Raw genomic sequence first — 288,358 nt, 5'->3', positions numbered from 1 at the left:
GGGGAGCAGCCCATACGTTGACATGAACTTGGTACTCTCTCTTTTGTCCCAGTGAAATATCAACCTTTTAGCAGCCACAGCCTGCTTGTTGATTTGGTGATCTGCTGAGAATATTGCATCCAAATCTTAGGAACAAGTGCTTTTAAGGATTTGAAACAAATTTTGGCCAACAGAACCCAAAAGGAAGGACAGAACTGAAGAGCGGCTTCCCCGTGGTAGGAAGAGGCTAACAAACATTCTCCCGGAGATGAGAGTGTGAGCTAATGAGTGCTGACCACTGATCAGAGAGCTAAAGGGTTTCTCTGCCTTTCCCAGGAATGGCTTCTATGAATTCTAAATGATCGAGCTACTGAATGAATCTAAACTCAGACTTTAATTTGATTTATTTTAGCTTCTTTACATTCAAGCTTTTCTAATGTTGCCAAGAACACTCGCAGCTTCAAGTTGCATAAACCATGACTTCCAGGCCAGAGCAGAAATTAATTGGAACCTATTGTTCTCACTCGCTGTCTGCCCAAGTTTCTACTGCTGTAATGGCACAAGCTGAGTGACAATGTCCAATGAGAGCTCGCGGGGATGTCACTGCTGAAGACACAGCCTGAGAGCACAGGGATGCTTATGCACATAGCAACACTAGGGAACTTCAACTCAAACAAGTTCAGTTATTTACTGAACACTGCTGCTGACACAGAGCCATCCATAGAAAGACGTGATCGGGCCACAGTGACCTCAGAAACAGCCAGCTACTCAGTTTTGTGAACAGATTCTCCCACAAGAAACTTCTCAGTCATTAAGTGCAAGATACCTATGTGCCTAGTGCTGGAAATATGATTACAAATTGATGACTCTCACAGCCTCTGATGTCAAGGAACCTCTCCAAGAGGATGTTGGGATCGATATTTAGGGCTAGAATGATTAAGATGGGAGAAAGAGAGAAGTCCTATCAGATGAGGGACGCTTTACAAAGGCTCAGAGCAACGTAATAGTCAAAAGTTCGCGGGTAGAACTCACTGTGTGCAGCTAAGCATTGAGGCCCAAAACTAACAGAAGAGAAATTGATCTGGGAACATGCACACATAGGTATTAAATCATAATTAATTACAAAGTCAGAAAAATGTGTGTGTGTGTGTGTCTGTACATGATGTGTGCATGTAGTAAAGGTGTCCTCAAAGGTCAAAGGTATCAGATTCCCTAGAGCTGAAGTTATCCCTTGTGAGCCACCCAACCTGGGTGCTGGGAACTGAGCATTATATCCTCTATCCTTTTAACCACAGAAGCATCTTTCCAGACCCAAGTTCATTGTCTTTAAATAAATATATATATATACACATATGTATATACATATATGCACACACACACACACACACACACATATATATATATATGTATATATATATATATATATATGGACAGATGTGAAACTCAAAATCTACAGGCAAAAACTGATAACACTATTTGGCTGCCTGTGTATATAAATAGTACTATATTACTTTTTTATACAAAGTAACAGTAACTTGACCTATATGCCAAATGTTCGAGAAAAATCATTCAGGGGCCTGGAAAACTGTAAGATCCTAAAGATCAGAGTGCCTACGATTAAATAGTGTCCTCTAGACATGATAGGATTGCTGTTAGGCAATCTCCAGTATGATTGCCTAAATAAGACTCACATCATAACATCAGCTAGCATCCCAACATGGACAGGAACGATGTCCTATGTCTCTATCCTTAGATCAAGAGCTACATGGTTGCTGAGAGAAGGATAATCAGTTTTCTCCAGGGACAAGTTCCCTGATAGATCATCCAATCCCAAGGGATCAGTCCTAAACATATGTGTATACATGAGCAATGCTAAATGGACTAAGTAGTTTGATGTAGGGGATGGATGTCGGTGTGTAAAACAAGTATAATTAAAGAAGAAAAGGGAAAGGGTCAAGAATTTGACAGGCAGATGAGGGTGAGATGGGAGGAGTTGGAAGTAAAGAAAGGGGAAGCAGAAATGGTATAAATGCAGTACTCATGTATGACATCTTCAACACATAAACATTTAAGTTTTAAAAGGAGAATAATAATATAAATAATAACATAAATAACTCCTTTAACAAAGCAAATGTAGCCTTACAAATATAGGTATGCTTATTTGTGTGTGTGTGAGTATATATATATATATATATACATATATATATATATATAAACATATATGTGTATATATAAATATATATATACAGACAGACATATATATGCATGTATTAGAATGGGTGAGTGTGACAAGCAAACAAGTTAGGGTTGGAAAAACTCCTAGAAGGCGTAGAAATCGGTAAGATAAAAATCAATTTGACCAGAAGTACTTCCCTTTAGAAACTGAATAGATTAAATTCAGCTCCTGATACAAATTCAATTTGATCACTCGAAATCTCTGTGTTCTCAAATATGTGGTCCTGAGGTCAATGTCTGTAAAAAAAAAATCTCTTTTAGGTCTTAAATTTAAAATAAAACTGTGTCCAAGCAATTTCACTCAAGCAAAAAGAGTATTATCTAAATTGGAAAGAAGTGGGAAAAACCATAATAGGTCACCCATGTCCTATACCTCAGAGTTACATAAAATATATAAGCATTAAATAATCCAGAAGGAGCAAAAGATACTGTTTTCATTAGATTGCTCCGGAATGCACACCATATACTTAACTGTTATTTAGCATAATATTGATACTTGTTTATCCTCACTCCTACCTATTTCCCAGGGATATTGTAAGGATTAGTGATATAACATTTCTTAAGACTTCCCAGCCCTTGGAAGAAAATATACACTATAAAATCAAGGTAATAGTAATAATAGTCATCACCATAACTGCAATAACTGCTTGCGCATTTTCAAACACGGGCTCTGTACTGACGGAAAGGAAAATTAGGCTGTAAGCTAAAGCTCGGGCTTATCAGCTGCCTGGAACACAAAGACTTAGCGTGGGATAATAGTGATGCCTTCTGCAATTTGTCAGTGTCTGGAGCAGGTCTGACTTGTTGCCATTTGTAATGCCTGGTGGGCTCCTAAGGCCTCTGCTCTGAGGCCTGGCTTGGAGTGGTCAGACCTCCCTGCTTGTTCAGAGTCAAATCTAAAATATACGTCATTGGCTGACTGAGGACTTCAGGAACTATCTGAACGCATCTTAACGAATCGTCACTACCACTGATGCCTTGCCCATTTGTGCAACCTTTATTCTTGGTGTTTCCCATGGTGTCTCTTTCCATTGTTCAACCTGAGACCTAGATGAAAAGAATTTCTCTCCTTGTCCCCCTACCCCACTCCTGTGGCATAATTAGATGTAACCTCTTTAAGAGCAATGGTTAGTAATCAATTTTGGCTCAGAAATACTTATTTCAGAATCCTTTGTAAGATCATAGATAAATCAAGCTTGCAGTAAAATAGTTAATAATATGGACTATGTTTCTGGTATAACACTGGGTTAAAAGGAAAATTGAGGCCAGAAGATAGCTAAGTTGGGAAAGTGCCTCAATGAATTGAGAATGTGAGTTCGATTCCCGTAATCCACATAAAAGTGCTGTTAATTCACAGATCAGTGTCTCCTTCATCAAAGAAGTGTCTTCTTGCAGTAGAGGGGAATTAACACAGTATGCACAGTATGTACAGAGTACACTTTGGAGAACTCAGTCCTGAATGGAATGTCTTCATCAAATTTTTCCCTCAAGACTCAGATCTATGCAGAAGAGGAAGGAGACAGAAAAAGCAAGAGAAGACAGGTGACTCCGTAGGAAACATTGTATCCCAGATGCAAAAACACTGATACAAATACGAGTTTTCCCAGACTGTGGAAGCATACACAAGACCTTCACAGGATCTCAGGGTTCCGGTGCTAAGATGAGCAAGTGAACATGAACTTTCACCCCTAACTAAGAAGGTATAGACAACTGGTACACTCTAGAAAAGACAAAATCTGTTTTCACCAATCTCACTGGGTAGACTTCAGGGTAGACTCCATTCTACTAAGAGTATTTGGCCAAAACGAAACAAACTCAATGGTACTTTTGTAGACTTCTTATCTCAAATTGCCTTCTTTGAACATTTTTTTGTCTGATAAGTCTTTTTTTTTTTCTTTTTTCTTTTTTTCGGAGCTGGGGACCGAACCCAGGGCCTTGTGCTTGCTAGGCAAGCTTTTTACCGCTGATCTAAATCCCCAACCTGTGATAAGTCTTTAATATTTGTCTTGATTCCCATTTTGTGGGGTTTTCATGTATTTTTCTTTTTGTTTTGGTTTGTTTAGAAGAGAATGTGTGTGTGTGTGTGTGTGTGTGTGTGTGTGTGTGTGTGTGTGTGTGAGCGCGCGCGCGCGCGCACGCACGCGGACTCTCGAGAGCAACATAAATTTGGGTGATTGACTGCCAGAGCCTGACAAATACAGAGGCGGACACAAACAACCATTGGACTGAGAACGGGGTCCCCAATGGAGGAGTTAGAGAAAGGACTGAGGTAGCTGAGGGGGTTTGGAACCCCATAGGAAGGACAACAATATCAACCAACCAGACACCTCAGAGCTCCCAGGGACTAAACCACCAATCAAAGATTACACATGTCTCCAGTCACATATGTAGCAGAGGATGGCCTTGTTGGTTGTCAGTAAGAGGAGAGGCCCTTGGTCCTGTGAAAGCTTGATGCCCCAGTGTAGGGGAATGTCAAGGTGGGGAGGAGGGACAGAGAGTGGGTGGGGGAGCACCTTCATAAAGCAGGAGGGGATGGGATAGGGGGTTTCCAGAGAGGAAACCGGGAAGGGGGATAATATTTGAAATGTTAATGAAGAAAATATCCAATAGAAAATTAAAAAAGAACAAGAATAAAATAAAAAATAAATTAAAAAGTTGGGTGAGGAAGGGAGTAGGGAAGATATGGGAGGATCAAAATCTATTGTCTGTTTCCATGAGTATAACAGATTATCACAGGCAAAGTCCATGAAGAAACAAAATTTGCTTTTCAGAGTAATTTTTAGATTGAGATATTTCTGGTCAAAGCTCAACCTGTGTTTTACCTGGCTAATTTTTATGCCATGCTGGATTAGTTTTTTATTAATTTCATTTCATTAATCTCATTTTCCAGCTGTATTATGTATGCTTTTAATGTTGAATACTGTAGTACGCATTTATAGTACAGCACTGAAGAGACAGAAATGCTGGCCTGGTAGTCTAGGCTAATTGATAAAATATTTGTGCCAATAAGGGGCCCTGTGTCAAAGGAAGTGGATGTCATTCCTTAAGATGATACCCTAGGTCATTCTCTGGCTTCCACACTCTCATGAACACACATACACAGGCACAAACGCCACAAAGGCACACACACACACATATATATATGTATGTGTGTGTGTGTATATATATATATACACACATATATATGTATATATATACACCCGCACACACAAAACACATGCACACATACACACAAACATATATACACATTCAAAAAAGAAAAGCAAAAACTATGTTCAGTTCTATCTAAATCATTAAATATAGGTAGCAAGGAATAGAGGATTGCAACCAATAAATTAATTAATGTCATGACTTCATTGTCACTGAGAGATCATGAGCAGGAAGAGTGAAATGTAATTTTCACCTCCCATTCCCCTCCATCTTCTGAACAACAAGGCCTAAGAAGTTACAGAAACACTTACCAAGCTGGAACCTTATGGGGCAGAGGTGACTTGAAAATAATAGAAACCCATAACTCAGATCCAAAGAGTTAGCTTCATAAGACCGGGGGCTGAAATTCACGGCGTTCTGGCACATCAACAGAATCCCTGGTGAGCTGTGAGCCCCGTCCCTGAATGGATCTTGAGGACTATGTACTGTAGATTCTAACTTTCCTGTAGCTTGCTAACTCTTGGGTCAATGTGAGTCTGTTCTCGCTGGTGTGACAGAGTATCACATGGTAATTCGCAAAGAAAAGACATTTGCATTTCAGAGTTCTGAAGGCCAGGAAGGCCAATAGTAAGGTGCTAACATCTGGCAGGCCCTTATTATCGTTCTATGACATAGCATAGAGTAACCTGTGATGTGTGCAGAGGAGGATAAATTACAAATCCAGCCCTTTCGTAACTAATGGATTTTCATGGTGCTAAACTCCCCAAAGTGACTCCATTTTGTTTCAGTTTTAGCTAACTCCATCACATACTTCTCCCACTGCTCCCCAACCCAGATAACCACAATAGTCTCATGCAGCTACACCTTGCACTTTTAGGCGACCCATTGTTTTATAATATTAAAACTGTTTAAATCAACTGAAGAAAAACATGTTGCGTCATCATCATCACAACTTCAGAGTGTATGGACACAGGCATGATGAAAACAAGCACTCTAGAAGTTACTGTTTGGAGTACTTTTATACATTTATAAATTTCAAATATTCTTATAAATTCCAAGTTTCATAAGCTTTTTAAGATCAGACTACGTATCACACCCATTGGTTTGTGTCTGTGTTTGCACTGTGGGCTGTGAGGGCTCTATGCCAGGCCTTTGACTTGGGAGGTGAGTGCTATACCCCTGAGCAATGTGCCCAGCCTTCACATTCACCTGGCACTCCCAGTCCATGAGACATGGAGAAACCCACCTACCCACCACCGTGTTTCAAAACACTCTGTAGGACAGCAGCATTAACTCCAGTATAAAACCATGTCAGCTGGTCTACATTACTCACAGGGAACGGTAACTAAAAACACTCAACAGAACCAAAGGTTCTTGGGTATAAAACACATCTTCAGCCTCTCAGAAAATGAACTTCCTATCTAAGCCTCACTTTGCTCCTTCATTACACAATCCACCCAAGGAACCAGTGAAAGAGCCCGAAAAATACCAAGGGTTGATAACAAGAGGACCACCAAAAACGGGAACTTCTCTGTGACTCCTCCAGGTTACCTAGCCAAGTCTCTCCTACCCGTATTGAAGTTACACTGTGTTTGTTGCTGACTAAGGCATTCCCTGGGGTCAGATGGCTCAGATGGCTGCTGTTCTCTGGAACATATGACTGCATCAAGTGTATTTTGTTAGTCATGTGGTCTTTCTTCCCCACTGCAAGCCATAGTCACAGAGGTTCCTGCATTCTGGCCTTTCTCGCTTCCCCACACTGTCAAGATTTTTTACCTTTCGTAGAGGGTTGTGTAAACTGGATGCAGTGTCTACAGTACCCACAATCCCCTTCTTGCTGCCCTAAAAAAACCACATTGGCCTTTGTAGCTCTGATGTCATCTGCCCAGTACTGTGGGTAAGGATGGCAGGACAGGCTGTGGTGGGATGGCCATCATAGATTCAAGTGTTTGAATGCTTGGCCCCTCAGGAGTGCACTATTAGGAGGTGTGGCCTTGTTGGAGGAACTGTGTCACTGTGGGGTGGGCTTTAAGGTCTCCTATGCTCAAGCTCCACCCAGTGTGGAATCCAGTCTTCTCCTGGAATCGGATGTAGATTCTCGTCTCCTCCAGCACCATGTCTGCCTGTAGGCTGCCATGCTTCTTAGTATGATAATAGTGGACTAATCTCCTGAAAATGTAAGCCAGACCCAATTAGAAGTTAGCCTTTATAAGAGTTGCCATTTTCATGTTGTCTCTTCACAACTATGGAAATCCCAGCTAAGATACTGGCCGATACTCAGTGTCTAAAGACTTGAGTCAATATCGTTGCAGTGGCTCAGGACTCTCAGGGAAATTCTGTTTCCTTTTTCTGTTTTGGCTTCCTGCTTTCGTTGAGTAATCTCTGTTTTGTGTTACAGGAACGTAAGGAAAGGAAGTCTGAATTTGGGTCCCTTAATGGTATGGATTGGGGGGATATTTATTCACTGAAGATGCAAGCCAGTCTCAGGCATGGGGGAAAGTGATCAGGGGATAAAAAGCTATGCAATAACTAAAAGTCAGTACGTACATAATAAAACTCCACAAATCTTCATGAGACAAATTGTTCAGTGTTAAACAAACCCTAAATGTGGTACATTGTCCCTCAAAGGTCAAAGGTCATCCACTGAATCCTTGCATAGGGCCAGGTGAAAGGTTGGTGGTTTCAATCTGTTTACTAGACAAAGGTGACCTCTAAGTTCTTAGTCAACCATTATCACAATGACCCATCCATCAGAGGAATGTCTATACTTACTTAAGGCAATACAGTCTAATAAAACATCATTTAGCTACCTGATCTCTAAGATTGGTCATTCTCCAGAGTTAACTAAAAGCAGGTGCCCTGCATTGAATCCGGTTTGTTCAGGCTTTCCCTCTGTCTCAAGAGTACACATCTCTTATTTCATGCCGAAGGCTTGGGAAAACTACACTCAAGGAGAAACAAGTAGTGAGCCTTATAGCAAGCTCTAGGAGATGGGGATCTGAGTTTCTGTCAAGAAGGGAGGTGGCATCGCAATGGAAGGTAAGAGATGGAGACTTCTAAAGGCTTGCTCAATACCAAGTGGCCAGCTCTAAAAACATGTACACATAAGCAGCACTAAATGGACTCAGCAGAATGCACATATGTTTCTTTTTATTTTCACACGCACTCACACACATACACATACACACAAGTAACAACAATAATTACAAAAAAAGTGCTATGAATTTGAGAGGGACCATGATGGGGAAGTAGGGGGTTTTAGAGGAAAGAGGGGAAATTGATGAGTGTTTTTTTTTTCAAAATGAGGGGAGATTTGCACAGCAAACAGTGGTGTCTTGTCATACAGCTGGAGTTTCCCAAGTGACAACCACCTATGGCGATCTCTGTCTGGTTCAGCCCCCAATCTTCCTATATGCAAGGATCTTTAGAGGCAGAGAGGAAGGAATATCTTTGACAGAGCTGTCATCTGCATTTTCTGTAAACCCCATTTTGCAAAAGGTCAGTTTTTCAGAGCCACCTCAGTTTCTGCAGAAGTCTGTCGTTTCTCTGAATAACTAAAAAACCATACTTGTGGTGAGATGGTTTACTCCCTGTGGTGTCTCCTTTTTCTGTCTCTTCTCTCCAGCCCATACCCACACTGGTGTGAGGTGTCTTCCACCCTCCCAGAAGTTGTCACCAGTGCGCAAAGTTGCGAGGCAGAGCAGCAGAGTGACAGGAGAATTCAGCACAGACAACAGCTGGACAGCAATTAACAGAATTTCTACCCATAACAGACCAGCAGCCCCCAACTCCTAAGATCTGACCTCCTCACCAGAGTGTCTCAAGGTCACTGTGGAGGCAGGGAGAAATTATTAATTAAACTTAAAATTAAAAATTAAATTTAAAATTTAAAAATTATTAAAACTCAGAGCTTCAGAAGATCAGAAATGCTTCTAAATCTTGGCATGGAATTAAATTCTGTCTTTCTGGATTTCTTTCTCAAGACCCATCAAGTCTCAGTTAATCCCAGATTCAGTTTGCCTTGTTGTTATTTCTTCTGTTTATCTAAGTTGGCGCTTTCTTTGAATGGCATCAGACTCACTCTGTTTCTCATCCTAAAGGGGAACATGCTAAAGAAGTTGGGAACCGCTGTCATTGTTGTGCCCACCCATCCCCCAGCCTATAGAGGGCATGGCCAAGCATTTCCAAGTTCTCACCTTTTCTGATCGATTCAACCTTCACTCCCCATCTCCCTACTGGATTATAAATTCTTTGGGTCTGGTGCCCACCATTGTATGTCTTTCTTTGCATTCCCAGAATGTAGTCCCAGACACGGAAGGTCTATGGCTCATAGACTTACTGACTAAATCCCATGACTGACACTTACTAGTCAGCTTCTCTTTCTTCATAACTGGCCTCATCCATGTCATGTACCCATGACAAAGACACTGTATGTTTACTTTGGACTAAAGTGAAAGTTAGGAAGAGCCTTAGGCATTATCTGGGCATTTTCAACAGAGCAGGTCCATGCCCCTGTGCTGATAGATGACGCAAACACTGCTTCCCAGCCTGATCGTGATTATCCATGCTTATTCCTCATCCACTCAGATACCCTGAGCACTCTTAAACTTCAGCAATGATCAAAGCTACCTATTGCTGTGGCTCATGGATATAAGGGAACACTAACTTCTAAACTAGACAAGCCCAGGCACAAGACACCTGAAGACAAGGTGGTCTCTGAAGCCTACTTGGCTCCCTGCCTCCCTCCATCTCAATTTTGAGCCCTAAATCTACTTAAAGCCTTTCTTTAAACTCTACTTCTGCTCCAGATGCTTGCACCAAACCTCCCCTTCAGCCTGTGTCAGAAGCGTTCAGAATCATGGGCCCCTAGCACGCACACTCAGTCAGTCTAGCTTCTGGGTTCATGCTGATGTTGGCACCTTCTTTTCCAAATAAATGAAGTTTTGCTTTGCAGCAGCAGTGCTCTCTGCCTAGAGAAAAGTCATGGCCTCCAGTGGGAATAGGATTTTTATTTCCCAACACCAAGATGTTTATACCTGGCAGTTAGGACCCAAGCAGGGTCTATTACATTGCACAAATCCAAGGGGTGTCACTGGTTTGAATGTCTGTTGGCACCTATGTCCCATCACTACCTCCTCCCTCAGCATCCTGCTCCACTATAGATAGTTGGTAATGTTTAGCCCTTGGGTCTGTGTTACCCGCCCCTTTCTACATCATGACACACATTGAAAACAGCACTTAATGGTTGAAGCATTCCTAGGCAGAGGCAGGAATTCAAGGCTTTGTCCTGTTTTGCTTGTTTTTCTAGTGCTGGGATACACACCATGACCAAAAGCAACTTGGGAAGGAAGGGGTTTATTTTTATCTTATGAGTCTGAGGACTCTGTCATCACTGGCAGAAGTCAGGGCAGAAACTCAGATTGGGAAACTGGAGGCAGGAATGAAGCAGAGGCCACAGAGGAACAAAGCTTACCAGCTGGCTCAGTTTCCTTTCTTAAACAACCCAGGACCACCATCTCGGGGGTAGTATCCCTTCTCAGGGGTAGTGTCCCACTGCACTTTCTTATAGGCCAATCTGATGGAGGAGATTCCTTGAATGATGCTTCCTCTTCCTAGATAGCTCTAGTTTATGCCAATTCGACAAAAACTAACCATCATGAGCCTCCAGTTCTCACCTTTTTTTAATTACTCTTGAGCTGTGGGTACCACCATGGTGGCACACTGTACCCTTTTCACAACCTGCCTGCAGCCTGTCCTCTCTGTTGGGAGACATAACTCCATGGGTCTAGGTCTCTCATATTCATTTCACCTTATGAGCAGAGGTGTTAACTATTCTTGCCTACTCTTTGTTCTAGACTGGTATACAGAATTAAGGGTCCCAGAGATCAGGCATCCTCTCTATAACACAACCCACTGAATGTCTATGTATCATTGGGCCCTCCTCACATCAACTCATGGGCACTGTAGCACAGAAACAGATAGTCTGGCTACTTCTATAGCTATGAATAATGGATCACTCTTTGCTTCTGACCTAGACGTCTCAATCCATGAAAGGGTGCTGATTTGTCAACTCTCAGATAAGGAAAACGCTCAAACTTTTCAGAGTTCTCACATTTTTACCTTTCTAGTATCTCACAAAGACCTGGAAGGGCTTTGGGTACCTCAAAAGCAGACAGATCTACGCTATCCCATCCAGGATCATAACTGGTTCTTTCCAGTTCAAGTCCACTTTGCTTGTACAAGAATGTTGATCCCAGTATAGACAATGGAATTTTTACCAGCAAAGCCTATGATTGGAAAGCCAGTCTTCCATATTAACACTGTTTCCAAAATCCTGCCAAGCATGGATCCACTGTGAAAGAAGAGAGCTCAGTCATCAGCCACCCTGACATTTTGCAACCCATGGTGGATCTTTTCTCTCTCTTTGCCTTCTTATCTCTCTGCTGATTTCCTGGGCACTTCCACTAGACAACTCAAAGAGCTCGGCCTTTGTTTAAAAACAGGAATAAAAGTTTCTTTCTTTCGTAGGCAAATGGTTGGAACTGGAAAATATCATCCTGAGTGAGCTAACCCAATCACAGAAAGACATACATGGTATGCACTCACTGATAAGTGGCTATTAGCCCAAATGCTTGAATTACCCTAGATGCCTAGAACAAACGAAACTCAAGACGGATGATCAAAATGTGAATGCTTCACTCCTTCTCTAAAAGGGGAACAAGAATACCCTTGGCAGGGAAGGGAGAGGCAAAGATTAAAACAGAGACTGAAGGAACTCCCATTCAGAGCCTGCCCCACATGTGGCCCATACATATACAGCCACCCAATTAGACAAGATGGATGAAGCAAAGAAGTGCAGACCGACAGGAGCCGGATGTAGATCGCTCCTGAGAGACACAGCCAGAATACAGCAAATGTCAGTGGTTTGCTGCGAATGCCAGCAGCAAACCACTGAACTGAGAATAGGACCCCCGTTGAAGGAATCAGAGAAAGAACTGGAAGAGCTTGAAGGGGCTCGAGACCCCATATGTACAACAATGCCAAGCAACCAGAGCTTCCAGGGACTAAGCCACTACCCAAAGACTATACATGGACTGACCCTGGACTCTGACCTCATAGGTAGCAATGAATATCCTAGTAAGAGCACCAGTGGAAGGGGAAGCCCTGGGTCCTGCTAAGACTGAACCCCCAGTGAACTAGACTGTTGGGGGGAGGGCGGCAATGGGGGGAGGGTTGGGAGGGGAACACCCATAAGGAAGGGGAGGGGGGAGGGGATGTTTGCCCGGATACCAAAGAATTATTATTAAGTATTAAATAAATTAAAAAGAAAAAAGAAAAAAAACAAAAAAAAGTTTCTTTCTGATGCAAACTTCCCCTGAAGCAAGTGGACCCAGGATCGGTGGCCACCTTTCCTCATATACAGCAAAAGCCGAACATAGATCCTATCGCAATAAATCATCCTGCCACAACAGCCAGCTCCCAGTGAGATCAATTGTGGTGAACTTGGCCTGCCAATGGCATCTTTCTCCCCGTTGTGTAGGTTTCATTTGGAGTATAAGTAGCAAAAAATATTTTTGGGGGGGTTTTCTTCCCCAATTACATTGAATTAAGTGCAAAACAAGATATCTTAGTGCTCTCTTCTCTCTCTCTCTCTCTCTCTCTCTCTCTCTCTCTCTCTCTCTTGGTCCACTAAACTAAACAAACAAACAACAACAAAAAGCACTAAGTGAAGAAGCACACAAAGTATTTAAAACAGTGATCCGGCCCCAGCCAACTCTCTCCTTCTGCTCTCAATATATCACATCTTCCTGCCCAGCTGTATTCAGAAAAGTGGTGTACTGGGGAAATGAGCTGAAAGAAAAGTAAATCCTTTTATAGTAAAGAAGGATTGTTTACAGTCTGGGTTTTATTTCAGTTGCAGGCAATTTGGTCAATGCAAAGATCCCTCTAAGTGTTGGTTTCACAAGATCTGCTGATGGTTGAAATGTCCATTCTGGCAAGATTTCCTATAGGTGCAGCTCATCTCTCCTGGTTTTAAATAAACCCCCAATTCTCTTAGTCCCAAAATAGCCCTGGGCACATGTTAGCTTTTGGCTTTAATGACATTTTCTACGTCTACCTCACTTTCAAGGTATAGGTAGTACATACACCCTTGGGGATATAAGCTTGTCTAGTTATAAAGAAATGTAGCCCTAGTTATATTTTCCAAGCTCTCACATAAATGATGATTACCTTCAAAAGAAGAAATCGGAGCATCTTTTTCATCTTTATCAATCTTTGAAATCTTCAGCTTGTAAACTTCGTATGCAGGAATGGAGGCTCTTGCCTAGGACAGTATTTTGTCCATTACAAAGTTATTAGATAAGTACTTGCTGACTTACTGATGATTATGTGGAATAAATTAAATACAATTCCTGAAGACTCAGAAGATTAAAATGTCCTTGGTTCAAACCCAAATACTGAACTGCTGGTCTTGTAGGTTTCTGTAGAAGCTACCCTTAAATACATTGTTCCCTGTAACTTTGCTTTATCCAGAGAGGCAAAAAATAAATAAATAAAATACCGGTGAAATCTGGTAAATGCATAAAATTACCTACTGCCCAGACCCTGGGAATATTCAAGAAATTTCCTTTAATGTGTCATATACGTGGTTTCCCAGCTGGGGCTCTGATGTCTCGAGTATGGAATTGTTCCACATACTGAAGCACTCTGAGCATAATTCCTGCCCCATCAAGTCATAGGTACAGCCCACCGTGTTTTCGTCTACATATGCACACATATTCACAGTCAACTGTACATATGAAAGCCCACACACATGTACCACACACACACGCACACATAGACACACTCATACACACAGACAATTGTCTTCTTCATATATCTGTCCCTAGCACTGAGAAATGTATGTACTAGAATGTATTACATGCTGTGATCGGCTGTGTACACACGACCAATGGAAGGTAATAAGTCCCTAATCGTGTGCTGGAAGCCTTCTACTAATTGTCTCGACCGAGTTCTAGGTGGGCCAGAGTGAGACAATAAATCAACATGAACTCTTTCCTTCTGATGTTTTAGGTCAATAAAGAACAGACATTTAGCTACAGCGTAATAAAGAAGGTTGCAGAGGAAAAGGACCAGGAGAACGACCATGTCAGGCTTAATTGTGCATAGATCTCTCAAGATCAAAACAGTGTGAGATGAACTGGGTTTAGATAGACAAGGAAGGGCAAGAGGAGAATCCAGAGACAGACTCTGCTCATCTTTTCCTAGATTTATTAATTCATTTGGAATAAAGTTCTGGTATACAAAATGCCTTGGTCAAAATACAGAGACTTCTATGTACAATCTACACAACCCTCAGAAAGTCACAAATCATCAACATGCAAATGTGGATGATGACCCTACATTTGTTAGGTCTGCCATGAGAGTCAGCGAATAGGATAAAGTGCATAGCTCATAATCTGATATAGAATAAAAAGATCCCCCAAATAGAGCTCCCGATATTGTCTTGTCTTATTCTTATTTGTGCAAACACATGTGGGCATGATTATCATGTGCCAGGAACCCTGCTTTACCATGGGATATAGATGAGGAAATGTAATTTGAGCTCTAGGGAGGCAGGAGACAGGTGAGAACACTATCCACAGTAATCACTCACAAGAAGTAGCCTGGGGTGATGTCGTCATTGTTGTTAGGAATACTAGTAGCACACAGAGCTAATAAAGTGTCATTGTAGCTATGGCAGATGCCTTCCTGGTTATGTCTTCTCAATGCTATCCGATATCTCTTCTTTTTTTTTAATTACGTAGATTTTTTTTTATTATTCCCTCTTACAATGCATCCTGACCAGAGTTTCCCCTTCACCATTCCTTTCCATCTATTCTCCTCTTCCTCAGATCCAGTCTTCCTCCATTTCTCTTCAGAACACAGCAGACTTCCCAGGGATATCAATCACACACTGCCTAAGAAGATACAATAAAATGAGGCACAAACTCTCTTATCAAGGCTCGATGGGCAACACAGTAAGAAGTAAAGGGTCCCAAGAGCAGGCAAAAGATTCACAAGACAGCCCCATTCCCACTGTTTGGAGTTCCATAAGAACACCAAGCTAAGCAACCATGATATACTTGCAGAGGACCTAGCACAGGCCCATGCAGGCTCGCGCATGATTGCCCCTTCAGTCTCTGAGTCTCTTTGAGCTTGCTTAGTTGATTCTGTAGGCTGTGTTCTCCTGGTGCCCTCCACCCCTCTGGCTCCTACAATCCTTCCTCTGTCCCTCCAGCAGGATCCCCTGAGCTCTGCCTAATGTTTGTGCGTGGGTCTCAGCATCTGCTCCCATCAGCTGCCAGAGCAAGTCTCTTTGATGATGATTGGGCTTGACACTCATCTATGAGCATAGCAGTGTATCATTTATTAGGAATCATTTCATTGATTTTCTTTCTCTAATCATGTTTGGTTCTATCCTAGTTCTCTGGGCTACCCGGCCTCTGTTTCCATCCGTCCATCCAGGCACCAACCTTCTGTTGCAGTAAATATTAAAAAACTGGCTAAAACTATTACCCCGTGCTATCGACATGGGGTTACATGACACTGCTGCGGGGTGCCCTTATCTCAGTGGCTCGCTCCATGCTGCCCCCAAGTACTCTTTGACCTAGGCCGTCTGTGCGCCATTCCAGCATGGCAATGCTGGTCCCTAAAGTTAGTTCTGGCACCCGTGGGACCATATGGAACTAACCATAATTTATCTCTTATTAGTATCTCTCCCAGTGACTCTCTGCTAGCCACAAACTCTCTCATTCCTGGTAAAATCCGGGCTCTAAAAGTCCAGCATGGGCTGGCCTATCATGGCTCCCTGCCACAAGCTCTGCTCACACTCCCAACAACCCAGTGAAATCATGACTAAATAAACTGTAATTTATCAACCAGATTTATATGTTAAATTCTCTATCCACACAATAACTCACAACTAATTGATAAGGACATAAACTGCCCATCTACATAAGATAAATTTGCCTACAGAAATCCATCCCTTAAGAAATATATTGAACTACCCTGCCAATTCAAGACCACCCAGATCTAGGTCATCCTTCTCCTTCTCCTCCTCTTTCTCCTTCTCCTTCTCCTTCTCCTCTTTCTCCTTCTCCTTCTCCTCCCACTTCTCTCCCGACTTACAAAAGCTTTGTCCCCGCCTTACATTGTTATTGTCCAATAATGGCCTCGGCCTGACTCGTGCCAGCCCTCACCTGCATATAGACATCAACTCCAAAGGCTCTCATCCAGCAGCCTCTTCATTCCTCCCCGCCTTCCTTCCTGTTACCCCTAGTATGTATTTCTTCTTCCCTGAGCTAACTACAGTAGGTGGCATCAAAGTTTCATTCTTTTTCTGAGTCCCACATAAAACCTACCCTCTAGTCCAAGCCTCTCTAGGCTTTCTGTCAACACTCTTATTTAATATTGAACAAGAAGGGCTGGTGAAATTCACTGTATATTTAGGAGTGGAGCTAAAAAGACACAGCTTTTTAAGTGTACATCGTGAAGTAAAGGACAAGGTTTGCCTATGATCCCCATTCCAAGAAGTCAAAGAAATTATGAAGAATTCTCCTATCAAAACTAGTCAACAAGCTGGGAATGGTGGTGCAAGCCTTTAATCCCAGCACTCAGGAGTCAGAGGCAGATGGAGGTCTGTGATTCAAGGTCAGCTTAGTCTACAGAGCAAGTTCCAGGTTAGCCAAGGCTGTTACACAGAGATGCCATGTCTCAAAATATCAAAACAAGAAAATAAAATAAACAAACAAACAAAAAAACCTGGTCAACCAATCCTGTGGCATCTCTGAATCATTTTAGTACCGTTAACTTTCCATTCTGTCTGTTACACTAAACTCTCCCATCCACACCCTTACAGCTAGACCTGTAAGTGGTGGTATCCATGGGTGAAACATAAGAATCTCTTTATAACATGCTCCCCAAATTATAATTACTGAAGATGTTGAGAAAATACTTGGTGCTTTTTTTTTACATTGATTACTGCTGCCAGCCATGTCCTTTAAACAGAATGGTATTAACCTCTAGTCTCCTAGAGGCCAGGACATTGAATTAGAATAGGAGAGTATAGCTTGTTGGTGTTCCTCAGTCCTGGGGGTTTTGCCTGTCCTGGTTCAAAGAACAGTCATCAGGAGATTCACAGGTCTCCACATTCATGTTAAAAACAAAACATCCACACACCGCTGCCTGCTGTCCAGAGGACACCCTAGCCCACAAGTTTCAGAGTGATTGGATTCCTTTATAAGATGTGGCTTTAATCTAGTGTGAACATGCCAGAGGAACCGGATGGGAGCTTTAGGACCTTTCTAATGAAGTCCCAAGACTACGTGGCACCAATGCTAAATTCTATGGGTTGAAGCAGTAGAACCCCACGTAGAGTCAAGGAGAAGGGTGAGACATCCTTCCTCCCACTGAGGGGAAATACATCCTTTTGCCTCATGGCAGAAGTATCAGGATTTAGTAGTCAAATATTTCAACTTCCATATCTTGTTACAGAATTTTTTATATTCATTTACAAATATTTTCTTTTTTGGATAGCCTTTATGTTTGTGAGCCTTTGACTACATATATGTGTATTTGATCAAGGTTATAGTTCTTTACAAACTATTAGTAGTCCTAAAGGATGACAAAGCACACCACTGTCTATCTCAAAATGGCCTTTTTAATCCATCCTCTCTTCAAACCTCTTCAAGAAGTTTTAAAAACCTTAACGACGTTACAGTCATCATTTTAAGTCACATAAAACTAAGGTTTAAAATTGTCATAATGCATAGGTTATAAACTGTGCCTTTGCCACAGCTATTTCCTATTCTCGGTCATATAAAATGTTGTGATCCGAAGCCTAGAGGAGATTTAGAAAAGAATTTTCACCCTAATTCATCATGCACATATCTACAATTCCTTTGGCTGGTGCCTGCCTTGTTTATGCACTGGAACATGTTTTATTCATGTCCCTGTGTATAATTGTCCACACTTATGTCACACAATCTATTCAAATGCCTAAACATTATAAATACTCATACAATTTTATCCTAGTTGGGATTACATAGAAATTAGATGTGTCAGGGCTTTGTGTATTTTGATGATATGACACTAAAATAGTCGAGTCCATGGGTTCAAATTTTGAGGCATATTAATCACTTTGTTACAATGAAATGCACAGATGGAGTAGAATAATGGCAGTCTGCAATTGCTCCAGCAAGTTCTATTAGAGATGTGTGTATGGTCCCCCCAAAGCTATCTTTATTTTTTTTTTCTTTCCATATAAAATGGGTTCTGAGGAGGGAGGGAAATTTCCACTTCGGCATTTTCAAGAATCGCACTATCTAATGTGGGGCATTTTATCACATTAGCAATCATATCCAGAGAAGAAAGGGTTTTTTTTTTAATGTGAAATTTTCAATTCAGCTCAATGGTTATATACAACTACATCAGTGCATTGTGGCAAGTATAATCGTGTAGGCCCAATCACGTAGTAATAACCCTTCCGCACAACTCTTCTAATTTGATATTGCTGCCCAATTTAAATTACAGAGGAGTTTGAAAGAATAATGTATAGTTGCTTTTGAATATCGGGTATATTTTCTTCTAATTACATTCTGATCACATTTCACAGAAGAAAATACATCTGGCCTATCTAGGGTATAAAATGGGTATTTCCTCAGGGGTGTTTAAAGTATGTATAAATCTCATCTCCTGCCTGAGATTTGCACAGATTCTAATACACAGGTCACTTGCATGCTGACTTTTCCTTGTGGTTTGGGAGCAGTGCTTGTGCTCTCTATGGTGTAATGAGATCATGGGCAGCTTGGCTCACATGCAGAAAGCTTTACCATTTTAAAGTAGCCCCTCTGCCCTGTACATCAGACTTCTGAATTGTCTCCATGTACCGCCATCCTGTCTATTTAAGAAACAAACAAAAACAATGTCTTCTTTAGTTTACTCAAACCACAGAATAAAGCCGTGTATGTGCATAGAGTTATGAGCTACCTCGGTGGTATTAAATAAAAGCATTATAGGCGCTCTCATTTTTAATGGCTCAATTTTTTTTTCCTTTGATTGCCTTCACCAATAAAAATGTAGTCTGTGGAAAAGCACCCTTCTGGATAATCCATTGTCTCATTTTAACTCATCTTTATCAATGAATTCCCCCTGCAGCCATCCCCACTGCCAGCCATTAGCTGTGCACATCTGCCTGCAGTAATGGCCACTCCTGGTACATACCTGACCACCATCTCATTTAGACTTAGCTCATAGGACACTAATGCAGCGTCTCTAGGGCCAGCTAAACTCCAGACTGTTGATGCGTTATGGCTATCACTTCGTTTAGTCTTTGGAAATGAATGACAAGCACCTGAGGTCACACGTAGGTCAAACACTCGTGTCTCAGGGTTTACCTGAATCCAGCTTCGTGCACGCACAGGCAGAATGGAAGGCCCATAATAATCCTCAGAACTCTGTTACAGCTCTGCCCAAAGGAGAATTTTTATCCTTTTCCTTCCTCTGAGAAAGAACCAAATATCTTATACATGTCAATATGAAACATGTATTGTCTGTCAAATGTAAAGATCATATACTTTGTCAAAATTTCATATACATCAATCTTACTTCTCTATAATAGTTTTGTTTTAATTTTTTCGAGTATGTCCCACTTTGGGGAGATCATTTAAACAGCACAATGAGAATCAGAGGTCTGATTTTAAACTTGTACAAATGTATTCGCATCCTTGTCTCCAGTCCCTAGAACTGATCTTTCTGTTAGAGCTCAAGGAACTGAAGGAAGGGATCAACAAAATGATGCTGTATTCTACACTGAGAGGGCTGGACGGACCACAGGACTCATTTGTAAAGATGGTCCCAGGAGCAGATCTAAAGCAGCACATCACTGCGGGGTGGGAGGAGAATTCCTTTAGACATTATTGCACTTATCAAACAAGAAATCATGGCGGTTGTTAAAAACTGGGCTGTTTAAGAGATACTTTTGAAACAGATGTAAAGACACTTAGACATAGAATATGGAAGACTAGGAATTGAAATAGACTTACTTGGATCGCAGCTCAGACATGCAAAGATCTTGAAAGTCATTACTCCTAACCTTATGACAAGAAGAGGCTGCACAAATCGAAACCCTACCTGGCTGGGTTTATCATACAATTCAGGTGGGAAGGCAAAATATCTCTGAAATCTGGACAGATAAAAAGATACAATCAGCCACCAGCAGAAACTGCCGGAAGTCCACCATGGTTAGGATGAATTACTGGAAAATGGGTATAGACTACCCTAAGTCAGAAATTCCTGGAGGGGTCAGAGTTTGGAGAGGTTTCCAATGACCTCACTCAGTTTTCATAGTGAGAGTCTGGAAAATATCCCTCTTATCCCTGTCATGGGGAAGAAGAGGTACCACTATGAAAATCACCCCTTCTACCCATAACACCCACCTTGAGTCCTGTAGCCATGACTGTAGACACAGTGAGGGAAAGAACGAAAGGCAGCTATACCGACATCAGGTGGAATCAGGTGGGGATGTGCTAGCTTCTGCAACTGGGAATCTCAAGTGTGTTAGGAACAGAATGACTCAGAGTCAGTGATGGATGCAAGCCGATAGCGCTGGAGTCTGCTGGAGATAGCTCTCTCCTGTAGACCAAAGGCCAGTCTTTCGTTTGCATAACTCACTTCCTTAGAAATTGTACATCGGTTCAATCATTTTTCCCCCAGGATCCCTTTTGATCATTCCTTGAATCAGAATTTTATGACCTTAGCACCTTGACTCTTAGAAATAGAAACTGAAACACAGAGCATATTCGAGGCAAATGAACGAGACAGCGAGTACTTTTTTATTAACATAACAAGTCCTGTGCAGTTCGCTGGGCATGGCACTTGTAGTTGCCAAGTCTAGACATCAAGTTATTTTTACATGAGAAAGTTTGCTTATACTTTTTATTTTATTTTATTTTTGCAATTTAGCAAGCTCTTGTTTATACCCATGCAAGCAGCCTTGAAGCTGGTTTTTATAATTCTCAGCTACCTCAATATATTCTTTTAATAAAATTTTGGATTTATTATTGGAAAGTATTAAGCAATCGCAAGAAGTAGGAATATCATTAAGCCATCATCTTTTTTTTTAAGACTTTTGTCTATCTCCAACCTCTATTTGAATTGCACATATAACTACCTCCTTTAGGGAACAGAATATCTGGATCAAATTTAGTTGTAGATGGCTTCCATAAAGGGGAGCACCATGTTACCACTAATGTTATATAACCATCTATCTGAGCCTTGTTTTTTTTTTTAACTATTCCTTTCTCTTTCATGATCCAGGTTTTTTTCTCTATTGACTAAATCATGTCCCCTTACTAAAAATCTTTCTGACTAAAATGGCTCACTCATACAGCTGCCTCTGTTCTTTCAGATCCATGAAGGCCCTTATACATTCATATTGCATCCTTATATTTTGCATAGTTGAAAAATTCCATAAAGATCAGTTTTTACACTGATTTATGTATTCTAGAACTCATGTTTTCAGCACTCTTTCCCACAGTCTTTTTTTTTCCGGAGTTGGGGACCGAACCCAGGGCCTTGCGCTTGCTAGGCAAGCGCTCTACCACTGAGCTAAATCCCCAACCCCTCTTCCCCACAGTCTTAAAGGCTGTCCTGAAGATCACAATGTCACCATTTAGCTGAGGACACATTCTCACTTCCCAGAATGATGCCGTTTCTTATTATCACGAAGTCATTAATTTGGGCAGGGAGAACATGCCGGGGAGGAGGCACATGAAGATAAATATGTACATTAGTATGCAAACAAGCTTTACACCTACAACAACCATCAGCACTCGAGGAGACCCATGTCCTGCTTGCTCTCTTCTGGGGCAGGAACTATGTCACATTGTCCATTCCACTGCCATGTGTGACCCAGCACTCCCTGGGGGTCAGTGCTTGTAAGTGAGCAGTCTCAGGCTGGGACAGAGGAAAAAACTGCAGTTGCTAGTCTTTGCACAAACTAGTCACTCTCTCACTCAGAACCCTGAGGAAAGCTTTGCCATCCCTCTTGAGCTTGGCACTTATGGGGAAAGAGGTTTGCTAATTCCCCGTGGGCCCAAGGCTTTGGGTCTCTGTCATGGCTGTACTCATGTCAATAATATACTTTCACCTAGGACCCCAGTCACACAAGGCTTCCTCTGCTTCCTACTCCTTTTCAAAATGCAGGCCTATCTCTCATAAGGAAAGAATGCACTTGTATGCACTTCTAGAAGTTTATGTCACTTGTCAGAGAGGAATTTGTTCTCACTCTAGCAATTTACTGTCTTTCTGTCTCATATAATGTGAAGAAATTATCCCACAATTATCAAAGAACAAGGCTTCAAAGAAATAGATTGCTAAAGATGGAATCATTGTTTGGTAGGGATGAGGGTAGAAAAAGATACATGACTATTGAAAGGACAGAAACATATATAAAGGTCATAGCTCAAAATAGGTTCTCCAAAAGGAGGAGACTTTGTCATAAACATATATAGTGCTCCTATAAACATGTCTGAGTGCCATATGGGCTCCAGCATAATGACAGAGATTTTAAAGGAAGCAAATACAAACCTAGACTTTGTCTAAGAACCAGTATATAAGAAAGCCTCACAAACAAAAGCAAGGACTACTAGAAGACACTTGAAGCATCTTATACCTATAGATAAAAATTAACATTAAACATGGTCTAACTGCTAGACATAATAACATCAATCCTGTCATTGAAGATCCATTTTTCCTACACTCCTACTACTCAATGCAGCATGCCCAGCCTTCAAAATGAAAATACAAGTCAAACAAAACAGTCCTTCGATGAAAAAAAAAATCCATCACCAGGATAAGACTGAAGGATGAATGGTATTAATGTTGAAATTATGACATGGGGAAATGAAAATAACTAATGACACGTTAAGAGCTCTAGTGGAAAAAGTAGGCAAGCAACATGTAAACATGTTGCAAACAACATGAGAAATATAAGTAGAAAAATGAAACGCTATAAAATAATCAAAATGAGGGGCTAGAAATAAAAGCCCAGTAACATAAATGAAGAATGTTCTTAACTAACTCAATGGCAGACAGTTGGGCCCTACGCTTCAGTTGTAGAGCAGGTGGTTCTTGCTTTCATCAAGGTAAGAGCTGGTGGAGCAAGTTTATAACAAATGTTTGCCTTGTGTTTAATTTTTTAGAGCCAGGGGTGGAATCTAAGGCTTCGATTGCCTTGATTAAGCGCTCTACCACCAGACTTTATTCCCAGCCCTCTCTTTCCTTTTTATCTTGCGACAGAATCTCACTAAGTCATCCAGACTGCCCTTGGTCTTGTAGATCGCCTATCTCAGCCTCCTGAATATCAGGGATTATGGCGTGCACCACCATTCGAGCATGTCCATGGAGTATTTTCTCAGTTTTTAGTTGTTGAAGAGCTCAGCCCATTGAGGGAAGCACCATCCACAGGTAGGAGGGTCTAGGCCATTTAAGAAAGGTGGCTGAGGAAGCCACTGAACAGCACGTCTTCGTTGGTTTCTGCCTCAAGCGCCTGTCTTGCATACCTGCCTTGGTTTCCCTCAGTGATGGACTGAAACTTGTAAGATAAAATACACCCATTTCTCCCAAAGCTGCTTTTGGGATGTGGCTTTATCCCAGCAATTCAAAAGCAAGCTATAATAAAGAGGAAAGGTAGACTACAGACCCCTTACAAAACCTTGGCAGAGGCAGAGTATGATGGAGAGCATGTTTTGAATGGGAAGTTGTTTTCTTTCTTACCAATAAAATGATGATTCTTATTACGAATTTTTCATTCGTTCGTGTCATGTTTTACTCATATCCACGTTCTTATTACTTCCTTGTTCCCTTTGCCATATCCAGTGGTACCCTTTCCATTAGTTCTTCTTCTACTTTACCTTCATCTCTAGATGATTGAGGCAGGGAAAAGTTTCTAAAGATGGCAGCCTTGTGAAATGGTTTGTACATTAAGCACAGAAATGTTTACATATCTGGGTGGAGGAGAGAGAACATTTTCAGTAAAGCTACCTGGTGGGACTTGGTTCTTGAGTGAATGTACAAGAAACACCTCACAAGGAGGGAAGAGCCCTCCTTCCATTGAAAGAGGGTTGTTTTGGCTCATAGAAAGGAGGATAAGGCTAGATAAGTATGCAGATGTTATTGACAGCAAGAGACTAAAAGAACCATTCTAACCCATGGGCCATGAGCACTCAATTTTAAACACTACTTTGTACTTGATTTGAACAGATCACAAATACAGGTATTTCTATAAACTTCACATAAGAGCTGAGGCAGTGGCTCAGTGGATAAAATGATTGCCATAGAATTTGAGTTTATCTCTCTAACAGCCACATAAAAAAAAAGCAGGCATTATGGTGGCTCATATTTGTAATTCCTGAGGATTGCTGGGCATCTAGTCTAGCTAAATTTTGAACCCCAGATTCAATGAGAGTCCTTATCTCAGAAAATAGAGTGGAGAGTGACAGAGAAAGACACCTTACATCAGCCACTGACCTCCATAGGTAAGTGTACTGACACATGTATCTGTGCACATATATACTTACACCATACAAACACACACGGATAGATAGGTAGGTAGATAGATAGATAGATAGATAGATAGATAGATAGATAGATAGATAGATAGATCATACATACATACATAGTAGTTAAGTAGGTAGATCAATGAATAGATGGACAGATATTCACACACATGATACTGTCAATATTTAATATTAAATTTCGTTGTACACTTAGCCACTCTGCACTAAGTCTGGAGAGTGAAGGAAGCCCTGACTGCATAGAGTGAAGTTCTGAGTGGATATGTCTCATTTGACATGGACTCAGAGATCTCAAGGACCCAATGGGTTAGACCCATGGCTATGGAAAGCCTCACTCCCTCCTCCTAAGTAAGTCTCAGAGGGATGGGGAATCCTTCCTCTGGTCCCCAGTGACAGTATCTGCAAGTACAAGTGCTTAGAAATATTGACCAGTGTGTACAGAAGGTAGCAACTGCAGCTTCCTCCACCCAGATGTTTGTATCCTAAGACCACTCTCCTACAGAGACCTTCTACCAAGACTAGGCAGCCTTCCCCTGTGCTGCAACTAATCAGCAGGTTGAGTTTCTGGGCAGCTACAGTAGAGGGCGCCACCCGACCCAGCTTTTCTGTATGTGTTTCTGTGTGTGTAACATTTCTTCATTCCCTCACTGTCTCCAGCAAGGTCAAGTCCCAGCCACAGTGACTGGGTGCATGACGTGCCCTAGGGTCATTGGGCTCCTTCCTAACGCTTACTTTCTCTGTGTCCAAGCACTCTTCCATGCTTGATTCTAAATTAGGTTTAAAAAGAAAGCTGGTCTCAAGACCCCAAATTCTGCTAAGGTAGTTTCTGAACACTCTAGCTACCCACATGCACTTTGGACCACTCCTGCTTAGTAATACTCATGTGCACCAGCCTCAGAAGCCACCACACCCTGACCTAGCTGCTGGCTTGCTCAGCATTCTCTCTTTAACTTGACATGTACATAAACAAATCTTGGCTATTCACATCATCCTTAGTTCAAGCCATTCTCTTCTACGTCCCCTACTTATCTGTCACATCCGCGAGCACTCCCTTCAGTGAGTCTACACTGTCCTTACAGACAAAATCCCAACATGTCTTAGCTGCCAGAGGCAGTCCTGAATTTCTGGTTTAACTCACTTGTCACTTTGCTGACTACCAGTCTGTCAGCTGTCACTTCTCTCTCCCATCAGAATGACTTTGGCTCGAAGCCTCCTCTGTCCTCTTCCAGTTTGCTGCTTCTTAACTGCTCTAGGCTGGGAAGCCTGACAACTGAAGATGTTGAGAACAGAAAATGGAACAGGAATCCGTGAAGATCTTAGGCTGGGTGAGAGAGCCGGCTTCATGCAGGTACACGGAGTCTCCTACTCCATACATTCTATCACATCTAGTTGGGTTCTGGACTGCTCTCTATACATACTGGAGGTGTCATATAGGTATAGTGTTTACTTAAAGCACAATAAGTTTCAGCTTTCTTTATAACACTGTCATGATCATCAAAACTACAGTGAAATTAACATTCACTGGTCCTAAGAATTCAGAGGAGAGAATCTATCCCGACATATTTTTATCCTATATTAGCAAAATATATTCCAAAAAATGTATATGAACTGTCACAGCTTGTAAACTTCTATTCTTCCTAAAGCGTTTGTGCTCAGAAGTAGTCTTAATCCACAGAATACAACACAAAGCAATCAGCAGAATTGATGTCCACCTTCCAGCAGCCCCAACTTCCTGAAATCCAGAGAAAAGTTAAAGCAGGAATCCATCCAACTCCATCCCAGGAGTGTCCCCTCTACGAGACACACAGAAGCATAGAGCAACAGCCTCATCTGTACCAAAGATCTTCATTCCCATTATAAGCTGCAAATGGCAAAATCAATGGAAAGCGATGAAGCTAGAATATAAAAGACGCAAAAACTGCTACAAATCACTGCTCTGCCTTGGGAGGCCTAAGCAGAAATTCCTCAGAGAGTTTCCCTGCAAATGTCTCTGCTATTCAACACTAAGCCCCCACTGAGGGACTCTCCCCCAAGGTGGACAAAAAGGCTCTCTGTGCCTTTTAACCCTCCCAGGGAATGAAGAGTCTGTAGGCCCATTCCCAGGGAGACCCATGCACAGGAGCCACATGGGAAAGTACAGCTATTCCGCACAAGATACTTCAGAGTAGAAAAGCAGCTGCTTTCCTGAACTAACAGCCAATGGGATCAGGAGGGTGAGGGGCCCACAGACTGGCAACAAGAAGGCAAAACAGAAAATGGTGGGGAAATGTCACCAACTCCGCCTAACTTGCTCCCTAAGGAAGGTAAATTCTTGTGTGCTACCAAGAAAATGAACCTCAGATAGATCGCCTTCTATTTTCCGTTGCTTCATTCACCAAAAGTCTTTCTGGAAATATTTATTTTTCCTAAGTTAATTTCAGTTCTCCAGTAGTACATTATTGTGGATAGCCCCAGTGCTGTTTGTATTTTGATGCTAATTCTCCTTCCCCAAGAGGGGCTGCCTGGGAGAGCCCTGGATCAGGTACTCAGGTGACTTCCTGTGAACCTTCCCTTAATGAATAAAGATTTCTAGGAACCAATCTATGGGTGAGGAGTAGACAGGACTTCCTGGCCGGAGATGGGAAGAGAAGAGGCAGGGAAAAGTGACTAGTTTTTGGACAGGGAGAGCTTGGAGGAAAAATGTAGCTAACAAGAGCTCCCCTCTCCTTCCCTTCCCCAGTTTTAGGTGGCAGGATTTGCCACCAGAGGAGTTTAGCTTAGAATGGCTTACAAAATTAGGATGCCAGTTGCTGTGCCTAGTGATTGTGTTACTTATTGATTCTAAACTAGGTTTGTGTGGTATTTTCCTTCACATGGCGACTCAGCTGGGTTTGAGAGAGAAAGGAAAGGAAGCAAGGCATGAGTTTGTGAGAAGTGCAAACCAGCTAACCACGTAAATTTGGATGCATGGGGCTGGTGTGGCAGTGACTCGCCTTGGGAACTTATAGAGTTGGGTGGAAATGTAAGAGTCCGTCGGAAGACCAAAACTCAAAAAGGCCACAGAGACCGGGATCGCTGCAATCCGAAGGAGGTTTATTGTTCCAACGTACATTGGGGTCCCCCAGCATGCAGGCAAGAGGAGACCCTGAGCTCACAAAGCACACACTTTTTATAAACATTTTGGCGTGGAATTCAGTGGTCACCTGAGTTAAACGACTGCGATTGGTTACCCTGAACAACATTTAAATTATTGGTCAACTTGAATGAGAAGGTTGTCTCCTTCATTCGGCCCTGTCCTGCTATCTTGTGGAATTTGTGGTATTTCCTGGCATTGTCCATCACCCCTACTCCCCACCCCCTGTCACTTCCCTCTCTGTCCTCACCCTAGGCAGGGTGGTTCCCTGTTTAGGCCATTTCATTATCTGTCCTTCCCCCAGGCAGGGTGTGGACCTGCTATTTCTGACAGTGTTCTCACAGAGAGACTTCAGAGCTTCAGATCAGAGAGTCTGCTGAGGTGAGAACAGGCCAGGCCCGCCAACCTGCCCACGGGCAGTAACATGACAGCTTTTTATTATTTCATACAACAGTTCATGGTTCTAAATACTTAATAATCTCTTAGTGTGGCCAGTTATTTTCCCAGGTCCTAAATCCCAGATGCTGCACAGGTATTTAAAATCTAAGGGGGGTTGGGGTCAGAAAGCCAAGTAAAAATAAAATGGACAAAGTCAGGTGCTTTAAAGGAAAACAGGGTTCAAGGGCAGAGAGAACAGTAAAGTGGGAAAGCACTCTCCAAGAAGATGAAGGGTAGGCAGAAACACAACGTACTGATGGAGCAGAGACATGGGGATGTGTGTCCCTGACCACACAATACTAATGACAAGAGTATCACGAGAAGAAGCTACACCCAGCCCTTTAGGAGCAGAGAGAAGGAAACGAGCTGACCTGAAGAGAGTGAAGAGAAAAGGGAGAAAAGAAGATACATGCAAGCTGTGGGCTCAAGGGAACGTGAGGCACTTGATTGTGACAGGAGCCGCTGGAGGACGGCACAGAGGAGTGACCTATTACTGTAGTGCCTGAGAAGAGCACACTGGAATGAGAGCGGGAGAGAGGCCAATGAGAAGCTCTTGCAGTGGTCGAGGGCAGGAGCAATGGTGGCTTGGGTCCCTCTAGTAGCAGTGGAGAGAAGTGATTAGAGCCAGCATGGGCTACGAAGACAGAGATGGCAGGATGTATGGAGGTCGGGATATGACTGTGAGCTCAAAAGTAAAGACTGCAAAACCCCAGGTGTGTTCTTCCAGGAGAAATGGAGACGACTCAAAGATGCACAGATATGGCAGGATGGAGATAAAGATAAAATACACTAGGACCACGGGGACTTTTAATTAAGTTCATCTTTTCCTGGTGACCTGCAAATTGTGATTAGTCAAATTCTGCCATATGCTCACACATTTACAGTATATTTTCACTACTAGGCAATAGTACGTAAAGGACAGAAACAACTCTGTACTGGCCTCAGTGTGCTTTCAAAAAGACTGAAACAATGACTGATGAGTGTATGCATTTGAGGAGAGAGAGGGAGGTAAAGAGAGGGAGAGAGAGAGAGAGAGAGAGAGAGAGAGAGAGAGAGAGAGAGAGAAACACAGAGAGTAATGTAGCAGAGCCCCATAAAAGAAACAAAGACAAATTAACATTTAAATATACTTTTGGTGATAGACAAAAGATTAAGAAGACAAATGACAGTAAGCGTTGGTAGAGTTGTAGGGAAAGAGAGCCCTAGACACTGCAGGTGAGAATTTAAACAATTAAAATAGAACTACCTTCTGATCCAACCAAGCTGTGTCTGTGTATATACCTAAAGGAAACTGTCAATATATTAGAGATACTCACCAGATTGTCCTACGAGCAAGCCTGTTTGTTGTACATTTTCTTGATTGAGCATTGAGTAGAATGACTCAGTTCACTGTGAGAGGTGCAGCCCTAAGCTAGCCATCCTGGGTGCTGTATAAAATAGGCTGAATAGGCCCTGAGAAGCAAGCCCGTAAGCATCCCTCCTCTGTGGCCTCTGCTTCCATTCCCACCTCCACATTCCTGTCTGAGTTCTTCCTTCTTACTGAGTTCTGAGCGTCTCTCACTGACAGAGTGTGACCTTAGAGCTGTTAACTTAAATAAGCCCTTTCCTCCCCAAGGTGAGTTTGTCACGGTGTTTGGTCACAGCACTAGAAACCATAACTCAGACAATTATGAAGAGTTGTTTATATAATAGGCACGAGGAAGTCCTAGGATCTGCTGAAGAAACAGAAATGCCAGGGCAGCAGTTCCAGCTCAGGCCCAGATGCCTGGGAACCATGGGAACCGGTGGCATGAATCTTGGTTCAAAGTAAAAGGCCAAATAATCAGGATGCCAGTGTCCAAGAGGAGGAGGAGAAGGGATATGGAGAGTCTAGCTCAGGCACAGAGAGAAAAATCACCCTTCTGTCTTTACTTACTTCATGTGTGCATGGAGGGTATCAGAGGACCCCTCGTAAGAATCAGTTCCCTTCTTACACAGAGTAGGTCCTGGCAATGGAACTCAGGTCATAAGGCTTGTGTTTTTATCAGCTAAGCCATCTTGCCAGCACTTTCCTGCCTTTCCACTAGGATCCTGAGTTGGGCGGACTATGCCTGTTCACCCAGGCATACCAATCTGCCAATTCAAACTAATCCCTTTCCAAAGCATGCTCACAAACGACACTCAAACACAGCGTTTACCAGTGATCAGGCCAGTCAAGTCCACATGTAGAGCCAAGCATCCCTAAGCACTTACCGACCTCATTTCTCTCCTTAAAATAGAAATCAGGTTAGCGCCTCTCTACGGCGAAGGTTAAACAAGAGACTACATGTGGGACACACAACAGCACAGTGTGTGGATATACATAGCATGTGTCATTTTGTCACTGAGTTCAGTATCAAGTAGATCAGGAAGCCAACGCTATGACAATTTATCGCTGACTAACATCCTTTCTCAAGGCAGTAAAAAGAGGCTTCCACATACCCCCCCAAAAGCACCACACAAGAAACAAAGGAGAGTAAAGACACCTTTCAGGCCACAGTAAATACTGGATATTTTACCGATTACAGTTGCGCATATATATATATGTATATATATATATATATACATATATATATATATATGATTTTATAATTTGACATTTTTTTCCTTTTGTAGCTTGCAAGACATGGAACAATAATTTAGTTAGGAGAGTGGGTTATATGAATCTGCAGTCTCCGAAAAAAGTTAGGGGAAGCTATGCTCCCTCCTCCAAAGACTGTGCTCCCTCCTCCAGAGGCTGTGCTCCCCCCTCCAAAGGCTGTGCTCCCTCCTCCAAAGGCCATGCTCCCTCCTCCAAAGGCCGTGCTCCCTCCTCCAAAGGCCGTGCTCCCTCCGCCAAAGACTGTGTTCCCTCCTCCAAAGGCTTAGGCAGGGCAGGGCTACTTAGACTGTTGGCACCTGATGCTTTGGGTAGTGGGTATTCAATGAAGAGTGGAGGCAGTAGAGAAGTCTAGGTTGAGAAGGTCACTTTGTCTTGTAGGCATGACTAAGGCATGCACTATCCAGCTGCACTCCACACACGCCAGTGTTGCACACTGCCACAGCTGAACCATATTCTTGGCAAAGTTTCCAGGTGCCCTGAACTTGTGCACACACCCCCACTCCCAGCGAGGGCCTGTTGAGAAACCCAGGGAAAAGTAAAAGAAACTTCAAAATAACAAATACTTTACAACTTGAAGTGTTGCTGTTCAGCAGATATAAAATGAGGACCAGTTTCTGGAGAAAATTTTAAACAGAAAATATAAAGCAAGCCCAGGTAAAAATCTAAGAGGAAAAGAAAAAGACAACAACAGCACTGATTGGAAGATGAAAAGAGGAAACAGGAAACGTACGGCCTTATTTGGAAGAAAGATGTTTGAAGCCCTTTGCTATGTCTTTATATGACGAGCATTTTACGAAGCACCTGCTAGCCTTGTGCTCAGAGTTCTTGAAAACCCGGCCTGTGGAGCAGGCAGTAGACAGGCTATTATAAAACAAAGGAATCCTGTCACAAGGAAGTGAAAATTTGCTAACTCTGAGATTTGAGCGGGGAGGAGGAAGATTAGCTGGTGAAAGTAAGTAATCATGAAGATCAGGGGAACCTCCTGGACCAGGTGTGGTCACTTGCTACCAGGACCTGGAGAAAGTCACTCTTCTCTACGATTCCATTCCTCCATCTTTAAAGAAGGGCCTTGGTGCCAAGCAACCAGAGCTTCCAGGGACTAAGCCACTACCTAAAGACTATACATGGACTGACCCTGGACTCTGACCTCATAGGTAGCAATGAATATCCTAGTAAGAGCACCAGTGGAAGGGGAAGCCCTGGGTCCTGCTAAGACTGAACCCCCAGTGAACTAGACTGTTGGGGGGAGGGCGGCAATGGGGGGAGGGTTGGGAGGGGAATACCCATAAGGAAGGGGAGGGGGGAGGGGGATGTTTGCCCGGAAACCGGGAAAGGGAATAACACTCGAAATGTATATAAGAAATACTCAAGTTAATAAAAAAAAAAAAAAAAGAAGAAGGGCCTTGGGCTGTGTGTGACTCTAGGGAACAAAGGCTCATCCTTGCTTCCTCTCGTTCTTCAGGCTTCATCTCCAACGTGTTGTTTTGTCTTCCGGTGCCACTTTCAAAGCACACATTCAGGAGCTGTTTGCCCCCTGACTCTTGCCACCTATCACTGCATGGTCAGGGACTACATCGGTTCTCATCAGGATCTACGCAATGGCGGCCTCCCCCTCCCCCTCCCCTCCCCCTCCACCTCCCCCTCCACCTCCCCCTCCCCCTCCCCCTCCCCTCCCTTTCCCCCTTCTCTTTCTGTCCTCCACTCTCAAGAGCAGCCACAAGATCAGAAATATTTGCTCTCTGGCCCTTTACAGGACACATTTGCCAGCCTCTGTGCCAGACTAGCAGAATATCAGATGTGGAAGAGGAAAGGCTTTGTCTCACTCACCACCATCTCCCCAGCACTTACCTCTGGACCTCTGGACACAGCACGCACTCAATAAGTATTTGAGTGACTCCAAGGTTTACAGGTCAATTCCCTGAGCCTTTGATTAAGTCCAGTATCCGCTACAGTAGCTGATAGAAAGTACAACATATTTATCTGAATGATAACTCGTTTATTTAAATGTCACAATAACTCTATGAGAGAACCTTGCCCTGTCATCCTTATTTTGTAGACAGAAAAACAGACACAAAGAGATTAGGTAAAATGCCCATTAGCAGATTACCCTAGCCACACAATTAGCCAGCTTAACCCCTCTCCCAGAGCTGCCTCTCAGGGACAGAAGACACTAGGAAAGCTACTCTCAGTCTCATCTGTTGCCTTCCTAAGAAGACCTATGGATTTTTTTTTTTTTTGAGAATCATTGAACTCGATTTAATTAAACTGTTTTCCACTTTAGCATTCTAAAATCTGCTACTTTAAAGATACAAAAAAAGAAAAGAAAAACGTTTGGTTTTTTTTTTATTACAACCTGAATCCATGACTTTCTTTTCACATCTGAAAAGATTTCCTGACACAAGCACACTCCAGAACTCACCCCAGTTGTAAGAAACTCGGAAGCTAATTGCTTCTGCGAGGAAGAGTAACCAGAAACTGAAGTGCTTTTGCATCTGTTTGCGCGTCCCAAAAATACAGGGAAAAGCTGAATCAAAGACCTCAAAGCCTCATTTCACTTTTAATTCTCTGCTGGTTACAAGAGTGCAGGCAGAGCTGGAAAGACACACAGCACCTGCAGCATCCCAAACACCACATCAGCAGCTGACACAACCATGGGACGGTGTGAAATTCTCTCCAGTGCGGCAGCTCTCATCCCTGACTGCTCTGATTTCTCAGTTTGTGAGCACTCATTTTCCAGCACTGGGACATCAATAAGTCAGGCCAAGGATAATCTCTAGGTCATTAATTAAACTCTGTGTACAGGCCCGCACATGATATCATCATACATAGCATACGGTGCCATAAACACTGTGTGAAACCAGGACCTGTAAATCATGAGGGTATAATCCCCTTGAGTTTCATAAACCATAAAAATGAAACTCAAGTGGTTTGTGTAGTCGTTGGAATCCCAGAAGGAAACACAGCACTGTGGTTCAAAAGTTGCTTATTGTTTGTTCTTAAATAATGGATGGATCCTACTTCTCAATTCAGGAGTGTCCTCCTCCCAGTGGGGCTATCTGTCCACACACTGCTACCCTATCAGCCAGTCCCTCTCCACTCTGAAAAGCTTTCCCCTTTAACCAGAAAAGGACACCCCTACTCCCAGGACAGGACAGAAACAGCAGTGTGCTGAGACCCCTCCTCATCTCATTAGCAAATCATAATAATTCACAAGAGCAGTGTAATTCTGTGAACAATGGATTTTTTTTAAGTATAATGAATCATATTTAACAGTGTGTGTGACCATTGTACTATAACATCCTCACAGATTCAAAAGAAAATTGGGTCCTAGTAGTTTTTATTAACGTGCTGTTTCTTTCTCTTTCTTTCTTTGTTTCTGAGACAGAGTGTCACAATGCTGCCCAGACTGGCCCTAACTCACTTTGAAGCCTAGGCTTGTCTTTGCTCTCACAGGCAAGTACACCTACGCTGCTGCTGCTGCTGCTGCTGCTGCTGCTGCTGCTGCTGCTGCTGCTGCTGCTGCTGCTGCTGCTGCTGCTATTGATACTACATTCCATTCCTAATGTGAGAACATGGTTTCTTCAGCTCCCCATATGGACTGAAGAGCAATAGTGCTCTGTCTTATTCAGGGTTTCTATTCCTGCACGAACATTATGACCAAGAAGCAAGTTAGGGAGGAAAGGGTTTGTTCAGCTTACACTTTGACACTGTTGTTCATCACTAAAAGATGTCAGAACTTGGAAGCAGGAGCTGATGCAGGGGCCATGGAGGGTGCTGCTTACTGAACTGCTTCCCTGGCCTGCTCAGCTTGTATTCTTTTTTTGTTTTGTTTTGGTTCGGTTTGGTTTTTGGGTTTTTTGTTTGTTTGTTTTTGTTTTGTTTTGTTTTTAATTGGATGTTTTTTTATTTAGCTTTCAAATGTTATTCCCTTTCCCGGTTTCCGTCCATAAGCCCCCTATCCCAGCCCCCTCCCCCTTCTTCTTTAAGGGTGTTCCCCCTCCCTAACCACCTCCCCCTTCCTGCCTCCCTGCTCTTACATTCCCCTACACTGGGGGGTCCAGCTTGGCAGGACCAAGGTCTTCTTTCATTGGCACCCAACAAGGCAATCCTCTGCTAGATATGTAGCCATGGGTCTATCCAAGTGAACTCTTTGTGTAGTGGTTTAGTCCCTGGGAGCTCTGGTTGGTTGGTAAGGGGTTGAAAAGCCCTTCAGTTCCTTCAATCCTTTCTCTAACTCTTCCAATGGGGACCCCATTCTCAGTACAATGGTTGGCTGCTAGCATTCGCCTCTGTATTTGTCATGCTCTGGCACAACCTCTCAGGACACAGATATATCAGGCTCCTGTCAGCAAGCACTTCTTGGCATCAGCAATATTGTCTGGGTTTGGTGGCTGTATAGTATATAGACTGTATCCCCAGGTGGGGCAGGCTCTGAATGGCCATTCCTTCAGTCTCTGCTCCAAACTTTGTCTCCATATCTCCTCCTATGAATATTTTTGTTCCCCTTCTAAGAAGGACTAAAGCATCCACATTTTGGTCATCCTTCTTCCTGAGCTTCATGTGGTCTGTGGATTGAATCTTAGTTAATTTGAGCTTTTGGGCTAATAGTCACTTATCAGTGAGTGCATACCAAGGGTTTGTTTGTTTTTTTTTTTTTTTTTTTGTGATTGGGTTACCTCACTCAGGATGATATTTTCTAGTTCAATTCATTTGCCTATGAATTTCATGCAGTCATTACTTTTGATAGCTGAGTAGTACTCCATTGAGTAGATTAGATGTACCATATTTTCTGTATCCATTCTGCTGGCTATTATAAATGGGACTGCTATGAAAATAATGGAGCATATGTCCCTGTTGTATGTTGGAGCATCTTTTGGATATGTGCCCAGGAGTGGTATAGCTGGGTCCTTATGTAGTACAATGTCGAATTTTCTGAGGAACCTCTAGACTGATTCCAGAGTAGTTGAACCAGCTTGCAATTCCACCAACAATGGAAGAGTGTTCCCCTTTCTCCATATCCTCACCAGCATCTGTTGTCACCTGAGTTCTTAATCTTAGCCATTCTGACTGGTGTGAGGTGGAATCTCAGGGTTGTTTTGATTTGCATTTCCCTGATGACTAAGGATGATGAACATATCTTTTGGTGCTTCTCAGCCATTCGATATTCCTCAGCTGAGAATTCTTTGTTGAGCTCTGTACCCCATTTTTAATAGGGTTATTTGGCTCTCTGGAGTCTAACTTCTTGAGTTCTTTGTATATATTAGATATTAGCCCCCTGTCAGATGTAGAATTGGTAAAGATCTTTTCCCAATCTGCTGGTTGCCATTTTGTTCTAATGACAGTGTCCTTTGCCTTACAGTTTTGTAGTTTTATGAGTTTTGCCTTAGAGTCTTGCAGTTTTATGAGGTCCCATTTGTCGATTCTTGATCTTAGAGCATAAGCCATTGGTGTTTTGTTCAGGAAATTTTCTCCAATGCCCATTCGAGGCTCTTTCCCAATTTTTCTTCTATTAGTTTGAATGCATCTGGTTTGATGTAGAGGTCCTTGATCCACTTTGTACAGGATGATAAGAATGGGTCAATTTGTATTCTTCTACATGCTGACCTTCAGTTCAACCAGCACCATTTGTTGAAAATGCTATCTTCTTTCCACTGGATGGTTTTAGTTCCTTTGTCAAAGATCAAGTGACCATAGGTGTGTGGGTTCATTTCTGGGTCTCCAATTTATTCCTCTGATCTATCTGCTGTCTTTGTACCAATACCATACAGTTTTTTTTTTATCACTATTGCTCTATAACACTGCTTGAGGTCAGGGATGATGATTCCCCCAGAAGTTCTTTTATTGTTGAGGATAGGTTTCACTATCCTAGGTTTTTTGTTATTCTAAATGTATTTGCAACTTGCTCTTTCTAACTCTATGAAGAATTTAGTTGGAATTTTGATGGGGATTGCATTGAATCTGTAGATTGTTTTGGCCAAATGTTAGCCTGCATTCTTATAGAACCCAGGGCCACCAGCCCAGGGATGGCACCACCCACAATGGGCTGGGCCTCCTCCCTTGATCACTAATTGAGAAAATGCCTTACAGCTGGGTCTCATGGAGGCATTTCCTCCTTTCTCTGTGATACCTCCAGCTTGTGTCAAGTTGACACACAAAACCAGCTAGTACAACTGTCCCCTTGTCAATTTGACACACAAATACATCCCCAAGATCTAAATAATTTTAAACTCCCACATTCTTTACAAATTCTTACATATTAAAATTTCAATTCCTTTAAAATATCCAATCTCTTTGAAAATTCAGTCTTTTTACCAATCAAAGTCTCTCATTTCAAGAGGGAAAAATATCAGGGCGCAGTCACCATCAAAAGCAAAAGCAAACTCTAACCACTCGATGTCTGAGATCCACTCATGATCTTCTGGCCTCCTCCAAGGGATTGGGTCACTTCTCCAGCTCTGCCATTTGTAGCACACACCTTGTCTTTAAGGCTCCCAATGCCTGTACTCCACTGCTACTGCTGTTCTTGGTGGTCATCTCATGGTACTGGCATCTCCAAAACACTGCTGTCTTCCTTTGCAACTAGGCTTCACCAACAGCCTTTCATAGGCTTTTTTTATGGTGTCAACCCTCAACTCCTTTGCATGATCACTACAGTCCTGGGCCATCAATTGCAACTGAGGCTGCACCTTCACCAATGGCCTTCCATGGCCTCTCACAGTGCCCAGCCTCAGCTGCTCTTCATGACCCCTTCATGCCTTCAAAACCAGTACCACCTGGGTGACTCTTGCACATTACCAAGTCTAGCTGCCAGCATGAGGTATAACCGTGGCTGCCTCTAGAACACAGCTTCTCTGTACTCTCAGAAACACTTACCAGAAGAATTCATCTTAGTGGTGCTGGTCTCTTCTTAATCACTGCTAATTTCTTAGTTCCAGCTAATGGAACTAAGTAATCAATCGTCCATGTAAAGGTTTCTTTCACTTTAGTAGTCCTGATAGCTTATTAAGCACAGTTGATTCTTCAGCCCCAGCTAACAAAAACCACAGAATCTTCACAATCAAAACAGCAACATCCCTGATAAGAGTCTTTAATCTTCCCTCTGAAATTTCACAAGCCAGGCCTCTATTGTTTGCACTGTTCTCAACATTAGCTTCCAAGCTCCTACAGAACATCCCACAGAGCTCTTAACTCCCAATGGCTCTTCTAGCCCAAAGTTCCAAAGTCCTTCTACAGTTCTCCCAAAACATGGTCAGGTTGTCAGAGGAATACCCCATGCCTGGTACCAGTTTGTCTCAGTCAGGATTTGTATTCCTGCCCAAAACATCATGACCAAAAAGCAAGTTGGGGAGGAAAGGGTTTATTCAGCTTACATTTCCACATTACTGTTTATCACCAAAGGAAGTCAGAACAGGAACTTACATGGGGCATGAACTTGGAGGCAAGAGCTCATGGAAGGGTCTTGAGGGGTCGGGGGGTGGGGAGTGTGCTGCTTACTGGATTGCTTCCCCTGGCTTGCTCAGCCTGCTTTCTTATAGAACCTAGGACCACCAGCCTAGGGACAGCACCATGCACAATGGGCTGGGCCATTCCCACCTTAATCACTAATTGAGAAAATAAATGTCTTACAACTAGATCTCATGGAGACATTTCCTCAATGGAGGCTCCTTTCTCTGTGGTAACTCCAGCTTGTGTCAAATTGAGGCACAAAACCAGCCAGTATACTCTTCAAGAATCCTCCAGAACTAACTTCAGTTGTTGAGAGCACAACATGAAGGTCCTTGCCCAGACAGAGCTCCAGAGAGATCAAGAATGTTAAGCACACAGAATTATCTTTCCAGTGGGAAAGATGTAAAATGTGTTCTTCTATTTTAAAAACTCGGAATTGTAAGTGATTGATAGCTTAGTGATCCACATTATCTCTTTGGACCAGGCCTTATCAATCTACTACAACCAGGACCGGAGGTGGCTAGTAATCTAAATGACCCTTATTTACAACCAGGGGCTTCCTAAGCTCCCACAACCAGGACAGGAGATATCTAATAGTCTAAATGGACCTTACAAATATTTGTATAGCCAGAGGGTTCCCTAAGCTCCCACAAGGTAGGAAGCCCAAAGGTAGCTAATAGCCCTAATGACTTCTAAGCTATCTGTACGACTGAGACCAGGCCAGATCCTTCCTTAGGTCCTTAAGCTAGTAGTATAGGTAGCCTATCTTCAAAACCCATCTTCTTAGAAGAAATGTTTTTTTTACCCGGAATTAAGTTTCAATGTAATTGTGCTTTTTTGTGCACCATATATTGTATTATACCAAGAAACTTTTTTCTAAATCATACCAGCTCTAAATATGCTAGTAGTAAACTATCTGGCATCAGACTTCCTGAAATCTTGATCCAATCTGATGAGTCTATCTGAACTAAGTTTTCTTTCTCACTTCTTTGAGGTGAATTCCCTTTCTGCCATGACCCCCTGCATGGTCCCCATCATTCAGGGCCAGACTTTGAGGGACTTGTGAGACGTCCAACCTGATGAAGCAGGTACCAGGTTCTCAGGCTCTCCGTGTGAGGTGGCTCTCATGAGACTGCTCAGGCCATATTGTACAAGTCCGTATAATAACCACCTTGCAATATAGGTTTACCTATTAATTTAATTCCTCTAGAAGACCTGAATACATCAAGAAAGGAAGCATCAAAGGAGTTAGAAGGATCTGAACTGAAGAATTGGAATAAGGATGGGGAGAAAGGCTTAAAGGGGAAATCTATTACATCTAGTAAATGATTAAGTGTCAAAAGTCAAAATGGTGGTTTTTTTTATTGGAGAGGTGTTGAAATGAGATGTCTTATGGCTCAGATTATCACCAAACTTGCTATGTAGATGAGGAGGACCTTGAATTCCTGGTCACCCTGCCTGAGGCTTCCAAGTGCTCACAGGTGTCTACCAACATGCCTTGCTTGCTGAAAGATTATTAATAGATTAAAATTTTGATTAAAGTGGATAGAATTCTATGGTCTCGTTGACTGACTTGGGGCTTGGAATGATGGAGATGTCTAATGGGCATATTTCTGACCTGAGTGAATAAAATAAACGCCAGCTCACAGGAAGAACAGTGGGAGAACAGAGGTGACGTCCAGGCTGAGCAGCCCACTGCATTCTCCAGGATGCCATCTTCACAAGCTTCTGCATGCCCCTTCCTGTGCTTTCTCTTTTAAAGGGCCCTTATCATCATAAAATAAAGAACCAGGACCGGACCTTAAAAAGAAAAAGAGAAAACAAAGTTCAATTGTGTAACCATTCAACTGGGAAGAAGCGAGGGGAATTTCCACCTAATGAATTTCACATCCCTCCTTGAGGGAAAGAATGACCTAGAATAAACATCGGAGAGATGCCTTTTAAGGTCTCTGTGTAACTTTAAATGGAGGAAGATGTGTCTCTTACTCAACTTCTCCCTGCTGTTTTGTGCCTTTGGGCCAAGACTAACTTTGGCCTCTTGCCTGGCAAAACAGATTGACCAGGCAACATTGAGAGCTTGGATGATACACATGTGCAAGAATAACTCACAGTGTTCTCTAGTTTCATCATCAATAACGTGTTATTATACCATCATGTGGACTTTAACTTTGCGTGGGGAGCTTGGCTTCAGCTAATAGGCATTTGTACTATAAACATATATTAGAAGTGAGCCCAATCGCATTAGAGAATCATAATAGGGCAGACAGGAAATCCTCCAGGTGATACTTACCCTGATGTTGCCATCCTCCCAAGCACAATGGAGAAAACTGAGTCCCGGGATGAAAGCCTTCACCCATACACAGAAAACTAACTCATAGGCAACACTAATTCAATGCAATTGTATAACCTCAGAATATAGAAAGCTACACAGGGTCAAAAGCTATGAAAAAAAAGCAGAATTGTTCAATGATTAAATCAGTACTGTTTCATTGTTGAACTTCCTTGGGGAAAAATTAGTTTTCAGACAATCAAGAAATAATTTTAGATGGGTGGGCTACCCGCTGACTGATGATAGAGATTTCCACATAACTCAAGTCATAAAACTCCAGGAAATGAAATATAAAAGCAAGGTAAATCACCATTGGTTTATTTATGTTATTCATACCATGCTAATTATAAAACCTGAGATAGGCTGATATTCTCAGCAGGTCCACAAAGGTCCAGTCACAGTGTTCCCTGCTGCTTCGAAGGATGTGCGCTGGTCCATGCGACCCCTCCATCCACCAGGGCAGAAGAGGTAGACTCCTTAAAAGCCAACAAAAGGCTGCTCTCCAGATCCACCCCAGCTCCTGGATTACAGCTCCACTGGACATCAGACTTGGGATTTTAAACAAGCCTTGGATAGTGCAAGCCTAATAGTGCTCTCCCAACAAATACCATCAAAAATCCTGGAATATCATTCTGGAAAAGAACTTCTGCTTTCTAAGCGTTGATCATATGTCTTTCCATCAGAACAGAGTTTTCTAATCATCCCAAAGAAAATGAAAACAAATAGGAACAATGTAGTAAGTATTCCAAAAGGCAGGCTTGGTACATTTAATGAACTCTCTCTTTTTTTAATAATAGATGCTCCTAAAAGTTTTTTGTACATTCAAATGTCATTTATAAAATGAAAGGATGCTTGATTTTTTTTCTCTCTTAATAAACACAATTTCCAAATATAACTTTAAAAAACCATAAATCTAGAATATCTTGCATGCTGGTCAAGTATCCACTCTACCACTGAACTATATACTCCAGAAATATGCTCGGTTTTTTCCCATTTCTGTGTGTGTGTGTGTGTGTGTGTGTGTGTGTGTGTGTGTGTGTGTGTATGTGTGCCAGTGTGCATGCACATGTGTGCCATAGCATACATATGGAGATCAGAGCACAATTTGTAGGAATCGTTTGTCTCTTTCTGCCATGTCACTATTAGGGATAGATCCTAGGCTTTTAGGCCCAGTGAAAAAGCACCTTTACCTATGAGGTATTTCACCAGCAATTCTCCTCAAGGTTCAGGGATCATTGTAGAAATGGCAGCAAACAGTGGAAGGGGAAGCCCTTGATCCTGCCAAGACTGAATCCCAAGTGAACATGATTGTTGTGGGGAGGGTGGTAATGGGGGGGATGGGGAGGGGAACACCCATATAGAAGGGGAGGGGGGTGGTTAGGGGGATGCTGACCTGGAAACCAGGAAAGGTAATAACAATTGAAATGTAAATAAGAAATACCCAAGTTAATAAAGATGGAGAAAAAATAAAAAGAGAAATGGCAGCAAAAAGGTTGTAAGAGTCAGAAACTGTAAATGACTACAAAGAAATAAAGGATTTTGAACACATCAGGACACTTACACATATGAACTTATAAAAGTTGTGCTAGCGAGCACACACACACACACACACACACACACACACACACACACACACGCACACACACAAATACAAGCCAGATAGAGTCCCAGCATGGAAAGGAAGGTAGATGAGAAGTCCCACCCTTAGCTAATCAATCAGATATTGGCAATTAATGGCTATTGGGAGGAAAGCCATTTTTAAAGGTTTGACTGCTGGTAGGTAGGGCATACTCCAATGGAAGACTATAAATCCACAAGTATATGGACAGCACACGATATACCTAATGGTGAGGAGGGTATGAGGGGAGGTTAACCCCTCATAAAGATTTAGACCTTGTCTCAAAAGAAACTAGCAGAGAGAGAGAGAGAGAGAGCACAAAGTTTGATGGGTAGGGAAGGGGGATGGATCACAAAGGAGTTGGAGGGTAATATCAAAATACACTGTATAAAAATCTCAAAAAGAATAACTGTAAAAAGAAAAAAGGTGTTGACCATTGTCCTAAGTGAAAACACATGAATACACTCTGTAAAAAATATATATGTAAAAATGAAGTCAACTACACATTCATAAAAATGCATATAGCCTATCAAAACTAATATTTTGACTCTGGCTGTTTTGAGTCTACTTATTTCCAGAAGTTTCTAATGAACTGAAACAGTTGGACTTGGACAGCATAGGATATGGTAAGTGAGAAGACGATAGTGATCTGGGTCAGTGGGTGAAGCTCTTTCAGTCCAAGCCTGGCCACCTCCTGGAGCCCACATAAAAAATAAAATGAAATAATCCTTGCATGAAAAGATGTTTGGTACCCCATGTTTGTAGAGCTGCTTCCCATTATTTGATCTACATAAATTCTCTCATGGGTCCCCAGAGGCGACTTTGTAAAATGGTGTGAAGTACTTGAATCATAGTGTTCAAAAGGTAGTCTATGAAACCACCAGCTCACTCTCATTCTTCGGGCCTTCGGGCCTATCTTCCCTCTCCTTTCCAAGATCAAGAGAGAATGCAATTTCCTAGTTTTACCGCTCAGGTCATTTCTCCTTCAATGTTGTTGGCCCGTGAGTCAGAATGAATGCAGAGTCCGCATGGCATGTCCTGCGTTCGGCGAGTCCCTTTCCCACCTACCTTAGGATTCAGAAAATGACTACTTCTAGTATACATCTTCAAAATATGTTGTTCCTCCGAAATATAAATCACAGAGCACTTCCGTCGACCATGAAGAAACGATTATGCAGCATCTACATGTGCCCTTCACCTGCAGAGAATCAGGCTTTCCATGAGAAGCCCCCAGCCCCGTTAGGTGGGACATTAGAGATCTGCTTACTTTCTAGTGAAAAGTGTGAAAAGAGCACCACTCGTGGCTTGCAGAACCCAGATTTAAACAGAAATCACCCCAAAGCCAGATACACTCTCATTATCTTCCAGGATAAACCTGAGTAGCCACGACAGCCCATACTGTCCAAAGAGCTTTAGTTCTCCTTGACTGAAATGTGTCCCAAAATGTTCTCCAGTCACAGACCTGAGATAGACACTATATGGTTTATTTCAACACAAGTGGTGATATTTACATAGCAAGAATGGCTTCCCTGCTGAATGGAATAAAATGGCCTTGCTTTTAACCATTTGCATCTACAGCAATTACAGATTCCTGGCTCTTGCGAATCCCTTTCTCTCCTGATGAGACTACACATCGACTTAACTACTTATTTCTTAGAGTCCTTCTTCTTTGGATTTTCTTAAATCTTACCTAATTATGGTTTCTTCCGTCTCTCGCACACTGCTTTCACTGTATTTGGATAAGGTAAATCTTCAGACACAGCACTCTATATTTCAAGAGACAAAGTAATGTCGAAGTGACAACATTGTCTTTGACAATAATGTCTTTGACAACATTCTCAAGGCACTTCATTAGTTTACTAAAACCACATAATTCCTGGTCTGGTCTACACACCAATTAAAATCCGGTCTTTATGACTACATGTTTTGACAAATTATTAGAAAGTAAGAGGTAGGGGGACACATACAAAATAAAGTTGGTTTGTCAGAACAAAAATGTGTCACAAAAGATAAGTATTAAACTCAAAAAATTTAAAAAAATACACTGTTGAGTTAAAATTTTATTTATAGATAAAATTAGATATATCAAAAACGTAATTCGGATGTGATAGGACAGCTGTAATCTCGATAAGCAGTATTCACAGTACTAAAGTCAGGGGATCAGGAGTTCCCAAGGCTAGTCTTGACTGCATACTGGGCTCAAAGACAGGCAGAAACAAGAGGACTGCTTTGAATTTGAGGCCAGATTAGACCAGTTTGAGTTATAGAGTATGACCGAGAATCGCATGAAATAAAGTTGTTTTCTTCCTAAAATTTGTTCTGCTCTTTTGAGAAAATTAAATTAGCTTTGAGTTCAGTGTCTTAAAGTAATAAAATAATAAATGGCACTATTAAAGGAGACTATACTGAAAGGTTAATTACAATTAGGAAATGTTTAATTATAATTGAAGTTCCTTGAAATATTCTCCCCAGGCTCACCCAACCAATGTCTCTAGGGATGTAGAAATAGTTGCAATACATCCGCCTGAGCTGCCTGCCACCCCTTTCCAGGTTCTTCCTCTTCCCCCATGTCTATATTAACATCAATAAACTAGCCAGTAGAGGAAAGCATAGGCCCAACACTTACACAGACGAGCAGAGCCCTGGAGGGTCACTGTCCTACCTCTCTGCCTCTGCAGCCACTTCCAACAGTCTATGTTGGTTAGTTTTTATTGTCAACTTGACACCATCTAGAGTCACCCCAGAAACACAGACCTCAACTGAAGAAGCACCTTTATCAGGTGGTCTGTGGGATGGAAGGTAGCCCACTGTAGAAGGAATAATCATCACTGAGTAGGTGGATCTGGGTTGTATAAGAAAGCTAGCTGAAGATGAGTCAGAGAGAACAGTCTAGCAAGCAGCGTTCCCCCGTGGCTTACTCTTCGAGCCTCTTCCCTGAATTTCTTCCCTGATTTGCTTTTATGATGTCCAAGAAGTGTAAGTTGAATACACTTTTTCTCCCTAAATTGTTTTTTTTTCCTCAGAGGATTTTAGCACAAAAACAAATGAAACTAGAATACTGACAAACCACAAGAGACAGGATCAGATGGCATAACATGGGGTGGAATGGATAGGGTAGAGTAGAGTAGGGTAAGGTGGGATGGGGTGGGGTGGGATGAAGTAGAATGGGATGGGGTAGGATGGGGTAGGATAGAATGAAGTAGGATAGGGTAGGGTGGGATGGGGTAGGATGGGGTGGGATGGGGTGGGAAAGGATAAGAGTATGAAACAGTATGGAATGAAGAGGTGCATGAGTACAATGGATGGGATGGGATGGACTGAATGGATGGGATGGACTGGGATGGACTGAATGGATGGGATGGACTGGGATGGACTGAATGGATGGGATGGGGATTCGTGTGTGTTTGGAATTAACAGGGTGAGATGGAGTGGTTTGTATAGAATAGGGACAGCTCTTCAATTTTCCTTTTGTTATAGGCCTTTCTGATTAAGTAGAAATAAAAAACTATTAAAATAGAGGCTCCCCCTCGTCATCACCATCATTCAGGCTACAAACAATAGCGGTAGCCTTAAGTGACATGTGAGTTGAACATGGGTAAAATTTCAAGTGATCCTCCTTTTAAAAAAAGATAAATGAATAATAAAAAAGGGGTAGCTGTAGATATAGAAACCACATAAGAAAGAAGGGGTGAGAAACAAAGCCATCGCCAGAGTCCTCAGTGACCCGCACATACAAAATTATACAGGCTGGGGTAATGTGATTGCCCATTCTCCAATCAGTCAGCAGATGTGCTGCTGCATTCTGCATGAGCAGCAAGTGAGAGAAAAGCCCTGCTGGAAGTCCTACGGAAAGAGAATTACAATAATCAAGCCCGTGCTCAGCCAGGACATGTGTTACTGCAGCAGAATTAAATACAGAAGCGTGCCCTGCCCCCAGCCTGAAAAGCACAAAACCGTCACCTTAACCCTCCACGTATTGCTCGTTAAAAGAAAAGGCACAATTTTTAAAAAACTCCCAGCAACACGATTTAGCTTCATTTGTACCATTAAGTCATTGGCTCTATCCATCTTGCCCTCTTTCTACCGATGGCCTTCGCCATTGTTTATGCTGTCTCTCAATCTTGACTTTTAATTGCAAGATGTCAATCATGAGACTACAAGGCAAGGATTTAGAAATGATTCCCTCCTTAGAACACTTTAAATAAAACATGGCAAGCAGTCTGTATATACCTTGATAAATGGATTTCTATTGTCAAAAGCTGTCGTATAGCATTTGAATATGAAAAAACTAAAATCTTAACTTCAGAGAAACTACAGGCCCAGTCTCTAGCTAATGCAATCAGTTCAGTTGGATGATTGTTATATGACTGAAATTTTCTTTAAACTATACTTTACCTTGGGCATAGCAATACAATTTACAAGTTAAATAACATTATAATAAAATGATTTGATGTAGTTTTAAGCAGAAGAAAAGAATGGAAGGTTTTCAGGTCACAAACACCCTCCCCCTGGAAACATTTTTATAATCACCTTTTCTAAATCTGTCAATGTGACAGATGTATTTAGTGATCAATCTTGTCTAATTCCTACTGCACTGATGGTCAATGGCATTAAAAAGCCAGCCCAGCTTTCACAGTCATTGCCTCAGAGAAAGACCACATGCTTCCAATGAATCTTTGGGAATGCAAAAGCCACCTTGCTACTTCAATACACAGAAATTTCAACTCACATTATCAACCACATCATAAACAAATTCTTTTCCTTTTTTGCCCTCCTTAAATCAGAGGTTTTCACGTTATGGAGCCAGAGTACAGGATTCCCCACAGTAGTTAAAGATGACCAGGGATGAGCACCCACGCTCCAGCCTGCCTACTGGTGGCTCACAAATCTGCCCATCTTCAGTGACTGGCTGCCTTCCTAACCCTCCTTGGCAGCCTCAGACATAAGCCATGGTGTTTCCTCCAAGACCGGCACAGAAGCCCTTCTCCATTCTCTTTGCTGCCTGTCTTGTTTGCCTCCATGTGTTCCTCAAACAGCTGCCCCAGCATAACCCAGCATCTCCAGTCACAAACCACCTGCTCCTGAGACTTCCCATTCTACCTCAAAAAACCCAACCAACTCATAGCCTCAGTTGAGATCTGTGTCCATGTTCTCCCACTTCCTCACAACAACTTCAGATGCGTAAGAAAATTGGTTTCTTTCTCTACCCTGAAAATACCAAGTTCCTTCATACCTTGAAGACCCCCGCCCTCCCACCAAGGCTTAGCTCCTCCTCCAGCTCTGCAATGTCTTTGTGGCTCTTCTTTGCATTGCTGCTCCTCTTCTGCAATTTGAGCTTCACTGTTGCTCCTCAAAGAAGCTATCCAGGATCAATTGGCGTTATCATCCTACTCATATCCAACAGAGCAGTCACTATGAATGCGCACTAATAAAGATGCATTTACTAATCTATTAACTCTGTCTTCAAATAGACTGAATTCTACAAGCCATAGACATCATTAGGTCCTGGGGAAACAGCAATGTGATTAATATTTGACAGCGGAACAATGAAGAGGTGAAGAAAGGGAAGGGGAGAGCGACATGGGTAGAGAAAGGAAGGGGATGTAGGGAAAGGAATGGGATGTAGAGAAAGGAAGGGGATGGTTATCCTAGGATGCTTTTTTGTTGCTTTCATAAAACATTCTGACTCAAAGCAACTTGGGGAAGAAACCATTTCTTTGGATTAGAAGCTACAATGCATCATCAAGAGAAGCAAAAACAGAAATTCAAGGCAGGCACTAGGAAGCAGGAACTGAAGCAGAGGCCACAGTGATGTTTATTGGCTTACTACCCTGCTTGCTCAGTTTTCTTACTGTTTTTATTTGAGTTTTGAGATCATAATTTGATTTTTAAGACTATAATATAATTGCAACACCCCTCCCACTGAAACCTCCCCTATTTTCCTCTCTATGCTTCATTCTATCCTTCAAATCTACAGCTTCTTATTTCACTAATTGTTCTTGCAAGCATTTATTTGTATATGTGTGTGTAGATACATGTGTGTGTGTATGTGTGGGTGTGTGTAGATATAAAACATTATATAAACTAATCAGGTTATATTTCGGTATATTGTTAGGTTAAATAATATCATTAGTATGTATGTTTTTGGGGTTGACAGTTCTCTCTCTCATACAATCCAGGACCACCTGTACAGGGGTGGCACAGTCCACAGTGGGCTGACCTTCCCACATCAATTATTAGTTGATACGCCCCTACAGACTTGCATACAGGTCAATCTGATAGAGGCAATTTCCCAACTGGAGTCCCCTGTTCCCAGGCAACTCTATTTTGTGACAAGTTGTCAAAAAAAAAAAGTGGGGGAAGAGAATGGACCACCCAAGAGTGCAGACACCCTGAGACCTCAGGACAGACTGCCACCTCTGTACACCTCAGCCCACATCCCTGGTCCAAGGGGAAACTGCACAATGCCTCTGGACACAGGGATATAGGAACAGACAGTAACCGGTACCCACGGTTCTGGTCTATGCCCAGGACTGAACTGAATCGGCCAAACAGCTCTCTGCACCCAAATCCCCCGGGGGAGAGAGCTGGTCCCTCAGAAATGTGGATACTCCTGAGAAGTCAGAGGAGAATACCCTCTGCCCACAGTCCAGAGCCAAGAGAGAATCACATAGTGCCAACTGTGCTTGCGGGGTGCAAGAACCTACACGAGCAATCAATGGCAGGACCCTTTAATTCCTAACCATGCCTAGAGCTAAAAGACAGTCTCCAAGAGCACTGACACACCTGAAATCAGAGCACTTGTTCTCAGGAAAGGCTGAAAGGAAACAAGAAAACAGTTTTATAGGAGTGCTGAAACAGAGGCCTACAGCAGGGTCAAGTCACTCTCAGAAACAGCAAGACAAGCAAACACCAGAGACAACCCAATGGCTAGAGGCAAGCACAGGAACCTAAGCGACAGAAACCAAGAGTACTTGGCATCATCAGAGCCCAGTACTCCCAACAAAGAAATTACTGGATATCCAAACACACTAGAAAAGCAAGATTTAGATTTAAAAATCATATTTAAAAATCATATTTTTTATAATGATGGAGGACATTAAGAACTCCCTTAGAGAAATGCAGGAAAACACAAGTAAACAAGTAGAAGCCCTTAGAGAGGAAACACAAAAATCCCTGAAAGAATTACAGAAAACACAACCAAACAGGTGAAGGAATTGAAAATGGAAATAGAAAAAATAAAGAAAGCACAAAGGGAGACATCCCTGACATCCCTGGATATAGAAAACCAAAGGAAGAGACAAGGAGTCATAGATACAAGTATCACCAACAGAATACAAGAGATAGAAGAGAGAATCTCAGGGGCAGAAGATACCATAGAAAACATCACCACAACTGTCAAAGATAATGTAAAATGCAAAAAGGTATTAGCCCAAAATATACAGGAATTCCAGGAAACAATGAGAAGATCAAACCTAAGGATAATAGGTATAGAAGAAAGTGAAGACTCCCAACTTAAAGGGCCAGTAAATATATCCAGCAAAATTATAGAAGAAAACTTCCCTAACCTAGAGAAAGAGATGCCCATAAAAATACAAGAAGCCTAAAGAAATCCAAATAGATTGGACCAGAAGGGAAATTCTTCCCGTCACATAACAGTTAAAACACCAAATGCACAAAACAAAACAAAACAAAACAAAACAAAACAAAACAAAACAAAACAAAAAAGAATATTAAAAGCAGTAAGGGAAAAAGGTCAAGTGACATATAAAGGCAGACCTATCAGAATCACACCAGACTTCTCGCCAGAGACTAGGAAAGCCAGAAGATCCTGGACAGATGTCATACAGACCCTAAAAGAACACAAATGCCAGCCCAAGTTACTGTATCCAGCAAAACTCTCAATTAACATAGATGGAGAAACCAAGATATTCCATGACAAAACCAAATTTACACAATATCTTTCTACAAATCCAGCCCTACAAAGGATAATAGATGGAAAACTCCAACACAAGGAGAGAAACTACACCATACAGAAAGGAAGAATATAATTTCCTTGCAATGAAACCAAAAGAGAGACAAACAAACATAATTCCACCTCTAACAGCAAAAATAACAGGAAGCAACAATCATTATTCCTTAATATCTCTCAACATCAACGGACTCAATTCCCCAATAAAAAGACAAGGACTAACAGAATGGATATGTAAAGAGGACCCAGCATTTTGCTGCATGCAGGAAACACACCCCAGAGACAAAGACAGACACTACCTCAGAGTGAAAGGATGGAAAACAGCATTCCAAGCAAATGGCCTGAAGAAGCAAGCTGGAGTAGCCATTCTAATATCGAATAAAATCTATTTTCAACTAAAAGTCATCAAAACAAATAAGGAAGGACACTTCATATTCATCAAAGGAAAAATCCACCAAGATGAACTCTCAATCATAAATATCTATGCTCCAAATGCAAGGGCACCTACATTCATAAAAGAAACCTTACTAAAGCTCAAAGCACACATTGCACCTTACACGATAATAGTGGGAGATTTCAACACCCCACTCGCATCAATGGACAGATTATGGAAACAGAAATTAAACAGAGACATAGAGAAACTAACAGAACTTATGAACCAAATGGATTTAAAAGATATTTATAGAACATTCCTTCCTAAATCAAAAGGATATATATACCTTCCTCTCAGCACCTCATGGACCCTTCTCCAAAATTGACCATATAATTTGTCACAAAACAGGCCTCAACAGATACAGGAAGATAGAAATAATTCCATGCATCCTATCAAATCACCACACACTAAAACTGGTCCTTAATAACAACAATAATGACAGAAAGCCTACATATACATGGAAGTTGAACATTGCCCTACTCAATGACAACTTGGTCAAGGGAAAAGTAAAGAAAGAAATTAAAGACTTCTTAGAATTTGATGAAAATGAAGATACAACATACCCAAACTTATGGGACACAATGAAAGCGGTACTAAGAAGAAAACTCATAGCTCTGAGTGCCTGGAAAATGAAACAGGAGAGAGCATATGTCAGCAGCTTGAGAGCACACCAAAAAGCTCTAGAACAAAAAGAAATAAATAAACCCAAGAGAAGTAGAAGGCAGGAAATAATCAAATTCAGGGCTGAAATCAACCAAGTAGAAACAAAGAGGACTCTGCAAAGAATCAACAAAACCAGGAGCTGGTTCTTTGAGAAAATCAACAAGATAGATAAACCCTTAGCCAAACTAACCAGAGGTCACAGAGAGTGTATCCAAATTAACAAAATCAGAAATGAAAAGGGAGACATAACAACAGAATCTGAAGAAATTTTAAAAAAATCATCAGATGCTACTACAAAAGCTTATATTCAAAAAACTGGAAAATCTGGAGAAAATGAACAATTTTCTAGACAAATACCAGGTACCAAAGTTAAATCAGGAACAAATAAACCATCTAAACAACCCCATAACTCCAAAAGAAATAGAAGCAGTTATTAAAAGTCTCCCAACCAAAAAGAGCCCAGGACCAGATGGGTTTAGTGCAGAATTCTATCAGACCTTCATAGAAGACCTCATACCAATACTGTCCAAACTATTCCACATAATTGAAACAGACAGAGGACTACCAAATTCCTTCTATGAAGCCACAATTACTTTTATACCAAAACCACACAAAGACCCAACAAAGAAAGAGAACTTCAGACCACTTTCCATTATGAATATTGATGCAAAAACACTCAGTAAAATTCTTACAAACCGACTCCAAGAACACATCAAAACAATCATTCACCATGATCAAGTAGGCTTTATCCCAGGGATGCAGGGATGATTTAATATATGAAAATCCACCAATGTAATCCACCCTATAAAGAAACTCAAAGATTTCATTAGATGCTGAGAAAGCATTTTACAAAATTCAACACCCCTTCATGACAAAAGTCCTGGAAAGATCAGGAATTCAAGGACTATATCTAAACATAGTAAAAGCAATATACAGCAAACCAGTAGCTAACATCAAACTAAATGAAGAGAAACTTGAAGCAATCCCACTAAAATCAGGGACTAGACTAAGCTGCCCACTCTCTCCCTACTTATTCAAATATAGTGCTCGAAGTCCTAGCCAGAGCAGACAGAGAAAGGGGGTCAAAAGGATACAAATTGGAAAGGAAGGAATCAAAATATCACTATTTGCAGATGATATGATAGTGTAATTAAATGACCCCAAAAGTTCCACCAGAGAACTACTTAACCAGATAAACAACTTCAGCAAAGTGTCGGTGTATAAAATTAAATCAAACAAATAAGTAGCCTTCCTCTACTCAAAGGATAAACAGGCTGAGAAAGAAATTAAGGAAATGACACCCTTCACAATAGTCCCAAATAACATAAAATATCTTGCTGTGACTTTAACCAACAAGTGAAAGATCTGTATGACAAGAACTTCAAGTCTCTGAAGAAAGAAATTGAGGAAGATCTCAGAAGATAGAAAGATCTTCCATGCACATGGGTTGGCAGGATTAATATAGTAAAAATGGCCATTTTACCAAAAGCAATCTACAGATTCAATGCAATCCCCATCAAAATTCCTACTCAATTCTTCATAGAGATAGGAAGAGAAATTTGCGAATCCATTTGGAATAACAAAAAACCCAGGATAGCAAAAATTATACTCAACAATAAAAGAACTTCTGGGGGAATCACCATCCCTGACTTCAAGCAGTATTACAGAGCAATAGTCATAAAAACTGTATGGTATTGGTAAAGAGACAGACAGATAGATCAGTGGAACAGAACTGAAGACCCAGAAATGAACCCATACAACTATAGACACTTGATCTTTGACAAAGGAGCTAAAACCATCCAATGGAAGAAAGATAGCATTTTCAAAAAATGGTGCTGGTTCAACTTGCGGTCAGCATGTAGAAAAATGCAAATCAATCCATTCTTATCACCATGTTCAAAGCTTAAGTCCAAGTGGATCAAGGACCTCCAAATCAAACGAGATACACTGTGAAGAAAGTGGGGAAGAGTCTCGAAAACATTGGCACTGGGGAAATTTTCCTGAACAAAACACCAATGGCTCATGCTCTAAGATCAAGAATCGACAAATGGGACCTCATAAAACTGCAAAGCTTCTGTAAGGCAAAGGACACTGTGGTTAGGACAAATCGGCAACCAACAGATTGGGAAAAGATCTTTACCAATCCTACAACAGATAGAGGCCTTATATCCAAAATATACAAAGAACTCAAGAAGTTAGACCGCAGGGAAACAAATAACCCTATTAACAAATGGGGTACAGAACTAAACAAAACATTCTCAGCTGAAGATTATCAAATGACCAAAAAGCACCCAAAGAAATGTTCAATATCCTTAGTCATCAGGGAAATGCAAACCAAAACAATACTGAGATTCCACCTCACACCAGTCAGAATGGCTAAGACAAAAAACTCAGGAGATAACAGATGCTGGCACAGATGTGGAGAAAGAGGAACACTCCTCCATTGTTGGTGGGATTACAAACTGGTACAACCACTCTTGAAATCAGTCTGGAGGTTCCTCAGAATATTGGACATTGAACTACCTGAGGACCCAGCTATACCTCTCCTGGGCATATACCCAAAAGATGCTCCAACATACAACAAAGACACATGCCCACTATGTTCATAGCAGCCTTATTTATAATAGCTAGAAGCTGGAAATAACCCAGATGCCCTTCAACAGAGGAATGGATTTAAATAATGTGGTACATCTACACAATGGAATATTACTCAGCTATCCAAAACAATGACTTCATGAAATTCATAGGCAAATGGAATGAACTAAAAAATATCATCCTGAGTGAGGTTACTCAGTCACAGAAAAACACACTTGGTATGCACATTGATAAGTGGATATTAGCCAAAAAGCTCAAATTACCCAAGATGCAATCCACAGATCACAGGAAGCTCAAGAAGAAGGATGACCAAAATGCGGATGCTCCCACTCCTTCTTAAAAAGGGGAAATAATATCCATAGGAGGGGATAGGGAAGCAAAGTTTAGAGCAGAGACTCAAGGAATGACCATTCAGAGCCTGACCCACATGTGACCCATATATATATATACAGCCACGAAAACTAGATAAGATTGATGAAGCTAAAAAATGCATGTGGAAAGGGACCAGATATAGATCTCTCCTGAGAGACACATCCAGAGCATGTCCAATACAGAGATCAATGCTAGCAGCAAACCACTGAACTGAGAACAGGACCCCCTTCAGGGGAATTAGAGGAAGGATTGAAAGAGTTGAAAGAGCTTGCAACACCCCCCATAAGAACAATGCCAACCAACCAGAGCTTCCAGGGACTAAACCACTATGAAAAGACTATACGTGGACTGACCCAGGGCTCCAACTGCATATGTAGCAGAGAATAGCCTTCTTGGGACACCAGGGGAAGGGGAAGCCCTTGGTCCTGCCAAGGTTGGACCCCCAGTGCAGGGGAATATGGTGGGTGGGGGCAAAAGGGGATGTATAGAAGGAATACCCGTATGAGGGAGGGGAAGGGGAGGGGATGGGGGCTTATGGACAGAGAACCGGGAAGGAGAATAACGTTTGAAATGTAAGTAAAGAAATATATCCAATAAAAAATTAAAAAAAAAAAGGCAGCACAAGTGAGGAGGGAAACCGGAAGCAGGGGAAGAAAAAGAAGTGGAAGGGGAGAGGGGAGAAGAAAGGGAGAAAGGGGAGAGTGGAGAGGGGAGGGGTGAGGACAAGGGCACTGGAAGCAGAGATGGGAAGGAAGGAGGGAAAGAATACAATAGCCTGTTTGTAAGAAACAGTGAAAGGAAGAGGTTGATTAACATTAGACCGCATTTCTGTCTGTTAATCTGAAATGTTAGTTGAATTGATTTCTGTCCAGTCTGAACTGTCTACTAGAATATCTTTTCCCACATCCTCGGAGAGGAGACTCTAGAAAAAGCTAAGAATACGTTTTGGATGAAGTTGCCCCCTTCCCCGGCTAGCCTTGTATTCTGTTTGATGGCAGCCATAGACACTACTGGGGCCCCTCTTCCTGAAGCTTTCCTGGGCTTGATTTACGCAGCAATCCTTCCTTATTGGCCAACAGCCACTGCTTGTCTGTGGCCCAGGCAGCGTATTCCACACTTCTAACCCTCCGTGAGGTCCCCCGAAGCACATATAACATCTGACCTCAAATCACGCGTACAGGTGCTGCAGAGGCGCTCCCATAAATTGCCTCCCAGCTCCAGAGGGAGTCACGTGATTTCTGGCTCAAACCACTTTATCATTTCTTCAGGTCACAGAAAGTTCACTCTGCCTGTTCAGTCTTCCTCAGTCAGATTCCTGAATTTTGTCACACCTTAAAATGAACCGTTTTTGAATGTACTGTTTCATGTATATATGTGTCTAGAAGCAAGAGCATAGGTTTGAGTCTAATTTACAGGGAAATCATATGTGAAAAGTAAGTCATATTTGATATTCTAATTCACCAGGTAGGGCCAATCATTTTCCCCAAAACACAACTTATCAGAATATGTACTATTTTTTAACCTCAAAAATATCAATTAAAATCTGCCCTCATATTGGACAGAAACTTGATTACCAGGAAACTTTTAATTTGGTACCAAATGAGAAAAATTCACTTTTCATAAAAATCTGTACTCAGAGATAATAGCATCTTTCACAAGTTGTTCAATATGTGTTTTAGTTTTCAACGTTTTATTGATTGTGAGTTTCTTATCATGCACCCTAACCCCAGTCATTTTCCCCATCCCCTTGTATTGCTCACCTCCCCGTCCCCTCAACTGCTTTACTTTTCAATTTATTTTAATTGTAAAAATTTATGGGGTATAGTTCGATACATGTGTGCATATATATTGATCAAGTCAAAGCAGGTAACGTTACCATTTTCCTAGCCATGTTGAACTATCAAGTAATAATTTTACACGTTTAGGGGTTAGAGTAACTACTTCAGAATGTAATACAGTATGTGTTGGTAAATCAAGGCAATTGTGTTGTGTGTCATCAGTACTTGGTGTTTGGAACTTTCCAGCTCTTCAAAACTATGTATTTATGATATTGCCTCTCTGACAGAATGCCAGATATCAACATCTTCAGACACTGGGGATCTAGCCTCCCCTCTGCCCTCTCCAACCTCCAATAGTTCTTATTATACATTGCAATCTATGTAGCATCCACAGAGAAGAGAGAACCCTCAGGAATTGTTCTTTTTGAGTCTGACTTACTTCACCTAGCATAATGTCTTCCAACTCCACTAGTTTTACTACTAGTAAGATGATGGGCTTCTATTCCTAATTGCATGCTGAACATATGTCATCAGTACATCACATATAACATGTATATGATATATTGCTTAACTCTTTGTTATCTGTCCTTGAAATATGAATGCATGTATGGACACAACTTTCCTGATGGGCACCCAAGTTGATGCCATTGGGAATTAGTAAAGCCACAAATACATGTGTGCAGGTATGATATGCTGGCATTTCCTTTGGGTACTTATCTAGTAACTGGACAAACTGCATCATGTGATAGATACATTTTTTGTTGTTTTTGTTTGTTTTTGTCTGTTGGCTTTTTTTTCTTTTTTTTCCTAAAGAGCCTTCACTCTGTTCTTTGTAATGGCTATACTACTGTACATTCCAATGAACAATAGATGGGACTGCCCTTTCCTTATGCCCTTGCCAGGGTTTATTATGAGAGTGAAATAAATCATGCTGTGATTTCAGCATTTCCCTGACAACTGACAAAGTTGAACGTTTTTTTCATGCTTCCATTGACCATTTGAATTTCTTCTTTTGAGAAAAATCTGATTATGTTTTTTTCTCATTTTTAACTGCTGCTTGGGGGATTTTGGTCATTGCATTTTTTAGTTGGTTAATTCCTTGTCGCTTGAATAGCTTGTAAATTTTTTTTTCTATTCTATACTTTGCTACCTCTACAACTTTAGTCCATTTGTTGGACCAGAGTACCAGACTTGATGCAATCCTATTTGTCTACTTCTGGTCTCACTTCCTGTGTATTGGGCATCTTATCCGAAACCTATCCTACACCAATGTTCTGCCCTACACTCCTTCTGTCAGTTTCACAACTCAGTTCTTAAGGTTAGATCTTTGATACATTTTTATTTGTTTTTTTATATAAAATGAAAGATGGGAGTGAAATTTCAGTCTTCTGTGTGAAGATATCCAGTTTTCCCAGAACCATGTATTAAATAGGCTTCCTTCTCCCTGTGTATTGTCTATGCCTTTGTCAAAAGTCAGCTGACAGCCAATGTGTATTTATTTCTATGAACTCTACTGTGCCCCATTGGTCTGTTTGTCTACTCTTATGCCAGTGCTGTGAGGAGTTGTGTGCTACATTTTCAAGTCAAGCAGTGTGTTCTCTCTTTCTAGATTCTGTGTTTAGATTTTTTAAAACTTTGTGTATTTATTTAACCATTTCTCCAATTGGTTAGCACACAGTTTTTTTAAACAATCTCTAGTTTATATTTCTATTGCAGCCATTAAAAGCTATCCCTTTTCATCATAATTTTATTTAAGTCTTCTTTTTAAAAATTAAACTAGCTAAAGGATTTTATCTAAAAAAATAAAATAAAATAACCCCTCCGTGTTATTGATTCTTTGAACTATTTGTAGTCTCTTTCTATTTGCTTCTGCTCTGATTTTTTTCCCATTTTTCTTCTACTAGATTTTGGGTGACTTCTGCTTTTGCATTATTTGTTTATTTACTTAAAACCCTTCTATTTTTATTACTATAAACTTTTGTGTTGACAATGCTTTCGCTGTATCCCATAAGTTTGTATTAACTAGGTAGGTTGTATTAACATTCTCATTTGTTTCAAGAGATTTTATAATTTCCTTTCTCCTCCTCTTCCTTCTCCTCCTCCTCTTCCTCACGTACACAGCTTAGGTTCATAATTTCCAATGATTCAGTCTGTGTGCAAGACACCACAACAATCAGCACACATGACAAAGTGAATTCTTCACATTCCATCAGACAGAAATCAAAAAAAAAAATCTCATATAGAAAGATACCAAGACACAATATAGGCCCCTAGTAATCCCTTCCTCCAACTGGGTTCCAGCTTCTACCTTGACAGTTTCCCAATGTGCCATATCACGATTCATCAAAGGATTGATTATATCTGAACTCTGGTGACCTAATTGTCTCTGGAGATGGTCACAGACATACCCAAAGGGATGCTTCACTAGCCTAGCCACTCTCACTCCAAGTAAGTTAACAGTTGGTACTAACCATTGCAGAAACCAAAGGCACCCACTATGTCTGGTAGCCCCAAGATGTCAGGGACACTCTGGCAGACCACATGGTCCAGTGCACACAGCAGTGGTTATGGGCTGCTCACTTTGGGCACATGACAGCCGTGGTAATGTTCCTAGCAAGTGAGTGGCAAGATTTTCTCAGGTACTGCAGGAGTGAGGTCTGCTGCTGGCGATAGCCTCTAACACTGACAGACCCAAGAGCAGCCGATACTTGACACAACAGACTCCAGACATCAGTCCCAGCCACAGTTGGTGCCTCACACTGGTGGAAACAACATCAAGAACCTGATTTGATCCTAATCTCAAAACTTCATCAAATATTGATAAAAATGGGACTTGTTATAGCTTGAACACTCCAAAAACCATGTTTAAGATTAATCCCATTTTGAGAGACTAAGAAGTTGAGAACTTGAATCAATTACTCTGTTTAGAATGTACTTAGGATTAGATTAGGTTATTAGAACAGAGCATTATGATTGACTGCTGGTGGCTTTATAAAGAGAGAATTGATATGCAGTGCACACACACACACACACGCACACACACATACACACACACACACACACACACACACACACACACTATAGTCTCCTACCGTGTGCTGCTCAGCTCTCTGAAGAGTCTGCCAGCAAGAAGGCGATCATCAGACATCAATCCTGGACCAGACTCATGAGCTAAAGCAAACTTCTAGTTCTTTTACCCAGTCTACGGTATTGTGCTATTAACAACTAAAAATATACCCGAAACAAAAATTGACCTGAAACAAAAATGCAAGAGAATAACAATTGCAAGTCAATATTAAAGGTAATGTAAAGTTAGGTCCCAGTTTTGCCTCCCAGCCCCATGCTCCCAGAAATAAGACTCAGATTCAAAATCCATTTACAAATACCTTGGCCATATAGCTAGGCTCTTCTCTGACTAGATACAACTTAAAATGTTCCATTTTTTTCTAGTTCACCATTCAGGCAACCATCCTCCCAACTGGCTCTATCTCAGATTCCTTTCTCCCTCCCAGACGTCCCACCTCTAGTTCCTGCCTAGGTCATAGGCCATAGGCTATTTTCATTGACAGGTGATGCATCCATACAATACACAAGATATTCCCTTTACAGTAAAATCAAGCTAAAAGGATTTTCTTGAAAAGTCATTCATGGGATATGTAACTTAAGGCCTTAAAAGAGTTTGAAATGAATCATCTCTCTAGGAAGCTTTAGCACCGTGCAGTAAAACTATCCACTGAGGAACATCATTGCCGCTGCAACTATTTCCTCATCTGCCTTATTTCCTGACAGTCTATACACGTTTTCTTCACTTTAATTTCTCTTGTACTATAATTTCTCTGTTTTTCACTTTCAAATTTCTTTCTAGGAAGAAAAAAGTCTTTAGAGGCTGGGAGAGGAATCCTCTACACATAGTTTCCTGATGCATATGGTGCACAATAAATGCCAATTTTCTGTTGGGGCATAGGTGCACTCCCTTGGCAGAAACTCATTTTTCTTCTCAGAGTCCTCTTCACAGTCTTCAGACCTTGTCTTCTGCCTCCAGCAAACCCATACAAATATCTCCTAACTGCCAGCTACTAGCAACTCAGGAATGACCCAACCCTTTCTGCTAGCTACTCCACCAACGTAGCCTAGGTGTGGCCTGGTTTGAAGTCTAACCTTTCCAAGTGCTGCCTAGCTATTTGCTCTCTCCTCCTCACTCACATTCTCCTGGAGATCGCCTTTCAAAAGGCCCTGAGAGTAGGAGGACAAGACAAGGACGTTGGAGCCAGACATCACTGAATTTGATGAATTATCACTGAATCTGAATCCCATGCAGCTGTGTAACTTTACACAATGCACTTAACCTCTCTGAAACCTACTCTTCCTGGATATAAGATGCAAATTACAATTTCTTGTTCATTTCTTTAATAAATTGTTAAAGTAGCACAAGTAAAAACTAGAACATAATAATTACTAATAAATGAAAATGATAATCCTCCAATAATAATATTTTCTATAACAGGGAAAAGATTGGTCAGCCAATAAGTGTTGACATCTGTATGAAGAGTTGGTAACAGGTTTATATTAAAGCTACCTAGAAGCATTTTGGCCCAGGGTCAACGCGGTTCACCTAAGAAGTACCACATGGTGGTACCTGATGGCTTAGGACTATAATTCCAGCACTTTGAGGGCTAAGGCATAAACACAGTGAAGTGAGTTCAAGGCCTGCCTAAGCTATATAGTGAGAGGATTTGAAGCAGGAAGGAAGAGAGTGGGAGGAAAGGGAAGAAAAAGAAGGAAATACCAAAGAGACTATTATCTCCTATTTGTGTTTGTGTGTGTGTGTGCATGAATTCACATGTGTGGGGGTACATGCATCCCTGCGTGTGTGGAAGCCAGAGGTAGACAGCAAGTATCTTCCTCTATCACTTTCCACCTTATTTTCTGAGACAGGGCCTCTCACTGTGTATAGAAATCAGCAATTGGCTGCCTATTGACCATCCTCTAGGACTGTCCTGCCTCCGTCTCTCTGCCAGAATTGCATGTGCCTGATACCACACTCAGCTCTCTGTGCAAGCTAGGAATCCAAGCTCAACTCTTCATGATTATGCTGCAAGTCTTTCCCCCTTGCCTATTTCTCTCCTGTCTTTCCACACATTAATCTAATCTGGACTACTGGTTCTTTATCTCAAAATCAGACCTGATTCACTTCCATAACATGTTGTGAACTTGTTCTTTATGTCCATAATATTCTAGCCCTCCTAGACCTGAGCCCTTGAGTACCCTGCCTGGCTTCCTGAGCAAAATTTTGAAAAGTGTTGATTCATTAGAAAATTATTCATACTATACACAACAGTGGTTAGATTTAGTTGAAACTTGGAGAGATTGAAGATAATAGTTCTACCTTACTTCTAATACCAATATTTAGTATTTGTCTGTTTTATCAATGTTTACATCCTGCTCATAAATCACATGCAAGAAGGTCAGGTCTCTCACTTGACCAGTAATCCAGATAGCTTAGTTTTATACACGAATATTCCATGTATATCTTAGCCCAGTAAAAGCTTTCATTTCATCAACAGAAGCATCCGTGATGTTCTTGGAATAAGAGTAGTTTGGCTTTTCTGCACACATTTGATGGGCATGTGAATTTGTCTTTTCTGTCAAATTCTGCCACAGGTTGTTTCTGATAAACAAGGAGAGAAAATCTACGGCTGGTGCTTTCTTCAGTGATATGTCCTGGAATGTTCGCTGGTCCTTTATCATCCCCACTGAAGCTTAGATCCACATTCAGTGCCACAAAGTCTCTAGTCCACTTGGTGGAGAGGCATGGACGTGCCCTCTTCTCCCAACACCGTCTTTGATTTTCAGAATCACCACTTTCACTTTCACTCAATGCTCCATCAATGTAAACGTCAACTAAATCAGGAAGAGAAAGGTAATCCTTGTTAAATTCCCCCTAATCAGACTCGGAATTCTATAAGATATCTACTACTTGTTGGACATAGTAGCAGGTTGACCTGTTGAAGTCCTCTATACATTATTTGCTCACTTCATGGACATTTTCCTCCCGAAAATCACTTCAAAATACAACCAAAATAGACATTTGGAATAGGCAGCCATTTGCAATCAGGTGACATCACATGCTAGTCCCCCTATATAAGGAACTCAGTGTTACAGACATTTACATCATTCCCGTTACAGTGGGAACTCAGTCTAGTAGGGCTAGAAAGGAATTGATTACCATTGAGAGTGATAAAATTGAGATAACTGAAAGTTTAGCAGAAATGTACACACACACACACACACACACACACACACACACACTAATACACAATCCAGTTATAATTCAGAAATCAAGGAATGACACTGATTAGGCCAAGTTCAGTTCAGGATATGAGAAACACCATACAAAATATTTGCTACAGGGGATGGAAAGATGACTCAGCAGTTAAGAGTTTGATTCCCAGCAATCACATGAGAGCTCACACCATCTGCAACTCTATTTTTAAATGATCTGATACCCTCCTCTGACCTCTGCAGGAATTATGCAGAGGTACTGGTACTAGGTGTGGTACTGGTACATACATGTAGATTAAATATGCATTATATAAAATAAATGTAAAAATGTATTCTATCTACAAGACACTGGGAATCCAAAGATGATATAGGCATTATCACTACTGTTAAAGCATTTACACCCAAGGAGAATGTTCACCCAAATTCATTAAGGAGACCGACATGATAGAACTAAACAAAGAGAGTGGGCCCCAGGATTGAATGCTGGTAACTTTGTAACAATAGTAATAGTAGTAAAGGGGTGTGTGTGTGTGTGTGTGTGTGTGTGTGTGTGTGTGTGTGTGTGTACTTGTACAGGAGCACAAAAGGGGAAGCACCCTTCAGCTAAGCAGTGCTCAAGAAAAAAGCTTTCTGGAAAAGATACCTGAGCCCTGCGAGGGAAAATAAATTGTCAAAACTATGCATGCAAAGAAAAATTATGCACTGAAAGAAAACCAAATGCTTGGGGAGAATAATCCAGCCAGGGAGTGTCATTAGAACATCAAATGTGTGGGAAGACTGATAAGAAGTGAGCGGGGTTGAGAAGAGAACAGGAGGCAACAGGCTTGTCTCATGTGCAGAGAAGCATGCCCCTTCATTCTGGCAGAGGTACACTGAAAAGGGCTGCAGAGAAGGATATGGTTACCAGAGATCAGTCTGGCTGATGGGAAGATAGATGTGGGCTGGAGTTTGTTGGAAAGAGGAGTACAGGAGAAACAGGGGTTGAGATTCTATTCCACAATCGAAGAGAGTTGCAACAAATATCTGAACTGGGCATAGAAACACAAGGACACATTTAAGAAATGTTTAGAAGGTAAAGGAACAGGCTACTGACATAAGCATGAACAAGTAATAAAGAAATAAGCAAGTATCAAGATTCTGTCTCTGACCAATGGCTTTCCAGTACTGAAAGTGGTTATCACTGCATCAGGTAGTTAGTTAACTGAAACTCCTGGGTTTCCAACCAAAAATCCTTGTCCTTCACTTGTCAAACCAGGGTCATCTGAGCACTAAAGTGTTTCAAATTATAAAGAAAGCTGCACCTTGGAGATAACCACATAGCCAGGCATGAAGGTGATGCTCACTTAAGCCTTTGTTACCTTCCTATCAATTCATAAATCAGTTGATAAAGTTATAAGAAAATATCCACACAAAATATTGGAGAATCTTGAAGAAAATGACAAATATCTGTAATCAAAGTATTGTTGTAGTAGAGTAATAACTGAATGGAGTTATCTGTTTAGTCAAGATGGCTGAGGTTCTTGTCCTACTGAGTTCCTTGTCAACAACAAAAAGGAGGTCTGCGATTACCTGAGAATCAAACATTCTTCTATATAGGAGTTTGACGATTAAACTTTTAAAGTGAAAATGTCAGGGAGCTTTAACTATTAATGGGTTCTGAGAAAATGTATAAGGGATTAAAATATACATCAAAAAATAGCTGACACAGCATTCTGTAATACCAGTATTCATGCCATTGCCTGGGTATGATGGTGTACCTCTATAATCCCACCAGAGGCAAGGGAATCAAAAATGTGAGGCCAGCTTTGGCTACATAACAAGACCACGTCTCAAAAAAAAAAAAAACTGTCCTACTATTGGGTGGAGATGTCCTAAAGCATTTGCTGCTTTAAAATGTTGATGTGTTAACTGACAGACAATAGGAAAGAAATTAAAATGGGTGAATGGATGCTTTGGGACGGGGTGGAAATATTCTTAACCTAGATTTTAGCGAACATTACACAGCTCACTAGATATACTGAATGGCATTAGTCTGTATACGTATACAAGTGAATCTCCTGGCACATAAATTACATCACCAGTAAAAAAAAAGTCAATAAGAAGAAGCAGTGCTGAAATCAAATACGGTCTTTCTCTGTACAGAAGGAAATAGCCAGACGAACATGGGCTGTAGTCTCATGGGTGTAGTAGCAATGATCTCAAACCTGGAGAGATTCTGTCACATCAACGGTGACAATACAAGCATGGGAGGTGATTGGCACAAGGTGACCAATGCTTTCCCCAGTCCAAAAGAGTTTGAAACACTCTTGGAGACACAGCATTTGGTCACGTGAGGTCAAGGCAAGAACGCAAGGGAAGCCACAGGGCGCGTATCTGAGGGGTCAGTCCTGGAAGCACTCAGAATGTAAGTAGCGTCTAAACCTGTTGCTCTGGACAAGACAGAGCTAGAATGACCTGTAGATAGACTGGAGTCTATCTGAGCACTTCCTTATGGAGACCTAAGGTATAAAACAGTTGAAGCATGGATCAGCGAGAGGCGCAATCGATGTCTTGGACACACAGGGCAGCAGCTGTGTGTGAAAGCTCCTTGGGACAATCTTCAAGGTACGCAGTACCGATTTCTACAGGAAGACTTGCTGCAAAGTCTTTCTCCTACAAAGTTAATAATTTGGCAATATGGTTGAGATGCTCTTTCTCACGTGCTGCGGGATACTGTAGCTGCCATCTTGGGTACTCTGGCTCACGAGCGTGATTTCTCACTACAGGGAGTTTGAAGTCTAAACCATGGGTTTAGCTATGGTTGTTGCCAGACAGCAAAGTACAGCGTTAGGATAAATGACATAAATTAGTGTTGTCATTTTGAAGTTTGAACCTTATTCAGAATAAAAAAGACTTGAACAACCTCATACTTACAGGTGTTTGAAGTGTGGGCCTGTATTTTGCCTCCAAGAAACAACCTCTGCTGGGCATGGAAGATACGTAACGGTCCAAACAAAGCAATAAATCTGGGATTGACAGCCCCGGAGATCCATCACCAGGTCAGAGGGATCCGTGGTCTGGCACTGTGACATTCAGGTAATTAGAGAATGAGATGGAGACAGGGACTGACCCCCTGTTGTGAAGGCCACCAGAGGTTACAACTTCTGCAAGACCACCAGGTCAGAGAATGTATCAGCAATCATTAAGTGTTTTCAATTCTAATTACTCACTACAAGTTAACTTATCTCATAAAATACATATATGTTATCCTCTTTCAAAACAGCACCAAGAATTAGCTAATTGGTTTTTTTTAATAGAAGACTTTTCTTGGAAAAGCTTATATGATTCATGATTTCGAGGTGAATTATAATAGATTTAGAAACCTTTTTAATGAAGCCCTCTTTGTGCCAACTTATACCTTTAGGGGTTTGGCTTTAAATAACATTTGGCCAAATACCATCCTTCCTCCATTCCACAAAAAAAAAAGAACTTGTATTTTAAAATCTACATTTAGTGAAATAAATGCAATTGTATTTTGGGGGACATTTATGGGCGATAATTTTCCTTCAAATTCTCCATAATTTGTTTTCGTGAAAATTCTTAAAAACACTTCCCAAGAAGGGCATCATTGAAATTTTTTGTGTATGTGTAATAGTGTATGTGTGCATTGTGTGCTTGTGTCTATAAGTGTGTATGCGTGTGTGTGTGTGTGTGTGTGTGTGTGTGTGTGTGTGTGTGAATGAACGACGAAAGTTAGTGTCCCGTGTTTTCTTCAGCCACTCCTGGGGGAATGAGGGCATGTGCAGTGGCACAGGTGTGAGGTCAAAAAAGAATGCAGTTCTCTCTTTCCACCTTTACATGGGTACCTGGGAAATGAACTTAGATGGTCAGGCTGTGTGGCAGGTGCTTCACCCACTGAACCATCTTTCTGCCTCTTCAGCTTAATTTTTAGAAACAAGGTCTCTCACTGGACTCAAGGCTCATCAATTTGGCTAGACTGGCAGGCCAGAGAGCCCGAGAGACCCTCGAGTGTCTGCCTCCCTAGTGGAGATTACAGATGCACACCTCTGAACTTTCCACCTCTTCATGGGTTCTGGGAATCAAACCTACTCTCCTGCTGGTACAGCAAGCACTTTTCTAACTGAGCCATCTCCATTTCCCCTGCCTTTGACATTTTTACACAAGGCAGGCAAACATTTCTGGTGTCGGTACGTTTTGTTATGGAAATGTGTATATCTACTGTATAATGTTCCATTTGGGTTATTGGGACGGCATTAGAGAGTATAGCAAACTGTTTTCAGAAAACCAATTCTTTGCTCACATTTTTAAGATTAAAGGATATTTTCTGGCTTAAAGAGAAATTGAGATATTCAAAGGCATAAAAATCAAGTGGGTTATACAATTGTAAAAGTTTCTTTGACAAAAACTACCAAAGTTTAGCTACAAGATATTTGTTATTTATACAGTTTCTTTGAAATCCCTTTCCAGAAGGCAGCTTCTTTCTCGATGCCTTTCAGAGGACGGCATGATTTAAGGAAAAGCTTTAAGATAGGGAGATGGCTTTCTCCACCAATGGCATCAAAAATCAGAAAGAGAAAAAGGAAAAAAAAGAAATCTCTTCAACAGAAATACCCAAACTGGGGAAGCTCTGTTTGGGTACTTTACATAAATCTGTGGAATTGCTGCCTATATTCTGTGATTACAAACAAGTAAAAATCAAACCTACCTAAGTCGGAGGTGGCTCAGCACAGAATTTGATACAGGAGATGCTGAGGAAGACTCTTTGGACAGAAAGCTAGCGCCATCTACTGACTGGAAATTAAATAGCAATGAAAACCATTCTTTGCCCTGTGCCCTGGGAAGACCTGAGGCTGGGAACCTCAGTACTGACCTCAGTACTCTGCAGAAAGGGAGGAGGGGGAGGAAGAAGACAGCAAGCCTGAAAATCACCAGAGAAAAAGAAAGGCAGGATGCTCGGCAGTCTTGTGTCACCAACACAGCCATTGTTTCCCTGAGCATAGAGGTCTTCCCTAAGGAAAAGTCTCCCGTGTAAGCTACTTCATATTTTCCTCAGGTTTTCTAGCTGACCTGCTTCAGATGTAGAAGCATCCCATTCACCCTGCCCCTAACTTTTTCACCAACATTGGAGACTTTGTATTTATTCCTTCATAAGTCAAGAACTTTCTGGTGTTGAGAAGTTAAAGTGAATGCTGCTACACTGACTCTTAAGCTTCACCTGCTTGTCTTCAAGAAGCTGAAGTTAGGAGAACTGGGGGTGCCTTGAGGTCACTCAACCGTTAAGTGGCAAATTGTTCCTAGTTTTTCAGGGACTTTTCTCACTCAGTAGGAATGAGTTTGCCAACACTCCTCCAAAGGTCCCCTCTCCCAAGTCCACTTTTATTTGGTTCTGATGTATTTAAAAGTGTCAGAAATTGGGGTTGGGGATTTAGCTCAGTGGTAGAGCGCTTGCCTAGCAAGCGCAAGGCCCTGGGTTCAGTCCCCAGCTCCGAAAATAAAAAGTGTCAGAAATTTTAATAGAATTTTATGTTTTCATTTGAGGAGATGTTTTAGGGGAAATCAGACATAAATACAATATAAATACATAGCTAAAAGAGGAAATCAAATCAACAATTCTCTCTATGCCACTCTGTTCAATGTAACTTGTTTCCAAAACAAAACAAACAAAAAGCCTGATTCATCATGAACATGCTTTCTGGTCCTTTTAGTATAATATAAAAATGAAACACCTGAGGCTTTCTCTTAATTCTTCCTGTATCTTTCCACTTCCTTGTCTTATCTTTGTCCTTCATTTAGAACACATTTCTCAGAAGTTCAGTAAGTAGTCTCTCATTTTTCTGTAAAGCAAATAGCTTAAGGGGAACTGGGTGCTTGCCTTCAGGAAAGACCTTCTGAAGAGTATTTGTTTGCTGACCAATAGCTCAAATATTTCTTTCCTCCTGCCCTTCTTAAGTTGGTAGTGCTCCCGCATGTCAGCTACAAACCAGCAGCAAATGGTGATGTTTACATAAAGATAAAAGAGACTGGCGATGTGTTCTATGGAGGTGCGGGGGAAGAGGATGCTTCTGTGTGCCCGTGCAGCAGCATCCCTTCCTCCTGAGGGACCAGCCACATAGTATAGAATGGGATAGAATAGTATAGAATGGAGTAAAAGGGTAGTCAGGGCAGAGAAAGGCAGAGGGGGGAGGGGGAGAGGGGAGTGGGGAGGGGAGAGGAGGGAGAGGAGAGGGGAGGAGAGGAGAGAGAAGAAGAGAAGAGAAGAGAAGAGAAGAAGAGAAGAGAAGAAGTTGAGAAATAGAGGCTGGCCATGAGCATGTTGGGGGGAGGGGTATGGAAAAAGAAGAGACTGGGGGAAGAGGGGAAGAGAGCAAGAGAGTGAGGAGGGGGCAAGCATACCTTATAGTGAGTCAAGCACACCTGGCTGTTGCCAGGTAACTGTGGGGGCAGAGCTTAGACAGAATGCTAACAATTGGCATCTCTGACTGTGCTATCTCCAAAAACTCCCCTTTACGTTCGTGTTAGATTTTTTTAATAATTTACATTATCGCGCGCGCGCGCGCACACACACACACACACACACACACACACACACACACCGTGAAGAGCAAATTTCAAACGTCAAGACACCATCAAATTGTTATTTTAATCCCTTTGTAAAAGAAAAGGCCAGGGTGTGTTTCCAAATCCATCCTAGGTTTCCAAGTGAACAAATTTTACACGAGCTCTGCGTTGGAAGACACAAAGGATTAAAGTAGTCTCCCTGCTATTTTCTGTGGTCTGTTCCTCTGCTTGAAGTAAGGAACCACTTTCTGTACAGTCCTTGACTCCTTGTTTACTTCTGCTCTGGCGAGGCCACACATGGACCCTCTGTGTTGCCAGTCTTTCCTTGATAAGTGATTAACTCAATCTCTCTCTCCTGTTGATCAAACAAAATGACTGTCAAGCACACTCGGGCTCAGCTGTCTACTGCGGCCACTGCCCTGAGCACCTCTCTTTCATCCCACATCCCTAAGTCAGTGCTTCCGTACCTGGTTCACTTCTCTTAGAAAGGAAATCCCTTCCCTCCAATTCTTGAGAACCCTCCAGCCCTGTGATCACAGCATCTTCTCTATTGCAATATTCCCTTCTCCTCTAACATAACCCTTTCAAATAAAGACTTGCCTTACGAAGAAGTCCAGGTTCCTATTTTATTTAACAAAATCAATAACTCTGATTAAAACTGGGCAAGTTTGACTGAATAAAATAATCAGGATTATTAAATAGTCTTCTTGTTCTAGAAGCAAAGTCGTGCACTTTTTATAAGAGTATTGGTATTGCTCCTGGGTACTTTTCTTACTTGAAAACAAAATAAAAAACTTTGCAAAGGTGAGACTTCCCAGAAAATATTTATACTCAAACATATTGAAACTGATTATTTTGTACTTTCATAAATTATACCACAAGGCCCCACATTTTCCCCATTTTGTCCCAAGCATCAAATTCCCCCAAATCTATCCAAATCTGAGCTTGCTTTTCTTGAGAGACAGTACTTTAGGACTTAGCTCACTAAGTCTCCTTGGAACTCAAAATTTTGTAGCAGGATGGGAATCTGTACATCTTTGTTCAAAACTCCTCCTGTCAAAATGTTCAGCACTCAATTCTTAGAAATCTAATTCTGAATGGCAAACACCACATAGTAAGGCCTAGTGCTACTGAAAATCTTCAGAACACGTCTATGGCCAGAACTGACCAATACCATATGCCACACCGTGTAAACAAATACGTACCAATGGATGCAACTGTACACACGGCAGGAGGAAACAGCAATGAGGAGCTCAGCAGATGTCTTCGAAGCACAATCACTGTTCTGGCTGGTAAGGAATCAAAGGCCCTCTGATGAGCAGACGCGATTGGAAATGTTCGCGGAGGACTTTTACATGTAAGCTTGCTAATGCCGGGGAACAATCGGTTGGCTTTTTATAAACTTAATAGATCTAGGTAAATGCGAGCTAATGCTGCTAGTGCCGTTTCAAAAACGTATGTTGGGGGAAACCCATTCATCTCCCTTGACATTAGTTCTAGGCTCAGATCCAATGCCTATACAGCATGGCTCATTTCTGCTGCATTTACCGACGGCTGCTATCTATTTATTTATTCCTAAAACATGGATTGGTCTCCTACTCCGTGCTAAGCGCTATGGACAGGGCTGCAAACAGAACTGACAAAAACCTCTGTCCTATAGTAATGCTGATGAGTAAAAATGCACAATGCTACATGTATTTTGTGCTAAGAAAAAAGAAAGAAAGAAAATCCCGGGAAAGAAAATTCAAAATGATATAAACCAGGAGGATTTCTAACACAGAGAATGTGGTTTTTTGAGTGACGAATCCGTAGAAGTGAGAGAATTCGTCATTGAGATATGAGAGCAAATCACTCCTGGCAAAGAAAAAAGTACATGCCAAAGTCCAGAGACAGGAACCAACCCTGACGTGACGAGTATGCAGAGGCTCCCAAGCTGAGTAAGTTCACAGCCTGTAATCTAGTAAAGTGGAGTATGATACGGTTTACCTGACTGTGTGTGTATGCTGTGTGTGTGTGTGTGTGGTGTGTGTGTATGTGGGGGGGCATGTGTGTGGTGTGTGTGTGCATGTGAGTGTGTGTGTGGTGTGTGTGGTGTGTGTGTGCATGTGAGTGTGTGTGGTGTGTGTATGTGCATGTGAGTGTGTATGGTGTGTGTGTGGTGTGTGCATGTGAGTGTGTATGGTGTGTGTGTGGTGTGTGTGGTGTGTGTGCATGTGAGTGTGTGGTGTGTGTGTGGTGTGTGTGCATGTGAGTGTGTATGCTGTGTGTGTGTGTGTGGTGTGTGTATGTGGGGGGCATGTGTGTGGTGTGTGTGTGTGCATGTGAGTGTGTGTGGTGTGTGTATGTGCATGTGAGTGTGTGTGGTGTGTGTGTGGTGTGTGTGTGCATGTGAGTGTGTGTGGTGTGTGTATGTGCATGTGAGTGTGTATGGTGTGTGTGTGTGGTGTGTGCATGTGAGTGTGTATGGTGTGTGTGTGGTGTGTGTGGTGTGTGTGCATGTGAGTGTGTGGTGTGTGTGTGTGGTGTGTGCATGTGAGTGTGTATGGTGTGTGTGTGGTATGTGTGGTGTGTGTGCATGTGAGTGTGTGGTATGTGTGTGGTGTGTGTGCATGTGAGTGTGTGTGGTGTGTGTGGTGTGTGTGTGTGGTGTGTGTGCATGTGAGTGTGTGTGGTGTGTGTGGTGTGTGTGCATGTGAGTGTGTGTGGTGTGTGTGTGCATGTGAGTGTGTGTGGTGTGTGTGCATGTGAGTGTGTGTGGTGTGTGTGTGCATGTGAGTGTGTGTGGTATGTGTGTGGTGTGTGTGGTATGTGTGTGTGCATGTGAATGTGTATGGTATGTGTGGTGTGTGTGTGCATGTGAGTATGTGTGGTGTGTGTGTGGTGTGTGTGTGCATGTGAGTGTGTGTGGTATGTGTGTGGTGTGTGTGGTATGTGTGTGTGTATGTGTGTATGTCTGTGTGTGTATACATGTGTGTGAACGTGTGTGTGTTTGTCCATGTATGCTCATGTTCACCTGCATGTGTGAATGTGCATGTGTCTTTGTGTGCGTGTGCGAGCATGTGTGTGTGTGTGTGTGTGTGTGTGTGTGAGCATGTCCATGTGGTTTGTTTCAATGAGAAGAAAGATAGAAGGATGGTTACACACTGCTCCAGAAGAAAAAGCAATATAGTGTGGTACCATGGCAGGTGCAGCAGGCTGGGTAAAACATTAGCAGAGATGGAGGAGATGAGCAGAGAGCCCAGCCCTTACTGAGGAGCTCTGTGCAGTCGGTACTGCCGAGAAGGTAGAACTGTTCTTTGAGGATGTGCCTCCTGGTAGATCTCCTATGCTCCAGGGGATGGGCCCACATCCACACACATATTGGCAGCACTAACTGGACTTATTTGGGTTAACAATAAAAGAAAAGAAGATACAAAGTTATGGGAGAAAGGGGGAGGCCATGGGAGGAGCTGATGGGAGGAATGGGGAGGAGTATGTAGAGCCATATTTTATTATATACATGTATAAAGGTTCTGTAGAATAAAACGGAATATATAAAAACAAAATATACAACTTTATTCATTTTTTATCTCTGATCATTTAAAACATATTTAAAGAATATATATGTATATATATAGTGATAGATTTCTAAAAGAATATGAGATGGAAAAGTTTAGGGAGACTGTAGAAGAAGAGATTTAGAGAGGAAGTAAGAAGAAAGTAGAGAAGGAAAGTAGAGAAGGGAAGCTACTTGGGGAAGATAAATAAAGGTACACATGGGCATATGTACATCTCTACCACATGAAAGCGGAGGGAGCTTATTTAGAGGGAGGACAGGGTTTAGTGGGAGGAGGAACAGGACAGTAAGGGGGCATGGTTACAAGGACATGAGCTAATGAAACCATTATCTTTCATGCTAACCAAAAGCTACTGAAATTGAAAATGACTCTTGTGACTTCTCTTGGGCTCATTTCCTTCTGTTGGTTTGCTTGTCCAACTCGATTGTGAGGGGCTTATTTTATTGTTTTTGTATCTTATTTTGTTATGTTCAGTTGTTATATCCTAGAAACCCGTTCTTTTCCAATGAAAGGCAGAAAAGGAGTGGATTCAGAGGAAAGGAGAGGGAGCGAGGGACAGGAAGGGGAAACTGTAATCGAGACATATTTAAAAAGAGAAAAAACGAGAATGTAATTTGAAAAGGTAGAGGAGAAATAAAAGAATGTACACATTCTGACATCTTTTTTTTTAATCAAAGTAATGCTTAAATTGTGAGTTCAAGCCGTACTTGTTTCCTTTAGCTCCCGGATGTCCGAGTCTAGAGGGTCTTTTTGATATTCTGAAAGTAGCTGTAGGCAGAAATTACCATCAGGATGGAGTTCATATATCTGCCCTCTGGGGCTCACGGTTAGCTAAGTTTTCTGAGCACCAATAAATTCCTATGACAAAACACTGTCAAGGATCATTCAACGTCATCCGAAAGATATTTGTGTTTTTAGAAACTTACCTACATATGCCAGACACCTCTTTCTTACTCTGTCAGGTAGACTGGCTACTGGTCCTAATGAACTAGTTTATTCTTAGTCTACCAGTCTTGATTCTACCCTACAACACCCCCAGCACCGCCTAAATTCTCTGCTGCCTTCGCCTAAGTTAAACAGGCTTTTCTCCGCAACACAGAGTATAATAAATCAGGTTTTCCAAAACCATGGGTTTTTTTCCTTTTTAAAGACTCAGTCATAGTATGTAGCCCTACACTGGATTTGAACTCTCCATGTAGTCCAGACAGATCTTAAATTCCAGATCCTCCAGTATCCCCCATCCCCAATCCATGTGTTCCCGTGACACACATCACAGGCATGTACCATTGCCCTCCATTTCAAAAGTTTTAAAAACTTCAGTCTCTAGCTTCCTGGTCTGGAACTTGATGAACTCGATGAAGCAGACAGCAGAAACAAACCTCACAATTTCAGGGCTTGCCTTTAAGTCCTTCTTCAGAATATAACGAATATCTCGTAGGTACATTGTTCGGTTCTTTGTTTGGTTATCTGACTTAACAATATCATAGTAAACTATGACATCCGCTTCTAAATAATTCCCCAAGGCCTGGTTTCTTCAACAAGTGAGCCATCCAAGCCATTACAGGGTATGCTGTCTTCCCATCACGTATCCCAGGTTAATCAGCCCTGCTTCTCCCACAGAAATAATGTGGACAATGTAAGAGCTAAGGGAGCGATGGATAAACCTTCGTGGATGCAGGTATATCAGGGCATCAGCAATCTGGAGGAGCAGGTGCACAATCACTTCCATGGGCTACACCGGAAACTGGGACCTCTGCTGTGTAATCCGCAAGCCGGCCAACCTCAGCCTGCTACAGTGGGGATGGATGAGAAGGTTCAGCTCCTTCACTGTGACTCGGCTCCCGTTCCACACGGGGTTGGTCATAACCACGTAGGAGGCCACTGAAGAAAGAGAAGTGGGCTCGTCATCAGCTTGGACCACTTCCTTGTCTCCAATTACTGGAAGAGATCCTGGGTAAGCGAGCTGAATCCCTGAAGTGAGATAAAACTTTATAAAGTCAAAGCTGTAGATATTTGGGGCAGAAACGATTCCAGGTCTAAATTATCAGTTAGGAGAATTATTTGGGCTTCCCTGAATGAGGCTACCAAACCAGGGTGGGTTGCTGGTAAATCACTGAAGAGTCTATCTTCTTTAGGAGCTTATAGGAGGACCCCAGATGATAGCCTTCATATGTGAAGTACGAGGCTGCATGAACACCTGCATGCTATGATCCTTCCCTGAAGCAAAGCCCCGTGGGTTTCAACCCCTCTGATCGTGGAGTCAGCAGTTTACTGAGGATCCATTGGTTGCCCAAAAAGGCTGCTGCATGAACAGGAATGCTCCCATCAAAGCAGCGGAAGTTCACAGGTTCAGTCCAGTAGCATCCAGGGTGAAGCATGGCAGCGTCCAGGCCAGCATGGTACAGGAGAAGCTGAGAGCTCTACATCTTCATCTGAAGGCTGCTAGTGGAAGACTACATTCTGACATCTTAAGATATCATTAAGTCGGGGCTGGGGATTTAGCTCAGTGGTAGAGCGCTTACCTAGGAAGCACAAGGCCCTGGGTTCGGTCCCCAGCTCCGAAAAAAAAGAACCAAAAAAAAAAAAAAAGATATCATTAAGTCAAAGTGGAAAGATATCAATAATGTTGATACTTAGATCAAGATACTTAGATTCATATTGAAAAGATGTAAATAATTACTCTAAAGCAATAGAATTAAATGTCTCTATTAGCATGAAAGAAATGAATGTAATTCGTTCTTTTAAAGTAATTTAAAAGAATGAGGAATGTGGAAGTTGAATCTTATTTGGGAACATTATTTACTACAATCAAACAGGTTTGCAGGTTTTTTGTTTATTATAAGTCATCCTATAAAACTGTAACTGTTCAAAACCAATCATTTGCTGCCCCCTGGCTGTGAAAAGAGTATTTTTCAATGAATTTGTCTTTAAAAGCAAAGATTTCCACACGAGATATTTAAAAACTGAGGGGAAATTCAGGGGACTTATCTACATGCGCTAGAGAACAAAGTACTATTTAAGGACCTGTACTTTTAGCTTAGATCGCCTGGGTTCAAATCCAAGGCCAAGAACCAGGTATGGACCTGTCTGTTTTATCAGCTTAGATAACACATTTATTTTTACTTTCTAATCTATTCAGTAAGGAATAATCCTCATCTTAGGTAACTGATCTCACACTTACATGAATCCATTCTTAGACCAAGTGGCTCAAACTTGGATATCTCTGGATCCCAGGCAAACGCATTGGAGAGCGGACAGGAAGTTGTCCACCCTGACACCAGCTCTCTTGGCTTCTCTCATCCTGCTCTATTTTTTTGGTTTGGTAACTTTCTAGAACACTGGCATGATAAGAGCCGCCTATAATCACCTAGCATTCCCTGACTGTGTCTCATCACTAAAAAGAGTACAGACATTTTGGGGTTTGTTCCTTAATGCATGGCAGGCATCACATCAAATCTGGCACGTAGGAGATACTTAGAAACTATTCGCTACGGAATGAATTTATTGCCATAATCTCCCCAACACTTACAAAACCCAACTTTAAACTCTTAAGGACCAGAACCTTCATTCAACCTCCTCCTGTGTAGAATCATCCTGTGCCTCCTGCTGTTCAAAGCATATGGTGCTAGAAATAACTGAGGTGCAATTTGTGATCAAGGAGTAAGTCGAACACAAAAATGAATCACTTAACTACCATAAACACTGATTCAAGAATAAAATGTCGAGCATTGAAGACGAGAGAGTACTGATCCCACCAGGAAGCCAGAGACAAATGTGGTAGAATACGAGGTGTTTTCTGAGTAGCAAGTGCTGGGTGCGTTCAAGTCAGGAACAGCTTGAAGCAGAACCATGCATGAAAGATCAGCATGTCTAGCTTCACAGGGGTCGCGGGAGCTTATGCTGGGGAAGATTTACTACTGTCATTACTGAAGGAGACACCCTCAGATACACAAGGACTGTGTCTGTGAGTATGAATGTTTATGTGTGTTCTTTGATGTTGTGTGGTTTTAAACAGACATAGCTAAGCACTTAAAAGGAGGATATTAAGAGGTTCTGGAATGAGACACATGGAGACCAGATTATCAGATCATCCAGGATCCCAGTGAGCAAGGAATTAGTCAATACAAAAACAAAAATATGAGGAAAGATGTCAATATGACTATTTTTTTAGTAAAGATCCAAGTTTTGTAAAAGGGGACTTTTACTGTTGTCATCATTTATTCTTTTTTCCCTTTTATTGGATATTTTATTTATTTATTTCAAATATTATCCCCTCTGAAACTCTCCCATCCCATCCCCCAACCCCTTGCCTCCATGAGGGTGCTCCCCTACCCTCCCACCTAGTCCCTCCCACCTAGTCCCTCCCACCTCCCTGCCCTAGCATTCCCCTACACTGGGGCATCGGCATCGAGCTTTCACAGGATCAAGGGCCTCTCCTCCCATTGATGCCTGGTAAGGCCATCCTCTGCTACATATGAGGCTGGAGCCCTGGGTCTCTTCCATGTGTTCTCTTTGGTTTGTGGTTTAGTTCCTATGAGCTCTGGTTGGTCGATATTGTTGTTTTTCCTATGGGGTTGCAAACCCCTTCAGCTACCTCAGTCCTTTCTCAAACTCCTCCATTGAGTACCCCAGTCAAATGGCTGGCTGCAAGCATCTGCTTCTGTATTGGTCAGGCTCTGGCAGAGCCTCTCAGGAGACAGTTGTCTTATCTGTCTGTCCTCCATATCCTCGCCACTATCACTGTTGCTGTTATTATTTAAGTTAAGAAGAAAAGTTTCCCAGATCATTGTATCAGAACAATTAGCACCAAATTCATAGTGTGGCTGACCAGAACTGGACTGGAGGAAGAGGAGTGCTCATGCTTTGTCAAGAAGACACCCTAGCTTAGTCAATTCACAAGAACAGCCACATCAGGGCAGTTGTCATATTTAATTAAGAGTTGCCACACGTATTACGCTCAGTATTATTATAGAGCACACACACACACACACACACACACACACACACACACACACACACACTACTGATTATCCAAGTCTAAACCATTCCATAGGCAGGACTCTGAACTGAGTAAACATAACAAGGTTTTTGTGTTTTTGTATACTGTGCAAAGATTAACCTTATGTTATTCAAATGCTGGTTTCTCTGCTTCTCTGCCCTCATATCTAAGCAGGTCTGTGCAAGCAATGCTTACCGCTTACTTTCTGCCTTGTCAATAAAACCTAATCAACCAAGGGCTGGGTGGAAGAGAGAATAGGGCAGGATTAATGCCAGCCAGGGGAGGGAGAGAGAGAGAAGAGTAAGGCAGGTCGAGTCATGAGAAGGGCAAGAGGAGACATCATAGGAAAACACATCTGAACCCCAGAGAGCCAGATCAATACTAAAATGCAAGTATCTTGGGGATTTGGGCTGAGAGGTAGCCAGATTAGCTTAGAGGATTAAAATAGAAAAAAAATGACTACTCAGGTATTGCAGTAAAGCTTGATTAAATAAATCTTGGTCTCTCTGTGTCATTACTAGGGAATTAGGCAGGATAAAGAAAAAGAGCCATTGCAGTAGTATTGTTATAGTAATCATGATGCCAGAGTGCAGACAGGGTGACTCAGCAAACTCCAAGTCGACTCTCCTTCTATGGGTGTGCATCCCCAAAAGTATGGCCATGCATTCAAAGCCAGGTCTGATAGCCCAGTAACAAACAGCGCTAAAGCTTGCTCCACCCCAGTGTGAGCACTGGCTTTCACACCCTGGACAACTCGGGCTCCTCTACATCTTGGAATGTGAGTCACACTCTTGCAAGTAACCGATTCTGTTCCTTCTCCCTCCTCCAAGAAAGACATCTGTTACAGTAACCAGTTCATAACGGGGGAGGGGGGAACTAGTTATTTAGTATACAAAATAATTAATTTGTTGATTGAGTTTTCCAACCTTACAATTAATTTTCTTGTGTGGCAGTAGAGAGCCAGTCAAAGAAAAAGGGAATATTGATCATGGTTTTTTTTTTTTTTTTAAATCGTATAGAAATGCCCTACTTTATTTTCTATTGCTGGGATAAACACCACAAACAAAAGCAACTTTGCGGAAGATAGGAATTATTTTAAATTACAGTTTATAGTTCATCAGGAAGGGGAATGGAGGCAGGAAATCCAGGCAGGAACCTGGAAACAAGAACGGAAGCAGCACCATGGAGAGGGCTGCTTGCTGTTCTGGTCTCACCGGCTTTCTCAGATTGCTTCCTGATACAACCCATGACCACTTGCCCAAGGGTGGCACAACTTAGAGTGCGTTTGCCCCTTCCAGCTCAATCATTAACCAAGAAAATACCCAACACTCATGCCCACAGGATAACGTAATCAGGGTAATTCATCGAATGAGGTTTCTCTCTACCCATATATTATAAACTTGTCAAAGTGACAAAACTTACCAGCCATAAAGTACACGGAATCTGTTAGAGGAGAAAGTAGGGAGTACAACTCAATGTAGAGTCACATGCAACAACTTCCTGAGAAGGACTCTGGTAGCACAAGAACCAAGACCAATTGATAAATGGAAATCTCATGAAACTAAAACGGTTCAGTAAAGCAAATGACACACTCCATCCAGTGAAGAAGCATATAGGACAGTAAAATAAATCTTTACCATGTATAATCTGACAGAGTATTAGTGTTTAGAATACACAAAGAACTAAAAAGAAACCTAAACACCAATTTAAGAAATTAAAACTAGGGCACGGAATCAAACAAAGTTCTCAAAAGGAGAAATACAATTTTTTTTTAATGTTCAAGTAATGGAAAAATCCAGATGGTACCAAGGTCTGGTTCATGTCTACTGGCTAGTTTTCATAGGCTGGGAAGTGCAATGCACAGTGCTCAAGGGAGAAAGTAATGAACAGTCTTAGCCAGCCACAAGGTACAATGGTGGCTTGCCTGGCTACAAGTGTCCTTTGGTACAACAATGGCACAAGTGATACAGAAGTAACTAAAGACTTTCTCACATGATTTATGGCCTTCTTCACAAGATGGAACTCATGCCCAATAGTGTTAACTGAGCCACAGACCTAGGAATGGGTAGCCCATAGGCACGTAGTAGTAGTAGTAGTAGTAGTAGTAGTAGTAGTAGTAGTAGTAGTAGTAGCAGCAGCAGCAGCAGCAGCAGTAGTAGGAGTAGGAGTAGGAGTAGTAACAGTAGTAGTAGTAGTATTAGTATTATGTTTAATGAACACAGTATCAAACAGTCCTCTAGATATTTTTCTTTACACTCATAAATTAATGAGTCTCTCAACCCTCTTCAGAGAAACTTTTGTTTTGCAATGGATGGTAATGAATAATACAGAAGCCCACTGGTCAAGACGCATGGAATAAAAGATTGCAGAATGCTTAACCCTAAATGGGACATCTGTATCACGAATCCCTCTTCCTAAGGCTCAAGGATCCTTGTGCAAAGTGGGGGCAAGAAGACTGTAAGAGCTAGAGGTAGTGGATGACTACAACGAAGCAGAGTTTTCTAGATGTGATAGTGGTGGACACTGGACTCACAGACCTCATTGCACACAGACCTACTCAGGTAAAATCCAGCCTTGGCTGGGGAAGGGCTTATGATGTCCCACCCCTAGCTGAGGAGCTGTTGGCAATATGTCCCTACTTTGGGAAGGGATGTCAAAGTTTCCTCCATGGCCATGACACCTGATAGACTGCCCATGCTGCAGCAGATGGTCCTACACCCAGACACGTCCTAGCAGCACCCAATGAACTTAGTGAGCTCTAAGAACTGTACGTGAAATTGGGAGGAAAAGGGGTTGACTATTGGAAGAGTTAAAGGAGAGAGAAGGAGAGGTATATTTGATATATCCCATTATATACATGTGCAAATTTTTTAAACAATTTATTATTTACTTTTTAAAAGGGAAAAAGTGAAGCAACAAAACATTCAAAAGCATGTAGAAATATTTCCTTGATTTTATTTTAACTCTCTTAAAGACAGAGGATTCTATTATACCATCACGAACACTCTCAGGTTTACAACAGTAAAATGGTATGTCTAGAGTTCATTGTTCTAATTGCTTGAGATGCTGTCTTAACTACCACTACACAATAATAATAGCAAGTAGAGCCCACCAGAATGCTTTCTAAAGAGGAACATAATAAATGTTTTCTATAAAAGCAGCCATAACTCACATAGATAGATCCATGTTTTCAAAAAATGGAGAGGCTGTGCACCAATAAAAATAAATTTTAAAAAATGGGCAGCAAGTGTTGCAATTCTATAGCCTACATCAATGTATGTTATTTTTCTATATAAACAATATATCCTAGAGTGAGTTTTATGTAAGGATATTAGAGATGTGTCAGTTTTAAAGAAATATATAGTAATCCTCTGCACCAGTACATCACGGTTTATTTAGCTCGTTCTATACTGATAGATATTTTGACTGTTTTCTCATTTTTTTTTCTGTTAGAACCACTACATTGAAGTATATTTACATAACTTTCTTTCACATTCATGAGTTTGCTTTAAATATTGCAAATTAAAACTTACAATTTAAATCTACATTCTCCAATAGCTCTCTAATTCCTCACCCCACTGCCAATGTCTGAGAAACATCTCTCCCAGACCCATATAGAGAGAGTAGTAAACGTGAGATCTAACTGTGTAATATTATGGTTCTGCAAGTGTGTGCTCCCTCGTCCTCTGATCATTTGCTATATTATATTTACCCACTAATTTATGATTTTAGTTGATTAAAACCTCCTGCCTTTAGTTACAGCCCCCCCAAGCGTTTTCTGCTAACAGCAAATTAAGAAGTAAAAATTCAAACATTTTTGTCAGCAAACCTTCTTCTCTTCCTCACTTAAGTCATACCTAAGAGTAATCAATTTTATTTCATTACTTTATTCAATCTGTAAAAGATATAGAACCATTTTAGATGAGCACATTACCTATGACCTAATTTTGAAGATATCATATCTCCTTATTGTTGCAAGTGTGTGTGTGTGTGTGTGTGTGTGTGTGTGTTTGTGTGTGTGTTAAAATGTCACCATATTGTTAAGTCCAAAGCTCCCCAATTCTGTGTAAGAACTATGTAAAAATTTAAACCCATAGCCTTGGGGTTATGCCAGAGTCATGTCTCATGGATTAAAGAAATTCTTCACTGGACATTAGCTCAGTAGCATCTGTCAAGGAACAATGCAAAACAAAGAGGCAGACTGCCAAGGGCCATACTAGCTCTTCAGTGTCCAATACACACACTTCAGTGTACCAGACCATATGGCAACCACTAACTCCAGGTAAATATTAGGTATCTGAAATTGGGAAAATGGAAACTATAATACTTAAAGACACGGCAGACTTTTAAGACATAAAAATATAATAGCTATTTAGAGCTAATGTTTTAGATATGCTCACTAAATAAAATTTGTTACAAAAATTCATTTCATTCTGTTCTTTTTAATATAGCTACTACATAATTTATAAATATAAACATAGTTCATGTTACAGTTTTGGCAAACAGAGCTACTGTAGGTAGTTCATAGCAAGAGACCTTATAATTTCATTATGTGGTCTAAAGGATTAACTGTGACCCTTAGAAACCATCATAGTAAATGTGACCATAAAGCTTGTGATAATCTGAATTAGAATGGCCTCCATATGCTCACATGTTTGAACACTTGATTCCCCAACTGGTGGAATTGTTTGGAAAGAATTAGAAGGTGTGGCCCTGTTGGAGGAGGTGTGTCACTGAAGGTGGGCTTTGAGGTTTCAAAAGACTCACATGATCCCCGGTATTTCCTCTCTGCCTCCTGTTTTGAGGTAAGATGTGAGGTGAAGAGGAAATTTCCGTTTGTGTCATGTGATACAGACTCGCATGGTGTTTTGCTGAAGCAAGACCTATGAAAGGACATGTGATGTTGAGAGAGAGTATAAATGAGACTCCATGGACAGTGACTGGGGGGTCGCATAGCTAGCCTTGCAATGCGTTGTTGGTCTTGAGTCTTTGCTGATCTTCACTTCGTTGAGAAAAGCATAACAGAGAACGTCTCCCGGCACCCCAGCTGGTTCTGGTTGCTCCTGATGACTCATGCTGATTCGGCAGAAGCGAGCAGTTTCTGCTGAATCGAGCCACCACTGCTGATTCATGTTTAGTATCCTGACACTACTGAACTAGGCTGCTGGTATCCTGGCAACAGAAGTGGACTTTCCCTAAAGAACGACTTCTAAACAGGTCTACGTCCTCCTGACCTATTTACCATCTCTTCTCCCCGACTTTTGGACAGTAGGCTAAAGAGGGAGTGAAAGCATTTGAGAAGCCTTGATAAAGCAGGTTTTGAAAACATCTAAGCCTACTTGTGAACTCTGCTCTCCATGCCATCATGGACTCTGACCCTCTGAAACTGTAAGCCGAACTCAATGCTTTCTTTACGAGTTGCCTTTGTCGTTGTGTTTTATCACGGCGAAAGGAAAGTTAACCAACATTGGCATTCCTAAAAGTTCTCAGGAAATTGTGGGAATGCTAGGAGGAAAGAGCATCATTCACTTTGTAAATATGGATTCAGGATCAATTACTCTCAGGAAAGTGCTCGCCATGTATATGATGCATAGCAAAGTTGAACACAACGATCCAACAAGAGAAAAAGTGTCCCAAGGCCCAGCACGAGAGTCAGAGACCCATTCATTCTTAGAGTAAGGAGTCACACAAAACTACTGAAGTGTATGGTGTGGGTAAGGGAGAGATGCCCTCCTCCGACCTCAGACCTCACCACCTGTGCCAGGCAAGAGAGCTTGCCCCACTGTTGCCAACTGCAGCACTTGGGAGAGTAGGCCCTGCACCTTGTCTAAACAGAATAGGAGAGCTGACCCTGGTAGTGTGGCTGTGGGTGAGCCTGCCCTCGGGGCCTGAGAGCTGAAGGGCTGTACCTGCCCCTTGCTGGCTTCGGCATTGGGTAAGGTAGCCCAGACAGTACAGGAGAGCTCATGTTGCTGGTTTCAGTGTAGGAGAGCTGACAAACTGACCAACTCAGTTACCACCCAGGTCAAGATCCAAGGCTTTGAGTTGGCCCACCCAAACATCTACCATGTCTAGGAACTACTGGAGTTCGCGAAGTGGCCAGTCTTACAGAGACAAGGCTGTAGGATCTGCATGACACAGGGCAACAACAGGATCTCCTAGAGGAATCTGGGTGAGGATACAGCAGAGTAAAAGCCAGAAGCCTAGGACCAGACCAATAGCTCATTGCAATGAACATTTGCAAGTAAAGGTGTGTGGACAAAAGGTTATACTGAGGGACACACTGTAACACACTACAGTTCCCATGATGGGATGTTTTGTTTTATTTTATTTTTCTCTCCTCTTTTGTTTGGTTGAGGAGTTTCATGGGCAGAGGGTGAGGATAGAGAGATGAGTAGGATGGGGTTGCATAATATGGAATTCACAAAAAAAAATCAATAAAAAGTTGAAAAAACATTCTAAGTAGAAAAACTATACTGGTACAGGCTGATGACGGTCTTGTGCTTGCTTTTTCAGGCTCTGTGAGTTCCCATGTGCCTTTCTTAGTTAACTGATGGGGTCTTGTTCTCCTAGTGTCCTCCTCCATCCCTCTGGCTTTTATAGTCTCTGCAGGAATCCCTGGATTCTAAGGGGAGGTAAGGGGAGGGATAATTTTATGATTATAAGACAATATGTTATAGGATTCAAACACCATTCGGCATGTATAAGTATGTTCTTGGGTAACATAGCCCTAGGTACAGCTTTCCTAATGCAAATTACTCCATACTTTAATTGGTTCATTGTTCATGCCACTCAACATATGTCACTGCTGTTTTCTGTTTACATCGTTTCTCCCTCCCCAGTGTTCAGAGTCTCCTCCTAATCAATCATTTATTTTCTTTATCTTTCAGCTCAGTGCACATGCCTACCATGGTCGTAAAAGACGTTGCATGTGACTGTTAGCACCACCAGTATTAGTGAGGTCACAGCATATGGCTCCAGGCATGACATCCTGAAAGTGACAGAGCGTCAGTGTGTATATATTGACCATCTATCATGAGAAAGCATTAAACAAGAACAAAATGATCAACGGTGTACTGAAAATTGGAATGGGTGGAGAAGGTAGAAACTGTATTAAAAAATATTAAAGACATAAAGAAATGTAAAAGGAAAGAAAAATTTGAAAGTATTGCACAGTAACATGAGCTAAGTTGACAACAAAACTGTACTGGTTAGCTTCTGCCAACTTGACACAAACTAGAATCACTTAGGAAGTGAGAACCTTACTTGAGGATGGCCTCCACCAGGTTGACCTGGGGGCATGTCTATGGGGGCATTGTATTAATTATTGATTGATGCACAAGGGCTCATCCCAGCAGGGCCACTTATGGGCTGTATAAGAAAGCAAGCTGAGAAGCCCAGGGAGAACAAGCCAGTAAGTAGTTATCCTCCAAGGCCCTGCCTTTGCTCCTGCTTGAGTTCTTGCCCTGACTTCCCTCCGTAATAGACTGATCATCTTGTGCAAGCCAAATGAACCTTTTCTTCTCCATGTTGCTTTTGGTCAGTGTTTCATCACGGCAACAGAAAATCAAACTTAGACCATAATTAATGCAATAAATTTCCTGTGGATTCGATAACTTGTTAGGGAAGAACAAATGTTATCAGTGACATTATTAGGTAAGCAGGCCACATTGGAATATGAGTGGCAGATGAAGTATTTTATTAATTAAATTTATGAAATATTAATATCACCATTAATATGGTATTAGAGGATTTTACTATTATTAAATATACACCAAAATATTTAAGAGGAAAGGGCTTAATACATGTAGCTATAGAGGTTAAGTAAAATGTTGAGCTGAGTGTGGTGGTGCCCCATAGAATTCTAGCTCTTGGGACACTAAGGCAAGCTTGGGCTTCATAGATAAATCCTATGTCAAAAAATTACAGAGAGAGAATCATATATACACAAAAAGAGTAAACAAAGAAGCTAATGAAGATGCTGTAAGACATGGATTCAGTTTGGGTGTCTGTGTGAGCAATGTAATCATAAACAGTGCCAGGAATTTACACAGAACCTGTTGCTGGCTCTTTTCTAGACCTCTTGGGTTGCCAGAGATGTGGTTCCCATTTTCACTTCAGATGCAGTGTTAAGCAGTCAGGGGAAGACAGAAAAAAGGAGCAAAAGACTTGTAACAAGACACAGAAAAATCGTGACTATAATTAGTCCCCTGCTGAAGCAGCTCCAATGGAGATTTTGTGGTCATCGAGTAACTACAATTTTTAAATCACAAAATTTCATAGATCAACATAGCAAATAATGTTAAAATAAAACATGAAACATTAACTCTATACCTTTCTTTACATCTGCTTTCGTGTAGCCTATAGGAAATTATTTGTTGAATCCATCACTTTGCATATTAAAAATGGAACTCTGGTGGTCAAGTGAAATAAAATGTTAGCAATGGAAGAAGCTGAATTCAGAGTCACATACATAATTTGAAATAGTTTTATATTTTGCTTTTTGATAGATTTGAAGCTACTTACTTCAAAAAAAATACTCCAATACTATGTATCCTGACAAATGGTATAATTTAAAGAAGGATTGACTTCACTACTTTTTAAAGATTTTTTGAAACATTTTTTCCATGCCCACTTATTACATAGCCCAGGCTACCCTCAAATTTTTCATCCTCTTAATCCTGTCAGACGCATGCAGCAACAAGTATACAAAAACCATACAGAGCCTTTGAAGAAATTCAGATTTAAATAGAGGGAGAGCAAGCCATAGTTAGCTTCAGCTGTCAGCTATACACAAACATAGGGAACCTTAAATGAAGAAATGCCTGATCAGAAATGACCTGTGCCCATATCTATGAGACACTTTCTTAACTGCTAATTCAGTTAGGAGGGTCCAGGTCACTGTGAGCTGTACCATCCCTAGGCAGGTGGGACTGATATGTTAAGAAAGCTACCTGAACAAACCAGAGAGAGGAAGCCAGTAGGAAGCATTCCTCTATGCTTTCTGCTTCAAGTTCCTGCCTTGGCTTCTCTGTAATGAAGGAATGTAACCTATAACTATAAGCAAAAATAAACCCTTTCCTCCCCAAGTGGCCTTTGGTCATGGTGTTTATCAATGCAACAGAGAAGCAAAAGAATCAAACAGTATAAAATAAATAAACAGTATTTTAAAGAATGAATAATATTAATGATAGAAAAGCATCAGAAAAACTAATATTTTTCTCACACAAAGGGAACACAAACCCTTTTCTAAGAACAATTTAGCACTATCAAGCTATACTTTAAAACTGTTAGCTTCACAATTTAATGTCCCAGCAGGAACATATGATTATGAACACTCTTAACAGATCTATGTAGGTATAGAGACAAGAAACAAGTTTGTTGTGGATTAGTACCCCTAGGTTAATAGGGAAGACACATGTGCAGATATTGAAAGGCAAGAGTATGAAATAAATCATCAGTGAAATTCAGAAGTAAGACTTTCCCGAGACTCGCTCATGTAAAGAACCAGGTAACAAATAAAGAGTTTTAAGTTGATGTCATTATGCAGGTGAAGGCAGATACAAGTTAGAACAAGGCATGTCATTGGACAAGAAGGAAGGATGGGTGGGAGAAAAGTTTTAGAGAAGCAGGGGAGGCCGGAGCGAGGAGGAGGCAGCCGAGAGAACATGGAGGCGGGTTTTCCTCTCTGCACATATTATAGGTTGTTATGACTGTTCTTAAGGGATGGATGTGTGCAGGATTTTGTGTTGTCTATCTTATCTAGGTAGGTGGTTTATAACCTTATCAATTGGTTGTAAGTTTATTGTGTGGATATACTGTGGACTGAGAACTTAACATGTAAATCTGATTGTTGGGTTACAGTCTGTTGCGTCTTGATTTTACTGGGTGGCTGGAACTAGAGAGTGCACGGTTAGCAGAGAGCGGGAGAGATACTAATCTGAGAGGAATTAGCACGAGCTGCAATGGCCCCTTGGAGCTGGAACTAGCAACTGCCAGGGCATGCATGGGAACTGATTCTGCCACTTATTTATTTTTACCGCAACAAAGACTTCTCTCATATCATTGAAGGGAGCAATGAAGAAAAGAATCTGAACCAGAAAAGGCAGTCCTTTGAAAGAGTCAATCAACCATGACTACATGTGCAAGCTCTTCCAAATGATGCTCTTCCAAATGATTTCAGGAGCTATATTTGGAGTCACAGGCTTCATTCAGGAGCAATAACAATAGCCCAATTTCCATGTCGTAGTCAGTAATGTCCCCATGAACATATTTTACCTGGACTGAAAGGGAGAGACCAAAGGAATAAAGGCATGTCTTGTGAGACTCCAGATCACGGCCTAGTTGTTTTCATCTTAGGGTAAGAACAACTATCACTCATAGAAGACATATGTTGAATGTATCAACATTCCCTCCTACGACATTGGAAGTCATCAGACCTTCACCTGAGAACCAAGCACTTAAACACACATACCCAGCTCCATGTAACCTTGCCCAACTGTGACTGTTTGGGGACTGTGCTAGAGTGTATAACAGGTACAAGGCTGATGGGTTGGGGTCTCGAATGAAGCAGTTCCCATGAGTAGCCACCCATGCTGGAGTGGGCTATGCGGGGAGATGCAGCTGTTTTCGAGTCACCCATGTTCATTTAAGTAGGCTATCACTGTATTAGTAGTGGTTCTCTGGAGTAGCAGACCTGATAACAGATTTATTACAAGCTGTGGTCCAGCTAATCCAACAATGCCTATGTATAGAAGGCCCAAGAACCCAGTAATTGTCAGCGAGGGGTGCTGAGGGTACCTGGAAGAGAATGGAGGACAAGAGACACAAAGAAGGACGCCAAGACAAGAGTCTGATCAAGGTGACAATTTTATTTTTCCCCAAGGCTGAATTTATACCATAACAGGGGTAACAGAGGGAGGGGGGAAGTATGAAACATTTACGCAGGCCAAGGACACAGTTTTCGTGTGGTCAGGGAATCAGCTGATGTTGACAGGATGTTAGAAAGATCACAGGTTTGTCATATCTATTGGTCAGCAGGATGTTGGTTTTTCAGAAAGGTTACAGGTCATCACATTGGGCATCTTGACATCAGATGTATTTCTCAGCAAGGTCAGAACTGTATCATATCATTATTCATCTTGACCACCAGATTTGTATTAGTCTTCTGCAGCTGGCTGGGGATTTTCCATGAACCCAGTCATACTTAACTAACCATAATAATAACATCAATAATGGAGGGTTTCAAGGGCATCGCTCCCAACAATTGTTCCTAGACTGGCTATCTTAGCTGGTCTTCAGTGTACGCCAGAATCCAGAAGAAGCAGAAATCTTTATAATTGTTATAAAGTTGAAGCTATAATTTCTTACATTGGTATAAAATTTATTATGATACAGATTTAAGATTTTCATTGGTATGAATTTCTTCTATTGAGACAAAAATTTAAGAATACAAAGCTTAGACCCAGTCCTTCTATAACTGCCATTACAATCTGCTTTTGGATAGATGATTAAGCATACAGTAAAAGCCAGATAGCAACCTCATAGTTCTGAGTTAATTGAAAGGGTGTTTTTGAGATATTTCAACTAGTAATAGCTAAAAGTAGTCAAGACATAACAGGTCAGGTATACATTAGATAGTCTTCGAAGGTGTCAGAAGTCCACAGTATGCAACATTTATGGCCATTTCTCTATTAAGAAGCATTTGACTAGAGACGTGTCTGCTCCTGACAGCATCCCTTTTTTGGATTCAAAGAAGAAAATGAGCCATCTTTACCTCCAGGTAAGGCTGTACATTGAGGCAAGGTAGCCACCAGGCGAGAATTGCCTATCTCATCTGCAGACAGTGCTGTCCAAGAAAGGACACTTTATACAGAATAACTGACTGTTGACCTTGCTGGGAAACGGTGATCATTCCTTAAAATTTTTTTCTGCTTCACAAAGGTCTGCTTTTGGCCAAATTGCCAAAGACAGATGCTCCAAGGTTTTGACGAAATAGGGGACTGTGTAGGTACACAGCTGTCTCTACAATTTGTTTCCGTTTTGGAAGCCATGTCAGTGCTTCCTATAGTTTTCAGGTAATATTTGAGTTGCTCTTGGATTTCTGGTGGGGTTGAAGACTGACCACAGTCTCTTAGCCAACCCAATCTATTTAACATTAAGAAAATATATATATTTGAGAAGATGGTTTTCAGGTAGTATACAAGCTAAACCAAGACATAAGATACAGAATTATAAGCCTTTTAAGTTAAGATAGAGGACAAAGTGCCTTATTTAATTGACAAAAATTGATAAACTGGGTAAACAGTAATAGTTGTTCTCAATTTATATCTGAGAAAAAAGAGCCTTTTAATTGGACAAAGAGGGGGAACTGTTGTGGATTTTTGTTTGTATTTTCTGCTCCCTCAAGAGGGGTGCCCCAACAGGGAGTAGATCAGCGACTCAGGTGAGGTCAGGTGAAATCTTAATTGGTCAGATAAGGCAGCTTGTGATTAGGCAGTGGAAGGAAAAGGCAGAGCTGAAAGTTTTAGAGAGGAGAAAGAGGAAAGAGAGGTAGAGACAGAGGGCGGGGAAAAGAAATGGAGGGAGAAAGAGATGAGGATGAACCAAACCACGTGACAAAGCCAGGGATTTCATAAATGGGCAATAAGCAGTGTAGAGTACATTTGCTCAGTCTAGGTGTGCAGCTCGTATTCATATCAATTGAGTTTTGTGTTCTTTGCGCTGGCATTTTGGGGTTGGAGATTTTCCGTTATAAATTTGACTGGTACATTATAGTCTCTAGTGTTTTCATTTTACAGGCTAAGGGAATCTGAATGAGCACTAGCTGGCTTTCTGCAGGCTAGCTACAGGGGGTGGATGGCCTGGGAAAGACTGCTTCAGTCAGCTCAGCAAACTAGATTTGGAGTGGGTTTTTGACCTGAGCAGTTTGGCAGCAGGCCAGCCACTTGGGGCTGGTCATGGGGGTGGGTAAGGCTGCTGAGGGCAATGCATAGCAGGATTTAACATGGGTTTCATTTTTTAAAAAAACTACATACTACACTATAATGCCAGTGAAGAAATACACTTGTTGGTGAGGTGAAAGCAAGCAGGAAAAGACCAATGCTTTCATCTTCCATGTTCTTATGAGGGCTTCCAGCAGAAAGTGTACCCAGGTTAGGTTTGTCTTCCTACCTGAAAAGACATGGATTAACGATATGACCCCCTAACTCAAAGATACAGATTATAAGTGAATCTTCCCATTTCGATTTTAGTAAAAATCCCTCACAGGTGCGCCTTAGAACCCTCTGGCAAGGGATCTCACCCAAAGACCTACAACTGGGCAATGCAGCTGGAATGCAGATACACCAACCCCCTTTAATTTCTCTGGCTATAATATATAGACACACCATTATCATACAACTTTAATGTAAATTAGTTTGTAGAAGGAAGCAGCTATGTTTGAAAGTGACACGTAACTGAGGGTCACACAAACTGACAAATCATAGAAGGTGTGACAGAATGAGTCAGATATAGGATACATCGAACTCTCATGAGAACAGCACAGGAAGGAGAGACTATTGAAGAGCAGGGCATGAAGAGAGTCAGTCAGTTAAGAGTAAGTGCCATGCGGTGGAGTTGAGTTTGTTTATGAGTTCATGCAGTTCAGTGCAGGTCAGCAGAGGCAGCCGAGTGCAAATCAAGTTGAACAGCTGAGTTGAACCAGCCAGCCATAGTTCAAAAAGAGCTAGACAGTGTGAGTTTATTCAGCAGTAAGCCTCCAAGACAACAATTATATCTGGCAAATAAAAGTTACTTTTATATGCACCCCTCCTCTTGGGGGCTTTGGTTAATTCCAGATGTAGTCAAGCTGACAACCAAAAATAACCATCATACCCACCTCTGCTCCTGTAAGTGAGAACAGTAAACTAATTGGTTCATCAAGTTTAACTTGGATAGAACCATTTCTTTGATCTGCCATTGGGACTCCATCTAGTGAAGAGATATTTGATCCTATCATCTCAAGAAAAACAATGAAACACTTAGGTGATCTCTAAGAATTCCCGGTGTTCCCAGAAAAGAACTCCAAGTAAATTTTAAGAAAAACAACTATACAACAGAAATTCCATGGGAAATAAGGCCTACCAAGGGCTCCACAAATTGGGGAGAGTAACAATGAAAGTTAGTCTCCATGTCATAGCCATGTGCCCTCTCCTTATTAATAGGACCCCAATTTATCCAGATTAGTAAAATTCTCTATTAGATCAGATATTATAGCTTTCTTTGAAGCTTGGTGTAGATGCAGAGTCAATATTTAACTGATGACATGTAAGCCAGTTGTTTGGTGAGACATTTTTAAAGTCTGTAAAGTGGCATAAACCTTTCTAGTAAAGCTTTAAACAAAAACTGTCTTTATTACTTTCTGTGAATTGCATACAGGTCTGCAATGTACTTTCACCAGCCTCTGATCATACTCAATCCATCCTAACTCCTTCCAGATAGATCCACTCCACAACCTCTCCCAACATAGTGTATTTTAGGAACATTTTCCATTTTTCTAAAAATTGCCAGAAATAAAAAATCTGAATGTAGTGCCTGAATTGAAATTCTATTACAACATCAACAAGATGTTTGCTTTCTGTAAAGCCTTGTGGAGCCTCTACAAATCACTGTACAATCCACCTCTGGGTACCTTTTATGTGATACAGAAATAAATGAATGACTGTTCCTTTTACACCTAGCAAAGTCATCATTCCTAGAGCCAACTGTGCAATAGTGAGGAACAGGGTCAAGAACAATTTTAAATTCTGATGTTCTGATTAGTAAGGTACATGAAGCTGCAACAATATACTTTAAAGTTACCAGAAAAAGAAGGAAGAATAGAAAGAAAGGGAGGATGAATAATTCAATAAATTAATTTGCACAAATACTTCACAGTATATATAAAAATACATCCAAACTAGGACCTACAATTGAAAACTCCTGTCCTATAAAAGTTATTAAAAACAAGATTAAAAGACAAACTGTGGATGTGCCAGAGAAAGCCAAGTAAAAGCTTGAGTAAATGGATATGCTGAATAAACAAATTCAATCAGTACCTAATGTATACATGTATCAAAACATCACCCTGTACCCATAAATCTGTACAAAAAGATATCAGTCAAAAAAAGTTAGGGTGAGGGTTAGGGGTGGAGCTCCATGTGAAGTGCCTGCCTAGCATAGTTGAGGCTCCAGGTTCAGTCACCAATACCACATGGTGGTGCCACACCTGTGACCAGAAGGTTCAGAAGTTCAAGCTCATCCTTGGCTTTATAGATTAAGTTCAAGCTTCCTAGCTTGAGTCCAACATGAGCTGGAGAGACACTGTCAAAAAACAAATGGGTGAAGGGAGGGAAAGAAAGGAAACACATTAGTTACTCCCAAACCTATATTGGACTGAACGCCTCACTAGGAACTTACAGGGTTTCTTGGTTTTGGTTTGGTTTAGTTATTAACTTTAAATTGGAATCTCAGATTCTTTGTAGAACTGAGAGACTCTACAAATCGAGCCTGTCCTAACATGCATTCGCCTAAGGCCACCTTCACTCATTTTAGAAATTTCCAAACAACTTTTCCTTTGTTTCAAGTAATGTAATCCATTCAGAGCTTTGCCAATACAATTAATACAGTTTGGCACAGGCACAACAATAAACAAACAGGCCAATGTAAAGAATGCCTAAAAACAGGCCAACCTATGTCTATAAACTTGGCAGATGACAGAAATAGTAATGAAAGTCAGTTGGGGGGATGAATTATTCAATAAATTAATTTGGCATAAATGGTTAGCCACAGTCTTAAAAGATAAAATTACATCCTTATCTCACAATGAACATAAAATACGTTCAAACTAGGCCCTACAGTTGGAAACTCCTGTCCTACAAAAGTTACTGCCAACAACATGAAAAGATAAACTATGTGGATACGCTGGAGAAAATCAAGTACAATGTGGTACAGCTCATCATGTACTAGGAAAAATATGAGTAACCAGTCTCGTATAAAGACTACAACCACTATGGTTTAATCTACATTGCACTAGGTGTAACATGTGATGTTGTGATAAAGGTGCAAATTATAAAAGGTTTGCAAGTGATGGTTATTAGGTTACAATGCAAACTACTACTATATATTATACATACATATACAAGGCAGAAATGTAAAGAAGACATGTAAAAGAAACGTGCCACTTTTAAGACAGGTCAATCATTGTGATTGTGAGAAGTGGTGGTCAGAGTAGCGCATTTATCTGCAATGAGAGGGAGAGGAGTTTGTCTTATCTAGAACTTTTGATTATTAAAAATATAAGAGATGGCTGGGAAGATGGGCCAGTGGATAAAGCACTTACTGTGCAGTGCGAGGAGTGGAGTTTGGATTCCCAGAACTTGAACAAAGCTGGGTTGTGGACTCCTAGCACTCCCACAGTGAGGTAGGAGGTAAAGACAGGAAAATCCCTCTCAAGCTTGTGGGGAGGCTGGCCTGGATACACGGCAGCTAACAAGGAAGAGACTCTGTCCCAAAGTAGAAGGTGAGGACCAACACCTGAGGTTGTAGTGCCAGGGAAATGTTAAGGAACCCCCCAAAGGCCAGACAAGAGCCCATCTGATGCAATCACATCAGGGCTTATATTGGAGCTATCTGAGCCCCTCAGCCCACCACAGACACGCAGGATGACTTTGGTGCAGAGAAGCCCCAAACATCTATCGGGGTAAGGTTTTATAAAAAGACAACAAGCGGGGGATGTGGAGGGTAGGAATGAATGTTTCTTACCTGACAAGCATCTAACTGGAGAGCTACTATGGATGGCTTTAGCATAATTGGCTGGTGCTGGGCATCGAACCATAAATTTAACTTCTGCTTTCCTATGCATTGGTGTGGTTAGGCAGGGGTCAGGCTTGTTGGGGATTAACCCGGAAATGCTAGATTTGTTGGGGGAGATTAACCCGGAGACATAGGTCTTGTTTGGGTTAGCCTAGAAACTAGAGCTAGGCTTGGGTTTTGATGGGGTGGGGGTGGGGAGGGGTAACTTGGAAACTAACTCTAGGTACCTGCCTGTTAGTTTACCTAAGTTCAAGTTCTCTAAAAGATTTGGTCTCTCAAGGTTTTCCTGTGACCTTCACTCATACACGGTAACACTTCTTGTACGAACACACACACATTCTGTTTTTCCAAGGTTACCTCTCTGCCTCTCTGTTCATTGTGTGTGCACATCTGGGGCAGGGTTGGAAGGATACTTTACTTACGTACGTGGGAGAAGAAGGAAAAGGGAAGGAAGGGAGGGAAGGGAGAAAGTCCTTACAGTAGCATTTTATAGCGTTTTTTAAATGCCCTTCAGTCCTGATGGGAATTCTAATAACAGGTATCCATTGTCAGTGTGTGACATGGCAGTTTGCTTCTAAAACCCAAAGGGCTTTGTTTTATGTCATTTACTTACCTCTCATTGGGAATTGCCTTACTTAATGTGTGTTTTCTGTTCAAGGGTATATCCGGGACTTCACATGCTTGTCATATCTCAAGTTTCATTTAGATCCCCTGGACCACAGAGTCGTTCCAATTCTCCTCGGTTCTTGATGACCTCAAAAGCTGTTGACAAGAACTACTCAGTAGTGCTGTGAAGTAACCCTGCACTGGTGTTTATGTACTATTTTCTCATGCCTCTGGTGGGGTTATCAGCTTGGAGGTCAAAAATCACAGTTGTATAATATACCTTTTCCACTGTGTGGCATTATCATCATCATCATCATCATTTAATGTGTATGAGCGTTTTGCCTACATATATGTCTATGCACCATATGTGTACCTGGTGCTCATGAAAGAGAGAAGAAGGCATCATTTACCCTGGAATGCACTTACAGTTGTGAGCAACCATGTGGAGGCTGGGACCTAAGCCTGCATCCCACAGAAGAGCAGCCAGTGCTCTTAACTGCTTAGCCATCTCTCCTGTCTCATTTTCATTGTGTTCTAAAGTGTTTCTGGGTGTTACACACTAATAGAACCTGCTTTCGCTGTCAGCAATGACAATGGATACCTGTTGAGGCAGTTTGTCATGTTTCTCTACTATACAGTTCCACATTCCACACCATCTTTATCTGTCCATGAGGAAGGGGCAGGGCTACTCCGCCTACTTGAAGACAGTGTCTGTATAGGTCAGTCACATGGAGTCCTTACACATGGGAAGTCTCTATCATCTCCATTTATTTCAATACTTGCTTATTCTTATTCCTTTACCTTCTTATGGACTCAGAGATATTCATCTTTCACTTTGGGTTAGAATGCATAACTAGTTCCAGTCTGAACCAGTGCCCTAACAGACCTTGGGTGCTGGCTCCGAACCTACTCCCACAACACCCAGAGGAAGCCCGACTCTCAGGTGCTCTGATATACCCAGAATCACAGGAGAGGCCACAACATCTGCCCCAACACCTACGGAAGGACACAGAGTAACTGGTTCCCCCCAGGATCCAGGGATGCAGGAACCCTACCCATTGTCCTGAGCAGACCTAGGGTGCTGGCTCCAAACCAAGTACCAAAACAACTAGAGGAAGTTGGACTCCCAAGATCAGAGTGCTCTGAAACACCCAGGATCACAGGATCTCAGGGAAGCTCGACTCCCAGGAGATACAACCAGAATCTCAGGATCACAGGATTCCAGAATCAAAGAATCACAGAGACAGCTGGACTCTGAGGAGTTCTGACACAATGAGCATCAAAGGAAGGACAGGCTGCAGTCAGAGACAGCAAGGGCAGGTAACAGTAGAGATAACTAGATGGTGAGAGACAAGCACAAGAACATGAGCAAGAGAAATCAAGGTTATTTAGTATCATCAGAAACCAGTTCTCCCACTACAGCAAGACCTGGATATCCCATCACACCAGAAAAGCAAGATTTGGACTTAAAACCACATCTCATGATGATGATAGAGGACTTTAGGAAGGACATAAATAACTCCCTTAAAGAAATACAGGAGAGCACAGGTAACCATGTAGAAGCCCTGAAAAGAGGAAACACACACACACACACACACACACACACACACACACACACACACAGAAATTCCTTAAATAATTACAGGAAAACACAAAAAAAAACGGTGAAGGGATTAAATAAAACCATCTAGGATCTAAAAATGAAATATAAATAACAAAGAAATCACACAGGGAGACAACTCTGGAGATAGAAAACTTAGGAAAGAGATCAGGAGTCATAGAAGTAAGTATCACCAACGGAATGTAAGAGATAGAAGAGAGAATTACAGGGGCAGAAGAAGATACCATAGAAAACATTGACACAACCATCAAAGAAAATGTAAAACACAAAAAGCTCCTAAATTAAAACATCCAGTAAATCCAGGACACAATGAGAAGATCAAATCTAAGGATAATAGGTATAGAAGAGAACAAAGATTCCCAACATAAAGGTCCGGTAAATATATTCAACAAAATTATATAAGAAAACTTCCATAGCCTAAAAAAGAGATGCTCAGGAACATATAAGAAGCCTACAGAATTCCAAATAGATTGAACCAGAAAAGAAATTCCTCCAGACTGCTCCCAAACCCCGTGGGAGAGAGACCTCACCGCCTGGTCAGGTGGGCACTCCTGAGACTGCAGAGAGGAAGAGACCACCAACACTGCCCACCCCTGCCCACATCCCTGGCCCAAGAGGAAACTGTATAAGGCCTCTGGGTTCCCTTGGATAAGGGCACAGGAGCAGGAAATCCGCTGCGTCTGAGACATTGCCGGAACCTGAAGAGACCGACTGGATAAACAGTTCTCTGCACCCAAATCCCGTGGGAGGGAGAGCTAAACCTTCAGAGAGGCAGACACGCCTGGGAAACCAGAAGAGTCTACTCTCGGCCCACATCTCTGACTCCAGAGGAAAACACCAAAGGCCATCTGGAACCCTGGTGCACTGAAGCTCCCAGAAAGGGCGGCACAGATCTTCCTGGTTGCTGCCGCCATGGAGAGCTCATAAGCAACACACCACGAGCAAACTTGAGCCTTCGGACCACAGGTAAGACAAACCTTACAGCTCCAAGCGACCTGCCTGGTGAACTCAAGACACAGGCCCACAGGAACAGCTGAAGACCTGTAAATAGGAAAAACTACACACTCGAAAGCAGAACACTCTGTCCCCATAACTGGTTGAAAGAAAACAGGAAAACAGGTCTACAGCACTCCTGACACACAGGCTTATAGGACAGTCTAGCCACTGTCAGAAAGAGCAGAACAAAGTAACACTAGAGATAATCTGATGGCGAGAGGCAAGCGCAGGAACCCAAGCAACAAAAACCAAGACTACATGGCATCATCAGAGCCCAATTCTCCCACCAAAGCAGACACAGAATATCCAAACACACCAGAAAAGCAAGATCTGGTTTCAAAAGCATATTTGATCATGATGCTGGAGGACTTCAAGAAAGACATGAAGAACTCCCTTAGAGAAACACAGGAAAATATAAATAAACAAGTAGGAGCCTATAGAGAGGAATCACAAAAATCCCTGAAAGAATTACAGGAAAACATAAATAAACAAGTAGAAGCCTATAGAGAGGAATCACAAAAATCCCTGAAAGAATTCCAGGAAAACACAATCAAACAATTGAAGGAATTAAAAATGGAAATAGAAGCAATCAAGAAAGAACACAGGGAAACAACCCTGGATATAGAAAACCAAAGGAAAAGACAAGGAGCCGGAGATACAAGCATCACCAACAGAATACAAGAGATAGAAGAGAGAATCTCAGGAGCAGAAGATTCCATAGAAATCATTGACTCAACTGTCAAAGATAATGTAAAGCAGAAAAAGCTACTGGTCCAAAACATACAGGAAATCTAGGACTCAATGAGATCAAACCTAAGGATAATAGGTATAGAAGAGAGTGAAGACTCCCAGCTCAAAGGACCAGTAAATATCTTCAACAAAATCATAGAAGAAAACTTCCCTAACCTAAAAAAAGAGATACCCATAGGCATACAAGAAGCCTACAGAACTCCAAATAGATTGGACCAGAAAAGAAACACCTCCCATCACATAATAGTCAAAACACCAAATGCACAAAAAAAAGAAATAATATTAAAAGCAGTAAGGGGAAAAGGTCAAGTAACATATAAAGGCAGACCTATCAGAATCACACGAGACTTTTCGCCAGAGACTATGAAAGCCAGAAAATCCTGGACAGATGTCATACAGACCCTAAGGGAACACAAATGCCAGCCCAGGTTACTGTATCCTGCAAAACTCTCAATTAACATAGATGGAGAAACCAAGATATTCCATGACAAAACCAAATTTACACAATATCTTTCTACAAATCCAGCACTACAAAGGATAATAAATGGTAAAGCCCAACATAAGGAGGCAAGCTATACCCTAGAAGAAGCAAGAAACTAATCGTCTTGGCAACAAAACAAAGAGAATGAAAGCACACAAACATAACCTCACATCCAAATATGAATATAACAGGAAGCAATAATCACTATTCCTTAATATCTCTCAACATCAATGGCCTCAACTCCCCAATAAAAAGACATAGATTAACAAACTGGATACGCAACGAGGACCCTGCACTCTGCTGCCTACAGGAAACACACCTCAGAGACAAAGACAGACACTACCTCAGAGTGAAAGGCTGGAAATCAACTTTCCAAGCAAATGGTCGGAAGAAGCAAGCTGGAGTAGCCATTCTGATATCAAATAAAATCAATTTTCAACTAAAAGTCATCAAAAAATATAAGGAAGGACACTTCATATTCATCAAAGGAAAAATCCACCAAGATGAACTCTCAATCCTAAATATCTATGCCCCAAATAAAGGGCACCTACATACGTTAAAGAAACCTTACTAAAGCTCAAAACACACATTGCACCTCACACAATAATAGTAGGAGATTTCAACACCCCCACTCTCATCAATGGACAGATCATGGAAACAGAAATTAAACAGAGACGTAGATAGACTAAGAGAAGTCATGAATCAAATGGACTTAACAGATATTTATACAACATTCTATCCTAAAGCAAAAGGATATACCTTCTTCTCAGCTCCTCATGGTACTTTCTCCAAAATTGACCATATAATTGGTCAAAAAACGGGCCTCAACAGGTACAGAAAGATAGAAATAATCCCATGCGTGCTATCGGACCACCACGGCCTAAAACTGGTCTTCAATAACAATAAGGGAAGAACGCACACATATACGTGGAAGTTGAACAATGCTATACTCAACGATAACATGGTCAAGGAAGAAATAAAGAAAGAAATTAAAGATTTCTTAGAATTTAATGAAAATGAAGGTACAACATACCCAAACTTATTGGACACAATTAAAGCTGTGCTAAGAGGAAAACTCATAGCTCTGAGTCCCTGCAGAAAGAAACAGGAGAGAGCTTATGTCAGCAGCTTGACAGCACACCTAAAAGCTCTAGAACAAAAAGAAGCAAATACACCCAGGAGGAGTAGAAGACAGGAAATAATCAAACTCAGAGCTGAAATCAGCCAAGTAGAAACAAAAAGGACCATAGAAAGAATCAACAGAAACAAAAGTTGGTTCTTTGAGAAAATCAACAAGATAGATAAACCCTTAGCCAGACTAAAGAGAGGACACAGAGAGTGTGTCCAAATTAATAAAATCAGAAATGAAAAGGGAGACATAACTACAGAGTCAGAGGAAATTCAAAAAATCATCAGATCTTACTATAAAAGCCTATATTCAACAAAACTTGAAAATCTGCAGGAAATGGACAATTTCCTAGACAGATACCAGGTACCGAAGTTAAATCAGGAACAGATAAACCAGTTAAACAACCCCATAACTCCTAAGGAAATAGAAGCAGTCATTAAAGGTCTCCCAACCAAAAAGAGCCCAGGTCCAGACGGGTTTAGTGCAGAATTCTATCAGACCTTCATAGAAGACCTCGTACCAATACTATCCAAAGTATTCCACAAAATTGAAACAGATGGAGCACTACCGAATACCTTCTACGAAGCCACAATTACTCTTATACCTAAACCACACAAAGACACAACAAAGAAAGAGAACTTCAGACCAATTTCCCTTATGAATATCGTCGCAAAAATACTCAATAAAATTCTGGCAAACCGAATCCAAGAGCACATCAAAACAATCATCCACCATGATCAAGTAGGCTTCATCCCAGGCATGCAGGGATGGTTTGTTTAATATACGGAAAACCATCAACGTGATCCATTATATAAACAAACTGAAAGAACAAAACCACATGATCATTTCATTAGACACTGAGAAAGCATTTGACAAAATTCAACACCCCTTCATGATAAAAGTCCTGGAAAGAATAGGAATTCAAGGCCCATACCTAAACATAGTAAAAGCCATATACAACAAACCAGTTGCTAACATTAAACTAAATGGAGAGAAACTTGAAGCAATCCCACTAAAATCAGGGACTAGACAAGGCTGCCCACTCTCTCCCTACTTATTCAATATAGTTCTTGAAGTTCTAGCCAGAGCAATCAGACAACAATAGGAAATCAAGGGGATACAGATTGGTAAAGAAGAAGTCAAAATTCCACTATTTGCAGATGATGTGATAGTATATATAAGTGATCCCAAAAGTTCCACCAGAGAAGTACTAAAGCTGATAAACAACTTTAGCAAAGTGGGTGGGTATAAAATTAACTCAAATAAATCAGTAGCCTCCCTCTATACAAGAGAAACAAGCCGAGAAAGAAATTAGGGAAATGACACCCTTCATAATAGACCCAAACAATATAAAGTACCTCGGTGTGACTTTAACCAAGCAAGTAAAAGATCTGTACAATAAGAACTTCAAGACTCTGAAGAAAGAAATTGAAGAAGACCTCAGAAGATGGAAAGATCTCCCATGATCATGGATTGGCAGGATTAATATAGTAAAAATGGCCATTTTACCAAAAGCGATCTACAGATTCAATGCAATCCCCATCAAAATACCAATCCAATTCTTCAAAGAGTTAGACAGAACAATTTGCAAATTCATCTGGAATAACAAAAAACCCAGGATAGCTAAAACTATTCTCAACAATAAAAGGACTTCAAGGGGAATCACTATCCCTGAACTCAAGCAATATTACAGAGCAATAGTGATAAAAACTACATGGTATGGGTACAGAGACAGACAGATAGACCAGTGGAACAGAATTGAAGACCCAGAAATGAACCCACACACCTATGGGCACCTGATTTTTGACAAAGGAGCCAAAACCATTCAATGGAAAAAAGAGAGCATTTTCAGCAAATGGTGCTGGTTCAACTGGAGGTCAACATGTAGAAGAATGCAAATCGATCCGTGCTTATCACCCTGTACAAAGCTTAAGTCCAAGTGGATCAAGGACCTCCACATCAAACCAGATACACTCAAACTAATAGAAGAAAAACTAGGACAGCATCTCGAACACATGGGCACTAGAAAAATTTTCCTGAACAAAACACCAATGGCTTATGCTCTAAGATCAAGAATCGACAAATGGGATCTCATAAAACTGCAAAGCTTCTGTAAGGCAAAGGACACTGTGGTTAGGACAAATTGGCAACCAACAGATTGGGAAAAGATCTTTACCAATCCTACAACAGATAGAGGCCTTATATCCAAAATATACAAAGAACTCAAGAAGTTAGACCGCAGGGAGACAAATAACCCTATTAAAAAATGGGGTTCAGAACTAAACAAAGAATTCACAGCTGAGGAATGCTGAATGGCTGAGAAACACCTAAAGAAATGTTCAACATCTTTAGTCATAAGGGAAATGCAAATCAAAACAACCCTGAGATTTCACCTCACACCAGTGAGAATGGCTAAGATCAAAAACTCAGGTGACAACAAATGCTGGCAAGGATGTGGAGAAAGAGGAACATTCCTCCATTGTTGGTGGGATTGCAGACTGGTAAAACCATTCTGGAAATCAGTCTGGAGGTTCCTCAGAAAATTGGACATTGAACTACCCTAGGATGCAGCTATACCTCTCTTGGGCATATACCCAAAAGATGCCCCAACATACAAAAAAGACACGTGCTCTACTATGTTCATAGCAGCCGTATTTATAATAGCCAGAAGCTGGAAAGAACCCAGATGCCCTTCAACAGAGGAATGGATACAGAGAATGTGGTACATCTACACAATGGAATATTGCTCAGCTATCAAAAACAATGCCTTTATGAAATTTATAGACAAATGGTTGGAACTGGAAAATAGCATCCTGAGTGAGGTAACCCAATCACAGAAAAACACACATGGTATGCACTCATTGATAAGGGGCTATTAGCCCAAATGCTTGAATTACCCTAGATGCATAGAACACATGAAACTCAAGACGGATGATCAAAATGTGAATGCTTCACTCCTTCTTTAAAAGGGGAACAAGAATACCCTTGGCAGGGAATAGAGAGGCAAAGATTAAAACAGAGGCAGAAGGAACACCCATTCAGAGCCTGCCCCACATGTGGCCCATACATATACAGCCACCCAATTAGACAAGATGGATGAAGCAAAGAAGTGCAGGCCGACAGGAAACGGATGTAGATCTCTCCTCAGAGACACACCCAGAATACAGCAAATACAAAGGCAAATGCCAGCAGCAAACCACTGAACTGAGAATAGGACCCCCGTTGAAGGAATCAGAGAAAGAACTGGAAGAGCTTGAAGGGGCTCAAGACCCCATATGAACAACAATGCCAAGCAACCAGAGCTTCCAGGGACTAAGCCACTACCTAAAGACTACCAATGGACTGACCCTGGACTCTGACCTCATAGGTAGCAATGAATATCCTAGTAAGAGCACCAGTGGAAGGGGAAGCCCTTGTTCCTGCTAAGACTGAACCCCCAGTGAACGTGATTGTTGTGGGGAGGGCGGCAATGGGGGTAGGGTGGGGAGGGGAACACCCATAAAGAAGGGGAGGGGGAGGGATTAGGGGGATGTTTGCCCGGAAACCGGGAAAGGGAATAACATTCGAAATGTAAATAAGAAATACTCAAGTTAATAAAAAAAAAGAAAAAAAAAGAAATTCCTCCAGTCACATAATAGTCAAAATACCAAATGAACAAAACAAAGAATATTAAAATCAATAAGAGAAAAACGTCAAGTAACATATAAAGGTAGGTCTATCAGAATTACATCAGACTTCTCAACAGAGACTATGAAAGTCAGAAGATCCTGGGCAGATATCATACAGACCCTAAGAAAACACAAATGCCAGCCCAGGCTACCATACCCAGCAAAATGCTCAATTAACATAGGTGGAGAAACCAAGATATTACATGACAAAACCAAATATATACAATATCTTTATACAGATTCAGCCCCACAAAGGATAATAGATGGAAAACTTCAACACAAGGAGGGAAACTAAACCCTGGAAAAAGGAAGAGAGTAATCTTCTTTCAACAAGCCCAAAAGAAGATAGGCACACAAAATAATTTGACCTCTAACAACAAAAGTAACAGAAAGCAACAATTACTTTTTCTTAATATTTCTTAACATCAAGAACTCAATTCCCCCCGGCAAAAAAAACAGATCAACAGGACCCAGCATTTTACTGCATACAGGAAACACATCTCAGTGACAAACCCAGACACTACCTCAAAGTAAAAGGGTGGAAAAAATCTTCCAAGGAAACAGTCCCAAGAAACAAGCTGGAGTAGCCATCCTAATGTCAAAAAAATCTACTTTCAACCAAAAGTTATCAAAAAGGACAAGAAAGGACACTTCATACTGGTCAAAGGAAAAAAATCTACCTAGATGAGCTTTCAATTCTGAACACCTATGCTCCAAATGCAAGGACACCCACATTCCTAAAAGAAACTTTACTAAAGCTCAAAGCACACATAGCACTTCACACAATAATAGTGGGAGACTTCAATACCACACTCTCATCAATAGACAGATCATGAAAACAGAAACTAAACAGAGATATAGAGAAACTAACAGATGTAATGAACCAAATGGATTTAACAGATATCTATAGAAGACTTCATCCTAAAATAAAAGAATATACTTTCTCAGCACCTCATGTTACCCTCTCCAAAGTTGACCATATACTCTGTCACAAAAGAGGCCTCAGCAAATATAAGAAGACTGAAACAATCTCTTGCATCCCATCAGATCACCAGGGATAACAACAAAAAGGACAGAAAGTCCACATACACACAGATGCTCAACAAAGCAATACTCAATGATAACTTGGTCAAGGAAGAAATAAAGAAAATAATTAAAGACTTCTTAGAATTTAATGAAAATAAAGGCACAGCATAGCAAAACTTATGGACACAATGAAAGCAGTGCTAAGAGGAAAATTCGTAGCTCTGAGTGCCTCCAAAAAGAAACTGGAAGAGCATACACTAGCAGCTTGACAGGATGCTTGAAAGCTCTAGAACAAAAAGAAGCAAAAACACCCAAGAGGAGTAGAAGGCAGGAAATAATCAAACTCAGGACTGAAATCAACCAAGTAGAAGCAAAAATAACTATACAAAAATCAACAAAACCAGGAGCTGGTTCTTTAAGAAAATCAACAAGATAGATAAACACTTAGACTAACCAGAGGGCACAGAGAAAGTATCCAAATTAACAAAATCAGAAATGAAAAGGGAGACATAACAAGAGAAACTGAGGAAATTAAAAAAATTATCAGATTCTACTATAAAAGCCTATATTCAACAAAACTGGAAAATCTAGAGGAAATGGACAATTTTCTAATCAGATACCAGGTACCAAAGTTAAATCGGAATCAAATAAACCATCTAAACAGTTCCATAACCCCTAAAGAAATAGAAGTAGTCATTAAAAGTCTCCCGACCAAAAAACCCCAGGACCAGATGGGTTTAGTGGAGAATTCTACAAGACCTTCAAAGAAGACCTAATACCAATACTCCTCATACTATTCCAGAAAATAGATACAGAGGGAACACTACCCAGTTTGTTCTATGAAACCACAATTGCGCTTATACCTAAACCACACAAAGACCCAACAAAGAAAGAGAAGTTCAGACCAGTTTATCTTATGAATATTGATGCTAAAATATTCAATGAGATTATTGCAAACTACATCCAAGAACACATCAAAAGGATCATCCATCATGATCAAGTAGGCTTCATCCCAGGCATGCAGGGATGGTTCAATATACAGAAATCTATCAACATAACCCACTATATGAACAAACTCAAAGAAAAAAACTACATGATCATCTCATTAGATACTTAGAAAGCATTTGACAAAGTTCAATACCCCTTCATGGGAAAAGTCTTGGAAAGATGAGGAAATCAAGGCCCATACATAAACATAGTAAAAGCCATATACAGCAAACCGGTAGCCAACATAAACTTAAATGGAGAGAAACTTGAAGCAATCCCACTAAAATCAGGGACTAGACAAGGCTGCCCACTCTCTCCCTACTTATTCAATAAAGTATTCGAAGTCCTAGCCAGAGCAATCAGACAACAAAAGGAGGTCAACGGGATACAAATTGGAACGGAAGAAGTCCAAAATATCACTATTTTCAGCTGATAGGATAGGATAGTTAAATGACCCCAAAAAAATTCCACCAGAGAACTACTCAGCCTGATAAACAACTTCAGCAAAGTGGCTGGATATAAAGTTAATTCAAACAAATCAGAAGCCTTCCTCAACTCAAAGGATAAACAGGCAGAGAAAGAAATTAGGGAAATTACACCCTTCACAATAGCCACAAATAATATAAAATACCTTGGGGTGACTCTAACCAAGCAAACGAAAGATCTGTATGACAAGAACTTCAAGTCTGAAGAAAGAAATGAAGATGATCTCAGAAGATGGAAAGATCTCCCATGCTCTTGGATTGGCAGCATTAATATAGTACAAATGGCAATCTTGTCAAAAGCAATCTACAGATTCAATGTGATCCCCATCAAAATCCCATGTCAATTCTTCACAGATTTAGAAAGAGCAATTTGCAAATTCATTTGGAATAACAAAAAACCCAGGATAGCTAAACCTATCCTCAACAATAAAAGAACATCTTGGGGGAAGTCAACAACAAAAAAAAGTCTAGTTAGTGATTCACCATCCCTAACCTCAAACTGTATTATTGAACAATAGTGATAAAACTGTATGGGATTGGTACAGATTCAGGCATGTAGATCAGTGGAACACAATTGAAGACCTAGAAATGAACCCACACACCTATGGTCACTTGACCTTTGACAAAATAGCTAAAACCATCCAGTGGGAAAAAGATAGCATTTTCAATAAATGGTACTGATTCAACTTGCAGTCAGCATGTAGAAGAATGCAAATTGATCCACTCTTCTACAAAGCTCAAGTCCAAGTGGATCTTAGACCTCCACATAAAACCAGATACACTGAAACTAACAGAAGAGAAAGTGGGGAAGTGCCTCAAACACAAGCACAGGGGAAATTTTCCTGAACAGAACACCACTGGCTTATACTCTAAGATCAAGAATCAACAAATGGAACCTTATAAAATTGCAAAGCTTCTGTAAGGCAAAGTACAAAATGGCAACCAACAGATTTTGAAAAGATCTTTACCAATCCTACATCCGATTGAGGGCTAATATCCAATATATACAAAGAACTCTAAAGAGGTTAGACCCCAGAGAATCAAATAACCTTATTAAAAAATGGGCTACAGAGCTAAACAAAGAATTCTCAGCTGAGGAATACTGAATGGCTCAGAAGTACTTAGAGAAATGTTCAACATCCTTAGTCATCAGGGAAGTACAAATCAAAACAACCCTGAGATTCCACCTCACAACAGTCAGAATGGCTAAGATAAAAAACTCAGGTGACAGCAGATTCTGGTGAGGATGTGGAGAAAGAGGAACACTCCTCCATTGTTGGTGGGATTGCAGACTGGTACAACCATTTTGGAAATCAGTCTGGAGGTTCCTCAGAAAATTGGACATTGAACTACCTGAGGATGCAGCTATACCTCTCTTGGGCATATACCCAAAAGATGCCCCAACATATAAAAGAGACACATGCTCCACTATGTTCATAGCAGCCTTATTTATAATAGCCAGAAGCTGGAAAGAACCCAGATGCCCTTCAACAGAGGAATGGATACAGAAAATGTGGTACATCTACACAATGGAATATTACTCAGCTATCAAAAACAATGACTTTATGAAAGTTATAGGCAAATGGAGGGAACTGGAAAATATCAACCTGAGTGAGGTAACCCAATCACACAAAAACACACATGGTATGCACTCATTGATAAGTGGCTATTAGCCCAAATGCTTGAATTGCGCTAGATACACAGAACACATGAAACTCAAGGCAGATGATCAAAATGCAAATGCTTCACTCCTTCTTTAAAAGGGGAACAAGAATACCCTTGGCAGGGAATAGAGAGGCAAAGATTAAAACAGAGGCAGAAGGAACACCCATTCAGAGCCTGCCCCACATGTGGCCCATACATATACAGCCACCCAATTAGACAAGATGGATGAAGCAAAGAAGTGCAGGCCGACAGGAAACGGATGTAGATCTCTCCTCAGAGACACACCCAGAATACAGCAAATACAAAGGCAAATGCCAGCAGCAAACCACTGAACTGAGAATAGGACCCCCGTTGAAGGAATCAGAGAAAGAACTGGAAGAGCTTGAAGGGGCTCAAGACCCCATATGAACAACAATGCCAAGCAACCAGAGCTTCCAGGGACTAAGCCACTACCTAAAGACTACCAATGGACTGACCCTGGACTCTGACCTCATAGGTAGCAATGAATATCCTAGTAAGAGCACCAGTGGAAGGGGAAGCCCTTGTTCCTGCTAAGACTGAACCCCCAGTGAACGTGATTGTTGTGGGGAGGGCGGCAATGGGGGTAGGGTGGGGAGGGGAACACCCATAAAGAAGGGGAGGGGGAGGGATTAGGGGGATGTTTGCCCGGAAACCGGGAAAGGGAATAACATTCGAAATGTAAATAAGAAATACTCAAGTTAATAAAAAAAAAGAAAAAAAAAGAAATTCCTCCAGTCACATAATAGTCAAAATACCAAATGAACAAAACAAAGAATATTAAAATCAATAAGAGAAAAACGTCAAGTAACATATAAAGGTAGGTCTATCAGAATTACATCAGACTTCTCAACAGAGACTATGAAAGTCAGAAGATCCTGGGCAGATATCATACAGACCCTAAGAAAACACAAATGCCAGCCCAGGCTACCATACCCAGCAAAATGCTCAATTAACATAGGTGGAGAAACCAAGATATTACATGACAAAACCAAATATATACAATATCTTTATACAGATTCAGCCCCACAAAGGATAATAGATGGAAAACTTCAACACAAGGAGGGAAACTAAACCCTGGAAAAAGGAAGAGAGTAATCTTCTTTCAACAAGCCCAAAAGAAGATAGGCACACAAAATAATTTGACCTCTAACAACAAAAGTAACAGAAAGCAACAATTACTTTTTCTTAATATTTCTTAACATCAAGAACTCAATTCCCCCCGGCAAAAAAAACAGATCAACAGGACCCAGCATTTTACTGCATACAGGAAACACATCTCAGTGACAAACCCAGACACTACCTCAAAGTAAAAGGGTGGAAAAAATCTTCCAAGGAAACAGTCCCAAGAAACAAGCTGGAGTAGCCATCCTAATGTCAAAAAAATCTACTTTCAACCAAAAGTTATCAAAAAGGACAAGAAAGGACACTTCATACTGGTCAAAGGAAAAAAATCTACCTAGATGAGCTTTCAATTCTGAACACCTATGCTCCAAATGCAAGGACACCCACATTCCTAAAAGAAACTTTACTAAAGCTCAAAGCACACATAGCACTTCACACAATAATAGTGGGAGACTTCAATACCACACTCTCATCAATAGACAGATCATGAAAACAGAAACTAAACAGAGATATAGAGAAACTAACAGATGTAATGAACCAAATGGATTTAACAGATATCTATAGAAGACTTCATCCTAAAATAAAAGAATATACTTTCTCAGCACCTCATGTTACCCTCTCCAAAGTTGACCATATACTCTGTCACAAAAGAGGCCTCAGCAAATATAAGAAGACTGAAACAATCTCTTGCATCCCATCAGATCACCAGGGATAACAACAAAAAGGACAGAAAGTCCACATACACACAGATGCTCAACAAAGCAATACTCAATGATAACTTGGTCAAGGAAGAAATAAAGAAAATAATTAAAGACTTCTTAGAATTTAATGAAAATAAAGGCACAGCATAGCAAAACTTATGGACACAATGAAAGCAGTGCTAAGAGGAAAATTCGTAGCTCTGAGTGCCTCCAAAAAGAAACTGGAAGAGCATACACTAGCAGCTTGACAGGATGCTTGAAAGCTCTAGAACAAAAAGAAGCAAAAACACCCAAGAGGAGTAGAAGGCAGGAAATAATCAAACTCAGGACTGAAATCAACCAAGTAGAAGCAAAAATAACTATACAAAAATCAACAAAACCAGGAGCTGGTTCTTTAAGAAAATCAACAAGATAGATAAACACTTAGACTAACCAGAGGGCACAGAGAAAGTATCCAAATTAACAAAATCAGAAATGAAAAGGGAGACATAACAAGAGAAACTGAGGAAATTAAAAAAATTATCAGATTCTACTATAAAAGCCTATATTCAACAAAACTGGAAAATCTAGAGGAAATGGACAATTTTCTAATCAGATACCAGGTACCAAAGTTAAATCGGAATCAAATAAACCATCTAAACAGTTCCATAACCCCTAAAGAAATAGAAGTAGTCATTAAAAGTCTCCCGACCAAAAAACCCCAGGACCAGATGGGTTTAGTGGAGAATTCTACAAGACCTTCAAAGAAGACCTAATACCAATACTCCTCATACTATTCCAGAAAATAGATACAGAGGGAACACTACCCAGTTTGTTCTATGAAACCACAATTGCGCTTATACCTAAACCACACAAAGACCCAACAAAGAAAGAGAAGTTCAGACCAGTTTATCTTATGAATATTGATGCTAAAATATTCAATGAGATTATTGCAAACTACATCCAAGAACACATCAAAAGGATCATCCATCATGATCAAGTAGGCTTCATCCCAGGCATGCAGGGATGGTTCAATATACAGAAATCTATCAACATAACCCACTATATGAACAAACTCAAAGAAAAAAACTACATGATCATCTCATTAGATACTTAGAAAGCATTTGACAAAGTTCAATACCCCTTCATGGGAAAAGTCTTGGAAAGATGAGGAAATCAAGGCCCATACATAAACATAGTAAAAGCCATATACAGCAAACCGGTAGCCAACATAAACTTAAATGGAGAGAAACTTGAAGCAATCCCACTAAAATCAGGGACTAGACAAGGCTGCCCACTCTCTCCCTACTTATTCAATAAAGTATTCGAAGTCCTAGCCAGAGCAATCAGACAACAAAAGGAGGTCAACGGGATACAAATTGGAACGGAAGAAGTCCAAAATATCACTATTTTCAGCTGATAGGATAGGATAGTTAAATGACCCCAAAAAAATTCCACCAGAGAACTACTCAGCCTGATAAACAACTTCAGCAAAGTGGCTGGATATAAAGTTAATTCAAACAAATCAGAAGCCTTCCTCAACTCAAAGGATAAACAGGCAGAGAAAGAAATTAGGGAAATTACACCCTTCACAATAGCCACAAATAATATAAAATACCTTGGGGTGACTCTAACCAAGCAAACGAAAGATCTGTATGACAAGAACTTCAAGTCTGAAGAAAGAAATGAAGATGATCTCAGAAGATGGAAAGATCTCCCATGCTCTTGGATTGGCAGCATTAATATAGTACAAATGGCAATCTTGTCAAAAGCAATCTACAGATTCAATGTGATCCCCATCAAAATCCCATGTCAATTCTTCACAGATTTAGAAAGAGCAATTTGCAAATTCATTTGGAATAACAAAAAACCCAGGATAGCTAAACCTATCCTCAACAATAAAAGAACATCTTGGGGGAAGTCAACAACAAAAAAAAGTCTAGTTAGTGATTCACCATCCCTAACCTCAAACTGTATTATTGAACAATAGTGATAAAACTGTATGGGATTGGTACAGATTCAGGCATGTAGATCAGTGGAACACAATTGAAGACCTAGAAATGAACCCACACACCTATGGTCACTTGACCTTTGACAAAATAGCTAAAACCATCCAGTGGGAAAAAGATAGCATTTTCAATAAATGGTACTGATTCAACTTGCAGTCAGCATGTAGAAGAATGCAAATTGATCCACTCTTCTACAAAGCTCAAGTCCAAGTGGATCTTAGACCTCCACATAAAACCAGATACACTGAAACTAACAGAAGAGAAAGTGGGGAAGTGCCTCAAACACAAGCACAGGGGAAATTTTCCTGAACAGAACACCACTGGCTTATACTCTAAGATCAAGAATCAACAAATGGAACCTTATAAAATTGCAAAGCTTCTGTAAGGCAAAGTACAAAATGGCAACCAACAGATTTTGAAAAGATCTTTACCAATCCTACATCCGATTGAGGGCTAATATCCAATATATACAAAGAACTCTAAAGAGGTTAGACCCCAGAGAATCAAATAACCTTATTAAAAAATGGGCTACAGAGCTAAACAAAGAATTCTCAGCTGAGGAATACTGAATGGCTCAGAAGTACTTAGAGAAATGTTCAACATCCTTAGTCATCAGGGAAGTACAAATCAAAACAACCCTGAGATTCCACCTCACAACAGTCAGAATGGCTAAGATAAAAAACTCAGGTGACAGCAGATTCTGGTGAGGATGTGGAGAAAGAGGAACACTCCTCCATTGTTGGTGGGATTGCAGACTGGTACAACCATTTTGGAAATCAGTCTGGAGGTTCCTCAGAAAATTGGACATTGAACTACCTGAGGATGCAGCTATACCTCTCTTGGGCATATACCCAAAAGATGCCCCAACATATAAAAGAGACACATGCTCCACTATGTTCATAGCAGCCTTATTTATAATAGCCAGAAGCTGGAAAGAACCCAGATGCCCTTCAACAGAGGAATGGATACAGAAAATGTGGTACATCTACACAATGGAATATTACTCAGCTATCAAAAACAATGACTTTATGAAAGTTATAGGCAAATGGAGGGAACTGGAAAATATCAACCTGAGTGAGGTAACCCAATCACACAAAAACACACATGGTATGCACTCATTGATAAGTGGCTATTAGCCCAAATGCTTGAATTGCGCTAGATACACAGAACACATGAAACTCAAGGCAGATGATCAAAATGCAAATGCTTCACTCCTTCTTTAAAAGGGGAACAAGAATACCCTTGGCAGGGAATAGAGAGGCAAAGATTAAAACAGAGGCAGAAGGAACACCCATTCAGAGCCTGCCCCACATGTGGCCCATACATATACAGCCACCCAATTAGACAAGATGGATGAAGCAAAGAAGTGCAGGCCGACAGGAAACGGATGTAGATCGCTCCTGAGAGACACACCCAGAATACAGCAAATACATAGGTGAATGCCAGCAGCAAACCACTGAACTGAGAATAGGACCCCCGTTGAAGGAATCAGAAAAAGGACTGGAAGAGCTTGAAGGGGCTCGAGACCCCATATGAACAACAATGCCAAGCAACCAGAGCTTCCAGGGACTAAGCCACTATCCAAAGACTACCCATGGACTGACCGTGGACTCTGACCTCATAGGTAGCAATGAATAGCCTAGAAAGGGCACCAGTGGAAGGGGAAGCCCTTGTTCCTGCTAAGACTGAACCCCCAGTGAACGTGATTGTTGTGGGGAGGGCAGTAATGGGGGGAGGATGGGGAGGGGAACACCCATAACGAAGGGGAGGGGGGTTAGGGGGATGTTGGCCCAGAAACCGGAAAAGGGAATAACATTTGAAATGTAAATAAGAAATACTCAAGTTAATAATTAAAAAAAAGAAAATATCTAATAAAAGAAAAGAAAAAAAGTAAAAAAAAAAAATCCAAAACTACTTTATTTTATTGTTCAGACTTCAATTTAGTCACTGAAGGATCTTCAGGTGTTTCTTGCCCCTTTTGCCAGAACACCACATGTGTGCTTTTTAATGAATATTCAAAAGATTAATATACAAATAGAAGAATTTAGTAACTATGCAAATACTGCTTACACTACGAGGCACAGAAGCCTAAGTGATAAGTAAAATTGCCAATACAACTCAAATAACAACATATAAACATATTATTTAAAAGTTCTATCTTAGAATGTTTTAAATGTAAATAGTTTCTTATAGTTTCTTGCTTGTTTGTTGTGTTGCTGAGAATGCAATCCAGGTCCATACATGTGTTTTTATTTTTAATTAAAATATAATTACTTCATTCCCCCTTTCACTTTCCTCACCAATCCTCCTACGTACTTTATCCCCACCCCCGTGTGCTTTTATAAGGGTCTGTGTTTCGTGGAGAAAGATACCCCAAACTCAAATAGTGTGCACCAGCAAAGAGTGTTTATTCCGCAGGGAACCTGCACGCAGGGGTCTATAGTACATCAGGGGGAGTCAGAGGTGCGAACTCTCCAGGGTCAATTTAAAGCCTCTTAGGGTAGGACTAGGCGACTTTTACCTTCGTCTCCTTTGGTGGTTGTCTGTATTTCCAGTGTTATGGGTCCCTTTGTAATTGCTTAAGGCTTTTGCTGATCACCTATACTTAGCTAAAGCTAGGTGGTGGGGCAGCATCTACAGCTCTTGATTGACTGCCAATGGAGTTGGCTCAGGGTAGGTGATGGGGCAGCTTCCTGACGGCCTGCCTGTAAGGGGTGGGTTCTCCTGGAATTGACTTGTTTTAGACTTTTCCAGTTCTGGGAAACAGAAACTTAGGCCTAGTCTCCCAAGCTATTTTGCAGTCTGTCATGGAGTCAACCTGGATCTGCCTCACTCGGTCCTCTCACTTTGCACCTTGCTCTCTATCAAATGTGTGGCCTCTGGCCTCTCTTTTCACTGATAAATGTATGCAGTAGTAAGGTTAAGAGTGTAGAGTACTTACTGTAGCAGATATAAGCACTTAACAGTGAACATTTCCATTAATCTTTCACAACAATCCGTGACTATGCTCTGAGAATGCAAGCCTGTCACTGTTCTCAGAGCTTGTGTGGAGATTCTAGTAGGGAATATTCATAAAGCCTTGACTGAAAAGTTGTCTTCCTCTCTCCTTTCAAGAAAGTCTTATTCTTATAGTGGAACCACAAAGATCCACGAGAGAGAAATGGGCCACCTGCCTGACCAGGTAAATCAACTGAATTCACCTTGGATCAGTGAATGACAGAAACCCAGTTCACCCTTGAGGTGGAAGTTTCTGGATGTCATGTGATGAAGATGTGGTGTTTTTTTTGTTTTTTTTGTTTTTTATTAACTTGAGTATTTCTTATATACATTTCGAGTGTTATTCCCTTTCCCGGTATCCGGGAAAACATCCCCCTCCCCCCTCCCCTTCTTTATGGGTGTTCCCCTCCCAACCCTCCCCCCATTGCCGCCCTCCCCCCACCAGTCTAGTTCACTGGGGGTTCAGTCTTAGCAGGACCCAGGGCTTCCCCTTCCACTGGTGCTCTTACTAGGATATTCATTGCTACCTATGAGGTCAGAGTCCAGGGTCAGTCCATGTATAGTCTTTAGGTAGTGGCTTAGTCCCTGGAAGCTCTGGTTGCTTGGCATTGTTGTACATATGGGGTCTCGAGCCCCGTCAAGTTCTTCCAGTTCTTTCTCTGATTCCTTCAACAGGGGTTCTAGTCTCAGTTCAGTGGTTTGCTGCTGGCATTCGCCTCTGTATTTGCTGTATTCTGGCTGTGTCTCTCAGGAGCGATCTGCATCCGGCTCCTGTCGGTCTGCACTTCTTTGCTTCATCCATCTTGTCTAATTGGGTGGCTGTATAAGTATGGGCCACATGTGGGGCAGGCTCTGAATGGGTGTTCCTTCAGTCTCTGTTTTAATCTTTGCCTCTCTATTCCCTGCCAAGGGTATTCTTGTTCCCTTTTTAAAGAAGGAGTGAAGCATTCACATTTTGATCATCCATTTTGAGTTTCGTTTGTTCTAGGCATCTAGGGTAATTCAAGCATTTGGGCTAATAGCCACTTACCAATGAGTGCATACCATGTATGTCTTTCTGTGATTGGGTTAGCTCACTCAGGATGATGTTTTCCAGTTCCAACCATTTGCCTACATACGAATTTCATAAAGTCGTTGTTTTTGATAGCTGAGTAATATTCCATTGTGTAGATGTACCACATTTTCTGTATCCATTCCTCTGTTGAAGGGCATCTGGGTTCTTTCCAGCTTCTGGCTATTATAAATAAGGCTGCAATGAACATAGTGGAGCACGTGTCTTTTTTATATGTTGGGGCATCTTTTGGGTATATGCCCAAGAGAGGTATAGCTGGATCCTCAGGCAGTTCAATGTCCAATTTTCTGAGGATCCTCCAGACTGATTTCCAGAATGGTTTTACCAGTCTGCAATCCCACCAACAATGGAGGAGTGTTCCTCTTTCTCCACATCCTCGCCAGCGTCTGTTGTCCCCTGAGTTTTTGATCTTAGCCATTCTCACTGGTGTGAGGTGAAATCTCAGGGTTGTTTTGATTTGCATTTCCCTTATGACTAAAGATGTTGAACATTTCTTTAGGTGTTTCTCAGCCATTCGGCATTCCTCAGCTGTGAATTCTTTGTTTAGCTCTGAACCCCATTTTTTAATAGGGTTATTTGTTTCCCTGTGGTCTAACTTCTTCAGTTCTTTGTATATTTTGGATATAAGGCCTCTATCTGTTGTAGGATTGGTAAAGATCTTTTCCCAATCTGTTGGTTGCCAATTTGTCCTAACCACAGTGTCCTTTGCCTTACAGAAGCTTTGCAGTTTTATGAGATCCCATTTGTCGATTCTTGATCTTAGAGCATAAGCCATTGGTGTTTTGTTCAGGAAATTTTTTCCAGTGCCCATGTGTTCCAGATGCTTCCCTAGTTTTCCTTCTATTAGTTTGAGTGTGTCTGGTTTGATGTGGAGGTCCTTGATCCACTTGGACTTAAGCTTTGTACAGGGTGATAAGCATGGATCGATCTGCATTCTTCTACATGTTGACCTCCAGTTGAACCAGCACCATTTGCTGAAAATGCTATCTTTTCTCCATTGGATGGTTTTGGCTCCTTTGTCAAAAATCAAGTGACCATAGGTGTGTGGGTTCATTTCTGGGTCTTCAATTCTATTCCATTGGTCTATCTGTCTGTCTCTGTACCAATACCATGCAGTTTTTATCACTATTGCTCTGTAATACTGCTTGAGTTCAGGGATAGTGATTCCCCCTGAAGTCCTTTTATAGTTGAGGATAGCTTTAGCTATCCTGGGTTTTTTGTTATTCCAGATGAATTTGCAAATTGTTCTGTCTAACTCTTTGAAGAATTGGATTGGTATTTTGATGGGGATTGCATTGAATCTGTAGATTGCTTTTGGTAAAATGGCCATTTTTACTATATTAATCCTGCCAATCCATGAGCATGGGAGATCTTTCCATCTTCTGAGGTCTTCTTCAATTTCCTTCTTCAGTGTCTTGAAGTTCTTATTGTACAGATCTTTTACTTGCTTGGTTAAAGTCACAACGAGGTACTTTATATTATTTGGGTCTATTATGAAGGGTGTCGTTTCCCTAATTTCTTTCTTGGCTTGTTTCTCTTTTGTATAGAGGAAGGCAACTGATTTATTTGAGTTAATTTTATACCCAGCCACTTTGCTGAAGTTGTTTATCAGCTTTAGTAGTTCTCTCGTGGAACTTTTGGGATCACTTAAATATACTATCATATCATCTGCCAATAGTGATATTTTGACTTCTTCTTTTCCGATCTGTATCCCCTTGACCTCCTTTTGTTGTCTGATTGCTCTGGATAGAACTTCAAGAACTATATTGAATAAGTAGGGAGAGAGTGGGCAGCCTTGTCTAGTCCCTGATTTTAGTGGGATTGCTTCAAGTTTCTCTCCATTTAGTTTAATGTTAGCAACTGGTTTGCTGTATAAGGCTTTTACTATGTTCAGGTATGGGCCTTGAATTCCTATTCTTTCCAGGACTTTTATCATGAAGGGGTGTTGAATTTTATCAAATGCTTTCTCAGCGTCTAATGAAATGATCATGTGGTTTTGTTCTTTCAGTTTGTTTATGTAATGGATCATGTTGATGGTTTTCCGTATATTAAACCATCCCTGCGACAGGTCTTCCTGGTTGCTGCCGCTGCAGAGAGCCCCTGGGCAGCACCCCACGAGCGAACCTGAGCCTCGGGACCACAGGTAAGACCAAATTTTCTGCTGCAAGAAAGCTGCCTGGTGAGCTTGGGACACACGGAAGCAGATTTCTCTAGGACCGGGCACGTTCTGTGTTTACCGGAAGTCCCACACCCGCGGATCCCGGCCCGCAGCAGCTCTCTGCTCCCAGACCCGGTGAGAGAGAGACCCAACCCCCTCGTCAGGTGGGCACTCCTGAGGCTGCAGAGCGGAAGAGACCACCAACACTGCTCACCCCTGCCCACATCCCTGGCCCAAGAGGAAACTGTATAAGGCCTCTGGGCTCCCGTGGGGGAGGGCCCAGGAGCGGCAGGACACCTGCCTGAGACACCGCCGGAACCTGAAAGAAACAGACCAGATAAACAGTTCTCTGCACCCAAATCCTGTGGGAGGGAGAGCTAAACCTTCAGAGAGGCAGACAAGCCTGGGAAACCAGAAGAGACTGCTCTCTGCACACACATCTCGGACGCCAGAGGAAAAAGCCAAAGGCCATCTGGAACCCTGGTGCACTGAAGCTCCCGGAAGGGGCGGCACAGATCTTCCTGGTTGCTGCCGCTGCAGAGAGCCCCTGGGCAGCACCCCACGAGCGACCTGAGCCTCGGGACCACAGGTGAGACCAAATTTTCTGCTGCAAGAAAGCTGCCTGGTGAACTCAAGACACAGGCCCACAGGAACAGCTGAAGACCTGTAGAGAGGAAAAACTACACGCCCGAAAGCAGAACACTCTGTCCCCATAACTGACTGAAAGAGAGGAAAACAGGTCTACAGCACTCCTGACACACAGGCTTATAGGACAGTCTAGCCACTGTCAGAAATAGCAGAACAAAGTAACACTAGAGATAATCTGATGGCGAGAGGCAAGCGCAGGAACCCAAGCAACAGAAAACAAGACTACATGCCATCATCGGAGCCCAATTCTCCCACCAAAACAAACATGGAATATCCAAACACACCAGAAAAGCAAGATCTAGTTTCAAAATCATATTTGATCATGATGCTGGAGGACTTCAAGAAAGACATGAACACACTTAGGGAAACACAGGAAAACATTAATAAACAAGTAGAAGCCTACAGAGAGGAATCGCAAAAATCCCTGAAAGAATTCCAGGAAAACACAATCAAACAGTTGAAGGAATTAAAAATGGAAATAGAAGCAATCAAGAAAGAACACATGGAAACAACCCTGGATATAGAAAACCAAAAGAAGAGACAAGGAGTTGTAGATACAAGCTTCACCAACAGAATACAAGAGATGGAAGAGAGAATCTCAGGAGCAGAAGATTCCATAGAAATCATTGACTCAACTGTCAAAGATAATGTAAAGCGGAAAAAGCTACTGGTCCAAAACATACAGGAAATCCAGGACTCAATGAGAAGATCAAACCTAAGGATAATAGGTATAGAAGAGAGTGAAGACTCCCAGCTCAAAGGACCAGTAAATATCTTCAACAAAATCATAGAAGAAAACTTCCCTAACCTAAAAAAAGAGATACCCATAGACATACAAGAAGCCTACAGAACTCCAAGTAGATTGGACCAGAAAAGAAACACCTCCCGTCAAATAATTGTCAAAACACCAAACGCACAAAATAAAGAAAGAATATTAAAAGCAGTAAGGGAAAAAGGTCAAGTAACATATAAAGGGAGACCTATCAGAATCACACCAGACTTCTCGCCAGAAAATATGAAGGCCAGAAGATCCTGGACTGATGTCATACAGACCCTAAGAGAACACAAATGCCAGCCCAGGTTACTGTATCCAGCAAAACTCTCAATTAACATTGATAGAGAAACCAAGATATTCCATGACAAAACCAAATTTACACAATATCTTTCTACAAATCCAGCACTACAAAGGATAATAAATGGTAAAGCCCAACATAAGGAGGCAAGCTATACCCTAGAAGAAGCAAGAAACTAATCGTCTTGGCAACAAAACAAAGAGAATGAAAGCACACAAACATAACCTCACATCCAAATATGAATATAACGGGAAGCAATAATCACTATTCCTTAATATCTCTCAATATCAATGGCCTCAACTCCCCAATAAAAAGACATAGATTAACAAACTGGATACGCAACGAGGACCCTGCACTCTGCTGCCTACAGGAAACACACCTCAGAGACAAAGACAGATACTACCTCAGAGTGAAAGGCTGGAAAACAATTTTCCAAGCAAATGGTCAGAAGAAGCAAGCTGGAGTAGCCATTCTAATATCAAATAAAATCAATTTCCAACTGAAAGTCATCAAAAAAGATAAGGAAGGACACTTCATATTCATCAAAGGAAAAATCCACCAAGATGCACTCTCAATCCTAAATATCTATGCCCCAAATACAAGGGCACCTACATATGTAAAAGAAACCTTACTAAAGCTCAAAACACACATTGCACCTCACACAATAATAGTGGGAGATTTCAACACCCCACTCTCATCAATGGACAGATCATGGAAACAGAAATTAAACAGTGATGTCGACAGACTAAGAGAAGTCATGAGCCAAATGGACTTAACGGATATTTATAGAACATTCTATCCTAAAGCAAAAGGATATACCTTCTTCTCAGCTCCTCATGGTACTTTCTCCAAAATTGACCATATAATTGGTCAAAAAACGGGCCTCAACAGGTACAGAAAGATAGAAATAATCCCATGCGTGCTATCGGACCACCACGGCCTAAAACTGGTCTTCAATAACAATAAGGGAAGAATGCCCACATATACGTGGAAATTGAACAATGCTCTACTCAATGATAACCTGGTCAAGGAAGAAATAAAGAAAGAAATTAAAAACTTTTTAGAATTTAATGAAAATGAAGATACAATATACTCAAACTTATGGGACACAATGAAAGCTGTGCTAAGAGGAAAACTCATAGCGCTGAGTGCCTGCAGAAAGAAACAGGAAAGAGCATATGTCAGCAGCTTGACAGCACACCTAAAAGCTCTAGAACAAAAAGAAGCAAATACACCCAGGAGGAGCAGAAGGCAGGAAATAATCAAACTCAGAGCTGAAATCAACCAAGTAGAAACAAAAAGGACCATAGAAAGAATCAACAGAACCAAAAGTTGGTTCTTTGAGAAAATCAACAAGATAGATAAACCCTTAGCCAGACTAACGAGAGGACACAGAGAGTGCGTCCAAATTAACAAAATCAGAAATGAAAAGGGAGACATAACTACAGATTCAGAGGAAATTCAAAAAATCATCAGATCTTACTATAAAAACCTATATTCAACAAAATTTGAAAATCTTCAGGAAATGGACAATTTCCTAGACAGATACCAGGTATCGAAGTTAAATCAGGAACAGATAAGCCAGTTAAACAACCCCATAACTCCTACGGAAATAGAAGCAGTCATTAAAGGTCTCCCAACCAAAAAGAGCCCAGGTCCAGACGGGTTTAGTGCAGAATTCTATCACACCTTCATAGAAGACCTCATACCAATATTATCCAAACTATTCCACAAAATTGAAACAGATGGAGCCCTACCAAATTCCTTCTACGAAGCCACAATTACTCTTATACCTAAACCACACAAAGACACAACAAAGAAAGAGAACTTCAGACCAATTTCCCTTATGAATATCGACGCAAAAATACTCAATAAAATTCTGGCAAACCGAATTCAAGAGCACATCAAAACAATCATCCACCATGATCAAGTAGGCTTCATCCCAGGCATGCAGGGATGGTTTAATATACGGAAAACCATCAACGTGATCCATTATATAAACAAACTGAAAGAACAGAACCACATGATCATTTCATTAGATGCTGAGAAAGCATTTGACAAAATTCAACACCCCTTCATGATAAAAGTCCTGGAGAGAATAGGAATTCAAGGCCCATACCTAAACATAGTAAAAGCCATATACAGCAAACCAGTTGCTAACATTAAACTAAATGGAGAGAAACTTGAAGCAATCCCACTAAAATCAGGGACTAGACAAGGCTGCCCACTCTCTCCCTACTTATTCAATATAGTTCTTGAAGTTCTGGCCAGAGCAATCAGACAACAAAAGGAGATCAAAGGGATACAGATCGGAAAAGAAGAGGTCAAAATATCACTATTTGCAGATGACATGATAGTATATTTAAGTGATCCCAAAAGTTCCACGAGAGAACTACTAAAGCTGATAAACAACTTCAGCAAAGTGGCTGGGTATAAAATTAACTCAAATAAATCAGTTGCCTTCCTCTATACAAAAGAGAAACAAGCCAAGAAAGAAATTAGGGAAACGACACCCTTCATAATAGACCCAAATAATATAAAGTACCTCGTTGTGACTTTAACCAAGCAAGTAAAAGATCTGTACAATAAGAACTTCAAGACACTGAAGAAGGAAATTGAAGAAGACCTCAGAAGATGGAAAGATCTCCCATGCTCATGGACTGGCAGGATTAATATAGTAAAAATGGCCATTTTACCAAAAGCAATCTACAGATTCAATGCAATCCCCATCAAAATACCAATCCAATTCTTCAAAGAGTTAGACAGAACAATTTGCAAATTCATCTGGAATAACAAAAAACCCAGGATAGCTAAAGCTATCCTCAACTATAAAAGGACTTCAGGGGGAATCACTATCCCTGAACTCAAGCAGTATTACAGAGCAATAGTGATAAAAACTGCATGGTATTGGTACAGAGACAGACAGATAGACCAATGGAATAGAATTGAAGACCCAGAAATGAACCCACACACCTATGGTCACTTGATTTTTGACAAAGGAGCCAAAACCATCCAATGGAGAAAAGATAGCATTATCAGCAAATGGTGCTGGTTCAACTGGAGGTCAACATGTAGAAGAATGCAGATCGATCCATGCTTATCACCCTGTACAAAGCTTAAGTCCAAGTGGATCAAGGACCTCCACATCAAACCAGACACACTCAAACTAATAGAAGAAAAACTAAGGAAGCATCTGGAACACATGGGCACTGGAAAAAATTTCCTGAACAAAACACCAATGGCTTATGCTCTAAGATCAAGAATCGACAAATGGGATCTCATAAAACTGCAAAGCTTCGGTAAGGCAAAGGACACTGTGGTTAGGACAAATTGGCAACCAACAGATTGGGAAAAGATCTTTACCAATCCTACAACAGATAGAGGCCTGATATCCAAAATATACAAAGAACTCAAGAAGTTAGACCGCAGGGAAACAAATAACCCTATTAAAAAATGGGGTTCAGAGCTAAACAAAGAATTCACAGCTGAGGAATGCCGAATGGCTGAGAAACACCTAAAGAAATGTTCAACATCTTTAGTCATAAGGGAAATGCAAATCAAAACAACCCTGAGATTTCACCTCACACCAGTGAGAATGGCTAAGATCAAAAACTCAGGGGACAACAGACGCTGGCGAGGATGTGGAGAAAGAGGAACACTCCTCCATTGTTGGTGGGATTGCAGACTGGTAAAATCATTCTGGAAATCAGTCTGGAGGTTCCTCAGAAAATTGGACATTGAACTGCCTGAGGATCCAGCTATACCTCTCTTGGGCATATATCCAAAAGATGCCTCAACATATAAAAGAGACACGTGCTCCACTATGTTCATTGCAGCCTTATTTATAATAGCCAGAAGCTGGAAAGAACCCAGATGCCCTTCAACAGAGGAATGGATACAGAAAATGTGGTACATCTACACAATGGAATATTACTCAGCTATCAAAAACAACGACTTTATGAAATTCGTAGGCAAATGGTTGGAACTGGAAAATATCATCCTGAGTGAGCTAACCCAATCACAGGAAGACATACATGGTATGCACTCATTGATAAGTGGCTATTAGCCCAAATGCTTGAATTACCCTAGATCCCTAGAACAAACGAAACTCAAGACGGATGATCAAAAGGTGAATGCTTCACTCCTTTAAATGAGGAAAAAGAATACCCTTGGCAGGGAAGGGAGAGGCAAAGATTAAAACAGAGACTGAAGGAACACCCATTCAGAGCCTGCCCCACATGTGGCCCATACATATACAGCCACCCAATTAGACAAGATGGATGAAGCAAAGAAGTGCAGACCGACAGGAGCCGGATGTAGATCTCTCCTGAGAGACACAGCCAGAATACAGCAAATAGAGAGGCTAATGCCAGCAGCAAACCACTGAACTGAGAATAGGTCCCCTATTGAAGGAATCAGAGAAAGAACTGGAAGAGCTTGAAGGGGCTCGAGACCCCAAAAGTACAACAATGCCAAGCAACCAGAGCTTCCAGGGACTAAGCCACTACCTAAAGACTATACATGGACTGACCCTGGACTCTGACCCCATAGGTAGCAATGAATATCCTAGTAAGAGCACCAGTGGAAGGGGAAGCCCTGGGTCCTGCTAAGACTGAACCCCCAGTGAACTAGTCTATGGGGGGAGGGCGGCAATGGGGGGAGGGTTGGGAGGGGAACACCCATAAGGAAGGGGAGGGGGGAGGGGGATGTTTGCCCGGAAACCGGGAAAGGGAATAACACTCGAAATGTATATAAGAAATACTCAAGTTAATAAAAAAAAAAAAAATCCCTGCATGCCTGGGATGAAGCCTACTTGGTCATGGTGGATGATTGTTTTAATGTGCTCTTGGATTCAGTTTGCCAGAATTTTGTTGAGTATTTTTGCGTCGATATTCATAAGGGAAATTGGTCTGAAGTTCTCTTTCTTTGTTGTGTCTTTGTGTGGATTAGGTATAAGAGTAATTGTGGCTTCGTAGAAGGTATGCGGTAGTGATCCATCTGTTTCAATTTTGGGGAATAGTTTGGATAATATTGGTATGAGGTCTTCTATGAAGGTCTGATAGAATTCTGCACTAAACCCGTCTGGACCTGGGCTCTTTTTGGTTGGGAGACCTTTAATGACTGCTTCTATTTCCGTAGGAGTTATGGGGTTGTTTAACTGGTTTATCTGTTCCTGATTTAACTTCGGTACCTGGTATCTGTCTAGGAAATTGTCCATTTCCTGAAGATTTTCAAGTTTTGTTGAATATAGGTTTTTATAGTAAGATCTGATGATTATTTGAATTTCCTCTGAATCTGTAGTTATGTCTCCCTTTTCATTTCTGATTTTGTTAATTTGGACGCACTCTCTGTGTCCTCTCGTTAGTCTGGCTAAGGGTTTATCTATCTTGTTGATTTTCTCAAAGAACCAACTTTTGTTTCTGTTGATTCTTTCTATGGTCCTTTTTGTTTCTACTTGGTTGATTTCAGCTCTGAGTTTGATTATTTCCTGCCTTCTACTCCTCCTGGGTGTATTTGCTTCTTTTTGTTCTAGAGCTTTTAGGTGCGCTGTCAAGCTGCTGACATAAGCTCTCTCCTGTTTCTTTCTGCAGGGACTCAGAGCTATGAGTTTTCCTCTTAGCACAGCTTTAATTGTGTCCAATAAGTTTGGGTATGTTGTACCTTCATTTTCATTAAATTCTAAGAAATCTTTAATTTCTTTCTTTATTTCTTCCTTGACCAGGTTATCGTTGAGTATAGCATTGTTCAACTTCCACGTATATGTGGGCGTTCTTCCCTTATTGTTACTGAAGACCAGTTTTAGGCCGTGGTGGTCCGATAGCACGCATGGGATTATTTCTATCTTTCTGTACCTGTTGAGGCCCGTTTTTTGACCAATTATATGGTCAATTTTGGAGAAAGTTCCATGAGGAGCTGAGAAGAAGGTATATCCTTTTGCTTTAGGATAGAATGTTCTGTAAATATCCGTTAAGTCCATTTGGCTCATGACTTCTCTTAGTCTGTCTACATCTCTGTTTAATTTCTCTTTCCATGATCTGTCCATTGATGAGAGTGGGGTGTTGAAATCTCCCACTATTATTGTGTGAGGTGCAATGTGTGTTTTGAGCTTTAATAAGGTTTCTTTTACATATGTAGGTGCCCTTGTATTTGGGGCATAGATATTTAGGATTGAGAGTGCATCTTGGTGGATTTTTCCTTTGATGAATATGAAGTGTCCTTCCTTATCTTTTTTGATGACTTTTAGTTGAAAATTGATTTTATTTGATATTAGAATGGCTACTCCAGCTTGCTTCTTCTGACCATTTGCTTGGAAAATTGTTTTCCAGCCTTTCACTCTGAGGTAGTGTCTGTCTTTGTCTCTGAGGTGTGTTTCCTGTAGGCAGCAGAATGCTGGGTCCTCTTTACATATCCATTCTGTTAGTCCTTGTCTTTTTATTGGGGAGTTGAGGCCATTGATGTTGAGAGATATTAAGGAATAGTGATTATTGCTTCCCGTTATATTCATATTTGGATGTGAGGTTATGTTTGTGTGCTTTCATTCTCTTTGTTTTGTTGCCAAGACGATTAGTTTCTTGCTTCTTCTAGGGTATAGCTTGCCTCCTTATGTTGGGCTTTACCATTTATTATCCTTTGTAGTGCTGGATTTGTAGAAAGATATTGTGTAAATTTGGCTTTGTCATGGAATATCTTGGTTTCTCTATCAATGTTAATTGAGAGTTTTGCAGGATACAGTAACCTGGGCTGGCATTTGTATTCTCTTAGGGTCTGTATGACATCAGTCCAGGATCTTCTGGCCTTCATAGTTTCTGGAGAAAAGTCTGGTGTGATTCTGATAGGTCTGCCTTCATATGTTACTTGACCTTTTTCCCTTACTGCTTTTAATATTCTTTCTTTACTTTGTGCGTTTGGTGTTTTGACAATTATGTGACGGGAGGTGTTTCTTTTCTGGTCCAATCTATTTGGAGTTCTGTAGGCTTCTTGTATGCCTATGGGTATCTCTTTTTTTAGGTTAGGGAAGTTTTCTTCTATGATTTTGTTGAAGATATTTACTGGTCCTTTGAGCTGGGAGTCTTCACTCTCTTCTATACCTATTATCCTTAGGTTTGATCTTCTCATTGCGTCCTGGATTTCCTGTATGTTTTGGACCAGTAGCTTTTTCCGCTTTACATTATCTTTGACAGTTGAGTCAATGATTTCTATGGAATCTTCTGCTCCTGAGATTCTCTCTTCCATCTCTTGTATTCTGTTGGTGAAGCTTGTATCTACAGCTCCTTGTCTCTTCTTTTGGTTTTCTATATCCAGGGTTGTTTCCATGTGTTCTTTCTTGATTGCTTCTATTTCCATTTTTAATTCCTTCAACTGTTTGATTGTGTTTTCCTGGAATTCTTTCAGGGATTTTTGCGATTCTTTCAGGGATTTTTGCGATTCCTCTCTGTAGGCTTCTATTTGTTTATTAATGTTTTCCTGTGTTTCCCTAAGGGAGTTCTTCATGTCTTTCTTGAAGTCCTCCAGCATCATGATCAAATATGATTTTGAAACTAGATCTTGCTTTTCTGGTGTGTTTGGATATTCCATGTTTGTTTTGGTGGGAGAATTGGGTTCCGATGATGCCATGTAGTCTTGGTTTTTGTTTCTTGGGTTCCTGCGCTTGCCTCTCGCCATCAGATTATCTCTAGTGTTACTTTGTTCTGCTATTTCTGACAGTGGCTAGACTGTCCTATAAGCCTGTGTGTCAAGAGTGCTGTAGACCTGTTTTCCTCTCTTTCAGTCAGTTATGGGGACAGAGTGTTCTGCTTTCGGGCGTTTAGTTTTTCCTCTCTACAGGTCTTCAGCTGTTCCTGTGGGCCTGTGTCTTGAGTTCACCAGGCAGCTTTCTTGCAGCAAACAAGTTGGTCTTACCTGTGGTCCCGAGGCTCAAGTTCGCTCGTGGGGTGCTGCCCATGGGCTCTCTGCAGCGGCAGCAACCAGGAAGATATGCACCGCCCCTTCCGGGAGCTTCAGTGCACCAGGGTTCCAGATGGCCTTTGGTGTTTTCCTCTGGCGTCCGAGATGTGTGTGCAGAGAGCAGTCTCTTCTGGTTTCCCAGGCTTGTCTGCCTCTCTGAAGGTTTAGCTCTCCCTCCCACGGGATTTGGGTGCAGAGAACTGTTTATCCAGTCTGTTTCCTTCAGGTTCCGGCGGTGTCTCAGGCAGAGGTCCTGCCGCTCCTGGGCCCTCCCCCACGGGAGCCCAGAGGCCTTATACAGTTTCTTCTTGGGCCAGGGATGTGGGCAGTGGTGGGCAGTGTTGGTGGTCTCTTCTGCTCTGCAGCCTCAGGAGTGCCCACCTGACCAGGCGGTGAGGTCTCTTTCCCACGGGGTCTGGGAGCAGAGAGCTGCTGCGGGCCGGAATCCGTGGGTGTGGGACTTCCGGTAAACACAGGACGTGCCCGGTCCTAGAGGAGTTCTGCCTCTGTGTGTCCCGATTTCACTAGGCAGCTTTCTTGCAGCAGACAAGTTGGTCTTACCTGTGGTCCCGAGGCTCAAGTTTGCTCTCGGGGTGCTGCCCACGGGCTCTCTGCAGCGGCAGCAACCAGGAAGACATGCGCCGCCCCTTCCGGGAGCTTCAGTGCACCAGGGTTCCAGATGGCCTTTGGTGTTTTCCTCTGGCGTCCGAGATGTGTGTACAGAGAGCAGTCTCTTCTGGTTTCCCAGGCTTGTCTGCCTCTCTGAAGGTTTAGCTCTCCCTCCCACGGGATTTGGGTGCAGAGAACTGAAGATGTGGTGTTTTGCTGAGGCAAGACCATGGGAGGACAGATGATATTGGAGAGAGTATAGAGAGAACTCAATGGAAAGCGAAGGCATCTGCTTGCATAGGTAGCCGGGCATCGTTTCATTGATCCCGAGTCTTTGCTGATCTTCACTTTGTTGAGAGAGGCACAGCAGAGAACTTCTCCTGGCATCCCAGCCAGTTCTAGTTGCTCCTGACGGCTCATGATTCAGCAGACGCTGGCTGTTTCTGCTGGGTCGTGCCACCCACCACTGCTGATTCATGTTTGCTCTCCTGACACTACTGAACTGGACTGCTGGTATCCTGACAAAGGAGATTGGAATTGCCCCCAAAGAACTACTTCTAAACAGGTCCACCTTTGGACAGTGCACTAGAAGGGAGTCAAAGCATTTGCAGACCCTTATTAAAAAGTAGGTATTGAGAAATCTAAGCCTACACACCCTCAAAACCAAACTGTGTTCCCTGTACCGGAAGGACCAGGGTCACCCTAAGAAGCACTGTAAATGCGGTCTTGGCCTTACCACAGATATATCTAACCATAAGTACTGGGGCTTGGAAAGGTGCATTTTAATGTTTTTTCCAGGAGGTTCGGAGTCATGCAAATGTGTATGAGCAAGCTGACACCAAACCTTAATTCCTGTGATGGAAATGAAGCTTATCAAAGCCCCTGTGCTGAATTACTGAAGCTCGTTCCCCCATCCACTGACCAGGGAAGAAATCAAATTCAGGTCATTTGTATTTAAAACGCATCACGAAGAAGTATGGAGTATCAGTTTATCTCCTTGGCTGGTATGCAGGACCAAATAAGTTGATTACTAAATTTACCACTAGAGGGAGTCCCTATGTCCTTTCCTAGAACAAGCTTGGTTTCCCCAGGACTAGATGACAAGACCTTGTGGCGGACGACAACGTGCACCTTATTTGCACAATGTATAGAAATCAAGCTGGAACTGAGCTGGAAGCTTCTGAAGGGACTGAGGTAGCAGAATAAACTCCATTTTGTTCTTAAGACTTCATTCTAAGTAAACTTGCTGTTAGACAGGCATGGTCCCTACCCTTGAGGTCTGAGAAAAATCACAAAAATATCCCTGGCAGTTGCAAAGTAGACATAGCAGCTGCAGCTGGCTGATAACAACAGAGTTGGCTAAGAAAACATAAGTCTTTCCCAGGTCAAGGTGCTCCATTTTGATATAGGCTCCCTCCTTGTGGTTTAACCAGGTACTCTAAACCAATTAGCTTAAAGGCCAACATTCCTTTACCTTCTCATGCAATGCCAAGGCTTGGAAACCCCTGCTTGCAGGTTTTTCCTTTATAAAGCCCCTTCCCATAGACCTCAGGGCTGCTATGCTATCCTGTTACCTCGGGAAGGTTTGTGGCCCAGACTCAAGCTTGAATAAAGTCTCTCGTGTGCTTACATGGGAGTTGTGATTCCTGGTAGTGTCTTTGGGGTTTTCATGATCTGGGCACAACACTTCCTTTGCACCACAGTCCCAGGTGGCATTAAACAGACAACAGTTTGGGATAAAAATATCAAAGGTCTTACTCAGCTGAGAATATGAACCACAAGCCCAACCTTCCAGGCAAGATGCGCTCACTGTACAACAGTGGCACTGCTATTATAGCATCAGCAACTACTCTGATTGGATTGAGGCCCACTCCACAGAAGGGAATCCATGCCTGGTACTATAAACGCATGATACATGAGGTTATAGATCTAGAGGGGAATATGGTTAGCTAAATTGACATAGTATTTCCTTCTATATATTGATATTAACAGCCATAGACAAATGTTACACGCAGCCTAATCAGTTTAAGCATCCCTTAACACTGAATGCTGCTGAGTACAGGGACACGTTGCTGCACAAGTTTCTGAGAATAAGTGACAGGTGAGTCGTTAGTCCTCATCAAGACATTTATACTGTCCCTTCTAAAGCTCAGGGAACATTGCCAAAGATGGGGTACAAAGAATATAAGAGCTAGAAAATAGGGGGATGGGCTGCAAAATGCCAACAACTATGCAAAATACAGAGACTGAAATGACAGATTCATAGCAGTACAGCTGCCTACACCAAGAATGGACCTGCTGGGCTGGAGAGATAGCTCTGGGGTTAAGAGCACTGACTGCTCTTCCAGAGGTCCTGAGTTCAAATCCCAGCAACCACATGGTGGCTCACACCCATCTGCAATGGGATCCGATGCCCTCTTCTGGTGTGTCTGAAGACAGCTACAGTGTACTTACATATAAATAAATAAATAAATAAATAAATAAATAAATAAATAAATATTTAAAAAAATAAAGAAGAAGAATGGACCTGCTGAGAATCTGGCATGAATGGGGAAGAAGCTCTGACGGTCCTACCTCTTACTGCTGAACTATGTGCTACTGGTAAATTCTGAGAGAGGAGAGAACCACTGCCTGTAGGTGTGTACCCACTGGTGACCCCACTATGCTTGAATGGATAGTCCAAAACAATAGTCACACAAATGGCCCAGGTGAGACTAGATAGGCCAGTGATAAAACAAACCCCAAAGTCATGAATTTACACACACACACACACACACACACACACACACACACACACACACGCACGCATATCTCTGTGTATGTTCTCTGTCTTCTGTTAGAGAAAATGTCAAGTTCTATGCATCGACATTAAAGAAATTTGTTTAACCTTTCCTTTAAAAAAAGACTTAGAGGAAAAATGTCCTTTTCTTCGTCTAATTAAAAAAAAAGTTTTAAGGACCAGTTCTTTTAAAAGGTACAATTTGTAGGTATTAACTCACTATTAGAAACTAAATAAAATCATTTCATTAGACGCTGAGAAAGCATTTGACAAAATTCAACACCCCTTCATGATAAAAGTCCTGGAGAGAATAGGAATTCAAGGCCCATACCTGAACATAGTAAAAGCCATATACAGCAAACCAGTTGCTAACATTAAACTAAATGGAGAGAAACTCGAAGCAATCCCACTAAAATCAGGGACTAGACAAGGCTGCCCACTCTCTCCCTACTTATTCAATATAGTTCTTGAAGTTCTAGCCAGAGCAATCAGACAACAAAAGGAGGTCAAGGGGATACAGATCGGAAAAGAAAAAGTCAAAATATCACTATTTGCAGATGACATGATAGTATATTTAAGTGATCCCAAAAGTTCCACCAGAGAACTACTAAAGCTGATAAACAACTTCAGCAAAGTGGCTGGGTATAAAATTAACTCAAATAAATCAGTAGCCTCCCTCTACACAAAAGAGAAACAAGCCGAGAAAGAAATTAGGGAAACGACACCCTTCATAATAGACCCAAATAATATAAAGTACCTCGGTGTGACTTTAACCAAGCAAGTAAAAGATCTGTACAATAAGAACTACAAGACACTGAAGAAGGAAATTGAAGAAGACCTCAGAAGATGGAAAGATCTCCCATGCTCATGGATTGGCAGGATTAATATAGTAAAAATGGCCATTTTACCAAAAGCAATCTACAGATTCAATGCAATCCCCATCAAAATACCAATCCAATTCTTCAAAGAGTTAGACAGAACAATTTGCAAATTCATCTGGAATAACAAAAAACCCAGGATAGCTAAAGCTATCCTCAACAATAAAAGGACTTCAGGAGGAATCACTATCCCTGAACTCAAGCAGTATTACAGAGCAATAGTGATAAAAACTGCATGGTATTGGTACAGAGACAGACAGATAGACCAATGGAATAGAATTGAAGACCCAGAAATGAACCCACACACCTATGGTCACTTGATTTTTGACAAAGGAGCCAAAACCATCCAATGGAAAAAAGATAGCATTTTCAGCAAATGGTGCTGGTTCAACTGGAGGTCAACATGTAGAAGAATGCAGATCGATCCATGCTTATCACCCTGTACAAAGCTTAAGTCCAAGTGGATCAAGGACCTCCACATCAAACCAGACACACTCAAACTAATAGAAGAAAAACTAGGGAAGCATCTGGAACACATGGGCACTGGAAAAAATTTCCTAAACAAAACACCAATGGCTTACGCTCTAAGATCAAGAATCGACAAATGGGATCTCATAAAACTACAAAGCTTCTGTAAGGCAAAGGACACTGTGGTTAGGACAAAACGGCAACCAACAGATTGGGAAAAGATCTTTACCAATCCTACAACAGATAGAGGCCTTATATCCAAAATATACAAAGAACTCAAGAAGTTAGACCGCAGGGAAACAAATAACCCTATTAAAAATGGGGTTCAGAGCTAAACAAAGAATTCACAGCTGAGGAATGCCGAATGGCTGAGAAACACCTAAAGAAATGTTCAACATCTTTAGTCATAAGGGAAATGCAAATCAAAACAACCCTGAGATTTCACCTCACACCAGTGAGAATGGCTAAGATCAAAAACTCAGGGGACAACAGATGCTGGCGAGGATGTGGAGGAAGAGGAACACTCCTCCATTGTTGGTGGGATTGCAAACTGGTACAACCATTCTGGAAATCAGTCTGGAGAATCCTCAGAAAATTGGACATTGAACTGCCTGAGGATCCAGCTATACCTCTCTTGGGCATATACCCAAAAGATGCCCCAACATATAAAAAAGACACGTGCTCCACTATGTTCATTGCAGCCTTATTTATAATAGCCAGAAGCTGGAAAGAACCCAGATGCCCTTCAACAGAGGAATGGATACAGAAAATGTGGTACATCTACACAATGGAATATTACTCAGCTATCAAAAACAACGACTTTATGAAATTCGTAGGCAAATGGTTGGAACTGGAAAACATCATCCTGAGTGAGCTAACCCAATCACAGAAAGACATACATGGTATGCACTCATTGATAAGTGGCTATTAGCCCAAATGCTTGAATTACCCTAGATGCCTAGAGCAAATGAAACTCAAGACGGATGATCAAAATGTGAATGCTTCACTCCTTCTTTAAAAGGGGAACAAGAATACCCTTGGCAGGGAAGAGAGAGGCCAAGATTAAAACAGAGACTGAAGGAACACCCATTCAGAGTCTGCCCCACATGTGGCCCATACATATATAGCCACCCAATTAGACAAGATGGATGAAGCAAAGAAGTGCAGACCGACAGGAGCCGGATGTAGATCGCTCCTGAGAGACACAGCCAGAATACAGCAAATACAGAGGCTAATGCCAGCAGCAAACCACTGAACTGAGAATAGGACCCCCGTTGAAGGAATCAGAGAAAGAACTGGAAGAGCTTGAAGGGGCTCGAGACTCCATATGTACAACAATGCCAAGCAACCAAAGCTTCCAGGGACTAAGCCCCTACCCAAAGACTATACATGGACTGACCCTGGACTCTGACCTCATAGGTAGCAATGCATATCCTAGTAAGAGCACCAGTAGAAGGGGAAGCCCTGGGTCCTGCTAAGACTGAACCCCCAGTGAACTAGACTGGTGGGGGGAGGGCGGCAATGGGGGGAGGGTTGGGAGGGGAACACCCATAAGGAAGGGGAGGGGGGAGGGGGATGTTTGCCCGGATACCGGGAAAGGGAATAACACTTGAAATGTATATAAGAAATACTCAAGTTAATAAAAAAATATATATATAAAAAAGAAACTAAATAAAATATAATTTTTTTATTTAATATTTTTGTTCATTTGTTTTTCTTTGGTGAGGGGAACTTAAGAGCTGGGATGAGCCCTAGGGTCTTTCATGTTAAACAAGACACTCCTGCATTCCTGACATTGTTGGCCTACTCATTAAGTGGGACCAGGGAAGTGAGAGAAAAATCTTGGATTAGCAAAATAATAACATTCTTTAAAGTATAAAAATTCTAATTTAAAGTGTGTTATGGCCTCTACAATCCAAAACAGAGGATTAGGAAGATTCTTTAATGATCCATGTCAAGTCCTGCATATGGAACATGGCTGTTTCCTCCATGGTTAATACTTAATTGTAAGAGTGTAAGTTAATTAAGCATTGTCTCCATTGGGCCCCTTTTCAGCCATACTAAACAAACTGAGACTCATTAAATGTTTTAAAAATGTTATGCTGACTTAAAAATACAAGGACACCATGCAACTGTTCTGGCCAAGATAAACATGTACTACTCGTAACCCAGGACAGTAATTCTGAGAGTCAAGACTGCTGTGCTCAATGATGGACATACCCTAAAGCACACACAAATAGAGAGCAGAATTGAAATGTTTACATGTGGTAAGAACTTTGTAAAACAGGAATCTTGAGCGGGGTGTGGGGTGGTATCCTTGTGTCCTATTTAGGTTTCTTTTGCTGTGATGAACACCATTATGAAAAGGAATTTTCGAAGGAAAGGGTTTCTGTTGGCTTCTAGTGACAATCTATCAATGACAGGAAGTCAGAACAAGAAATCAAGGTGGGAGTTAAAGCAGAACTCACTGGCTTGCTTCCCATGATTCCCTCACCCTGATTTCTTATACAACCCAGGACCACTTTGCCGAGGGATGGCACTGCTAACATTGGGCTGGGCCCTCCCACATTGATCAAGTTGGAAACTTGCCTACAGGCTAGTTTGGTGGAAATATTTTTCAACTATGGTAAGGTAAGATAGGGTAGGATAGGGAAGGGAAGGAAAGGAAAGGGAAGGAGAGGGGAGGGGAGGGGAGGGAGGAAAGGGAAGGAAAGTGTGGAAGCCTGGCTCTAGAGGTTTCAGAGGAGAAGAATTTTAATATGGGGCTGAGAAACTATTCTTGTGATATTTTGGCAAAGAATATGGCTGCTTTTTGCCTTTGTCTAAAAAGTCTACCTGAGGCTAAGGTAAAGAGATTATTTTAATTGCATTGACAAAGGAAGTCTTAAAAAAGCTCAGTGGAGACTTTGTTCTCTGATTAGGTCTCATGAAGAGTGTTTTGAACAAGTATAGCAAGCTGAGAAAGGAAAAATATATAATGTATAGTCATGGAGAGCAGCTAAGGTTTGGCACTGTGAGAGGCCAGGGAAGGCCATTGATAAAGACACAGCCTCAGTTGTGGTTGATGGCCCGGTTCTGCAAAGAACTTGAGGTTTGGACCATGAAGAAAGTCTATGAGAGGCTATTGGTGAAGCCTAGCTGCAGCAAAAGACTCCAAAATATTAGAGATGCCAGTACCATGGGATGACCACTAAGAACAGCAGTGACACTGGAATGGATCAACCTGAGTTTTGAGTGCTACAGAGGGCAGAGCTGGAGAAGAGATTGAAGCCCTCTGGAGGAGCCCAGAAGATCATACAAGGATCTGGACATTGGAACAGGAAGTTGTGAAATTGAAGTTGACTTGGAGACCTCAAGATGTTAGAGATGCCAGAGTCATGGGCTATCTGGTGAGGAAAGCTACTAACAGGAGCTGGAACTAACCCAGGAGAAAGAAGTTTGTTGCAGTCAACAAACATGAAAAAGAAGTTGGAGATCTGAAGGCCATTTTCACATCAGACATGGAGATGCAGAGTTTGGAGTTTGCCCAGCTTATTTCCTGTCTTGCTTTGGGGGTTACAGTTAAGTGATTAGATGAATCCCAGAAGAGACTTTGAACTTTGGACTTTTAACATTGTTGAGACTGCTATAGACTATGGGGACTTTGGAAGTTGGACTAAATGTATTTTTTAATATACTATGGCTAGGTATGACCGCCCCCCCCACATAGACTCATGTCTTTGAACAACCCTTGGGTGGTTTGTATATGCTTGGCCTAGGGACTGTCACTATTAAGATATGTGGCCTTGTTGGAGTGGGTATGGCTTTGGAGGAAGTGTGCCAATGTGGGGATGGGCAATGAGACCCTCCTCCTTATGATGTGAGAGCCAGTCTTCTCTTAGCAGCTTTCAGATAAAGATGTAGAACTCTCAGTTCCTCTAGTGTTATACCTTCCTGGATACTGCCAAGCTTCCACCTTGATGATAATGAACTGAACCTCTAAGACAACCCCAATCAGTTATTATCCTTTTAAGAGTTGTCTTAGTCATGGTGTCTCTTCGCAGAGGTAAAACCCTGACTAAAATAGCCCTCTTCCATCAATCAGAGATCTGAATTGGTTAGAGCCTGCCATCTGGTGTGAGCTGAGATGTTGGGTTTTTTTTGCTGATGCTCAGACTAGGGCTAAAACACACTTTTGAGGATTAGACCTCTAGGTTCTGCAGTGATATTTGCAAGCATCAGCTTTCCCAGTTCTTACGCCTTACACTCAAACTGCTGTTCTACACTGGTCCTCCCATGTTACCTCTGAGCTGCAGATCTTGAGGTCTCTTGGCCCTCATAATCGCTTGGCCCATTTCCTTATAATAAATCTATATATTGTACTATACACACACACAACCTACTGGTTCTTTTCATCTGGAGAACCCTGACTCATACAAAGACCAAAGTCAAAATTGGTTAGTATTAGTCAAAATGCTCTGCAGGACCTCTCCCTACTGGTCCTCTCATAGTATCCCAGAGCCACTCCCACTCCTCTATCTCAGAACACACACGAGAAAACATTCAGCCATGGAGTTTTCATTCATTGATATATTCACCCATGACTTCAGCTCATCAACAAGTTCCTGCTGAGGACTAGCAAGGGCTAGCACTGGAACTACAGTGAGAACAAAACGGAAAGCTAATGCCACAGAGCATATTCTCCTGAGATGGCGAAACAGCACACGGACAGGCTAATGTCTGGGTGCAGTGTGTGCATCAAGGGGAGACATCACAGGACACATCATAGCAACTCGGAAATGCAAGAAAGAGCTATATGAAGAATCCTGGCTGACCTGGTGGATAGGACCTTAGCTGATAGGTTCCCTGCATGACATGTTAGTTAGGCCACCCGTATCTGTCTATACATCACTATGAAACACCTGAGGCTACTGGGCTAAAGCAATGGACCAGAAGTTATGAGGATTCGTTGCTCTCGCCAAGGATTTGGTTTTGTTCCCAGAACCTACACGGTAGTTCACAACAGCCTACAACTGCAGTTCCAGGGAAACCCATGCCTTCCTGTGCACACATGGTGCATATAAACTCAAGAGGCGCACACGCATTCACATAAACATAATAAACAAATCTTCCAAATCTGGCAAGTGTGTACAAATAAATGTTTGGTTGATTCACAACTCTGGCAATTCAAGGGCATGGTGCTAGTGGCTGTGCTCCGATAAAGTCTTCATGTAGTGGATTTGGTCATAATGGTAGCAGCAGGCGTGGATGGAAAAGGTCACATCCAGGTGGGGTCAGACTGTGGCCTATAACCTCTCTAGACAATTAATAATAGGAGATTCAAAAAGACAAGCAAACAAACAAACAAAAAGACACCTCAATCCCTTCCAAGAGTTGTACTCTTATAGGATACATTCGAACCATATTCAAACCAGCTGGTTCTGGTTCTGCCTTTGGGGGCACTCATGCACTGTTGTGAACCAGGCCAGAATGAAGGGAATAAAAAAATTACTGGGGGGTGGGGAGGGTATGGGGGTTCTTGGTACACAGGAACTCCGTTGGCTGGCGTGTCAGGGAGAAATAAGCCTTCTCCAAGATGGTTTCCAGAGTCACAGCTCTCTTTATTCAAGGGTATTAAGGGCTATATAAACCTTTGGTGGTGGGTAGGATTTATTTCAGCGTGAGTGTACCTTATTGGTTGGTACTGGGGTACTGGGAATGCTTCATTTGCTTGAATAGGAATCCCAGGTGCTTAAACCTGTAATCCAGCCACTAGGCTCAGTGACTACCTCAACTGTGGTAGAGGTGGGGGTCACAAGGACACACGCACCACGGTGGCATGCAGGTCCAGAACAAGGAGGGAGCAATTCTTACTCCTACTGGTCTCAAGGTGAGATTCGGGGTTTAGGCATCCGATGCCCACCTCCCAGTTGCAGGATTCATTTGCTCAACATCATAGCTTTCAGTGGGATGATGAAGCTGGTAGCAAAGTCACCTTCTGGACCAAAGAACAGAACCAAAGAACTATCCCTGCCATCTGCACAATCCCAAACTGACTAGTGGATTTTTGGAAGCCACCAGGTCTTATAATTTGTTTATACAACAAAACTTGACCCAGTAGCACATTTCTGGGTTGTATTATATGTGTTTGATTGTTGGCTAGCTTTATCCCTCCACCGAGGCTGTGAGCTCTTCTAGAGCAAAAACTGTCCTGACCTTAGGTTAGGACTCTATTCTCAGAGGCTATGGGCATTCGAGAAGCAGACAAAGCTCGAAGTTGGACTATGAGTTCACTCAGAAGAGAAGCCTCCACCTCAGAAGTTAAAGGAAGGCTCCAGATTATCTGTGTCTCTTTTAACTGGGGGGGGGGGTTTCATTCAGGCCCACGCTTCAGTTGGGTCTAACAATCTTTTTCACAAAGTAGAAACTCAGTTAACTGCAGGGGGAAGAGATGAAATTTAATGATGAAGCAGTAGGCTCTGTTGGGCTGCCTAGATTCGTTGCTGATGTTATTTTGTTTGGTTTCGTTATTGTTGTTCGTTTCTGTTTGATTTATTTGTCCAAAGTTAGAGTTACTTGAAAAGAGGGAACTTAGATTCAGAAAATGTCCCTGTCAGATTGATCGGTAGGCTGTTTTCTAGATTGATGATTGATGTGGAAGGGCCAGGAAATACTGTAGACAGTATCGGCCCTGTGCAAGTGGTCCCGAGGTATAGAAGAAAGTCAACTGAATAGGCCAGCAAGCTGTGTTGCTCCATGGCCTCTGCTTCAGTTCCTGCCTCCAGGTTCCTGTCTTGAGATCCTCAAAGAACTGTGACTTTGTTAGCCAAAGAAACCCTTTCCTTCCCAACCTGATTTTTGTCACAGCAATAGAAATCTAACTTATAGAGTAGAGCGGTTCTTTCCCAAAGGCAGCTTCCACGAGCCACACATTATTTAACAAAGAAGCGGGGACAAGCAGGGCATTAAGTCCGCACATCCAGAAGCAGAGCCTGAACCCCATTCACCTTTATTTTCACATTCCCCTTCCGGTTGCTGGTGGGTTGTTTTTCCTCCTTTGCTTCCAGCGGCCCCGAAGGGCTAGAGAGCTGCACTGAAGGAGGATGCTTGATGTTCCATCAGCCCAATGCCCTCTGGTCTCCCTTGCCCTTCTCTTGACCGCCGGGGCGCGCGCCGCGTCGCCACGGAAACGCCGGACAGGAGCGGCGGCGCGCCAGGCGCGCTCTCGGCTCCCGGTGGAAGTGGCGGCGTCTCCTGCTCCCGCGCGCCCTGGCGGCCCGGAGCCGCGCTCGTTGGGCTCCCATCCCGGGTCCCCGGCGGCGCGAAAGGCAAGATGTTGAGGCGTAATCTGGATGACCGGTAACCACCCGAGGCCTCGTCGTGCAGGCCGGCGGAGGGAGAGGGCCGGGTGGGCGAGAGAAGCGGGGCCTAGGGCCTGGAAGCCGGCAGGGGCTGGAGGAGGCCGCACGGTCCCCGTGGCGCTCCGCGGCCGAGAGAGTCTGCGGGCCGACCGGTCCTCAGGAGCTGGACCCGGCCCCGCCGCGGTACAGAGCCCAGGAGGCCGCTCCTTCACGGTCCACCGGGCCCGGGCCCTTCCCCAGGCCTGCAAGGTCCTAGGCTAGACCTGCATGAGGTCCTAGAGAAGGGCGGACCTTTGGGAGAGTTGGGAATGTTGCCCTTCAGGGCTTCAGGATATCCCGGGAATGTTTGCATATAAAATTAACCGGGACACCATCTTACTGTTTTAAGAACAGTGTTCTGTGTCTCCTTTTTCTAGAGACGCTCAAACAAAACAACTGCAGGATGCTGTCACAAATGTGGAGAAGCATTTTGGAGAGCTTTGCCAAATCTTTGCTGCTTATGTACGGAAAACTGCCAGGCTTCGAGACAAAGCCGACCTCCTGGTGAATGAAATCAACCTGTATGCCTCTACCGAGACCCCAAATTTAAAGCAGGGTCTGAAAGACTTTGCCGATGAGTTTGCCAAACTTCAAGATTACCGCCAGGCAGAGGTATGAAGTGAGGTTCTGGTGTCATTGGCCCAAGAAGTAGTGTGTAGGCATTGTGGACGTTCCGTGGTAACCTACCTAGCAGTGGTAAAAGTTCCCTTGATAAATGTCTTTACTATTTGTAACACCGTGGGTCCTCTATTCGGAACCTTTCTATGACCAGATAGCTTTCAACCTAAACGGCAGGTGTGTTTGAAGTCTTGAGTTTACAGCTACATTTGCCAGCAGGATAACAGGGAGCAGGCATAAGCACTCGTGGGGAAGGAAAGCATCTCTACGGCTTGGGTGGGCCAAGTGCGTTTTAAAGAATGACTAGAGATGGAAATGCTGAACATGTCAAGATGATAACAAATTACTAACGGATGGGCTACATGTTGCTGATATTACCATGGTTTGGAAGTTGAGCAAGAAGCAAACCAAGTGGTACAGCCGAGAGATTAGCTGTGTGTTTGCTTTGAGTGACCAGAGCCTTGATCTTGGGAGATCTTTTTTAAAAACCAATATTTTCTTAATACTGCATAAGCACTTTCACGTACTTCTTTTAGATGCCAGCTAGCTTAACAAAAGTTGGCATGTTCAAACTCCATTGCTTTTTTAACTTTTGTAACAAGTCCCATTGATCTTTCTCATGTCTAAAGCCTAAAACAATTTTACTGAAAATTAAAACGAGAGAAATAATATGAACTTGTCATCATTATGCATACAAAACTTGAGTACTAATCACTCAGGGATACCTGTAAGAAAAATCTTGAGTTCCTGGCATACACTTCTTCTATAACAAGCAATACTCAGTTATACATGGTAACTGGAGACTGAATGTTTCAGAAATAGTTTTTACTCACAGATAACCCTAAAGTTCTATTTTTACCAGTAATTTCCCCTTTCTAGAAATTTTTTATGCTAGTTATCAAATAGCAAAGTGGACTGATTTGCATTTGCTCTGCTCTGTTTCCCTGCTTACCAAATGGTGGAGATGCTAATGAACATGGCAAAGGTAGGCAAGGGAGAGACAGGGGAAACTGTTAGAGCAGGCGTGGATAAACCTCACAGTGTGGAGTCTGAGCTGCTGTGCATTACGCTGTCCTGAATATTCATAACACTTATCTCAGAATTCTGAATAGTTAAGTCATTATTTTTTACATTTTCCTAAACTCTTTCAAAATGAAACATCCACATAACATCATCTCTAGAAACTAAAGAATTGACATGAAATAAAATGGATTGATTAGGTAAACGTGTCATTTTTTCAAAAGGATTTTATTTGCTGTAAAATGTTTGTTTTAGGAATAGATGTCATTTCCTTGCTCACCCTGACAAAGTTTCAGTGCCCCATCGTTTTCTTGTATATGTATTTGTATAAATTTTTTCTTCAGTTCCTTTTACTAATGTTATTAAAAGAATTGCTATTACTTTGTGATGAAAATTTAAATGAGTTTGAGAAACTTTAATTCTTGATGAAAAGAGATCAGCTGTAGAGTTTGGCAGATGGGCAACACTAAGCCCACTGATCTTGTTCTCTGGGATTTGATATATCATCCCGAAGCTGTTTGCTTTTGAGGGTTTGTTCCTCTAAATGTTCCTCGCTGTATGTTTCACCTTTGATTTTTCTGGACAGTTGAGCTATCTGAATTAGGAGTCAGTATCCGTGATGTCTGTAATATCTGACAGTATACGTTTGAACACATAAAAATGGTAACCGTACTGAAACTATGGATGCCTTAAACCTCTGAAAGCTGTAACTTAAAATTTCGAGACTTATTAGCCTGTGCATTATTTATTTCAGATTAAACAACGTAGATCTTTATTTCAGGATTTAAATTTTGATATTTCTATGTTTCTTTTCAGTTATATTTTATATAATTTTCAATAGGTTGAAAGACTTGAAGCCAAAGTAGTTGAACCTTTGAAAGCTTATGGGACCATTGTAAAGATGAAACGAGTAAGTCAGTCCATTTTTTTATCTACTTGGTATTATGACAAGGTATGAGGTTTTGTCTTTTTCATAACAAATAGAAAATAACATACAATTATTCTTTTTATATACTTTGAGAAAGATTTTCTTGGATCTTTAAAAATAATAAAGCATTTTTACCAAGCTTCCTAAGTACACTAATAGTCTATCTTGGCAATAAAAATAATGTATTTTAAACATTTAAAATATGAATATGTTTATATATTTTTTGTTTTAAAGAATGGTGACTTGTATTTCTGACAAACTGCTTTTGAAATCAACTTGGAGTAAAATTTACACAAAATAAAATTATTTTTCAGTGCTTGGTTTTTATAATGTTCATGTAAGCATCACCACAACCAATATTATAGCCATGTATTTGTATGGCTCATTTTCCATTCATATTGTGTCTTGAGAAAATATCAATAAAACACATAGGCTCTCATGTACACACACACCGCTCTACAGTACTCATAACTCCTATGCTCACAGTACCAAAGTCAAGCAAATATTCTTCCATTCTTACTGTAGAATGTTTTACTGAGAAAATGCTTATTTACAGGATGATCTCAAAGCAACATTAACAGCAAGGAATCGAGAAGCCAAACAGTTATCTCAGTTAGAAAGGACACGCCAGCGAAACCCATCGGATCGACATGTAATTGTATCCTTTGGATTTTGGTCTTTTTAGAAAAAGGTTTTGTGGGGTATGCAGTACAAAAGTAAATGTATATGGAAATTATACATCTCTAGTTCTAAGTGGAGAATTTTCATGTCAGTGGCAAAAAGAATCCCATTTAGAAATCCTCACAATAGAAACTAGGCAGCTGTAAAGTAGTCCCCTCTCCTAACCCAGTACTGTTTGTTTTTCATGATTGACTACCCTCCAGTGCACTCAGAAATGTTGATGTTTTCAGGGTAAATTAAAAAGTAAATGCTAATGACTCAGCGCCCTGCCTGCAGCACTTTTAAGGGAGGGGGAAATTTTCCCACAATGTCCTTCATCAAAAAACATTTACATGAAATCATAGTGATAACTTTATTCAAACCTTCAGGAGATTTCAGTATAATTAAGCTCATAGCAAGACACATGGTATCTAAATAGGAATGTCTGTTATAAAAATAAAAAGGAGCTTCTAGAAAACAATTACATCCTGAACTAAAATATGTTTCGTTGATGACCAGCAAACATATGCAGTGCTGGTAGAAAGCACTAACAGCTCCCTGCCATCATTCCCCATTCTAACTTACCTGAGTCGCCTCCTGCTCAAGGTTAGTTCTGCCCAGGCCAGGCCAGCCCGACACCAATAAGGAGTGGCTCTTTTGGGGCACTGGATGTTGAAGAACACCTTCATTCCTGAAGGGAGTCCCCTGGGCAGTGATTTAGGACTGCACCATTTACCTGGCCTGTCTTTCTTTAGACCAAAGGTATATACACCCAACCTTTTAAAAAAGAAAAAGGTATTTAAGTTGGGCTGGTGCAGAAAATGTATTGGACATTTATCGGAGCTTAGGATTTCAAACCACAGTCTTTTTTAAGCAAGCTGAACAAACTAGAGAATGCTAAAAGTTCATGCCTGACAATTAGAGATCTCTGTCATCTAGAGATTTATCAGTGTTTAAGAACTAAGTCAGCAATCAAAATTTGTTTTGTTCTTGGGGTGAAGAATATGAAAGCTGGTAAAATATAACATCTGGGGGTTGAGGATTTAGCTCAGTGGTAGAGCGCTTGCCTAGCAAGTACAAGGCCCTGGGTTCAGTCCCCAGCTCCGAAATAAAGAAAAAAGAAAAAAATATATAACATCTGTAATCCTGCATAGTTGTTGATTGAATCATAAGTTTCATATTGATCTTTAACATAGAAATGAATATACTGCTAAGTCAAACTTTTCTGACTTACAATGCTTTGTTAACACTGCTGTAGAGGAAGGAGCAGTCCTTACGGCATACCTCAAACAAGGTGGGAAAAACACGTTACTGTTATAGGTGAATTGTTCTGCTCACTAGTTAAGACCGACTTAAATAACCTGAAACTAGAGCATAAACCGCATTATACATGTAAATGTATTAAATATAAACATAAAAATAGTCAGGAGCATCAGAGTATTTTTACCAGATGTGAAGATAGACCCTTACAACTCGAATGTTTACTCAGTAGTATGCTAAAGTTCAGGGTATAAATGAGTCGGAGTATAATGAAGATAATCCTGGGATCTGCTGTCCACCCCAAGGTGCCAGATGACTTCTGAATGGCTGTAATGCTGTTTGAGAGCATCCATGCGGCTTCCCCGTTACCATCTTTGAAAGTCTTGGCTAACTGGATATACTGCTGCTTGTTCAGAGAACTGTCTTAACAGTTCTTACTCAAGATTGATTTGTTGTAGAATTTTGAGCAGTTTTGAGTAAATATAATAACAATCAGACATGCATATTTTCTTTGCTAAAGACTGGCTCTGGGAGTCCTCTGCTCAGAAAAAGGATTTCAGACCTTAGAAAAGGATAGAATTTGTCAGGTTCAAGACCCCAGCTATTCAGATTCCTATGCTTTTCTAGGCTAACCAGTCCCTAAAGAGACTTGCAATTCTTAAACTAAAATATAAGGAAATGAGGACAAAAACAGGATACAAAATAAAAGTCACAAGAACTGTATATCATATATTGTAGTCATTAGGAGTCAGTCCAAGTATTCTCAGGAAAAAAATCAGAAATCAAGTAACTGACAGCCATTTTCAGAACAAAACTTCAAAGGGACTCTACATTTGAATTTTCTGTTTTAAAAAAAAAAAGCCCAGAAATGTATTTAAATAGTTTTTAATACTAGTTAGGATTAAGTCTTTTTTAAAACTATGTTTTATATGGTAGATATAAGCAAATACAGATACAAGTTACATACTTTAAAGTGCTTAGTATCCTAAAGTTATGTACTTACACTAATTGTAAGAACAATTTTATAAGGGTATATGACTTGACTTTACAGTGTTCAGTTCCCTTTGAAATGTATTTTTTCCTTTATGAAAATTCTCAGTCGCAGGTGGGCAATAAATTGGTGTGTCAAGAAATGGATCCTGAGAGTAAACCCGTTTACTTGTTTCAACTTACAGATTCTTTTAAGAGGAAGCAATAGCTAAATCACAGAGTATTATATCTCAAAACTTTGATGACAAGTTCATATTAAATGATATGACTATAGAGCAAATATAATTTTAATATAAAAAACAAAACTTTATTAGGAGTAATCTAATGAAACTGAGGTATGTTTTTTTTTTAATTGTTGGTACTGCTTAAGACAACTTTTAATGTCTGGTAGCAACTATTGTTCTAAAGGAAATGATGCTTAAAGAGAAATAACATGATTAAATTGGAATTTTCTGTACTTACCAGTACCGTTCCTGCTGTATGTGCCTAAATTCTTAATATAGACTAGAGTATTAGAAAACAGCTTTTTAAAAAGAAAGTCTTATAATCTATAAGTGAATAGTTATATATAGATAGTGGCTGTGATAATTGATTTTACAACACAGATCTAGATAGTATGGAATGCATGTATAAAGCAAAACATTAAAACTTGCCATTTAATATATTAGTGAGATATATATATATATATCTGTATTAGATATATATAATACAGATAATCTGTATTAGATTAATACACTGAGAACAGTAACCAGTTACAAGTCTTGTCTTTGAGGGAAAGAACAGTGAGACAAACAGCACAGAGGGAGGTAGAAGGAAGTGGAGAAAACAGAAAGTAGTTTTACAGTATAGCCATGAGTAACAGGGAAGTAGGTTTTGAAGAAAGGACTGTTGTTTGAGATTAAATACCTCTCAACAAACGTAAAGCTCTGTGTTGTGCATACTATAAATATAGTGCTTTCGTTGTATGTGGTAAAAGGTAAATTTGAACAGTTTACACTTTTAGGCCAGAAAGCCAACAGTAAAATAGTAACTTTCACCAAAAGATTCATCTACTGGATTCTGAAGAAGGTTTTTGTTGGGGCATTCATGTTTTTAGGCAGAAACTGAATTACAGAGAGCCACAATTGATGCTACCCGCACCACTCGTCATCTGGAGGAAACTATTGACAATTTTGAAAAGCAGAAAATAAAGGACATAAAGGTAATTAACTTCATACAGAATGTTGTCTAACCTTACTTAAAGTGAAGGAAAAAATAACATACTGATTGTTAACCTAGAGTTCTTAAACTAAAAAGAATTATAGACCAAAATTTATCAAATCTAATTATGAATACAACTGTAGGTTAAGGGGGGGGGTGTGGTCTGCTCTGTCACAGAACTCGGGCCACTTGGAAGGCAGGGAAGTTTGACCATACTTAACCCCATGCCGCCAGGCTGAGAAGCCATGGGACACCGCCATGGGTGCCGGGAAGCAGCAGTGCAGTCTGAGTCACCGGATAGCCGGAGGTGGCACAGGGTCCCCGGCCTACCAGGAGGCCAGGGCTGTCTGGTTCTCAGACTCTTGGGCATCCAGGCGCCGCTGGAATGCTGTCCCAGTGCAGGGCTGGATCTAGCCCTGAGTCAAAGGAGAAGAAGGGGAGATTTCTGGCTGGCCCCGCTGTGGGGAGCCCTTGGCTTGACTGCAGTAGACTTGAGCTTGGTGGCAGGTGCTGCTGGGAGTGCAGGGAGGCCTTCTGCCAGAGATTAGGCTGCTCTGTAGGTGAAGGGCTTCTCTACAGATCCTCATGGCAGATCCCAATTAAAAGAGCCAGTCCATGATTTTAAGACCTTTATCATCATGAAGAAAGTGGATGAGTAAAATCATACTCCCCTTCTCAGAGTGGGTCTGAGATTAAATACCTTTTGCAGGGAGGAGTGTCTGGGAAGGGAAATTCATTGACTAAGCCTCCAGGCCTTTAGGTACCTCATTATAATGGAGATCTGTCTTGACCTGTGGTCAGGTCCTCTACCTGTGAAGGGGCTTGGGGTATTGCCTTTATGTAACTGATACTCACAAATCTATGGAGGACTGTGGGCTTGTGACTGGCCTGGTTTCCTAGAAGTCAGGGGAAACGCCTATGGTCCCTCAAAGTCACTGGAGTTCCAAACCTCCTCAACCAGGAACCAGGGTCTTTCAACTGTCCCACATATAATGGTGCGTTAAAGGGGCTATATTAATTAATTTACTTTATATTCCAAGTGCAGTTTCCCCTTCCTCCTTTCCTCCCAGTCCACCCCACTCCCCACTCCATTTATTTCTCCTCCCTTTCTCCTCAAAAAATGGAAGACCTCCCATGGGTATCAACCAGCCTTGACATATCAAGTTGCATCAAGACTAAGCAATAGTTCTCCTCTTGAGGCTAGACTAGGCAGCCCAATAGGGGCAAAGGGTCCCAAAAGCAGACAGTAGAGAGGCCCCCTATTCCCACATGGAGGAGTCCTACATGATGACCAAGCTGCACAACTGTACATATGTGCAGAGGGCCTAGGTCATGCATGCTCTCTGGTTGACAGTTGAATCTCTGTGGACCCCTATGGGCCCAGGTTAGTTGATTCTATAGGTTTTCTTGAGGTGTCCTTGATCCCTCAGGCTTCTACAATCCTTCCTCCCTGGCTTCTGCAGGTTTTCCCAAGCTCCATGTAATATTTGGTCTCTGCATCTGTTTCCATCAGTTGCTGGGTGAAGCCTGTCTGATGATGGTTATGCTAGGCTCCAGTTGGCAAGTATCATTAACAGTTCTGGGGTGAACTCCCTCTCATGGTGTAGGTCTCAAGCCAGACCAGTAATTGGTTGGCCTTTCCCTCAATTTCTGCCCCACCTTTACCCCTGTACTTCTTATAGGCGGGACAAATTGTAGATCCAAAGTTTTGTGACTGGGTTGTCCTCTATTGCAAATCTTGTCTGGTAACAGGAAATGGCTACTTCAGGCTCCATGTCCCCCATTGCTTGGAGTCTTGGCTAGAGTCACCCCATGGCTTCCATGGCTTCCTGGTAGTTTCCACTGCCCTAGGTTTCTAGTTTGTCCCAAAGATTCCACCCCAGTAATTTCGATTGGTTTTCCCAGCACTCTTTCTCTGCATCTTTCCGCAGATCCCTCCTGTTCTCAGCCCCGCCCCCATGAAGTCTGCTCCCCTGCCCACCTGATGCCAATTCTTTTTCTCCTTCTGAGGGAGAGTCATACACCTCCTCCTCCTTGAGCCCTCCTTGCTACTTAACTTCTTTGGTCTGTGGGTTGCAGCATGGTTATTTACCTAATGGCTCATATCCACTTATGTGAGGACATACCGTGGTTGTATTTCTGGGTCTGAATTTCCTCACTTAGCATTTTTTCTAGTCCCGTCCATTTGCCTGCAAAGTTCTTAAAGTCATTGTTTTTAATAGCTGAATACTCCACTGTGTAAATGTTACATTTTCTTTATTCACTAGTTGAGGGACATCTAGATTGTTTTCAGTTTCTAGCTATTACAAATAAAGCTGCTACGAACATGGTTGAGTATTATCTTTTTGGTATGGTAAGACATCCTTTGTTTATATGCTTGGATTGATATAGATCTAGTCCTAATTTTCTGAAAAGCTGCCATATTGACTTTCAAAGTGACTATTCAAGTTTAGACTGCCAACAGCAGTGAAGAATGTTCCCCTTACTCCACATCCTCACCAGCCTGAGCTGTCACTTGTGTTTTTGATCTTAGCCCTTCTGAGAGGTTTAAGATGGAGTCTTAGTGTTCTTTGATTTGCACTTCCCTGATGGCTAAGGGTGATGAACATTTCTTTAAGTTCTCAGCTATTTGAGATTCCTCTGTTGAGAACTGTCTTTCTATCTGTACCCTGTTTTTTAATTGGGTTATTTGGTTTGTTGATGTTTAGTTTCTTGGGTTTTTTATATATTTTGGTTATCAGCCTTCTATCAGATGTGGAGCTGGTAAAGATCTTCTCCCAATCTGTGGGCTGTTGTTTTGTCCTTTTGATAATACCGTTTGCCTTACAGAGTTTTTTCAATTCCAAGAAGTCCTATTTATACTTGATTTTAATGCCTGAGCTATTGTTCTGTTCAGGAAAATGTCTCCTGTACCAATATGTTCAAGGATATTTCCCACTTTCTTTTCAGTGCAACTGGTTTTATGTTGAGGTCTTTCATCCATTTGGACTTGAGCTTTGTGTAGGATGATAAATATGAATCTGTTCGCTGATTTGTCTTCTACATGCAGTCATCCAGTTAGACTAACAACATTTGTTTTAGATGCTTTTTCCACTGTAGAATTTTGTCTTCTTTATCAAAAATCAGTTGTCCATAGGTATATGGGTTTATTTCTGGGTCTTTGATTCAATTCCATTGATCAACCTGTTTTTGTGCCAGTACCATGGTTCTTATTGCTATTGCTCTGAAGTACAGCTTGAGATTAGGGACGGTGGTAGCTCCAGAAGTTTTACACAAGACTGTTTTAGATATCCTGTTTTTTGTTTGGTTGGGTTTTTCTTTTTTTCCATCTGAAATGGAGTATTGATCTTTCAAGGTCTATAAAGAGTTGTGTTGGAATTTTGGTGGGAATTGCATTCAATCTGTAGACTTATCTTGGTAAGATGGGTGTTTTTACTGTTTTAGTCCCATTAATTCATGGAATGAGAGATCTTTACATCTTCTGATATGTTCTTTCTTTCTTCAAAGACTTGAAGTTCTTGGCCTACCTATTGCTCACTTGAGGTAATTTCTTTCTCAGCCTATTTAACATTTGAATATAGCAGGGCTACTGGGCTTTGTTGTTGTTTAAATTTTTTTTTTAGTTAATTTTGTGTTCAGCAACTTTGCTAAAGGTTTTTATCAGCTCTAGGAGTTCCCTGGTAGAATTTTTAGGGTCACTAATGTTTACTATCATACCATCCACAAATAGCAACTTTGACATCTTCCTTTCTAAATTATGTTGTCTTGGTCTCTTTTAGTTGTCTTATTGCTCTGACTAAAACTTCAAGTACTATATTGAAGAGATAGGAGAAAATGAACAGCCTTGTCTTGTCCCTGATTTTCATAGAATTCTTTTAAGTTTTTCTTCATTTAATTTGATATTGGCTATTAGCTTGCTGTATATTACCTTTATTGTGTTTAGTTATGTCCCTTGACTCCCAGATGTCTCCAAGACTTCTAACATGAAGGGGTGTTGGATTTTGTCAAAGCCTTTTTCAGCATCTACTGACATGATCATGTAGGGTTTTTTTTCTTTCAGTTTGTTTATATAGTGGATACGTTTTTATGATGGATTTTCTTATGTTGAATCATCCCTGCATTTCTGGGATAAAGCCTGCTTTATTATGGTGCATGATCTTTTTGATATGTTCTTGAATTCAATTTGCAGGTATTTTATTACTTTTGCATCAACGTTCATGAGGAAATTAGACTGTAATTCTCTTTGTTGAGTCTTTGTGTGGTTTACGTATCAGGGTGACTGGCCTCATAAAATAAATTTGGCAATGTTCTTCCTGTTTCTATTGTGGAATAGTTCATAGAGTATTGGTATTAGCTCTTCTTTAGAAGTCTGGTAGAATTCTGAACTAAAACCATCTGGCCCTTGACTTTTTTTATTTTTTTTAAGATTTATTTTATGTATGTATGAGTACACTGTAGTTGTCTTCAAACACCAGAAGCATCAGATCACATTACAAACGGTGGTGAGCCACCATGTGATTGATGGGAATTGAACTCAGGACCTCTAAGAGTCCAGCCCAGCCCTAAGCTTTGGGGGGACAGGACTGTTAATGATTGCTTCTATTTCATTAGAGGTTATAGGTCTATTTAGATTGTTTATCTGACTATTATTTAATTTTGTAATTGGCATATGTCATGAAAATTGTCTCTTCCTTTTACATTTCCCAATTTTGTGGAGTACAGGTTTTTAAAGTAAAATATAAAGATTCTTGGTATATCCACAATGTTTGTTCTGTTAATTCAATCTCTGTTCATTCTGATTTTGTTAATTTGGATACTTTCTTTCAGCTCTTTTGTTTGGATAAGGGTTTGTCTATCTTGTTGATTTTCTCAAAGAACCAACTCTTTCGTTGATTCTTTGTATTGTCCTCTTTGTTTCTATTTTATTGATTTCAACTGTTTATTTCTGTCCTCTACTCCTTAGGTGTGTTTACTTCTTTTTGTTCTAGAGCTTCCAAGTATGCTGTTACATCCCCAGTATGAAATATCACTAATTTCTTTGTGAAGGCACTTTATGAAGGTTGTGAACTTTTTTCTCAGCAATGATTTCATTGTGTCCCATAAGTTTGGGTTATGTTGTACACTCATTTTTCACCAAATTCTAGAAACTTTTTTTTTGTTTCTTCCTTGACTCCATGGTCATTGAGTAGAGTTGATCAGTTCTCATGAGTTTGAATGCTGTCTTTTGTTTCTATTGTTGTTGAAGTCCAGTTTTAATCCTTGTAGATACCTGTCAGGTCCATTTGAGGCATAATGTCTGTTAGTTCCATTATTTCTCTGTTTAGTTACTTGTCTGCATGTCCTATCCATTGGTGAGACTGGGGATTGAACTCTCCCACTATTAGTGTGTAGGTTTCAATGTGCGATTTAACCTTTAGTTAAATTTCTTTTACAAATCTGGATGCCCTTGCATTTGGGCATAGAATTGAGACATCTTATTGGTGGATTTTTCCTTTGATGAATATCACTTCTTTTAATTTTGGTTAAAAGACTGTTTTGTTAGATATTACAATGGTTATACATACAGGCTTGTTTGGTCCCTTGCTTCAACAATTTTTTTCCAACATTTACTCTAAAGTACCAGGGCTGGTGGTCCTGGGTTCTTTTCAAAGGTAGGCTGAGCAAGTCATGATGAGTAAGCCAGTAAACAAGTTACAAGCCCTCTGCATCAGCTCTTGCCTTCAGGTTCCTACCTTGAGTTCCTCCTGCCCTGACTTCTTTCAATGATGGACTAAGATGTAAAACTGGAAGCCAAATGAACCCTTTCCTCCCCATCTTGCTTTTGGTCATGGTGTTTTACCGTAGGAATATTACTGCTAATAGGACTGTAACATTAATTCGTATCCACAATAATGAACTGGTTTGGTTCCAAATATTCACAGTTGCCTTTATTGTGACAAACCTGCAGATTTTACTTTCTCATAAGGTCTTTGATAACAATGTATGTTATAGTTGAAAAAATCCTAAATATTGCTTAATAATTATATGCTATTAAAAATTAAGTTTTGCTTTCACTGCAAATTTTCCTCTAACAGCTATTTTTTTTTTTTTTTTGTGATTTTGCTATGGTACCAACTTATTAGCTAACCCTTCCTTTGACCTGTAAATGTTTTTCCAGTGAAAAACAATCTATGACTTTTGGGTTCACTTTTTGTGTCCCACCTACATGTGAGCTACCTCCTCAGTGTTATAAATTTCCTGCTCAATACTGAGTACAAAAGTGGGGCAAAGAAAGTGCAGAAATACGAGCTTTACTGTGTACTTCCAGGGACTTTCTGGAACACATGGAGCTACACAGCGTATCCAGGTTCCTTTGTCTGCATTACTAGTCCCACAAAAAAATTTGTTTTTTTACAAGGAGAAAGGAGTAAGAGAAAACTTCCCCTATGAAATAGCAGATATAATTCAAAAGTCCATAACTCACTGTTTAAATACGTACAACCATTACCAGTTTGGGAACATCTTCATCACCTAGCCTCTGTATACTTTACCTTTAGCTCTCTGCCTGATTACTAGACCTAAGAAACCATTACCCTTATCTCTGTGGGTAGAGCCATTCTGGACATTTCACCATGCACAGGACAGTTTTTGTGTTTTATTTCACTTAGCATGTCTATAGGCCTATCCATGTTGTAATATGCATCACTCTGTTTTTGGCCAAATACATTTGATTATAAAAGATTGTTTATGTGTTACTGAGTCCATGGCTACTTAACTATTCCCATTTGGCTATAACTTTATACATTCATAAACACATTCTTGTGTGGAAATATATTTTTGCACTTCATATCTTTATATGAAATACACATTGAATATATATTAAATATGTATGAATATAAAATGAAAAAATTAAAGAGTTAAATGACTGGATGCAACAGTAAACGTTGGAGGGATTGCCATACTGTTTGAGGATGCTTTACCATTTTACATCCTTCCTAGCATTGTATGATGGTTCCACATTCCTGACTCCTCAGTACATTCTTCTTACTAGACTGATCGGCTTGTAGCCATTCTGATGTGTATAAAGTAGTATCTCATTGTAGTTTTGATTTGCAATCCTGAATAATGTTTACTGACTGTCCGTATATATTCTTTGGAGAAATGCCCATTCAGGCCTTTGTCCATATTCCAATTGGGTGGTCTTTACTATTGGGTTGTAAGTGTTGCTTTTATCATGTTCTGGATACAAGTTCCTCACTAAATAATAGATGTCCTTGCTTTGTCACACTGTCAGTTGTCTGTGTTTTCTGATCCTATTGTGAACACACATTTTCAATTTTAGGGATATCTATTCAGTTTCTTCTGTTGCTTGTGGTTCAGTGTCACAGCTTACTATCCATTGCTAAATAAATGGTGGGTTCTCTGAGCTTTCCTATAATTGTTTTGTGATTTTTCACTCTGAAAAGTGTGGGAAGCACTTACTTTTCCATTCATTCTCTTTGTAGAGCCTGTAAATAGCTTTGGCAGGCAATGCTTCACGTTTCTAGTCTTATTAATCTGACTGTGTCCTTGTATAGTAGCACAATGGCATCATTGCCTGGTGGACTTTTTTACCCTATCTTAGGGCTACTCATCTTGATAGTCAGGTACATACTAGAACACAGAGGCCCCATGACCTACATCACCACATAACAAATACTGTTGGTCAGTTTCATGGCTCTTCTATGACGTCAATCTTTAATCAGTTTCAAATTTTTAACACAATTACAAATAGGCATGTAATTAGTCATGTACAATTTAGTTCTTTATTTTCATACAAATAACTTTAAAAAAGGAGAAGTGACTAGTGGGTATAGCAACACTTTGCACAATTTAAGTATGTTGCTGTAAAAAGCCATCACAATTTTTGATTCTCAGTTATCTTTGGTCCGGTCCAAAAACCAGGTCTTAGTAACACAAAATACTGAGACTATATAATAGAGAATATAAAACTCTATAGTTCTTAAATAAACTCTTAAATACATACAAACTCAAGACTTCCTAAAATTCCAACCTTCTTGTTTTTCAGAACATATTATCTGAGTTTATCACAATTGAAATGCTATTTCATGGCAAAGCTTTAGAGGTCCTCACTGCCGCCTACCAAAATATACAAAAAATTGATGAGGATGAAGACTTAGAGGTAAGTCTACATATAAACTCAGTTCTGTTAGTGTGCAAATGTTTTAGAGCTTCAGTTTATATGGTAATGACCTATATTATTATGTGTAACCTAAATACTTACCTTTTGTGAGTTTTCCACTTATACCTGGTTAAAGAATGACTGGGTACTCTCTCCAGCTACTCAGCCCAGTATTTCATCCTCACTCATATGCATGTGATTTTAAGAGTATTCAACTGAACTTGTACACAATTTTAAAATAGCAAATATTTATATAATCATTGCTTTGCACAAATCTATGCATCTTAACTATGCTAGTTGTTCCGTCAACTTTAATAAAAATACATATTTCCTCCCTTAAAACTGAAATATAGTCAAGAGACTTCCAGGGGTCTGACAGCTCTTTTAGCAGCACGAGTGAAAGTCATGTCTGTCACAACATGATTCTTAATGCTTTGTGCTCAAGGCTACTACACTTGAGGCTTGTACCATTTCCTGCAAGGAAAAACACTGCCTTTAGTAACAGGTTCAAGTGATCTGTGTACCTTTCCTGCAAAACTTTTTTATCAGGCTCCTTTCTCTATCATTCCTGACATGTGAACTGACATCTGTTTGGTCATTAAGATTTTCCACCTTGTTCCAGTGGCCATAGATAAGTTACACTGTGCTCTTTTCAGCTTATCACTGCTCTCCATAAGCTAGCTACTGAGTAGGTTGTAGAGAAGAGATAGCTGAAAAACTCAATGTTTCAGGGCTGTATGAGATGTGTGTGTGAAATTCTTTCACGTTTGAATCCAGTAGCACTGAACACATTACCCCCACCATCATTATAAAATGGAAACCAGGCTGTTACATCCTAGATGTCTGAGCAGTCACTGCAGCACCGGTTATGCCAAGTAGCATTCAAAACTCGGGGATTTTAAGTAAAACAGTCTGTTTGCCAAGGCAAATTGCGACCCACCAGCAGTTCTCAACCCATGGTTGTGAACCTTTGCAGTCGGGGATCACATAAGGAAATATCAGGAAAACAAATATCCATTGCAATTCAAAACGAAGCAAGATTAGCTATGAAGAAGCAAAGAAAGAATTTTACAATTGGGGGCCACCATACACGAGGAACTTCTTTAAAAGGTTACAAACATTAGGAAGATTAAGAGCCACTGTTCTAGAAGGATCCTGTAGAAACCAAATCTTTGTAAATTTGTAGTTTTGTGTAGGAAAAACACGCATTGGAAGAGAATAGAATGACAACTGCTTTAAGAAGTGGAAGAGTTCGCAGGGAGGTGTTTAAATGCACACCTGATGACCTGACTCTCCTGTTAGGAATACAGGGGAAGTATAAGAGATACGAAGGCTTGAGAAACACTGACAACACTGGGAGCACTGTAGTCCAGACTCTAACACTGTTGATATCCCCTTAGGGGGAGGGTGGCTCCAGTCTGCACTGTGCACAGTGGCACTGCTGCAGCGAAGTCAGTGAAAGATGAGGAGGCAAAGCAAACAGAACCAAGGACAAATGCACAGCACACGAGTTTGCAGTTGCCTCTCAGACGATTTCATGGTTGCTCCACACCACTTATCAATCTGCAAGATTCTTCTACAAATTTTTACCCTTTTCTAATTTAACTAGACTTGTAATTAAGAATGTGAAGTTGGTTATCTAGATGTTCATTTACCCTCCAATTTAAAATATTGTTTTATATTGCAATAGGTTTTCCGAAATTCTCTGTATCTATCAGATTATCCATCTCGTTTAGATATTGTAAGAGCAAATTCAAAGTCACCTCTTCAGAGACCACTGTCAACTAAGTGCACATCTGGAACTGGACAGGTAAGCTTAAAAAAGTGAAAAGGCATTTGAGTTGTTGACTCTATGGTTCAGTGCTAAAAGTGTTTCTCCTCTTAGGTGACCTCATACAATGTATTATCTCTGGCCATTGTTTTTTCTCTGAAAATTGAAGGTATCTATAATTGCTCTCTATGTACTCTCTGAGGCAGAACAATGAAGAAGCAGATGGGAAAGACAGAACAGTACTCACGTAGATTTGATGGATGTAATATAAACAAATTCTAGGGTCAAACTACAAACTTAATTTTTTTAAAAAATTATACGTAAAAGTGGCATTTTCCTAAGCATAATTCATGGACTCAGAATATAGGTCTTTAGATCAACAGCCAAACCCCTAAAACGACTGCAATGGACCAAAATCTGCTTTGCCTCAGAATTTTAAAACTTAATAAACAAAATAATCTCAAAATACAATTTTAAGTAAAATTTGGATAGGTAAAAATTCCTGTCATTAGATCCTCTGCACTGTTTTGCATTCCTCTTTCCCCAAATTACATTTCTATTACTTTACCCTCACACACAGTCCGCAAAGTTACATGTTTATATTCCATACAAGGTTCTATCTAAAACGGTAAGAAGCTTGTATACCATGATATTTGTAATATTATCTCTACTGACTTGAGATCAAGTTCCTGGTGGGTTGGGTAGAGTTGAGATTGTGTGTATACTGTAACGATATTGAGCAACATGTCTGTGACCCACATCCACAGCCTGACCACCTCTGCTCTGCACACAGTGCCCAGTGTACCCTGGGTGCTGTAAGTCCCCTCAGAGAAGTTATAAGATATAAAAGGGAACGTAAGACGGATACCTGCGGAGTATCTTTTCAATTCATAACATCATTCTATTGTCAATATTGCTGTCTGTCTATCAGACTTACCTGGTTCTACCATCCACTTTGATGATTATCATGCACATACTGCTATGTTGTTTAATTTTAACTTACCATAACTTACCATTTAATTTACAATACACAGTAATGGTATTTTACGTTACTGAACCATACTACTAGAATCAGATATAGAAATAGAGACTTCAACCTTAAAATCACAAGGAACTTCAACATTTTCTGAAACTTCTATATTTCTCTAATAAAAACACATGTAAGGATGCCAAATGTTTAAAAATATTTTTATTTTATCATTTGTTGTTTTTAACAGGTAGCCACCTGTCGAACAAAAAAGGATCAACATGTAGAAGATGAGGATGATGAAGAATTAGATGTTACAGAAGATGAAAACTAATTTATAAAAGAATTCACATTTCTGTTTTCATGTCATATGACTTGAAATGTAGGATCACTTTATACTGACTTGCAAGGTTAAAGTATAAAATAAAATGCTACTATGAAACTGGGGGTAATTAAAGAAAATTATGCTAATAAGAAAAAATGATTTTTTTCTGAAATACATACAGCCTTTGAACATAGTATCTATGGTAGTATATAATTTTTCTGTGTATGTTCTGTTAATAATTGTTTATTTCAAAGCATTTCAGATTTAACACTATGTGTGTGACACACAAACACACACACACATACCTTTTAAAGGTGCAAAAACATAAGTGAATGACAAAATACTCAATAAGTCCTTAATTTTTTCTAGGAAAAAGTTCCAGTTTTTGATTACCAGAAAAGGTTAGTTAATAATCATATGCCCTAATGCCTTAAGTAAAAATATTGCTTCTTTTACTTTTTAGTGTTTTCAACTAAAATTTAGCACAATAAAGGTATGAGGTACTGATAACAAGTTTTATAAATGTACATATAAATGATTACATTCTAATTTAAAAGACCACATTCAGTCTTTCTTGTTTTAAAACAAAAGTGATCTCACTGTACAGCTCAGTCTACCTGTGTAAGGCAAGTAATGTGTTAGAAATGTTCCCTCATCGTAGAATGCCATAAAGAATCAAACACACTCTACTGTCTTATCGACCCACCACTGCCGACATATATATACTCTATTGCTAAAGCTACAAAACTTTGTTATATCTGACCATTTTCTTTTGGTAAAGACTCATGCTTTTATGAATCCCAAAGCAATTATCAAAACAGAAAAGTTTGTTTTTGACAAAGTATTGTTTCTGAGAATACATTTAAAGTTCTTTCTAAGATCAAATGCTCTGAATGCTATGAAGCGCTAGGTAGGTATTAAGGAGTGAGGGTCTCACTGAAAGTTTATACATTCTTTTTTTTTTGTTTTTTGTTTTTTGTTTTTTTAAGTTTAGACATTCTTGGTCAGTATTCATTATTCAAATTAGATGTTAGGGGAAAACAGCTATGGTATTTCTGATGCTGCAAAACAAATAGAAACTTCTCTCCAGCATAAACTGACTCATCTATCAAGTTAATGTCCAATGCAGCAAACAATTCTGGGCAGTCGCTGCTATTCAGAGAATGTTCTAAGAACAAATGTGGTGATACAAGTCTGTTCTCCCACTACTTGGAAGCCAGAAGCAGGAGGATCACTTGTTATCCTTGGCTTCAGTGAGTTTAGGACCAACACTGTCTACAGGAGACTGTCAAAACACAAAGATGATGAACATCAAGATTCCTATGTAAACATGTTTATAAAAATAAAAGGTATATATCACAGTTTGAGGGCAGTGAGGCAAAAATAAAGTCATTGTATGACTATTTACACAACCAGTTACACTGTAACTGCATTAAAGAATGTGAGAACTGGACTGGTGGTTAGGACTAGTCTAAAGTGCATGGTGGGGCTCTGGGATTCATTCCCAGCCCCCCCCCTCTTCAGCACAAAACAGGAAAAACTCAACATGTTAAAAAGCCTACATCTCTAATAAAAATGTAAATTTAACTAATGTAAATTAATGTAAAATTTTTACATCTCTAATAAAAATTAAGATCATCAGATTGATAGTTATGAACATCAGCTAATGCAGAATATAAAAATAAAAATGACAAGGTCACTGCTTAATAGGGAATAAGGATCAAAAAGTCACTGCTTTTTAACACTATTCTCAGCTGCTTGACGGATGAACATTTCTAGGACGGTTTTGTATTTCATACAGGACTAAGTTTATTTTCTAGATATTTTTACTATTTTCTATGTACATTCTCAACAGAAAAAACATATAACATGAATGCAAACTGACATTGGGTGTTGTAAAGAGAATACACTCCCAGCATTGCTGCTGTGGTAGACAGAAAACTGGCCATGAAATTCCTGAGGCTGGGCAATGAAAACATGAAGCTTCAGGACTATTCTCCCATGTGTCTGAAACAACTGTGTACAGTTAGTTCCCTAGAGTTGACAAACATGGAGACAAATAGGATGAGTTGATTTACTAAGTTCCACGGTATAAATATTACCTACTATCACGGCCAACCGAAGTTAAATCAACATGTTACTCAAGGCAGTATTAGAAAGAAATGTGCTTTAATATTTGCCAGTCTACTATTTAGGAAAGACGTTTTCTACAATAAACTTGTATAATGAAGCTTACAAAATAATAAGCCTGAAGCTGAGGGACATGGCTCAGTCAGGAACGTGTTTGCTGCACTGCCACAAGAACCTGAAGCTTCCAGGCTGCAAATACAGGAGGATCCTGGAGATTTAGGCCAGACCCTCCAGCAAATTGGTGAACTCCATTTTCAGTGAGAGACCTTGCCTCAAAAAAGTGAAAAGTATTTGAGCAAGACACCACCTTCAAGTTCTAGCCTCTGTATAACCACACCAATACATGTACAGTAAGCCTGATAACTGAGAAAACAGAACAGACACAGTACTTATTTCAAATCAAGGCACGGGACTGGAGAGATGGTTCAGCAGTTGGGGAGCACAAACTGCTATTGCAGGGAGGGGTTCACTTCCCAGCTTCCCCAAGGTGGCTCACAACTGCCTGTAGTTCCAGTTTCGGGGAATCTGATGAGCTTGACTTAGGTCCAAAGACACATAATGCACATACATGCATGCAAATCACTCACACACATAGAGTATTAAGTGCACAAAAATCCAGACAGAGCTTCTATTTACCAGGTCCTCTGTCCACCACTAACACCCCGCCCAGTCTGAGAAGCGATTACATACTCGATATTCTTTCACTTTAAGCTTTATCTTAGGGTCTCACTGTGTTTCCCTTAAGCACTCCAAATGCTTCATTCTACCTGTAAAAGCCTACGAGTTTGAAGACTATGCCTTTTTTTTCCAACAAAATTTACTGATTTAGTCTAAGTAGGACATTTACTAGTAAAAACAGAAGCTTCACAGATTTCTTTACCTTACTGAAAGACTACTGAAAGTATTCTACACTTCTGCAATAGCTAAATGATATACCATATAAAAATAAATTCTCAGTGTGGAAAATGTCTAGGTGAAGGAAGTGTGTGAAACTGTTTCATATAAACTATAAAAATCATAAAATGAAAATGAATTTTGTTTTGGAAAACAATATAATGTATCCCAAAGGAAATTATAAACTCTTAAGTCACTTTCTCCTCAATTTAATGTTTTAAGTACTATAGTTTTTAATCATTCTTCAAGTGCAACATTAAAAGCAAACAGAATACTACTTATTTCTAAAAATATTTGTATCATGTTCTGAAAATATTTTTATCATGTTACTAAACTTTAAACTATCATTTACGAAAGGGACACAGTAAAAAATATTTATGGACAGGGTATAATCAGGGACCTGGTGGTGTTGAAATTGGTTAACTTAGTCTGACTTCAGGCACTTTAACTTCTCCTAAATTCATTTCTCATTTATGAAATAGAGATATAACAACATTAAGATCATATGTATAAATTGCTTATTTCCTAATATAAGCATCCACTGTCAACTATTTCCATTATTATGGACAAAGATGATCTAATTGAGTATAAGCAAAAAAAGTATCAAAAAGTCAAAATTCACTGAGAAGTCTGCATTTAGTTAATCTATGCGTAACTACAAAGTTTCAAAGCTAAGATGAACACAATGAACCACCAGTAAGTTCTTCCTAGAAAAATCGTTTGTCATATTCTTCCCAGCCTCAGATTATTTTACTGTCTTTGTGTTAGTCTAGGCTAACCACATTTTACCAAGCAGTAATTCTTTGTTCTTATTCTTACACAAATAGAAGTTGATAAGTATTTCAATTGCAATTTTATCTTTATTAAACTTTTGAAACTTGTGAACACAAATATTGAAGAACTTAAGTAAATTTCTTTCACAGTAAGTTCATTTTCTGAACTATTTAGAGTTTATAAGAGACATTAGCATGATATCTTGACAAGCAGTTTTACAGGCAATTAGAAAAAGTACCAAACCCGATTAATCACTCAGCCTTTATTTCCTTATATAGTCTGAGTAAAAGATAGTAAAAACAAAGTCAAAGATTAATTTATTCATAGCATTAATGAGAACAGAAAATTTGTTCTATTCTACCTGCGAAAAACAGTATATGTAATTTTAAATTAGGGGGTAAATGCATGTCCACTTGAAATAAAAAGGAACCCGGATTTGCATAACACCTTTTTTTTTCTAATCACACTTTAAAAACATTTTTTAGATAATTAAATTACAAAAGTATACATTCACTGAACCAATACAGTAGAAGAAAACTGTTTACTTAAAAAGACCCTCTAAAGCAAACTGAGCTTAACCTTGCGGGGACCAACTGGTCTACCACTTAGATCTTTAACAGCAGCTAGAGCTTCATTATAATTTGTCATAGCAACAATAGCTTCTCCTATAGGTAATCCTTGCTCATTGTACTGTAATGAAACAGAACCAGGTATGACTTTATAACCATGAAAAAAGTCTAGAATTTCATTAGAATTAGCTTTGAATGGAAGATTTGAGATTTTTACAGGAATTATTCCACCTGACCTACAACTTAAATTTAAATCAGATGTAACTTTTGCCTCTGAAAAACTCCCTATGTTATACTTTCCAAAATCAAATTTGCCACCTTCTAGGTGACCAAAGTTCACAAAAGGATGGTGACCTCTGAAATCAGATGAGGTCCAAAAATCCTCTCCAGGAAGTCTAAACTTATCAGAACGTCTAAGATCCCCCTCAGGAACTTCCCTGTGGTCTTCCAGACACACCTGCCTAAAGTCCTCATCAGTGGGACATCTCAAATCTTCTTGGGAGGTCCTGAAGTCCTCATCAGCAGGGTACCTAAAATCTTCATCTGCCACATGCCTGGAATCTTCCTCTCGGGAATACCTGAAATGTTCATGGGGTGGCTGTCTAATGTGCTCCTGATATGAACGCCTGAAGTGCTCCTGAGATGGCCGTCGGAAGTCTTCTTCCCAAGGGCATCTGAAATCCTTCTCTGGTAGCTGCCTACAATCTTTTTCACGAGACTGCCTAAAATCATCTTCCAGTGGCCATTTCCAATCCTCAAGGGGCCGTCTCCAGTCTTCCTCCCTAGAGCGCCTGCTATGTTCCTCCCTGGGGTGTCCAAAGTCTTCAGGAGAGTGCCTGAAGTCCTCAGGAGAGTGCCTGTCAGACTGCTGGAAATACCCTCGGGGATGCTTGAAATGACCCATTTTCCTGAAGTCTTTTGGCTGATAACGAATGCTTTCAGACTGGCCAAAGGACTGGCCTGTTGCCAGTGGATCTTTTAAGTCAAACAGACAGGAACAGTCATCTCCATCATGTGACCGGGAGCAGGCTTGTGTCTTCTCATTTGACATCCAGGAAAAATTTACACCAAACTCCTGCATTTGTTCCTCAGATATAAGTCTTAACAACACCTCTGTCCCCAAGAATCTCTGCCGGTTCAAACGTTCAGCTTTCATGGCCTGCTCTTCCGATTTAAATCTCACCAGTGCTTCTCCCAAACCAATTCCCTTGTCATCAGAAAGCAAATAAATGTCATCCTCAACAAGAGAAAAGTCTGCAAAGAACTTCTGCACTTCACCTTTTGTAACATCAAATGGTAAATTTCTTATATATATGCACAGCTTCTGACCAGAGCCAGGGAAGCCTTCTTCAGAGTACTTTTGTGAAACACGTCCTGGCCTCTCTTCCTCCAAAGACTCTGGTCTCTTCTTTTCATAGCATTCAATGATTTTCACCATTTCCTTTCTAGAAATTGGATCGATAAGAACTGGACGATATTGTAAAACAGTCTTATGCAAACCCAGGGCAGTGTTATAGTCTTTTTGATTCTTGAACATCACAAAGGCATACCGCGTTCTTCGATCATCTTTATATAAAAACTTAATCTGGTCGTTACTCAGGTCAGTATCTCTAAAGAGATACCTTAGATCTCTTTTGTTAGTATGTAAGGACAGATTTCTTAAGTGAACATAAAATCCAAGAGGAGAGCGAGAACGTGTTCTGGGAGACTTTGAACGAGACCGTTTCCAAAAGTACCTGTCATTTAACCTCCTTGAAGGAGAATGTTCTTCAGATCTCTTATGCAGGGTGTCACCGCCCTTGCTTGCAGTACCACCAAATTCAATCCACTGTTGTTCTGAACCCTGCATGACTTCTATAAATCTGGAACCCATGAAACTTCTATGGCATTTAAGACCTCCTGAAGCATCAACACATGAAGCAAATTTTACTATAGCATCGCCATTATTTCGCCCATCATGGTGTTTTAAGAGAATTACTCCATCTACACACAAACCAGAGAAAAAGACACGGACATCATCTTCATTTACTAAGTAAGGCAAACCTCGAAGGAACAAGTAAGGATTCTCAGCCTTCAGTGGCCTGGTCTTTCTTGGCCTCAAGTCAAGTCCTGTACCATTTATATGAAACCCAGCATCTGGATTAACTGCAGAGCCATATCCAGAATAACGTTCCTCTTCCTTCAGAGCATCGATAAAATGATACATGTTGCCAACCCCTGAGGCCTCAGGTCCTGGTCGCCCTCTTCCTACACGAGCACTTCTTTTCATGTCTATGGTCTTCTGCATTTCTACCTTGCTACTCAGAAAAAGCTCTACAGACGAATCCTTGATAAACCCTCCTGAGCGACTTATGGCACGTCTTGCGTCTTCATCCGTGGCAAAAATTATAAAAGCCTCCCCAGCTTTCCCTCCAATCACATGCACTCCTCCATCAGGAATAGTCAATCCCTTGAAGAAGTGACGGATGTCCACAGGACCCGCAATAAAAGGAAGCCCCTGTAAACGGATGACTACAGCCATGCTGAGCTCAAGCCACAGCAATAATCACCTGCAGACAAAAAGGTACACATAATAGCAAGGCTTATTTTTGCAGCACCTTAGCACAAACTAGCTTAATAATTACCTGATTCTTCAGCATTAGTAAATGGAAAAGGAAACAGTAGTCCACAGAGAAACCTGCCATCTCCTCTAATTGCTAAAACAAATGCATCTTCTCCTATATAAACACACAAATAAACCAACTGCCTTAAACATTTCACACCGCCTATCCTATTCATTAGGAACATCAAAAATGTCAAATCTTCCTTTGTAAGTCTGCCAAATGCTGCTGCACAACAAAGCCAAACCACTTTCAGACTCTTTAGATCACTGCCTCCTACTCATCTGTCTTTCACTAACCACAGTAGAGTTTACATAGTCAGAAAAGCCAAGTATGGTCAGAATTTCTGCTCCTGCTATTCAGCTGGCCACCGTGCAAACAAAAGAACGACGAGTTCAACAGTCCAATAATCTATCAGATTTTGTCACACTTCTGTGCAAAGCCTTACACTCTGGTGGCTTACCTTTTCCTTTTATTTCTTGGAGACCTGCTTACTCTGTAAAAGCAACTTAACTGTGGAAAGAAAGTGAAATATAATTAATCTTTAAACTCGGCAATCTATCTATCTCAATGCTGGATATCCATTTCAGAATTACCTATTAAAGTGAAACCATATAAGGCATCACAATTACAACCATTACAAATGGCCCTTTTTGTCCATAGGGAAATTAAGTAACCTTTGGGAAAAGGAAGCATAACGCCAGAACAGACAACTGGGAGGTATAAGAAATAAAAACTTTGTGCTGAAACTTATATTACTTGGTTGGAATCAGGTTGAAAAAATATATAGTATTAGACATTTTGAGTGTAGTGGCCTTTACATGTGTGACTATATCAAAGTCCATTGAATTCTATCATTAAATAAAGTCCAAGTTTATGACATGCTGATATACTCAAGTTTTACATGTACTTAAAATCTGTTTGATAAGTAAAGCATCAGTTTGAAGACAGTATTTTTAAAGGGCTTACGTCACTTCACCTAATGGTGATCCAAGCATGTAGTTCATACTTAAAGCCAACTCACATGTCAACTCACATGCCATTCTGCACCCTTCCAAAGCATAAAACTCAAACCAAGCAACAATTCAAAACAATACAGCGAATGAAAATACTGAAGCTCGAAAACTCTCAGTTACTATGCAATGAATCCAAACCAGTGCATACCATTTGGATACAATTTTAAGTTCTACATATCACAAAGACAGGAATATTGTCATTATGATATAATTAAGGAAAATACTCTACCATCCCTAAAGTAAAACTTAAAAGAAAAATCAATGCCACTCATTTTGTCTGCTTACAACAGTCGGTAGACTATTAAAATTAATCACAAGCTTTCACAAGCACCCACACTGTATCAACCTTGAATTTAACTATTCCAACAGACACTTTTAAAAACCACTATCCCGCACACTCATTTAAGAAAACTTGCTTGTAGCACTTTCACAGTCAACCAAATAGTATTTACCAAATAATTTTTAAACGTGCCAAATTAATCATTATAATTAATATTAAAGTGCAAATAAAATTTTGGGTTCCCTTCAAGTTGAGTAGAACTACCTCCAAGTTTGGAAGGTTGTCTTTTAAAACCAGGTGGGCAGGGTCTACAGATTAAATGGTCAAAAAAAGTTAATCACTAAAAATAATGGTACTGGCTTATGCTCTAAGATCAAGAATCGACAAATGGGATCTCATAAAACTGCAAAGCTTCTGTAAGGCAAATGACACTGTGGTTAGGACAAAATGGCAACCAACAGATTGGGAAAAGATCTTTACCAATCCTACAACAGATAGAGGCCTTATTTCCAAAATATACAAAGAACTCAAGAAGTTAGACCGCAGGGAGACAAATAACCCTATTAAAAAAAAAGGGGTTCACCCCAGTGAACTAGATTGTTGGGGGGAGGGCGGCAATGGGGGGAGGAAGGGGAGGGAAACATCGATAAGAAAGGGGAGGGGGGAGGGGGATGTTTGCCTGGAAACCGGGAAAGGGAATAACACTCGAAATGTATATAAGAAATACTCAAGTTAATAAAAATAAAAAAAATAAAATAAAAAATAAATAAATAAATTTAAAAAAACGGGGGGGGGGTTTCAGAGCTAAACAAAGAATTCACAGCTGAGGAATGCTGAATGGCTAAGAAACACCTAAAGAAATGTTCAACATCTTTAATCATAAGGGAAATGCAAATCAAAACAACCCTGAGATTTCACCTCACACCAGTGAGAATGGCTAAGATCAAAAACTCAGGTGACAGCAGATGCTGGCAAGGATGCGGAGAAAGAGGAACACTCCTCCATTATTGGTAGGATTGCAGACTGGTACAACCATTCTGGAAATCAGTCTGGAGGTTCCTCAGAAAATTGGACATTGAACTGCCTGAGGATCCAGCTATACCTCTCTTGGGCATATACCCAAAAGATGCCCCAACATATCAAAAAGACACGTGCTCCACTATGTTCACTGCAGCCTTATTTATAATAGCCAGAAGCTGGAAAGAACCCAGATGCCCTTCAACAGAGGAATGGATACAGAAAATGTGGTACATCTACACAATGGAATATTACTCAGCTATCAAAAACAATGACTTTATGAAATTCGTAGGCAAATGGTCAGAACTGGAAAATATCATCCTGAGTGAGCTAACCCAATCACAGAAAAACACACATGGTATGCACTCATTGATAAGGGGCTATTAGCCCAAATGCTTGAATTACCCTAGATGCCTAGAACAAATGAAACTCAAGACAGATGATCAAAATGTGAATGCTTCACTCCTTCTTTAAAAGGGGAACAAGAATACCCTTGGCAGGGAATAGAGAGGCAAAGATTAAAACAGAGGCAGAAGGAACACCCATTCAGAGCCTGCCCCACATGTGGCCCATACATATACAGCCACCCAATTAGACAAGATGGATGAAGCAAAGAAGTGCAGGCCTATAGGAGCCGGATGTAGATCTGTCCTGAGAGACACACCCAGAATACAGCAAATACAGAGGCGAATGCCAGCAGCAAACCACTGAACTGAGAATAGGACCCCCGTTGAAGGAATCAGAGAAAGAACTGGAAGAGCTTGAAGGGGCTCGAGACCCCATATGTACAACAATGCCAAGCAACCAGAGCTTCCAGGGACTAAGCCACTACCTAAAGACTATACATGGACTGACCCTGGACTCTGACCTCATAGGTAGCAATGAATATCCTAGTAAGAGCACCAGTGGAAGGGGAAGCCCTTGGTCCTGCTAAGACTGAACCCCCAGTGAACTAGATTGTTGGGAGGAGGGCGGCAATGGGGGGAGGATGGGGAGGGGAACAACCATAAAGATGGGGAGGGGGAGGGATTAGGGGGATGTTTGCCCAGAAACCAGGAAAGGGATTAACACACGAAATGTAAATAAGAAATATTCAAGTTAATAAAAAAAAATAATGGTACATACTACACTGGAAAATTATTGAGGTTTGCTATTAAAATCTTTCCAGTACAAACAAAAACAACAAGAAAGCAGAACGAAGCAAAAAACAAAACAAAACTGTGAGCCTGGTTTCAACAAGCCAATATTCACAATCTTCAACAAAAACTATAAATGGCTCCTTCAAACTAGTCCACATCCAAATTCCAAGACTCCTGTGAAAACTGACTTGACTGCTTTCCATTTGGTCTGTCCTTAAACTTTTTCAATTCCAAAGGAACTATATACCCTGAGAACCAGAAGTCAGCTACAAATAAATTGAGACATTCAAGGAAATAAGCACATACCGAGCTTAAAATGCTTCTCACAACACATCTATGCTTAAAAGTCACTTTTTCTATGTGTCTTAACTAAAACCATCTTCATTAAACAATTTTTCATGCACAAAGCTATTGAATTCCAATCCTAAAAACCATAAGTTCATTCTAATTTACCAAATAAAAGCTAATGTTTAAATCCCTTTGTCCTTGCCATAGTAGGGTAAGGTATCATTTACCCAGTCAGTAACGTCCAGGAAAGCATCTCAGAGACTCAAAGTTGCACAATTTCCTTACAAATTTCCAGAAAGTCTATTGACACATTTAGCCTGCACCAAAGTCCAAACACAAATTATCCTTCTTCTAGTTTTGAATGCCACTGCACAAATATCCTGAACAACACAATAACCGTGTTGTTTGGTGATCCTGTTACTGTCAGGCCTCTATGAACTGCTGCTATGAAAAGGGGACCTCTAAACATTCATTTAATGAGAAACATAACTTAAACAACTTTACTAATTTTACCAAGCCATCCTTCCATTTACATCACCTCAAATAAATGCTCTTATGTGTGCATCTTTTAATCACAACTCAGAGGAAAACAGTAGACTGAACTTAAGAGCTATAATTCCAGCTCCACTTGATTTTAACCAACAGTCTTTTTCCAGACTTGGCAAGAGAGACAAAAGTTTTACTATGCGCCTCCAACTATGTCTTACTGCCCAGCATTAAGAACCATTAAAATCCTAAGTAAGAATTTTCCTTGCAGAAAATCTACCTCAGTCCACAAATTTTCTCTGATAAAATCTGCTTTCTATGATGTAGATGTTTAAAATAAAAAAGCTTCAAGACCACACAGGGCCATAACTCCGGGTCAGGAACTCTTAAGTGAAGAGGATTCCACAGGTCACACACTTCCCACGTCAGCCATCATCATCGTCAATGCGGAGATCCTTCGAAGACAGATTCGACTTTGTCCACGCTCCCAGCGATCAGAGTTTCCTCTTTTTTGCGCCTGGCCAACTTCCTATGTCGGATCCGACACTGTTCCCAGATTCTGTGCCAAATCGGCTTTCAGATTAACCAGAACCGCCCAACTAGCGGTCCTTTGCGTTCCAAGGTCCTGAGGGCAAACGCGCCACCTCTACTCCCCAGAGGGCACTGGCTCCCAACCTCACTGAACCGCTCTGCGCACCTCCAGCCCGAGAAAACCGGCCTGCCGGGCTTTCCCGCGCCTCATCTAACGTGGACATGGCAGCGAAAAGAAACACCTAAGCGATGCTCCGAGATTTTCACTGTCAAGATCCCTGGAAGTGCACACACCGCCACACGGAGGCTGACAAGAGGAAGTCAGGGGTCAGACAGCGAGGCCCTAACCGAACTGGCTGCGCTCACCCCCAGCCCTGCATGCCTGCCCTTCAGGCTCTCACCCCCTCCCTGCCTCCCTGCCCGGCATCCTGAGAAGTGCTTCGCACTGCGCAATGACCACACACCCCACAAACGGAGATTGGGACGCTCTTCCTTGCAGCCGCATCCACAAGGCCAACTAGGTCCCAACAAGGCCGGGGGAAAAAAGGAGACCACACTCCCCTCCTTTCGGGAGAAACCAACCTACCGTTTTTCTCACATGCGCAGTCCAGGTCCAACCCGTAGTCAAGTCCCTCGGGAAGCGCATGCGCATAAGCTTGGCTCCTCTTGCTGAGTGAGGAATCCTGTATCCTGGGTAATGTGGAGCTTTTGTGCATGCTCTATCTGTGTCCCAGCCAATCCGTGAGCCCCGACCCACCCCTTAAAATTTCCAATCCGCGGAAGGCAATAGGAAAAAGTATAATAAACAAACAGGTTTCTTTTCAGAATCAGGAAAAGATGTGAAAGATTAAAGCTGGAGATTTATTTACCCTTCACTGCTGCCGTTTCTGTTAGACCTGCAGAAAAAATGACAATTGCAGACTGATAAAAAGCTGCTGTATTTAGAACAGGCCTGCTGGCCGCTTTGCCTGAAGTCCCTATTACAGAAAGCAGCCCCTCTGGCTTTTGACTGAGCTGTTAGATCTGTGTGACTGGTCCCATCAAATCACACCTTGTCATTTCTCATGTGGGAGGTTTTGGGGGAGGGGAAATAGAGGTATCTTCTGGGGAAAGGAGAAGAAAAAAGACGGGAGAAGAGGAGAATGTTTTTTAATTAGGCCCGTGTCCCATGCACGAACAACATTCAACAGCAGTCATGGCGTACTCCCAAAGGTACAGACACAAGAGTGACACACACACATACACAAGTTGAAAATATGAATCTGTTTGGCTAGAAAACCATGTAAGTAGGTAGTGAAAAGAAAGGAAACTATAGGAGGGGAAAAGGGAAAGAGAGATTAGAATAGATGAGGAATACGTGGTTCTGAGTTAAGGCTACCTGTAGTGATTCTCACCCACATTTACACAAATTTCAGTCAAGACTTAATGAGAACTTAATTCACCTGGACCAGAACGCTCATAGACTCTCAACACACTCGACAGGCATCGGCAGCCTCCAACTGCATTTCTTGTTGCTCTGGGCTGAATATTCCCCTTCAGTTAACACACATTCTTCCCAAATAGCATATCAGAGTAAATGCCTGCCATTTCTGTCATTGTAATATAAAAAAGGAAAGTTCTTGTCAAAGTTGTTCTCATTATTGAGGCTAAACATTTTTATACACTGATAAAAAGTTTTCAGGACAAAACATAAAATTAAGTAACCACACTTAACTAGGGAGACTCTGATCCTTTCCAGGCATTTAGAACCATATATATTTTGCAAACAGGCTGAAGGAATGTCTTAAAAATTATTGGATGCCCAGCCAAGGGTAAGCAAGAGTAAGTGACTTTCTGAGTTGTCACGTAGGCTCTGTTTTAAGGTGATTATGTCTCTCTTGGTTCAGTTAAACCTTGTGAACAAAAAAACCTGTGCTTTCAACCTCTCCACCAAGCACAAGGCCTAGTCCAAACCCATTTCTGCTATTCCTCCCCACCTTAGCAGCTAAAGCACCTGTTTTCCACACTGTTGACTTTTACTATAACTCTCGCGCTCACATGATTTACTTCTGCATTATAATATACAGATTTTTTAAATCTGAAAGTTTTTCCCTTCCACTTACTCAGCATGGCATTTGAAAACATTTCTCACTTGTTTTCATGTCGTTGTCTTAGAAAGCCAGTCATGCTGGATCCCCCCCCGCCCCCCAAACATGCATGGCTTGTTTCGTCTCTCCTCCTTTCTTTGCTGGCTCTGGGAAGGAAAGAATGTCCCCTGTTGTAATGGCTATTCCTGGCTGTCAACTTGACTATGTCTGGAATGAACTACAATCCAGAACTGGAGGGCACACCTTTGATCCTGATCTTGAGGATGGAAGGAATGGCTTTCTGACCTGGAGCTTGGCATGGAGATCGAGAGGCATAGTGGCCATGAAAAGCTTAGGTCCAGGCAAGGTTGTACATACCTTTATTCCCAGGAGACTAAAGCAAGGAGATCTCCCAGTTCAATGTCAGCCTGGGACAAAACAAGTCCCAGATCCAGGCACAGTGATGCATACCTTTAAAATGGACCACATCTTCCGCTGGAGACTACATAAGGACATTGAAAGGAGGAGGATTCGCTCTCCTTTGAAGCTTGCATTTACTTGCCAGCACTTCTGTTGGAATTTACTTCTGCAGAAGACCAGCTGAAACAGCCTCATGGGACTGAGCAACTGCTAGATCCTTACACTTCCAATTCACAGCTGACCACTGTTGGAATAGAGACTGTCTGTCATCGCAACAAATTCCCTTAATATATAGAGACAGTCCATAAGTTCTGTGAATTTAGAGAAATCTGTGAAGTTCTTCCAGCCTTCTACCTCAGTCCTTCAATCTTCCTGAACAAGAGAAAATTCAGCATTTTAAATCTCCTCTGTTGAGCACTTCCTTTCCTTTTTCAGATACATTTCCTTTATATTTTTTAAATCTTCTGTTCTATCATTTCTTTTGCAAAATTCCTCCATATTTTTGTCTATTCACTCTTATGCCTCATTAACTATCAAACTAATTTTAATCTACTTCTTGTCTTATTGATACTGCATTCCAAACACTGTAATAAACTCATACCCCTAGATGTAAAACACGATCATTCAAATGCTAGTACCAAAAACTATTTATCTATTATAACCACCTATGCAGGATTTATATTGTTAGGGGACAAAACATTTTGGTTAAAACAACTTCTACAACTTAACTGACATAATTCGAAATTTGTTTCTGCAAATTGAGAGAATTTAAGTATTAAATCTCAGTTCTTCCCTCCAGTTAATAGAGCAATGACAATTTCCAGAAAGATACCAGATTAATATCAATACTGTAAAGAGGGCATAGTTTGGTGGCTACCTTGTAGCAGTACTCTCATGTGCTTTTGTCTGTGAACTCCTTCCTTCACTGGTATATTTCTTTTCAGCTGTACTTAAGGAATACTCTCTTAGTTTCTGCCACTTTAATTAATAACTCCTATATCTTAAGTGGGTAGCATTGAACATGTCTCTAAGCCTGTTACATGAACATAATTACACTGATTACTCAGGGTTGTTTAAAAATGATTGAACTCCATTTTCAGTGAGAGACCTTGCCTCAAAAAAGTGAAAAGTATTTGAGCAAGACACCACCTTCAAGTTCTAGCCTCTGTATAACCACACCAATACATGTACAGTAAGCCTGATAACTGAGAAAACAGAACAGACACAGTACTTATTTCAAATCAAGGCACGGGACTGGAGAGATGGTTCAGCAGTTGGGGAGCACAAACTGCTATTGCAGGGAGGGGTTCACTTCCCAGCTTCCCCAAGGTGGCTCACAACTGCCTGTAGTTCCAGTTTCGGGGAATCTGATGAGCTTGACTTAGGTCCAAAGACACATGATGCACATACATGCATGCAAATCACTCACACACATAGAGTATTAAGTGCACAAAAATCCAGACAGAGCTTCTATTTACCAGGTCCTCTGTCCACCACTAACACCCCGCCCAGTCTGAGAAGCGATTACATACTCGATATTCTTTCACTTTAAGCTTTATCTTAGGGTCTCACTGTGTTTCCCTTAAGCACTCCAAATGCTTCATTCTACCTGTAAAAGCCTACGAGTTTGAAGACTATGCCTTTTTTTTCCAACAAAATTTACTGATTTAGTCTAAGTAGGACATTTACTAGTAAAAACAGAAGCTTCACAGATTTCTTTACCTTACTGAAAGACTACTGAAAGTATTCTACACTTCTGCAATAGCTAAATGATATACCATATAAAAATAAATTCTCAGTGTGGAAAATGTCTAGGTGAAGGAAGTGTGTGAAACTGTTTCATATAAACTATAAAAATCATAAAATGAAAACAAAGAATTTTGTTTTGGAAATCAATATAATGTATCCTAAAATAAATTATAAGACCTTAAATCACTTTCTCCTCAATTTAGCTAACGTTTTAAGCACCATACTTTTATCATTCTTTAAGTGCAACATTAAAAGCAAATAGAAAAAAATATTACTTCTGAAAATATTTTTGTCATGATGTTGCTAAACAAAAATAGACTGTAAGAAAGTGACTCAGCAAAAAAATGTTTACAGACAAGGTATAATCAGGGATCTGCTGGTTTTGAAATTGGTTCCCTAACTTAGACTTCAGGTACCTTCCTTAATGTCTCTAAATTTCATTTATCACTTATAAAATATAAAGTAAACATTGAGATCATACATAAAGAGTGCTGACTGCCTAATAGAAGTCAACTAGTTGTATTATTGTGCATAAGTAAAATCTATGTGAATATAAGCAAAATTTTGAGTACTAAAAAGTCAAAATTCACTCAGAAATCTGTATTTAGTCTGTGACTAAACTACAAAGCAGTGAAGCCAAAATGAACACAATGAAACACCCTGCCTAGTTCCCAGTAAGTTTGTCATATTCTGCTCAGCCTGAGATACGCCCCTTTACCTTACACAAATTACTCTACTGTTTTCTGGCCTTTTTTGTGTTAACTTAGGAATCAAGATAATACTTAGACCCCGATGCTTAGGAAAAACTGATGTTGAAGAAATCATACACACGTACATTATCAGGACAAATTATGTGTCCAACTCACCCCACAGTTCAATATAGCTATTGAGCACACGCTGCCAAGCAGCAATCCTTTTGTCCTTGTCCTCGTTACACAAATACAAGTTGATAAATATTTCAATTGCAATTCTCTCTTTATTAAACTTTTCAAAGTTTGAACAGAAATATTGAAAATTTCACAAAAGTAAATTTCATTTCACAGTAAGTTCATTTTCTATTCTATTTAGACTTTATAGAAGACATTAGCACAATGTCTCCACAAAGAGTTCTATAGACAATTAGCAATAAAAGTGCCAAACTTGTTAATCAGTCAGCCTTCATTTCCTTATACAGTCTGAGTGAAAGATGGAAAAAACAAATCAAAGATTAATTTATCCACAGCAGCAAAGATAAATTCACCTTCTACAAACAAAACTACTCTTTCCAAGATTGAGTGTTATCCATAACATCAATGAACCTCTTGCATTCAGGATATTTACTCTCTCTCCTTCCCCTAAAAAATGGAAAATGTGTAATTTTAAATTCAGGGGTAAAAGCATGTTCATTTGTAAGCAAAACGAAACAAGAATTACATAACAAAATTTTCTTCTATTCACAAGTAAAAATAAAATCTTTAAATATTTACAAATAAACTTTACAAAACTATACATTCACTGCATCAATAGAGTAGAAGAAAACTGTTTACTTAAAAAGAACCTCTAAAGCAAACTGAGCTTAACCTTGCGGGGACCAACTGGTCTACCACTTAGATCTTTAACAGCAGCTAGAGCTTCATTATAATTTGTCATAGCAACAATAGCTTCTCCTAAAGGTAATCCTTCCTCATTATATTGTATTGAAACTGAATCAGGTATGACTTTATAACCATGGAAAAAGTCTAGAATTTCATTAGCATTGGCTTTGAACGGAAGATTCGAGATCATGACACGAATTATTCCACCTGACCTACAGTTTAAATTTAGATCAGATGCAACTTTTCCCTCTGAAAAACATCCTATGTTATACTTTCCAAAATCAAATTTGCCACCTTCTAGGTGACCAAAGTTCACAAAAGGATGGTGACCTCTGAAATCAGATGAGGTCCAAAAATCCTCTCCAGGAAGTCTAAACTTATCAGAACGTCTAAGATCCCCCTCAGGAACTTCCCTGTGGTCTTCCAGACACACCTGCCTAAAGTCCTCATCAGTGGGACATCTCAAATCTTCTTGGGAGGTCCTGAAGTCCTCATCAGCAGGGTACCTAAAATCTTCATCTGCCACATGCCTGGAATCTTCCTCTCGGGAATATCTGAAATGTTCATGGGGTGGCTGTCTAATGTGCTCCTGATATGAACGCCTGAAGTGCTCCTGAGATGGCCGTCGGAAGTCTTCTTCCCAAGGGCATCTGAAATCCTTCTCTGGTAGCTGCCTACAATCTTTTTCACGAGACTGCCTAAAATCATCTTCCAGTGGCCATTTCCAATCCTCAAGGGGCCGTCTCCAGTCTTCCTCCCTAGAGCGCCTGCTATGTTCCTCCCTGGGGTGTCCAAAGTCTTCAGGAGAGTGCCTGAAGTCCTCAGGAGAGTGCCTGTCAGACTGCTGGAAATACCCTCGGGGATGCTTGAAATGACCCATTTTCCTGAAGTCTTTTGGCTGATAACGAATGCTTTCAGACTGGCCAAAGGACTGGCCTGTTGCCAGTGGATCTTTTAAGTCAAACAGACAGGAACAGTCATCTCCATCATGTGACCGGGAGCAGGCTTGTGTCTTCTCATTTGACATCCAGGAAAAATTTACACCAAACTCCTGCATTTGTTCCTCAGATATAAGTCTTAACAACACCTCTGTCCCCAAGAATCTCTGCCGGTTCAAACGTTCAGCTTTCATGGCCTGCTCTTCCGATTTAAATCTCACCAGTGCTTCTCCCAAACCAATTCCCTTGTCATCAGAAAGCAAATAAATGTCATCCTCAACAAGAGAAAAGTCTGCAAAGAACTTCTGCACTTCACCTTTTGTAACATCAAATGGTAAATTTCTTATATATATGCACAGCTTCTGACCAGAGCCAGGGAAGCCTTCTTCAGAGTACTTTTGTGAAACACGTCCTGGCCTCTCTTCCTCCAAAGACTCTGGTCTCTTCTTTTCATAGCATTCAATGATTTTCACCATTTCCTTTCTAGAAATTGGATCGATAAGAACTGGACGATATTGTAAAACAGTCTTATGCAAACCCAGGGCAGTGTTATAGTCTTTTTGATTCTTGAACATCACAAAGGCATACCGCGTTCTTCGATCATCTTTATATAAAAACTTAATCTGGTCGTTACTCAGGTCAGTATCTCTAAAGAGATACCTTAGATCTCTTTTGTTAGTATGTAAGGACAGATTTCTTAAGTGAACATAAAATCCAAGAGGAGAGCGAGAACGTGTTCTGGGAGACTTTGAACGAGACCGTTTCCAAAAGTACCTGTCATTTAACCTCCTTGAAGGAGAATGTTCTTCAGATCTCTTATGCAGGGTGTCACCGCCCTTGCTTGCAGTACCACCAAATTCAATCCACTGTTGTTCTGAACCCTGCATGACTTCTATAAATCTGGAACCCATGAAACTTCTATGGCATTTAAGACCTCCTGAAGCATCAACACATGAAGCAAATTTTACTATAGCATCGCCATTATTTCGCCCATCATGGTGTTTTAAGAGAATTACTCCATCTACACACAAACCAGAGAAAAAGACACGGACATCATCTTCATTTACTAAGTAAGGCAAACCTCGAAGGAACAAGTAAGGATTCTCAGCCTTCAGTGGCCTGGTCTTTCTTGGCCTCAAGTCAAGTCCTGTACCATTTATATGAAACCCAGCATCTGGATTAACTGCAGAGCCATATCCAGAATAACGTTCCTCTTCCTTCAGAGCATCGATAAAATGATACATGTTGCCAACCCCTGAGGCCTCAGGTCCTGGTCGCCCTCTTCCTACACGAGCACTTCTTTTCATGTCTATGGTCTTCTGCATTTCTACCTTGCTACTCAGAAAAAGCTCTACAGACGAATCCTTGATAAACCCTCCTGAGCGACTTATGGCACGTCTTGCGTCTTCATCCGTGGCAAAAATTATAAAAGCCTCCCCAGCTTTCCCTCCAATCACATGCACTCCTCCATCAGGAATAGTCAATCCCTTGAAGAAGTGACGGATGTCCACAGGACCCGCAATAAAAGGAAGCCCCTGTAAACGGATGACTACAGCCATGCTGAGCTCAAGCCACAGCAATAATCACCTGCAGACAAAAAGGTACACATAATAGCAAGGCTTATTTTTGCAGCACCTTAGCACAAACTAGCTTAATAATTACCTGATTCTTCAGCATTAGTAAATGGAAAAGGAAACAGTAGTCCACAGAGAAACCTGCCATCTCCTCTAATTGCTAAAACAAATGCATCTTCTCCTATATAAACACACAAATAAACCAACTGCCTTAAACATTTCACACCGCCTATCCTATTCATTAGGAACATCAAAAATGTCAAATCTTCCTTTGTAAGTCTGCCAAATGCTGCTGCACAACAAAGCCAAACCACTTTCAGACTCTTTAGATCACTGCCTCCTACTCATCTGTCTTTCACTAACCACAGTAGAGTTTACATAGTCAGAAAAGCCAAGTATGGTCAGAATTTCTGCTCCTGCTATTCAGCTGGCCACCGTGCAAACAAAAGAACGACGAGTTCAACAGTCCAATAATCTATCAGATTTTGTCACACTTCTGTGCAAAGCCTTACACTCTGGTGGCTTACCTTTTCCTTTTATTTCTTGGAGACCTGCTTACTCTGTAAAAGCAACTTAACTGTGGAAAGAAAGTGAAATATAATTAATCTTTAAACTCGGCAATCTATCTATCTCAATGCTGGATATCCATTTCAGAATTACCTATTAAAGTGAAACCATATAAGGCATCACAATTACAACCATTACAAATGGCCCTTTTTGTCCATAGGGAAATTAAGTAACCTTTGGGAAAAGGAAGCATAACGCCAGAACAGACAACTGGGAGGTATAAGAAATAAAAACTTTGTGCTGAAACTTATATTACTTGGTTGGAATCAGGTTGAAAAAATATATAGTATTAGACATTTTGAGTGTAGTGGCCTTTACATGTGTGACTATATCAAAGTCCATTGAATTCTATCATTAAATAAAGTCCAAGTTTATGACATGCTGATATACTCAAGTTTTACATGTACTTAAAATCTGTTTGATAAGTAAAGCATCAGTTTGAAGACAGTATTTTTAAAGGGCTTACGTCACTTCACCTAATGGTGATCCAAGCATGTAGTTCATACTTAAAGCCAACTCACATGTCAACTCACATGCCATTCTGCACCCTTCCAAAGCATAAAACTCAAACCAAGCAACAATTCAAAACAATACAGCGAATGAAAATACTGAAGCTCGAAAACTCTCAGTTACTATGCAATGAATCCAAACCAGTGCATACCATTTGGATACAATTTTAAGTTCTACATATCACAAAGACAGGAATATTGTCATTATGATATAATTAAGGAAAATACTCTACCATCCCTAAAGTAAAACTTAAAAGAAAAATCAATGCCACTCATTTTGTCTGCTTGCAACAGTCGGTAGACTATTAAAATTAATCACAAGCTTTCACAAGCACCCACACTGTATCAACTTTGAATTTAACTATTCGAACAGACACTATTAAAAACCACTATCCCGCACACTCATTTAAGAAAACTTGCTTGTAGCACTTTCACAGTCAACCAAACAGTATTTACCAAATAATTTTTAAAGGTGCCAAATTAATCATTAAAATTAATATTAATGTGCAAATTAAAATTTTGGGTTCCCTTTAAGTTAAGTACCGCTACCTCCAAGTTTGGAAGGTTGTCTTTTAAAACCAGGTGGGCAGGGTCTACAGATTAAATGGTCAAAAAAAAGTTAATCATTAAAAATAATGGTGTATACAACATTGGAAAATTATTGAGGTTTGCTATTAAAATCTTTCCAGTACAAACAAAAACAACGACAAAGCAGAACAAAACAAAAAACACAAAAACAAAACTGTAAGCCTGATTTCAACAAGACAATATTCACAAACTTCAACAAAAACTATACATGGCTCCTTCAAACTTGTCCACATCCGAATTCCAAGACTCCTGTGAAAACTGACTTGACTGCTTTCCATTTGGTCTGTCATTAAACTTTTTCAATTCCAAAGGAGCTATATACCCTGAGGACAACAAGTCAGCTACAAATAAATAAATTCAGACCTTCAAGGAAATAAGCACATACCAAGCTTAAAATGCTTCTCACAACACATCTATGCTTAAAAGTCACTTTTTCTATGTGTCTTAACTAAAACCATCTCATTAAACAGTTTCTCATTCACAAAGCTATTGAATTCCAATCCTAAAAACCATAAGTCCATTCTAATTTACCAAATAAAAGCTAATGTTTAAATCCCTTTGTCCTTGCCATAGTAGGGTAAGGTATCATTTACCCAGTCACTAATGTCTAGGAGAGCATCTCAGAGACTCAAAGTTACACTATTTCCTTACAAATTTCCAGAAAGTCTATTGACACATTAAGCCTGCACCAAAGTCCAAACACAAATTATCCTTCTTCTAGTTTTGAATGCCACTGCACAAATATCCTGAACAACACAATAACCGTGTTGTTTGGTGATCCTGTTACTGTCAGGCCTCTATGAACTGCTGCTATGAAAAGGGGATCTCTAAACATTCATTTAATAAGAAACATAACTTAAACAACTTTACTAATTTTACCAAGCCATCCTTCCATTTACATCACCTCAAATAAATGCTCTTATGTGTGCATCTTTTAATCACAACTCAGAGGAAAACAGTAGACTGAACTTAAGAGCTATAATTCCAGCTCCACTTGATTTTAACAACAGTCTTTTTCCAGACTTGGCAAGAGAGACAAAAGTTTTACTATGCGCCTCCAACTATGTCTTACTGCCCAGCATTAAGAACCATTAAAACCCTAAGTAAGAATTTTCCTTGCAGAAAATCTACCTCAGTCCACAAATTTTCTCTGATAAAATCTGCTTTCTATGATGTAGATGTTTAAAATAAAAAAGCTTCAAGACCACACAGGGCCATAACTCCGGGTCAGGAACTCTTAAGTGAAGAGGATTCCACAGGTCACACACTTCCCCCGTCAGCCATCATCATCGTCAATGCGGAGATCCTTCGAAGACAGATTCGACTTTGTCCACGCTCCCAGCGATCAGGGTTTCCTCTTTTTTGCGCCTGGCCAACTTCCTATGTCGGATCCGACACTGTTCCCAGATTCTGTGCCAAATCGGCTTTCAGATTAACCAGAACCGCCCAACTAGCGGTCCTTTGCGTTCCAAGGTCCTGAGGGCAAACGCGCCACCTCTACTCCCCAGAGGGCACTGGCTCCCAACCTCACTGAACCGCTCTGCGCACCTCCAGCCCGAGAAAACCGGCCTGCCGGGCTTTCCCGCGCCTCATCTAACGTGGACATGGCAGAGAAAAGAAACACCTAAGCGATGCTCCGAGATTTTCGCTGTCAAGATCCCTGGAAGTTCACACACCGCCACACGGAGGCTGACAAGAGGAAGTCAGGGGTCAGACAGCGAGGCTCTAAGGGAACTAGCAGAACTAGCAGTGCTCGCCCATCGCCCAGCCTGCCTGCCCTTCAGGCTCTCACCCCCTCCCTGCCTCCCTGCCCGGCATTGCACTGAGCAATGAGAACACACCACACAAACGGAGACTGGGACGCTCCTTCTTGAAGCAGTATCCACAAGGCCAACTAGGCCCCAACGGCCGGGACAAAAATGGAGATCACACTTTCCTCGGGTCTGAATAAACCGACGCACCGTTTTTCTGCTCAGGCGCAGTCCAGGCCCTTACTGCAACCCAAGCGGCCGGAACGCGCATGCGCAGACTCTCTGTGTCGCTTTCATTGATTGGCTGGTGTGAGTGAGGAAGGCTGTCCCTTATCCGTGTCCTAGCCAATCCGTGATCCCGGACCCACCCCTGAAAATTTCCAGTCCGCGGGAGGCAATAGCAAAAAGTACACCAACCAGACAGTTTTTTTTCTTTTCTTTTCAGCATCAGGAAACGATGTGAAAGAAGAAAGTTGGAAATTTGTTTATCCTTCACTGTTCGGGTTTCTTCTAGACCTGCGGAAAAAAATGACAATTGCACGGACTGATAAAAGGCTGCTGTATTAAGAACAGGCCTGCAGCTGCTTTGCCTGTAGTCGTTATTATTAAAGCAGCCCCTCTGGCTTTTGAGTGCGCTGTTAGATCTGTGTGACAGGTCTCTTGGAATCACACCACGTGGCAGTTCTCACGTGGGAGGTCAATTGGGAGTGGAAATAGTATACTCTGGGTGAGGGAGGCGAGAAACGGGAGAAAGGGGGAATACGGCTTTTATTAGACCAAAATATAGTTACGCCAACAGTCTGCAAAGCTGTCTAATTTAATAGACAACATTCATGTATGTCCAAATTGGTTTTCAAACCAAGTGAGATGAGCTATATGTCCGGTGTTCTGTGCACAAAACAGGGAAAGCAGGAAAACAAGATCTAGTAAGCAAGGGTTTCCCCTAGGCTTGTGTCATTGCATATAAAGTCAATGAGATTCTCTTGTCTGTATCGCTTTGCTAAAACTTAAGCTCAGGACCCCCACCCTCAATGGGATTTAAATAGTTTTAAAACATACCGCACCGTCTTTGTTGTGAAAATTATATTCCCTGGATAAACTCTCATGTGGTTGCCATTGTCACCTTCATGAAACACTTAACTGCTATAACCAGATATTTTCCGTTGCTGTAGTAGTATTTCCTGACACGCTAAATTATCTGCGTCCCAGAGTTTGAAATATATTTTAAGTTTCCGCCCCTAATTTATTTAGTGTCTGATCCACTGTTTCGCGTGTGCGTGGTAACCTAGCAACCAGGCGCCGGGAAGCTGAGATTTTTTTTTTTTTTTCTGAACCCTGTTGTCCAATCAGTTCAGTGGACTCACCGAGGAGGCTGCTGGGGAGCCAGTGACTGTGAACCATGGGTATGGGTACCATGGTGATGCGTACAAGGCCTTTGGCGGCCATGGCGGTCAGGTCCTGTTTTTCAGCTCTGACTGGCACTGTGTACCTTCTCTTGGTTCTTTGCGAAGTCTCATGGGCCCAAATCTTCTCCTTCCCTTTCCAGCGGCCGGAGACTTGCGATCTCAACCAGTACTTCGACATCTCGGCGCTCTCCTGTGCCCCCTGTGGAGCCAACCAGCGGAGGGACGCACTGGGTGAGGCGGTTTGGGGGTGGATGGACTCTGACCAAAATGAAGCAGCCCTGAGAGCCAGATATCTTGCTAGAAGAATGTTTCAGAATATGCACAGCCACGTAGCCTAAGAAAAGGTTTCCTGAGAGGATTGCAGTTGGCATAGTAATGCGTTCAGTAACCCTGGCCGCATCACCCTACCCTTGTCCAGAACGCATTTCCAGGGGTCAGTCCCTGGTAGCGAATCCTTAGGGTGGCACCTAAAAGCCTCCTAAGAAAAGTAGAATAGAAATAGTAAAGAAATAACCTGAGATGTCTAGTGAGGTACCCTGACAGAAAAGCAAGGGAGGAAAATTGAACTAGTAAACTCATGAGACCTTTAATTCTACTAACAAATTCAAGATATTTAAATCAGTTTGCACCCGTGTCTATGATCAGATTTTGTAAACAAAGGAAATTGAAACCCAGATGTTGTAACATATGTGTGACATACACTGGAAGTTAAAAGAACTCTTGTCTCTTCCCTCACTTTCTACCTATGTATTCCCAGCATGTGACTTTGCATCCATGATTACAGATTTCTTAAGGACATATCTATCCCTGTTACTATCGACTGTTACTCTTTGCTCTCAATGTCTTTTTAGACTTAATTGTATCAATTGGTCTAGTTCTTTTTCTGTTTACTAAGTCTAAAATGCTGTGAATCTCAGTTTAGTTAACTCTTTTGGCTTTAAGTCTAATATAGTCTCACTTAAGTCACTGAGCAGTGCAAATCATTGGGTGTGTGAAGCGCAAACGTGTTCTTGGTTGTATTGTTTTCATGAATATGAATAAAGACTTGTGTGTTGTACATAGACTCCTACAGGTGCTGCTTCTACTTGGGGTCCTTAGAGAATTCTTTCCTTAACTAGCTGAGTTTAATTGTAATTACAAATAGCATTTAGTAAAGAGTAACCATGATATATTTGAATGAAAGTAATTTTCCAATAAGTTATTGACAAAAATTAAAACTCACTAAGCACACACATGGTTTAGTGATGTGGAAATGTAATTCCTGGAGCAGGTAAGTCATTTTCATAGCTTAATAATAATTACAATTTAAGAAGTAGCTACATAATGACAGACATATTTGTAAGCCTTGACCCTTTTAGGTAGGTCCTGTTATTTTTCTCCATTTTACTAAGCAAGAAGCCACTCAGTCTTTGCACGTGCACACACAGATACATAGACACATACACATGCACAGAAAGGCAGACAGGCAGGCAGGCAGACAGACAGACAGACAGATGCCTGTAGTCTCACATAATGCCCAATCTGGCCTCCCCCACTCTATGTGAGTGAAGATAACCTTAAATTCCTGCCTGAACTCTCTGCCTCTTCTGAGTATTGAGGTTATAGGCATACACCACCACTCCAAGCTTCAATATCTTAAGAACTGTTGTCTCCCTATCTTGGAGTTTTATTTACTAAGGACAAAATTGCCTTTTTTTTTCTCTTTTCAGGAACTTCCTGTATATGTCTACCAGGATATCATATGATTTCTAATAATGGAGGACCTTCCATTATTTGTAAAAAGTGTCCAGAAAACATGGTATGAATAATTTATTTTGAAATAACTTTTGAGAAAAAAGTAATAAATGTCTGTCTCTCAAACTTCAATATATTTCCCACTTGTCCACAAACTTTAAACTTATTAAGCTAACTTTATTAGTGTACATTTTGAGAAATCAATGAAGCCAAGAAGAAAACTTAGGGGAAAAAAAACAAATTGATTTTGTTATGAAAGTGTTTGAATCAGCTATGCCAATGTACAAAGCTGTGAAAAATTATTTCTGTTTGTCTCACAGAGAACTAGGGTATAAAGAAGAGAAGTTGAATGTTACATACATAGAATCATTCAAGATGAAATCTCTTTGCTGTAGATGGCATTCACTGTCTTAGATGTACTGTGTTGGTCATCTTGCATGATGATTGATACTCAGAATGCTACATAACGTACAGTAAGTTAATGCAATGCCAGTGCATCAATAGAAATGTAATCATTTGCAGTTTGGTTAGTTTCTGCATTACATTTTGATTCAGGAAAATTCATCTAGTAGGCTAATTTCATGGGCTAATTTTCAATGAACAGAAATATGTTTTCTAATCTCTTAAGCTAATTAGGAGTCTCTAAAAGTTCTGAATTCTATGGTAGTGTTGTCTAATGTCAGCAATCATCCTCTGAACTTCGTCCTGTAGATCTGATTGCCATATTCATATTTAGTTCATGTTTTGAAAGTACTAGTTGTAGCTAAGGGATTGATGACGAAGGGCTATGGATAGAACACAGTTCCAGGGGGAAGTTTACTTAAAGTCTACAGGTTTATTAAAGCGATTATAGTTATTTTTGGTGTTATGGAAGCACACCAAATATAAAAACATTAATAAGTCCAGTCTCTTCAATAAAGTCTAATTGTGTCAGTTTTAGCATTAGTCTCTATTGATTTCAGTTATAAGTCCTTGAGGCACATGAGTGGCCAGACTCCTCCCCTGAGGGCCTCAAATCACCAGGTTCTATCCACAGAACCCACTAACTTCCCTAACAGCTGGACCCAACCCCACCCTAAAGAGTAAAAAAGCCCAGGCTCAGGACTTGAAATCACACCAATCCCAACCCTGGAAAATTTCTGGAAATTTCCCTGAAAAGTTCTGCTCCCAAGAAATGTTATATAAACCATGTCTTCTGCTCAGTTCTTCGCTACTTCTCATCCTAGCAGAGGCAGCTGCCCTCCTGGGGTTTTCCCACTCAATAAATTTCTTGTGTGATATATATTGTGTGGTAGGGTGTGATTTTGATATTCCTGGGTTCCAGACTGTCAGGATACCTTCCCCCGAAGAGCTGTAACACTCCAATTGGTCCTGTGAGTGGACAAGCTCTCCTCATGCCTACGTTCTCCCTTGGGGGTCTAAGCTTCACTGGGACCCTATCCCTACTCTCCAGTCTCCCCACAACAGACTCCCCTTCCAGCTCACTGATCGCTCAGCTCTTTACCTACTAGCTACTTTACCTGAGTCTGGGGAGGTGACCCTTGAGCGTCCAGGACCCCTAAGGTACTTTTGGAGGTGGCTGTTTCTCCAGCTTAGCCAGCCCAAGGCCCTGACCCCCACTGAGTACACTGACAACCCAGTGTATCTTTCTCCAGTCCTGCTTTGTCCTGGGGATGTCCGCAACTAAAAGTTGCAGTGACGTCGTTCCTCCCCTGCCTCTTTGTCTTACAAAGGCCCTCTAACAGTATACCGATCTGGATCGTGAGTCTCTGGATGGAAACCAACTCCTTATCTAGCACCTACCTCTCCCAGAATTTCCCTGATTTTAGAGCCAAGCTTAAATGTCTATAGAAAGGACTCCTGACGCCACAGACAGAATTCCTAGCCATGGCCTTCAAGGCGCATCATGGGAAAGATGATAAAGCCTGAAAACAAAAATACTCAATGCTGGCTAAGGCCTGTCAGCCAGCCATAGCACAACTCCCAAAGCCCAAGAGCCTCTGGGTCCCTGTGTCAGATACGGTTAGGAGGGTCATTGAGTCATCTGTCTAAACCCTCACAAACCAATCTACCTATGCCTCCAGTGCCGTCAAAAGGGACACTGGGCTGCAGATTGCCCTTATGTCCTTTGCTTTGTGAGGCCATCAAGCCCAAATCCCCCTCTAGCTGACCTCTAAGATGTGGCCATGGATAACCAAGGGGGCCCTGACTCTCTTGGCCATCTCCAACAGGGGCCTCAGATTGTCATCATAATATGACGGTGATCCCTCTGCTTCCTCCTGGACACCAGGGCTACTCCTCAGTAATGGTGGGATTTGGGAGACCCCATCTATCCTTCTTGTTCCTGTTATCAGAGTTGAGGAACCACCTTACCAGCCTCACCAAACCCCACCACTTAGCTGTATTTCTAGGAGTATTCCCCTTACCAACCCCTCCCAAGTGGTACTAACCAGTCCTGTCCCCTCACTGGGAAGGGGCATCACAACTAAAGTAGGAGCCTCTCTTTCTTTGGCTTCCCGCATCCACTTGATGTCAGGTTCACTAGCTGTGCCTCCTCCTCCTCCTCCAAACCATAAAATTTGATACACCTTTTCCATTACCAGCTTCCCAAGTGGGTCCCGAAACCCCAAAACCCCTCTACAGCCAAACATCATTCATTCCCCTCTCATCCAGTTACAAACGCCTTTCACTCCAATGCAGGGCAAAAGGCAAGACTTAGCCCTCTAAGTGTGTTTGTTGGGGGCCCTGGGTACAGTCACACACCACCAGGACAGAGGGGATGCAGAGCAAAGGCAGAAGCAACTCCATGTAGTTGCAAGCTTTATTAATCCTTATATAGATGTGAATATGCATTACCTCAACTTCCATTTTGCCCTGATACCATAAGATCATTATTCCCACAATACCAGGAACAACTGAGGCAAGACTAAACAAAGAAATACGACTAAACAAAGGTTTCTTCTCAAAATATTTATATAACAAATCACCCCTCTTCTTATTATCAAAATATACTCGCCATAACCCAGAGAGCATGAGAGCCACTTCCACAGAAACAGGACATAGCAGAACATAGTTTAACGCCGAGTGAGAAAAACATTTTCTCAAGGGTGGCATTCCAGCCCCTACTTGCACCTGTCACCAGTCCTTACTTGATCCTGCCTGGGAGCTGCTTCTCCATGTCTCCACAGCCCATGCCACCTGATTCTGGTTGTTTGGAAAGTTTTGTCTGCCAGCTTTCTGTGTGCAGATGGGTCTGTGATTTCTGGTGTATCTATAAAATTTATAAACATGGGAGAGCCAAGATGGAAATCAGTCAGACTTAGTTGAATGTATGAATGGTGTGGTGGCTACCCCATGCTTTGTTTCTGACTATTGTTCTTTGAGTGTGTGAGCTTTCTGTGTTCATTGGGTTTGAGTGTGTGAGCTTTCTGTGTTCATTGGGTTTGAGTGTGTGAGCTTTCAGTGTTCTGTGCTCATTTGGGTTTGTTTTGGCCTTCTCTGTTGCTGTCATTCATCTCCAGCTTGCCATGGTCATTTGATGGCCAGAGCTCAGAATTTATCTCTGGGCTTTCTGGTTACTAGAGTCAGTTTTCAGAAGATTGGATTTGGAAACAATGCTTTTTAATAAGATTTTACAGCTGCATCTCCATGCATTCATCTACAAGAATGTATGTAGCTCCAGTCAAAGTCATACTTAGTACATGCAAATCCAGGAAATTAACCTTCTGGTCACCTATTCCTGCCTTCTCTCCTTACACCTGGCTGACCTCCTAAGAGCTGTAACACTTATGATAACTTATTTTTAGTGATTGTTTTGTTTCCTAAAGCATGTGATATGAGGTCAAGTCTTGATAACACCAAACTTTATTGAAACCTTTCCTCGTATACTTTACTAATTGACTAGATCAGTATTCTACTGGTTTATTTCATTTTTTTTTACTTTTTTTTCTTTTATTGGATATTTTGGGGTTTTTTGGGGGGGAATATTTTTTGTTTTGTTTTGGTTTGGTTTTATTGGGTTTTTTTTATTTACACTTCAAATGTTATGCCCTTTCCCCCACCCAACCACCCCCCCTTACCCCTCCCCTCCCTGACATTCCCCTACACTGGGGGATTGGGGGATCCAGCCTTGGCAGGACCAAAGGCTTCTCCTCCCTCTTGTGCCCAACAAAGCCATCCTCTACCACATATACAGCTGGAGCCATGGGTCTGTCCATGTGTACTCTGTGGATGGTGGTTTAGTCCCTGGGAGCTCTGGTTGGTTGGTATTGTTGTTCTTATGGGGTTGCAAGCCATTTCAGCTCCTTCAATCCTTTCTCTAAGTCCTCCAATGGGTAACCCATTCTCAGTTCAGTGTTTGGCTGTGAGCATTCACCTCTGTATTTGTCATGCTCTGGCAGAGCCTCTCAGGACACAGTTATATCAGACTCCTGTCAGCATGTACTTCTTAGCATCAGCAGTATTGTCTGGGTTTGGTAGCTGTGTGTATCTGGGCTGGATCCCCAGGTGGGGCAGTCTCTGAATGGCCATTCCTTCAGTCTCTGCTCCAAACTTTGTCTCCATATCTCCTCCTATGAATATTTTTGTTCTCCCTTCTAAGAAAGACTAAATTGTCCGCACTTTAGTCATCCTTATTCTTGATCTTTATAGGGTCTGTGGATTGTATCTTGGGTAATTCGAGCTTTTGGGCTAATATTCACTTATCAGTGAATGCATACCGTGTGTGTGTCTGTGTGTGTGTGTGTGCGTGTGTGTGTGTGTGTGTGTGTGTGTGTGTGTGTGTGCATGTGCGTTGCGTGCGTGTGTGTGTTTCTGTGATTGGGTTACCTCACTCAGGATGATATTTTCTAGTTCCATCCATTTGCCTATGAATTTCATGAAGTCATTGTTTTTGATAGCTGAGTAATATTCCATTGTGTAGATGTACCACATTTTCTGTATCCATTCATCTGTTGAAGGACATCTGGGTTCTTTCCAGCTTCTGGCTATTATAAATAAAGCTGCTATGAACATAGTGGAGCATGTGTCTTTGTTATATGTTGGAGCATCTCTTGGGTATATGCCCAGGTATAGCTGGGTCCTCAGGTAGTATTATATCCAATTCTTATTGAGCTGTACAATAGCTGTACAGCTGTTCTATATGTATGTGGACTGAATCCCCAGAACTGTACAGCCCATATACATACAGAACTTCCAGAGTGATTTCCAGAGTGGTTATACCAGCTTGCAATGCCACCAATGATGGAGGACTGTTCTCCACAGTCCTCTTTCTCCACATCCTCGCCAGCATCTGTTGTTGCCTGAGTTTTTGATCTTAGCCATTCTGACTGGTGTGAGGTGGAATCTCAGGGTTGTTTTGATTTGCATTTCCCTGATGACTAAAGATGTTGAACATTTCTTTAGGTACTTCTCGGCCATTCAATATACCTCAGCTGAGAATTCTTTGTTTAGCTTTGTACCCCAGTTTTTAAAAGGCTTATTTGATTCTCTGGAGTCTTGAGTTCTTTGTATATATTGGATATTAGCCCTCTATCAAATGTAGGATTGGTAAAGATCTTTTCCCAATCTGTTGGTTGCCGTTTTGTCCTAAACACAGTGTCATTTGCCTTACAGAAGCTTTGCAGTTTTATGAGATCCCATTTGTTGATTCTTGATCTTAAAGCATAAACCATTGGTGTTTTGTTCAGAAAATTTTCCCCAGTACCCATGTGTTCGAGGCTCTTCCCCACTTTTTCTTCTATTAGTTTGAGTGTATCTGGTTTTATGTGGAGGTCCTTGATCCATTTGGACTTGAGCTTTGTACAGCTCAATAAAAATGGATCAATTTGCATTCTTCTACATGCTGACCTCCAGTTGGACCAGCACCATTTGTCAAAAATGCTATCTTTTTTCCACTGGATGGTTTTAGCTCCTTTGTCAAAGATCAAGTGACTATTGGTGTGTGGGTTAATTTTCAGGTCTTCAATTCTGTTCCACCGGTCTGTCTGCCTATCTCTGTACCAATACAACACAGTTTTTATGACTATTGCTCTGTAATACTGCTTGAGGTCAGGGATGGTGATTCCCCCAGAAGTTCTTTCATTGTTGAGGATAGTTTTCGCTATCCTGGGTTTTTTGTTATTCCAAATGAATTTGCAAATTGCTTTTTCTAACTCTATGAGGAATTGAGTTGGAATTTTGATGGGGGTTGCATTGAATTTGTAGATTGCTTTTGGCAAAATGGTCGTTTTTACTATATTAATCCTGCTGCTATTCCCTTTCCAGTTGGTTTCCCCTCCAGAAACCCTCTATCCAATCCCCCACCCCCTGCTTCTATGACGATGCTCCCCCTCCCACCCATCCACTCACTTCTGCATTCCTGCCCTGGTATTCCCCTACACTGGGGCATTGAGCCTTGGCAGGACCAAGGGCTTCTCCTCCCATTGATGCCCCACAAGGCCATCCTCTGCTACATACATGGCTGGAGCCATCAGTTGCTCCATGTGTACTCTTTTGTTGGTGGTTTATTCCCTGGGAGCTCTGAGGTATCTGGTTGGCTGATGTCTTCTTCCTGTGGGGTTGTAAACCCCTTCAGCTCCTCAGTCCTTTCTCTAACTCCTCCATTGGGGACCCCGTTCTCAGTCCAGTGGTTGACTGCAAGCATCCACCTCTGTATTTGTCAGGCGCTGGCAGAGCCTCTCAGGAGACAGCTATATTAGGCTCCTGTCAGCATGTATCTCTTGGCATCCCCAATAGTGACTGAGTTTGGTCTCTGCATGTGGGATAGGTCCTCATGTGTGGCAGACTCTGGCTGGCCTTTCCTTCAGTCTCTGCTTCACACTTTGTCTCTATATTTCCTCCTGTGAGTATTTTGTTCCCCCTTCTAAGGACCGAAGCATCCACATTTTGGTTTTCCTTCTTCTTGAGCTTCATGTGGTCTGTGAAATGTATCTTGGGTATTCTGAGCTTTTGGGCTAATATCCACTTACCAGTGAGTGTATACAATGTGTGTTCTTTTGTGACTGGGTTACCTCACTCGAGATGATATTTTCTAGTTCCGTCCATTTGCCTAAGAATTTCATGAAGTCATTGTTTTTAATAGCTGAGTAGTACTCCATTGTATAGATGTACCACATTTCCTGTACCTTAAGTCAAATTAATAACTATATAGTTGGCATGCCATAAACCCACTTGGAGTCATACCTTAAAATTTAAAAGCCAATAAAGTTAATTTTTTAGAGTATTTTGGAACTGGTAAGAGTAAACATAACTGGCTTTTCGTTTTCTAAATTACCTTGAGTTTTACTGTATTTTATAAATAGAAAGGTAAAATTAAATTTGAATTTATAAGAATAAAGCTAATTAAAAAGAAAACCTCCTTTTTTTCAATTTTAGAAAGGTGTTACCAAAGATGGCTGGGACTGCATTTCTTGCCCTAATGGTTTAACTGCTGAGGGGAAGTGCCACTGTCCCAGTGGCCATATATTAGGTAAGAATGATATTTATAAAATAATGGTGATGGGTTTTTTGTGTTTATTTTGTAAAGGATATTAATTTAAATGGCTTTATAGTTGTGTAAAAACTGCATTGCAAAATCCCATGATGCTTAACATAACAGACACTAGGAAGAAAAACGTTAAGATTTCTTACCAATTCAAGAGCATGAATTAACATGTCTGTTAATGTCAATACTTGGGAAAGGATACAAACTGTTATACTCAAGAAAGAGTTGAAAGTATTTTTCTGAAAGAAAGTTTTCTAAAAAGTCATAACTTCAAGTTAAAGTCACTCTATGTTTGGAAAACCCAAAGAACTCATTAAAAATTCCTATAAAACACAGTTTCTCAAGTTGCAAAATTAATATGCAAAATGTCTATTCCATGTAAAAATCAAGTCATTAGAAAATGTGATATAAGAAAATAAGGATCAGTGAAACAGACTTTAGAAGAAATGTACAAGGTAAAGTAATTGAAGGTGTATTTAAATGAACTTTGAAGGAAGACTTTTTTTTAAAGCCAAGGCAATTTTATTAGAGTTTAAGAGAAAAACACCTCAGAACCAGGAAGTTGTATATCTCAGTTGGTGCCCAGTGCAGGAGAACTTCAGTTAGCCACACGGCTACAACCAACATGTGCAAAAAAAAAAAAAAAAAAAAAAAAAAAAAAAAAAAAAAAAAGAAAGAAAGAAAGGAAGGAAGGAAGAAAAGAAAAGAAAGGGAAAGAAAAGAAAGGAAAAGAAAATGATCATCATGGCAGCATTGGAGGGACTGCCAAGAGCAAACTTTCATAATGAAAATATATTCAGCCAGAATTTATTATACACACACATATATAAATGTATGTATGTATTCACAGACAGATTCTCAAATTAATACCACAAAATACATGAAAATTCTGAAAGAGGAAACTATACTGTCAGATATCATATATATTTTGTGCTTTCAACAGCAGCATTTGTAGAACTTAAGACAATCAAAATTAGTCCAGTCAGTGGCAATTTGGTGTGAAAAACTGGCATTTCCATTGGTGAGGTTGAGACTGACTGACTGCTAACTAGCGCTAAGAAAACAGTGAATTCAGCTTCTACCTCAGTTCTTAAATTCCAACTAAAGCTACTATTTAAATATTTACTGTAAAGCATAAAAAGTCTTAAAATAAAGACAAACTTACATTCTTTGTATATAAGTTTTTCTAAGTATAGAAAAAAACAACCCTTAAATCTTAGAAGGAAGAAAACTGATAAATTTGACTGCATAAAAAGTATTAAGTGCCATAAAAATAAAAGGATCAAATCAAAGGTGTGAAGAGGTAGCTCAGTAGGTTACGCACTTGCAGCCAAACACGTGGACCTGAGTTTAGGTCTCCAGAACCTGTGTGAAAGCCAAGTGTGTACACACATGTATAATACCAGTACCAGGAGCGGGGTGTGCACACGCACACAATTTGGCAAGAGACTTTATCTTTAACAATAAGGTAGGACCTTATACAAGAAGACACCCATTTGACCTCTACACACCAATACACGGTCACATCTACCCACATACATGGAAGTACTTAAAACTAAAAAGAAAATCTCATAATGTGCATGAGAGTTAGAGGTCTTCAAGAAATGTAAGGACCATCCTTCAAATTATTAACTAAGGTATATAATATTTTTCTTTTTATTAGTTATATTTGTTGATTGACCGTTTTGTACATGATATAACATGTTCTAATTATACTCAGCCTCCACTTTCTTTTATCTGTACCTTCTAGCTCCCCTCCTCCCTAGCCAGCAGATCTATACTACCTTGTTTGTTTTGAGGCAGAGTGTCATGTAGACAGGCTAGCTTAAGACTCACTGTGTAGTCAGGGATGAACTTGAACTCCAGATCCCCCTGCCTCCACCTCCCATGTCCTGGATGATAGATGGGCATTTGACACCCTGCCTGTGCCTTATAACTTTTAAAATATTGAAAGTCACAAGAGTCAGAAATATAAAATATTGTAAATGTAAAATATATTGTAACATGAAAAGAACTGTCATAGGTGTCTCTCCATTCTACCACTTTAGATGGTTCAGTTCTGTTCTATGCTTCAGTGAATGTTGTTATGTTCTAGTACACAGGCTTTTGTAGGTTCTGTATCTAAAAATAAAACTTAGTGTTGTGTGGGGAATATGAATTTGGAGGTTATTAGAAGCCTTCCCATTTATGACAACCTGCCAGCAATCTGTGAAGATAATATGTCCCCTCATCCCAGTATGTAAGGAAAGAGGTTGAGAAATTTTGTTTAGGGAAAACATTGATTTATTGTTATAATCACTTAGAAAACTAGTTCCATATGTTTTCAGTTGGAATGGAGAAGTTTTTTTATTGTATATTCTATTATATACATGCTTGGCATGCCTTTCAGGCAAAGGATGCTGCTTTGAGAATTATCATACTACTAATTGTAGGTATTTGTAAATGTTTCAGAGTATATAATACAACACTCACTCCTTTACATCTTGTCCAGTGGAAAGAAATGTTAGCGGGTCTTTGTTATCCCAAGCAACTTGTGAGCTTTGTGATGGAAATGAAAACTCGTTTACAAAACCCAATGCTTTAGGAGTCAGGTGAGTAGTGTACTGCAGTCTGGATTTATTAATATTATCCTATCTTTATGTTCCGTCTGTATGCCCCAAGGAAACATACGTGTAGGCATCGAAGGAGCTGAGATTCAAAATCTGTGGAAGCTTGGGATTAGCCTTCTGAATGTTTGGCTTTAGATAGTCGCAGTTGCCTGTATTCAGAAGGGAAGTATAATCTGCATTTCATAGCTTTCATAAGCTGTCCTGCCTTAAAGCAAATGTGCAAAGGTCTGAGCAGAGCACTTTACTAATTGCTTAGTAAAACACAGCTACTTCTTGGTATTATATAATTTATACACAAGCTATAGTATAATATGTATAGACTGTGAGCCTAAAGCCATTTTATAATTGTGCATTGAAAGATGCCTTGGTTACTGTTCTTTTGGTGTGAAAGAGGAGATGACCAAGATAACTCTTATAAGAGAGCCTTTAATTGGGGATTCGCTTACAGTTTTAGAGGCTTAGTCCATGGAGTTGAGAGCTTTGTATCCTGATAAGCAGGCAATAGGAGAGGGAGGGAGAGAGAGAGAGAGGGGGGGGGGGAGAAGAAGGAGGAGGAGGAGGAGGAGGAGGGAAGGGGAGGGAGGGAGGGAGGGAGGGTGGGAGGGAGGGAGGGAGGGAGGCAGGCTGAGCCTGCCCTGCAGTTTTGAAACATCAGAGCCCATCTCCAGCAACACACCTCCTCCAACAAGGCTACATACACCTAATCCTTTCCAAACAGTTCTGTCCCCCGACGACTAAGCATTCAAATATGTAACCCTGTGGAGGATATTCAAAGCAATACAAAGGGGATATTAATAAATGTTGTCATGACTAGGTACACAGATTTATAGTCCAGATGTATTGCTTCTGTTCCCTTCTTATGTATACATTCACCACATGCGTGCAAATTCATAAGCACATGCCTTTGTACACACGTTCCTTCAGTATAAACACGTTATACCTAGTCCACCATTTTCCGTTTTCTTCAGAAATACAATTGGTAACTGGCTTCTTAGCACTGTTCTCTTTACTTCCTAAATTATTGTAGAAAACAATAGATCTCCTTATGAAACTTAGCAGCAGATTATTTACAAATTCTGATTGACTTGAGCTAAAACAACCAAAATGTTCCCCTGGGTTGACTGATAAGTTTGCCCCACTGGTCCTTCCCCAAGCCTGGTCCGAGTTCCATGCCCTGCAGTAGCCTGCTTCCAACCTCAGTGTTATAGCTAATTGATGTCCATATAAGCCCATCTGAATCCCCAACTAGTCCAGAACACACTCTCATTCCTTAACTGAAAATAACAGACAGTAGATTAAAGTGTTCTTGCCGGTTTATCGAGATAGTAAACATGTTCGTGTTCTCAGCGTACACCAGAAAGGCCCATTTGATAAACCTTACACAAACTGACTTAGCACTCTTTATGTGAGTTTGGTGGGCTCTGTCGTGGGTTAATGACTTTATAATCTTTGCCATTCAGTGTATTTAGATGTATCATTCTCTACATCTTCACATGTGTACCTAATAAAATGGTCCAATTTCATTTATAATTCGCCTTATAACACAAAAATGATGTAAAACTCCTTAAAGTCAGGCTGATGTTTTGAACTCACATCATTAATTGCTTAGCTGACTTTCTGTGTTCTAATGTGTCATTTAGGAAGGTAAGTTCTCAGTTAAATCAGGTTCCAGGTCATTCATTAACATTTTAAAATTTTACCTTTGTTATACTGACCAGGTGTGTCCGCTGCGAACCAACATTCGTGAATACAAGCCGGTCGTGTTCATGTTCAGAGCCTCACATTTCGGTAAGGACAATCAAGTGGATACAGTCTATATTTTTAATTCAATACATAATACATTTCTATAATTGGATTTTTTCTCTTATTAATTTGTAAAGACAGGTGGATTATGTTTCAGCAACACAGGGAATTTTCCTCAACGTTTAATTTCCACTGAACGTTATGGCGAGCTTGTGAGTATGGTTCTTTGGAGTTTCGTTTGGTTTTGTTTTGCGTATTTGTTTGAGAAAGGTTGCTCCGAATTTCTTTGATTAATTTCAGACAACTTGAGAAAGATCTATGTATAATTTCCTGTAAAATACAAACAGCTAAAAGCCTGAGTCTAGTAGTTCAGCACTACATTTTAAAAGTGTACGGTATAGAAGGGATTCTACACCTTAACTCACTAGTTTACATGGATTTACTTTTTCATATAATTAAAACTGAAATAAAATGTCCAAAAAGTCACAATAACGTCTTTTTCTTGAAATCGCCAGCCTCTTGGGAGTTTTATCTTCTTACTGTTTCCAGTGTGAGACAAGTCCTCAATCTTTCCCTGTCCTTCCTGAACTGGACAGACCAGGTTCTAAGACTTACCATCTGTGGGATAACTCCCAGCCTGCATTGGTGCTGTCTTTCGTTACATTCAATGTGTGCTTTGTAGAAAGCCATTGAAGAAAACACATTGTGCTCAACTCAGTACTTTACATTCTGTCAGAGAGCAAACAGTGTCTCTCTACCTGGCCCATCACTGAAACTCTTAATTTTGAACAGCTGCCATGACGTTAGCATGTTTACCCAAGTGCTCCATGTCCTCCTTTGTAATCCAGTACTGCGTTTTTGAGAACTTCTGTCCTGTCCAAGGACTCTCCCAGCCCAACCCTGCTTAACCTCCGAGATCAGGCGCAGTCAGGGTGGTATGGCCACAGATGGTGTGAGGAGAATTTCAGAGGTTATACTTTACTAGCTCTTAACACACGAGCTTGTCTCCTTTTGTGCTTCTTTCCTTTGACAACCTTTCACATTTATTCATTGACAGAAAACATTTGTGCATGTGTGTGAATGTGTGTGTGAGTGTAACCGTGTGTGTGTGTGTGTGTGTGTGTGTGTGTGGTGTGTTTCAACCTTATTCTACACATTTACTCATTCTCTCAAAAGAGAAAATTTCCGTATTGAAGAGATGAAAACCATACCTCACGGTTTTATTTTAAATGTGTTTTATAGCTGTGATGCCATACCCCAGATAATTTGCTTGTGTCTCCTCTGTTAATCTGTGACTTACTCATGTGTTCTCAGTGTCTCAGTTTTTAGCAAGATGTATGGGTAGATCTTAAAGTGTTGAGTCTTGGCCAGAGGCTTATAGCTATAGCTCTCAGAAATCAGTTATGAAGATAGATTTGATGACACACGTCTGTCATCCTAGCACTTGCAAGTGGACGTAGGAGGATCAGGAGTTCAAGGTCACAGGTGGCTGTGGAGTGAGTTTGAGACCAATCTGTGCTACAAGAAGCCTGTCTCACTAAAACAAAAACATGTATGCCTGCCTTGGTCTTCTGGTGATTCTGGTTAGATCAGCTGTTTTCTGACCTTAGTACCTTCCAAAGGTTGTTCTCATGTCCTTCTTTGTTTATAAAGCACCACTGTGGAGATGTTAGATGTTACTCTGAGGAGCCCATCTTTCCCATTTATTCTAATTTTTAGTGATCATCAATTTAATACACTTATAATAATCCTAAGTCAGTATATACTAAGCGTTCGTCAGGCTCTATCATTTTGCTATTTTTTGTATTAGCGATATTACCCATGCGTATCTTAGGAGTGTGTACATATTTTGTCATCATTTGTCTAAGTATCTTGATTTTGTCATGCAGCTTTAATAGTAGAAGACATTCATTAGCATTTTTAAAATTCCAGTAGACTCTATTTTCTAATAACAATAAGGCAGTAACAGTGGTCATTTCTCAGTTACTGTATGTATTGATGTCTTACTAACACAATAAGGTTAAGGAATCTTCCTTTGAATTTGAACCTGTCTTCACCTTTCTGTTTATAGGGCATGTCATCAAACTCAGAATGGTTTACAAAGTATTTGCAGGCAACAGCAGCTGCATGCTGGGTAAGTTTAAATGTTTTAAAATTTTACATTGATGAACTGTAGTATCTTTTTAATTTACATAAATATTTTATAAGTAGTACACACCTTTATATTCATGTTCTATAAGAAGAATAAAGACTTTCCATTGGACTGAAATAAAACACTTAAGATGTTAGGCAGTTCACATATACTGACTATCTCCAGGGTCATTTGATTGTTGTCCTACTTACTTTTTAATTGTTGTGACAAAAACACCCTGACCAAGGTAACTAGTAAAAGAAACCTTTAACTGGACTTACAGTTCAGATCCTTCAGTCCGCAATGGCATGGTATGATGGCAGGAACGCTGAGATCTCACCTCCTAATCTACAAGCAGCAGAAGGAGAGAGAGCCCCAGGAATGGCAAGGAGTCTTGAAATCTTGAGGCACTCAGTGACACACTTGCTCCAACATGGCTACATTTCTTAATCCTTCCCAAACAGTTTCATGAACTGGGAGCCTACTATACGAGTTCATGGGGCCAGTTCTCATTCAAACCATCACAGTTGTAATTTACTGTCTGGAGAAAGTGAGTGTCCTGTAAAAAGCAGATGACATGGTATGTGCCAAGCCTATTCTCAGCTTTGACATTCAGAAGACAGAAAAACTACCTCATATACGTAATCACAGTGTACTTATGTTCCTCTACATTTGTTCAAAATAAATGTCAGGCTGATAATAGTGTAGTAAGACAATGTGTCAGAATAAAGAACAAAGAAAGCGTGTGTGTGTGTGTGTGTGTGTGTGTGTGTGTGTGTGTGTGTGTGTGTGTGTGTGTGTGCGCGTGCGCGCACACATGCACACTTAAGAAGCTGGGAGCAGGTAGAAGAGGCCGAGCAGAGTGAGCAGGAGAAGTGAGGGCAGAGTCACAGCTACAGGGAGTGGGTGGCTCTCAGGAAGGCCTAGGAGGATCTCTACAGAGAAGGTCGTAGACTGCCTTCAGGCCTTGAAAGTGTCGCTGTAGCATGAAGAATAGATTTGCTCGGGCAACAGCAGGAGACCATCTGGAGTCATGCTAAAGTGATTCGAGTGCGGGAGAGCATGGGTGTGGATGGGGCTGGAGAAATAAGGGAATGTCGAGCTGTCGAGCCCTGCCTCTCTTATGGAGACTGAGCAGCAAGATTCACTAACAAGTCTGATATGAGACGGGAGAAAGATAAGTTCTTTCTAAAGTGTTTTACTTGAATAACAAAGTGGAGTTGGTTTGTTGTTTTTATTTTTTTTCCAGATAGGGAAAACTGGGAAAGAAATGTGAGTGATTAAACTCAACTAATGATCTTATTTTGTTTACTCAAGCAAAGTGGAATAAATTCTATTTCAGATGTAACATACAATCACAGTATTCCTTCAAATGTAACTATTTCCTCTAATAGTTTCTTTAAAATGTCATTCTCTATATATTTGTGCTTCTTTCAGTTAGGCTAATATTTTGCCTAAAATTTATAATTAAAATTGTTATTATTCTTCAAGTATTGAGTTTTTCTGGGGGGGGGGGGTGGCTAGAGATATAGCTCAGTAGTTAATAGCTCTGGTTGCTCTTGCATAGGACCCAGGTTCGATTCCAGTACCCACATGGTGACTCAAAGCCATCTGTAACTCCAATCCCAGGGAAACCGAAGCCTTCTGGCCTCTGTTAGCATGAACATGGTACAGACACATATGCAGGCAAAGCCCACAGACATGTCAATACAAATACTTAAAAGATTATTGTCTACTTGAGCTACAGAAAAAGTATTACAAAGGCAAAAGTAAAATACAAAGTAATTAGTAGATTTGATACAATTAAAATGAGACAATTTTCTTTTAACTTTTGCTTCCCTGCTAATGAGCCCTGTTTCCTGTGTAGACTCACAGCAACCTGACATCTTGCCAAGCTCTCGGGAATATGTGCGTGATGAACATGAACTCTTACGACTCGACTACATTCGATGCTTGCCGACTGTTCCACTACGTCTTCGAAGGCGCTGCTGGGCTGACCGGCGTGCATTCTGTCCCGTTCTGGTGAGGGTACTGGGATTGATGAAATACTCCCAAGTGAATTCAGTGCTATTTCATGAATGCTAATAATATGAACTATTGCTTCCATTTATTAAGCCGAGTCTGATTGTTTGTAGGAGACAGAACCTTCCTTGGCTGTTTTACGGAGACCAGCCAGGATTGGCTTCTCAAGTTCTCAGTACTACCCCTCTTCCTACAAATTTCAGTTTTAAAGGACAAAACCAGGTACAAGTCCCTGTACAATGGGAGCAGTGACCACACATGATCTCCAAACTTTAAGATAGAAAACTAACTATGGCTAGAGGTAGGGCTCAGGAGTGGCACGCCTGCCCGACCTACATGCATAGACCTGGCTTCAATCCCTCAGTCCCCAGTGTCAGAAAAAAGACACAATCACTAGTTATACTTGTTTCCAAGATTTTTTACATAGTCAAACAATACAAACATATTGTTTAAGTATTTAAACATACTTAAACATACAAAGTTTACATACTCAGCTATGTAAATATCAGCTGCTCATAGAAATGAGTGCGGGGTTGGGCTGTCTCACTTTGCTGCATAGACATCTGGATTGTGTGGGCATGGTGGTCCTTGGAGGGTTGGGAAGAGGCATTTCATCACCTAATGCAAACACCTGTCTATCACATGTGCTTACAGAATGTCACAGACTGTCACAGCTCCTAGTTCTCACCTCTAACCGTTGAGCTTTCCAGAATAAGGTCCTATGTCTTTCCCCATACTCATCTCATGTAACAGATCTGAGAGGAAGGTACCTGCCACTGTGCTGCCCCTAAATCCTAAAATAACACTTCTGCAAAACACCAGTCCTGTTTAAAGTATATTGAACTATATAGATAGTAGGGTTAATTTCAAATAAATGAGGTGGGATTTAAAATTTCAACAAAAACAGTGCTAACATTGAAAAGGTAGTCAGTAATGAAAACTACCCTCATAGCGTATTTAACTTAATACTGCTGTTGTTCTCTAACCAAAACATAAAGCTGAAGTTTGTTGCTGCTTCCTACGATATACGAGGAAACTTCATCAGATGGCAAACTGTAAAAGGTGGTGTTCTACAGGTAAGTATGAGTCCAGCTAAGGTATTACTAATGTACTTTATTTTTGTCTGAAGCAAAGAGTAGAGGAACAGACAGACAGAGTATTGCTTGAAGAGAATCAGTGAAAGCATTCCTGATGCTTTAAATGAGAACTTTAAAGTTACAGTCAGTGTGTGTGTGTGTGTGTGTGTGTGTGTGTGTGTGCGCGCGCGCGTGCGCATGTGTGTGTGTTCATGCATACATGTTACATGTAGGAAGGACTGAGGACAATTTGTGTAAATCCGTTCTCTCCTTCTGGTCCCAGAGACTGAAGCGTGGTGGACCGTGCCCTTACCTCCTGAGCCATCTTGCCAATATTAAAATTGTTAATACATCCTTAGCTTTTTGTGGCCTTCATACATTAAAAAAGTAGAAGATAGGGCATCTGTTCACATGGGAGCCACAGAGCTCTTCCAGCAAAGGCGTTTGTGAGAGACACTTACCAGTTGTATTCTCTATCGAAGCTTTGTCCAGACACCGAGAGAAGACTAGATGCTGCATATTCTTTTGGAACAACGTACCAGCAAAACGTGAGTGTGACTCTGTTAGACAGCCTGTATTTCCCTTCATTCAAGTGACTGGAATGATAGGTGAATTTTTTTAACTCAAATTATTTTAATAGTAAGAACAATTTCATGAATTAATAAATCTTCTATGGTCTGGGCATAGAAAATGTTGAAGACGAAAGTTCCTTAGCATCTACAGAGTTAAATATTCTACAGTGTGTGACTTTCAAGGTCAGCTCCGCAACTGCACGCAGGTAGGCTTCTGTGTCCTCCACAGAACGCCCCTGCTGAGCGCTCCGGAACAAATGTAAAATACTACCTTGTGTTTAGAGGCTACTAAAGACGTAATTCTCTGCTCCGTTTACCGCCCAACAAAACAACAGTGCCTCCTTCTCTTTCTTTTACCACATCCCGGTTGTGTGTAATTTTAAGAACACACTACCACCTTTGCCTGTGAGCCGCTGCACTACCAGCTGCCCTCTCCATCCCCCCACCCCCACCCCCGGCTTAGCTCCAGGGTGGCCACTGCCAGCCCTGAGCCAGCCTCTCTCTCTACCCACCTCAGGTTCCGGAGTCTCGTCACCAGCTTCCACCCAAAACCCTTGAATCTGCAGACAAAAGACACGCAGACCGCTCTGTTGCTTTACAACCTGCCCACGAGGCACAATTGCTGGGCACAACTCTCTCCTGCCTGGAAATCCGTGCCCTTACCAATTTATTATCTCCGTCTCTCCTTCTGTCCTAGACTTAGTGGCTTGTTCCAAGTAGCCCTGCCAAGTGTCTTGGGCCACCCGCCCCTAGCTGAGGCTGCAGGCCCTGTCTCTCCCCGAGGCCTTACATGATTGCAGCATCCTCCTTCCCCCAAAGCATGACAGAAAAGCCCCTTCTCTCCTTCTCTGCACCTCCTTTTCCTCTTGCGACCCAGAAATCCCGCCTGTACCTTCCGCCCAGCAATTGGCTCCTGGCCTTCTTTATTGACAAATCAAGAACCAAATAAGGAAGGAGACCTTAGTATCAGAACCTCCCTTACACACACCAGTCTCCAGACTTCCCTTTCTCCTTCCTGTCATGACTTTCTTTCACTTTGACACTGCAGTATGGTACAAATGGTAACATTTGAAAGATCTCAGTAGCATATAAAAATGTTTCTTAACGTCTTGTATGTGCACACACACAGAACAAAACCCCAGTGAACAGTGCCTTCCTGAAAAAGTCATTGGAGGAAAATAAACATTTTTATTGATTAATATTGGACAGTTGTGCCAGAGATGATTTTTGTTTTATATCTTATATTTTCCTAATTTTCTACCGTGAACGTGAATTTTATGGTCAGAAGTGGCCTACAAGGTGTTTTGACATCTTTTTATAACAGTGTGGACTACAGGAAGGGAGGCTTTGCAGGTGTGAACTACAGGGTGATGTACCCAGCATTTTCTCAATGAAGTCCCACTCAATTCATAAAACAACTGAGTGAGGAACTTGGTGTCTGTGCTTCAGTGGGACACAGTAATGTTAGGCGATTATAAAATGGTCACCTCAGGTCCATGTTCTGATAGATGTAAAACCATGATTACCGCAGTGTAACTGTTACTCACAGAAGTAGTTCACAGCTCAGTAAGGACCCTAACTATGTAGGCAGAGAATGGCAGCAACTATTCAAGTGTTACACTGTAGACAGGCATACGACATCAGTTCTCGGGGTGTACAGAAGGACTGCAGAGTCAGTGCTACTCAAGGTATACAATGAGCAGAAGTTGGATGGACCATAGCAAGGAAGGAGTCTGTGCAGAACCCACACTTGTGATGTTGGGAGGCTAGGAGGGCCTGGCACGTACATACGTGGAAAGGAACTGGACTGGACTGGACTGGTAAGAGCAGGTGAGTATAGACCGGTAGGGGACAGTCAGAGATGGGCTTAACCCTCCTGAAGGGAGCCAGTCCTGTGCATCAGGAAAAACAAAACAAAACAAAAAAACCTTTTTATTCATCCCGTAGGACAGCACTTTAAGCCTCTTCTTTGATATATATTTAGTATTGGAACTAAAAGCCAATCTCTTCATGTTATAGATTAAAAATAGAAAAGTTCTTCACTGGTTGACATTTTCGTTTTCTTTGTTTTTTTCTTTTTTCGAGTGGTACTTTTAGAAATTTATATTTGGAAGTCTCTTGGAAGTCATGCAAATAATATAAAGATACTTTATAAAGTTAAAAAGAGAAAGTTTGATATGCTTTCTAATTTTGAGTTGTGGTGTGTTTATTTTTATTTTACGTCCTAGTGTGAAATCTCTCTCTCTAAACTCCTGGCTGACTTTCCCAGTCCTGTGTTTTATGATATTTACCTGGAATATACTGATGAAGTGCAACATCATTACCTTTGGGCTATCCCAGTGTTAAACCTCAATCTTCAACATAATAAACTGTTTGTGAACCAAGGTAAGCATTCTCCCCTGCTCTCTCATAGCTGAGATCAATAGATGTAAACCAAATATGATCATTTCAGGAACCAGGGATGATGATGCTGATTGTGGATCCTCTTTTTTAAAAATATTTATATATAAGTACACTGTAGCTCTCTTCAGACACACCAGAAGAGAGCATCAGATCCCATTACAGATGGTTGTGAGCCACCATGTGGTTGCTGGGATTTGAACTCAGGACCTCTGGAAGAGCAGCCAGTGCTCTTAACCACTGAGCCATCTCTCCAGCTCCACCTCCCTTTTTATGGATCCTTTTAGTGTACAATTTTATACAGTATGAGCCAAGGTACAATCAACTAGTAAAACTGCTGCAGCTTTAGGCCATTTATTAATTTGATTTTCAAGATATCATTCCCTTGCTGAGAGTATATCCCTAGAATAACAAATAGAATTGTGAACTGAGACGTTTTCTTCTCTGTTTCCGACCCTATTTTGAGACAAACTAATTTCTTTTGTTGCTACCCATGCTATAAAATGTGACCTAGGCAAGGAGCAGAGACGCCTGACAGTTTCTTATTATGTGGCCATCATACACAAAAGACAAGGTTTTAATGTTGATTTCTTCAGTGAGTGCCGTGAGTGCCGACAGAAGCAGTTTGATCACAGCTTTCCTAATGCTGCCTTTTCCTCTTTTTATAATAACAGACAGTAGCTCCAGCAAGTGGCTTCTGACTCGGCGCATTTTCTTAGTGGATGCAGTAAGTGGACGAGAAAATGACCTAGGAAATCAGCCAAGAGTAATTCGAGTTGCTACCCAGATATCACTGAGGTAAAAGCTGCCTGATGACTATGTAGATGTGTGAAGGTATACACTGAGGAAGGTATACACCAGTCATCACCAGACTGAAACAATAGGGAGAACTGAGCCAAAACAGCACCTAAGCTCTCCCTAGATATGAGTAGATTGGCAGAGTCCAGCAAAGGTTAAAGGATAAAGCTGGAAACTGATACCAGCCGCCCTCAGGAGCTTGTGCGAATTCATGTGTTCTTGACCTCTCGGTACCTGGGGAAGACAGAGGGCTGAGAGAGGAAGGAAGGTAATATCAGTGGCTGCAGTGGTACTTTAGTAAGAGCTTAGGAATAGTGTCTTCAGCCTCTCCAACCTGACTTCTTTTCCTGGCTCTCTGTCTAGAATCTAGAGTCTAGATTGACCCAGATTAGCCAGCATCCCTCTCGTTCTAAAACCCCCCACTTGTAGCGTGGCACCGTGCAGCCTGTGTTCTCTCTTCCATGTAATAGTGGTTCTTGACTGAACCGCCCACTGCAGCGTGTCCTAATGTGCCCTAGCGTGTCCTAACATGTGTTGTGACTGCACTGGTTTTACTCTCAGAGCACTTCATACTCATCGTTTCTCGCTGTTCGTTTGCTCTCATAGTAAGCTTATGGGTGGGGCACCGTGGGAGCCTCCTCGTACTCCATGCTGACACCCATTTGCACTGCTTTAACGTGCTCACCAGCCACTGCAGAATTCCTAACACCAATGAAATCAGACCTAACCACGGTGGGCTTGGCCTCGGTGAGGCCGTGCTGGCACTCTTCTTCTTGGGCTCACTAACTATATGTTACTAATGCATCGTAGCTGCCAAGTTATTCCCGAAACAAAACTAAATGTGTCGTGTGTTTTGGTAAAGATTCATCTTTATCTGAAGCGCCACATTTTATCTGCTTTTGTTTAGGTGCCATGTAGTGTAGCTCTTTCTGCTGTTCCTATGTGTGTCTCACAGCACTTCAGTGGTTATATATATATATATATATATATATATATATATATATATAACACATCTATCAGAGCCTAGTGCTTGTCTCCTGGAGTGTACTTTTGTGTTAAAGTTTTTAACCAATGAGAATGAGCTGTGGTTTAACTCTTAGTTTATACTGAGCCTCCCCTAGTCCTTACTAAAATATCAAGACAGCCTATACCAAATTAAGAGAATGATAAATATATGCCTAAGGGGTTAAATATATTTAGCAGTCTGAGTTTATTTTCTTTTAACAGCATACGCCTTGTACCCAACACAAAGAATGGAAACATCTACACTCCCTTACTCACCATTGCCTACAGTGACATTGACATCAAAAATGCTTATAGCCAGTCTGTGAAGGTGAGTTCTTCGTCAGTCAGTGACCTTGTGTTTGCAAATGTCACTGTAATGCTGTTGTAGCTTATCATGGTTAAGGTGATATATTTTAAAGTTTTAAACAAATCCCTTTGTTTATATACTCAATCTTAATTATCAGTGTCTAATGAAAGAGAAGCTAAGCTCTTATTTTAATATTAGAATATTAAAAGGCAATAGTGAATGAAATTTTTGTTTTTTATTATGTGTATGTGTGTAGTGGGGGAGGGGCAGCGAGTGAGTACAGGCTCCATGCAGGCCAGAGCTGTCAGGTTCCCCTGCAACTGAGCTGGAGTGAGGTGGATCGAGGATGGCTCCTCAAACTGGGACCTGGGCATTGAACTCAGGTCCTCTTCAAGAGCAGTATGCACTCTTGACCACTGAGCCGTTCTTTCAGTGTCTCAGTGGAGGGATTACCGGTGGCCACGCATACCTACCATCCTGTTACACTGAGGCCCATAGCATCTGCCTCTGTCTTTTCTGATCATTTGCTTTTTGTTTCCTTGCCTGGTCGAACCAGCAACTCAGAAATTACAGTGGGTATACGTGGGCTCAACATTCCATGGGTGGCCGGACAGAGATGCTTTAACAAACAGACGGATGAAAATCATCAGCTTTGTAACTAGGAGGACTGAGATGGACCAGAGAGTGAAGTCTGGACCTGCAGCCCTGATTTCACTAAATAGTGAAGGAGAGGACCCACCTTTGAAAGATGGAGAGCTCAGACCTCCAAAAGTCAGGCTGTACCAAAGAAAAGGCGTGGCTAACGCGGGTCACGCATGGCCAGTGCCTCCGAGGGTCTGTCCCTAGGAGAGAGCATTCCTGCTTGGAGACAGATAAACAAGAGAGGGACAGAATGGAATAGGAAATCCCGTCACTTTACTTTGTCCTGGAGATTCACTGGAGATTGCCTGTCCTCTGGGACACGTGAAGTAGGAGATAAGCCTTCCTTATCACCAATAACTTGATTTCTATCATTCTGCTCTTCGCTGTTCTCTTTATTTTTAATCTTCTACGTTGCTTAGCTGGTGTGTGTGGTGCTCCTACCCTGTTTGTGACCAGGCTCTTATAACAAGCAGTGGTTCTTGACTTTCCTAACACCGTGACCCTTTAATACAGTTCCTCAGGTTGTGTGGATGTATAGCTTTCTCTCTAACAGGTGGGGCTCTCAGACACACATAAATTATTTTTGTTGCTACTTCATAACTAATTTTGCTATTGTAGTGAGTTGGAAATAAATAACCAGATATGAGACCCCTGCAGTGGTAGTGTCCCACAGGCTGAGAACCAGTTCAAAAGAAGGACATAATACAACTTACATAAGACCTTTTCCTCATTTGTAGTACCAAAGCCAATTAGGTCAAGTCAGCTTCTGTCCACTGGGTTACATACACTAGCCCCAGAGAAGAAAACCCAGAAACATGCCGAACAACAACAAAAGAGGCTCCTGGATTAAAATTTCCTAGTAAGTATACTTATTTTAATGCAAGCACTCTTTTCTTTAAATACTAGTATTGCCCACAATTTGCAAGCTAAGCCTTGAGAAACTGCAACATAAGAAATGAAAGAGGAGCACGAGCTGGTTTCTCTGTGGGTAAGGGTTCTCCGCAAATAAGGGTGCTCGGCAGACGCCAGACAGCATGGCTGCCATCCGGGAACACCTAATGGTGGAAGGAAAGAACTGACTACAAAGCTGTCCTCTGACCCTCACATACGGCACACACGCACACACGCACACGTGCAATAAATAAATAAAAGTCTAAAGGTAAAAGAAGAAAAAGAAATTTAGAGTAATGAACTACCTTGATTTGATGAGGCTCATCTCAAATTCATTGTAAATGCAAGATACGCAGTTGTGTGATCATTTTGTTACAGTACATGTTAATTAAAATGTAATTATGTCCTCTGACATTCTTATGACAGCCCTTACGAAAGCTGTGTTTGAGTTCTGAGCACCGTCCTTCCCTCTGTAGCCTCAGCAGCTGGGTTCACTTCCTGCCTCACCAAGCAGGTCGGCCATCCAACAGGAGTTCCCTTGGGTTTCCTCTCTAAGGCCTAAGAAAGGACTCTGCTTTGTTTCCTGTCTTGCTTGTCCTTTCCCATCCTCAGCTAACCTTGCGCCTGTGTGAGGCCCCTTCTCCCTAGCTGATATTCAGCCGGCATCTCTGAGACCCTTCTCTTGTAAAACTCTTGAGTGCGTCACCTTAAAAACATACTGAAGCAACTAACAGCCAGTCAGATCTTTCCTCAGCCTGCACTGCTTCTCTTCCTTCCATTGTCCAACCATTTGACTCATTGCTTCCACTCCAGCTCTTGACATTTTTCTTCTCTGAAAATCTCTCACGAAGGTCAGCCATCTTTACCTTAGTATTTCTACATCTGATACTGCACTCTAGACTCCACTGGCCTTCCTGGAATTCACTCTTCTGTAGCCCTTGTAAAGTCAAAGGAACTGCTTCTCCCACCTCTCATACTGTGGTTCTTTCTCTTGTATCTTTACAGTTTCCCCTCCCTCCACTCCTCCCAGTCCCCCCGACACACACACATCCCCTCTCCTTCAGATCCACTTCTCCTCAGTTTCCCTTTTAAAAAGGCAGGCACAAATGTTCATATCAAGGCTGAATGAGGCAGCACAGTAAGAAGAAAAAGCATAAGCAAAATTGTCAGAGATATTCCCCACATACAGTCCCACTATTAGGAGTCCCACAAGAACACTCAGCTACACAATCATAACATATGCAGGACCTAGCTCAGACCCATACAGGGCCTGTGATGGTCACTTCAGTCTCTGTGATCATTTTCTCTTGTATCTTAATACCATGCAGTCCACGGATTCCTGTTCAGACATTTGAGTATTCTGCCTTCTTAGGGGATAGTTGTTTAGCTAGTTGATAAATGTGTGACACAAGGTCAGTCATATTTCTCAGCAACAAAAGTCTGTCTGGAAGTAAACTATAATTAGCTTGGCTTGAACTGCGGCCAGAGACCTCCATTCCTAAGAAACCTTTCGTTCCTCTTGTGCACATTCAAGAGAGAGACTTAGTGCAGTGTAAAAGTTCTCAGAAAAGCATATCTCTCTGTGAGTAAAGGCTGACATCCACCATAGTGATTGTTAAACAATAGCACTCCAGGTACAAGTTCATTATTTTGAACACGGGTGTATGATGTTGAATTCTAGTATGATCAGTCTGTTCTCTTTTAAATCCCAGATTTCCTTCTCAGTGAAATATGAGATGAATCAAGGAGATGCATTTGTCCAGACAGATGTGAGTACCTTCTTTCTTGTTAAATATCTCCATCCGTTTTCAATTTTAAACTGTGCAGATGGGAGTAAAGTTGTGAAAGCAGATTTGCTCTGTGTACAGAAGTCTTGGCTCCCTTCTGATACAGCGATGGTAACCAGGCGATTAATAGTGGCGTAGCCCTGTGTTTAAACACTATACATGCTATACATGCTATACATGCTCGTCTCCATCCTTTTTCTGATCCTTCACTGCTTTCAGTTGTCACATCTTCTATAGGAACACATCAGCCCTTGTTCAGTGCCTGGAGTCAAAGGGTGTGTGTGTGTGTGTGTGTGTGTGTGTGTGTGTGTGTGTGTGTGTGTGTGTAAGATGGGTCTCTCACTGAACCTGGAGCTCGCAGGTTTGACATGACTAGCCAACCAGCGAGCTTCAGGTCCTCAGTCTCTGCCTTTGCAGCACTAAGACTGCAATTGTATGACACTGATTTTTCCGTGGGTATGATATGGGCTCTGAGCCGTCTCCACAACTGCTGCCCTCTAATGCTGGTGCCTGTTGGTGACGCCTGTCTGCAGAAAACATCACCGTGGTGTTTGCCTGACGTGTTTTATCTCCGTCATTTCTTCTGAATTTATAAATTGGAAGTTTATTATAAAACAGCTTTACCCTTGCCCTCACAAATGATTTATTCAGTTTTTTGTCTAAGTCAATGTGACCTCGTGGATATTTAATGTGGGTGATTTTATACTCCCTTGCTATTCGTTTTTCTTGCTCAGTTTCCCCCAGACGTAGCCACTGGAATCTCGTTCAGCTTCCAGGTCATTGCAACCGCCCCATCCATGTTTGATTTGTTCACTTTCTATTTGCAGTGGTGTTTCGGTACCAGTGAGAGGAAGTAGTGAGTTCTAAGTGTTCTCCTCTCTCGTTTGCGTCTTCTGTTCTAGATTGCTTTGGGTGTGTTGGGCGGGCTGGCTGTGCTATCATCTCTCTTGAAGACGGCAGGGTGGAAGAGACGCATTGGGAGCCCCATGATTGACCTACAGGTACACGTTTGTTTTTAAATGAATTTTTTTAATCTTTTGACTATTCTGGATCCTTCTCATAAGATACAGCTAGAAGATGAAGAAGAAATTTGCCTTTGATTTTTCTGGAGTTTAAGTTAGGAAAATTATTTTGAGGCCATAGAATATATGCAAGCTCACTTAGTCCCATAGTTTCGGGATCCCACAGCCCATCCACATTCGCACCACCATTCGTATTTTCGTCTTGGCCATTGCTTGGTATGTTTCAACCTTGCTGATTTGTCCAGTATAATGGCATATATTGATTTTATTTTCTCTATTTTTCATGTACTTTCAATTTTTCATTTCATGGCGTTTTGCCTGCATGTACACATGTGTGCCTGGAACCAGAAGAGGACAGGACACCAGGTCCCCTGAACAGAAGTTATAGCGGGTCGTGAGAGAGGGGTGCTGAGAGTCGGACATGTGCAAGAGCAGGACGTGTTCTAACTGCTCAGCCATCTCTCCAGCTTTTATTTGTATCTTTATTTTTTTCTTCCAGTGCGGGCTGACAGGAACGAATGTAGACCTCCAGCCTTTCATACTTTAAAGGTTTAGGCTTCCTTTTCTGTGAACTATTTATGTCTCTTGCTCACTTTTCTGTTAGATTTCTTCTTTTTCTTATTCAAATGAAGGAGTTTGTCCTTTGAAAGTATTAATCTCCTTTTTGATATCCATGTTGAAATCTTTTATGTAAATTTATGAGCTACCTGTTATCTATACCTTTAACAGTCAATATATAGTTAGCATCTAGTATTTAAGTTCCACACTGTCATATGAATGTTATGTGTATTATATATATGATGTTTATTTCATTTAAAAAAACTTGTCCATCTCAACACCAAAAGATATTCTTCTACCTTTTACTGCATTAAATTTACAGTTTACTTCTCGTCTTAGTCAGGGTTTCTATTCCTGTACAAAACATCATGACCAAGAAGCAAGTTGGTGAGGAAAGGGTTTACTCAGTTTACACTTTCCACATTGCTGTTCATCACCAAAGGAAGTCAGGACTGAACTCAAGCAGGTCAGGAAGCAGGAGCTGATGCAGAGGCCATGGAGGGATGTTACTTACTGGCTTGCTTCCCCTGGCTTGCTCACCTTGCTCTCACATAGAACCCAGAACCACCAGCCCAGGGTTGGCAGCACCCACAATGGGCTGGGCTCTCCCCCATTAATCACTAGTTGAGAAAATGCCTTACAGCTGGGTGTCCTGGAGACATTTCTTCAGGGGATGCTCTGCTCCTTTCTCTGTGATAACTCCAGCTTGTGTCAAGCTGACACACAAAACCAACCAGTACACTTCTCATTTAATCTTTGAAATTTATTTTGCCTAACATATATTGAATATTTACTGTGCACCAGGCACATTTTTAAGTTTTTACATGTATAGTTTTTCTCATACCTCTATCTAGCTGGGCATTGTTATTAGTGCCATTTGACTGTGACAAAAGGGAAGTAGAGCTTAGGTTTTCTGCTTAACTTTTGCAGTAACTCAACAGCAGCATGGGGAAGGCTCTGTATCAGCTTGTGTAGCCAGGCTGTCTTCTGGACTCCAAGGCCAGTAGGGTAAGGAGTCGGAGCAAGAGGGTTTGTGCTCCTGTTGGGATAGTCAAAGCTGGCCTTCCATGGACATCAACTTTAACCTGTTCATCCCACAGTGGTCACCGCGGGTCGGTTGTAGAGTGTCAGGTACTGGGTGATGAGAGTAACACAGACAACGGAGCCTGCCCTCAGAGTTCATGACAGAGAAAGGGAAGGACTCTTGATAAAACGATGACAGTTGCTCTCCACAAAGTACTTGAGATGGAACCGTGAAGAGGTTAACATTGAGCAAGTGGTTGAAGCTACATGCGAGCCAAGTAGAAGGCAGGCTTTGGTCCATGCTGTGAAGGATCTTGTGAGTCAAGAATTTAGTGAGTAGTCATTTTCTGTTTTTAAGAAAAGTGTGATATAACCCAATTTACATTTGAGAAAGCTGACTCTCGGGGCCTGAGATGCAGCTCAGTATATACCCAACATGAGCACGTTTCAATCCTTTTGTACAACAAATGACACCACATAATATAACTGTGGATACAAGATGTATTTGGGCAGCAAAGACAAACTGAGGAAATCTGGAAGCAGTTCCCCGTCTCATAAACTGTAAGATGAGAGGGATTGAAGCAGCGATGGAATGAACAGGATTCGGGGAAAAAACAAATCAGGCAAACTCAGCTGCACTTTGTAACTGGCAGTGTGTGTATGAAGCAAAGCTTCAGGTGGGAGGAGATGAGCACGCACTGTTACTACTGTTAGAGTAATGCTCAGTGGGCTGGAGAGGCTCAGTGATCAAAAGTCTACACGGCTCTTCCAGAGGACCCAAGCTCAATTCCCAGCTCAAAAATCACCTGTAACTCTAGCTACAGAGGATCTGATGCCCTCTTCTGAATTCTGCTGGCATCTGCACATGCACACATGCACGCATAATGCTAAAATAATAAAAAATAAATAAATCCATCAATAAATAAGACATAATAATATTCATGGACCAATAAAATATCTCAGTTAAGGTACCTGCCACACAGGCAGACTTGAGTTCTTGCCAGTGACCAGCTTTGGTATCCACATGGTGGGTAATCTGTGGCAGGAATTCATTGGGGGATCAGTGCTTAGGGGTAAATCCAGATACCTACAGGGGCTGCTGCCAAAGCTAGTGATTAGAAAAGTTACTCAGGGCCACAGTTCTCTGTACTCAGATCCCACTGGGAGAGAGCTAGTCTTCTAGGAGTGCTGACACACCTAGAGCTCAGGAAGGACCACCACTTCTGCTCTGAGGGACCCACCTGGAGCCTTCAGGAACCAAGTAGCAGTCTGGGACAGGGTCCTTTGAGTTTCCATCTGCACTCAGAGCTGACCCTGTGTGACAGCTCTCTGTGCCCGGATCCTGCTGGGAGAGAACTCATCTCCCAAGAATGCTGACAAACAGGAGGGTCAAGCCACTGTCAGAGACAGGAAGACCAACTAACACCAGAGACAACCAGATGGCGAGAGGCAAATGCAAGAAGCTAAGCAACAGAAACCAAGGCCACTTGGCATCTTCGGAACCCAGCTCTCCCACCACAGCAATTCCTGGATACCCCAACACACCAGGAAAGCAAGATTCTGATTTAAAATCACATCTCATGATGATGTTAGACAACTTTAAGAAGGACATAAATAACTCCCTTAAAGAAATACAGGACAACACAGGTAAACAGGTAGAAGCCCTTAAAGAGGAAACACAAAAAAAATCCCTTAAAGAGTTACAGGAAAACACAACTAAACAGGTGAAGGGATTGAACAAAATAATTCAGGATCTAAAAATGGAAATAGAAACATTAAAGAAATCACAAAAGGAGACAAACCAGGAGATAGAAAACCTAGGAAAGAGATCAGGAGTCATAGACCCAAGCATCAACATCAGGATACAAGAGATAGAAGAGAGAATCTCAGGGGCAAAACCATCAAAGATAATGTAAAATGCAAAAACAAAAAGCTCCTAGCCCAAAACATCCAGGAAATCCAGGACACAATGAGAAGATCAAAGCTAAGGATAATAGGTATAGAAGAGAGTGAAGACTCCCAACTTAAATGGGCAGTAAATATCTTCAAGAAAATTATAGATGAAAACTTCCCTAACCTAAAGAAAGAGATGCCCATAAACATACAAGAAGCCTCAGAACTCCAAATAGATTGGACCAGAAAAGAAAGTCCTCATGTCACATAATAGTCAAAACACCAAATGCACTAAACAAAGAAAGAATATTAAAAGCAGTAAGGGAAAAAGGTCAAGTAATATATAAAGGCAGACCTATCAGAATGACACCAGACTTCTCACCAGAGACTATGAAGGCCAGAAGATCCTGGACTGATGTCATACAGACCCTAAGAGAACACAAATGCCAGCCCAGGTTACTGTATCCAACAAAACTCTCAATTAACATAGATGGAGAAACCAAGATATTCCATGACAAAACCAAATTTACACAATATATTTCCACAAACCCAGCACTACAAAAGATAACAGATGTAAAACTCCAACACAGGAAGGAAACTACACCCTAGAAAAAGAAAGTAATCTGTCAACTAACCCAAAACAAGACAGCAACACAAACATAATTCCACCTCTAACAACAAAAGTAACAGGAAACAGCAATCATTGGTCCTTAATATCTCTCAACATCAATGGACTCAACTCCCCAATAAAAAGACACAAACTAACAGACTGGATACGTAAAGAGAATCCAGCATTTTGCTGCATACAGGAAACACCCCTTACTGACAAAGACAGAAACTTCCTCAGAGTAAAAAACTGGGAAATTTTTTTCTAAGCAAATGGTCCCAAGAAACCATTTGTGTGTACCCATTCTAATGGGAGTACCCATTCTAATATCAAATAAAATTGACTTTGAACCAAAGGTTATCAAAAAAGATAAGGCAGGACACTTCATATTCATCAAAGGAAAAATCCACTAAGATGAACTCTCAATCCTGAATATCTATGCTGCAAATGCAAGGGCACCTACATTCATAAAAGAAACCTTACTAAAGCTCAAAGCACACATTGCACCGCACACAATAATAGTGGGTGACGTAAACACCCCGCTCATCCATGTACAGATCCTGGAAACAGAAACTAAACAGAGACACAGGGAAACTAACAGAAGTTATGAACCAAATGGATTTAACAGATATCTATAAAACATTTCATCCTAAAACAAAAAAATATATCTTCTCAGCACTTCGTGGTACCTTCTCCAAAATTGACCAAACAAATACAAAGACTGAAATAATCCCATGCATCCTATCAGATCACCACGAATTAAGACTGGTCTTCAATAACAACAAAAACAACAGAAAACCCACATATACATTGGAAGTTGAACAACGCTCTACTCAGTGATAACTTGGTCAAGGAAGAAATAAAGAAAGAAATTAAAGACTTTTTAGAATTTAATGAAAATGAAGGCACAACGTACCCAAACTTATGGGACACAATGAAAGCAGTGCTGAGAGGAAAACTCATAGCTCTGAGTGCCTCCAAAAAGAAACTGGAGAGAGCATACATTAGCAGCTTGATAGCACACCTAAAAGCTCTAGAACAAAAAGAAGCAAATACACCCAAGAGGAATAGAAGGCAGGAAATAATCAAACTCAGAGCTGAAATCAACCAAGTAGAAACAAAAAGGACCATAGAAAGAATCAACAGAACCAGGAGCTGGTTCTTTGAGAAAATCAACAAGATAGATAAACCCTTAGCCAGACTAACTAGAGGGCACAGAGAGTGTATCCAAATTAACAAAATTAGAAATGAACAAGGAGATATAACAACAGATTCTGAGGAAATTCAAAAAATCATTCTCCCAAAGGAATCCAAGAATATATCAAAATAATCATCAGTCATGATCAAGTAGGCTTCATCCCAGGGATTCCGGGATGGTTCAATATATGGAAACCCATCCATCAACATAATCCACTATATAAACAAACCCATAGGGAAAAAAAAAAGAAACACATGATCATTTCATTAGATGCTGAGAAAGCATTTGACAAAATTTAACACCTCTTCATGGTAAAAGTCCTGGAAAGATCAGAAATTCAAGGCCCATACCTAAACATACTAAAAGCAATATACTGCAAACCAGTAGCTAACATTAAACTAAATGGAGAGAAACTTGAAGCAATCCCACTAAAATCAGGGACTAGACAAGGCTGCCCACTCTCTCCCTACTTATTCAATATAGTTCTTGAAGTTCTAGCCAGAGCAATCGGACAACGAAAGGAGGTCAAAGGGATACAGATTGGAAAAGAAGAGGTCAAAATATCACTATTTGCAGATGACATGATAGTATATTTAAGTGATCCCAAAAGTTCCACCAGAGAACTACTAAAGCTGATAAACAACTTCAGCAAAGTGGCTGGATATAAAATTAACTCAAACAAATCAGTAGTCTTCCTCTATACAAAAGAGAAACAAGCCGAGAAAGAAATTAGGGAAACAACACTCTTCACAATAGTCACAAATAATATAAAATACCTTGGGGTGATTCTAACCAAGCAAGTGAAAGATCTGTATGACAAGAACTTCAAATCTCTGAAGAAAGAAATTGAAGAAGATCTCAAAAGATGGAAAGAACTTCCATGCTCATAGATTGGCAGGATTAATATAGTAAAAATTGCCATCTTGCCAAAAGCATTCTACAGATTCAATCCCCATCAAAATCCCAACTCAATTCTTCATAGAGTTAGAAAGAGCAATTTGCGAATTCATTGGGAATAACAAAAAACCCAAGATAGCAAAAAAACTATTCTCAACAATAAAAGAACTTCTGGGGGAATCACCATTCCTAACTTCAAGCTGTATTACGGAGCAACCGTGATAAAAAATTATATGGTATTGGTATAGAGACAGGATGGTAGATCTATGGAATAGAATTGAAGATCCAGAAATGAACCCACACACCTATGGTCACTTGCTCCTTGACACAGGAGCCAAAACCATCCAGTGGATAAAAGCATTTTTCAACAAATGGTGCTGGTTCAACTGGAGGTCAGCATGTGGAAGAATGCAAATCGACCCATTCTCATTGTCTTGTACAAAGCTGAAGTACAAGTTGATCACGGACCTCCACATAAAACCAGATAAACTGAAACTAATAGAAGAGAAAGTGGGGAAGAACCTTAAATACATGGGCACAGGGGGAAATTTCCTTAACAGAACACCAATGGCTTATGCTCTAAGATCAATAATTGACAAATGGGACCTCATAAAATTGCAAAGCTTCTGTAAAGCAAAGGACACTGCCATTAGGACAAAATGGCAACCAACAGATTGGGAAAAGATCTTTACCAATTCTACATCCAATAGAGGACTAATATCCAACATATACAAAGAATTCAAGAAGTTCGACTCCACAGAATCAAATAACCCTTTAATAAAGGGATTGGGTGGCGTGGGGGCTACAGAGCTAAACAGAATTCTCAATTGAGGATCTTGAATGGCCAAGAAGCATCTAAAGAAATGTTCAACATCCTTAGTCATCAGGGAAATCCAAATCAAAACAACTCTGAGATCCACCTCACACAAGTCAGAATGGCTAATATCAAAAACTCAGGTGACAGCAGATGCTGTCTAAGATGCAGAGAAAGAGGAACACTCCTCCATTGTTGGTGGGATTGCAAACTGGTACAACCACTCTGGAAAGCAGTCTAGTGGTTTCTCAGAAAATTGGACATAGTACTACCTGAGGACCCAGCCAAACCACTCCTGGGCATATTCCCAAAAGATGCTTGAACATGTAACAAGGACACATGCTCCACTATGTTCATAGCAGCCTTATTTATAATATCCAGAAACTGAAAAGAACCCAGATGTCTTTCAACAGAGGAATGGATACAGAACATGAGGTGCATTTACACAATGGAATTCTATTCAGCTATCAAAAACAATGACTTCATGAAATACTTAGGCAAATGGATAGAACTGGAAAATAACATCCTGAGTGAGGCAACCCAGTCACAAAAGAACACACATGGTATGCATTCATTGATAAGTGGATTAGCCCAAAAGCTAGGAATACCCAAGATACAATTCACAAACCACATGAAGCTCAAGAGGAAGGAAGACCAAAGTATGGATGCTTCAGTCCTTCTTAGAAGGGGGTACAAAAATATTCATAGGAGGAAATATAGAGACAAAGTGTGGAGCAGAGACTGAAGGAAAGGCCATCCAATGATTGCCACAGCTGGGGATCCATCCCACATGGACTCACAAACTCAGACAATGTTGGGAATGCCAAGAGGTGCATGCTCACAGGAGCCTAACATAGCTGTCTCCTGAGAGGCTCTGCCAGAGCCTGACAAATACAGAGGCGGATGCTCGAAGCCAACCATTGAACTGAGACTAGAGTCCCCAATGGAGGAGTTAGAGAAAGGACTGAAATAGCTGAAGGGGTTTGCAACCCCATAAGAAGAATAACAATATCAACCAACCAGACCCCTCCAGAGTTCCCAGGGACTAAACCAGCATCCCAAGAGTATACAGGGATGGACATATGTCTCCAGCCGCATATGTAGTAGAGGATGACCTTGTGGGGCATCAGTGGAAGAGAGACCCTTGGTCCTGTGAAGGCCTGATGTCCCAGTGTATGGGAATGTCAGGGCAGGGAGATGGGAGGGAGTGAGTGGGTGGGTGAGGGAACACCCTCATAGAAGCAGGGGGGCAGGATGGGATAGCAGGCTTCTGGAGGGGAAATTGAAAAAGAGAACATTATTAACATTTAAAGTAAATTTAAAAAATCCAATAAGAGAAAAGAAAAAAAGTTACTCAGCAGAGTTTGCTCTGAGGGAACAAATCTTAATTTACTGGGGCTAGCATTCCCTGTGGCCAGCAGAAAAACTATGGACTCTTAACTACTTGGAGGTGGTCAGTAAGAGAAGGAAAGTGAGAAAATCCATACATAGACACACACGCGCACACACACACACACACACACACACAAACAAACACATAGAATGGATAAAACAAAAGGCATAGTCCAATAACTTCATACACACATACATGTATACATACATGTATGTATACAGACCTATAGACAAACATATACACATTTACACATAGAATAGTTAGAACATGCTCCAGCTCCAGCAAGCAGGCTCCAAGTATTTTACATATATCTACATAAATGCACACAATTGTTGGATGGAGCAAGTTCTAATACACACCCAGACAAGTGTTTCATTTATATATGTATACATATATATATATATATATACATATATATGTGTGGTGTGTGTGTGTGTGTGTGTGTGTGTGTATTCTCCATACTTGATGGATGCTCCAGCCCTCGCACTTTATTCTTTCTTACATGGTTCGTATATCCCAGAAAAATCTTTCAAGCATAAAATTACAATGTGATTACATTTTAGTTTTCTTCTAATAAATGATTAAGAAAAAAGCGTGTTCCCCAATACCTTTACAAGAAGTAACAGTAAATCGTACAGATAAAGAAACAAAGTATCCCCCCAAACCCATGTACATTCATAACTAAGCAACTTACTTGTTATAGATTAATAAAATGTGAACAAGCAAGGTAGTTTTCTCAGCCAGTTCCTCTTAATGGCAGGCAGCAATTTGCAGTTACAAAGAAAGGAGTAATTATTTTATTACTCTTTAAAAGTAATCTTGTAAGAATCTCAAAAGAAGGGGCTGGAGAGATGGCTCAGCGGTTAAGAGCACTGACTGCTCTTCCAGAGGTCATGAGTTCAAATCCCAGCAACCACATGGTGGCTCACAACCATCTGTAAAGAGATCCGATGCCCTCTTCTGGTGTGTCTGAAGATAGCTACAGTGTACTTATATATAATAAATGAATAAATCTTATTAAAAAAAAGAATCTCAAAAGAATCATAAATGTAAACTTTTAGACAAAAATCAGTCATATCTACTTTAAGTCCTCAGAATGCATATCTACTCATCAGCAAACCTTAACAAATCATACCAGGAAGCTGAGGGCAAAAATGGGTATAAGGACTCAATTGTCACCAGTGTCACGTCAGCCAGCGATGCAATTTTTCTTGTTCTCTGACCATAAAAGGTCCCTATTTAACTAGTAAGAGTGTGTCTCTCTAAACTTCAAATTGTTCCCTAAAGAATTTTTACATCAGAGACAGGAGTAAAAACATTCCAACCTAGCTTCACTAACAGCTTTATTTTTCAAAATGTTTTCTAAGGGTGGTGGTCATTGTTGACAATGTATGTCCCTAAGTTCTTCTCTAGAGCAGTCACTGAATCATCAATCTGCTCCAGCAGCAATGCCTGAAAGAGATCAAGCATTGATATTGTGGGAGCCAGAGATACTGCCCAGTGAGGGGCTAGGAGCCCCCTTAGAGTTTTCATATGACTCTTAGATTGAGAGGGGCATGAGGGCAGCAAGTAGAGTAGACCTCCATAACTGCATGACCTCCTCAGGACACATGGGCCTCTGGGCTGTGCCACACTGAGGCTCACCCATGTGGCTGTGGTAACCAGTGACCTGCATTCCGTGAGTCCTAAAGTCATTTGTCATCCCTCATGCATAACCCTCAGCATATTCTACTCCTGGAACATACATAGAGGTAGGAGGAGAGAACTGACTCCATACGGTTGTCCTTTGACCTCTACATAAATACATTCCACGGTACATAACACTTATGCACACAGATCGCACATACACACACGCATGCCCTCACATACACTCATGTGCGCGCGCGCACGCGCGCGCACACACACACACACACACACACACACACACAGAGAGGGGGGGGGAAGGAAATATTTTTATACTTTAAGTTCTTAAAAGTAGTACTTTTATTATTCCTATTTTATATATGATGAACGTGAAATAGAGCTTATATTTCCTGTTCATTTTTTTTTTAGCAGAAGTAAATGTAATAAGCAGGTAACAAGTGGAACCTTTAGCAATCGTAATTCTCTTCACATTGCAGACAGTTATGAAATTCCTGCTGTACTACGCTGGTGACCTGGCCAATGTGTTTTTCATCATCACTGTGGGGACAGGGCTTTATTGGCTTATTTTCTTCAAAGTGAGTGAGTTTTTGAATTTAACCTAAATGTCTGAATACTAATAAGCAGCTTTTATAAGAGACCTATTTCTGTTCAAGCCCATTGAGACAGGTGCTAATCCCCCAGCCCCCACCCTGGGGGTCCCGTTTATGGAGGACAATACTGTTTGCTGTATGTGCTTCCATTGGTTTATACATTGTGTAGTAATGACTTGTGTGGTTGTTACTACAGGCACAGAAGTCTGTCTCTGTTTTGCTGCCGATGCCGGTTCAGGAAGAACGTTTCGTTACTTATGTGGGGTGTGCCTTTGCTATGAAGGTATGTGTCAAAGGACAGGTTACCAATTTCAAAAGCCTGCTACAGCCCAGTCTTTTAAATTCATTTAAAATTTTTGGTGTAAAGTCGTTTTGATTTTGAAAGAAAGCATCAGTTATTTTATTTTAGGTAGGAAATGTGCCTTTATTCATAAATGTGCCCATTTAAAGTTATACCTTAAATCATGGCTTCAAAAAAGTTATAAATTTGCATTAGCAATCATGATTTATAGCTAATTTAACAAAATATTTCAAGCTTAACTTTTTGTTTAAAATCATAATGGACGAAATACTTCCCATGGTGGATTTTGTCTCTTTGTTAATGAGGATTAAAAGCTAAGCCTGGTGATGTGTTGAGGTTGTAGAAATTAGTATGAACCTTTCCTCCTCATCTTCCTGTGGCAACCACCCCTCGAGCTGTCTTCACCCTTGTAGCTGACGGCCGCTCACACACGTCTGGTAGGCCGCATCCCACTGGCTTTTGGAAGTGGTGTCTGCTTTACGCACTGAGAAAGGAATCTTCAGCAAAGTTCTCATCCTGTACTTGGATTTTTATCCCTTGGTCAGAAATGCCCCCAGGGTGAGAACTCAGCTTGGATGGACTGTCCCTGTAGCTGAGAGAAGTATGTCTCAACAACACACTGCTTTCTAGCTCAGTTCCAGAGAAGAAAGGACAGCAGGGGCATCTACTGCTTCCACAGGGCTTCACAAGTTACCGTTTGTATAAAGAAGTCAGATAATGTGCAGCGCCTAGAGGAAGGGAATTGTTTATGCAAAGGTCCTGTAGCAGACAGGGAAGGAGGATATCTCTTCTTTTTTTCATGATTCTATTTTAAGGGAAAAACGAAAAAAGAAGGTGAATTAACAGGTGTGTGGCAGTTCACTTCAGTTGGTATAGATGTGCTCTTGTGGCCACACTGCTTTGTAAAGAATATGTAGCTTTATAATTACTTTTCGAGTGACGATTCTTTTCAAGTGTTTTGTTGTATGTTATTTTTAGGCTCTACAATTTTTGCACAAGCTCATATCCCAGATTACCATAGATATATTCTTTATTGATTGGGAACGGCCGAAAGGAAAAGTTCTCAAAGCTGTCGAAGGTAACTGAAGATGTTTGTGCCATAATTAATTCTCTAGCTGCCCACGGCACTCAGGGGAAAGGCTTTCACTCACATGGCCTCCCTCCTTCCCAGGTGAGGGTGGTGTGCGGAGTGCCACTGTTCCTGTGAGCATATGGAGAACGTATTTTGTGGCAAATGAATGGAACGAGATTCAGACTGTGAGAAAAATCAATCCACTCTTTCAAGTACTTACCACGCTCTTCTTCTTGGAGGTATGAACTGTCACAGAACCATGTGGTGCGGCCCATTAGCACCACATCAGTGTCATCTCCAGTGATTTCTCAGACCATGCAGCAGCTTTCTGTGGTGAAGCATTGTTGGCAAAACAGCATAAGGAAATGTCTTTTACATCCCCCCTTATCCTTCCTATAAAACAAACAAAAGCAAAACTTAGATATGCTGTGATGGGGCCTTAAAAGGTCGCTCATCAGATCCACTTTCAAATGTGAAGCTCAGTGCTATAGGAACATCCACATTGTAACAGATTCTCACCACATCTGCCTTCTTTGTTCCTATGCAACAGTTCACAATCCCCAGTTCGCTTCCCTGCAGCCCTGGGTACCACCACTCTACCTCGTGTCTCCATGAATTCTGGCTTTAGGGAGTAGCTTTTGTGACCTGCGGCAGAATTCCTGGTAAACTTCTATAAAGTACCTGTGTTGCTTGTTACAGATTAGTTTTAGTAGCTTTCAGGTGAGCCCATCTATATACTTTCCAAAGCTCCCCTTCTTTATGATCTGTGTTCTCTCCTGCATCAGGAGCACTTCTGCACTATTGTGCATTTTCTCCTTGGGAATTTGAAGTGAGAGGGTCACAAGTTCAAGGCCTGCCTGGCCTTGAGAATAAGTTCAAGGCCAGCGTGGGCAATTTAGTGAGACTTTGTCTCCAAACAGTTATATGAAGTGGGGCATGTTGTGTGGGAGGACATAGCTCAATAATAAGGTGATTACTCAGCGTCCAAGAGGCCCTAGGTTCACTCTCCAGCATCTCCCTCCACACAGATTATATGTTTATACTACATGGCATGATTTGATTTGTCAGTGTACATATCTATTATAGAATGACTAAATTAAGCTACTCAACACTTCTTTTGCCTCACATACTTATCTTTTTGGTAAGCAGTGTTTTGTTTTGTTTTGTTTTGTTTTAATACTGTTTGATGAAGTCAGGTGTGGTAGTGCAGGACTGTAATCCCCAATCTTCAGAGAAGCAGAAGAGAATCAGGAATTCAAGGTTATCCACCTTGCTGGCCCAAACCTGATTTACTGTGCCCATTGTTCTACTCTTAAGGGTGGAGTCCTCCTGTCTTAACCCTCTCCTTATGATTCTCACTTTACACTGTCACACTGAGGATTCAGTTTCCAGCACATGCTTGGGGTTGTACTTTCAAACCATGACATGATATTGTGAGAGGATACAAGCTTGCAAGATGTCACATTTGCTCATTATAGGCCACTTTTCATGGTAAAGTTGTTAACAGAAGCACATCTGTTCTTCACTAGTCAGTGTCAACAGTGTGTCCACCACTGTTCTTCACTAGTCAGTGACAACAGTGTGTCCACCACTGAAAACAAAGCAACACCACAAAAAAAAAAGAAGATTCGAGGTCAAAGGTCATGAGCCTGTACATAGCAAGTTCCACCCTAGCCTAGGTTAAGGAGACCCAGCTTCAAATAAATAAATACTGGAATTTGAATATTTGGTGAACTTGAAAAGGTACTACATGATTCTCCAGTTAACTTTGCAAAACACTAGACTAAATAAAATTTTATAAGAACCTTAACTATAAAAATTTTCAAACTCTTTGTTTGATTTTTACATGGGGAAGAGACATGGCAGTCAATGTAATGTACCCATCAAATTTATTTATTTAAGTACAGCTTTATTTATATAAGAAGATGCTTGGAAGGCACTTTGGAGTGTATTGTTTTGAAATATCTAGTATAGTGCCTGGTATGTGTTAAATATTCGTGAATTACTCGTTGTTTGTTTAATTTATTGGTAGATTGAGGCTTGGTTTGTGTCTGTTTCCCACTGCTTGCAAGCCAGTGTTTCAAGGCAGGTAGAGAAAAGTATTTCAGTTTCAGTCTAGAAACTTTTCTCTTTCTATGTCTGTTTAAATTCTCATTTTTTCCCTTTTTCCTCAGGTGGTGGGATTCAAAAACTTAGCGTTAATGGATCCATCCTCGAGCCTTTCTAGAAGCCTGTCAGACTACGCAGCTCCTTACAGTCGCATTTTGAGATACGCTGTGGCTACCACTATCTGGCTGGTGATCGGAATAGTCCAGGTAAACGGCATTGCCAGTTTAGACCCCTGCTTGTGCACCTACGTCTCTCGATGCTGAGTCCTGCGCAGAAAGGTGACAGAGGCAGTGACTCAGGACCCAGACATATGAGAATCAGTAGCAGCTTTATCACAGTAACTACGTCGTCTGTACTTCAGCCTCGGCAGACCGTTTAAGTCAGCATCCTCATGTTACAAGCAGGACACGTGTGGCTCTGGAGGGTTAACCCAGTTGCTAACGGTCACACAGCTGGAGATGGAATGCTGGGATTTGAACCCAGGCAGTTTGGTGTCAGAGCTCACTTCTTAGCAGTTGTGGATTCCGAAGGGGCTTTTTTGGAGACTCAGATCCAGGGCAGATGTAGGAAAGATATTTTCTTCTTCTTGTTTATATTTTTATATGGCATTTTCTTTACCTGTTTGATTAAATTGTCGTTTTTCTTTGGACTGGATTCAAGTGGCATTCCACAATCTACGGGTGAACTTTCCCCCCATCCTGAGAACTGACTTTTGGAGTGTACGTTTTTTGAGCGTTGGGGACACTGTTCAAACTTGAAGCGACAGAGCTAGAGCCGGTGAGAGCTAGTAAATTTAATACCAGGAGAGGGGACACACATATGACAGAATCTGAAGTGATGTTTAGAAGTCTTGTGCACAGTCCACTGTGTTACGTAGCATTCCCAGAGGGAAATTCATGGAAGGCCATCTGAAGCGTTTCCCCTTTCACTAAATGTAACAAGGAAGCACATATTTCCTTCCCCTCCCACCTTCTCGTGAAAGAGAAGAGCAGAAGCCCGAATATATATATGTACCAGCTCCTCGCTGTTGTCATCGGGACCCAGGAGCCTGCTCTCTACCATGGGGACCTCCAGCCCCGAGTCCATCTCCTGGGCCATAACAGCTGATGGTTTTATAGGAGGGAATTAACTGGGAGTCTAGTTTTTCCCCTCTCTTTTTAAATCTTGGGGCAGAAGACATGACTTGATGGTTAAGAGCATGTCCTACTTTGACTCTGTCACTGTGACATACACCAATGACAAAGAAGAAGCTTAGTGGACAAAAGATCCACTGGACTTATATTCCAGGTCACAGATGATCACAGAGGAATGAGAGGGCAGAAAATCCAGCAGGAACTTGAAGCCTCCCTGTGGAGCAGGACTGCTTACTGGCCTGCCCGTGGGCTCTGGTGTGACTAGGTTTCTCATACAGTGCAGGACCACCTACCCAAAGAACCGGGCTGCCCAGAGGTAACTGGACTCTGCTATGCCTGTTAATAATCAGGGCAATCCCCAGCAGACATGGCTACAGGCCAATCTGATCTGACCTCAAATTAACCTCCCTTCTCAGGGGACTCTTGACCATATCAGGTTGGTGGTTTAAGGTAGCTAGAATCACGTTAGTACTACTGCAGAGGACCAGAATTGTGCCTCGCAACCTACTGTAACTGTAGAGAGGACGGACGGCCTCTCTGGCTTCTAGACACCTGCAAGCACAGGCACAAATACATGCTCACCAGCAAATGTGCACACACTTAAAAGAAGTAAAGAAAAAAATTTTTTCAAACAAACCAAAAAAAAACCCAAAAAACAAAAAGCCCAAAGAGCCTTTGCGAAGTACCGTTCAGTATCCTCTTGGCTAGAGCTCAGTCCTGTGGCCACACAGAACTGTGCTGATGCCCTTCAACTGGGCATCCATGTGTCCTGACCAAAGGACAGGTCTGTAGCTAAGAAGAAGCAGGGAAGGTGGTTAGGACAGTAGCTGGCAGTCTTGCCACCGCCTCACCTCATCCGCTGCTCCCACTGGCCTTCAGACCAGTGAGGAAGCCTTTCTGTCTGTGCTAAGGTCATCCCTCAAATATCTGTGAGTTCCTTTGCCTGTTTGCAAGTGGGCCTAACTGTAAGGGGAGGTTCTGATACTAAGGTCTAGTTCCCTAACTGGTTCTTCATTTGTCAATAAAGGCCAGAAGCCAATTGCTGGGCGGAAAGTACAGGTGGGACTTCTGGGTCCCCAGAGGAAAAGGAGACTCAGGGAAGGGAAGAAGGGGCTTTTCTACGATGCTTTGGAATGAGAAGAATGCACCAAATCATGTAAGGTCTCCAGGAAGCTAGGGCCTGCAGCCTCCACTGTGGGAGGGTGCCAACGACGTTTGTCAGGGACTAGACGGAATGAGCCACTGAGATTAGGGCAGGAAGAGAAATGGAGATAATACGTTGGTAAGGCCACTCTTTTGTAGGCAGGAGGTATTGCGCCCAGCAATTGTGTTAGTAGGCAAGTTAAAAGGTAACGGAGTTATGTGCGGGCCTTTTATCCACAGACTCAAGGCTCTTGGGAGTGGGCTGGTAACGAGACCCTCTCCTGGAGCAAAGGTGGGTAGAAAGAGAAGCTGAGTCAGGGCTGGAGGTTGCTATCCCAGAGCTTAGCCAGGTAGAGCTAAAGGGAACTGGGAAGGGTGGTCACTGGCAAAGACAGTAGCATTCTTAAAACTGCACCTAACATCTAACCTCTTCATAAATGTGCCTAACAGTCAAGCAGGCTTCAGTGTTCACTCCTTTACATTTTAAATCTTAACTGTTAGTATGTTCTGTTCCTTAAGAGTGTGTGTGTGTGTGTGTGTGTGTGTGTGTGTGTGTGTGTGTGTGTGTGTGTGGTGGTGGTGTTTAGTTTAAGGATATACTATAAACAAGGTGCTATGGAGTCTCTAATCCATCCTTAGGTTAAGCATGCCTTATGTAATAGACACTGTTGAATCTGTGTGAAAGCCCTAACACTTACAAGAGCTAACTAGACTATGACAAATGCTATGAAGATACCTGACAGCGATGTGAGGTAGTTAACAAAGAAGAGTAGAGGTTAGGATTGGAGAGTGGTGGGGAGGGCTCCAAATATGGCACTTTTCAAAATGGTCACTCAGGAACTCTTGACATAATTCCAAATCTCACCGCCTTAGGGGATAGACTCAGAACAGATAAATGGGATTTTATCCCATGGGAACCTTTAGAGGCCACTGTGTTCTTGGTTGGAACGTCTGTTTTCTTAAAATAGTCCACTGCGGTTATTAAGGACGGTGGACTTCCCGAAGGAGGCAGCATGCGTGACTATGCCTTGCTGTTTCAGGCTGTTTTCTTTGCTGCCTTTTATGAGAGATTCATAGAAGACAAAATCCGGCAGTTCGTTGACCTGTGCTCCATGAGTAACGTGAGTACTCTCTAAGATCATCTTGCGACTGTCACTTTCCACTTTGGAAAGACAGGTATGTGTAGAGAAGCATTAAAACGTGCCCGTACATCTCACCGAGCAGCTCTACAGCAGTTTAATAAGTTGGCTTGTGATGATCGGATTGCCCATCTAATTTTCAACCAGCTATTAATTTGAAGAATAGATATATTCTTCCACAAGTTAATACTCTTGCCTTACCTTTTTTCTTCTTTATCTGCAGTTCTTAATTATGAATAATTAATTAGTGATTCATTCATCCTGCAGCCCCTGATTTTTTTTCACACATTCTTAGAAAACAGCTCTAGCCTTCTTTCCACTAACTTTATACACAACAAACAACATTGTTTCCTTGCTAATCGTTATTTTGGGTAAAAGGTAGCCATTTTAACAAAAGCTTACTTGGCCGTTATGGAGAAGTCCCTGATCGCCTCTTTTCCCGCGCTCTCTGCAGGTGTCAGTGTTCCTGCTGTCCCACAGATGTTTTGGATATTACATTCACGGCAGGTCAGTCCACGGCCATGCGGACACCAACATGGAGGACATGAACATGAACCTGAGGCGAGAGGCGGTAAGAACGTAGTCCTCACGAATGACTTTGGAAAGTCGCAGGGCTGCCAAGTAATGACCTGAGTACGAATGGAGCCCGGGTTTGTCTGCAGTCTCCATGGATTTCAGAGTAATCAAGTGCGCCAGGAAAGTTCTTCCTCCTCTGCAGGGAGAGAGGGAGGATGTTTGAGTTAGGGGAGCACCAGTGCACTGAGACTAATGGGTGGAAAGACAGACTGCAGTCATCAGTGGTTCTTAAACAAGAGCGTGTCAATGGCAGCTCTAGCGAAGGGTCAGGCTCACGGGATCCGGACACAGAGACTCCTTTCAGTCAGTTAAAAATGAAGCAAGCCGACACTGCACTTCCTGCTGTGCTGGGAAGACCGAGCCTGAAGACAATCAAATCTCTAGTTTAACCACGGTTTTATAGGAAGAACAGAGTCCAGAGGAGCAACCGAGACAGAGCTGATAGAAGTCCTTAGCACATCCAATGTGCAGCGCACCACAGAGCACATGGCTGACTGTCTGTAACAAACCAACGGCGTTAAAGGAGAGGAGGGCTGATGGTGGGGTAGAGGAGATCCTGCTTGAGGGACACTAGGAAACAGGGCAGCGAAGCTTAAGATACCGAGAAAGTCTGACATAATCATTCGCTGTTCTATTAAGTGATTAATTTTGTTAGTTATAAAAATGACAGTGGCGGTTGTTTCATTAAATCCTTATTAGAGAATCACAAGTGAAATGACAGGATCTTAAGTCTACAGTAAAATACCCTAAATAAAAGAAACCTGGGGAGATAAATGAAACAAAGATTGGCTAAAGGTTGATGATACTGAGACCCGAGCAAGGACACCCCAAAAAAGAACAAGGGGTGCTAAGAAGAAAGCCTTAGGGGTTCACTGAGCCCATATCTGCGACTTGGAGAATTGAGGAGCTAAACCCTCCCTTAGCTCTTAGACGCGACTGTGGGTTGAAAGGTTACCTGTAATAATTTAAGCCGTAAGCCCCTGGGAACAAAGATGACAACCGAGGAGTGCCATCAAAAGTGTACCCTTTGGAAAGCCTCAGGACGTGAGTAGTAATTCAGTTTAGTTTACTATCATAGGACATATATGTCAGTCACAATTACAAGATAGCAAATTAGGGTAAAGTGCATATAACTAATATGTCAGCGATATTGATATCTAAAACCATGGTGCTCCGTCTTCAACTTGCCATACTTCTGTGAAGCTAATGGTTAATAAAATGTGAACCGTAAGACAGGTGTTATCAGGAAGGTTTTTACAACTGGAAAATGTTTTGAGTAGTAAACGTCAGGAGATTCTTGGGACTCTCTAGTCTTAGACTGCTTATGTGAATTTTAACCCAAGGAAAATTCTTAGAGTCTAGATTTTTCCACAGGAAGAAAGCATGCAAACGTTTGAGAGGATTGTGTAGGCTGGTTTACCTTTACAATTAAACCTCTGAAGTTAGTGCTTAACTATTTTATATTAAAGATGGGAGTCCACTGTCCTCATGTCAGACAATGAGGACCTTCAGTGGCAATGACTTTGAAGGGGACAAGGAGGAGGATGCAGGCATAAATGTCTTGGAAAATGCCCAGCAGGACTAGGGAGCAACTGAAAGTCAGTGAGAGTCACTACTCCACACATGATCAAGTACTAGCAAGCCAGTGGGTGCTGGGTCCCCAGCCCTCCAGCTCTCCGAGTGTGCCCCGGGGATGGTGAAGCCTGAGCGGAAGGAGACCCTCGCAGTGAAGGAGCTCAAGGCCCAGAGGATTCCTGGCGTTGTCGGCTACCGACCAGATGGAAGCTACGAAGACTGGGGTCATCAGAACCGACTGAGCAGAGATATCAGACTGTGCCTGGCTGATTTTCCTATGCTGCCACTTTTTATATATAAATAAAAGTCATCCTTTCTACCTCCCCAAATGACTATGTATGTATGGAAAATTGCTCGGGATATGATGTTTAACAAAAAAAAAAGTGTAATTCCGAGTGTTGTCATTGTTGTTGTTGTTCTGTGTATGTTTGTGACTTAGAAAAGAGCTGGAAATGATGTGCTTTAATATATCCAGTCCAGATATTGAAATTTATAGCTGATCTTTTCTTGGTTCCTCTTCATAGTTTATGCATTCTTCATTCCCCACAATTTCCTATACTTTGTTAATTTAAATTTTTATTCAAAATAGAGAATCTCATATATATCTTCCTTTACATTTGTGGAAACCAAAGGCTGTCCTGCTCGCTGGGTGGGATCAGGCGAGAGAGAGTAGTAAGTTCTGAGAAGGAGTCACGGAGGCAGAATCTGACGGGCCGTGAGCCGTCAGTGGGAACTGGCTGGGCACTGAGCTACTGCAACAGTGAGTTCGTGTTCGTCGTGTATAGTCTGTGAGAAGGTATCCATACTTCCACTGTTCAGTCTTACAAACGTTAAAGAAGGTAAGGTCCTCGCGGTGAAAACTAAGGTACAAACTGTACAGTGAGCTCAGTGGTTTAGAGCAGAGTACAGGAGGTGACACCGCGACGACGGGGAAGCTGGAATGAGAGTGAAGTGACTGAGACCACAGATCTGTGGGAAACTGTGACCACAGTGAGAAACACTAGTGTTCGTCTCAAGTCCAGTATCAGCAAGATTCCATTAGATTAATAAATCTTGTAACGTGAACAAGCTGAAGAACTTTCTTTTTTTAAAAGGCCTTTTGCAATCATTTCTATCTTAATTTAAACCCTTAAATTTTTTGTTTTTTAGGAAAATTTGTGCAGTCAAAGAGGTTTGGTGCCCAACACAGATGGGCAGACGTTTCAGATTGCCGTTTCCAGTCAGATGAGACAGCACTATGACAGAATTCACGAGACATTAACAAGGGTCTGTAAAGTATTGCTCACGCGTATTTCACCATCCTTAGGTCATTTAAGTCCCGCATCAGGCGTGCTGTGCTTACACGTTTCTCTCCTGCATATTAGAGAAATGGCCCTGCCAGACTGCTGAGCTCATCAGGGAGTACCTTGGAACAAAGTATAAAGGCATACCACGCAATGAATAAGTTCCTCGGCTCTTTCATTGACCACGTATGTGTTTGGATGTCTGTCTGTCTGTAGCCAGGGTGGTCTGCTGGCTTTGAAAAGTTAAATGAGAATTCAGTTATATTTTCACTCAGCCGTGTCAGTGAACCCATGCTTTTCTGTCATCCTAACACATAGGAATATTTTTTTAAAAAGCATTTGCAGCCACTAACAACTTATGGTTTAAACATAAAGTTAGATTACATAAAGTTAGATTATCTAAAAGAAAAATGTGATTTTAATGTGACCATTAGCAAATTATGACTCCCTTTTATATGTCCCATAAAATTCTATTGTAGAACTTTATACTATACTAGAATTGTATGTCGCCAAAATGTTATCTCACATTGAAATCCTTACACTATGATTGTATTTTTAAAAAGCATCTTATAAATCAATTTTCAGATCTTAATTTTAAATTAAACTAAAATCTTAAAGATTTTCAGTCTTAAATTTAAGAATTCAAGATTTAAAATATTTCTAAAATAATTTTTAATATTTAAAATTAATATTTATTAGTTTAAATTCTAGCATAGTGATTCGTTTTATACAAGTTTTTCTTTGTATGTTATGTGTTCTCAGCTTTTGTAGTTCTAATTTTTCATTAATTAGAAAGCATTGACTTCACTACAGTTTTTTACATGACTGTCTTCGCAAACTAGGTTCATAAGGAAATGGATTACTTCATAAAAGACAAGTTGCTTCTCGAAAAGATCCTCGGGATGGAGTTCATGGAGCCCCTGGAGAAGAGCATCTTCTACAATGGTGACCCTCGTGTCCTTGCTGAGCTTGAGGCCTGTTTGGGGGAGACGGGGTGCTGGCAGTCATTCTTCCATTGATCTTTATGATTTCATATAGAAACGATGGGGACTTGATTAGGTCAGCCTAGTCAGATGGATTCTGAAGTGTGTGAACTGACCCAGTATGAAGGTAACGAGACAGGAAGAGGTGTCATTAAGGAACATAGCAGAGCAGCTCTGGGGAGGAAGAGGAGGCGAACATTCGGGTTTTGTGCTTGTTTACTTTCCATGGTGACAGGAAACTTCTCAGGTCTTTTAAGAAGGTGTTCAAATCCCCAAAAGGACAGAATTGTGTGTTGAGGCAGAGGACCAAACTGTAGGAAACTGACACAGGAAGCCCATGCTCGCACTGTGACTTAGATTCTTATCTTTTATTCTTTTCTTGGACACTATCTCTAAGATTAGTTTAGCTGTTAGCTCTATAAGCAGAGGACGAGGATTCAGTAACTGCTCCTTAAAGGTGTTCGTAGCATACGCACTCTGTAGCAATTATCAACATTTGCTTTGATGTTGAAACTCCTGCTTGTGGGTGTTTCTGCGTGCCCTGACTACCATTTTAGACTGGCAGTCTGAAGCACCTTCTACTTTAGTGTGAGCCAAGATGTACCTCATGTTTAATCTGCTGTGGCCGGGGGGTAGCACGGATCTTCTCTGTCACTGACTGACACATCTTCCATGGCTTTCCTAGATGAAAGTCATTCTTTCAGCAGTGTGCTGTATTATGGGAACGAGGCCACTCTCCTTATCTTTGATCTGTTGTTCTTCTGTGTCGTGGACTTGGCTTGCCAGAACTTTGTTTTAGCATCCTTCCTCACCTACCTGCAGCAAGAGGTAAGTAACAGCGTGTTCTGGTTTCTCCTAAAGCAGCCATGTTAGAAGTGAGGGTATGTATTTTCTCAACAGAATGTGAGAGCATCCACTTTGAGTAGGCTTGGTGAATGTTTAGATTATGATTAACACCGCCAAAGGAAAGAACCATTCAGCAGACCACACCGCACTCTGCCCCTGGGGACCATAAATGTTCAAGGATCCAGTGGAAGGAAAGTGGCTTTAATGCCTAGGAAGATACTTACATACCACCCGTCTCCCACATACCAAAAGTGAGCACGAATTTCCCTAAGTCCCATTCACACACAAGGAGCAAACACTGGGCATGTGGTTCAGGGCTGTACTCGATTGCACACGTCTCACTGTGGGGACCATTTCAAGAAATGGCAGCTGTGCTGGAAATGCCGTTATTGGTAGCACCCAAACACCCTCTCTCACGAAGGATAAATGAGTTTCTACATGGTGTATTATTCCTGGATTTAGAATCATAGCAAATTCTTCCCTTACCAGGGAGATGTTTTTGATCTTTCCATAGTTTTAGGAGTTAAATTCCTTAAGTATTTAAAAGTATATTCTTGCAAGCATGAGAAGTATGTATATAATTCATAAAAACATTTCCTAATATGTATATTTTAAAATAAATATATCTAGTAATTAAAGTATCTCATTCATGATATGAAGTGGTTGGGAAAATTAGCTAGTTTAATTTAGGTACTTTAAATTGATTTGCATATTTAATTTTCTTCTTAATTGTTTTGCTTTTCTAGATTTTTCGATTTATCCGAAATACAGTAGGACAAAAGAATTTAGCAACCAAAACACTAGTGGATGAAAGATTTCTGATCTAATCTGTGATGCAAAACCTGAGGACTCAGTATAATGGGGCCAAGCCGTGATGTCAGGCTATCTTTTGTAAAACTCGTAATACATATTATTCTTCCTTTTTTTATCTACAGAAAGATTTATTTTTATAGCTTGTAAAATATAAGATATAGTAGAAATACTATTTCCCCATTATGTGTTGTATTTAATTTACTAAATAATGCATTAACGCTGACCAGGAGGCGAACAAATAAACAACACAAAACAAAGCCAACCCCTCCCAATCCCACTTTCCATGCTTTCCCAGGCCTTGATGGCAAGCTAACCCCAGCACTGTCGTTTCAGAACAGGACCTGCCTGCTTTTCCTCACAGCTTAAATCTATTTTTCTAGGCTCAAAACTACTGTTCTGTTCAGTATTTTCACATTTTATTAATATTCGTGGTTAAATAAATTTTAAGAGGTATTTTCAGATTTAATTTGGTTCGCGTTACTGATGACTCTAATAGCTCACCCTGTCTGTCAGTAGGTGGGTCCGTCCCCACTAGACAAAGCATCCAGTCCTTTTATGTACCTGGTTCCTGATGTCATTACATTTGTTAAACTGGGTGATATTTTTCACAATATAGGATTTTTTCACGTACTTTGATATTTTAAGAGTACTTCTCCAAAGTGTTGCTTTTCAATTATGACTAAATATTACAAATAATAGACCATAAATATATCACCTTATGTTGACCAATTTATTGGAAGCAAACTTCGACTTCATGAGGCAGTAGCTTATTTTCTACTAAGGAAAATAAATGGATTCAAGATACTTTTACAGTAAATCCTGAACCATATAGTCGATCTTTTTCTATTTTCCCCTCAGTACACTCTTAAGTGTGTCTTTTCATGGTGTGTCATAGACTTGGAGAGCCCTGGTGCTGCTGATGATTGCCACACCCCCAGACAACGTGTCTGCTTCTCACAATGATGCTGTGTAACATGTAAACGCAGTGCTGTGTACATACTGTATATACCTGTGAATTGAAAATAGATAATAAAATATTTTACATTGCTATTTCCTGTTTGATCTGTGTCTGCCAGAAGAGCTAGCACTCAGGAATGCAGTGCTCTTGGGGCAGGGTGTCCAGCCGCTGCCCAAGCTGGATCTTTCGTTTTGTGGATGACTGAACAGAACAGGGAAGGAGAAAAGGTTAAGTGTCTGAAGGGCCTCAGAACAGGGATGTCTTTATAAAAACGACAGAGGTGAATAAATGAAGCAGCATGGAGTTTTAAAACCACCTACATAGAAGCAATTCAACCTTCTTCCCTCAGTAAATAGTTACTACCAGGGTAAATGCTTTAAATATATTTCAGAAGTCAGGATCCGGCGCTGCACTTGCTGAGGATGAAAAGGGAAAATACTGTGAGGTATTTAATTAGGTTTTTTTCCTTAATACCTTGTCACACCTGTGTTCCTGTTTGCCAAAGGATGGCAGCCATTTCTCAGTGCCTCTGATGTACCGGCTGGGTTTGCGTGTCAACTTGACACAAGCTGGAGTTATCACAGAGAAAGGAGCCTCCCTTGAGGAAATGCCTCCATGAGATCTGGCTGAAAGGCCTTTCTCAATTAGTGATCAAGGCGGGAGGACCCAACCGGTAGTCTACAACTGGTGCTGTTCCTTGGCTCGTGGTCCTGGGTTCTATAAGAAAGCAAGCTGAGCAAGCTAGGAGAAGCAATCCAGTAAGCAGCACCCCTCCATGGCTTCTGCGTCAGCTCCTGCCTCCAGTTTCCTGCCCTGTGTGAGTTCCAGTCCTGACTTCCTTTGGTGATGAACAGCAAAGTGGAAGTGTAAGCTGAATAAACCCTTTTCTCCCCAACTCGCTCCCTAGTCATGGTATTTCATTGCAGCAATAGAAACCCCGACTAAGACACCTACTTTTTTTTAAGTCCTGTGCTCCCTAGAGTGCATGGTTTTCCCTTGCTATGTTTTCTTTTGTTTGTTTTCTTTTGCTTTGTTTGTTTGTTTGTTTTCTGTAGCACCTTTAACAGTTTCACCCACTTTCTAGCAGCCCTGGCTGTATCGTCACTCCTGCCACTCCACAATGAAACAAATCCTAGAGGGCTCTTTAAACTGCTGTGTACTTTGTATCCTTCTTGTGGGCAATCGCCTAAAATCCTTGTATAAACAGGCTTCTGCCATTGGAGAAATTCAGACTGGGGGCCACACAGGTCTCCATGAGTTTTCACTCAGTGCTTTCAAACAGGAAGCTTGTGTCCATGTCCTGTATGTTAATATTGATCAGCATCATCTAAGGGAAAGTCTACATCATAGAACAGAGACAAGAAGCAGAGTACCTTAAAGAACATTTGCCAGGTCTGTCAGAAACAGCGTAGAGTTCAAATGAGAGGTTTTTCACTTACCAGGAAAATTGCTACATCTTTAATAGATGTAGTCTGTTTCACTCAGCACATAGGATGTCCCAAAGAGTAATATACTAAGAATTTATATTACTATTCAACAGGAGTTGGGGTGGGGACAGGTCCATGGAAGAAGACCTTGCCTAGTGTATTAGTTCGAGTTCTCTAGAACAGAACTTATATGATGACCCGTATAAGTAGCACAAGTAATTTGAATAGAATACACATACCATTTTTGGTTTTTGTTATACTATGTTTCCACTCCTTATCTTTCTTGTTGGGAGATTCTGGTCCTCCTAGGAGGGTTAGGTAGAAGCATGCCTGGGGTATTTTATACAGACTAATTCATCCTGAGCCACACTTCAGTCCTCTGCCAGGAAACAAGAGGAATCACTGGGTGGCTTAGAACCCTGAAATTACTCAAATTATGCTTTCCTAAACCCATCACCCTGCCATGCATTGCCTTTTCCTTAGAAATCCCCAATAAAGCTGTGAATCCCTCATGCCTGCCCATGGGTGCTTTCCTGTGTGGTCCTGCACTCTGCCTACTCTAGATCCTGGTAGTTACCCTCGTTTATCACACAGAGGAACACAGGACAGTCTCAGGTTTGAGAAGAAGATGAGGTTGAAAGGATAAAAGATCCCTAGGACCGAGGTAGCTGAGGGGGTTTGCAACCCCATAGGAAGAACAAGAATATCAACCGACCAGACCTCTCAGAGCTCCCAAGGACTAAACCACCAACCTAAGAGTTGGCATGGAGAGACCCATGGCTCCAGCTGCATATGTAGCTGAGGATAGCCTTGTTGGATATCAGTGGGAGGAGAGGCCCTTGGTCCTGTGAAGGCTCGATGCCAGGGCAGAGAGTGGGTGGGTGAGTAGGGGAGCACCCTCATGGCATCAGGGATTGGGGGATGGGATAGAGGTTTTCTGGAGGGGAAACTGGGAAAGGGGATAATAGTTGAAGTGTAGATAAAAAATCCAATAAAAAATGAAAAAAAAAAGAAATCTTGGTTCTCAGGTAGTGATGCTAATGAGAGGTGACTGGATCATGCAAGTCTTGACTTCTCAATGGTTTTATCCATTGATAAATTCATACAGAATGGGTTATCAGGAGATGGGGTTTTTTTAAGGGGGAGTGTGCTTCAGAACGGTCCTTAGCCCCCTGTCGCAGCTTCCTGCCATTGCATGCCCCCATCATGATGTTATACTTCATCAACCAAATAATTATTCCAGCCATCTGTGAAGTAACACCGTTGAACTCAACCAATCTCTCCTTTGAGCTTTCTCAGATATTTTTTTCATGGTGCCTGAAACCAGCACACCTCTCCGACCTTCAAATAAATACAGTCAGCCCTCCAAAATTGGAGATCCAAAGGTTTAGTTATGTGTCAAAATTTATTTTTGTGTGTCCAAACTGAACACATATAAGTGGAAACACTTTTCCCCTCTTTCTTGTTTCCTAAAGAATACAGTCTAACAACTATTTACATTTCACTTACACTGTAGTAGGTATTGTGTGTAATCTAATGCAGATTTGAAGTATGTGGTGAGATCTGAATGGGTTATGCGTAAGTACTATATGCAGAAGTTTGTAGAAAAGTGGTGACCCGTTTTAGTGAGCATGAGAGTGCAGAATAAAGCCAGAGGGTGCCACCAGAATGCCACCAAGATGGCAACAGTTTAAAATTTTTATCACGTGTTGTCAGCACTGTTAGAATAGATGAACTTTCATATTGTTTTCTCTACATGAAGTTACCTTAAGCTGAAACTTTCCAACTGACCACTGTGGAGACTTCCCCACAATCAACAGCAGGTGGCAATGGAGAGCACACAGAGCCTTTCAGAATGGGGCAGGGCTTTTCTTAAAAAAATAAGGCAAGGAAGGTGTCCTCTCTGGACTACCAAGCCTCAGAAACTGGCTGCCCTCTAGCCCTTGGCTTCCCCACCTGTCATCTGTCACTTCACTGGTTCTCTCCTTACTGCATCAGCGTGTGAGGCAGCTCAGCCAACCGGCACACTCTGTCTCCACTCTTTCTAACCCAGGTTTTGAATTAAACACCAATACTGTCAGCTACCAAGGAAGAGAGTCACAGCATGAGAGTGGCCTCAGATGACAGAAAAGCACATTACCTAATGCTTATAAAATTTATTTCTACTCATTTTAATGTAATACCCAATTGCATTGAAATATTTTAATTATACTATTATTGGGTACTATATTACGTTATGCCCCTTCTACAATACAATCTCCTAATTCTTTAATAATTCATTATATATCTAATGTTGCAATATGAAATGTCTACAAGGCAATATAATTCCAAAGATTATGAAGCTTAGCTTATTTTCTTGGAGGTTATAGCAAAATTGAAACCTCCATACTAAAAAAAATTATTATATATTTTTGCCAGTATAAAGGGATTCATGCATATGGGTGTGCCCCCTTTTGAAGTATTTGCATTTTTCAGTATTGCTTTATTATGTTTCTAGTCTGTATCACTTCTAGGCATTTACTTGATAAAAAAGAGAAATTAATCACACAAAATCTTGATTGAATGGGGAGAGTTGTGGCCAGCCTGTTAGCAGGTCCAGTTTCCAGCAGCAGGAGCCCCTACTTTGAGCCTGTTTCTTTTGGAACTGTCGCTCACTCAAGCCACTTCCTAGTCATTACTTGAACAAACCAGCAGCCTCCTTACACATCTTCCAGTTATGAATACTTTCTGTTGTTTGTTTGTTTTTACAAATGGCATGAAAAATATAAACAGGACTTTTCACCAAATATTAGCAACACAGTCCACTCCTCAGTTGTCTGGGACACATGGGTGCTGTCAAGACTTTTCAGTGAGTTAGGGGCTGGGTCACCTTTGTTCTCCATCTTGCTTGTCTTGGTTGTCTGGAAATGGAGATACTCAAGAAACACTTGAGAGAGAGAATAGCTCACACAGATTTTGATTGGCGTTGGCTGCTGCGATGATCCACCTCCCCCTGCCCTTACTGTTGGCTCCTCTAGAGCAAATAAATTTACAAAGACATTTCCTGTGTTTGTGAGTGCCAGCTACTGAGCCTCTGTACTAAGAAACCAGTGGATAACAGAAGACAGAGGACAAGTAAGTATAATCTGTAAAGTGTTTATTTTGTTAATTCTGTAACATTAGCAGGGGTTTGCGTCCTGCAGCACCCAGGGATCATCTCCCAGTGCTGGGCATCAGAAGTCTGAAAAAAAAAACAAAAAAAGCACTTCACAGGACTCAGGATCCAGGCTGCCTGTCTTCTGGAAGCCATGGAGAGGATACCATGTCTTGTCTTCACTGGCTTCATCTTTGTTCCTTCCTTGTCTGAAAGCCAGTCACAGAGCTTTCTCCGATCTCTCTGTCCCTTTAGCTCCCCTCTTTTGATTATGAGGAGAACGTGGTCTACAGAATCAACTAAGCAGGGCTCATGGGGGTTCACAGAGACTGAGGGGACAATCAGAGCCTGCATGGGTCTGGGTTTGGTGCTCTGCATATATACGTTATGGTTATGTATCTTGGCATTCTTGTGGGACTCCTAACAATAGGGGTGTCTCTGAGTGTTTTTGCCTGCACTTGGGACATTTTCCTCCGCCTAGGATGCCTCATCCCACCTTGATATGAAGGTACATGCTTCATCTTGATTTGATATGCCATGTTCAGTTGACATCAATGGGAGGCCTGAACTTTTCTGAAGGGAAACAGAAGGAGAGGATCTGAGGGAGAGAAGAAGATAGGGAAGAGGGGTACAGGGAAGAGTGGAGAGAAGGGAAACTCTGGTCCAGATGTATGAGAGAAAAATAAATTTAAGGGCTAATGGCACTGGGTGGGCATAGCCTTCCCTCCCTTTGCCATTGAAATCCCCACTCTCTCTGCTTTATCTACTTCCCTCTCTGCAGAATCTTTTCCTTCCAGAATATCCTTTGCACAGCTCACCAAAAGTTCCCTCCAGCTATGCCTCGAACAGAAAACCAACCTCAGCTCTCCTCCTGTCCAGGTTCAGGCGTTCCTTTGTAAAACCTGTAAGATTAACGTTATCAGTAATCAAAGATTAGTCTTCACTCTCTGATTAAGATACTGTGTTAAGTTCTACAAAGAGGGAGCAGTATCCTAAGTCATGGGGGTTATTGGGTCCCTGCAGTGGTCGCTTCCCTCTCTCATTAGTGACTCGGAAAACAGTGCTGTAGAAGGCCCAAGGTCACCAGCTCACCCCTCACTGGGAAGTTACCTTGGGACTGATCTAATGTAAGTTGTTTACCCTACTCAACAAATGCAGCCAGTATGGCTCAGAATTCTTCTAAACATGGCTTGGACTCAATATTAAGAGGACTCAAACCTTTTAATAGGGTTGCTCGTGCTGCGATGATCCCCAAGCGTAAACTTATTCCATTGCAACTCTGTAACTGTAACTTTGTTACTGTTATGAATGTAAACGTCTGACTGGCAAGATATCTGATAGGAGGACCCCAAATGGGGTCCTGACCCACAGGTTGAGAACCACAGGCTTAGCTGTCTAAGTCATATGTAAATGACATGATTGTGTGTGCAAATATATGTGCATATATTAGTTGCACGGGTAAGGTTTACTGGGAACAGGAAAATTATGTTATATTATCAAAAGAAAGGGAAAAAACTCTCAAAGTGTCTGAAATCTGATCTAAGCTGCAGCACCAATTCTGGTGATTTCTTCAGTAGAGTCCATGTCTCCTCTCCATCATTAGGAGAGTTACCAACTTTTAACCCTTAACATTATTTTCTGTTCGTATACATTTAAATGGCCTCTAGTTTCCAAAATAATCGAAGAAGTTTTAGGAAATACAGAAATGCACAAATAAAAGAAAAAATGTCATCTCTTTAGATACCCACGATTACATTTTGGCTTAGCATTTTCCCCAAACAGTTTTCTTTATGCTGTGTATAATATATGCCTTATCTACACTCTTTTGCATAATGGAATTATGTGGTACATATGTCTTGCTTTCTAAAATGCTAAGGAAAAAGCATATCCACATGATTGAATATCCTTCAGAGGTTGATTTTAAACAAATTAGTATATATAAAAATATTTATTGTATTTTTTGTTACATATTTTCCCATAAGAATGAAGCTTATGTAAGCCTGAGAGTTAAAGACCAGGCTGGGCAGCATAGCAAGATCCTGGTTATTAGGGCTTTTAAAAATATTTTTATTTTTATTTGTTGTTATTTTCTTAATAACTGTAAAAGAATTTACTCTCTCCCTCTTCCTTTGTTTCTTTCTTTATATATTTATTTATTTTATATGAGTACACGATCTTCAGACACACCAGAAGAGGGCATCAGATCTCACATTATGGATGGTTGTGAGCCACCCTGTGTTTGCTGGGAATTGAACTCAGGACCTCTCGAAAAGCAGTCAGTGCTCTTAACCACTGAGACATCTCTCCAGTCCCCTTGTTTTATTTTGTTTTGTTTTGTTTTGAGTGAATAAATAATGGTTTCTTCCTACAGAGTAAACAGTAAGGTTGGCCCATTTACTGAACCCTTGAACCATTGGTGATGACCTCTAAGAGATGACTCAAGGTCATCCAAACACCCCCCTTCACCTTTCCCTCTCCTCACTACTCCATTCGTGCAAACTCTGAACACTGCAGGCAGAGAACCAGCAGTCCTCCAGCAGTGAGCTGTCGGTTTCCCCAGCTTACCTTCCTTCTGGAAGCTTCCAAACCATCGTGCTCATTTTGGTGAGACCTTTTTGGTGGTCCCTTGCTTCAACTGCTTAGCCTGTCTTTTACTTGTGAACTCAGCTTTCCTCCAAAGGCTGCCATCACTGACCCTGGGAACAAGGCCATAGGTCCTGTTTCTCCATCATCTCCGCTTCCTCGTGAAATAGTCACAGTGTCACTGTGTCAGCCTAAACCTGCTCTGTCTGCCCCTCAGAAGGACTGACACCTCTGTCGGGGCAGGGGTCGTGCCTGCTTAGTCTGCCCACGCTATCATATCTCTAGCAGCAGAACAGTGTGTGGTACAGGCTTTACATCAAGTTAACTTACTATTACCCAATTAACCGATTTTGACAGATTTTTATGCCACATATTTCCCTATGGGAATGAGGAGTGTATGCAAGGGATTTTGTCTAGGTGCTGTTGTATGATATCTAAATCCATTGCCTAGAATTCTATCACATTTTTAAAGTGTCTCACTCCACAGCTTGTCTGTGTCTATGTATGTATGTAAGTATGTGTGTATGTATGTATGTATATATGTATGTGTATGTATGTATGCGTGTATGTATGTGTGTATGTATGTGTGTATGTATGTATGTGTGTTTGTATGTTTGTATGTGTGTATGTATGTATGTGTGTGTATGTATGTATGTATGTGTGTATGTATGTATGTGTGTGTATGTTTGTGTTGGGTTTTATAATAAAAGACTCCTGTGCACTTTTCTGTTTCCTGCATCATTCAAATATATACAAACAGTGCATAAATATCTCCATGTTAGCAAATATTAAACATTTTCTCAAACTATCTTTCAATGTCGTACCTTTTCTATGTTTGCTACTCTAAACTTTATTTTTTTAAACCCATTCACAGTTTTCCCTCCTTCCTCTTCTCCTAGTGCCTCTCCTCCCCTCTCCCATCTCCCCTCTCCCTTCTCCTCTCTTCCCTCTCCCCTCACATTTCATTTCTAGTCAGAAAAGGGAAAGCCTCTCATGTATATCAACCAAACATAACTTATCAAGTTTCAGTAAAACTAGGCACCTCCCCTCATGTTAAGGCTGATTGAGGCAACCCAGTCTGAGGAAACGGGTCCCAAAAACACACAGCGACAGGGGTTGGGGATTTAGCTCAGTGGTAGAGCGCTTGCCTAGGAAGCGCAAGACCCTGGGTTCGGTCTCCAGCTCCGAAAAAAAGAACCAAAAAAAAAAAAAAGAGAGAGAGAGAGAGAGAGAGAGACAGGGACAACCCCTGCTTCCACTGTTAGGGACACATGAGGACCACGGTACACAACTGTAATATAAATGCAGAGGCCTAGTTCAGTCCCATGCAGGCTCCCTGATTGTCAGAGGAGTCTCCGTGAGCTCCTATGGGCCCAGGTTAGTTGAAACTGTAGGTTTTCTTGTGGTGTCCTTAATCCTCTGGCTCCTACAATCCTTCCTCCCTGGCTTTTGCAGGATTCTCCGAGCTCCACCTAATGTTTGTCTGTGAGGCTCTGCATCTGTTCCCATCAGCTGCTGGGTGAAGCCTCTCTGATACCGACTGCGCCGGGCACCAACCTATTAGTATAGCAGACTATCACTAGGAAACTCTTATCGTATACTAACCATTTAAAAGAGCGGGAGTACAGTCCTTGAGAACTAGTTCTCCCTAGTGCATTTACACGTGGTTGTCAGGAGGTGGCACAAGAGAGTCTCCTTGGGCTCCTGGAATGCCTACTCTGATTCATCTACAAGTGCCTCTCCCTGGCCTCCTTTCTCACCTTCTGTGTTTTTACCCCTCCTAATCTCCCTCATTCCCTCCCCTTCCAAGTTCCTCTTTAGACCTCTGGCCCAAATTAGGAGATTTCCCATTGACTCTGCTTTGTCCTGAAATGGAGCTGGGGACAGGATGCAGGAAAGTGGTCCTTCCTAAAATAGCCCTTCCCGCAAAGTGTTTGCACATCTCTTTTCTAGTGTGTACTAAGGCACACCCAATTTACAGAGCAGTTTCCCCAAATATATGTATATGGTATGCATGGCCCTTTATTTAAGAAATGCTACTTTGTTCAATTCACAAACTCACTCTCACTCTCTCTCTCTCTCTCCCCCTCCTTTCCTCCCTCCCTCCCTCTCTGTCTCCCCCTCCCCCTCCCTTCTCCCCCTCTCTTTCTTCCTCTCCCCCTCCCCTTTCTCCTCCCACTCTCCCCTCCCCCTCCCTTCTCCTCCTCTCCCTCTCCCTCCCCTCCTCCCCCTCTTTCTTCCTCTCCCCCTCCCCTCCCTCCTCCCACTCTCCCTTCCCCCTCCCTTCTCCCCCTCTCCCTCTCCCTCCCCTCCTCCCCCTCTTTCTTCCTCTCCCCCTCCCCTCCCTCCTCCCACTCTCCCCTCCCCCTCCCTTCTCCCCTCCTTTCTCCCCCTCCCCTCCCTCCTCCCACTCTCCCCTCCCCCTCCCTTCTCCCCCTCTCCCTCTCCCTCCCCTCCCCCCCCCGTGTGTGTGTGTGTGTGTGTGTGTGTGTGTGTGTGTGTGTGTGTGTGTGTATCTATGTGCGCACGCATGCACTTGCATGTACCTTGTATGGTACTAACGTATATGCCTGTGTGTAGAGGCTAGTGTCTACCCCGATCACTTCCCACCTAGTGTTCCGTTCTCAGGGAAGAGAGCCGTTCCCTGAGCTGAAAACTTGCTGAGCTCTAGTAAGCAGCCATACAAACGCCATGGGGCTTGCCTCCTCAGGGCTGGGATTACAGCCATATGATGGCAGGTTGGTTTTTTTGGAAGGCAAAGGGTATTATTATCAAAAGGAGGAGGGTAATGGGGATAAATATGCAGCATGTAAATGTCATACTTCAAAATCATTATTTTGTGAATTGCATATACTGCTAATAAAAATATTGAAAACATTTAAAATAGTATGGCTTGCTTAACCTAGGTTTCTTTCACCTCACAAGACAAACTTATGATTTATAAGTCAAATCACATTTGAATTCATAGTCCATTATTTGCCATGTCCATATCCTGTCAAACTGAAACTGTAACTCACATCGTGGTTTTGTGGAACTAACATATGACTTTCTTTTTTATTTTCTTTTTATGGATACTTTATTTATTTACATTTAAAATGTTATTCCCTTTCCCAGTTTTCCCTCCACAAAACTCCTATCTTATCCTTCCTTACTCTGCTTCTGTGAGGGTGCTCCCCTATCCACCCACCCACTCCTGCCTCACTGCCCTGGCATTCCCCTACAGTGGGGCATTGAGCCTTCACAGGACCTCTTCTCCCATTGATGCCAGATAAGGCCCCTTTAGCTCCTTCAGTCCTTCCGCTAACTCCTCCATTGGGGTCCCTGTGACCAGTCTGATGATTGGCTTCCAGCATCCTCATCTGTATTGGTCAGGATCTGGCAGAGCCTCTCAGGAGACAGCTGTATCAGGCTCCTGTCAGCAAGCACTTCTTGGCATCCCCAGTAGTGACTGGGTTTGGTGACTGCATGTGGGGTGCATCGCCAGGTGGCGCAGTCACTGAATGGCCTTTCCTTCAGCCTCTGCTCCACTCTTTGTGCCTGGATTTCCTTTAAACAGGAGCCATCCTGGCTCCATCCCTCAACAAGGGTCTGGGGGGGGGGGAGGAATCCCTAACCTCTGGATATGGTCTCTGCAGGTTCTCCCTCCCATTTGTGGGGTATTTCAGCTAATGTCATCCCCTTGGGGTCATGAAAGACTCTTGCTTTCCTGACATCTGGTTCTGGTTTCTACCCCCAGTTCCCCATTCCCCATTGCTACACAGCTCTGTTCAATTTCCTGACTCTCTGTACATCTGCTCCATTTCTTCCCATACCTGATTCTGACCCTCTTTTCCCCGCCCCCTTCTCTCTTCCTCCCAAGCCCCTCCCACCCACTACTTCCCTTGATTATTTTGTTCCCCCTTCAGGGTAGGACTAAAGCATCCACTCTTTGGTCTTCCTTCCTCTTGAGCTTCATGTGGTCCATGAGTTGTATCATGGGTAAGCTCTTTCTCTAATATCCACTTATCAGTAAGTATATACCATGTGTGTTCTTTGGTTGACTGAGTTACCTCACTCGGGATATTTTCTAGTTCTATTCATTTGCCTAAGAATTTCATGAAGTCATTTTTTTTAATAGCTGAGTAGTACTCCATTGAGTAGATGTACCACGTTTTGTTCCTCTGTTGAGGGACATCTGGGTTGTTTCCAGTTTCTGGCTATTATAAATAAGGCTGCTATGAACATAGTGGAGCTTGTGTCCTTATTACATATTGGAGCATCTTTTGGGTATATACCCAGGAGTGGTATAGCTGGGTCCTCAGGTAGTGTAGTATTGTGTCCAGTTTTCTGAGGAATCACCAAATTATTTGCCAGAATGGATATACCAACTTGCAATCCCACCAACAATGGAGGAGTGTTCTCTTTCTCCACATCCTCGCCAGCATCTGCTGTCACCTGAGTTTTTTATCTTTGCCATTCTGACTGGTGTGAGGTGAAATCTCAGGGTTGTTTTGATTTGCATTTCTCTGATGACTAAGGATGTTGAACATTTCTTTAGGTACTTCTTGGCCATTCAAGTTTCCTCAGTCGAGAATTCTCTATTTAGCTCTCTTCCCCATTTTTTAAAATGGTTATTTGGTTGTCTTGAGTCTAACTTCTTGAGTTCTTTGTATATTTTGGATATAAGCCCTCTATCAGTTGTAGGATTGGTAAACATCTTTTCCCAATCTGTTGGTTGCCATTTTATTTATTGACATATTGACAGTGTCCTTTGCCTTACAGAAGCTTTGCAATTTTATGAGATCCCATTTGTCAATTCTTGATCTTAGAGCATAAGCCATTGGTGTTTTTTTCAGGAAATTTTTCCCAGTGCCCATGTGTTCAAGACACTTTCCCACTTTTTCTTCTGATAGTTTGAGTGTATCTAGTTTGATGTGGAGGTCCTTGATCCACTTGACCTTAAGCTTTCTACAGGGCAATAAGAATGGGTCAATTTGCATTCTTCTACATGCTGACCTCCAGTTGAACCAGCACCATTTGTTGCTATTTTTTTCATTGGACGGTTTTAGCTCCTTTATCAAAGATCAAGTGACCATAAGTGTGTGGGTTCATTTCTGGGTCTTCAATTTTATTCCATTAATCTACCTGCCTGTGTCTGTACCAATGCCATGCAGTTTTATCATGATTGCTCCATAACAGAGCTTTAGGTCAGGGATGGTGATTCTCTCAGAAGGTCTTTTATTGTGAGAATAGTTTTCCCTATCCTGAATTTTTTGTTATTCTAAATGAATTTGCAAATTGCTCTTTTTAATTTTGTTAAGAATTGACTTGGGATTTTAATGAGGATTGCATTGAATCTGTAGATTGATTTTGGCAAGATGGCAATTTTCACTATATTAATCCTGCCAACCCATGAGCATGGGAGATCTTTCCATCTTCTGAGATCTTCTTCAATTTCTTTCTTCAAAGATTTGAAGTCATACGGATCTTTCACTTGCTTGGTTAGAGTCAACCCAAGGTATTTTATTTGTGACTATTGTGAAGGGTGTCATTTCCCTAATTTCTTTCTCAGCTTGTTTATCCTTTGAGTAGAGGAAGACTACTGATTTGATTGAGTTAATTTTATACCCAGCCACTTTGCTGAAGTTGTTTATCAGCTATAGGAGTTCTCCGGTGGAATTTTGGAGGTCATTTAAGGTCATTATCATATCACCTGCCAATAGTGATATTTTGACTTCTTTTCCAATTTGTTATCTAATTGCTCTGCATAGGACTTCAAGTACTATACTAAATAGGTAGGGAGAGAGTGGGCAGCCTTGTCTAGTCCATGAGTTTAGTGGGATTGCTTCAAGTTTCTCTCCATTTAGTTTGATGTTGGCTGCTGGTTTGCTATATATTGCTTTTACTATGTTTGGGTATGGGCCTTGAATTCCTGATCTTTCCAAGACTTTTAACACAAAGGGGTGTAGAATTTTGTCAAATGCTTTTTCAACATCTAATGAAATGATCATGTGGTTTTTTTCTGAGTTTGTTTATGTGGTAGATTGCATTGATGTGTTTCTGTATATTGAACCATCCCTGTATCCCTGGGATAAAGCCTACTTGATCATGATGGATGATTATTTTGATGTGTTCTTGGGTTTGGTTTTCAAGAACTTAAAGTATTTTTGCATTGATATTCATAAGGGAAACTGGTCTGAAGTTCTCTTTCTATCTTGGATCCTTTTGTGGTTTAGGTATGAGCTTAGTTGTGGCTTCATAGAATGAATTTGGTAGTCTTCCTTCTGTTTCTATTTTGTGGAATAGTTTGAAGAGTATTGGTATTAGGTCTTTTTTGAAGGTCTGATAGAATTCTGCTCTCAACCCATCTGGTCCCAGGCTTTTTTTGGTTGGGAGACTTTTAATAACTGATTCTATTTCTTAGGGGTTATGGGACTGTTTGGATGGTTTATCTGACCCTGATTTAACTTTGGTACCTGGTATCTGTCTAGAAAATTGTCCGTTTCATCCAGATTTTCCAGTTTTGTTGAATATAGGCTTTCTTAGTAGAATCTGATGATTTTTTTAATTTCCTCAAGTTTCTGTTGTTATGTCTCCCTTTTTCATTTCTGATTTTCTTAATTTGGATACTCTCTTTGTGCCGTCTGGTTAGTCTGGCTAAGGGTTTATCTATCTTGTTGATTTTTTCAAAGAACCAGCTCCTGGTTCTGTTGATTCTTTCTATGGTCCTTTTTGTTTGTACTTGGCTGATTTCAGCCCTGAGTTTGATTATTTCCTGCCTTCTACTCCTCTTGGGTGTATTTGCTTCTTTTTGTTCTAGAGTTTTCAGGTGTATTGTCAAGCTGCTAGTGTATGCTCTCTCCTGTTTCTTTTTGGAGGCACTCAGCTATGAGTTTTCCTTATAGAACTGCTTTCATTGTGTCCCATAAGTTTCCGTATGTTGAGCCTTCATTTTCATTAAATTCTAAAAATTTCTTTCTTTATTTCTTCCTTGACCAAGTTATCATTGAATAGAGCATTGTTCAGCTTCCATGTATATGTGGGCTTTTTGTTGTTTTTTGTTGTTATTGAAGACCAGCCTTTCCAGATAGATCCAGAAGGATCCTGTCCCAGACTGCTCCTCGGTTCCTGTGTTCTGAGGGCTATGGGTGGGTTCCTCAGAGCAGAAACGGTGATGTTACCTGTGCTCTCAGGTGTGTCAGCAATTCTGGGAGACCAGCTCTCTCCTGGAGGGATTTGAGTATGGAGAACTTAGCACAGGATCAGCTCTGGGTCGCAGGTGGAAACCAGAAGACCTATGTTGGCTTCTATATGTGAGCTCTCAGCATCAGAGCTCAGTCTTCATGCTTGCCTTCCAAGCACTTTATTAACTGAGTCATCTTCCCCATCTCCAATCCACAATCATTTGGTGAGTTTAGTTCCTTTACTAAAGTCTGAGAACAACCATTTAGCTAAAACACTTACATTAATTTTATACTTACAAGACTATCTAGACGAATTGAAGAGTCATATGCATTTTAAAAGATACATTTTTAAACATACCAACCTCCTTCTCTAGCACTAGTAAGCGTTGTTGTGTTCCACAGAAACCACTGAGGAGCATCATGGCTGAGGCAGCATGTGCTTGGTCAAGCTATCTTCCTGCCTGTGATTTTTCTCTGTAACTGGAGACTGCAATCCCTAGAACTGCACTTGGCTTCTATTTCTCCTTCTCTTTCCCAATTTATTAAACTGAAAACTATTTTTTCCACACTACTTATAGCATTTGACAGAATTTGTTTGTATCTTCTGGTTTGTGCAAATATGAGAATTCTTCAAAAATGTATTGGACATGCCGCCATTAGCCAACAGACACCCAAAGTGATGCTTCTAGATCATGAACTTGTGCCTTGAATAAACACTTGCAGGACCCAACTCATTCTGTTTGAGTGTTTCCTTCCTGCTCCCATTTATCCATAGTTCAGAAAAACTTATTACAAAGCATTGCTTTTGCTTTTTTCACTTTACTGTATATTAATTACAAATCATTTTTCACTTAAGGTATTACATTTTATTTTGCATAGTATCCATTATTTATTTTTTTAAAGATTTATTTATTTCATTTATATGAGTACACTGTAGCTGTTTTCAGACACAGCAGAAGAGGGCATCGGATCGCATTACAGATGGTTGTGAGCCACCATGTGGTTGCTGGGATTTGAACTCAGGACCTCTGGAAGAGCAGTCAGTGCTCTTAACCACTGAGCCATCTCTCCAGCCCCCTATTTATTGTTATAGTACATTTAATTCCATAGTTGGAAAAAAAGGTTTATTTTAAGTGAGATGATACATACTATCAAATTGCCTTCTGTAAAGTTTGTGCCAAATTATGTCCCAACAATGATGCCCAGTGTCCCTCAACATCAAGAATAATTTGTCGAGTAGACAGTCTGTAGTATCTCATTGAGGTAACAATGTCTACTTCCCTAAAGTGTATGTCTTTAAGTAATAGGGAAGTGAGAAGTGGTATGACCCTGTATATTTTAATAATAGATAATTTCAAAGTGTATATTTCTCTTAGTAAAATAATATGAGATCATCAGAGACAAGGAGACACCAAGGTCTTAAATTCTGTCTCAGAACCACAGACCACAGACATTTGGAAGTAAACAGAGACATGGTAACTTAAGTATCTCAATTATTTTATAGCCAAAAAAAATGAAGGACTAGTTATTAAGTGGAAATGAATTCAATGACAGCCATGGTGGTTGAGTCAAACAGAAGACGAGATAATCTTATAGTTTTATGTGCCTTTCAACTTCATCACTGTTTTGTAATATAATTTGCAATAGGTGGTACAAGAACATCACACCCAATCACACACAAACACATTCGCACACTCACAAACACACTGACACACACTCACACACAAAAACACACAGACAGAGAGAAAAATCAGAAAAGATTTCCTTCAGGGAACTAGTGGGGAAGAATAAGAGATGAATATTAACAAGCCACTTTGGAAAAGTGCAGAGCATTATTTCTGAAAATAGATAAATGAAGTAACACGAATAAAGGATGTCAATAACATTCAAATGTATAGAAATGGCATATAATGCAAACGGGTAAGAAAAGTCTTTCATAGATGAGATGATAAGATGATTCCACATTCTGGTGAAAATCCTAAAACTCATGCAGTCATCGCTATCTGATCTTCCCATTTATCTGAACCTGGTGTAATGGGAGAGGCCATGCATGTGCTATGACATAGCTCCTTGTGGCCTTGAGAACTGACAGCCAGAGGACCCAGTGTCACTAGGTTGAGATGGACTAATATATTCAATCAATGATCCCTCAGTATAAGCTTATTCTAAACCAGGTCCTATGGAGGATCTACTAATATCAAGGACAAGGTCTCCACATCCTGGAAGAGTTGATTTATCAGACAAGAAGGGCAAATAACAGACATCAGGATGATATGAGCTGTGATCATTTTATCTGAACCACTGTTGGTCCATCCTTGGGTGCCAGAAAAGCTTTGAGCAGAGGCCAGAGTGAGGTCGGATACCGGAGAAAGCGAGGCAACAACCTTGCCTGGAGACACAACCCTGGCTTGGGAATGAAGTCTGATAACTGTCCCCAAATGGAGTCAGGCAGCAGGGCTGGCAAACCAGAGTGAGAAAGAATGCCAAGGACAAACGTGAAGTCAGAAGTGGGAGGAGTCAGGGAGAGGCAGCGCAAAGATGGGATAAACAAGAAAGAACCAGACTAGAAGAGTTTGCAGGAAGAGTAATGCAAATCTGTTATGAGAAGGAATGTTCATGAAGACATATTGACCAGCCCCAGGAGAAATTTCATGCTGATCTTAAGGACTTTATTATCTAACCACATATCTAACTATGGAGGCGGATACATATGTTGCTGTGAGGGAGAGCTGCCCATCAACTGAAATTTTTAAGGCTTCATAGAGAAAGTAACAGATTGTGATCTGGTCTGCCTGTGGATAGAAGATGAAAAGGATATGGTGTAAAATGAGCCTCTCAGTTGGGGTCACTGTTGCAGTGATGAAACATTGTAGTGACCACAGTGACCTTTCCTCCTGTAGCTTCAGGAGGAAAGAGTTTATTTGGCTTACACATCCTGAGTCTGTTGAGGAAGGCTAAGGCAGGAACTCAAACCTGGAGGCAGGAGCAGACACAGAGGCCATAAAGGAGTGCTGCTTGCTGGCTTGCTCCTCGTGGCCTGCTCAGCCTGCTCTTATAGAACCCAGGACCACCAGCCCAGGTATCACACGGCCTCTCACATCAATCACCTAATCAGAAAATGTGCTACTGAAATGGTTCTCACCCCTCCTAACACTGCAACCCTTTAATACAGTTGTAGTGACCCCAACTACAAGATTATTTTGTTGCTACTTCATAATTGTAATTTTGCTACTGTTATAAATTGTAATGAAAATATCTGATATGCAATCCCCAAAGGAGTCGAGGCCCACAGGTTGAAAACTGCTGCCCTACAGGCTTGACTTACAGCCCAATCTTATAGAGGTATCTTCTCAGTTGAGGTTCTGTCCTCTCAGGTGACTTAAAATAGCCATCACAATGAGACTGTTAAATTGTTACCAACATCCAACAGAACTGAGCACTTCTACACAGGCAAAGTGCAGAAGAACATCACGTGTACTCTCTTGATAAGGCTCATGACGAAGCTGGGGGGTGCGGGGAGGGGGGTACACTGCATTGCTAGCTTTACTCTGCTGAGGCCAAGAGGGCTCACAGAGCAGATCCAAGGTTTCACACTAGAATGCAAGCTCTGACTCAAGCTGTACTCTGAACCCAGGAAGACGCTCTAAGGCACAGTTATAAAAGTTTCTGCAGACTGAAAGCATTGGATTTCTGAGGCCAGTGGTGCTATGTGCTTGGTGATGTGTCTCAGTGGGTGCTATGTGCTTGGTGATGTGTCTCAGTGGGTGCTATGTGCTTGGTGATGTGTCTCAGTGGGTGCTATGTGCTTAGTGATGTGTCTCAGTGGGTGCTATGTGCTTGGTGATGTGTCTCAGTGGGTGCTATGTGCTTGGTGATGTGTCTCAGTGGGTGCTATGTGCTTGGTGATGTGTCTCAGTGGGTGCTATGTGCTTGGTGATGTGTCTCAGTGGGTGCTATGTGCTTGGTGATGTGTCTCAGTGGGTGCTATGTGCTTGGTGATGTGGCTCACTGTCATCTACACAGACAGGGTCTTCAGAGTTGGAGTCATATCTCAGCTCTTTGTATCTTTGCAAGACTGTTTGGTCAACATAATAACTTAAGGTTCAGTTTATTGTTCTAAATTAGAATAATGACATTACCTTCTTCTTAAAACGTTGTGAGATTTACTGGCCAATGCCCCAGGGTTGGGGAGTTCACAGGCTGCTGTTCGTCTACTAAAGCATATTGTCCATCTTTCCTTAAATGCCATTCTCTGTATTCGCAGACTGGTGTAGTTCTCAGACCTCATCTGAAACAACAGTTAATGCAGATACTCACAACTGGTCAAAGTGCAGAGAGTAAGCATGAGCCAGTGGGGTGCTCAGCCACAAACGTTACATCTGTGTGACACTCTCAATGTCTCAAGGACCATCAGAGAAGAGGGGCAAAGGGACTGCAGGAGCCAAAAGCTGAAGAGGACCAGAGCCAAACAGTGTCTTCTGAACATGACAGGGTCTATATTTATGAACTGACAGCACTGTGGTTGCCCGTACAAGACCTGCCCAAGACTGAGCCAGTTGACATTGTAGCACAGAGCTGGGGAGGGCCTCATGAGTTCTCCTGTCTGCGGAGGAGTGAGTGAGACTTGGGCAGTCAACATTGTAGCACAGAGCTGGGGAGGGCCTCATGAGTTCTCCTGTCTGCGGAGGAGTGAGTGAGACTTGGGCAGTCAACATTGTAGCACAGAGCTGGGGAGGGCCTCATGAGTTCTCACTCCTGTCTGTAGAGGAGAAAGAGTCAGGGAGGCCCCTGGTAGACAGTTCACATTCCAGTGTAGGCCCGGCACAAATTGACTTGGTAGCTTATTTTTAAAAAGAGAGCAAGAGAACAAACAACTAGCAACCAAGGTGGGGTAGTGCGCCCTGCGGGTCTGGGCGTGGGGGAATTAGAAGGAGCAGTAGAAGGTGAGTATGATCAAAATGCATTAAACGAAAATCTTTTTTTTTTTTTATTAACTTGAGTATTTCTTATATACATTTCGAGTGTTATTCCCTTTCCCGGTTTCCGGGCAAACATCCCCCTAATCCCTCCCCCTCCCCTTCCTTATGGGTGTTCCCCTCCCAACCCTCCCCCCATTGCCGCCCTCCCCCCATAGTCTACTTCACTGGGGGTTCAGTCTTAGCAGGACCCAGGGCTTCCCCTTCCACTGGTGCTCTTACTAGGATATTCATTGCTACCTATGGGGTCAGAGTCCAGGGTCAGTCCATGTATAGTCTTTAGGTAGTGGCTTAGTCCCTGGAAGCTCTGGTTGCTTGACATTGTTGTACTTTTGGGGTCTCGAGCCCCTTCAAGCTCTTCCAGTTCTTTCTCTGATTCCTTCAACAGGGGACCTATTCTCAGTTCAGTGGTTTGCTGCTGGCATTCGCCTCTGTATTTGCTGTATTCTGGCTGTGTCTCTCAGGAGCTATCTACATCCGGCTCCTGTCGGTCTGCACTTCTTTGCTTCATCCATCTTGTCTAATTGGGTGGCTGTATATGTATGGGCCACATGTGGGGCAGGCTCTGAATGGGTGTTCCTTCACTCTCTGTTTTAATCTTTGCCTCTCCCTTCCCTGCCAAGGGTATTCTTTTTCCTCATTTAAAGAAGGAGTGAAGCATTCACATTTTGATCATCCGTCTTGAGTTTCGTTTGTTCTAGGGATCTAGGGTAATTCAAGCATTTGGGCTAATAGCCACTTATCAATGAGTGCATACCATGTATGTCTTTCTGTGATTGGGTTAGCTCACTCAGGATGATATTTTCCAGTTCCAACCATTTGCCTACGAATTTCATAAACTCGTTGTTTTTGATAGCTGAGTAATATTCCATTGTGTAGATGTACCACATTTTCTGTATCCATTCCTCTGTTGAAGGGCATCTGGGTTCTTTCCAGCTTCTGGCTATTATAAATAAGGCTGCAATGAACATAGTGGAGCACGTGTCTCTTTTATATGTTGAGGAATCTTTTGGGTATATGCCCAAGAGAGGTATAGCTGGGTCCCCAGGTAGTTCAATGTCCAATTTTCTGAGGAACCTCCAGACTGATTTCCAGAATGGTTGTACCAGTCTGCAATCCCACCAACAATGGAGGAGTGTTCCTCTTTCTCCACATCCTCGCCAGCATCTGCTGTCACCTGAGTTTTTGATCTTAGCCATTCTCACTGGTGTGAGGTGAAATCTCAGGGTTGTTTTGATTTGCATTTCCCTTATGACTAAAGATGTTGAACATTTCTTTAGGTGTTTCTCAGCCATTCGGCATTCCTCAGCTGTGAATTCTTTGTTTAGCTCTGAACCCCATTTTTAATAGGGTTATTTGTTTCCCTGCAGTCTAACTTCTTGAGTTCTTTGTATATTTTGGATATAAGGCCTCTATCTGTTGTAGGATTGGTAAAGATCTTTTCCCAATCTGTTGGTTGCCGTTTTGTCCTAACCACAGTGTCCTTTGCCTTACAGAAGCTTTGCAGTTTTATGAGATCCCATTTGTCGATTCTTGATCTTAGAGCATAAGCCATTGGTGTTTTGTTCAGGAAATTTTTTCCAGTGCCTATGTGTTCCAGATGCTTCCCTAGTTTTTCTTCTATTAGTTTGAGTGTGTCTGGTTTGATGTGGAGGTCCTTGATCCACTTGGACTTAAGCTTTGTACAGGGTGATAAGCATGGATCAATCTGCATTCTTCTACATGTTGCCCTCCAGTTGAACCAGCACCATTTGCTGAAAATGCTATCTTTTTTCCATTGGATGGTTTTGGCTCCTTTGTCAAAAATCAAGTGACCATAGGTGTGTGGGTTCATTTCTGGGTCTTCAATTCTATTCCATTGGTCTATCTGTCTGTCTCTGTACCAATACCATGCAGTTTTTATCACTATTGCTCTGTAATACTGCTTGAGTTCAGGGATAGTGATTCCCCCTGAAGTCCTTTTATTGTTGAGGATAGCTTTAGCTATCCTGGGTTTTTTGTTATTCCAGATGAATTTGCAAATTGTTCTGTCTAACTCTTTGAAGAATTGGATTGGTATTTTGATGGGGATTGCATTGAATCTGTAGATTGCTTTTGGTAAAATGGCCATTTTTACTATATTAATCCTAAACGAAAATCTTAAAAATGAACAAAATATCCTGTTAAAAAGAAAGCTTAAAATAGAATAGTATGGGATTTAACTGTGAGAGTGTACAAGAAAGCAGTTTGTTAGCTACGAAGTTGCAGCCAAGTAGCAACTATTATGAGTTCTACTGTAGTTTAGAGAATAGCCAGGGTAGCCATCGGGCAGATTACTAAGAAAGTTGTTTGGAATCTTGTAATGGTGGATGAAGCTGGATGAGCAGATCCACCAAGGCAGGGACAGTAGGGATGGAGAGGGAGATCATTTAGAGGTGATTAGAACAGCTTGTAAATCGGACTTACTGAATGTGGAGAAAGTAGACAGTAGAGTTCAGAGCCTTATGCTGAATCGTCAGGAAGAAGGTGATGTCATCAACTAGGGAGGAAGAGTAGGCAGGGTGATGTGGTTGATTCCAGGAATACTCTGAGGAGGTGTCTATGAGACATCCAGCAAGCCAGGATGTATGTGAGTGGGCCTATGTGTGGGGGCTCAGGAAGTGATGTGCGTGGATTCAGATAAGGACAGCACTGGGCGTTCGTAAGGTTAAAACTAGGAGCTGATGTGGCACTCTTATGAAACCTGACTCTCTGGAATGAAACCTGTAAGGCCCATGGTGGGACTCCCCACTCTCAACACGAAAGCAGTTTTTTATATCAAAACACAATTTACAGAGTACGACAAATCACAGGCTCAATCCAGAGTGAGTTGCCTGGGGTCCATTTTTTTGCTGTAGACTTGGAATGGGGTTTCCTTGAATCCAGTTTCAGAGCTACCATATAGGGAGAAGAAGTAAGGAGGAGAAAGGGTTAACTACCACACCAGAGCTAAAAGAATGTGCTTACAAGGTCTCTAGCAAGGTCAGACATTTTGAACTTGTGCTGGGAGGGTTGTTTGCTCTTTAAAGCACTCTTGAAACTCGAATTCCTTCAGAAGTCCCAGACAGTCATAAGCTGTCCTGATGCCTTTCCCGTCCTCATGTCTTTCCCAGCAGACATCTAGAAGCCATACAGTCACTCAGGGTCAGCTGAGTGTTCTGGCTAATATTGATCTCCAAGTCTGTGTACACTGGTGTTAATGGGTATCAGAAAGGAGTTGTCACGTTCACATCTGCTGGGTCATTCGTGAGGAGATAGCCATATTTGTCAAAACTCCCAGGGAGAGTTAGTCGCATGGGAATTAGACGGTCTATGCTACTATCCCCTCAAAAGGTTGTTCAACAAAAATTCTCTTAAGTATTTAAATTGTAAGCTTTTTAAAAAGTTGAATTGGTTAAACTTTTTCTCCTAATTAATCAAGGCTGATTGTCATTTCAACAGAGTAAAGGCTTTAATCCTACGTCCACCTACAGATGCCTTAATTTAGTCTAAAAGAAAGAACTACAGGCTAGGGGATGAGTCCATGGGTAAAATGCTTACCAGGAAGGTATTTGGTCCTGAGATCAGATAAGGGAAGGCACTCAGTATAAACTTCCGGCTAACACACACACACACACACACACACACACACACACGCACGCACACACACACACACACACACGCACACACACACACACACACGCACGCACACACACACACCACACACACACACGCACACACACGTACGCACACACACACGCACGCACACACACACGCACACACACACACACGCACACACACACACACACACACGCACACGCACGCACACACACGCACACGCACGCACACACACACACCACACACACACACACGCACACACACGTATGCACACACACACACACGCACACACACACACACAAAGGGGGAGGGAGGGAGAAGAGAGGGAGAGAGAGAATAGGAGCAAGAAATGGAGGACAATGCTAAGACTGAACCCCCAGTGAACTAGTCTATGGGGGGAGGGCGGCAATGGGGGGAGGGTTGGGAGGGGAACACCCATAAGGAAGGGGAGGGGGGAGGGGGATGTTTGCCCGGAAACCGGGAAAGGGAATAACACTCGAAATGTATATAAGAAATACTCAAGTTAATAAAAAAAAAAAATCAAAAAAAAAAAAAAAAAGAAATACTCAAGTTAATAAAAAAAAAAAAAAAAGAAGCTGGCCAATGGGACTTTGACCATGCTCCAGTGGCTATATGAACAATTCAAAGTAGACTGGGTATTTTCTTTCTTTTTTTTCTTTTTCTTTGTTTTGGAGGAGGTCACAAGTGGACTTGGGAAGACTGGAAAGTGAATGTTCTCATGATCCATTATGTGAAATTTCCAAATAATCAATAAAATATTATGTTTTTTTAGAAAAAAAAAAAAAAAGAAATGGAGGACAAAGACAGAAGAACAGGCAGTGGGTAATGCATTGAGAGCCACTATTAAAACAAGTAGACCTAAATCCTCAAATTGTACTGACTTAAGATAATGCACTCTTATTTCTTACTTTCTCAATGTTCGCAGTCCCATGCAGATACATGATTGGCGGGGGCCCACTTTTTTTCTTGTGATTCCAACTCTTTTTAGGGGACTGTTTGGATCCTGTGCCACTCGTGAGCAGAGTCACACAGAACTTTCACAGGGACAGAGGGAGGTAAGTACCTCATTCTGAACATACTCCACAGGACAGAATGAGTCACAGGCTATACCCAGTGTGCAAGGGTTCTGGGAAAGACAGCCTCCGGAGTGCCCAGCACGGGGTAAAATTCTTCAACATGAGCAGCTAGGCAGGTGGTGCTACAGATGAAATCTGGCAGGGCCTGTGGACAAGGTTTATGACAACCTGTCTCTCATGTGCATATTAATTCATTAGGCTTTTTATCTGGCAGGCTTTATCCTAACACTCAAGTAGGATTAAATTGACAACCCTCATCCTTGCCACAGACCCTAAGTCAGTTTCTAGACTCTCAGAGAGATGAGCTCAAGAAAATGCCCTTTCCCTATGGGTAGGCCTCAATTCTCAAAATATCATTGCATCTCAAACAGGAAATAAAGTGTGTTTGTGTTTGATGCAGCAATGCATCGTTATATAAACTTGTCCTTCACAAACTTCATATGAAAACTTCTTCATTCTTAGCCAAAATAATAAAAAGGGAGGTTTTTTTTTTTTTAAAGCTAGACACATACCCACTGAGTCACAGAATAATTGGAATTCTGACAGAAAGATCACTGTAAAGTAATTCTTTAAAAAGGAACACCACTCTGCTTTATTTAAACCCCACAAAATAGGTAAATGTTTTATGGGTCATGGATTTTCTAACACAAGGTGTTATGTAACGTGGGGGTTTTTGGCTTTGACTGCATTTCTCCTTTGTTCTCCTTGCACACCACGTACATGCCACTGGCTTTCATCCTGAGGTCTGTGAGGCTACTGGGTTAGACCTCCTGAAAAGGAAGGTTATTTGACACCATGTATAGGGAACAGCTTTGAAGAATCACAGAATTAAAGCGTTCAGTTCTTGGCAGGGGAGAGCCCCTAGCCAGCGCATTGAGAGGCACGCGGTTGTATCCCCACCTGCTTAGACACAGAACCACAGATCTCAGCTGGCTCTCTGCAGACAGGACAGGTCACTGGACTGGTTGTCTAACAGACAACTTTCGAGCAGCACCAGCAGACAAAGACGTTTCATCCCTCAAAGAAGTAGAATAAAGGCCAGTAAGTTTGCATCCTGTGGAGAATGTAAGTAAAGATTGCTTGATCTAGCAAATGTGTTCTTATCTGGAATTCTCCTTGAAGCATTTCCCAAAATCAGCCAGCCAAACAAAGAGTGGAACATAATCTTTTTTTATGTGCCCCAAAGGGGAAAAGGCCACTGTTTTCTTTTCTTTTTTTAAAAAATTCTTTGTCATATGTCATTGGTTCATAGCCCTGAGGTATAGCTGATAAGAAAAACGTTACCTCAGAAAATAAAAATGTGCCTTTAAAAACCATGGCCTAATCAAATTTACCTTAGCTGAGGGTCAGAACTGGGTCATCCTTTATCCTCTTGGCCCTCCCTCCCGAGTATTTTTTCTTCTTTCTGACTGAACAGAAGAACACACTTCTTAGGCAGTACTCACCTACGGTTTATACCTGAATTGATTCCTTAATAATTGGAAGAGCTTTAAATTCAATAAAAAGTAGCTCCCAGACAAGCTTGGTGGTTTAGGGTAGGTAGCACAGTGCTGCGATCCCAGCTGCTCAAGAAAAGTAGGTAAAAAATAAAAACATGGCTGGAGATGTAACTCAGTGCAGGTGGGGCTAAAACATTAGTAGTGGGGTGCAAAAACCTGTGTCAGCTCCCCAGAAACATGCAACACACACACACACACACACACAGACCAAGGGGGAAAGGGAGGGTGGAAAGAGAGAACTCCTGGTGGAGTTGGTGGTGGGAGCCTTATAAAACATGCCTGATTGGTTGATTTTGATTTCTTGAGACAGAGTCTCACTATATGTAGACCAGGCTGGCTTCAAACTTGAAATCCTTCTACCTCAATCACCCAAGTACCAGGATGATGGATGTGTACCAAGACATCTTGCTTCATTCAAAAGTCTTCTGTCAGATTTCCACCAACAGTGTTTATGTTTTAATCTTGAGCCATTCTGATTAAATGCCCACAGTAGATACAGCACCCGTTCACCTCCAACTGTGTGCATGTTCGGAACTATACAGAGTATGATCCTCACCACCACAGTGCCTGAGGTCAGCGTGTAAAATTATTGACAAATAAAAGAATAAACCAGTTCTTTCAGAATTTATCATGTGACTCATTCATGGCTAGCACTCAGTTGGATTCTCTTTTCATTGTCTTATTCAGGAGAATACCTCAAACTGGCAACAGCAATGGATTTATTTCTGTTCTTGCACTTCTAGAAAATAAGATAAAAATTGTGATTTTAGGTCACGAGTCTTCAACGCGTAATTTTTTTATATATATATCTTAATGGCATTCTAATCTCCTTGTTTCCCTCCCTCTGTGTGTAGTAAGTGATAACTTTCTAGTTATCAAATGATACAAGGTTTTAAAAGTAAATGTGATCTTGCTAAAGTAAGATTCTATTTAAAGGCAAATATGGACTATCAGAGTCAGTGAAATGGTCTGTAGATGTCAGCCGTGGTCATCAGATTCTAAGTTTCTTGTTAAGAGAGACATTATTAGTTCATTCTCTTTGTTCATTACTAGACTGTTCAGATATCTTATATACTTCATTGTGCTTCAGTGTTAGCAGGCTGGCTTTCTGTTTTCTTTTTTAATATATAGGAGGTTTATTTGGGAGAAGGGGTGGGAGAGAAGGGGTTGGGCAGACAGACAGAAGCAGAGCCATGAGGGCTGAGAATGGGAGACAGAGAAGGAGAAAGGTGGGGGGGCATTACATCTGATACCACAGGATCCTAGAGACCACCATGAGCAGTTGTATACTAAGAAATTGGAAAATCTAAAAGAAAATAATATATCTCTGGCCTTAAACAACCTGCTAGCGCTCTCTCTCTCTCTCTCTCTCTCTCTCTCTCTCTCTCTCTCTCTCTCATTCTCTCCCTCTCTTGGTTTGGTTGGTTTCATTTTTGTTTTTTGAGACATGGCTTCTCTGTGTAGCTGTGACTGTCCTAAAACTCAGTCTGTAGACCAAGCTGGCCTTGAACCCACAGAGATCCACTTGTCCTGTTTCCTGAGTGCTGGGATTAAGGGCATGTGCCACCACTGCCCAGCAGTCTTTCTCATTTTTGAGTTTACAAATTTAAAAAGTTTTCTCTTTAGATTTCTTAATTAATCAACAGAAAGTTTTGTTTATTTTATTTAAGTAATCAACTCTTAATTTCACTTTCTAAAATGTAAGACAAAATTTTCTCCAGGTTTCCCCACAAAATTGAAGAAGTGCCAATTCTCCCTAAATGCTAAGGCCAGACAACAGCATTGTATATAGGAAAAGAAAACTTAAGACCAACCTCCCTGATGATGCTAGATACAAAATTGTCAAGACAACATTACTAAACCAAATTAAATAATGATGCTGGAGAGATGGTGCAGGCCGCTTGCTCTTCCAGTAGGCCAGAGTTCAGCTCCCAGCATCCATGGCAGAAGGCTCACAACTGTGTATAGCTATAGACATCTCCTATAACCTCATGGGGCAACTGCATTTATGTGTGTGTGTGTGTGTGTGTGTGTGTGTGTGTGCGCGCGCGCGCACACACACACACACACCTACACATAATTAAAAATAATTTAAAAAAAGTTTTTTTAAAGGAAGAAACAGTCTAGAATTGTAAGACTGCCTGACTTTAAAGCTACAGTGTGTTGTGTGTAGTTTTAAAATGCACACTTGTTCCGGCTAGGCTCTGGGTTCAGCAGCCACTCGCTGGCCATCTACTCAGCCCGCCCCGCTAGCTAACGCTTTTCTGAGAGTGCCGCCTGTTCCTCCGGCTGGCTCTGCTAAGCCACCCAACAACCATCCCTCTTGAGAACTACTGGAGCTACTGCTCTAATTCCACCGACCAACCACCCTGGTGGACCGCTGCCTCCTGCTCACCTGAGTCGCTGTGGATGGAAAACACCAGGCAACCTTAATATGTTAAAACCAGCCAGATAATACAACTGCTGTGGACGGAATCCACTGTTCTAAACTCATCAGCTATTCTATGTCAGATTCTTCTGGTAGCGGCCTCTTTCTAACAGCCCCCAGGCCTACATGTTTGTGTTCCTCTCTCCACAGCCTGGCAAAAAAAAAAAAAAAAAAAAAAAAAAAAAAAAAAGCCCCTTCCGGACCCGGAAATCCTGCCTCTAACTCCTCACCCAGCGATTGGCTTCTGCCGCCTTGGTCTTTATTGACCCAATCAAGAAACAATCAGGGAATCTCTCCTACGACAGTAGTCAAAACAGATTGAAAACCAACATTGACCAATGGAACAGACTAGAATGCCCAGTAGTAAACATCTGCTTTCACAGTCATTCTATTTTTGCAGGGACAAGAAGATTGTCTGTCACTAAACAGTTTGAGACAAGTGAATACTTGGAGAACAGAGAAATTAGTGCCCTTCTTGTATATTACATAAAAATAAATGCAAATGACCTCAATATTTAAGCTTTAAGCATAATAGTAGAAAACACGGAGAAAAGCTCTCTGATCGTGGTCTGGACATGTATTCCAAAGCACCAGCCACAAAAGCAAGAATCAATCATGAGTGAGATTGCTGGAACTTAAAAGTCTTGTGGGTAAGCCCAGGAAACAATCAAGGGAGCGGTCTGATAAGTGGTTAGCAGCCAAAATATACAGAAACTCAACTCAATAGTAAGAAAATAGCCTGAGTAGAAAATGGATCAAGATCTAAGTAGACATTTCTCAAAAGAAGACCAAAAGGTAAATGAAAAAATGTGTTGCCCATCATTAGGGAGATGAGAACTTAACACTTCAATGAGATACCACCTTGTAACCTTAAAATGGCTTCTATCAAAGGGACAAGAGGCAACAAGTGTTGTGAGGACAGCTCACATAACGATGCTAATGATTGCATTGACATAATCATGAAGTGCATCTGAGCATTCTGAGTGACTAGTCCCATGTAGTAGCTTATGATCACCCTTCCCTGACTTCCCTGACTGTCAAGTATGTGTTGCATGACCGTTACGACTGACCCAGGAACTATGCATAGCATATGCTGGTTACCTCAATCCCACAGTACACGCATATTTTAAAATGCGTATATAATACATATGTACTTTAAAAAGATCAACTGGCTTGTGAATAAGCCGATCTGAGGAACAATTTCTTGGTAGACAACTGTTCGTGGTAGTCTCTTAAGATCTTTTGTAATTCTTTTTCCTTTTTGTGTGTTTGCTTGGTTTGATTTTTTTTTTTTTGGTGTTTTGTTTGTTTTGTTGGTGTTTTTTGTTTTTGTTCTTTTGTCATGAGAAGACTAAACAGCTACTTTTAGCATGTTTTTCGTGTGTGTGTGTGTGTGTGTGTGTGTGTGTGTGTGTGTGTGTGTGTGTGTGTGTGTAGGCACTCAGGCCACAGTGGATGAATAAAGGTCAGAGGATCAGAGGATAACTTAATTTGGGGAATCAGTCATCTCCTTCCGCTACGTGGGTAGCAGGGATCTGAACTGGGCAGACATGGTCTCTTCCTTACATAACAATGTAGCAGAAGCAGGACAATGTAACCAAAACTGACAGGGTCAGAGGAACACAGGTGTGAGGAGTACTGTTGATAAATCTCAAATGTATTGTTCCACAAATAAAAATGTATAAATTCTATAAATAAAACTCAAAACCTTCTTCTGTGGACCTGGTATTCCATTTTGCCTGGGTGGCTAACTCATGGTAATTCAACTTTCATTAAATGGAAAAGCTGGTGGTATGAATATTTCTGATTTGAATTTTGATATGCGGCAGCAAGTGTGCTCCTGAAACGAAAGCAAGCGTACAATCTCCCCCTCCCCCTCCTGCGTCTGCGGGAGGCGCCTTTGAAGACACTGCATTGATTATTAGAAAATTTAAACACTTTCGTTTACAATCCACTTTAACTCAGAATAGCAACGAGGCTCACTTCAAGAATTCAACTAGCGATGCGTGCCGTTCCATTCAGATGAGGAATGGACTACATTCTGGGGTTCTCAGACCTTAGAGAGCTGATCAACATGGTGATTTACACAGAAATAATTGGACAGGATTCAAAAGCAAGAGGAAAATGTAACCTTAAGAATAACTCTTAGATTGGTTAATTTTTACAGAGAATGAGTTTGCTTCAAAGCAGCCTGTAGACATGGCTCAGCGAGTGAAGTGCTTGGGCCAAACCTGGTGGTTTGAATTTCATCTGTGGGATCCGAAAGGCAGAAGAGAATCAATTCCCACAAGTTGTCCCTTGATCTTTATACATACATTGTGGCACTCGTGACTGAGCACATGGGCACTTTACACACACACACACACACACACACACAGACACTAAGAGGTCAAAACCATATAACCGTGGCTAAACCAAATATATTCCATTTTGTATTTTTAAAAATATTGGACCGCGGTTAAAGTAGTGGTGCATACACAGGAACACTTGAAGAAAGAAGCATACAACATGCGGTAGTTCTGGTGAGTAACCTAGCAACCAGGAAATGTTCAGGGAATTTCCAGTCAAATACTCATTGGGTGCTAGCATCCTAGCACGAGAATTAGTACTGTTATTAATTTCTCGTTTTATGGCTAACAAATGAGGAATATGCAGACAAAAATCAATGCTCCTCAGCAAAGGAAAGATACAATGTTCCTCCACACTCCATTCCCTCCTTCATCCAGAAGCGAGGTTCACTTGGCATGTTGCCTCACAGAGCAATCCTTTGGGTTAAGAAAATGAAGGTCGACCACATGAGGTCTGTAGTATCCGGGTCTCGGCAACTTCCCCACAAAAGACACAATCACCTGTTTTTCTGCTGTTATTTACTTCAGGCAATGGGAATGTTTAACAGGAAGAGTGCTTGCATCCATTTATGAAGGTCTGCCCTGCACTTCCTGTGCTCTGTCTCTCGTGCATGCTGAATCCTCCCGCACAGTCTCTGGTATCAGTTGCTCACGAAGGAAAATGCTGTGTTCTTTTCAGTGTCCTGTCATCCTGTCAAAGTCACTATTCTGGAAGGACAACCTCCATGTGATGTCTGCCCATCTCACCCCATCTCTCAGACCTTCAGCTCTCCTATCTTAGTTTTGGTTGCTGATGCCTTGTACGCCCTCCTCCTCCTCTCTCCTCCTCCCTGCTCTCCTCCGTCTTGCTTTGAGTGTGGAGTTGTCAGGACTTTCCCTCTCTTTAAGGCCTTACTCCCATGCCTTAGCTCTCCTAGTTCTACACTTTGCATTCCAGTCTTTTCTACCGTCCCTAGCCCCCTCCTCACAACGTCATATCCGTAACTGTAAAGCTCCCTCTAAGCCCCCTTTGCCACTGAGGCCATCTCTGTACTCCAGATTGACTTCTGTTGTCCAGAAGTTTCCCTGAAGTACACTCTGGAGATGAGGAAATGCCATGCTTCCGTGTTGGCACACGCTGCCGGGTAGAAGCATGTCGCTGACAGCAACAACAGCTGCTGGTATGATTGAGCCATCATGAGCCAGGCCTGGGACAGACACTTTATTCATCAAACATCACAGCTTCTCACAACAGCGCTACAGAGCGGATACTCATCTTTCTTCTTTACAGACGAGGAAACAATAGACTCATGTGCTTTAAAGGCTTGTCCAAGATCTCCAGTTAGGATAAGGCAGAAGTTTGACTGCGCTCCTCCCAGCGCAAGCGTTAAGGCCATGCTGCTTTCAACGACTTGCGCTTCCAGTTTTGGTCTGGTGTTCACGGAACCTTCTGATCTAAACCCGCTGCTTGATGCTGTGTAATAGGTGCCCTCTACATCGGAAGGGCCACTCTCTGCCCCTTCACTTAGCTCATGCTAACTTTCTCCTCCTCACCTTCACCCCACTGGAGTCCTCACCCGAAGGCTAAGGTAAGGGCACTGGCTGCTCTTAAAGAGGACTCCTGTTTAGTTCCAGCCCCCACATCTCACAACATCTGTAATTCCAGTTCCAGGGGGATTGGATGCCCTCTTCTGGTCTCCACTGGTACTGCATACATACACAGAGACCAAGCATTCGTTCACATAAAATTAAAACAAAACAAAACAACAACAAAAAAACTTTACAAGCATTTTTTTCAAGAATTATCATCAGTGTCCTGTAACTTAGTTTCATCTCTCCAGTTGGACATGAAATTGGAACAGGTAGAAAAGACTACGTAATTGGTCTACAGACCCACAGAACTGTTAGGATTCTAATCTGAGATCTGAGGCTGTGAGACCAGGAATGCTATTCGTCCTTTCTGAACCCGAGTTTCCCCATCCGTAAAAGATAAGAGTCCTTGTTTGGCAACGTTGTTACACCTATTTTATAAGATAAAGACGAGGAAAGCTCTTTCTGGGACCAGCCCTATGAGCTTCCCTTCCTCTTTGAGGGTAGGGCTATGACTCACACTTTAAGAACTAAACAAGGATGTAGCATGTGTTTTCAGTTGTATAACAGGGTATTGAGTTACTTTGAAAAAAGTAGGGAGAAAATATCCCAAGTGTCCAGAGCCCATTTATCACTCTGGAAGGAAAGAAGTTGGAGAGAGTAGATGTGTGACACATCCGAGGGGCGAATGGTTGGAAGAGAATGCAGTGACTCATGCAAACACGTATGCATGCATCCTGCTGGCAACACATAGCTGGAAGGCACCTGAGCATTTGCTGGTGGATGGCAGTCCAACAAAATGTGGACTGTGCAAGCAGCAGACTCCTTCAGCCTCCCACAGGTGCGCAAACACAGCACGTAAGGCATACAAATCTTGGAGACAGTACACCTCATGCCCGAAGTCACTGACGAAAGGACAAGCGATGTCTATATACCGCCCCAGGGCACCTCTGGCAGTTAAATACACAGAGAAGGAAAGAGAATGACGGTTTCCAGGCTCCATAGTGGAGAGAGACGGGACGTCAGTGTTTAATGGGAGCCAAGTTTCCTTGGGGTTAAAAGATGGTCCCAACTGCACCTCACTGTGAGTGTTTAACACTCGTGACCTGTACACCTACATCAGCATCAGGATAACATTTTATGCTGCATATGTTTTGTCCTAACGAGCAAAAATCTTGAAAAGAAGAAAAAGGCAAAGAGAATGGGACTCTTCCAGATTTCCACTCAGGGACAAGAGCGGAGCACACCGCACCAACCCCATCCCCATCCCCAGTAAGCAGATTCCTGGGGACTTCAAAGGACACAACTACAGCTGCGTTTGTCATTGCTTCATCAGTCTGGCTAGTTCAAAGTACAGGTGACACGGGAAACAAAAACTTAACAGCCTTATAAGCAGACTTACTGGCTGAGGTAACTAAAAGAGAGTGTGGCTTTCAAACTTTAACAAGCATCAGAGCCTTTCACTCAGTCCATAGGAACACAGGCAGCTGGATCCTGCTCCCTTTCTAGTAAGGCAAGATTGGGGTGGGGCCTGAGAATTTGTTTCTAGCTGCTGCTGTCTTGCCAGAATGCACTGAGAACCACATGTTCTCGCCCACTTAGACACCTTCTCTGTCCTCAGGGCTCAGGCACGGGCTTGCTCCACACTCTGATGCTTCCTTGAACTTTTTGATCCATGCTTGTCTTCAGGTAGATTTTCCTCATGATCACCGATGCCCACCCTGAGAGGAATCTCTTTCATTCCTATTGTGTGGTTAGCAGGACAAATGCCAGTGTTCCAGAGACAATCTTAACTAGATTACTTTTGAGTGAATTCCTCTCACAACCCCGTCATGCTGGCTGGGTGTGGGTTGTGTGGATTGGTTCGTGGGTGCTGCTAAGGCTGTGGTGGCTCCAGCTTCCTTGGAATCAATTACCTGACCCCCAAGGGGAAGTTAGAAAAGAAAGAATACTGGAGGACAGTCTAACCCAGAAGGAGGGATGCTTGAGGTAGAGAGAGGATACACCACAAATGCATGCTGGGGGTATTAGAAACAACCCTTTAACCAGTGAACAGGGCTTGCATATAGTTTAGGAGATAAAAAATGTTTGCCGTACATCTTAATTTTTTCTTGTTGCTATGGTAAAATACCCTGATAATAGCAGCTTAAAGGAAAGGGGTTTAGTTGTTTTATGATTCAGGTACAGTCCATCATGGTGGGGAAGTCAAGAGGCAAGTCACGCAACAACCGCAGACAAAAGAGTTAATGCCTGCCTGCTAGTTCTCAGAACACCCCCTCCCTGTTCCTTGATTCCCCGGGCCCACCATGTGAAATGGCTCCACTCACATTTAGCATGCTCCCAGATTCCTCACTGAGATTTCTCTTCCTGGGGTTTCACATTGTGTCAGGTTGACCATCAAAACACCACAGTACCTGGTACAAGACTGGCGGCCTGCTTTTGATCCTTGGGATTCACGGCAGGAAAGCACCAGCTTCAGGAAGTTGACCTTTGACCCACACTCACAATCTGTGGCAAACACACCCAGTCTCCAACCTCAGCCCGGACATCATACACCCACATGACAAAAAAAAATTGTTTAAACCCAGCGAACCCCAAATGATTATAATCACAGGAGTGATGTGACTGGTCTTTGGGTGATTCCCTCAGGTAAGCATGGAAGACGGATGGTCCTGTGTACAGAGTTGGGGGAAGAGACGGCTCTGAGGGGTCCTCTCTCGAGTGCTGCCCTTGAGAAAGAGTAAATCAGTTGGGTGTTCTACATCGCTCCACTAGGTTCTAAGTTTCCCTCCTTCCTCCTTTTCAACCCCCTCACCTCATGTGCTGCCTTCTTTATCCTGTGTTTATCTACTCTGTTGAGAAAGCAGCTCCAGGAAAGCAGGAATCTGTCTGTTGCATCCACCGATATGTTCCTGGTACCCAGGAAAGCTCCCAATAAATGTTCATAGACAAAAGACCGGCTGTGAGAACTTCCTGGGTGTCACTGGGCCTTTGCTTAAGCTGATCCTTTATGATAAATCCTCTGACACCATTTCTCAAACTTTCCAACGTTAACCAAGGTTTCGGCTCTGTCATGGGCCATTTTTCAATCCAGCTCAATAGAGGAGATAGGGTGTGCTTTAAAGAAAAGACCTTGTCGTGTCTTGTGGTGATGTGTTTCTTGCTGGCAGTATCCCTAAGTAATGGCTGCAAACAGTTGGGGTGCATGTGTGCGTGCATGCGTGTGTGTGTGTGTGTGTGTGTGTGTGTGTGTGTGTGTATCTTTCTACAAAATGACTAAGGGTCAACAATGGGAATTCTATGTTGCTTTTTTCTAAACCTAGACTCTTCCCAGAGGCCTGATTCATAAACAGATACTACTCTCCTCCTTACAACTACCTACAGCGGAGACTACATTTTAACTGAGTTTCCTGTAGCACATGCCCCATTCAAAGCAAAATCATTGGAGCTCTTCCCTGATGGCCGGCCAGGAGCGTCCATCATCAGGCTGATTTTTTTAATTTGTTTTTTTAAATTTTATATTTCAAATGTTATTTCCTTTCCCAGTTTCCCACCCATAAAACCCCTGTCCTCTCCCTCTCCCTCTGCTTCTATAAGGGTGCTCCCCCACCCACCCCTTCCCATCTCTCTGCCCTGACTTTCCCCTACACTGGGGCATCAAGCCTTGATAGGACCAAGGGTTTCTCCTCCCATTGGTGCCCAGCAAGGCCATCCTAAGCACAGTCACCTCTTCACTGCCCAGAACAAGACAAAAGTACTATGCCTCAGTCATCAAGAGCATAGCCACTGGTATATGTATTTGTGTGGCCTGTGCATCCACCTGCCACAATGTATCATAAATGGTGTGTTTTTCCCACCAATGGTTGCTCAATATCAGCCAGAGAAGTGTTATTAGTTTACACACTGCAAACAAAGAACAGCATCAGACCTCTGGTTGTCAACAGATGCTTGTTGAATTCATGCACTAAGGTGTGGTTCCCCGTTCCACTTCCTCCCTTAGGGTGTCCTGGCACTGCAGAACACCAGGCTGGAAGGCTGAAGCAGAGGTCAGAAAGGGTGGGGCCTGCAAGATCCGGTCCACCCGGGGAATGTCAAGGAAGGACTGAGGAAGGCCTTCTCTGAGGATTTTAATGTTACAGCTCTCATAGACGACATTCAGTGAAACAGCTTGTACTCACACACTTTATTCAGGGTGAATCAAGGACTGCATATGAACCTTGGAGAATGGGAGGCGGTTCTCCTTAGGGTGAAGTCTCATTGGCTAATGCTTAAGGTTCTGGGAATACCTCATTTGCATGGAGTGGCAATCCAGGAAAACCAGGCGATTGCGGAACAGGTTCTTATCTGAAGAGAGGAAGTCGAACCTGTAAAACGTTCCTGGTGATGTTCCTCAGGTTGAAGACTGGGGGTCGGGCTCCCCAGATCAGACAGAGAAGAGGAAGCCCTGCTAAGAAAAGGGTGTCTTCCATTTTGCCCTGAGCTCAGGAAAGCTGTGTAAACATGCTAGCATGACTACAGCTTTAGTATCAAGATGCAACACTGAGGAACAATGACAAAAAGGAATCAATACTCCCCGTTTGCTGTTTGTTAACAGAAGGGACAAGGAGCAAAGCAGAACCGCCTGTAGTTGGAAGCCATGTAGCCATCTTTCCTGATAACAAAAACAGGAAGTAGTATGGTTTGCCTGGGTTCTCCTACCTGTCCTACTTCTTTTTTGAGTGTGTATTTGAGTGCATGTTCATACATGTGCATGTTCATATTTATGTATGTTTGTATGTGGCTGCACATGCATTCATATGTAAGTGAGTACCTAGGACAGAGGATAACCTCAAATGTCTTTCCTTGGGTCCAATTCACTATGTACTTGTTTATTTGTTTGATTTTTAGACAGGGTCTTACACTGGATTAGAGTTTGCTAAAGTAGATGAAGCTGGATGACCTAGTGAACCCTAGAGAGAGCTGCCTGTCCCCACCTCCCCAGAACTGGGGTCACCAGCTGTACCACCGCCCCCAGACTTTTTACGTTTTTGTTTTCTTTTCCCATGGGATCTGGGAATTGAACTCAGGTCTCCATGCTTGCTGAACTATCTCCCCAGCCCTTACTCCCCCTACTTCTGTGGTGCTCACACTCACTTGCTCTCCTAATCCATCGTTAATGACAAAATGTCCCTGCAGCAACTCTCATTTAAGAGTCTGAACTCTGTACTTTCAACACAGGTGATGTGAGCAAAGGACAGCACCAGATCTGTTTTCCTGGTAGCATTGAAAGCATTGTAATTGCTGCAGAGCTAGTCAACAAGCTGGCCTAGCTTAAGAGTAGCACACCAGCCAGCCAGCCTCCATAGAACCACCCACCCTGGGCCTACCTACAGCAAGAGCAGCTTGGTGGAGCCACTTCCGAGCCACTTGGCAGCTCTAGTTGTCACGAAGACTGAGGCTTACAGCTTCCTCGCCCAGCTAAATTCTCCCCTGCACAGCTTGAATGCTAGGGTTCTTTTTTCAGGCTCTACCTAGACGAACCATCTGGCGTGGTAAGTTCCCTGGAGCAACTGTCTATGCTTGTAAAGCTGAGGACCTGTTGCTATCACTCTAAGGAATTTTTGACATCCCGACCACGTATGCTGCATTTATGGGCAGGGGGCACTAGGTTTGGGGTTTGATTTCAGCAGCACACAAAGGCTCTCACTGGCTGCTCTAATGACAAAGAAGTCCTCAGATTTACAGCCCGGATTTTATCCAGAACCTGACAATGGATATCTGGGAAGGATCACAGAGGTGAGACAGTCTCAGCAGCTAACAAAGCAGCCAGTGCCTTCAAAGCCTACTCAAAGCTATTCTCCAGAACCTTAAGCCTTTGAAACCCACCCCCCCCCCCAGACTCCTTAAGAATTTGGTTTGCACTGATTCCTGATGCAGAATTTGGTCTTTCACGATCCTCACTTCCTTCTCCTGACCCTAAATTCGACTCTGGGTGACTTGAGACAGAAACCATATAGGTGTCTCCACTATAATCTTCACAGTGCACAGCACAGTTCAACTCGATTAAAATATATAGATTATCGCTATAAGAAGCCTTTGAGGTGTGGGGACTTACTGATGATGGAGCCTGTCATCTTTGCATGGAACAACATTTTAGTAATAGATATTCAACACTGAACTTGGTCTATATTCTCTATGAAAACTGATCTGAAGAAGTAACTGTTAACAATGACCCTGGTTCTTTGCAGTTTGATATGCTATTCTTGTGCAGTCAGAGAATGGTTTTGCTTTATTAAAGTCAACGACACTTCATAACTTAAATTGGCAAGCAGTTATTGACTGTCACTGATATGCAAACCATAGGTTTAGATGATTTAAGAGTACAAAGAGAAATACAAGGACGAGTAGATATCCTTGCAAGCACAAGGACCTGAGTTCAACTCCCCAGAATCCACATTAGGCATCATGATTCGTGTTTGGTATGCTGGTGCTGAAAGAGCAGAGACACAGAGAGTTCACTTGCCTAGACTACTAGGGAGGTTCCAGGCTATAGTTAGAAACTCTGTCTCAAAAAGGTGAACTGGGTTTGTAGTACAGTTAGCAAGATGCTTTTACCCAGCAAGCATGGAGTCATAGTTTCAGTCCAGCACTGTACAAAGCAGTTATGGTGGTGTATGTCTATAACTCAGTGCATGGGTGGTAGAGGCAGGGGAATCTGAAGTTTAACACCTGAGGATGTCTTCTGCTGTCCACAAGTGCACAAGTACACACACGGTATATGCACCCGCACATACATGCATACACACACACACACACACACACACACACACACACACACACACAAACTTTTTAAGGTTAAAATAAAAATACAAGATACCCTCTGCTCTCAAAGAATTGTCTACCAGAAGACAGAGACATACATCGATGAGGTGAAAGGTGATATCATGTAAACGCTGTGGAAATGCTACCTGAAGTTCACAGAAACACAAGAGCCACAGAAGCATAACTCAGGGATGGAAATAAAGTCACTCAGTAGGAGCAAGTGGAGCCTCGTTGTACTGTCAGCCCTCAGGATGATGAGGCTGAAAGACTATGAGTTCCAAGTCATTCTGGGTTACGTAGCAAGATTCCATCTCAGAAAGAAAATAAAATCATACAGTCTAATGCTCCAAGGGTGACTCCCCATGAAGTCATCAAACGATCTATGTAGCCCATGCTTGATCAGCACTACTAGTAAGGACTCATTATCTACTTGACTTCCAGTGCAGTTGGCGTCTTAATAGGATCAATGGATAGATGCAGAGGTATGCTGGACAATCTACTCTGTCCTTCACAACCCTGGACACCTGCCTTAGCCATCTGCTAACATGGCAGCGGGCTTGCACACTTGCATAGATGTGGAGCTCTCTATGGGCACTTTAAAAATATGAACAAGACAGAACAAAAACAATGAGATAACAATGGAATACATTTTACCTTTCAAATAATCCATTTTATTAATGCTACCCGACCTCTCTACTCCCATTAAAATTAATTACGCTACTACTAATAACGATATAATAATTATGCTATTACTAATAATGCCTCCATTTCCATGGATTAGCACGGTAACTTCACACTGTCAGAGTTCAGTATTCTAACAGGACCTGTATTCTCTTCACGTATTGCTAACGCTAGTGGATGCAAACTCATACTTCAAACTGCTTTCTCCATCCTCCCAACTGTGTTTGGGAAAGGTCTAGCTAGATAGGATGTTTGTCTCGTTAACATGGCCGACGCAGAGCTCATTCTGAGGACTGGAGAGGGCCTAGCCCTGCTCCTTCCTTGATGTCCTCATGTGCTTCTCTTTATGATCAGCAGTCCCAGGGGTGACTACTTCAGTCAAGTCAAGATGATATCCCTTCTAGATAAGCAATCTGCTGCATGTCGAGCTAACTGTGGAAGGCCGGCAGAGAACCAAGCTATGTCTGTTGGCTTTCAACACTATAGAAACCTGCTCTTTCCTGCAAATGCTGAGGGAAAGATACTCAACATCTGATGAGTTATCACAGCCACGTTCCGGTCACTAGAAATCACTGCTTCTGATTTACTGTAAGCCTCGGGTATGAGGGGCAGAATCTTACATTTTGGAATGAAGTGTCCTTCCAGGGAGGAGGGGGAGGCTATATAGTGAGAGGTTGGTCTCCAGATAATGGTATTATGGCTGGTGGGAACAGAGAAAACATACCCCCCCAAGATCCTCTCCTGTCACTCTCTGTTGCTTGTCTGTGAAGAAGACAGCCTCCATGACATGCCCCATTGTTACAATGTTCTGTCCAAGAACAGAGGACAGGCCAGCAGGAACCAAATGGCCTGAAACTGAAAGCCAGAACCAGATGATCCTCCTCAGCTCTTTGTGGGAAGTATTTTGGTCAAAGCTGGAAACAATAGCAGAAAGTTGAGCCTTGACTCTGTAAATGCTGATAGCTTCCCATGCTTTGTCTCCACACGGAGATCACAGCCTAGTCTTTCTACAGTGAATCATTCAGCTCTTCACATGTAGCAAGCACAACTATCAAACACCAGGTAAGTAGCAACTAAAGCATCATCTGTCCTGTGAGTCTCTCTCTCTCTCTCTCTCTCTCTCTCTCTCTCTCTCTCTCTCTCTCTGTGTGTGTGTGTGTGTTTGTGTGTGTGTGTGTACCATGGCTTAGGGAGCAGAGCTTTTGTTAATTAATTAATTTATTTTATGTATGTGAGTATACTGTTGTTGTTTTCAGACACACCAAAAGAGGGCATCAGATCCCATTACAGATGGCTGTGAGCCACCACGACGGGAATTGAACTCAGGACCTCTGGAAGAGCAGTCAGTGCTCTTAACCACTGAGCTATCTCTCCAGCCTTAGAGCTTTGGGTTTTATAAAGAGTATTTTAAGTCAGATCATCCACCCTCACTCACTAAAATCCCAGCCCTGTGAGAAGGTCTTCAACCCTCCAGCACAGCCACGCTGGAGTCTCTGGACTTTTCAGTAAAGCCTACCCTACGCTCTAACCATTCCCCACCCCACGTCTTAGGTCTCAGAAGTCTGTGCTAAAGATGGCAGCCACTGGTGTACCTGAGACCCAGAGAAGACAGAGAGGGCCAGAGGAAGCTGAGAAAGGTAGGTCAGAGTGGGCTGAGAAGGGGCATATGAGCAATTTTTACCAAGAAAGATTGAAAATCTTTATAATCCCACTGTACTGCAGGACTTGGGAAGGTGGCTTGCCAGAAAGCTTGGCTTTCGAGGAAGTGGCAAAGCTGCAGACAGCATTTTAACGAGTGGTCTTCTGGTTTTGATACTACTTCTCGCTCTGTATTTCTTAACATTGCCTCCCTGTTTTCCTAGTCATGTCAGCCATAAGTTCTCCTTCACACTTTCATTAAAGAGTCGGAAAACCCTAGTCTGAAGTTGGAAAATCAGTTCATCCAAGGTGAACCAGAAGTACGAGTGCTCCTTAATTCTGAGAACACAGCCGAATCATTATCTCTTATTTGGTATAAACGCAGACTATGTTTTTGTCTCAGCTGGGTGCTATTAGGAGAAGGGACTTCCAGTCGAAGGAAGGACTTTCGAGGTCATTTTGTCTCTCGGCACTCCCAGTTTACTTCTGCAAACAGGTCTAACCTAGTACATCTCTCTGAAAAATCCTGACTATTCATAGGCCAGAACGGTAGATGCCCCAACTCACTTACTGGAGCCACTGAGAAGAAATGGTGACATTGCCACTGGTGAGTGAGGAACACAGACCCTTACTCAAGGCCACCTTTGTGAAGGACAAGGACAAATGGAGTTCATTTGGTTTGGTATAAAATTTTCAGCATGAGACAAAGAATAAATAAAAATTAAACTGAAAGGGAAAAAAACCATGATATAGTATTCTCAAAACTATGATATTAGAAACTATGTTTCTAATGTATTTTAAATGAGTATTCTAATAGAAGTGTAGGATCCCATTCTTCCGTTACCTGATTGATAGGGTCACAATCATCCTTGGTCATTACCTTCCTATTTTCTGTTTGCTTATTACAATGTTACACATGTGATTTATGCATGAGCAAGAGTGTGCATGTACTCATGCATTCGTGTGCGTGTGTAAATGTAGGCATGTGTGTGCTAACGCCCATGTGTAGAGCCCTTGAATACTGGCTCTCCCCTTCCACCTAGTTTTGAGATGAGGTGTCTTCATTGGTGTTTTTTTTTTCCTGTGCAGACCAGGCTAGCTCACCTAAGAGCTTCTAGGAATCCTCCTATCTCTGACCCCATTTCCTCATAAGAGCCTTGCAGTAGCAAAAGTTTGTGCTGCTGCCCAAAGTTATGTTGGGTAACTTGAACATGGGACCTGAAAATTCAGACTCAGGGCCTCACATTTGTTCAGCAAGCATTTTTACCACTTCTGTGCCCCCCGCCCCCACTCCTTGGCCACCGCCTTTCAAAGTGCTAACTTTTCAAATACTTGAGAAAGGCACACACGGGTTGAAAAGCCATCGGGGGACTTACGTAACCTTTGAAACGGTTTATAAATATCTCGGGGAAGGAAAGAAAGGAATCAATCCAGGTGCATTAGCAACAAGCTCTCTGGCATACTGTCCTGGGAAGCCCTCTTATCTGGGAACCAGGCCTTGTTGATCTTGAGAACACGTGTGGGACGAAGTGTCTCTATTTGTCTATAAAGAGCAACATTTCCTTCTGTCTTTGCCATCTCTTTAGCAGTTTTCTCACGATGTTCATGCACTCTGCTTTAGTGCTTATTCAATAACAAAGCTGTTTCCTTTCTCCTTGACTCCTGAGAAGAGTGATTCTGGTGTAGGAGGGTTTCTTTCTAATTCTATTTCACCAACACAAGGCATCCACTGCAAGTGAGAAGCGCTCCCACCACTGACACCCACATGCTCTCCGTGTAGGAGAATCTCCAGCCAAGCTAATTTATCTCTAGAAGATTCTTCAGCAAGTAGATGTAACTGTGACACCCTCACCTCCCCCACCCCACCCCAAAATGATAGCTCAGAGTCCTGACCCTAAAATATAAAGGTTTTTGGAAATTAGTTCTCTACAAAGGTGATCAAGTTAAATAAAGTCTGTGGGATGAAGTCTTCCTCAATATGACTGATGTCTTTATGAAAGAGGAATTGTGGACCCAGAGACAGACGCTCACAGAAGAAAGATGAGGTAAAGAGGGAGGAAGCAAAGGCAGCCTTTTTCAAGACAAGGAGAAAGCTTGGAACAGATCCTTTCTCCATGGCCTTGAGGAGACAATCTGATAAACAACACCTGGATCCAGTCTCCTTGGGACCGGAGCACATGCAACATCTGCCATGTGAGCCACTCGCTGTGCGGTACTGTGTTAGGAAGTCTCTCACCAATTAATATATTAACATAGAATCAAAGCAAGGAATATCACTGCATGAACTGAATATAAAACGGTGCTAGCGTGCCCTCGTGCTCCATGAACAGGTGCTAGCGTGCCCTCGTGCTCCATGAACAGGTGCTAGGAGGAACACCTCCATCTCTACCACATTGCCTCCATTCCTGTTCCCAGAGTGCTAGAGGCCATGGTACACCTGAGCCTTGCGCTCCTTCTCAACTCCACATACATAGCCTGCTCTGTGAATGCTGAGATCAAGGTAGGAGAGGCCTTTCTGGTTATTGTTAAAAGAATTCTGTTTGTATTATGTGCAGGTTTTTACGGTGGCCAGGAGAGAGTATCAGATGCCCTGGAGTTGGAGTTACAGGAGGTTGAGAGGCACCTGCCGTGGGTGCTGGGAACTGAACTCTGGTCCCCTATGAGAGTATGGACGCCTAACTGCTGAGCCATCTTTCTAGGCCCAGGACCTTGTATTTTAAATCTGTCCTCCGCACAACTGCTACTGGGCTTTATCTATCATGTCAAATGACTTGGCCTCTGCTTACTGCCCCATATCCTTGTAGCAAGGATAGATTGAAATATTAAAACTTCTGAATATTTTTCTCTTAATCCTCACAAAATCATGGGGAAGGAGATAGTGCTGTCTATAACTTACAGATGAGAAATTCATGGGTTTGGGGAGTGTTATAGCTTGCAGCCATCCTGAGGTTGTAGTTCTAGTAACTTACTGTTTGGGACTAAGATTCCAATGCCATTAACAACAACACGTGAGTGATAACACACCTCTAGACATTTCATCTCAGCTAGAGACGAGCATCAGTTGTTGCAGTAAATATTAAAAATATCCCCAAACCCTTGCTAACCAGCATCATCGAGCCATATGGTATTAGCGGGGTATACTCATCTCAGCAGCAGCTGGTTCTAGGGCACCAGGCCATGCTACCTCTAGCTACTCTCTGGTCCCAGTGGTGGCCCTCCTGGCTCTCTGCCACCAAACTCTGCTCACATCCCAGCATCTGCCCCCCTAATGGTTATAGTATCAACTCCCAGCAGCCTGCTAAAATCAAGACTCAATAAGCTTCTAATTTAGCAGTCAGATTTATCTCAGTAATTTATCTCGATAAATTTACACTCCACAAAACGTCCACACAATAAACCTCAGAGCCAGTTGATAATGATATAAACCACCCACCTAGATAAGATAAATTGACCTCTGAAAATCCAGCCCTTAAGAAATATTCATAACTGGGGTTGGGGATTTAGCTCAGTGGTAGAGCGCTTGCCTAGGAAGCGCAAGGCCCTGGGTTCAGTCCCCAGCTCCGAAAAAAAGAACTAAAAAAAAAAAAAAAGAAATATTCATAACTACCTGTGGCCATTTAATGCTACACGGATTTGGGTCGTCCTTCTCTGCCTCCGTCTTGGTTCTTTCCCCTCTCCTCCTCCCCCTCTCTCCTTCCTTCAAAACTCTGTGCCCGCCTGATCTTTTCACTGCCCAACCACAGTCCTCGTCTTAACTCGTTCCAGCCCTCACTTGCACATAGACAACGATCTACAGTCAGCTTCAAGTTTTGAGTGAGAAAATGAACCTTTATGGGAGATGTGCTCAGTTTCATCAGACATATGCAGTGCTCCAAGTTGACTTCAATTGTTCTTCAATCGTTATTTATTGACTATGTCCTTCATTCCATGGGAGCAAATAATCCACATGCTACCTCATGTGAATGTCACCGTGCTTTGGTGAACCAGCTACACAATGGTACCCAGCTACAATGAACAATAGCAATAGCCAACTTCGTGTGGCACCATCACTTCTTAGACAGTCACCTTCTTGAGCATCCATTTGTTGCCAGGGGTTCTTAATAAATCCAATCTTGTGTTCACCAAGCTGAGGCTCAAGCCCTGGTCTAAGAGTCTGAATGAAGACCGGGGGTCCAGATATTACTGGTCCTGTAAATTGTAGCCAGGGCTCCTTTACTTGCCTCTGGCCTTGCACAGAAAACTTTGTCTCTTCTTCAGCCTCTGTCTCGTGCTCCATGCCTTGCTTCACTCCTTGGAACATTCCAGACTTGACCTTGAAAGCAGCTGTTACTGTGGGTAAAAACAGATAGACATGGTCAACGGATTGCTTTCATTGTTCTTTCACTCCGTCACCGACAAAGAGCTAGTAAGTCGTTTCGAAGTGGAATGCCCAGGGAGGTACATGCTGGAGAAGGCCAATAGAGTAGAAGTTTGAATTGAGAACATGCGGGCAATTCTCAAGGGCTGCCTTCCTCCTTGCATGAGATCTCTCGGAGGAATCTGTGCGTTCCCCCCGGCGCACACACTCATTTGCTTTAATTTGGTATATCTCTCCAGCAATCACCTAATGCCTCTTTACTCGTTCTAAATTTATAAAGACATAATCTGTGGTTGCACCACTCTCCCCTCCCACTTGCTCTGTGCCTTCACCATCCATCCGTTCATTTGCATTTGTTCAATCTTTTGTTTTCTGTACTGCAGGCCTTGTGCTCAATGGGGTGACAAGAGACAATGCCATGGCCCCAGAGCACGTAGTCTTGGGGAATAAAACACAGCACAGAAAAGAGCGTTGCAAGAGGAGAGCAGTTACTTGGCTGCAAATCTTGACTTCCTTACCAATTTTGCCATTCAGGCAAATGACTTTACCTCTCTCTCCCCTGAGCCAGTTTTCTTACCAGTGCAATGGGGTTCTTCATAATATCTACCCTCTACGTTTCTTACAAGGATAATACTCGGTAATGTGTACGTGCATTGTTTAACGATGGAGTGTATTTCCTGTTACAACTACATAAAGCTCAGAAGGATGCTTAGAACCCATGGGCACTGTTTTCAACTGGGGTCAGGGAAAGAAACATTGTCTGGAGCATTTTCTTGCAAAAGAAGAAGGCCTGAGATGAAACTTGAGGTTTACTTAGGAGCTAGCTAGGAGAGAAGGAAGAGAAGAAGGTGACACTCAAGGCACTTCAGGCAGAGGCCCCTGAAAACAGAAAAATAGAGGAGCCCATAGCATCTTCAAAAGAAATTCATATCAGTGAGATGACGATTCATCGGCAGCCTCCTCCTTATGTACTGTACCTCTGAGGCAGCAGACGCCTCAGAAGGACTTCACAAAGCAGTGGAAGATACAGACTGGCTTTTTTGGAAGGTCTCCCAGGAAGCAGATAGATGACAAGGTGGAGGAGAAACCAGAAAGTGGGAATGGGAGGTGTTGACTCCGATGGCTCATTTTTTAGTCTCTGTCTGTCTGCCTGTCTGTCTGTCTGTCTGTCTGTCTGTCTGTCTGTCTGTGTATATGCATGTGTACATAATGAGGGTCTTGCATGCCATACCTTATGCTTGGAAGTTAGGAAACAAATCCATAGGGTTTGCTCTCTCCTCCCACCTTAACCTGAATTCTGGAGATCAAGCTCAGGTCACCAGGTAGGCATGGCAAGCAGCCTTCCCCACTGAGCTATCTCGCTGGTCCTGTGACACTTAATTTAGTGTGTCAATTTGACTGGGCCAGTCATTGAGTCGTTCAGATAATTGGACAACTCTGCACGAATGTGTCCAAGCAGGGTTAACATGTGACTCCATAGAGGTGAAGCAAGCTGTTCTCCCCAGTACGGGTGACTGTCCTCCATCAGCTAGTTGGACCTGAATAGAGCAAAAGAACTGAATAGGAAGAATTCTTTCTTTGTGCTTGATTGTCTCCAAATTGCATGCAACTCTTCTGCCTGTTGGCTCTGACTGAGTTCCGAACTTATATTATCCATTCTCTTGGCACTCTGGCCTTTGGCTACACCATGGAGTCTCCTGGGTCTGGACCAGCAGTTCCAACATCAGGGTACATGAGCCCATGACCATTCTGTCTCCTTGTACTTCTGGATAACCCTCTACACTGGAGTAAGCCATGCCTCCTCCTGTCTAGCTAAGTTGCCTTTTCGACAAGTGTCTAGGCAGACGGGGAACTCCCTTGAGACCCTTCCTGTCCCTGCTTTGTGTGAAATTTGTGTTCAGCATCTGGTTTGCATTTCTTCGTCTTTTTCTTAGCCCGATTTATCACTCTCACCATGCTAGACTCACCCTACCTTTCAGACATTTGTACTTCTTGTTTCATACCAACCCTCTCCATTCTCTGTTGGGCCCTTCCCCTTTCCCTCCCTGGCTGGATACATGCTAGCAAGCACTTGAAATCCATCTTAAGTGTCACTTCATTAGCGCGTCCATCCGCAAAGTTATCCAGCCCCAGTTCCACTCCTGTTGCAGTAGATAATAAAAGGGTGCCACGCTGGAAGGACTGCCCGGGTCAGAGGGAGCCTGGGAGAGAAATCGTGGAGCGGTACGTGCAGGAACCGGTCCTGACACGTGCACCTTTTTTTATTTTTACTGCAACACACTCCGTTCTGTATAAAGTGTGTTCTCCAGGGGCTTGAGGATTTAGCTCAGCGGTAGAGCACTTGCCTAGCAACCGCAAGGCCCTGGGTTCGGTCCCCAGCTCAAAAAAAAAAAAAAAAAAAAAAAAAAAAAAAAAAAAAAAACTTAAAAAAAAAAAAGTGTGTTCTCCGTTGTGGCAGGATTGGATCATTTCACGGCACCTACTTCCATCACGAGATAGAAGGCGTCACAAAGATGTAGACTATTACAGTTTCAGCTTTGGATCCCAGGGACCTAGCAAACGGGAATTCAGGCCTTGAGGACTGAAATAGGAGCGGTCCAATGTGGTAGAGAGATGAAAAGGACAAAGGAAGCGGGGCGGAAGCTGCACACTGCATACCCCGGGCGATCTTCTTTCTAGATGTTGTCCTACTTAGCGATCTACTGATATGATAAAACCTGACGACCAAAAGCAATTTGGGGGAGGAAAGGGTCTGTTTAGATCACAGTCCATCCCCGAGAAGTCAGGGCAGGAACTCAAGGCGGGAACCAAGAAGTGGGAAGTAAGCGAAACACAAGCCATGAAGGCACCGGGCTTGCTGGCTTGTCCCCCACAGCATGCTCAGCCTGCTTTTTCTATAACTGAGACCCACCTATCCTGGGATGGTGTCACCCTTACTGGTCTACTTCCCATCAATCATTAGCCAATGTCTCACAGACTTAAAAGTCAGTCTAATGGACAAGTTTTCTCAACTGAGGTTCCCTCTTCCTGGATGACCCCGGGTTGTGGTCAAGTCAACAAAACTAAGCAGAGATGTCTCGTTAAATAAACCTGCTGTCTTTCCCAGCAACCATATACACCGTGGCCTTGCTTTCATAAAATTTCTTTTTGTAAAAATTCCTATCAGTTTCATCAGCTTCTAACTGGGCTTTGTTGCGTGACTTTTCCTCAAGAGAGGTCTTCCGTGTCCGTTCATTCCAGATATGGTGCCAATGAGTGACCAAAGAAAAGGATTTTACCAAACTCTATGCTGACCCAATCAGTTTATTGGGGTTGTTTGCATTGAAAAGCTCGCCCCAGCATGAGGCAAAGTGCATCCCTCAGAGCCCCCTGCCCCACATGCTGCGACTACACTGAAGAAAGAATTTTACTCACCAGCCTCCACCCGGTCCTCCCCCACCCCAGCAATATCATCTTGGGAAGGAGCCTTGAGGAATCTTGTAACTTTCCCAGCTTTCTGAGTCCTCTGAGCCACTCCCGATTCCCTCCAGGAAGGGAGGTTTTAATCTGGAGAAAATAGTTACACTGAGAGGCGTGAAGAGCCTTGGGTGATTTCATACCGGGGAAAGTTCCAGAACGTGCATATTCTGCCTGGTACTTTGGGGGCCATTGATTCTCATAATATTAATAGTCATTGATGCCATGGTTTAATGTGAAATCAACATTTTAAACCGGATAGAAGTTCAAGAGAATATTCTCTGCTCTTTTTTTTTCCCCCAGTGATGACTAAACACACTTTCAGGGTTTTGAAAGTCAGGCTTTGTAACTCCTAGCGTGTGAAAACACTTCATGGAGTAGCTAGTCGGGCTCTGTAATGAAGCTGGGCAAAATATAATGTGGAGATTAAAAGAGAAAGTGCGGGGGTTGGGGATTTAGCTCAGTGCAAGGCCCTGGGTTCGGTCTCCAGCTCCGGGGGAAAAAAAAGAAAAAAGAAAAAAGAAAAAAGAAAAAAAAAAAGAAAGTGGGTTATTTTTGGCAGTTGACAGTCTAGGCCTGGTGAGTTTCTTATCCTGACTCCTATTATGCAAGAGGAGAAAACACCTAAATAGAGGATCTGTAGAACGGCACTCCAGAGAGGATAACAAAAGTTGGTTTCATTATGTTAAAAGCAATGCTAAGACCAGAAAAGAAAGTGCTTGACACCATTAGACTGCAGGCAGTTGGCCTGGATGTTTTACTGCTGAGCAACTAGGGAAATGAGTTATTTCCACTGTGGCCCAAAGCTGCAGATTTCTCCTGTGACTCATCCAGTTAAGAAAACTTGGTATGAGGAAGGGCTGTGAAGCCTCTTGGCCTCTGTTAACCCTTTAACGTAAAGCCAGGCTGGACTTCAGCAGCTTTGTGGGTCAGTTTTATTGGGACACTCTGAAGTTTGAGGTAAAGTGATATATATTTGCAGATTTGTACACATGGTTAGCCACAACACCTTCAGACCAATTCTTATTCTCCATTCTGCAGGCTAATGTAAACACTACCACCTTAACTTAAGGGATCAGTGAACACAGATTTTTTTTTCCTCCTCTGTCTGGATTATGCAGGGGTCGAGCGGTCTAGCACAATGACCCACACATACTCATTGCTCCCACAGTAGCAGCTAAGGAAGGTGTGCTATTATTAATGATATGCGTTGGGTAGATAGTTGGCCAGAAGTCAGAAGAATTGGTGTACAAAGCTGCTCAAAGAGTCTACGTAGAACGGCTAGCTAGCCATTCCAAACCTGTTTACCTATTACTTAACCTATTTTCATGTCTTTCTGACTCTAATTGTAGCCCTTTGGAGCCTGTGAATGTAGTGATCAATACGGAGGGAGCTTGTAGCTCTACGCCCCAAGCTTCTTCGCCCCCCGCCCCCCACACACACATTGTCTTCAGCCAGAGCAGGTCTTACATTTGGGCCTTCTATGAAGCAAGGAGAGCTTTGAAATGGCCACCTCCCTGTGGGTGCATAAGGCTCTGCAAAGCCACAAAGCCAAAGATGTTTGCTGCAATGTTTTCCAAATCCAGGAACTGAGTGCCTAAAAGGTTTTTAGTAAAAGCTGGTTCGCAGCTCAAACTCAGACTTGTCAGGGTCAGTGACAAGAGATACTCTTTCATTTTCAGCGAGAAAACTGGTGACTTTATCCCATAAACCTGGCAGAATTTAATCTTTCCAACTTGAAAACTTTTACTTGAAAAAAAATAACATAAAATTCCCCACGCTAGCTTTAGGTAAGGGCAGATAGATGGTCAGGACAGTGTAATTGCTGTCCCTTGCATCTGTATGACTTGTTCCCCTTCAAGACCCTTTGTCAGACATTTAGCCAACTGTGGCACAGGCAGGTGGGGCAGCTCTCAGAATACAGCCTTTGCTTCAAGAAGAAAGCTGGTCTCCAGAGGTCATGTGACTCTTCCTTGGGTCAAACAAACATGTTATCGTATGCACTCCATCAGGGACATGTGACTCCTAGGCAGTATGGGCTCCCACACACTTCCCGATCCCTGGGCTATGTCTGAACAGCAACTCTGCCTTTTCTATTAGTTGCCTTGGAAGCTGGGAAAATATTTTGATTTTGGCATTTCCATCTGATAAAACTAAACGAAGTTGAGGGGCGGGGGGGGGGGGGAGAGAGAGAGAGAGAGAGAGAGAGAGAGAGAGAGAGAGAGAGAGATATGCAGGGTCGCTAGATAGTATAAAGAGTGAGGGGAGGGAAGACTCTATCAAGGGGTTCTATTATGACCCTTATTAACTTATCAAGGGGGCTGTTTCATGCTAAACATCCCACAACAAAATAGACCCCTGTGAAGGGCCGTGCCCAATTCAAAAGCATTAACTCTTAGAGCATTTCATGGAGACATTTATTTGATTAAACGAATACTACAAGAGACTCAGGTTTGTGAATCAGAATAAAGATCATCCTTGACTCATGGCATAGATTTTGTTCAGTCTTTTGCTGTTAGGAAATGTGTCACACGATGCTCTTTGCTTGGGCTGGGAAAGAAAGGATGTCCTGTGGAGGGCTCTGACTAAGGCCTCTTGGGACATTGAATAGGCTCACCTACCACAGTGACAAGGAAATACAGACAATGTTTGGCTGCATAACCACAGGGGTTCCGTCGAGGAGACCAAAAATATATTTTCCTTCTCCCAGGATGCGGCCACCGAGCATGCTCAGAATTTTTGTTTTGTTTTGTTTCCAGCAGTTTCTAAGTCCCCTCTCTCAATATATTTATTTCCCCAAATAAAGTCACTTTGTCTTATGCCAGTCTATACCCATAACCTGTACACTGAGGGAGAGAGATACACTAAAATTTAGCAGTTCAATTAGATCCTAGGAGATGTGTCAGGCAGGGAGCTCTGGAACTGACAAAATGAGGCACCCACATATAAGAATACTCCCGGCAGGACCAGGCCTAAGAGAACTCTAAAGATATGGAGGAATGTGGCTCCAAAATTCCTAAAGATTGGGGTCACTTCATTCCAGCAAAGAAGAAAGTCCTTGGTCTGGAGTTTTCCCCTTATTGTTTCTCTCTGCCCCACTGTGCAGTGTCTGGTTAACCAAAATCTAAAGACATACGCATGAGAAGCCTATGGGCGAACAGAGAGTGATACATTGCTGTGAGAGCCCCAGACAGAACTAAAGGGAGCGACAGCCTCCCCTCAGCAAACACCACAGATGTTAGGGGCAATTCCAGGCAGAGTCCTTCCTGTTCCCTTCCATAACTGAGTAAGTTGGCTCAAATATAGATGAATAACTTATGTGGACGAAAGCAAGGCAGCATAGGCAAGCCTAGCCTCCTGCCACGTTCCACTGACTCTAGGCACTGAAGAAGGTGAGAGTTTTGGGTTGCAGAGAGATCTGTAATTGGGAGTTGAGATCATCCATTGTGTTCCAGCACACTCCTCGGCATAGTCTGTGAGACATTGGGAATCACAGAAGGCAAACTTGCAGAGGAAGGAATCCAAAGATCCAAAGGATTCCCAGGGAGGTCCATAGGCGCGCGCGCACGCGCGTGCGCGCACGCACACACACACACACACACACACACACACAGTACCTCTGGTGGCCTCCCCCTGCTGACCATGAAGTAGAGGGCAATATCTCCTGGCAGGTCAACGCCTACCGCAAGTGCTGCCCAGAATAGACTTGACTGCTCATCACCTCGTCAAATTACAGTACCACATGTCAATCACCTGACTAGCCACACCTCAGCTCCACCCCACTCTCCTCTTTCTTTCTCTCCCGACTGCTCTGTGGGTTAGCTCCCTGGGCTGGCTCAGTTTGTACTTCCCAAACAAGAAGTCTGTCTCCTCCCTGACTCTGTGAGGGCCCCTTTGGCTTCCTCCCGGTGCCTGCTGTCTTTCAGGTTGTTAAGGATGAATGTCAACTGAGGACAGCTGACACCAGGAGAGCAGCTGTCATGTCATGGGTGCACAAAAGGACAACTTTTAGCCTCTAAGGCTTGCGCTCATTCCCAGTGCTGTCACCCAGGCTGGCGCTCAGCTTCCTGAGTCCCACTCTTGTTATTTGTATGATAACTACGATGATATCTTCCTCAAAGTATTGGGAGGAGAAGTTAACGAGAGAATGGTATAAAACACTTAGCAGGTCACCACTATTGAGAAGGTTTTAGCTATTATTAATATCATCGT

The 288,358-nt window shown here is 41.5% G+C and overlaps 4 protein-coding genes and 1 long non-coding RNA gene across 26 annotated transcripts; 2 read left to right on the top strand and 3 right to left on the bottom strand.

Annotated features, from left to right (window-relative positions):
- Positions 1 to 61,831: 61,831 nt before the first annotated feature.
- On the bottom strand, positions 61,832 to 174,504 carry Rbm12b (RNA binding motif protein 12B). 7 transcript variants are annotated; one of them, XM_063287576.1, is made up of 8 exons: positions 170,906 to 174,504; positions 170,050 to 170,359; positions 165,170 to 165,219; positions 139,447 to 164,655; positions 95,202 to 95,350; positions 70,405 to 70,488; positions 65,555 to 65,703; positions 61,832 to 62,260 (listed from the first exon to the last, which is right to left on the bottom strand). In XM_063287576.1, exon 4 carries the CDS (start codon positions 164,625 to 164,627, stop codon positions 162,096 to 162,098), a length of 2,532 nt encoding a protein of 843 aa, XP_063143646.1. In that variant the 5' UTR covers positions 164,628 to 164,655; positions 165,170 to 165,219; positions 170,050 to 170,359; positions 170,906 to 174,504; the 3' UTR covers positions 61,832 to 62,260; positions 65,555 to 65,703; positions 70,405 to 70,488; positions 95,202 to 95,350; positions 139,447 to 162,095. The 7 variants fall into 7 exon arrangements, with proteins under 7 accessions (XP_063143646.1, XP_038966868.1, XP_038966871.1 ...); XM_039110940.2 differs by having other exon boundaries at positions 170,050 to 174,504; XM_039110943.2 differs by lacking the exons at positions 170,050 to 170,359; positions 170,906 to 174,504 and adding an exon at positions 169,213 to 170,012.
- Positions 139,490 to 157,935, top strand: Cibar1 (CBY1 interacting BAR domain containing 1). Of its 8 annotated transcripts, XM_063261262.1 has the most exons (9): positions 139,503 to 139,798; positions 140,217 to 140,451; positions 141,422 to 141,442; positions 142,319 to 142,387; positions 142,962 to 143,057; positions 146,412 to 146,516; positions 154,563 to 154,676; positions 156,367 to 156,486; positions 157,665 to 157,935. In XM_063261262.1, the coding sequence occupies exons 1-9, from the start codon at positions 139,566 to 139,568 to the stop codon at positions 157,746 to 157,748; spliced, it is 1,077 nt and encodes a 358-aa protein (XP_063117332.1). In that variant the 5' UTR covers positions 139,503 to 139,565; the 3' UTR covers positions 157,749 to 157,935. The 8 variants fall into 8 exon arrangements, 7 of the variants coding, with proteins under 7 accessions (XP_063117334.1, XP_063117335.1, XP_063117336.1 ...); XR_010051710.1 differs by lacking the exons at positions 156,367 to 156,486; positions 157,665 to 157,935 and adding an exon at positions 144,281 to 144,359 and having other exon boundaries at positions 139,492 to 139,798; positions 142,962 to 143,063; positions 154,563 to 154,592; XM_063261263.1 differs by lacking the exon at positions 141,422 to 141,442 and having other exon boundaries at positions 139,509 to 139,798.
- Positions 174,505 to 174,654: 150 nt separating the features above from the next.
- LOC120102832 (RNA-binding protein 12B-A-like) lies at positions 174,655 to 181,461 on the bottom strand. Of its 4 annotated transcripts, none has more exons than XM_063261261.1 (3): positions 181,410 to 181,461; positions 178,312 to 178,361; positions 174,655 to 177,797 (listed from the first exon to the last, which is right to left on the bottom strand). In XM_063261261.1, exon 3 carries the CDS (start codon positions 177,767 to 177,769, stop codon positions 175,238 to 175,240), a length of 2,532 nt encoding a protein of 843 aa, XP_063117331.1. In that variant the 5' UTR covers positions 177,770 to 177,797; positions 178,312 to 178,361; positions 181,410 to 181,461; the 3' UTR covers positions 174,655 to 175,237. The 4 variants fall into 4 exon arrangements, with proteins under 4 accessions (XP_063117331.1, XP_038966864.1, XP_038966865.1 ...); XM_039110936.2 differs by lacking the exon at positions 181,410 to 181,461 and adding an exon at positions 181,290 to 181,376; XM_039110937.2 differs by lacking the exon at positions 181,410 to 181,461 and adding an exon at positions 180,580 to 180,664.
- Positions 181,462 to 182,557: 1,096 nt separating this feature from the next.
- Tmem67 (transmembrane protein 67) lies at positions 182,558 to 235,467 on the top strand. 6 transcript variants are annotated; one of them, NM_001107916.2, is made up of 28 exons: positions 182,594 to 182,836; positions 184,315 to 184,403; positions 191,714 to 191,807; positions 194,314 to 194,413; positions 196,150 to 196,219; positions 196,312 to 196,386; positions 198,246 to 198,308; positions 200,173 to 200,327; positions 200,441 to 200,549; positions 201,326 to 201,403; positions 201,886 to 201,951; positions 204,204 to 204,360; positions 205,050 to 205,173; positions 206,401 to 206,506; positions 209,731 to 209,787; positions 210,708 to 210,806; positions 221,331 to 221,429; positions 221,641 to 221,727; positions 222,724 to 222,823; positions 222,917 to 223,056; positions 224,992 to 225,132; positions 228,243 to 228,323; positions 228,796 to 228,912; positions 231,642 to 231,758; positions 231,857 to 231,961; positions 232,618 to 232,720; positions 233,444 to 233,586; positions 234,351 to 235,467. In NM_001107916.2, the coding sequence occupies exons 1-28, from the start codon at positions 182,599 to 182,601 to the stop codon at positions 234,429 to 234,431; spliced, it is 2,994 nt and encodes a 997-aa protein (NP_001101386.3). In that variant the 5' UTR covers positions 182,594 to 182,598; the 3' UTR covers positions 234,432 to 235,467. The 6 variants fall into 6 exon arrangements, 4 of the variants coding, with proteins under 4 accessions (XP_038965739.1, XP_038965738.1, NP_001101386.3 ...); XM_039109808.2 differs by lacking the exon at positions 182,594 to 182,836 and having other exon boundaries at positions 184,378 to 184,403; positions 194,274 to 194,413; XR_005504430.2 differs by lacking the exons at positions 221,331 to 221,429; positions 221,641 to 221,727; positions 222,724 to 222,823; ... (7 more) ...; positions 233,444 to 233,586; positions 234,351 to 235,467 and adding exons at positions 212,316 to 212,393; positions 212,486 to 212,740 and having other exon boundaries at positions 182,559 to 182,836.
- A 44,192-nt stretch (positions 235,468 to 279,659) lies between these two features.
- Positions 279,660 to 284,214, bottom strand: LOC134478935 (uncharacterized). The gene is made up of 2 exons (XR_010051708.1): positions 284,105 to 284,214; positions 279,660 to 280,662 (listed from the first exon to the last, which is right to left on the bottom strand). It is a non-coding gene; the product is annotated as an uncharacterized LOC134478935 (long non-coding RNA).
- Positions 284,215 to 288,358: the final 4,144 nt, after the last annotated feature.

This window comes from Rattus norvegicus, chromosome 5 (genome assembly GCF_036323735.1).
Source record: "Rattus norvegicus strain BN/NHsdMcwi chromosome 5, GRCr8, whole genome shotgun sequence".
Classification (NCBI taxonomy): Eukaryota; Metazoa; Chordata; class Mammalia; order Rodentia; family Muridae; genus Rattus; species Rattus norvegicus.
This window is presented reverse-complemented; position numbering and strand designations above follow the sequence as displayed.

Coding starts and splice junctions, on each gene's coding strand:
- Tmem67 (NM_001107916.2), top strand. CDS start 182,599: ATGGGTATGGGTACCATGGTGATGCGTACAAGGCCTTTGGCGGCCATG. Junction 191,808..194,313: donor TCCCAGTGGCCATATATTAG/GTAAGAATGATA, acceptor CATCTTGTCCAG/TGGAAAGAAATGTTAGCGGG. Junction 232,721..233,443: donor GAAGAGCATCTTCTACAATG/GTGACCCTCGTG, acceptor TGGCTTTCCTAG/ATGAAAGTCATTCTTTCAGC.
- Cibar1 (XM_063261262.1), top strand. CDS start 139,566: ATGCCCTCTGGTCTCCCTTGCCCTTCTCTTGACCGCCGGGGCGCGCGC. Junction 142,388..142,961: donor CCATTGTAAAGATGAAACGA/GTAAGTCAGTCC, acceptor GCTTATTTACAG/GATGATCTCAAAGCAACATT. Junction 146,517..154,562: donor AGAAAATAAAGGACATAAAG/GTAATTAACTTC, acceptor CTTGTTTTTCAG/AACATATTATCTGAGTTTAT.
- Rbm12b (XM_039110939.2), bottom strand. CDS start 164,627: ATGGCTGTAGTCATCCGTTTACAGGGGCTTCCTTTTATTGCGGGTCCT.
- LOC120102832 (XM_063261261.1), bottom strand. CDS start 177,769: ATGGCTGTAGTCATCCGTTTACAGGGGCTTCCTTTTATTGCGGGTCCT.